The following is a 245,653-nucleotide window of genomic DNA, read 5'->3' on the forward strand; positions in this document are numbered from 1 at the left end:
ATCTTTAAAAAAATCATGTAGTTGTTTGAACACCAAGTCTAAATGAATTTTATATGATTTTTTTTTTTTATTTTGTTTGTTAACTATATGGACAAATAAGGTGCATGGAAGTGATATAGTATATGTACATGCATACATGTGGAAAATATAATTGTAGGGTTTTTTTTTTTTTTTTGTAGTTGCAATAATTAACTTGTATATTAGACATTAACTTTTTGAAAAATAAAAATATAGTACAATGCCTTTCTCTTGTGAAAAGAGGAACTAGTGGTGATATTTAATTTGCTTGATTGGTGCATCTTCCTGCCCAATTAATCTTTTATATTCAGAGAGAGAGAGAGAGAAAGCAAAATCACTTTCCCACTTTTATTAACCCAAAAAAGAGTGTAGAAAAGGGAGAGAGGAAGGAAAAGAAGGGCATGAAAGTCTACTTGCTTTGAGTGCAAGAAGCTACCAAAAACTTTTCACAAAGTGATTCTCTCTCTCTCTCTCTCTCTCTCTCTCTCTCTCTCTCTATCTTTTCCCATCTATATTAGTATGTGTTTGCTTTAAGTTTGACCTTGATGACATGATTATATACACACACACACATATATATATATACATACATAGTTACATATACATATGTGTGTGTAAAATGTGTGAGTGAAAAGCTAAATGGGGTTTGGCTTGCACTAGTGAAAAGAAATATGGGCCCTTTTGTCTCATGATTTACCATCAATTAGCCTTTGGATGAGGGGAACTTGTTTTTAATTTAATTTTAATTTTAAGTTCAATAAACCATCTTAATATTGCTAAAAAATCACTCACTAATAATTCTTTAATTTTCTAAAATATTAATTTTTAACATAATATATGTTAATTTTAAATCTAAAAAGGGTCAAAATTTAAATATTAATCATAAATTAAATATAAGATAATTGTTGTGACATAATCTATTGATTTAAAATTTAAAAATTTAGGTTTAAACTATTGATAGAATATGTTTTAAATTTTTATATGAAGTTTAAAAATTAATTTTTTTTTATGTTGAATTATAATATGATATAGATATAATTGTATATATATATATATATAGACACGTATATGTAATTGATGATAGATTGAAAATTTGAACAAATTGTGTGAAAAGGAGGCCTTTTTAGAGGTTCTACTCTAACAAGTCAAATAAAATTATATGCTTTTTTTAAAAAAAAAAAAACTTTATGAGGGAAGCATTTTGGGCAATCACACCCTTTTTACAACTAGCAATCAATTAATCTTATAATTACTTTTTAACTATTTTTTTTTTAATATATTCTTTTAATGATCAAAAAAAAGAAGAAGGAGAAGAAGATGGTCTTCCATTGAATCATGGTTCCTCTATTATTGGTGGGACGGGAAGAAATTAAAAAAAGACATGCATATATCTACATATACATATACATATATATATATATATAAATGTATGTATAATTCTCTCTCTCTCTCTCTCTATATGTATATGTATATATATATATATATGTATGCATATATAAAAATCATGTAGTGGGGAAGACTTTTTTCCCCTATCAAGGAACCATCTACAAAGCAACATCTTTTTGATAATGATTCTAACATAAAAATAAAAAAATCTTTGAGATAAAGATATCTCCAACTCAATCTAATTATCATCCAAATGGAGCTTCTAATCAAGTTCTAAATGTGGTTATAAAAGTTTCTTTTTTAAAAGGGTTGATGAGATCACCTAATTAATAAGTCTATTTTCTTTAGAAAATCATGAGCTCACCTCGCTAATTAACAAAACTTTTTAAACAAGGAATTATTATGGTATCATACTTAACATTATATATATGTATATATATTGTAGGTATATGTATATATACATAGATACATAAACACATTAGACTAGAGACAAGCAATAGCATCTTCTCTTCAACATCACACTTTCCATTTTTCATTTTGAGAGAATAATTTATAAAAATTTTGTTTAATACCCACATCTTCTTCTTTGCAAACATGCTAATATTTGAGCATTAATTGAAGATTTCAATGGTTCGAGTCTGTGTGTGTATGTATATATATATATATATATATATATATATACATATATATAACCTTCATTATTATTTTTTATTTTGATGAGGTCCCTCCATAAAATATACATTATTTTCTTCTATTTGTACTTACACAGAGTTTTCAAACCTAAACTGATTACAATAAACATTATTGATATGACCATGCCCAACATGCTTACAAAAACAAATCAAATAATGTTCACCCTTTTTACATCAACAATTAATTATTCTAACTATACTGATTTTGCTTCGAAATTGCATGTAATTGGTAGTTACTAATTTATCCAAATATTATTAGTGTCTCTTTTTCTGACATACAAAACTATAATTATATAATTATGAAATTAAATATATATATATATAAGCAAAATACACGATTATTTTGATGGTTAAATTTTAATTTTTATAATGCGAATTTGAATTAAATATAATATAAAAAAAATATTTGTCTTTTTTGCTTTTGTAATCGGTAACATTATCTTGTACTCAAGAAGATTAATATTAAGAGATTTGAATCTTCCAATACCTAAGGAGGAAAAAGTTTTGGGGCAAAATATTCTTGGTAAAACTCTTGAATTTGAAATTAGATTTTAATTCAGAAGTATAAGCTTCCAATTAGTAATTATATGCAAAAGTAGCTGCAATGCCAAAGCAAAACAGAGCTAATGATAAGTTTGGAAAACTGTAGGTCAAATTGGAAAGTTTCAATATATAAATATAAATATATATATGTATATCAAATTGCAATTCCAGTAAATCAAAGACCCAAAAAACTTGGTCAAAATTCCCATGATGGGTTTTGGAAATTTTACAAAGGTGGGTCAAATCTAACTCGCATATGCCATGGTTGATGAGATCGGTATTTTCATTACATGTAATCTTTCTCTCGGCAATTCATATAAATAGCTGCTCATTGTGTCTGATCAGCCAGCAGAAGATGAAAATTAGAGAGAAAAAAAAAAAGGTGAGTGCTGAGGTCTTCGATTCTGTACAGTGAGAATAAAAAAGAAAAGTCAGTAATTTTGACCTTTGAACATTTGAGTAGCGAAGCAGAATAAGTCGCGGCTGCAATCATCCCCCCACTGCAACACCTTCTAAGCCATCAATTAGTAGTCTCTGGGCAGATACCTAAATTTGTTCATACTTTATTTTTTGTTAGTAATCCATTTTACTTTATTGAAATATTTTTAAGTCAATTTTTTTTTTTTTTTGTTGGGTAATTAAAGTAAGTATTATCCTAAACTCAAAACATTAGTATATTATTAAACCGTTACTTCTTCGAGACTAAAAAATACAAATATCTCACATTTATAATTACAATAATAATTAGCTTGCTTTATTGGTTCATGCTCGCTTCATAAGAACAACTACGAAACCGGATAAGATGAAATTTATTTTTACTGATGTTCTGATTAAAAGTCATAAAAATTATTACGCTAAAATGCAAGAATTTTTTAATACAAAAAAAAACTATTAAGTTATTTATTTTATTATTTTTTATCAACATTTTAATTATCTTTTTTAAAAAATATTAAGAAGAAATTATATATATATATATTAAAAAAAAAAAAGTGATCAATTATGCTACTTACCCTCGTTAAAAGAAAAACCATCATTTGCTAAAAAAAGATTCAGATGAGCTAATTGTATTTCAACTTTTTCTTATAATTATTGGTTTTTATCCATGTATATATATATATATAATAATAATAATAATATTTTCAAAATAAATTAATGAGATCTTTTATTTTACTTATTTTCTTATTAAAATTAGTTTTATAACTTGGTTGATTCAAAAATTAACCAAAATAGTCTTTTTTATTTGTACTTATTTACTTTATAAGGTAATAATTATAAGTCACGATAAAAATAATTAAATATTTTATTCCTCATGTCTTAAGTAGTAAAATCTAGTTTGTCTTTTCTATATGTTTTACTCAAATATTTTAATTAGGAATTATGAAATTACTTTTCAATTACCACTTTATTATTATTTCAACTCATACGTAATATTTTACCAAATACTCATTATTAATAACTTACAAATCAAGTAAATATACATATAATAAAATGCATTTTAACTCACCTTTCAATAATTTATAATTTTGTAAACCTTATTTACATATAATTTAAAATATATTGATAATATTAAAATTCGTGTTAAAATAAAATTTATTTATTTATCGTACTAATAGGGTTAAAAACGAATTAATCACAAAGTCATAAATTAAAATTATTTATTGATTTAAATCCATCAAAATATGATTTTTTTTGTTTTTGTTTATTTTATAAATTTATAAATATTAAATTCGTATAAATATAAATCTAATTATGCGAATCATTATTAAATATTGTAAGAGTAAAAAAAAAAAATTAGTGCATTCATAAAAGTGATTAGTTTATTTCCGAATTATTATAAAAGTAAAATTTAAAATATATCAATCATGAAATCTTCAAATCCTCTTATATTTAAAATGTATTAGTTAAAATATTAATTGAATCTTTGTTAATATCATTAGTAGAATATTAGCATGTTTATTATATTTTTTAAAAAAGGAAATTACGTGATAATTAAATTATGTTAAGAGTAATCATAATTAATTAAAAATTTGATGAAGGTAAAAAAGTAAATTTGGGGGGGGGGGGGGGGCAGGCGACCTTTAGAAGCATTGGGGAAAAGTTAAAAGAAGTTTAAAAAGGGAAAGGTGGGGTCAGGTGCGAAAGCGACGTCGTTTTCCTCGATGGCAATATTGAAAATTCAAGTAGCGACCAGGGACCAAACAATCATTTTATCAAGACAAGAATATAGTTTTCCTCTGAACATACGTGAAGGGTAATAAATGCAGAAAGCTGAATCTCCTCTCTCGCTATTTTAAAACTTTTAACTTTTTTCTCGGGGGGCGGAAAAGGAGAGAAGGAAGTAAGTAAACACGCGTCAGCTTTTCTCCCAAAACGACAAGTTCAAGTTCAATTTATCGTCAATAATTCATGGCGCGTGGGGGAGGAGCGTTGACTGATGGCGAGTGAGAGTAGAGTATGGGGGAAAAAAGGTGAGTGTAGAAAGGGGGGAGTAGCTGTAGTAGTTAAGAAAAAAAGAAAAGAGAACTCGAAAGACGCGTAAAAGGGAAGGGAGGGCGTGCGTTACCAAAAGGGAATATGATGATGGTTTTTGTTCCCTTACTCCAACATTTATATATATATATATATATATTTTTTTTTTTTGTTTTTGTTTTTTCAGATGGACTTGTTCTATAAAGCTAGCTAAGGAATCCCAAAAAGCTCTCCTACATATATACATACACATTGTGTGTGTGTGTGTATATATATATATATGTCGAGAGTAAAAAGTAAGACATCCATCCATCGTCATATCATGTTTAGAATCAGATAGTTGTGTCTTAATTTTAGCCATTGCTTCTTTACTTTAATTAATTGCAAACATCATGGGTTTGGATTTTTTTTGGAGTAATTATTAACTCTACTATTTACATTTACATATACATATACGTATACATGTTACATCTGTTGATTTATATGTACTTTTATTTATTTTTTATTTTAGTATAATGACAATGATCTTAGTATTGATTACCATGTATTTATTTTTTAAGGTTTTTTTTTTAATTTTTTTTCTTCTGAAGAATGCGTGAATGATTTGGTTTTCCATTACTAATACATTTGCATTTTCACTTCACCCATCATTTTCATTTAAGTGGGTTAATGAATTTTATATTTTATTTAAAAATAAAATAATAATAATAATAATAATTACAGAATTCATATACTAATCAATATAATACCCAATTCAAATTTATTATTATTTTTTAAAAAAAATAAAAATAAAATAATAATAATATGTACTAGGTGGAATTTATATTTTTGTTAATTTATTTGGGATTTATGTCACATGTTTCAAAAGGGGAGGGGAGCAGCTTTTCATTTTAACCCAGGAGTCATTTATGAGAAATTAAAAATCAAAAGATGAGGACTGATAAAATGTATCCGCCTCCCCGCACCATCTCCCACTTCGGTTTAAGTTTTGTAACAAAAATTAAATGCTTTAATCGGGCGGTGCAACATGTGATGGTGTTTACCACTTTGTAACGTTTCAGATTTTTTTTTTCTCTCGCATTTAATGTCTGCCCATATAATCCAAATTATTGAATTGTTAATTTTTTTTTTGTTTGAAAAATAAAATAAAAAGTACCGAGTGTGTGATTAGTAACTAATAAGAATAAGATTTTGTAACTTAATTTTGACTTTTTTTAAAATTTATTTAGTAATATTTTATCATATCTAACGTGGGTTACATTAAGTTAGGCCAATCCAATTTTGATAACTAGTTAATACGTCTAATTATATTAATTAGGTGTTGACTAATTAATACATTTGAAAATTTTAGAAATATATAACCTTATTTATGTTCAATGATTTCAATTTTGAGATAGAGAAAATGGCAAAAGGGTGTTTTATTATTATTATTTTTTTACACTCAGGTAACGTGGATGGGACACGTGGACAATGAAAGAAAGTAATTAATGTTGTGTAAAAAGCAATCGCATGCTTATACATAGATGATTAATTAAATTGATGATAATTAGTGGGTTAGCTTATGGTATAATCATTGCCATTTCAAAAAGTAAATTAAAACACAGTAATCATAAAGAATCAAAAACACGTTTTCATTGGGGAAAATTATGGCAGCCCAAGTTCTTTGAATTTGTGGCTTAAAGTACACGAATATTGAAAACCCTTTTGGTATTTACCATCATTTCAGACTTCTAACGAAGCAATTATTTCTCTCTCTCTCTGTATGTATGTATGTATATATATATTTTTTTTTTGTTGGTTAGAAAATAATTTTAAAATTACGTACGATTTATTAATAATTCGAATATTTATGGAAATTAATTTTTGGAAAAAAAAAAAGTAAGAGAGAGTAAGTATGAAAAGGTAAAAAGTCGTGCGATGCCTTTGCAGCGATTGCGTGTGAAAAGCAGAAAATTGGTTGAAAGGCAAATCCTTCTCTTCTTATATTCTTCTTCTCCGCAAATGCCACGTAACAGGAACGCGCGTGAGGGACAACCTCTCGGGATTCAACTGGGGATAGAAGTCCACGCGAGGAAGTGGTGCGTGTCGGAGGTTAAGATTTTACGAGTCTTAGGAAAAGCAGAACTTCAAAAAACAAAAACAAAAGAGAGAGTGAAAGATTAAAAAAAAAAAAAAAAAGAAAGCCAGTCAATTGACAGTCTAGAGAGAGAGAGAGAGAGAGAGAGAGAGAGGGAGAAGGTGTGTGAGATCTTACTGCAAGTTTTCTCTCTCTAAAAAAGGTGTTTCTCTCACTCCATTATCTCTAATATAAAGAGACAAAGAGATGTTCGTATATAAAATGAATAAATTAATATTATTTGTAAAGAAATATTAAAAAAGAGGCAAACGGGAGGGGGAGGACACACAAAAAGGAGAGCAGATTGCCCTGTCCAGAGAGTATTTTCCAGAAATCCTTGCAAACCTCTAGTACTTGCAACTCTCTATTTTCCATAAATTCTCTCTTTCTTTTCTCTTCACTTCGTTCCCCGATAAAAAAAAACAAAACAAACGAACAAACATTTTCATTTGCCACCACTCCACTGCATACTTGTAACTAATTTTACTTCAACTCTGTTTTTCATATTCTTTATTCCTCTCTCTTTCTTCATCTGGGTCGGAGATGAGTCGAGCCAAGTTTTGCTCTTTTTAATCAATTACTAATGGGTTTCCTCTTGTTGGTCGGTTTGAGTTTGATTGTGGATATTTCTGTTAGTGAGGGAGACAGATAGGGATAGAGAGAGGGAGAGAGGAGGTGGGTGGGGAGGGAAGTAAAAAGGAGGAGGAAGAGAAATGAGGAGGTTCTTGTGAAGGAGGCGTTCTGATCTTTCCTTTTCGCTTTGAATTCTCTTATTACCTTTTAGCGTCACTCAAAGTTGAGAGGTTAGAGAAAGAAACCAAGAAAGTAAAAGCAAAGAGAAGAGAAGAGAGAGATCCCACAAGGAAGCTAGTTTGTTGATTTTTTGTTTGTGTCTGTAAAGGAACCTTTTTTTTATTTTTTTTATTTTAACTCTTCTTTTCTTCACCCTTGAAAATGTGACTTTGTCCATTTTGAAACCCTTCACACACCCCCAACTTCTCCCATTTCCTTTCGCTTTCTTTCCTCCTCATTCGTTTTTCCCAGATAAAACACAACACGCAATTCCACAAAACTCAACAAAACAATTCATTTCAAGGGACAACCTAGATTTACTATCAACTCCGGAACCGTAATCGTTGTTTCGTGGCGTGGGAGATGAGAGCAGGTTTGAGTACGATCCAGCAGACCCTTACGCCCGAGGCCGCCAGCGTCCTTAATCATTCTATAGCCGAAGCAGGGCGCCGCAACCATGGCCAGACCACGCCCTTGCACGTGGCCGCCACCCTCCTCGCTTCTCCCACCGGTTTTCTTCGTCAGGCATGCATCAAATCGCACCCCAATTCATCACATCCCTTGCAGTGCAGAGCTCTCGAGCTCTGCTTCAGCGTCGCCCTTGAGCGCCTCCCCACCGCACAGAACACCAGCCCTGGCCTCGACCCCCCTATCTCCAACGCCCTGATGGCTGCCCTCAAGCGCGCTCAGGCTCACCAGCGTCGCGGCTGTCCAGAACAGCAGCAGCAGCCCCTCTTGGCCGTCAAGGTTGAGCTCGAACAGCTTATTATATCCATACTCGATGACCCAAGTGTCAGTCGGGTCATGCGCGAGGCCAGCTTCTCAAGCCCCGCGGTTAAGGCCACCATTGAACAGTCCTTGAGCACTTCCAATGCTGCATCCGCCAACTCCTCTCCAATTGGATTAGGATTTCGCTCAGTTCCCCCGCCTGCGAATCGGAATTTGTATATCAATCCCCGGTTGCAGCAAGGTGGCGCTGCACAAATTGGACAGCAGAGGAGCGAAGAAGTCAAGCGAGTAATCGATATCCTACAAAGGACGAAAAAGAGGAATCCTGTTCTGGTGGGTGATTCAGAGCCAGAGCTTGTGATGAAGGAGATATTAAGGAAAATTGAGAGCAAGGAATTAGGAGATGTGCCGTTAAAGAATGTGCAGGTAATCCACTTGGAGAAGGAGCTTTCCCCAGATAAGACGCAAATGATGGCGAAGATTAAGGAATTGGAGAGTTCGTTAGAGAGCCGGATAGGGAAATCGGACTGTGGAGGGGCGATTCTTTATTTGGGCGATTTGAAGTGGCTTGTTGAACAGCAGGTGAGCTTTGGAGTAGCGGGTTGTGGTGGTTTGCAGCAAAACCACCAACAGGTCTTATCTGATACAGGGCGGGCGGCCGTGACGGAAATGGGGAAGCTGCTAGTAAGGTTTGGAGATGGTGGTGGTGGTGGTGGTGGGAGGCTTTGGTTGATCGGAACTGCTACTTGTGAGACTTATCTGAGATGTCAAGTTTATCATCCATCAATGGAAAACGATTGGGATCTTCAGGCAGTTCCAATTGCGCCCAGAGCGCCTCAGCCGGGAATGTTTCCTAGGTGTGTTTATTGCTATCCGTTGATCGTACCAAAGCTATAATTTCTTAAATATCGTAGTAAATTTTCTTCCGGGTTTTCTTGAATTCATTTTACTGGTGTAATGTGACTTTTTAGCAGAAGAATAAGGTGGTTTGGATAGAGTGCACCTTTTGTTGATACTAGTATAAAGAATGGCTCTTTATGGATTCTTTGACATCCAGTCTTTGAAATTTTATGCCTGGAAAAGGTCGTTCCTTTTATGAGGCTTGTGATATAATGCTCCAATTGAGAATGGATGATTAATGGAAATAGAATCTTACACCTTTCCCCCCATTCACTATGACCCAGAGATGGTGTTTATAGGTTTGATGAGACTTTTTAGTAATAAGAAGCTCGCTTCTAGTAAGTTAAACAATTAAGCAAGATGGAAAACGGTTAACGAAGATTGTAACGTATTGTTATTATGATATAATCCGTTCATTGAGTTGCTTTTTGTTTATCAGAATTGGAAGTGGGATACTAAGCAGCTCAGTCGAGTCACTGTCACCATTGAAAAACTTTCCAAGTGTAGCAACTGCTCCATCTAGACGTGTCTCTGAGAACGTGGATCCATCTCGACGAATGAGTTGTTGCTCACAGTGCATGCAAAATTACGAACAAGAACTGGCTAAATTTGCATCAAAGGAATTTGAGAGATCTTCTTCGGAAGCCAAATCAGATGCAGGTCGGTCACAGCTGCCTCAGTGGTTGCAAAGTGCCAAAGCCAACAACGGGGATGTCAAGACAGTTGATCAGACACCGGTAAGTGCTGGCTAATTCTGCTTTTATGGCGCTTATTCCACCTAATTGCACTTAACTGATGAATGCTTTTGTTGTGAATTTAATCATAAGGATCAAGAACTGATGTGGAAGCAGAAGACCCAAGAATTACAGAAGAAATGGAACGAGACGTGCCTGCATCTTCATCCTAGTCATCATCAACCAAGTCTTGCCTCTAATAGAGCTTCTCCTACGGTTCTGTCAATGACAAACTCGTATAACCCAAATCTGGTTCCACGCCAACCTTTCCAACCAAAATCCCAGCTGAATAAAAACCTTGGTGCCACGCTACAATTAAACTCGAACCTGTTAACCTGCCAACCAACAGAAAAGGTCAGTACCCCACCAGGAAGCCCTGTGAGAACAGACTTGGTTCTAGGGCGACCAAAGGTCGTTGAATCCACCCCTGAGAAAATCCATAAAGAGCGGGTTAAGGACTTCTTAGGCTGCATCCCTTCTGAAACACAAAATAAATTTGATGTTTTACCAAGTGAGAAAGCTGCATGCTTATTAGATGCTGACTCCTATAAGAGGCTACTCAAAGGTCTGTCTGAGAAGGTCTCATGGCAGCAGGATGCAGCATCTGCAGTGGCTGCTATGGTGACTCAATGCAGATTGGGGAATGGAAAAAGGCGGGGTGCTGCATCCAAGGGTGATATTTGGATATTGTTTATGGGTCCCGACAGGGTTGGCAAGAAGAAGATGGCATCCGCTTTATCAGAGCTGGTATGTGGGGCAAATCCAACAATTATCAGTCTTGGCTTGAAGCGAGACGACGAGGAATCTGATTTGGGTTTTCGTGGTAAAACAGCATTGGATAGAATCGCAGAGGCTGTTAGGAGAAACCCCTTTTCTGTAATCATGCTTGAGGACATTGACGAAGCAAACATGCTACTTCGTGGGAACATAAAACGAGCAATGGAGAGAGGTCGACTCACTGATTCCCATGGCCGTGAGATCAGTCTTGGGAATGTTATATTCATTTTGACAGCAGACTGGATGCCAGATGATATGAAATTACAATCTAATGGCATTCCACTTGATGAGAAGAAACTTGGCAGTGTAGTGAGTGGAGGTTGGCAATTGAGACTATCCCTTCGGGAGAAAACTGCAAAACGTCGTGCCAATTGGCTACACGATGAAGACAGAGCAAACAAGCCTAGGAAGGAGAATGGATTGGGGTTATCATTCGATCTCAATGAAGCTGCTGATACAGAGTATGATAAAGCAGACGGATCACGAAACTCAAGCGATCTCACAATTGAGCACGAAGAGGAACATGGGCTCAATAACAGGTTATTATCCCATGCAAGTTCGTCTGTATCCCGCGAGTTCCTAGGTTCTGTCGATGATGCTATCGCATTCAAGCCAGTGGATTTTGGTCCCATTAAACAAAACGTAGCAAACACCATAACAAAAAGATTCACCATCATCATAGGTGACCGGCCATCAATGGAAATAGATGATGATGCTCTTGAGAAAATTGCAGGCGGCGTGTGGGTAGGGAGAACAAGCTTAGAGGAGTGGATGGAGAAAGTAGTGGGTCCAAGCTTTCACCAGCTTAAATTATCGATACCCGCAAGAATCCCAGATGAGTGTATAATTGCTCGGCTTGAACCCGACAATGATTCTGAAAATAGGAACTCTGGAGATTTGCTGCCCGGTAGTATCAAAGTGGTGGTTGGTCTGTAGGGTGGAATAGCAGTAGCTAGCTCCAAGGTGAGGAAGAGAAAGAGGGGATGCAATTGGGATATTACTCAGTTGTGTTGGATAGAGATGTAAATATGGTCTCGAATGCTTTTTGGCGGGGAGTGAAAACTACCATTAAAGAAAGGTAAAAGGTAAAGAGTAAAAGTATTAAAAAAAAAAAAAAAAGAAAGAAGACAGTTGGAAGTAAGAGAGACGTTGATAGATTTAACGGTAACTTTTATGGCCTGCCTGAATCGACAATTTATCAACTCTCTCTACTCCTTCCTCCCCACCCTTTTTTTTCTTACTTTTAATTTTTGGGTCAAATTATTTAATTTCTTTTTTGCTAAAAGAGTCTATAGTATTATATTCTACCATAGATATTTTATTAATTACATGGGAAGGTGATTAATAAAATTGAGGCATTCCTCTTCTTACCTCCCCCCCCTCCTCCATTTCTTCTTTGAATTTTAATTTCACCCCATTTTATAAGAAAAATTAATTTATATATATATATATATATATTAAATAATTAAGATGGGAAAAAAAAAAAAAAAAATTTGTCTTGAGGACATATATAATTATATGTATGTGGGGTTCGGTAGTATAAGTTTTAGAGGGTCCAAAAAAATGAAATTTTTGTTGTAAAGGAAAAGCTTAAAATATAAGATAATAAGAATAAAGGAAGAGGGTTGCATCACGTGCGACGCGTCTGGACCCCGATGACCTTTAATTAAATGAGAGAATTTAACTAAATTGAAAGTAATTAAATGTAATTACGTGGTAATTAGAAAATTTAAAAAATAAAAATAAAAAAGTAAATAAATTGAAAGTATGAATGTAATTAATCATATATATATATTTTTTGTTTGGGTAAAGCACAAATGAGACAATTTAACTCTCTAATCAATGTTTTTATGTATTAAGAATAATTGAGTTTGGACCACAAGAGGAGAGCAGTTGCTATCTAGGGTTTATGAGTAATTAGAAATGGAAATCTGCTAATTAATGTAATTTTTTAATAATTTATTTTAAAATAAACCCAGAAAATAAATTTAATCTCAATTCATAAAAACTGATATTATTAACCTTGGCTAAAATCCAAAATCTTAACCCCACATAAAACAAAATTAAATGTAACACATTCTCTCTTTATGATGCAGACGAAGACATATTGCATTCAAATAATTCATTACTACTTGTCATTATTTACTCCCTCCCAACCTTCCATGTGTTCTTTTCTTTTCTTTTTTTTTTAAAAAAATAAAATAAAATTATTATATTACTCTTTTCACTCTTCTCCCATTTAATAATTTTCTATTTATTATTATTATGTGAACAAAATATTTTTTTTTATGGGTACATACAGAATTATATAATGACATGATGTTGCATTAAATAAATTGCTCCTAGTAAATGAAGGCTCCGGCCATGCATGTGGTTTCATTTATAATTTGAATTTCCCTAATTAGGAATATATCCTTTTATTCCAACCCAATACGCAACCTTCTTCCATTTTACATTCAATTATATGTATAGTTATATATATATATATATATACATACACACACACACACACAATATATGCAATAATTGGTTGAGTGTATTGGTTTTGGGTTTAATGGTTTAATCCACGGTCACACAGTTAAATATGGATAGACATGGAGTTTTTATCATGTACGTGGACGCGAAAGGGATAAGTAGTCTCGTGTTGGGTGATAAAGATATATATATATATATATATGTATAGTTATATATATATTTCTTATTTAATAATGAAGAATTTTGATATATATATATACATACATATTTCCGTCTACATGCATACTGTTATTATAGATAAGAATCTTTTTTTTTTTTTTTTTTAAAGATTATAGATAAGAATCTATAGTAGCTAGAGATGGCTTCACGGATATATAACAAGGGACACGAGTCGTTGTTATCATTTTTTCTTCATGTGTGTATGGAAAATTAGTACTGTGTCTGTACGTGTGTGTGTGTGTGTATATATATATGTATATATGGGTAAGCATAAGAGAAGGTTAATTATATGTAGGTGCTTGCAAACTTTATCACCATATCCGACTTATTTAACAAGAGACTGATTAATTCCTTAAATAAACAAAAATAATAATATATATTGATAATATTAGTTAGTTTAAGAATTATAAATATTATTGTTATATTTCATATTTTACTTTTATAAATTTATAATAAAAATTAATTAAATTTATAAAATCTATCATTTTTTAAAATATATAATTATACCCATTAAACACACATTGTTTGTTAAATGATCATTTAGGTGATAAATTATATTTAATGATCTACGTTGTGTGTATATATATATGTATGTATTTGACAACCTAACCGGAACTCAATGTGCTAATTTAGAGCAACTAAATGATTTTGGTAGGCATGTAAAACCCAATATTGATGTGTGGTGTATATATTACTTGTATATATAATTAATAATATATTAACATATATCTTTTTGGCCAAACTCGTGAAGTTTTTCCTTATTGTGTGTTTTGAATTTTAATTAGTTTAAAATTAATTAAACTATCCCGGTAAGATTAGGTATATATCCAATTAATTAATAATTAAAAAATCCAATTTAATCCAAATTAAACGAAATTAGAAAGACAACACGGTTTTTTTTTTTTTAATCAAAAAACAGTTTATTTAATTAGACACTGTTTTTTTTATTTTTTAAATTTTGTTATTCTAATTATTATACTTTCGCATAACATAAATTTATTATCTATATAAAAGTAAAACAAGAAACATTCTACGTGTAATATTATATAATATTATAATTTTGATATAAATTTTAAACATAAAAAATAAAATTAATATAATAATTACTTATTAATTTTGTCCTGATCTGAAGAAGAAAAAAGAAATATTAAAATTAAAATAATTAATTTCTGCAAGCACCTTTACACCTTTATGCCTTTGTCGCGTACTGCTTATATCACTTGTCTGCCTTTTTAGAATGAAAACAAAAACTCAACCACTCCTCCTCCCTTTTCTTTTGGGTTCTCCCGGTGTATATCTATATATATATATTATATGGGTCTCTGTGTGCGTACGTATTACATACATACATTATACGTATGTATATATATATATATATATTATATCATACTTAATGGTACTCCATAAGATTTTTATAAAAGTAATTAATTAAAAATTTATTCCAAGCTAATAAAACAAAACCATCCATGTGGTCCATTACATCACATAATGCTTACCGTATCCTTTAGGAAATTGTTTCTATGCATGCTAAAAAGTTACGCCCATTATCACCATCTTCTTCTTCAAATAATAATATAATATAATATAATGTTTTTATAATCAAATCTGTACTGCAAACATCATATAAAATAATTTTTTTTTTGGGTGAACTTATCTCCTTGTAGTGAGAGGAGGAACAATTCCAATAATTTATAGCTAAAAACTTTTTTATTATAAATATAAAAATGTTAATTATGTTATTATAATCAATATATATGGTGTTGAATTTGAACTTTTGTAGCTGCCCAAATGTTAGGAACATAAAAAAAAGTGCTCCAAGGCTAATGATATTTATATATATATATATGTGTGTGTGTGTGTGGGTATATGTGGATGCTTCAAAGTTACGCTTTCACGAACATATGTTGCTAGTTTAAGTTTTGCCACACACATATATATATATATACACACACACACACAAGTATATATATATATATATAATGTTTGTTTTTATTTTAATATAAAAGCATTAAATAAAGAAAGTGGTGTAGTAAATAAAAGATGCGTCGGCGGCTAGATGTGAGAAGACGGGTCAACTACTTTTGTGAAATTTGGATGGCTTAAAACGGTGCGGTGCGGTTAGGCCGGTGCTCAAATTTGCTACCATGCTTTTTCAAACCCAACCTAATTTTTTTTTTTTTTTTGGGTAGTTTAGATCTGGATTTGATTAAACAAAATTTAATTTAATTTTTATATTTTAATTATTTAATATAGTTACATTCACTATATATATATATATATGCACATATACTAGTAATTAATTAAAAAATATATTAATCGAAAGATTCCAAAATGATATATATTTGTCATCACAACCTGCTAAATTGTCCTTTTCATTATTTGATTATAATCATCTGTGTATATATTCTCTGCGATTACTGATCTCATGATGATATTATGGAATGGTGGGTTCTTGAATTTGATATCATAACAACTCAAAAAAGGATCTTTGATTTCTTAATTAAAAAGTATCTACTAGTTATTATATGAATTGAAAGGAATTGGGATTCCCCAGTTGTTTCTTTCTGAAGCTTCCATATAATAATTAATATATATATATATATATGTGTGTGTGTGTGTGTGTATTGATTGAAGAAGTTAAAACCCAAATATTTAGAGATTTCGTGTATTTTTTTTTTTAATTTTTATTAATGATAAATAATTAGAATGTTGAATTCTTAGAAATTATAATTAAATGGGATGTGTATTTGATTATAAATGAAATGAAATGATTTGGGTACACCTACATAATTATCCATAAAAAAAAAAAAAAAAAATGTTGTCTTGGAAAAGATTGATTACTCAAGGCATCAACTTTTCTTACCACCTAACACCACAAAAAGCAGAGGCTGACATCAAACTTTAATTAAAATTAATTTTTCAAATTAGCATAAAGTATTATTATGATTAAGAAGTAGAAAAAAATGAAATTAATTAAAAGGGGAGTTAGTAAATGAGCACAAGACATGCAGGCTTTTTGATCACCATGCTCGCCTGTTCCCTCTCATCTCGCTTGAAAATTATTGAGATTGCTCCGTTTCAGCTTTTCATAAAAAAAAAAAACTTTAGTGTTGGGTGGGGGGGAGGGGGGAGGGGCACATCTATCATCACAGTCTTCCTGATTAGGTGCACATGCTGCACCATACGTACTTGACCTATCAAAAATTAATTAAATTAAATCCACACACCCAATCTCCAACTTTTAGGAATTATTATATACTAATGTTGCAATTTGAAAATAATGAACCAACATGATCCGTCATCCCCTGGTATTACTCCCGCTTTACTCTTAAAGACTTGTTAAAATTAAAAAAAAATAAAATAAAAGGATAGTGGGTGCTCTTACATATTTATATATTATGATCTTGAAAAGGTGTGAGAATAATGCATCTCTTATTATATTATACGTACACATAAATCATAAAAGTGGGATGGTCTCAACAAAACCTTCTTTTTTTAAGGTTTTCCAAAGAGGGTATGATAATCAATTGGTGATTAGATATAGAGCTTTTGGGAATTAGGACAAAATGCATGACTAGAAACATAAAAAAAAGCATATTTTATATTCTTTAGCTTAGAAATCAGAAATGCAATGAGGGAATTCTAATGATGTCCCCCCAACAAACACAGGTAAGAGTCGAAACTCAAAACGAACCCATTTTTTTTTTTTTTTTTACTGGGCTTAACTCGGCATTATTATATTACCTACTCATTTTGTGCTTTTGGACCGAATTATGCTCGGCCCATTATTCGGATATGGGCCGAGATCCTGCTGGGCTACGAAAAGAAAAGGATTAGAATGCGAGTCCATCCAAGTAAGTCAGATGAAAGAAAAGAAGAGTTGATGATCTAAAGAGAGCAACGACCGACCAAAAGTGGGAGAGCGATAATGTTGATAACGGTCGCTGAAGCTTTTTCTTCTTCACCTCTTTCCTTCGCCCGCTCTCACTCTAATCCAAAACCCTCTTCTGGACTCGTAAACTCACTCTGCAGAGCCAGCTTTGCTGTCCAGAAAACATCTAGAAGCACCAACGCCGGCGCCAAATCATGGAACCTCCGCCTTCTTTCTACTTCTACCAGGTTTTTTTTTTTTTTTTTTTTTTTTTTTTGTTGTCTCACATACACTTTTTGCCGTTCTCTCCGTTCTCTTTCTGCTACCTCTCAAATTCCCATTTTTCCTCTCATCTTGAAGTTTCTCATACGGAATCTGTTTTATGAATGTGGGTTGTGTTCTCCCTCACCGGCATATTTCCTCTCGTCTTGCTTAGCTAGCATTTGCATTACTTTAAACTGATTGACTTGTCTCCGAATTATGACCTACATTCTTAATAACTAAGCCATAACTTTGTATTACTTTAAAGTGATTGTCTTGTCTCCAATTTATGACCTACATTCTTAATCACTAAGCCAGAGCTGGATACTGACTGAGAAGGAATTAGGAAATAGGGGATGATTTGAAGAAGAGTTGAAAATTTGCTGGGAAATTTGCGGAGAAATTAGATTTAATTCATTTTTCTTGGATGATCTCACAATTACAACCTACTGCCCGTTTATAGATTACCCGTCCCGCTAACATATGCTAAAATACAGGAATACTAACAAATTGAAAATTCTGTAATTTGTAGCTCCTGACGTTGCTCTCCTCTAGAAAACTATCCGTGTTCTCAAGGATAAAATGAAGTGATTTTATATATTATCCAAGTCTTTAATGCTAACATAACCAATGCTCTTACTTAAACAAGCATGGCTCGCAGAGAGGAGCAACACAATTAGTTGCATATTCTCGTCCCAAACATCAGCTGCCGTGAAGAAACTTGTTTTATATTTGTCTTCTGTGACAAAGTCTTCAACAATTGTAGCTAGACTAGTTCCTGATATTTGATAGGGGTTAAATATGGTACTCGCCCAAATATATGATCTTGTTGGTATTCCCATTGAAGTGAGCTGAATCGATGATTACTTGCCTCTGGTGAAATGTTCTTTTGAGTCAATTGAAAATGAGTATACAAAAGATGACGATAAAGAATCTCGATTCAGGGATCCTACCATTTCCATTATCCTGCTAGATTTTCCAGTCAACTTGTAATTGGGTTGTCAACTGGATGTGAATTCTCTTCTCAACCTAAGATATGTTCTATTGTGTTTTCAAGCTGTCTCCGACTTGAATAGTTTTCTCATAAAGTCTGAGATGGTTTGGTTGGGTGATGGAAATGACACTAGTCGGTTAGCAAAAATTTTTAGGTTGTCAGGTGGTGAAGTTACTGATTAAGTACTTGAGCATGCCTCTGGATACTATGTATAAAGATGTGAAGACGTGAGATCAATTACAAAATCTGAGAAGAGGCTATAAGGGTGGAAGAGTAGTTTGCTATCTGAGGGAGGACGATTTATTCTCATTAGAAGCAGTTTATCAAATCTTCCTGCTTACTACATGTCACTTGTAATAATGTCAGCAAGCATTGTCAAGAAACTAGAAGCCATTAAGTACAAGTTCCTTTGGGGTGACTCAGAGGAGAAGAATAGATACCACTTGGTGGCATGGGATGTGATAAGGAGATAAATAAATGAGGAGGTTTGGGTTTCAAATCTACGCTGGAGATGAACAAGGCACTTTAAGGGAAGTGGGTGTGGCGATCCATGAAGGAGAGAGATGTGCTTTGGAGGAGAGTCCTGGGGATGAAGTATGGCACGATGGATCGAGGATTGTATTCCAGAGTGTTGGTGAGATTGCATGGTAGAGGGATGTGGAAAAGATTGCATATGGCAAAAGGCAAATTTTAGGAGTTGGTTTCTGGTCAGATTGTTGGCTAGAAGGTGGAGTGTTAAGAGTCAGGTTCCCACAAATTTGTGCTATTGCTTGATATAAAGACGTATCTGTTAAAGAGGATTTTGGTGATGGTGAAGGAAGCAGGGAACGTGGAATTCTGTTGAGTATGCTGGAGTCGGTTTCATTGAATGAGGATTATGACCAATTGGTTTGGACACTCAACACTTCTGGGCAATTCACTGTCAGGTCTTTCTACAGGTACTTGGCTAAGAAGGAGTCCATGGAGGGCAGTTTCCCTTACAAACAGATCCGGAAGATGAAAACCCCCCCATGGTAGCTTTCTTTGCATGGGAAGCAGGTCGGAAGTGCATTTTGACTATTGATAAGCTAAAAAGGAGGGGAAAGATTATGGAGAACTGGTGCTGTCTATGCAAGAGGGCGGAGGAGACCTGCAACCATTTGCTACTTTGTGGTCAATTACATATGGATTGCTTGGTGTTAATTGGGTTGTTGCTGGAAGGATGAATTATGAGCTTGTAAGGGATTGGTTGAGTGGAAAATACAGTTGGGGCTTATTCCACTGCCAACATTTGGGTTGTGTGGAAGAAAGAAACAAAAGAATTTTTGAAGGGGTAGAAGAGGGTATTGACAGAATTTGAAAGAGAGAGTTTTGGATCCTTGGTTTTTGGTTATGGGTCAACTTTTATATTGCATGAAAGATTTAGAAAAATTTATTGATATCCTTATTGACTTGTAAATAATTCTGTAGATGGGTTTGCATCCCCTTGGTGCATATACTTAATGATACTTGTTATTTCAAAAAAGAAAAAAAATCTCATTAAGGACTCTTAGATTTTGCATCATCGTGGTGTAAATTTGCAATTTCTCATCTAAACGCACAAATTGCTTCCGGTATTTGGAGGATTTGACAGTTGGCTATGTTGTTTGGTTGAATAGAAAAAGATATTTCAATAAGGGGAGGAGTTGACGTTAGAGAAAATAGAATTGAATAAAAGAAGGGAGAGAAGAGAGCTTTCAATCCGACAGGAGAGCAAATACAAAGGAAGAGAAGAAAAGCTCTCACTCTAGTGCCAGTTATCGGAACTCTAGGTCCTGATTGAGGAGAAATAAGAAAACAAGGGAATATTTGAAGAAGAGTGGCAGAAATTGCAGAGGAATTTGCTGAGAAATTATTTTAGATTTCATTCATTTTTCTTATATGATCTCACAATTACAACCTATTGCTCTTTATAGATACTCATCCCACAAATATAGACTGAAATATAGGAATTCTAAGAAATTGAAACTAATTGGCAATTAACAAGTTGTTATTCTCTAGCTCCTAAGTTCCTAGTGATTTTGTGGGTTTTTATCACTGGGGATAATGGAATCTTCTGAAATTCAATGTTGTTATATTGTAGTTTATTACGTTAATTCTTTCTGTGGAACTTCCTGGCAGATATGAGGAGCTCTCAGTCTTTGATCCCTTGGGTATCAATCCAGAGGTATCTTCTACTCTAGCTGGTGCTTGGGAAACCTTGTTAAGCTTGTTATCACCGGCATTTGGGAGTGCCTCGAGTGCCAAAGACAAGTCTTCTTCTGCTAGAGGGGTGGCAGGTTTATTTCTTGGCTTTTTGAATATGATCCTTACAATATTAAGTAGGAGTAGATTAACACAGCTCCTGATGAATATGCTTTTCCTTTGACAGCTGCTATTGAGGACAGTTCCATCGACTTTGGTGACTTCTTCAAAGGCCCGCTACCCGGGAAATTTCTGAAGCTTCTGGGATATTTAGCCCTGTCACGACTTGGGATCTATGTACCTCTTGGTGGTGTTAATCGAGAAGCTTTTGTTGGCAATTTGGATCAGAACAGCTTATTGAGTACTTTGGATTCCTTTTCTGGGGGAGGTATTGGTAGACTTGGAATATGTTCCCTTGGAATTGTTCCTTTCATCAATGCACAGATTGTGTTTCAGCTTCTTACTCAGGTTTATCCCAAGTTGCAAGAGCTTCAGAAAAGAGAAGGTGAAGCAGGAAGGAAAAAAGTTCTTGAGTATACTAGATATGCTTCGGTTGGGTTCGCAGTAGTGCAGGTTAACAGACTCTCTATTCGTCTCTGCTGGTTAAATACCTTGTTAAGATGCTTTGAACAATTTATTTTTTGTATCTTATTTGTGTTTGTTTGGGATTAATATTGATGTAGGACAAATTAGGGTTAATTTGGCTACTAAGAAATTAAGGAAAAAATTTAGATTTATACATAGGATTCTTAGTCATCATACCTAAGGTATGACTGAATCCGCAATCAATTATGAGAAATTCTCAAAAAATTATTATTTAATACTTGAATGGATTAATAAGTGAAATAACAATGCTATTTATAATAATCTCGAAATAATTTTTTCTAATTAGAACTAAACTAGTCAATAGTAATTTAATAGAATTAAGAATACTAATTCTAATACAAATAGAAAATAATACTAATAAAAATAAGTACTAACTCTAATAAGACTCTTAAATAATAAACTAAAAGTACTCTTAACAATAAATAAAATTCTATCATGGTTATGCGCTATCAATTCTCCCTGGGGTGGGGGGAACTCGGCCCTTTCGAGTTGAAATCAGAAAATGTGGCCTGCATGACAAGATTTAGCTTCTTGAGGTCAGAATAAAGGACAAACCCTTCTTGTATAGATAATAACGCCAGTAGCAAAGTACTTGGATGATTGCTTAAAATCCTTTATGGTATGTGGTACAACTGAGTTTTGCATCATTAAGTTTCTCACTAAAACAGACTATTGGATGTCCTTCATGACTAAGTACGCCACTCATACTTACTTGAGACGCATTACATGCCATTTCAAATACCTGCAGAAATCTAGAAGACGTAAAAGTGGTCTTATGTCAACTTCTTCTTGATGATCTCAAAAGCTCTAGACACTGTTCTGGTCCAAAACAATTTCCCAATTCTTCATGCAGTTTGTAATTGGCGGGATTATAGTTTTAAAACCTTCAAAAGATTTTCTGTGAAAAGATGTCAACCCATGGAAGTTTAGCACTTCATGTAAGGTCTTAGGAGCTGGCCATTCTTGGAGAGCTTTAACCTTTTGTTGATTAATTTTTACTCTATTGGAGGAGATGATAAATCCCAGGTGCACAACACTGGTTGTCATGAATGCACACTTTTTCATGTTACTATAGAAGTTTTTCTTTGTGGAGTGCTCTCATAAAATTGTTGTAAGTGAAAGATGTGTTCCTTCTTAGACTTACTGAAGATAAAAATATGACCAAAGTAGACAACAAGAAATCTCCTATTAAAAGCTTGAAAAACTTGATTCATGAAATGCATGAAGGTTTATTTCAAAAAAAAAAAAAAAGAAATGCATGAAGGTACTTGAGGCATTAGACAGTCCGAATGGCATGGCTAACCACTCATGCTAGCCATCTTTTGTTTAATTTTGTTGCTTGCTGTTTTCCTATCATGTCCTAGCCTTGTGTGGATTTGGTGATTTTGTTGATTATGTGACTATCAACACATATCCTCCAGGTCCCATCTTTCTCATATATACCTTTAGACAGTAATTCATCAACTTGTCGCTTAAGCTTAGCATGTTCACTTGAGCTTATATTGTGTGCTAGTAAGTTAGGCAATTGAGATCATGGACTAAGTCAATTGCAAGTTGAATGTTACAAAGTGGAGGAAGTTCAATTGGCAAGTACAGTGGAGTAATATCAAAAAAATCAGACAGTAGCCTAGTCACTTATGAGGATGTTGTTTTTGTTGAACAAGCTACTGGTTCTCTTACCTCCCGACTTATTATGGCATAAATAACTTTTGATTCTTTACTTTCTGCTTCAAACGGCTTTCTTGACAAAAAATGGAGTTGTTTCTTTTAATCAGGTCTGGCAATTTTTGTAGTCTTCTTTTCTTTGAAATTTTTGATATCCTTTGTGCTCACAGGTTTTAAGAGAATGTTTTTTTTTCCTATGGAAAAGGAATATGTATTTTACCTTCTATTGTGGTGTACCTTGCAATCATATAATCAATTGTGACTAAGGAGAGTCTGAGTTACTTGCATGGGAACAACCTCACATAAGATGACATCTTTGTACTTACTACATCTGAAAGTGGGAAGACATTGTTGAGTTATTGGAATTGTTGTGTCATCAATCCATGTCACCTTGTAAGGTTGTGGATGTAGTTTTGTATGAAGTCTGAGATGCTTTATAGTTGAAGTCGATACTACATTCATGCAACTCCTCTCGTCCATGACAAGCTTTTTGGCTTTTGATCCACAATTGACAAGGGTTTGGAATATAGTAATATGACGTCAATCTTCTTCCTCAACTTTAGATATTGCAAGGATACGCCTGACTACAGACACAAGGGAAGCGTCCACTTTGATACTCGTCGTTGTCAAGGGAAACATCATCATCCCTATCTGTTGTATTATCTTATTCTTTTTCTTCCTCCATTCCAATGTACAAATTATTTTTGTGAGGGCATTGATAACCAATATGGTCTGGCCTCCTACACCTGAAGCAAACTATTTTTTACCTCTTATATCAAGAACTGGTTTTTTCTGAGCTAGAGTTCTTTGTGCAGAACCTGCTCATACATCATAATTTGTTCCAAAGTTCTTCCTTTGGGGACTAGGGGGAGGGTTTCAAGTTTCTTGAAGTTAGATATTTCATGTAATCTTCTATACTTAAGGCAGCTTGATAAGTTTATACTATAGTTATAGGAAGTTGTTGAATTGATTCTCATTTACTATCAACTCTTAGTCTTGCCTTGAATCAAGATGTTGCTTGACTATTATCTTCGATTAATCGACTACGAATTTTTTATTTCTTCAAACTCTAGTATATACTGAGTTACCAATATTGTTGCCCTATACTAAAGTGTAAGTTTGGTCACGAAGTTTGTCAAAGTAGTTGGGAGGTAGATGCTTTTGATGAAGAATAGTTTTAATCTCATCCCGTGTTTCAATTGTTGGTTGCCTCTTTTTCATTATATTTTCATCAATAGTGTACCACCATATTTTTGCAAGTCCAACCAGTTCCATCTTAGCAAATCGAACTCTTCATGCATCTGACATGTCATACCAGTTGAACTATTCTCCGATTGAATTAAGCTTATCAAGAAAAAATCAGGATTCTTTCTTCTGTCAAAATCAGAGGCGTCGGCCTTCACCTTCTTTGTAATGTCTCCAGCGTTTCTTCAACATGTCTTTGAGCAGGATGGCTGCTTGAGCCAAATAAAGATTTTGAATTGGAAGACCTACTTGAGCTGTGCACAACTTTCTTAGTGCTTCTTGGATTACTTCGAGAGAGTTCTTCATTGCTTCCAATATGGTATTAGTGTTTGCCTAAATATATTAGCTTTAGTATTTAATTCAGTGTTAGTCATCATTACTGAAACTGAATGTCTCTTAACAAAAAATTTGGTTGAGGTAGGAAGGACGGAGAAGCCAAAGCAACGACGCAGAAGCCAACACAGAATAGAATGCACAAGGCTTACTCATGGCTGGGCTGATGTGGGCTTCATGAGTTGCCTTTTGGTTACCAAACAACAGCAGGCATCTGGCAAGCAGCTCAATTACAGGTGCTGAACTCAGATTTGAGGTCGGTGTAGAAGTGAGGATTTGCGAGAGGCAACGGATGTGGGAGCTTCGGCCGGTGAGTGTGGCAGTTTCCGATGGAATTTTGCAGGGCTCTATGGGTTGGTTGATTGAGTCTTTTTGGAGTTGGTGGTGGTGATGATGCCGACCACCTCTAGCAAGTGATTGGGGAATGGTGCTGGCGGTTGGTTTGGGGTTTTTGATTTTTTTTTTCCAAATGGGTTTTGGACTGTTTGGATGTAGGGTTTTAAGAATCTTGGTATGGGATACTTTTAGCTTTGGTACTAACTTGATGGAGGACAAATTAGAGTTAATTTGCCTATTAAGAAATTGGGAGAAAAATTTAGATATTAGACATAGGATTCTTAGGCATCACATCTAAGGGTTGATTGAATCATACAATCAATTATGAGACATTCTAAAAAATTATTATTAAATTTTGGATAATTAATATGTGAAAATACAAAGTTATTTATAATAGTCTCTGAGTAATTTTTTCTAACTAAAATTAAATTAGCAAATAGTAATATAATAAAATTAAGAATGTTAAATCCTAATACAAATTGAAAATAATAATACAAAAATAAACTCTTAATTTTAATAAGGCTCTTAAATAATAAACTAAAAATACTTAAAACAATAAATAAAATTCTATCATGGCTATGCGCCAAGTATACAAGATTTTTGGTTTGTAGCATGGATTGTTAGAATAAAAGAACTTATGGTACACGTCTTGTACTAATTTTAAATCCTTGGCAGAAGCTAATTGAAACTCAAATGATTAAGTGGGTTTTCTCACAATATTACTTTTCTTCCACTGCAAAAGCAACACATCAACATGCTTACGGTTGTTAGTAGACTTGTAAGTATAGTTGTCTAACACCAAAGTTACTTCTCTTAGTCCACAAGAGCACTGTAGTTTGTATATAAGAGGAAATTTTTGTTAGATGTTTTGAGATATTATGTTGAATAGTGGCTATTTCAGATATTTTTCACGTATGTTGCAAGAGTGATATAGTTTTCTCTATGACAAGAAAAATTTTAGCTAACTGTAGGTGTTCACGGTTATTAGATATCATCTTAGTTAGCACATAGTACAGTTTGATACTCTGTGGTTTGGAAGAAATGGGTGGTTTTTGAACCCGTTATATAACTGAAATTTTTTGCTATTTCGAATTTTCAAATTCAACATATGTGGTTTATTTTTATCTATTTCAGTACTTCTAGTTTGGTTGTTTGCCAGATAACATAATATTGTTAGTTTGAATACATGCGCGATCTAAATTTTAAAAAAATTTGACAAGTGGAGAAATCATATTAGACTTTCTAAAACTAAAAACAAAAGTTCGAAAGTTGTTATACACATAAACTTCCTCAAAACTTACTAAAGTTTAAATTTTTTCTAAGAATTTTTTGAATTTAAGTTCATAATTTAGTTTTAATTTTTTAAATTATTTTAAAATTTTAATGTCTAGTTGTACGAAGTCTAACTTAAGCCATTTATGTGTCAAAAGTTTTAAGCAGACAGAGTGTTTAAATTAACAGTGTTATAATATTGTGCGGCTAATGGTCAAATCGTGAGTGTTGAAACTGTTAAATATAAATGACATGTTTCAAATCTGGAAACCTCAAACTACGGGATGTTAAACAGTAATTTGCCCTTTTAGTTATGTTTCACATGGATTACAAGAGTGTTATAGTTTTCTATGAGAAAAAGATCATTTCCTAAGTTGTTTTACGTGATTGCATGTGTAAATATGATAGGTAGAAAGCATTGTGCTGAGAAAAATCCTTGAATCTATATCAATGTTCCTCTCAGAATTCTGTCCTTCTACATGTTAAGGTTTGCTAAACAATTTTGTTTCTCTTGGCAGGCTATTGGCCAAGTTTTTTACCTACGTCCATATGCTAATGACTTCAGTACACAATGGGTTCTCTCCTCTATTATTTTATTGACCCTTGGCTCAGTTCTGACAACATACATCGGGGAAAGGATATCTGATCTCAAACTTGGAAACGGCACATCTTTACTGATATTTACCAACATCCTCTCCTACTTGCCAGCATCTTTTGGCCGGACAGCTACACAAGCTTTCCAGGATGGTAACTACCTTGGGCTTATCACCATCATTGTTTCATTCTTTCTCTTAGTCCTCGGAATTGTATATGTTCAGGTAAAGGCTGCTTACTTCGTCTAATTAAATTTGTATTAGTAGAAGCAAAGAAATGGCAACAATTATCTTAACAAAGGGTTTCAGGAAGCCGAGAGGAAAATTCCCCTCAACTATGCCTCTAGATATACAAGCAGAAGTGGAGGGCTTCAAAGATCTGCTTACTTGCCTTTTAAGGTTTGTGTTTCTTATTTCTGATACTTCTGATGCATACTTAGATATAAAAATGACTTCTTGTCAAATATATTCAATATTTCCAGTGGTTATTACTGTTGAAAGGGCGAAATTTGTTTCTGCATTTCGGATAGCTGAAGATGACCAATATATACGTACTTTAAATTTACTTTTTTTAGAGGAAGATTTGACAATTAATTTACAATGAATAAGAGATTAAAAATAAAATATGATAATGTCAAATCCAACTATTAATAACAAAAGGTACAGCTAATAATAGGTGGATTTTTTACCAAATTAAGATTAAAAGCTGAAGATATTTCTAGAGAAAATTAAATGCTGAGAATATTTCCAGATTAATGTTGAGAATATTTTCACACTTTCCCTCAAGCTGGATTGAAAATGTTTTTCATCCTAAGCTTGGAACTTAGGTCTTTGAAATTTTTTTAAGGCAAGGACTTGGTCAGGATGTTTGCAGCCTATGACCTTGGTGTTTGGAGCAGTTGGATAACAATGCCTTCTACTTTTTTTGTGATGAAATGACAATCAATCTCAACATATTTGGTTGTCATGATGAATTGGATTCTTGGCAATACTTAGAGCAGAACTGATTATCACAAAAAAGCTTCATAGGATCTTCTAGGTTAATTCCTAGTTACTTGAGTAACCTTCTGATCCAAATACCTGTACAGATTGCACGGGCGATAGCGCGAATTTAGCTTTTGCACTACCTGTAAGAACCACAGGCTGTTTCTTGCTTTTTCAAGTGGCCAAATTTCCCCATACGTAGGAACAATAACCAGGTGTTAATCTCTGGTCTTTGACATATCCCACCCAATCTGCATCACTGTAAATTTCTATTTTTCATTAAGGAGCCTTAGTAAAGAATAAACCCTGTCCATGTGTAATTTCAAGTATCTCAGAATCCTATAAACAGCTTCAGTATGTTCTTCTTGCAGATCATTCATCAATTGACATACAACGTTAACAGAGAATCCAATATCTGGACATGTGTGACAGGTATATGGGTTTACCTACCAATCTTTGGTACTGACCTTTATGAACTGGAGTACCTTTTCTAGACATTCACAACTTGTGGGTGGTTTACGTAGGGGTCTCAGCTGGTTTACATCCCAACATCCACACTCAATAAGCAAATCTATGATATATTTTCTCTGAGACACATAGATGTCTTCTTTTGATCTTGCCACCTCCATTCTTAGGAAGTACCTAAGATTTCCTATGTCTTTAATCTTGAATTCCTTAGCTAGAGTTTTCTTCAAATTAATCAATTCTTTAGTAAAAACTCCGGTTACAATTGTATCATCAATATATACTATTAGAATAGATAACTTACCGTGGTTTGATTTCTTACAACTAGTGTATGGTTGGCTTGACATTAGGAATATCTTTGTTGTATTACTCTTGTGAATCTCTCGAACCAAGCTCCTAGGAATTGCTTAAGACTATAAAACAACTTTTTTAACTTGCAAACTTAATGTCTCATATATAGAATTACAAATCCATGAGGGATCTCCATATATACTTTTTAAGCTAAGTCTTCATTTAAAAATAGATTCTTTGCGTCTAGCTGGAATAGATGTCTATCCAAATTTGCAGATAATGGCAGGAGAATATGGGCAATGTTTAGCTTGCCACCGGAGCCAATGTCTCTTTGTGGTCCGATACCATAGCTCCCTTCTAGAAGCATATTTGGATGCAGATTATGCAATGTCAATGGTAGATAAAAGATTCACCACAAGTTACTATACTTTTATTAAGGGTAACCTAGTTACCTAGAGTAAGAAGCAAAAATATAGTTACCAGATCAAGTGCAATCAGAATTTCGAGTAATGACCCAAGAGATATGTGTTTTATTATAGATAAGAAGAATTTCAGAAAATTTAATAATCAAGTGGGAGACCACTATACGCTTATAATATGATAACAAATCAGTCATAAGTATTGCGCACAATTCAATACAACATGAAGGAATAAGGTGTATCGAGATCGACAAACATTTTATCAATAAGAAATTTGATAGTGACCTAATATATACTTCATGCATATCTACTAGTTTACAACTGACAGGTGTGTTGACTAAAAGCTTGAGATGTCTGACATTTTAGAGTATCATTGGCAAGTTGGGGATGAACAATATATATTCCCTGCTTGAGGGGGAAGATTGAAGAGGGTTTATCTTATGTAAATTAGGTCAAAGGATAATATATCGTATATAAATAGTTATCTATTTTTTCTTCTATTCCACAAAACTTATATATAGGTTGTAATATTTAATGAAATACACATTCGACCATTTTTTACTACTGTTGATTGTACTATCTGAATTCATATCCCGAAATTCACACAAATTTTTAAAAAATTTAGTGCTATAATTATGACTTTGAGTCAATTTGCTGATAGATAACAAGTTACAATCCAGTTTTGGAACACAAAACACAGAGTGAAGTGCCAAGTCTTTACTTAACTCCACCGTTCCAATTCTAGTGACTTATGATTGTGTTCCATTAATAATCCACACATAACTGTGAATCTCTGAGTCATATTATTAGAGGCATCTGAGTAAACAATATAGACAACAGATTTTTCCTTTGCAACATTAAGGACATGCATGATGTTACTTTTGTGAGCCACAGATCCTGAGGCTATAGAAGTGGCAGGTGGATTGTTTTGCTGCAAAAATAATTGTTGGAGCAATTCCAATTGTTCTTTGTTAAGAGAGATGTCCCAGTACTTTCATGCTTCTCACTTGAGATGGGTGAATTACTTGTGCTCTCCCTCTTGGTATTAAATTTTCAACTTCTGGTCTGCCATGCAAATCACAGCATTTATCTTTTAGTATGACCAAGTTTATGACAATGATCAAAATTTGGTATTTCCCTCCTTTGTTTTCTGGAGTTGAGTGGTAGTTTGTCCTCCTTTAATTATAAATGCAATTGCTTTGACATTGTTGAATGAATTATGAGTTCCTATTATGACTTTCCTGTGGCTTTATTCACGCCCAACTTTAGCAAACACTTAATAAATGTTAGAAATTGGTTTGGAAAGATCCTTCCATGCACATCATCCAAGTTCTCAGTTAGTCTTACTAGGAATTTATATAATTTCTTTTGTTCCACAAGTTTCTTGTGATAAAAACATCATCTGAATATTTCCACTTTCCTGTGGCTTTCTATGCACAAAAGGTACGGTTAATAATAGCTGTATTTTGGACCAAATCAAGAATTAAAGACTGAAAATATTTCTATGGTAATGAATTAAATGCTGAGAATATTTCAGTGTTGATACTGAAGATATCTTCACATTAATACTGAGAATATTTTCACGCTCTTCCTTTATGAGAAACAAGGATCAAAATTTTAGTGAGAAACAAGTCACATGATTTCTTACCACGGGAACCCACCTCACCCCCAAACGAAAAAAAGAAAAGAAAATGCACAATGATTCAATTGTATCTGGTGTTGAAGTGATATCAAGTTCTGAAGAGTGGGAGGAAGAAAATTAATTGAACCGGTGTCTTTTTAGAGAGAGAGAAAAACAAAGAGGGTTCAACTGATTATGTTTTCTTTCTGTTAAAGAGTAGAAATCATGTAATGACTTGTTCCTTCATTGTGATTATACCGCTTGCTTCTGTATACTCATTGAAATAACAGTAGTCCTAAGTTATCATTTGTGCTTAGCTTTTATTATGGGATAGACTCTTCCTCTCTACCTCCTGTCCCCCCCCTCTTTTCTCACTCTCTGATACATTATACATGGATGTACAGGTAGTTTTGCTTTTGCCTTGGTTGGAACCAGTAGTTTTATTATCTTTTAATTTATTTCCATTATTTTTTCCTTCGTAGGTAAATAGTTCCGGAGTGATGCCAATCATATTTTCTACCTCATCATTGGCCCTTCCTGGTACTCTAGCCCGATTCACTGGTATCACTGCATTAAAGAAGGCAGCAGTGACTTTGAGCCCAGGGGGTAAGATTTGAAATTTTACTGATAGGAGTTGTGGAAAAACTTGAGATTTCAGCTTATTGGGTTTCATCTGCAAAACCTCATCACTTTAAAAATCTTATCTGAGTTCTACCAGTATACTCTGGCAGAATGCCATTAAAAAAATTGATTGGCTTAAAACTCACTTCTTCTCTAAAAGCTTTGGAGGGAAGCATAAATCTTTAGGTCTTTGTTAGTTGTTATGCTTCTCTGGAGGACTTTGGAGATGCATTAATCTGTAGATGTACTTCTTATGGGGACTTTGGAGGGATGATCCATAAATCATTAGGTTTCTTTTTACTGCTAATTTAGCATTCATGGTAAGGAACGCCCTTGCTTCTGACATTGGTAATGGTGATAATGGTTTCCTCTTTAGAGGCACTGAAAGGTGTAACAGGAAATGGCTTGAGGGCTCCTTAAACCAGTTTATTCTATTTGTCAGGACATCGTGAATCTTGCAAGCATGTAAATACATACCCAAAAAAATTAGAGTAAATTATGAACTTGACAAGCAATTCATTGGTAATTTGTGAATGATGAAAGCCTAACTTGATACAAATATATACAGGTTCTCTTTACCTTCCTACCAACATTCTTCTAATTGCCTTCTTCAATTACTATTACACTTTCTTACAACTGGACCCAGATGATGTGAGTGAACAACTGAAGCGTCAAGGTGCATCAGTTCCACTGGTCAGACCTGGTAAAAGTACAGCTGCATTTCTTAAAACGGTAATCTTCTTTCTCTATTATGAGATACATTTGTTCTCTGGTTTTATAGCATCTTGTTAGGTAAAGAATGCATGTTTTAATTGAGTACCATTGCAGTAATGCAATCTGATATATGGTTTTGCATGACTGATTTTTACTTGGTGACAATTGAACTGTTGACACATTCATATTTTGTGAACGAATCTTCATGCTGTTCACACTGCTCATATTAGTACCATTGCAGTAATGCATGTTTTAATTGAGTACCATTGCAGTAATGCAATCTGATATATGGTTTTGCATGACTGATATTTACTTGGTGACAATTGAACTGTTGACACATTCATATTTTGTGATCGAATCTTCATGCTGTTCACACTGCTCATATTAGGGACTCCAAGTGATCCTAAGTCATGGGAGATGGAGATTCATGTTCCCATGCTTCATAAAATTTTACTCAGTTGTCATTTGTGTAGGTTCTCAGCCGAATATCAGTTTTGGGTTCAGCATTTCTGGCAATCCTGGCTGCGGGTCCTGCTGTAGTAGAACAAGTCACGCACTTGACTGCATTCCGGGGATTTGCAGGCACTTCTGTTCTCATTCTTGTTGGGTGTGCAACGGATACTGCAAGAAAAGTTCAAGCAGAGATAATATCTCAGAAATACAAGAATATAGAGTTCTATGATTTTGATAGGTACGGCCCATAACTGGATCGAAGAACGACGCAACAGATTTGACTTTCTGTACGATAATTTCTCAAGGTAGCTGATGGGCTGCTACCTAACATTTTGCAGTATAAGTGTTTAGGCTGTAACCTGTAACCTGTAACCTGTATATAAAAGCTTCCTCTCATCCACAATTTTTAGGTCCAGTAAACCACAACTTGATCCAAATCCTATTGAACCTTAAAAAAGTATATTTTTTAATTTAATTTTTATTGTGTTTGGTTTAAATTTATTTTATTTTATATTTCAAATTCTTTGATAAAAATAGAAGTTAATGACATTTTATACATGGTCAAATTTTATTCATATTTTTAACCTTATAATAATGATTTTTTTTTTATTTCTGCTTGCTAATAAAGAAATTACAAGAAATAATTAATTTAAACTCAATGTGAAATTTACTTAAAATCAGATATTATTATCAATTAAATTTTTAGTTTATTTGTACTATTTTCTAAATCTTCTTCAAGAATTTGGAATTTAAACTAAATTTAATACTAAAAACTAATCAGAGCAAATTTAGAATCAATAACTTTAATAAAAAGATGTTGAATTCATCAACAAAGTACGAAATTGTAAATGAACTGACCACTTTTCTTTTTCTCTTTTTTGGGTTGAAATACATTTCTTCCCAGGGGAACATGCCTCTTAAAATAATCCACATAATTCCCAAAGCTCATTCTTCATACTGTTGATTTAATCAGCTGACCCCTGAAGGCCAGCACATTGAATGTAATATTACAAATAGATATGGTAATATACAAAGTAGTAACAGAGCAACACAACACAATCATTTCCCCTCTGCTCCAAAAATATCTAGACTTTTTGTCAAACATTCAAGTGGAATTCAGTCACCCTTGAGCAGAGAGAAGTTAGTTATGCTACTCTTACCTAATGTAAATAACTAGTCTTCTGCCTCGGCAGAAAAATCAGGCTCTTCTGGTTTCCGCAATCTTGATAGCTCAACATCTTTGATCTTCTGTGCTCCTCTTCTTGTGTTTGCAGCAAACCTTGAAGCCAGTATTGTGACTCCAAGATTCAGCTTTGCCTGAGAATGATTTGAGGCAGCAGATGAATGTTCCTGCTCTTGATCAGTCTCATTCGCCTGTTTCTCATCCATATTAAAACATTCAACTGAGGCAAGATTATTTTCCGTCATTCTCCTCTTGTATCGACGCCAAGCAACCTGTATGAAGCAAGCAGCCCATGTCCTCCAATGGTGCGAGTAAAAGCGAAAAGTGTGTTGGAGCTTCTTGCTGTGCAGGCGCCTAAATTGGTTGGCTACAAATTTGAGATCTTCTGCTCTGAGTGCAAAAGCTTCAACTTCAACCAATGCTTTCACTGTTCTAGTTGAAGAAGGCAAGTTCATGGTGGATTTCGGAAGCAAAGCCCAGGCAAGTAGCTCCTCGCCACAAAAATCTCCAGGTCGCAATGTGATCGAATTGAAGAAACCAGTACGACCTCCATTAGTTGTAGAGCTCTCCAATCTACCTCTGATAATAAAGAGCATCTCTGTCACAGGGTCCCCCTCACGAACAAGATAGGTGCCTTCAGTAGATAAGGAAGAAACTAGACGCTCACATATAGCATCAAGCAGTTGATCATCCATCTGAGAGAAGAATGGAACCTGCAAATAACAAGGGAATTATGGCCATATTTCAAGAAATTTCATCAAACAGAAGTTAGATAAAGCTAATGTATGTCTTTCAAAACCATGATATATCTGTACAACATTTGAAGCATTTGATCCAGATACCCTTTAGAACAGATGGACACAGGACGTGGAAAAAAAGAGGAGAGAATTTTTTCTTTTTGAAAAGAACAGTAAAATTGCGTGTGATATTCTCAAGATATTCCACTTCATCCAGTCCAATATGATCAAAGTTCTCTGTAAATGATCGTCAGCCTCCTTATTTAGGACCAAAATGTAAACCCAGCGCATTCTTTTAATCTCTATAAGACAAAAAAGTTCTCGGAAGGAACATACACGCCGAACAAGGTCCAAGCACAGGTGGCATTGAATATCACGACGGAGATCAACAGGTAAACCACACAGGATTGCTTCTTCATCAACTCCTCTAGTTGCTAGCCACTTATATTGAACAAAACGCCGAATCCGGTGTTTCAGATCTTCTGGGAGTTGACGGTGCTTCATCCACTCTTCAGTATCCCTTCGCTTAAGTCTCCATTCCTCAAGCCTTACAGTGATAGATTGCAGGTACGTCTACGTCATGAAGAAAACCATAAACCAGAAGATCATGCAGGAAGATGAAAGTACAGGCACAAATTTTGTCCTTTCAAATTTTAATTCAAATAGAAGTCGGCAGAAACAAGAGAAATAACTTAACCTCTTAGTGCTAAAAGGTGATTACAGACGGGCAGACAACTGAACAAGATACTGCTGAAATTTTTAACTTCATCACTTCCTCAGTAAGAAAGTAAAATTGCAGAAAATATAAGACAGAAGCTTCTAATAGCTTAGGTGTTATTTTGAAGGAAAGAAATGGATACAGATATATTTTGAATTTCTAGAGAAAACTTACAGCCAAAAGTTTCTAACAATCCCATCCTCTCACATTCAGATAAAAGAAGATAGATAATGTATGCAAGAAAAAAAAGATTAACTGCTGATTAACTAGAATAATTTCAATAATTTGAAGAGAAGTGAATAATATAGCAGTTTATAATACCTGCATATTCCCAATCAAATGAGCAAATAGAACAAGACCCAATATGGCAATAAGCACAGCAAATGAGGTTTCTCCAATGAATGTGCTTGTTGACAAATTCTGCCCATATGAACTGAGACAACAAGAAAGCAAAAGCAAGTATCAACATTTGTATATAACTCACATATCAATGCCCATTTCTTTCATGTGCAATATTAAGAAAATGGGAGAATGGGGGGACTCTCGACAAATAACAAACAGATATATTTTATGGACAACAATTTTTGCAGTCGGCCTCTTCCTCCCTTTCTCCCCTCTCTCTTGATCTTTTGTTTGAAGATAAACTGTGATGACTTATCTGTAATAATTTGTTCTCTAATTGCTCAAGCCAAACCCCCCATGAAATGGTCCTGTGCTGCAAGGTTTTTAAAAATTTCTACTTCTTGCAGACCACCTGTCTGTGAGGAAGTTATATCTTGCAGGGTTTCCTTTCTAACATGTTGGCAATAGCTAGCCAAATAGTTTGCTCGTTAATGAGATTGCTCTTTGAGCTTATGGAACTCAATTGACAAAAGTAGTGCCAAGCAAACTTCATACCATAACCAATGACCATTTCATTTAAAAATAACAACGATTTGTTTTTGAAAGAAAAACGGATAAAGCAATGATTTTGTAACTTTGGCATATTTGTTATGATTATTTCTATGCTTAGATTTTGAAGTTTGTAGTCAATGTAGGTTATCATGTTACAAGCTTGGCCCATAAACTAGTACTTGCAGAATAAATGGGTTACTTGCACTGCAAGTGCAACAGATAGCTGCCTAAGTATTAGTTTGATAAATTTAACAAGCAACTAGGTTCTCTCCCGAGGAAAAACAAATAACTAATGAATAATTAATTGCAGCAATCAACAATATTAACATGCAAGAAATGGACATTGAAATTGAAATAAATAGTTGAACATGTAGAAATGATGAAATCATACCTAAGCTGTTGCAATCCCCACCATAAACAATAGAAATACTTCTCGAAGAAGTTCGAGGAAACAACATGTTTGGTCACTGCATTTCCAAAGATGCCATAATTGAAATCATTTTTTGGATCACATTTGGTGAACACATTTGTACTATTTACCCATGTCTTGCGGAGATCAAGGTTCACAGAATCACAGTCTAAGTAATTAAGTAAGCATTTGATAGGGCCTTTTTCCTTTTTGCAATTCGACTTCCAGCATGACATATACCTGTCAACTGATAACAAATACCATGCTGCACCTAGAACCTGCATGAGTGAAGTCATTAAGTTGACACCCATTTGTAAGACTCAGAGAGAGGAAATTCACTACGTGCTTGAAGAACAGAACAGAACAGGCTTAAATGAAAAAGAATAAGATTACATACATGGCTAGCCAGCATGTACAACATAAGATTATATGCAGCCCCAGCCCATGCCGTCTTTGTGACAACTCCAGTTGCTTTAATTATTTCAGAACTTAAAGGAAAGATTAAATATAATCTTGGAATATATTGAAAAAGAACAATTAATGCAAGAGCATTGTTCTTATGATCAGTCCGAGGGGTTCTTGTTGCTGGTATAATAAACCAGATAACCATCTGTAGAAAAGTTAAATTAGACAAGCTCTACCTTTCTCATCTCATTTAATTCTAAAACCAAGACAAGTGAACACAAAAAGGATTGACAAGAACAATATCATTATTGAGAGTAGCAGTTCATAGAAAATATGTAAAATTACAAGAAAGTACCTGAGGGAGAGGCAATGTTGCAATGAAATCAATGAAGAAGTCAGATCTAAGATATCTTCGTGCAATCAACTTTGGATCCATCACAATTTCACCCCTCCCAAAAACCCGAGTGGTTGAACTTGGAGCAACATAGCCTGTTCTAAATTTTATAACCATGTGTAGCAGATAAAAAAGATCTGCAATAGTCCGAAAGCAGGTTACAACAATTCGTAAGTTCAAGTCAGTCTTCACACATGAAGAGTTGGAATCTACCGCAACAGAAGGCAAGAGAAAATACAGCGGGTCAATGAAAAGTGCAACGAGGCAAGAGATGATGAAAACCCAGTTCCACTGCAACACAATCTCACTCCCTGGGTCAAGAATTCTCTTGTACCACGGCACTTTGTCCCCTGGAAACCCCTTGGACCTCCCAATTTTGCTTGCTTCATTGAATCTACTTCTACCACCCATCATCCCATTTTCTGCTTTCAGCATCGAAGGAAATGAAACCTTGTATGTAGAAGAGGACCTCTCAAGGTGTGTTGGCTCATTTTTAAGCCATAAAGTCCCTTTACTTCGTTTTCCATCAGAGTAAAACCTATAAAGTTTTTCAGAAAATTGTTATTGTTTAATTAAAAAATGTTAATGGCCATATTGATAAGAAACATATCTCTGCCAATCATATTCAAGTTCTTCCAAGTTCTCTTGTGAACTAAATGCAAATTTACGAGGGCCCTTAGCTCCTTTTTGGTTTCTGAGATCATACTGAAGAAAAAGGAGATTGGGAATTAACCTCAGATAATATATTGGATTGAGTAACAAAAAAGATGCACCTAAATTCTCTGTACATATTAGTTTCTAGCACTTCCTCTGCAACAAGCAAAATCAACAATTGAAGAAATCCAAAAATAATCTTTTGGATTATCTGTTTCTTATTCTCATTTTCACAATCAAGAATCCAAGGATTTATTTACTCTTCCAGTTTGTTCCAGATTTCTGGTCCCCCAGATATCCATGAAAAATCTAAAATTCTCAAACACTTCCTCAACAAAATTAATCAGGTAATTTAGGTAACTATCGTCAAAACATAACCGAAAACTAGTGAAAACTAGTTAGATTTTTCTTAATCGTAGTATCAAGAAGAAAAGAATTCGTTCAGGCTCCCACCTTGCCCAGAACGCCCAGATATCAACTCATCAAGAATTTAAATTGTCCATGTTCTTCAGCGAATTTAAGTGGTTAGTTTGGATAGTTAATAAGCTGAAGAAACCCATAAAGCTAACAAGCTGTTTCTGTCGGAAAGTAATTAAAAAAGGAACAAAATTAAAGCTTGAGCTTCAGTGAGAAGACTCCCCCTCATCGTCTCAGCAACTAAGAGATGGGGAAGAAGAAAAGACCCGGGCAAGTTTCCCACGGAAACAAACAAAAGAAAAGACAAAAGTCAACACAAAATGGAAAAATAAACATGTACCGGTACCAACTCACCTAACCAGGCGTTCCTTCTTCAACTCCATTAGCCAAGAGAAAGGAGAAGCTCAAAAATCCTGATCTCCTAAAACCAGAACATTTAGGAATATTTCGCGATCATCAATTATTCCTGTAAACTCGAGCTGCTATCGTGCTCTCTTTTGGGAATGAGTGAGGGAAGTTGCCGAGTCAAGAAGTCGGGAGCGGGGGTTTTGTCTTGTTTACGTCGGCGGATCTTTGTTGAGCTTTAAAGCCAAACGTGACACGGGAAAGTCAGCGCATGTTGACTGGAGACCCGAGAGACAAGAAACAGTAAATGGGTAAACCCGACCCGCGGTTAGAAGCTTATGAGCTTGATCCAGAGAGTAATTTGAGTTTCTGTCTCACTGTCGTTTTAAATATATATATTTTTATATATTTAGTTTTTAAGATATTTATTTGTTTATCTAATTAATTTATTTAGTTATTCCTCGTATTTATTTTTTTAATAAGTAAGATATTTATTTTATATTTAATCAATTTACTTAGTTAATTTCTCAATATTTTTAAATAAAATATTCAAAATAAATATTATGTTTTTATTAATTTTTTAGTATAAAATTTACTTTTTATAGTTCAATCATACTTTTTAATAATTTTAAACATCTTAGTAATATTTTTCACTACATTATAATTGTCTCCTTTGTTTGACTATAATCAAATAATGCAATGTCTACTTTGCGTGATAAAATTTTGTTGCAAGTTTAATATTATTTTCGTAATTCAATATTATATATATAATAAGTTGTTGCATTACTATAACTTTTATTTGATTTTTGCATAAATAGTTACAAAAATAAATTTTTGATAAGAATAAAATAACATCAACATAAGTTTTGATCAATTAAGACCAAATAAAATCACAATTGTTTTAGTAGAAACGGTAAGAGAATTTCTCTAAAGGTCAATCCATATTAAAAGTGTATAGGGGATAAATGTGAATCTATTGAATTATATATTTGTACAAAATTTTTATTCTCGATGTATATAGGATTATTTAGATCTTTAATTCTTATTAAGGAAATATAAAGTTGTGTCCCTGTGAATGAGATTAAAGAAGTCCTCCTTGATAGATGATAAATAAGAGTATTCAAATAAATAGGGTCTGACCTCCATAATCAATTACATATTGCTTGTCTCTCATGCTAGATTTAATCATTTTAAGACATAATGAGGTTAAGTTATCGTAGAGTAATTAAAACTTGATATAAATTTTATGACATAACTACTTATACTATCTCTAATAAATTTATTAATTGTAACTTGTTCAGTGTCTCTGACTAATATATCCGTATTTAGTTTGAACTAATTTGTTGGAGGAATTTTTCATCCAACTCAATATACATGTATCAACTCATTCATCATAGAAATCTAATCTTATGTAAAACTTATGAAATTATAGAGTAATCTTTATAGTCACTCAACATGGAGGAATCTCAACATTTCCATGCGTTTCATAAAGAATGGCGTTCTTTTTTATATATAGACTCTCAACAAATTTTGTATTGTTAGTAAACAAGAGTCCTTTTGACATTGCATTAAAAAATATTAGAAGTAAAATGAGATATTTGCTAAATTACAAAATAATTTATATTTATTTTTTATAACATAATAGTAAGTAGAGTATAAAATTTCAATCTTAATTAGAAAACGAGACTATACCTAAGAGCTCGTACCGAATGGGATTAAATTAGTTTTTATCCGGTCTTCGATCTAAGGATGTAAAGATGACTAAAAGAATATACCCAAACCAACTCAATCTTTATTTGGACTGAGATAAAAATCCTAAAATTCAAAAAAAATTGTCGCTATCCTCTCGCCTATTATCTCACACATAAGTTGTACATCACTCTCCAGTCTTTTCTCACTCTCTTACTCTCTCACTCTCTTATTTTCTCACAATCACAACTATCTCAATCTTCTCTCTCGAATCTCACTAGTTGCCTTCTCCTCGCTAGTGTTGCCACGACTCTCCTCAACCATCACTAGTTGTTGTTTCTCTTTATGTCTTTTCTCACTCTCTTCAGTCCTCATGCAACTAGGCTAGCACACAGCCTCACATAACCACGCTCATGGCAGCTTTCTCACTCTGACACTCATGGCCTCATGCTCTTCGTAGCTCTCCTCATTCCTATTCTCTTGCTCTCTTTAGTCTTCACGCAACACTCTCATTCTCACACTCATAGCTTCATGCAACATGCACATGTAATCACACTCACAGGTCCTCCTCTCAGCTATTTGTTTCTCCCTTGTATTGTCTTCAATTAATTAATATTTAGTTTCAAATTTTTAATCGAATCTATTAAAATTGAATAACATAAAGCGTATAACATAGGACAATAACGCTTAAAAAATTTTATTTAGATTTTGCTTTTCTTTTGTTCCCTTCGCTGAATATCGATTCATGATTTATGTATTCATAAATTCTAATTGGTACTTCAATAAATATATTTACTTTATTAATTCATATACAAATTATTTATAATTTAAATTAATTTTCATTTTAAAAAAATAAATGGTTCAATCTACCCGGTCCAAACCGAACTTAAAAAAAAAAAATTGATCCAACCGAACCAAATAAACCCAAGAGTCGTAAAGTTTCCGGTCTTGCTCCAATTCTAATCTAGCCTGGTCTAATTTTGAACAGATGCACACATCAAGTAGTCAGTAGGGTTAATGCATCGGATATGACCATGAGCATCGTTTTGAGTATACATCACAAGGAGAAGGAAGAAATGGCTAAATTTTCTATATATTCAATTTCTGAGGTCCTGTAAAAGCAGACTATATTCTGTACAAGGCTGCCCTGTAACATTTGTCCTAAACCAATAACCTGCTCCTCCTAAACATCAATGATCATATAAATGAACCAGCCTCATTTTAACAAACATTTCTTTTCTTTTTTTGTTTTTTTTTTTTATGATCAGCAGATACACATACTATGGGCTCTTCGTTTGTCCAGATGAACCAGCAAGGCTTTCAAGCAACTTGATGACTTCTCCTGTATCGTCCAGGTAGTATTTTGCCATGCTCGGTTTCTGGCCAACTGTGCAAGCAAAAACTTCTCCTATGGCAGGCAATGATGGGTTCATAACCGAGCTTGCAATACTCTCGAACATGTCCTCATCCGAACGATCATCTCCAATACACAGCAAAAAGTCTGGTGACTTCTCCCTATATCTCATGGTTGAGATAAGATCCTCCAGTACAGTGCCTTTGCTTACTCCCTGCCATCCACCACAAAAACAAAACCAATAAATTATGTTTACTTACCTATTAGTAAGGAATAGAATTCCCCCTTGGTCAACAACAAAGGAACATAAGAAACTCATTATAATCCCCTTTTCTCTCCACCAACACAATTCACATTTAATACTGCAATCATCCTGTAGGTTATCCACAATCAACAAAACTGCATACAATTAATTACCTGTGGTTTCACCTCAACTATGTGCTGTCCCCTCTTGACAACCACAGGCTCATTTGCAAGGACACTCTCTAAGTGATCAAGAAGTTCTTTAGCCTGGCATGAACCAAAATGAGGGTCAGCTTCTTGGTGATGCCACACCAGCGCAGTTTCTTTCTGTTCTATGTAAGAACCATCAGTCGTCTCTGTATAAAGCTTCATCACAGGCTCTGCAACCTTCTTCCAATCAAAATTAGTAGTCAATGTGCAAGTTTCCCATGGAGAATCCCTACTCCACCTACATAACAACAAAGACAAGGAAATTATCAAAACAAATCAATCACAAAAACCGGAAACAAAAAAAAAAAGACCAGAAAATTTGAAAGAAAGTTGCAGTAGCATTACTGAGTAAAATAACCATGCTCCGCCGAAATGCCCAATTTCTCACATGGAGAGAACCAATCAGCTAAGGGATCCTTGCCTCTACCACTCACAACAAAAACAATGTTTTTCGGATCACTGCATAAACAATTCAAAACCGAAATAACATTGCTACTTGGCCTTTGGTCCATTGAACCCTGTGGCATCATGGTGCCATCATAGTCCAGCAGGATTAACCGGCTACTTGTCATCTTATACGCAGAGACAATAGGATCCAACATTAGTTTCCTAAAGGTAGGTCCCAAAGCAACAATTCTGAATCCCAAACCAAGCCCCACTGGCCAATACCTCTTGTTGTAATGATCATGACAAGCTCTCTCAAGGTCTTGTTCGAAGCTCCTTGCCCAATAAGCAACATCATGTGAGCTAATGTACTTGTAATGTTTCTCATGACGCAATTGTTTCTCTGCCTCCAACATTTGGATTGCTGTACTCATGGCATCCGCCACAGCATCAACATTCCAGGGATTAACCCGAATTGCCCCACTTAGAGACGGAGAACAACCAATGAATTCAGATACAATAATAACGCTATGCCTTGAAGCACTCTTATCTTCACCGATGCCCAACACTTTGTCAAGAAGAGGGCTGCCCTGTCTGCTCACAGTATACTTGTAAGGCACCAAATTCATGCCGTCCCTAATAGCATTCACCACACAACATTCAGCAATAGCATAGTAAGCAACCTTCTCCTGTGTGGTTATAGCTCGATTGATAAAAATAATCGGGTCGTACCCAGGTTTCCCATACTTCTCGCTGATCTGTTTCAATATTAGATTCACCTCGTCTTGAACCTCTTGCACATCCTTCCCTGAACTTCTTGCAGGGTTAGTAAGCTGTACTAGGACAACTTTCCCAATCAGTTCCGGGTTCTGTTCCAAAAGCTGCCTCATTGCCAAAAACTTTAAACTGATCCCCTTAAACAAATCCATATCATCCACACCAAGCATCAAAATCTTTCCATCAAATTTTTCTTTCAACTCCATAACCTTCTCCCCCGTGCTCTCAAGAGACATAAGAGTTTCAAGCTGCCCCATGTGAATCCCCACAGGCAGAATCTTGATGCTCACGGTCCTACCAAAGTAATCTAGCCCAATGTAACCTCTCTTAGACTCATAATCAAGACCCAGAATCCTACTACAGCATGACAAGAAATGTCTGGCGTAATCAAAAGTATGGAACCCAATCAAGTCACAATTCAACAGGGCCTTGAGGATTTCTTCCCTGACGGGCAACGTCCTGTATATCTCCGACGAGGGAAATGGACTGTGGAGGAAGAAGCCGAGTTTAATCCTGTGGAGTCGCTTCCTCAAGAAAGTGGGCAGCGCCATGAGATGATAATCATGCACCCAGACCTGATCGTAATCTTCGTTAATTACCTCCATGACTTTATCTGCAAAAATCTTATTAACAGAGACGTAGTCCTGCCAATGAGAGCGATCAAAACGCTCACAGTGGCTCGGCGTCATAGGCAACATATAGTGAAACAAAGGCCACAAATAGTGCTTGCAAAAACCATGGTAAAAATTGTTGTACATATCAGGAGGTAAGAACGTTGGCACACACCGAAACTTGTCCAGCAAAAACTGAGAGATCTCCTCTTGATCGGCTTTATCAATGTCGGCCTTTAAAGTACCGACATAGAACACTTCTACGTCGGGGGAGAAGCCGTCTTTCAGCTGCAAAAAGAGGCTGTCATTGTCGTAATCAAAACGCCATTTCTTGGTGTCCGCGTCACGGGTTGCCCGTATCGGCAGCTGGTTGGCCACGATGATTCTCCGCTCTTTAGACACGGATTCCCCTGATTCCGACTCGGCAGGGTTCGTCTGATCGTCGTCTTCGTAATCGGATATGACACCCGGCACCGTCATGACTCGGGGGATCCGATTCATAGTCCGAAAATCGTCCATGGAAACCAAATTCAACAGGTCTAAACAAGATCTTGACAACATACCTTGGTTCCCAAACGAAACAGCCAACTGAGTATCCGAGAATTCAAGAAAAAAAAACCAACGTGGGTTTTCAAGAATTCAAGAAGGTTTGTTTTTCTGGTGTTTTTGGTTTTGTTGGTTGTTTCCAGTTTAATGAAAAAGAGAAAAAGTAATTCTAGGGTTTATATGAGTGCATTAAGAGGGTTTATAAGAGGGTGTTGCAGAGAAAAATGAATCTGGCAGTAATGGAAATCAAAGATCTTGATACACTTAACATTTTAGAGAGAGAGCGCGGCCTATAAGGAAAAACAGTGAGGATAAGAACGAAAGAGAGACCAAACTGGGCAAGTGTTTATATGAGTACGTGGAGGGACGGATTGGACGGTCCTGATTTCACCAGTCTCGTGATCGTCTACATCAAAATGGATTATGCACAGAACAGAACTGTAACCGACCTTTCCATGCTTTTTTTTTTTTTTCTTTTTAAACGTTTTAATAACCTTTCTTACCGGCTATAGCCTGTAAACTTGTTACCTTTTATTGCCATGAAACAGGGCTTTAAATTTACCTCAAAAAGTTACCAAAACGGGTAAAAATGAGGATAAATAAAATATCCTTGTTAATGTAAAATTTATCAATTTCAGTTTTATCTTATTTTACTCCAAAAATAAATCTATTCATAAGTTTATTTTACCAAAATAGTTTATAAACTTAAATAATGATTTTAATTTTATAAAATTAAAATTAAAATCATTATTAATAAATATTCATTGATAAAATTTTTTTCTCTCAATATATTGCTAATTAAAAACTAAATTATTAATGCCGATATTTGTTTCGGCTACTTTTATTTGTTTTTAAATCGTAGAAAAATGATAATATTAAGATCTTTTTAAATATAATTATATTTATATTAAGTATTTTTGTCAGTAGCAATAAATAAAAAGAAAGAAGGTTAAAATAGACAATGATAAATTATTAAGTAAATTTATATAGTAAATAGTAAATTTTGTCACGGTTATCTTGAAGGTCGAGATTTTTTGAATTAATGGCTTATGTAGTGACACGTCAAACGAAACCGAAACTAAATCTCTACCTAATCCTATATACAACTGGAAAAGTAAAAAAGTGGGTAATGAAACAGCTTGCTAGCCCGAAGTTTCTCGAAACCCTCATTACTGGAGTTGCCCACAGTATTTTTTATCAAGAAAAAATGACAAACTCAGTTGGGACCATTTTTCAGTAGAAACGTTACACTTTTTTTATCTACGTAATTCATACGTGGAAAGATATATTACTTTCATCCACGTAATTCATACGTGGAAAGATATATCACTGAACTAAACGCTATTGATTCTAGAAAACGTTACTGTCTCAATATTTCAAAAAATTATTTAATATTTTATTATTAAATTTTATAAATAGCGTAGTATACTTTCTCACAATGTATCAAAAAATATATAAGAAAATATTATAATTTATCTATGGAAGAATATATTTACAAATGAAAAAATACATTTAAATCTCAGTTGAAGCTCAAGAGTAGGGAAAAATATTTTTTATTTGATTTGATTCTCAAAAAAAATTATTCTAAAATATGTTAGAATGAAATTTCTTTGTGATATGTTCTTATAGATCACGTTGTTTATAGATTAATCTTAAAAAAATAGTCAATTTTAAAACACTATAATTTTTTTAAAATAATATGATTTTTTTAATAGTATAGTATTTTTTATTGAAATTCTATTTTTTTTTTGTAATTTTTAATATTTAAAAATATATCTTAACTTAAAAATCTTTATTATTTACATCGAGACATAAAATAAATATAACTAATTACACATAACATTAAAATATCATTTCTATTTGTTTTGATAAGTGTTTTATTGAATCATTTATTTTCTTACACCAGTCACTTAAAGTAATATTATGTAAGTACATAAAAATGATTATTCGAAACATATTTATTGATCATACAACAATTTATTTTTATAAATAATTTTTTCGTTTTAGAAATTTATTCTATAAATAATCTCATTTTTTTAAAATAATTTAAAATTTATTTACATATAACTATTTCTTTAATAAATGATCAAAAAATATATTTTCACGACAATAAATTTTTAAAGAGATTAAAAAATCTTATTGAGAATTCAACAATAAATTTCCTAATTATATAGAACACGAACAAATATAAAAATAAATTTATTATTTGTATTCAATTTGTTTATTTTCTTGTTCATGCACCTGTGATTTTTTACAATTTATTATATTTTCTTAAATCATGCCCTTCGTACTAAATAAAACCAAAATAACATTATTAATATAAAAATAAATTTATATCATCAATCAAAATTAGTTAGTTCAATAACCATTTTAACTTGTGCATTGGTTGATAGTAGACTAAGAATCATAATGTCTTATGTATCTAAATTTGTTTGTATTTTATACTTTTTTACATAAAAAGTTTTTATTTAATAAATATACAAACATAATATTCTAAATAAATTTATAGATAATATAAATTTTATTAGAATCAATAATAAATACTAAAAGTTTATCAAAATTTAAATAATGTGGTATATAATATGATTTTAATATATTCACATGATATGTTACATCATATTAAATTTTATCGTTAAGTTAATATTTAGTAAATATATTTAATTAAATAAAATTATAACTACTAAAAATTTAATTAAAAATAATAAAAACAAAATTATTTAAAAAAAAAGCATAGATATTTGGTTTTTAAAAAAATACATAAATTTGGGAGGATTTAGGTATTTAAGGAGTTGATTAAGCGGGATTAATAATTGAATTTCAAATATATTCCTAATATAATAAGATTATCCAATTTGAAAAATAAAGAATAGCCGAAATTAGAAAAATAAAAATGTTGAGATTAACTTTACAGCTGTAACAGGATGACCCGGTCACGAAGCAGGGGATCATTTCCAACATGCTTTTTACACGGTTGGCACGTGTAAGGATATCTACTATCGGCTCCAGCGCTCATCCACCAGACTTTTCTTAATGAGTTTTTTAATGCGTTTTAATTATTTGCCGATATTTTTCTAAAAATGAAATTTCAAGTACCTTTTTGTTGATAGCTATGTGCGTGTGTATAGATATACATACATACATACATATATATATATATATTTATATTTATATATATATATGTATGATATATCCACGAGGAAGCACTCTTTTCCTTTTATCTATTTTCTTGGAAGTCAAAAATGGGGACAGGGTGGTTCTAGAATTTGCCACGTGGAACATCCAAAATTCACGGACGAGCCAAATCACGGGCGTGTGGTTCTCATTTGCTGAGTTGGCAGATTACCGCCATTCAACGGCTGTGATTGCGCCCTCTCATTTACGGACACGTCATCCTGCATGCTTAATCAATTTTTGAATGGGTTCCCTCAAAATTGCTGCCACGTCCCACACCAACCCTCACAGATTTTTTCTTTTCCCTAAAATACAAAATTATTAATCATTTCAACTCTCTAATTTTTTTTTTTTTATAATTTATGCTCTCATTTATTTCTAATTAATATTTAATATTATTATATTACACGTGGATTTTCAATCTTTTCTGTTTTAATTGCTAACGTTAATTACAGAAAATTAAGCGCTAACACATATATTATTTATTTAAATCCTCCAAAAGAATTTGAAAAGAACGCGGGGCAGGTGTGACGTCATGCGTATTATGAATAAAATTCCCATGCAGCCGATTGCACGCACAAAATACATAGAAATATTTGTAATAGATTTATTTAATTTATATATATATATATATGTATATATTATAAAGTAGAAAAATTAAATATATGGATAAACTCAAGCTTATTCAAATCGAAATTTTGGGAGGACCCACAGTAAATCAGCTACGTGTTGGAAAAATAGTGGAACCCATTTTATCACAGCGTTGACAATTAAGATTTCTTGTGTTTATTTTTCTCCTTTGTGAGGAGGTGGATTAATACCAAATTAAACAAATATATAATAGTAAAAATAAATATTAAATATTAATTACCGATATGTTATTATATATAAAATCTTATTATAATAATTAAACAAAATTCTGTGCTTAATATTTTTTTTAATAACTAATAACCTAAATAGTAAATATTAAATAAACACACAGTTTTTTTTTTTTTAATCCTTTTATCCACCTCGGATTTCTGCGCAAGATTTATTGTTCGGCCATTAATAGTTGCCGTTAAATCTGCATGTTTTAATAGATATTTATGTTACAAATTAAATTAATTAATTAGTAGTTGGAGAAGTTTTAGTATTAATTAAAAGTAGTAGAATATAATAAGCCAACCAATAATGCATGAGTCAGTTTCCAAAACCCAATTGGTAAAGTTTAGTGGATATGATAAACAAATGAATTAAGAAAGCAATAAATTGTTGGGTTGGATAATCCGACTTCCTTTTAATAATCTTGATTAGTGCAATATTATCTCTCAAATGGTTTCGTCCCTAAGAATATTATTCAATTTTTGTCTTTTGAGTTACAAATCTACCAAATTAACTTTTCGCTTGTTCTTGACAATGACTCGGTTAGATTTTTTTATGTTTGTATTATATCACAATTTGATATATATAAATTTCTTTAAACGGGTAATAATTGAAATAGAAATCGAGTTCGATTAAATCAGAATATATATTGTATTAAAATTTAAACAGTATATAATTATTCTAAAGTTTTGCTTTTAAAGTATCTTATCCTTAGAAATCTGTGTTTATCACACCTAACCAAACAATATGACTTGTGTGAAAAGATGATGGTTTCTCGTGTATATATATATATATATATATATATATATATATTCATACGTGTGTATAAAATAATATAACATAATATCAGATGGGTCAATGTTCTTCGGTATGTTTTCCTATAAGGCTGCGGATGAGAGGAATCGATTCTCTAATGCACTTTTATATATATATTTGATAGAGGAGGCAATTGAACTTAGCCAGATTTGTGTATAATAATTAATGATAAGAATATTAAAATAGTTTTATTATATTTTAATCCAAATCTTGGAACGAATTGAAGCACAAAACAAGGACATACGTGTGTGTTTGTATATGTACATATACATATATGTATATATTGGATAGAGTATATACTTTCTTTTCATACTACATATATATATATATATATATATATATATGGTTTAATTAATAATGTCTAATCTCGATGGAACAAGTTGAGGTTAAGAGAAAGTGCATATATAATATAGGTCGAAAATGATCGTATATAATATTATATTAATGATTCTGAATTTAAATACGTATTCTTTCGCATAAATAAATAATAACAATAATTTAGAGTAGAATATCTTTTTCTAATTTTATATTTATTTTGAAATTATGTTTTATAATTATTTAAAAATTAAAACATACAATAGAAAGACAATTAATATAAAAATTGTAAGTAAAAATTTTATATTTATATATTAAAAATTAAAATAGATGATTATATATATATATAGATAAGAAGAAGACGCAAAGGCTAAAGAAAAGAAAATAAGAAAGGTATGAAAACATATAATTAAATTCCCATAGAGCCCTTCACGTATCAACTACTACTTTATTATCAAAGTAATTAAATTGATTTTTGTTGGTCAATTTTAATTGCTTGTCAAACCCTCGTATCATTATTATTCTACAATCAAAAACTCATTTTAAGGATATATATATACACCACTATCGGACGGACATGTAAATTACCCACGTTTACACCAACTTTATACTTAAAAACTATATTTATTATCATTTCTCATTATTATTTTCATTTCTGGTTGGCTTAAATCCCACGATTCTTTCTCTTTTTCTAAACAAAAAATCTTGGGGGGGTGGGGTTGAAAATTCAGCAAGAAAATGAAAAGACAATAAGTTTACCAGAGAATTATAAAAAGACCAGTTTATCTTCCAACCGTAATTGTCCTGTCAGATTCTGGATTTGGGTCAGACCATCATCAACTGCTCGTTCATGGACATAAAGACGGGAATGTATGACAATCGACGGTGTCTAAGTTTCCTATTTTCAGCATACGGATAAACGTTGACAACTACTTTCCAATTTCTGAAACCAACCCCTTCTGTTTTTAAATAAAGAAAACGACTACGATGAAATCGCAACATGTTTACAATCTTCTATTTGTAAGGAACATGACAAATACAGTAATGGGTCTGTGGATGGTGGCTGTGATGATTATGGAGATGGTTTTTTTCTGCCCGCTAAAATGTTGTGCGCTGTAATATAAACAGGGAAGTAAGCAAGCATGCAAATAGCTAGAGAAAATACAAACTTACATGATTGCGGGTCAAAAAGAATATTTACATGATTGATCAATTCAACTCGGTTTCCAATCAAGATTTCGAAGATGATTTCTTGTAAGTGAGAGAGTAAACCTACTTGCCATATAAACAACACCAATAACCTTAGTTTAAAGAGAGTAATATGCAGAACTGCAAATAAGTAAGAAAGAGCACAACAAAGCAAGTAGATAATTTGGATCTCATCCTGGTTATTTTCTTTACTACCTTTCAACCAAACAAAAAGCATCAATGACTTTTTACTTGCCAGATAAAGTTCTCCTAATCAAAAAGGAAGTTGGGGTAAACCCAGAAATTATTGGCACTTCCATTAGTGCTCTGTGCATTGTCATTCTTGCACATTGTCTTCATTCTAGAGATGGGAATTTCATTGAGCTTTTATGATATGTGTAAGATTTTTGATGATTGCAGGCAACAAACAAAGATCTACAAAGATATTTTAAGACGAAGAGTTTGCTTTGTTTATTATATATTTTGTCAAAAAACATTAGTCAACCGAAACCAATGTAGTCTAGTCTCACGCCACTTCTCGCACAATACAAGTGACGGAGGAGCTAACAAACAAATGGGAGAAACATTACAAGGGCAAATACCAAAATAAGCATCTTGAAATTGAACTTCCTTATTTCGAGGAAGATGACAAAGAAAGCAGAAATTGAACATAGGACAGTCACACAGGTTGTCCATGGGGAAGAAAAAGCCAAAAAAAAGAAGATTAACATGAGAGCTGATAAATGAAATATACACACTATTTAATTATCTTACAGGTTGAATTTCAAAAGAATAGTTCAAGAATGAATCTGCAATTTCTCATACTTCCACCAAGCAGAGAGAATCTATCGCACAAAAAGACTGACAATTGTGGACCAATAGCCAGCCAGCTGCGAATAGAAAAGGAACATTGCTTATTGATCAGTATGAGTCAACTGAAAGGGAAAATACCGTGCAGCAGACTATCACGGCGAGTAAAAGCAGAAAAAAGAAAATAGTCTTACCTGGGCCAGAATACCTTTGCCAGTCTGACCTTCAACAAGCAAACCTGCTGTGATACCAATCATTGCCCAGGCTCCATTAATTGCTTCAATTTGCCGCCTTCTCTAAATAGCAACTCAAGTTCAATAAGATGATCAGCATGGAAACTATATCAAGACAGAAAAATATTTATGCAGTACTCCCACAACATTCAACTACAACTAACAAGAAAATTGTACAATACATGAGGAAAAAAAATCAAAAACAAAATGTGTCACAACATTTAGATCAAGCATAGTTTTGCAAGGCTTGTTGACAGAACCGCCCTTGGAGGGAGACAATTTGCACTGAGTTCATAATTATATATGAATCCCTTACCTTGAATTTCTCTTTTGCTCGAATTTTCTGCAGTTGCTTGGCAGCTAATCGTTTGGCCTCCAAAGGATCAACCATAATCACTTCATTAGGTGGACCTCCTTTCCCTGGAGACACCTACATGATAAAAAAATTGCATACTTCCATGATAAATATCTCCACAGAAATAAAATCTGATTTCTGTATAGACTGCTTTTGGATTTATGATAACAGGGAGAACCAAGAAAAAAGTATTCCTTTTACCTAATTCCAAGTTAATTAGAAACTGTTAGTCTAATGCTAATTCAGTAAATCAAGTTGCCATGGAGTTTCCAGTCATAAAATGAATTTCAAAGAAAACAAAATGCCAATTTGAATCAGTTAAAAACTATCCATTTAAAAAAGTAGATTTTTTAACTATATATCTTAAATCAGTTAGTTGTCAACTTTTGAATAAGTATTATTACCTCAAGTTACCCAAGATTGTCTTACAGATAACTCAGTTGAAATTTCCGGGTTTTGCATTTCAACCAAGTACTTACAATGAACCTTGAGAACTTGACTACAGTTAAGTGCTCACCTACCTCTGAATGACATCCCATCACAAGGTAATTACAGTGTATTCCTGAGACAACGTACTACAAACATATTCTTTGCTGCTCAAAGGAGCGTCAGACAAGCCACCATGGATCTAGCATGGCACTAAATGCCTCTAGTTTCCACTTTCTTATTCTGAACCTGAACCAATATTTGAAATTTTGTTGACACACTGAAGAATAGACTATCCATGCGATGCCACTATTGTAACTTCCTTACTGAAGTCCAGTAAATAGCAGTGAAGAAGAATCTAATGCGCCAAAAGTTAGAACTGTTAGATAGAAATACTTTATGAACTCAAGTTAGCTACATAAATAGAACAATGCAAGCCTGCTCCTTAGCACTCTTGCCAGTTCCCTTGGTCAGAATTAAAAGGAAAATGCTTTCATTTACTCGCATTCATTCACTTCCATGATCGGATACGTTTTCAAACAAATAAAAAAGAAGTTATATGCTCAAGTTTTTGCCTCAAAATTTTTCGAACAGGAGGAAAGATGCAAGTTATAGCCTCGTTCATAATTCAGTTATGGACATCCCAAAATTTATAGCCTCGTTCATAATTCAGTTATGGACTTCCATGATCTGATACGTTTTGAAACAAATAAAAAACAAGTTATATGCTCAAGTTTTTGCCTCAAAATTTTTCTAAGAGGAGTAAAGATGCAAGTTATAGCTTCGTTCATAATTCAGTTATGGACATCCCACACCCAAAAGTTAAAAAGCCATAGGATTTGTTGAATTGCCAAGTATTTCTCAAATTATGCAACTTCCAACAAAATCTCTACCCTAAAAAAACTCATTTTCTCTTTCCTTAACAGTTATTAGTGAATAGACATGAACTAATATTTACTGGGTGCATTCTCTGATCAATGGTACTTCCTTCAAATGCTAAATTTAATAAACACATCTCAGAAACTGTTACTAATGATTTTTTTTTTTCTTCTTTCAGAGAGAAAAATTATGACTTCAGCAGAGATTCCATCAAATTACTCGCCTTTAGAGATCTGCATGATAAATAGAAACTTTAGATTTTCCCTATAACACCAAGATGCCAAAGATTTTGATTTCAAATTTATGGGGTATTAAACCATAAAGTCAAATTTTCCCTATAACACTAAGACGCCAAAGATTTGATTTCAAATTTACAGGGTATTGAAAATAAAGTCATGTTCGTATCAATTGACACATATCTATACCCCATAACTTTAATTTCTATGAGGCGCTCGTCTACCAAAACCGTTGAGCACATACCTACAAACCTTTGATCATACTCAAACCAAATCTATTGGCATTAGACATGAAGAAGCCTTGAGTTGATGCATACATTAGGATTGGCCAGAAGGCGAAATGCTTGGCCCTTGGTTCTGCTGCTCACCAAGCCCACATCTCGGTCTTTCGTCAACCCCCATCTGCAGGGGAAAAGAAAAAACTTTCAACCATATAGAAGCCTCATGCCGGAAAATTGCGAGAATCCAATAGATAATGATCATACCATTAGCTTAAGTTGTATTAAACATCCTGAATTACATAACAATTCATACTAAACGAATATCAGGAACACATTACGTTCAACAGTGACAAGCACTCATCAGCCATCACAACGAATGGATAAGGAAGCCAATTTTTCCTCTGTTCTCTTTATCCCCCCAGACTTTCTATCACTATAAATTATTATCAGTCACGAAAACTTGCCTTAAATTCTCAAGTTGGACGAAACACAGATGAGAAAAGATGACAAGAATTTAGTGGATGAGAAAAGAGGCAAGCTTTATTCAGTGCACGTTCAGTTTTCCTTATGGTGAAATTTAGGTTATTTAGTAGGGAAACATTTTGAGTGTGGGTAATTTCTAAGCAACCAAACAATTCAGGAAAATAGTCACCAGAAGAAAACGATTTCGAAAATGAAGGAGAAGTGTGCAAGTAGTTAAGAAAGAAGTGAACGTGAAGTTACCGGAGGAAAGTGGCAGAACGATGGTGAGGAAGACGGTGCGACAGCATAGCTCGATGTCCACGGATGATGAGGTGGGACGACCTTACGGATACCACCATGAATGACATCCCCAGAACTTCTTTACGTGTCCGGAGTGACGGTGTCTCTCTCTCCCTTCCCTTTCCTCTGGTGTTTTCCTGCCCCACTTTCTGTATTCCTATTTTATCTTCTAATCGAAAAGTCTTTTCTTTTTTTAATATTTAAAAATCAACAACCAGAAAAAATATTAATTTGTTAGATGGAGAAGTTAAATTGTTACGCTCTTTTCTTTCTCGATTCTCCTAGCCATTAAATCATGACAGAGACTGGATCATCTAACGAGGAGAATTCTTTTTGCCCTGCGTTGAGACCCCCAAACAAAATCTCTACTTCGGGGCGTGTACAGTCCGGTCCAAACCGAACCGAAACAGGTTGTTCGGTCTGAATAAATCATGGATCCCAGCATGTTGGGACCGAAGTTTGAATATTACTATGGTTATACCATAATAGCCAAACTCCACCCAGAAAACCTTCAACCTTTGAGCGGATGAAGGTCTCTAGAGGCCCAAAGAAATTAACTTCTTCAGCTTCTGATCAGCAACCTCGAAGCTCTAAGATGACAAAAGTATCCAGTTCTTGATTATGAATTATTTCTTCAGTATCAATTCTAGAGTTTCAACTAGTTGTTGTCCCATAACGTCGAAGAGATAATTTGTATATTCATCGTAAGCATTAAAAATAATAAAAGTGTCAAAATTAGCATGCAAAATCATGACGGGCATATACTTAGATATCACCTGGAATATCATCCAAATTACACTTTCTAAACTGGGCCGCAAAATCTCCAGCACAGTGACTTATGGTCTCGTTTTCTTTGAACTGCTCATCAGATTGATCGGCCTTTAGGAGGTTACCCACATCGTGGATTAGGGACTAATGTACAGTGCTTTTGTTGGGTCCATTTTTCATTTCTATGGACTGGACTTTGAGCCCACTTTCCTAAAATTAATGTTGGGTCCAGCATGGTTCTTCTTTTCAGTAATTTATAATATGAACGTTTTTATAGATTATATGTGAAAATTATTTATATTTTTTCATTTATTTTACTATAAGATGATAAAATTTTTTTATCAGAAATTATAAAAGTTTAGTTTATATAGAATTTCATGTTGAATTGAAGTTATATACTTCCAAATTTGATCAATTTTCATGAAATTTGAAAAATCAACATGAGATTTCTAATTTCCTAGTTGTAGTAAATTAAATCAATCGGACAAAGTCAGTCAACAAAATACAGTACCAAAATTATATTAATAAATATCATTGGTTATTGCTAATGAATGCAAATCATGTAATTGGTCCGCTAAAAAATTATTATTAATAAATATATTAAAGGCTCTTTCAAAGCTGAAGGCCAAGAAATTTTCCAATCAAAGATTATATATGTATATATATATATATGACACCGTCAAACAATGTTAATTAATAAACACTTCACATCAAATGATATTCATCTTCCTCAACAAGAATATATTTAATCTATCATTTTGTATGTTATTATTATGAATATTATTAATATATATTACCATTAATAAATAAAATATATGAAGCTATGTGACTTAGTAATTATTAATTAAAACAAACTAACATATAATTTTTTATTTGGGTCAATAATGCCACCTCCTATATATTATCTATTCCACGTGGGTGTCTTTATATGTATATATATTTATATATGTTATATAACGAGGTGTTTGGTTTGACATTGTTGGCTTATAACTCTAGAAAAGAAATTATCAATTTTTTAATTAAGAAATTAATCATGTTTAAAAAACTAAATTATCTATTATTTTGATTGAAACATTTATTATAAGTTATTAGATTATTATTGGTGTGTTTTTCTTAGTTATTTTTATTAAAATTTTGAGGTATTTTTATTTACTCATTATTTATAAGCTAAATAAAAATATAATAGTTAAATACATTTTTTACTTATTTAGTAACCCTAAATAAGCAAGTACTTATTTACATCAAACTATATATTGTTATTGTATTTTGAATTCACATATATATACACACAATCGTGTGTGTATATATATATATATATATTCCTGTAAAAATTTACAATATTGTTTCCAGAGAGAACTGCTTATAAAATTAACCTCCATAATTTCTTAATAGATCAGCCTGGACATTCATAACAGAAGAAACCAATTTATAGCTTGAGAATTGAAGAGAAAAACTTCATTATTTGAACTCAAATGCACTTGATTATACAAATTATACATAAAGAATTAAATCACACCCAGAAGTTATTTAAATATATAAATATATATGTTTTATGTGATCATGGGATATTATGAGCAATAAGAGGAACTGAAGTATAAACCAAGATTTGTTCATCACCCAACGATTCAATTTCTTCCCCTAGGGCTTCCTTGCGTCGGCAATACAAGACTGTATACGCCATGATCAGAAACAGCTTAAGCAAACCAATAAAATTTGTCATAACCAACCCAATAAACACTTGCAATAGCGTCGAGTGCGCGACGCCCATCAGCCTCAACATCTGGAACAGACCACCAGAAAGGACTCCACATATAATATTCAGAAGGAAGCATTGTAGGACCATGCCCTTAACAATGGCTGCAGCCCTTCCCAATGCCTCGATTCCACCTTTGTCTTCTAGAACCGAGACAACAGTAGATAGATTCCAGACGACAGCTAAATATAAGTTAACGCCCACGAACAGAATTTCTAAGAGGATGGCTAAGACAGCTCGTAAGGCAGGTAGGGATTGAGTGACGAGTTGAAGAGACAACAGAGGGAGGTAGAGAAGGAAGGTTACTAAACCAAGATTGAAGATAAAAATAAAAAAGTAAGTTACGAATGGATTCTTCCATGATTTCAGTGTCTTCAACAACAAATTCTTGATGGATATGTCTCTTGAAGAGCTGGCTATGGCGGAAGCGAGGATAGTGACAATTGAAAAGAAGAGAGAGGCGAGGTAGATGAGGATGAAGAAGACCCACTCTAGTCCAACAAAGAGTTTGAGATCTGTTAATAAGGCGGATAGAAGAGAGTAAAATTCAGGGGTGGAGGGGCTTGTGGAGGCAATGGAGATGAGCTTTGAGTAACAGTCGACGATGAGAGGTTTGAAGGAGAAGAGAGCTGATAAGAAGATGGCGGAGTAAAAGAAGAGAGTGAAGAAGACGATGAAGAAGATGAGCTTCTTGTTTTTGGAACAAAGTAGGCGGGTTTCATTTAGAATTCCCACTAAATCAACAAGTATCTGCCACGCCATTTTAGCCAAAATAGATCTGCTTTCTTCAACTTATCAATCATAACACATATATACACACACACACACACACACATACATATAAAATAGTTATATTTATGTCTTCTTTGAATAGGTCTTTATCTTTTGAGTCATCTGGGCATTTTGACAAGTAGGCTACAAGAAAATGCAACACGCTGGACATACATGAAAACATGAATTCAAGAATTGCTATGAGGTAGAAGTATGTACATTTGGTTAAAAATTTCATCTTTTTTTTTTTATATTTATAGATTTTCTACTAATGGAGATACAAAATTTTTAAATCATGCTTTTGAATAGTTTAAGCTATATGAATAAAATTTATATTGTAATTTTTTTTTTCTGTATGTATGAGACTCAATTTATCCAATCCATAGGTTTAATTTGATTCATTCAATAATTTATTTTATTATTATATTTATTTATGATACATTTACATAGTTACCAAAAATTAAGTTTTTAGTGTAACACCCAGAAAATATGAAAAAAAAGAAAATTGATTATTTTATTTTAAATATTTTAATTAGGTTAAAAAAAAAACGCCACGTTAGCAGCCACGTCAGCAGACCCAGTCAGCAGTCCTGGCCAACCAGGACCTGCCATGTGACAAAACCACGTCGACCGGGAACGGACCACGTTGGCGATCCGCGTATGCACGATCGGACGACCTAGATTAAATTAAAATGGACGGCTGAGATCAAAAGGCAAAAGGGTATAAATAGAACCCCCACACCTGACCACAAAACCCTAGCCGCCTGCCCTCGCCGGAGAAGACGAACCAGACGCTGGAGACGCCGGCCGCCGCCACCCGCCGCCGCACCGGGGAGATTTCCGACCGCCGATCGAGGTAAATTTCATACCTCCAACTCGTTTTTCCACGCTGATTTCCCCTGTGGCCAAATCGGAGCCAAAATCCGGGCCAAACGGCCGAAACCCAGCGGCACCGCCGCGCCCCTCTTCGGTTTTTGCCTCCGATGAGGCCCTTCCCGGCCTCCGTTTGATGCAATTTTTATATCATCGTGATCACCATTCTTTTCTCTACAGGTTGATCGGAGCCGAATCATCAAAACACGAACCTCACCGGAGAGCCGCTGCACCCGAGAGCACCGCCGCCGGTAAGCTTCGGTTTTTCGTAATTTTTTGGCCCCCCGAGGGCTCTAGGGTTGTTTTATCGCAATGATCGATGCAAGTGTGGCCGAATTTGGCCGAAAACGGCCAAACCGAGGCGAATCGCCGCCGCAAGTGGCAGCACCGTCGCCGGAGCACGGCGGAGCCGCCGTGCCAGAATTGCGATATTGGCCAAAAAGGGGCCCTGGGCCTAATTTGAGATTTTTTGGAACACGTGCAGGTACCAGTAGTGCGTTTCAGTTCCCCGGAAAAAATTCAGAGAAAATTAGGGACAGCCTGTAGGCGCACTGTGAAGCCGTGTTCGGACCCCGAAACGAGTAAGGACCCCTCACCCTATTTCCTATCACGGTATTAAAGTTCAATAATGATAAAACGGTATTTCTTGAATCAACGAATGTGTGAAATTACTTAAGGTCGCTAATGGAGCCCGAGTCTAGTGTGTTTGTCGGTTAACTGTTATTTGGCCTATTTTACAGTTTCAAATGTAGTATGAGGTTTGATGTTTTCATTTTATAGTTTCGTGTGCATATTTTACTGTTTTATTGATTATGGATTGAATGACTGAGATACTGATGCTGTATGTTGCCTGTTTGGCATAAATTACTGTTTTGCTTGTTTGAATGTGAATTGATGATGCTGACTGAGGAAAAAGGGGAACGAAAGATTATGTAAATTGGTAATTGTATAATGTGGTCAGCCTGACTAGATATCCTGGGAGATGGTGGACGGACCGGGTCCGTAGGGAACCCTACCGGGATTGTGGTCTCTCATACCGAACGGGGTATGAAGACCTTATGTGTTTTGGTGCCCATACCGGACGGGGTATGGGGACGGCCCGTTTCATCCTCATACCGGACGGGGTAATGGGGTTTATAGTTTTGGCGCCCATACCGGACGGGGTATGGGGACGACTCTGGAATCTGATTTCAAGTGTTAAGGGTTAACGGGTAGCGGGACCCCTATGGATCCCCATGGATACTAGTGGGCTGGTAAATGAGGAAAATATGTTGTGTAATGATTGAATTACAAAAGACGTTATAAGTATTATGTTATACAGTTTATATATGATTTCGTGATGATGATAATGTTATTGCTTTCGTATACTGTTTTATGAATTTTACCGAGGTAAGTGGATGGTGAAGGATTTATTATTGATAAAAGAATTTGTTGTAAATTATGCTCTATTGGTCTTTTTGTATTTTCTACCCACCTTTACCTCCGTGACGGTGAGATATCGTGATGTCCTTACTGGGCTAGTGTAGCTCATTCCTTATTTAATTATTTCAAATCAGGAAGACATTGTTTCCGAGCCTGTTCCGCAGGAGGACGACGAAGGGGACGCCTAAAGACTCCATAGTCATATTCGTAGCTTTTACTTTCGAGTTTCTCCTTTAGGTAGTTTGATCTTTTATATTTTGTGAGCACGTTTTTGGTTTTAGTGTAAGGGATGTTAATCGAATTTTTGACTTCGTTTCCGCATTTGATATTTTTTAATACATATTTCATTTTAAATTTCCGGGGCCGTTACATTTAGTAATTACTTAATAAAAAATTCAAGTTAAGATTTCCAGTAAAATTAAAATTATGTAATTAATTAACAACTTTAATAAAATTATTATCCTTATGTAGTACAAGAAAATTATTTAAACAATAAATGCTAAATTTAATTAACTCTTGGATTGGTGATGATCATTTTAATTATAATCAATTAAGTTGAATAATTGCATCAAACAAAATAAGAATTACCAATTTATCATACATGGAATAAATTTAAGATTAATGCGAACTTCCTTTATAAATGTATACATAATTTAATTAAACAATAGTTAAAAATAAAGAAATTTTGAATTTCTTGAAACATAATTTTGATATTTAATGTAGTTCAAATTTTTAGTTCATAAAATATGAAAGCGATTATAATATAAATATAATGAAAAGTAAATGAAAATAGTATATTAATTTCAAGTCCAATTTAAATTAGGTGGTGTCGTGATTCATTATTGACAAGTAGGAATAAGATAATCCATAATTACAGAACCAAATATAGAAACTAAATTGATTCAATTGCCCATAGTTATGTTAAAGAATTGGAAATGGACAGAATTTGAAGAGATATATATATATATATATATTTATATATTATAACGTCTTGAAACTTAAAAAAAAAAATTATAAATTGAATATGGAAGCAAAATAATAAAATTAAGATTTATATTCCTTACACAATAATTTAGAATACACAATAGGGATATAAGAATGATACTTTTAAAAAAACAAACGAAAAATTAAAGAAATTAATGGAAAGTAAACAATTAGGCATCCTATTCGCAACTCTCTTGTGGATCGGGATCTGAATATTGATCATCTTGATCTAAAATGATTAATGAAAGAGTGAGATACACTAACTGTAACGACCCCGAAAATTCAAAAGGAAATACATGATAATTAAAGTACAAAAACGAAATAAATTGTTAAGGTTTAAATTCCTTACACAATAACTTGAGTACTAAATAGTGTTACGAGAATTACTCTTTTGGAGGAAATATAAAGAAATAAGAAAATGAATGGAAAATAAATAAGACTAGTATCCTACTCGCAATACTCCTATGGATCGGACTCTGGATCCTGATCCTTTTGATTTCAAATGGTTAAATAAGAAATGAGCTACACTAGACCAGAAAGAATATCACGCCAACTCACCGACACAGAAAAGAATGTTGGTAGAAAATCAAAATAACTAATTGAACACTTAATTAAGCAAATTCATTTATCAGTAATAAAATCGTTCACCGTCCACTTACCGTAATAAGATTTATAAAAATAACCTATAGAAACAGAAACAGTAATATCATACATATCACAATTTCATATATTATCGGCCACATAACACCTATTATACTTTCATATTTAAATAACCAAAAAAACAATTGCTCATTTTTATCAGTCTGCTAGTATTCATGAGGGTTCATAGGAATATCCCCACTACGCATGAACCCTTTCCTTTTACATTCTCAATTACAGGCTATCCCCATACCCCGTTCGGTATGAGTATCAAATTACTAAACCTCAATATTTCGTCCGGTATGAGGGTGAAGTAGGTTGTCTCTATACCCCGTCCGGTATGAGTACCAAATTACCAAGTCTCGATACCTCGTCTGGTATGAGACAACATTCACGGTAGGGTTCCTTATGTACTCGGTCCGTCCACCATCTCACAAGATATCCAGTAAGGCTGTCGTTTCATCCATTCATTTAATTACACAAATTTTTCATTTACCTTTAACCTCCATTTTTCCAATTCAACTGTAAACACATAAAACAATAACACATGCATTCAAAGCGATAAAATCAATCAATAAGGCACTATCATGCATTTAAACTGTAAAAATAATCAACAGAATAATAGTAGATAATTTTCTGTTCTGGGTCCATTAGAAACCCGTAATTAATTATGAACATTTTTTAAATTATACAAAATACTATATTTATTGTTAATTAGACTTCAGTTCTATAACAGTGAATAGAATGAGAGATTCTTACTCAATTTGATGTGCGAAAGGCTAAGATGTTGACTGCGCCTATTGGGGGTCCATGGGTTCCCTGAATTTTCCTTTCAAAAACATCTACGGAACCCAAATTTTCACCCATTTTTTCCAAAATTATTTTTAATTTCATCCCCACAAAATTTACTTCATTTTTACATTAAATTAAAATAAAAAAATAAAAAAATAATATTTATAAATTACTTTAAATTACACAAAATTAATTTGGGTGTTATAACTCTCCCCCCTAAAAGAAATTTGGTCTTTCAAATTTATCTCTCTCACTCTCAATCAAATAGTTAGGGATATTGGGCTCTGAAGTCTAATTTTAGCTCCCATGTTGCCTTTCTCGGTGTATGATTCTGTCATAGTACCTTAATAAAGGGAATCTCCTTATTGCAGAGTAATATGCTCTTTCAGTCTATAATACCGACCAGTACTTCCTCGTAGGACAGATCCTCCTGAAGTAGAAGAGGTTCATGGGCCAAGACGTGAGAGGGGTCCGGGTTGTACTTGCATAACATGGACACATAAAACACATTATGGACTCTGAAAAGTTCTGGAGGCAGTGTTAGTCTGTAGACAGCGGTACCAATTCTGTCTAGGATTTCAAATAGCTCAATAAACCGGGGATTTAGTTTTTCTCTCTTGCCAAATCTACTGATTCCCTTGAAAAGAGTGACCTTAAGGAACACCCGATCGCCGTTCTCAAATTCCAAATCCCTCCTCCGGGTGTCCGCATAACTGTTCTGCTTGCTTTAAGCCGTCTGAATGTTCTTCCTGATCTTATCTATTTTGGCTGTAGTTTCCTTTACGAGATATGGGCTGAACAATTTTTTATCACCCACTTCTTCCCAACATATCGGCGATCTGCATGAGCGGCCATACAACGCCTTATACGGAGCCATGTCAATACTTACTTGGTAGCTGTTGTTGTAGGCGAACTCTATCAGGGGTAGATGGTCATCCCAATGGCCTTCCGAAGTCAAGAACACAAGCTCGGAGCATATCTTCAAGTGTGCGGATCATTCTTTCTGACTGTTCATCGATTTGAGGATGGAATGCAGTACTAAGAGACAGTTTCATTCGCATGGCTTGTTGAAGGCTAGACCAAAATCGAGAAGTGAACCTGGAGTCCCTGTCGGACACTACTGTCACTGATACTTCATGTAATTTGATTATTTTTCGGATGTACATTCTTACCAACTTGTCTAAGGGATCGGCCATCCTGATGGCTAAGAAGTTGAAAGACTTGGTAAGCTGGTCAACTATTACCTAGACGACGTCATGTCCTCAACGTGCCTTAGGCAATCCTGTCACAAAATCCATGGTGATATGTTCCCACTTCCACTCCGGAATTGGTAATGGCTGAAGTAGCTCACCTAGGCATTGTGCTCTTCATTGAACTGCTGACATACCAAACACTTAAAAATAAAGTTAGTTATATCTTTTTTCATCTCATTCCACTAAAATCGAGGTCGAATACCTTGGTACATCTTAGTATTTCCGGGATGCATGACAAACTTTGAGCTATGAGCCTCTGTCATAATGTCTCTTTTTAACTCACTGTTACCTGAAACACACACTCTGTCCTGGAATTTGAGCAACTCATCGGCACAGGCTCGAAATCCTGAGTTAACTCCCAGTTCTACATCTTTCTTGAGGGCTACTAAGGTGGAATCGGCAGACTAAGCTTCTTTTATTCTCTGTATTAACTCAGGCTGAACAGTCAAGTGGCATAAACATGTGACTCTCTTCAGGTCCTAAAGTCGTACCTGTTGTGCGGCCCATATTTGCATGCATTTTAAAACCATCAAATGGGATAATGTACATGCACTTTTCCTGCTGAGTACGTCGGCTACCATGTTGCCTTTACCTCAGTGATACAAGATGTCGTAATCATAGTCCTTAAGAAGTTCTATCCACATTCTCTAACGTACGTTGAGATCCTTTTGAGTGAATATATATTTTAAACTCTTGTGATCGGTATAGATCTGAAAGATCTCCCTACACAAATAATGGCGCCAAGTCTTCAAGGCGTGGATGATTGCGGCAAGCTCCAAGTCATAGGTGAGATAGTTTTTCTCATGACTCCTCAACTGTCTGGATCCATAGGCTATGATTTTCCTATGCTGTATCAAAACACAACCCAAACTTAAGTAGGAGGCATCACTATAAACTATATATCCACTCGATCCGCTTGGAAAGACCAACATAGGTGCAGTAGTCAGCCACTTCTTAGTTCTGAAAAACTTCCTTCATAGTTCTCGTTCCACTCAAACTTGACATTCTTCTTCGTGAACCGAGTCAGAGGAGCAACTAGACTAGAAAACCCTTTTACAAATCTGCGATAATAACCTGCCATCCCTAGGAAGCTACGGATCTCCTTAACCGATGTTTTTTTTTCCAGTTGAGCACTGCTTCAACTTTTTCAGGGTTCACTAACACTCCATCCTTTGATATGATGTTTCACAGGAAGGTAGTATGCTCTAGCGAGAACCCACACTTACTCAACTTTACATACGACTTCTTCTCTCTGAGAACCTCCAAAACCTGAGTTAGATGGCGAACGTGTTCCACTATACTTTTTGAATAAACTAAGATGTCATCGATGAACACAATGACAAACTGATCCAAAAATTATCTGAAGACCCTGTTCATCAAGTCCATGAAGATGGTTGGAGCGTTGATTAATCCAAATGGTATGACCAGGAACTCATAGTGTCCGTACCTGATTCGAAAGGCTGTTTTGGGGATGTCTTCGGCTCTGATTTTTACCTAATGGTAACCTGAACGCAAGTCTATTTTGGAGAAGATCTGGGCACCTTGCAACTGATCAAAAAGGTCATCAATCATGGGGAGGGGGATACTTGTTCTTGATCGTGACCTTGTTCAGACCTTTGTAATTAATACATAACCTCAACGTTCCATCTCCCTTTCATGTAAATGTGACTCCGGCACCCCAGGGGGACACATTATGTCGGATGAATCCAGTGTCCAGCAATTCAGTGATCTGTTTCCTCAGTTCCTCCATCTCAACACAACTCATGCGGTAAGAAGCAACCAAAATAGGCTGGGTGCCTAACTGAAGGTCTATGATGAATTCGACTTCTTAGTCCACTGACAGTCTAGGTAGTTCATCGAAAAATACATCTGGAAAGTCTCAGACTACCAGAATCTCTTTAATAAAATTTCTTTCTTGAGTTTGCCTAGTTAGAGAAAACAGTTGGGTTAAAGTACTTGATAATAAGAAAATTTGCCATGAGGGAACAAATATTAAAAGATTTTATTAATTTTTAAATGACTCCTCATTAGGAGGGTTGAATACAACCTTCTTGCTAAAATCATCTACAGTGGCGTGATACGCCGCTAGCCAATTCATTCCTAAGATTACATCAAAGTCTCCTGTGTCAATTTTTATTAGGTTCACACTCAATTTTCTATCTACTATATCTATGACACAGGCTCTGTATACAACCTCCCCCAGTAGTGTCATACTCCCAAGAGTAGACACAAACAACACAGAATCAAGTTTTTTAGGCAGTACATTTAATTTTGATACAAAAATATGGGAAACAAATAAATGCGATGTATCAGTTTCAATCAAAATATGAGCAAGATGGTTACAGATAATGTACATACCCTGTACTACGTCCGGGTTAGCTTCTGCATCCTGCTGTGTGAGATTGTAAGCTTTGCCATAAACATAAGGTTTGACCTGGTTCTGGTTCCTTGGGCACTCCCTCGCATAATGTTGGGCACTACCACATATGCGGTAGGTGTTGTTGAGGCGATAGCAGGGTCGGTCCCAATGATCCCTGCCACAATGCTGACAGATCTTACAGCGTCCTGCTACTGGAACTTAAGGGAGAGCCTGAGTCATTGGCCTGGGTCTTTTGTTCTGTTGAATAGGTGCAGTAAGTGCTAGTCTGTGGGGTGGAGCTGAGGGCCTGAGGTTCCCTGCTGCTGGAGAAAAAGTGCGGAGACTCCTCTCCACTAATTGTGCCTTGGCTTGAATAGCTGAATAAGTACTGAGCTTAAGCACAAACAACTACTGTCTGATTTCTAGACGGAGACCCCATTCGAACTTTTAGCCTTCTTGCCTTCATCCAACATGCTCTTAGGGGAATATCGGCCCAACTTTAGGAACTTGCGAGCATATTCTGATACAGTCATGTTTCCCTGGACCAAGTGTGCAAACTCCATCTCCTCATATGTTAGAGATGCTCTGGGAGGTACTCTGTATGAAAGGCCGTCAGGAACTGTTCCCAAGTGACTGGGAAAGGTAAGGTGGTCTGCTTGAGTTGCCACCAGTAGTCTGCTTCTCCCACTAGCATGTAGGTAGCAAGGATGACTTTCTGTTTGGGAATCATCCCAAAGGTCTTGAAGGCCTTCTCTGTCTCAGCTAACCAGAACTCGGCCTCTTTAAAGGAGGATCCCCCTACAAAAGTAGATGGATTTAGTCTTTTATACATTTCTATGTAGCTTGGGTCCATCATGGGAGGAGCTGAGACCCATGGAAAAGGGATTAGACTGTGCTGAGGATGGATTGAATGGTCCTGCGGTGATACTTGATGATACGGTGGGGGCACATGATTGTACTATTTTGGTACCGGGTGGTGTTGTGGCTAGGGCACCAGATCATACTGTGGTGGTGTCGGGCAGTACTGTGGAGGAGCAGGGTCATATTGGGGTGGCTCAGAATCCTCCCACTACAGGGGTGGCTCAACCTATGGCAGCGGAGGAGAGTTAGGTAGCTCCCTCCTTTCTTCCCGGACCTGCTGGGCAACAATGAGTCTCTCTACCATCTCAAATAACCAGTCAACATCCTCTCTAAGCGAACCCTCCCGGGCTACTTGGTGTAGTGGGATTCTTCCTTTCCTCATCTACTTGTACCTGCATTTCACAAGGAATGGTTGAGTGATAATTTATTTATTTTTTTTTATGTTTCCTAAGGGCTTTGTGTAAGGAATGGGTCCAAGGAACTTAGCTCTGATACCAACTATAACGACTTTGAAAATTCAATAGAAAATAAATGATAATTAAAGTGCAAAAGCGAAATAAATTGTTAAGATTTACATTCCTTATACAATAACTTGAGTATCAAATAGTGCTACGAGAATTACCCTTTTAGAGGAAATATAAAGAAATAAAGAAATGAACGGAAAATAAATAAGACTAGTATCCTACTCGCAACTCTCATGTGGATTGAGCTCTGGATCCTGGTCTTTTTGATCTGAAATGGTTAAATAAAGAATAAGCTACACTAGCCCAGTAAGAATATCACGCCAACTCACTGACACAAAAAAGAAGGTTGGTAAAAAATCAAAACAACTAATGGATCACTCAATTAAGCAAATTTATTTATCAGTAATAAAACTATTCACCGTCCACTTATCATAGTGAGATTTATAAAAACAACCTATAGAAACAGTAACATCATACATATCACGATTTCATATATAATCAGCCACATAACATCCATTATACTTTCATATTCAAATAACCAAAACAACAATTGTCCATTTTTATCAGCCTGCTGGTATCCATGAGGGTTCATAGGCATGTCCCCGCTACGTGTGAACCCTTTCCTTTTACATTCTCAATTACAGACCGTCCCCATACCATGTTCGGTATGAGCGCCAAATTACTAAACCTCAATACCCCGTCCAGTATGAGGGTGAAGCGGACCGTCCCCATACCCTATTCGGTATGAGTGCCAAATTATCAAGTCTCGATACCATGTCCGGTATGAGACAACGTTCCCAGTAGGTTCCTTATGTACTCGGTCCGTCCACCATCACCTAGGATATCCAGTAAGGCTGTTGTTTCATCCATTCACTTAATCACACAAATTTTTCGTTTACCTTTAACCTCAATTTTTCCAATTAACACATAAAACAACAACACATGCATTCAAAGTGATAAAATCAATCAATAATGCACTATTATGCATTTAAACTGTAAAAATAATCAACAGAACAACAGTAGATAATTTTCGGTTCTGGGTCTATTAGAAACTCGTAATTAATTATGAACAATTTCTAAATTGTACAAAATATTGTATTTATTGTTAATTAGACTTCAATTCTATAACAGAGAATAGGATGAGTGATTCTTACTCAATTTGATGCCCGAAAGGCTAAGCTGTTGACTGTGCCTACTGGGGGGTCCCCGGTTTCCTGAATTTTCCTTTCAAAAATACCCCCAGAACCCAAATTTTCACCAATTTTCCCCAAAATCATTTTCAATTTCATCTCCCACCAAATTTACTTCATTTTTATATTAAATTGAAATTTTAAAAAAATAACAAAAAATATATTTATAAATTACTTTAATGCACAAAATTAATTTGGATATTACACTAACCCAGTAAGAATGTCACACTACTCACTGATACAGAAATGAATGTTGGTAAAAATCATAAAAATAACTAATGGAGTTCTTAATTTAAGTAAATTCATTTATCATAAATAAAATAATTTATTATATACTTATCGTAGCGAGATTTTTAAAGTCAACCTATAGAGACAATAACATAAACAAAATTATAATCTCATATTCAAGTAAGTAAAAATAACAACTTTTTTTTTTTCATTTGCCTACTAGTATCTATAGGGGTCCATAAGGATGTCCCCACTATGCGTGAACCCTTATTCAACATTGTTAACTAACTGGCCGTCCCATACCAAGTCCAGTATGAGCGTAAAAAATACTATCTCTCAATACTCCATCTGGTATGAGGGTGAAATGGGCCGTCTTCATACCCTATTCGGAATGAAGTAACATTCACGGTAGGGTTCCCTATGTACTTGGTCCGTCCATCATCTCCCAAGATATTCAGTAAGACTACCATTCATTCTTTCACTTAATCAAGCAATTTTTCACTTACATTTAATTTCTAGTTTCATAATTTAACTGTAAATCACGCAAGACAAGAAATACATACATCAAGAAAAAAAAACTGAATCATTTTACCAACTTCAGTGTATTATTATGCATTTAAAACAGTAAATCAATCAATCAGTTAAAATAAGACAAACAATAATAAATAACCAGTTCTGGCTCTATTTGTAACCTGTAATTAATTATTAAAGTTTTTTAAATTACGTAAAATATCGTATTATTTATAATTAAACTTCAATTCCATAACAAAAAATAAAGTGAGGGATTCTTACACCAATCGGTTCCAAAACACTAAACTTTTAACTACGTCTACTGGCGGTTCCCCAGCTCATTGAATTTTTCTTCGAAGATTAAAACACGTTTCAAGTACCTAGAAATACCCCCAAAAATCCAAAATCGGTGTTAAAAACCTTTTTTGACCAATTTTAAAATTCCGACACGGCAGCACTGCTGTGCTCCGGCGATGGCACCGCCGCTCGTGGTGGTGGTTTGCTTAGGACTGGCCGTTTTTGGCCAATTTTGACTGATTTTTCCCGGTTTTTTATTCATCTCTATGAGAAAATACGTTAAAGGGTCTCAGTTGGTCGAAAACAGTAAAAAAATAAAAACTCACAAGCAATGAAATTTTTCGATACGGCGGCTCTGCCAGCTCACCTTCGTGGTTGGGTGTTTTTCTTCTGTAAACTTATAAAAAATAGAATGGTGAATACAATAGTGAAAAAATCGCATGAAACGAAAATCGAGAATGGGCTCATCGGAGGTGGTTTTTGGTTTTTTCCTGCAGTGACACCGTTGGGTTTTATCTGCGATTTTCGGCTCATCCACCAGTTCTTTTGCTCTGATTTGATCATAAGGGTTTTCAAAATAAAATTCCGAGCGAACAGAATTTTTTTTACCTTTTTTAGCGGTTGGATGTGGCTCCGGCACAACGGCGGGTAGCTCCCTTCTCCGGCGACTGGTTCTTCTTCTCCGGTGGAGCGCTGGCGGCTAGGGTTATGATTTGGTGTAAAGTGAGATATTTATACTCGTCTCCCTTTAATCTACATTGTTCGTCGCATTTGATCTCGAACATCTGATCGTGTTTAAAGATGAAATGAATCTGTACTATTCATCGCGATTTGATTTGGACCATACGATCGTGTTTAATGAAGGAACGAATCTAAACCGTTCATCACGTTTAATCGCGATCGTCTGATTGTACCTGAGGAAGGAACGGATCCGGACCGTCCACGCGCGCGGGAACAAATCCAAACCATCTAATCGCGGGCATGCAGATTGCCAGCGTGGCCTCCCGCATGGCACCAAGTCAACGTGCCTTGCCATGCGGCAAGCTCTAGTTCATTGGAGCTGCTGACTGCGCTATCCTACATAGTACATTTTTTTTAAATTACATTTTGATCCCCAATTTCTAATTTTTCTTTCAAAAATACCCCCCGAACTAAAATGTTCACCCTTTTTTTCCACAATTATTTTTAATTTCATCATCCACCTATTTTTTCCTAATTTTTACATTAAATAAAAATTTATAAATTCAAAAAATATATTTACATATTTTTATTTTTTTTTTAAATTAATCTTGTGCCAAATTTTGGACCCGGTTATTACAATTCTCTCCCCCTTAAAAGAAATTTGGTCTCTTAAATTTGTCTCTCTGTCACTCAGCCAAATAGTTAGGATATTGGGTTCTGAAATCTGATTCTAGTTCCCATGTGGCCTCTCTCTGTGTGTAATTCTGTCATAGGATTTTAACAAAAGAAATTTTTTTGTTGCGGAGTACTCTACTCTTTCAGTCTAAAATACCCACCGGTACCTCCTCGTAGGACAGATACTCCTGAAGTGAAAGGAGCTCGTGGGCTAAGACGTGAGAGGGGTCCAGGTTGTACTTGCATAGCATGAACACATGAAACACATTGTGGACCCTGTATAGTTTTGGAGGCAGTACCAGTCTGTAGGCGGCGGTGCCAATTTTGTCTAAAATTTCAAATGGCTTAATAAACTGGGATTTAGTTTTCTCCTCTTGCCAAACCTACTGATTCTCTTGAAAAGAGTGACCTTAAGGAACACTCGATTACTTTTCTTGAATTTCAAATCCCTCCTCTGGGTATCCGCATAACTCTTTTGCCTGCTCTGAGCCGTTTGGATGTTCTTCATGATCTTAACTATTTTGGTTGTAATCTTCTCGACAAGATCTGGACCGAATAATTTTCTACCCACCTATTCCTAACAGATCGACAATCTGCATGGGCAGCCATATAACGTCTCGTACGAAGTCATACTAATACTTGTTTGGTAGCTGTTATTGTAGGCGAACTCTATTATAGTAAATGATCATCCCAATGGCTTCCGAAGTCAAGAACACAAGCTCGGAGCATATCCTCAAGTGTGTGGATCGTTCTTTCTAATTGTCCGTGGTTTGCTTAGACCAGAACCGAGAAGTGAACCTAGGATCCCTGTCGGAATCTACTGTCACTAGCACTCCATGTAACCTGACTATCTCTTGGATATACATTCTTGCTAGCTTGTCCAAAGAGTCGGTCATCTTGATGGCCAATAAGTGGAAAGACTTGGTGAGCCGGTTAACAATTATCGAAATGGCATCATGTCTCGAGCGTGCCCTGGACAATCCTGTCATGAAATCCATTGCGATATGTTTCCACTTCCACTCCAGAATTGGTAATGCCTGAAGTAGCTTGCTTCGGAATTGATGCTATACCTTGAATTGCTGACATACCAAACACTTGGAAACAAAGTCGGCCACATCTTTTTTCCATCCCGTCCCACCAAAATTGGGGTCCCATACTTTGATATATCTCAGTGCTTTCGAGATGCATGAAAAACTCTAAGCTATGATCCTCGGTCATGATGTCCATTTTCAACTCATTGTCATGTAGAACACACATCCTATCCTGAAATCTAAGCAACCCATCGGCAAAGACTCGAAATTCTAAATTTACTCCATGTTCTACATTTTTCTTAAGGGCTGCTAGGGTAGAATCGACGGATTAAGCTTCCTTTATTCTCTGGATCAACTCAGGTTGAACAGTCAGGTGGGCTAAGTATGTAACTCTCTTCAGGTCCAGAAGTCGTACCTATTGTGCGGCCCCTATTATCCTGCATTCTGAAATAATTAGGTGAGCTAATATACTTGCACTTTTTCTGCTAAGTGCGTCGGCTACCATGTTGGTCTTATTCGGGTGATACAAAATGTTGCAATCGTAGTCATTGAGTAGTTCTATCCATATTCTCTGACACATGTTGAAATTGTTTTGAGTGAATATGTATTTCTCGCTATAGTGGTTTTCTTTGGATCGGCTATTTTCGGTCGGTTTTGTATTAATCACTGCGAGAAAACACGTTAAGAGGTCTCTATTGGCCGAAAAAGTCAAAAAACTGAAACTTACTGATGGAGGAGAGCTCCGGTGCGGCGGCTCTGCCGACTCACCTTCGCAATTGGGTATTTAACTTCGGTCAACCTGTAGAGAAGGAAATAGTGATTATAATGGTGGAAGAATTATGCATAACGGGAATGGGAAAGGTCTCATCAGAGGCATTTTTTATATTTTTCTACGGCAGCGCTAACAGGTCTTACCAGCGGTTTCTGATAAATTCGCCGATCTTTTTGCTCCAATTTGATCATGGGGGTGCTTAAAATTGAATTTCGAGTAAAGAAATTTTTTTTACCTCTTTTGGCGGTTGGAAGTGACTACGGGTGCAGCGGCGGGCGACGGGGGGCTTCCTTCCCGGCGACTAGCTCTTTTTCTCCAGTGGGGGTGTCTAGCGACTAGGGTTAGGGTTTGGTGTGAAGAGAGTTATTTATATCCGTTATCTAGACCGTTCATCGCATTTGATCTAGATCGTCCGATCGCGATTAAATAGGGAGTGAATTTTGATCGTCTATCATGATTTTATCTGGGCTGTCCGATCGTGTTTAATAAGAAGTAAATCTGGGTTGTTCATCGCGTTTAATCGTGGCCGTCCGATCACGTTTGAGGAGGAAATGGATCCTGACCGTCTGTGCGCGCGGGAATGAATCTGGACCACACAATTGCGGGCATGCGGATCACCAGCATGGCCTCCCGCGTGGCACCGCATCAGCGTCCCTTGCCACACAGTGCGCTTCGGTTTGTCGGGGCTAATTTCTGACTGGCTGTACTATGTGGTACATTTTTTTTAAATTGTATTTTGATCCCTAATTTTTGATTTTTATTTCAAAAATACACCCGGAATCCAAAATTATTTTCAATTTCATCCTCCATTTAATTTCCTTCATTTTCACATAAAATAAGAATTAAAAATTAAAAAAATTATATTTATTCATTAATTTTAATTACAATTAAAATTAATTAGGGCATTACATCTTCAACTTCCTGGACCCATAGGCTATGACCTTCCCATACTGCATCAGAACACAACCCAACCCAAGGTAGGAGACATCACTATAAACTGTATATCTTCCCTGTCCTATTCTGCAAGACCAACAAAGGTGTAGTAGTTAATCGCTTTCTTAGTTTTAAAAACCTCCTTTCACAGTCCTCGTTCCACTCAAACTTGATGTTCTTCTTTGTAAGCCGAGTCAAAGGAGCAACTAGGCTAGAAAATCCTTCCACGAACCTGCGGTAATAATCTGTCATCCCCAGAAAGTTACGAATCTCTTTGACCGAGGTTAATTTTTCCTAACCGAGCACTGCCTCAACTTTTTTGGGATTCACTAACACTCCATCCCTCAATATGATGTGTCTTATGAAGGTAGTCTGCTCGAGTCAGAATCCACACTTACTCAACTTTACATACAACTTCTTTTCTTTGAGAACTTACAAAATCTAAGTCATATTGTGAGCATGTTCCTATATACTTTTTGGATAGACTAGAATATCATTGATAAATATAATGACGAACTGATCCAGGAATTATTTGAAAACCTTGTTCATCAAATTCATGAAGATGGTTGGTGTGTTGGTTAGTATAAGTGGCATGACTAAGAACTCATAGTGTCCGTACCTAGTTCGAAAAGCTGTTTTGGGAAGGTCTTCTGCCTTGATTAGCTGATGATAACCTGAATGCAAGTCTATTTTGGAGAAGACCTGGATACTCTGCAACTGATCAAAAAGGTCATCGATCTTAAGGAGGGGCTACTTGTTCTTGATCGTGACCCTATTCAGTCCTCTGTAGTCAATATATAACCTTAATGTCCCATCCCCATTCCTTGCAAATGTGACTCTTGCACCTCAATGGGACACACTATGTCTGATGTATCCATTATCCTGCAATTTATTGATTTATTTTCTCAACTCCTCCATCTCAACACGACTCATGCAATAAGCAGCAACCGAAATAGGTTGGGTGTCTGACTGAAGATCTATGGTGAATTCAACTTCTTTGTTCACTAGTAGTCAGGGTAGTTCATCTGAAAACATATCTGGAAAGTCTCAAACTACTGGAATCTCTCGAATACAAATTTTTTTTTAGGTTTGCCTAATTAGAGAAAATAGTCGAGTTAAAGCACTTAATAATAGGAAAAATTACCATGAGAGAATAATGTTTAAATAATATTATTAATTTGTAAATGACTCTTCATTAGGAAGGTTGAATATAAGTTTCATATGAAAACAATCTACAGTGAAAACATCAAAGTCCTCCGTGTCAATCTCTATTAGGTCCACACTCAATTTTCTATCTGCTATATCTATGATACAAACTCTGTATATAACATTCTCCAGTAGTATCATACTCCCAGGAGTATACATAAATAACATAAAATCAATTCTTTTAGGTAATACATTCAAGTTTGGTGTAAAATCATGTAAAATAAATAAATGTGAGGCACCAGTATCAATCAAAATATGTACAAGATGATTACAGATATTGTACGTACTTTGTTTCACATATGGGTTGGCTTCTGCATCTTGCAAAGTGAGGTTGTAAGCCCTGCCCTGCATAGGAGGTCTGGCCTGATTCTAATTTCTTAGGAACTCTCTCGCGTAATGCTGGGCACTCAGACATATACGAAAAGTATTGTTGAGGCGATAGTAAGGTCGGTCCCTATGATCCTTGCCACAATGTTGGCAAGTCCTACCGCGTCCTGTTATTGGAATATAAAGAGGAGCTTGAGTCATTGGCCTAGGTCTCTTTTTCTGCTGAACAGGCATAATATGTGTTGGTCTACGGTGTAAAACCAAGGGCCTGAGGTTCTCTACTGCTTGAGGAAAAATGTGAAAGTTCCTCACCACTAACTGTGCCTTGGTCAAAACGGCCAAGTAAGTACTGAGCTCGAACACATATATCTGTTGTCTAATATTATAACAGAGACCCCATTCGAACTTTTTTGACTTTTTACCTTCATTCATCATGCTATCAGGGGAATACCGGTCTAACTCTAGGAACTTTCGAACATATTCTAATACAGTCATATTACCCTGGACTAGGTGTGCAAACTCTATTTTCTTCGGATATCGGAGATGCTCTGGGAGATACTCTACATTGAACGCCATCAAGAATTATTTCCAAGTGACTGGAACAAGTAGGGTGGCCTGCTTGAGTTGCCACCAGCAGCCTGCCTCTTCCATCAGCATATAGGTGGCAAGTATGACTCTCTGTTCGAGAATCACCCCAAGAGTCGTGAAGGCCTTCTCTATCTCAGCTAATTAGTACTTGACCTCTTCAAAAGATGATGCCCTTATAAAAGTAGATGAGTTTAGTCTTTTATACCTCTCAATGTAGCTTGGGTCCATCATGGGAGGAACTGGGTCCCGTGAAAGAGGGACTGGATTGTGTTGGGGATGGACTAGATGGCTCTGTAGTGGTACTGGATAATATGGTGGAGACATCGGATAATACTATGGTAGCGTTGTGTGATGTGGTTAGGGCATCGGGCTATATTGTGGTGGTGTCGGATGATGCAATTGGGGCACCAGACCATACTGTGGTGGTGCCGGATGGTATTGTGAAGGAGCAGGATTGTACCGAGGTGGCTCAGGATCCTCCTACTGCAAGGGTGGCTCAACTTGTGGCAGCGGGGATGGTCAGGTAGCTCCTTCCTTTCCTCCCAAGTCACCTGGGCAGCGATGAGTCTCTCCAGCATTTCAAATAGTCGGTCAATATCCTCTCGAAGCGAACCCTCCCAAGCTGCTCGGTTTAATAGGGGTCTTCATCTCCTCATTTATCTGTACTTGCATTTTACAAGGAATGGTTGAGTGATGATTCATTTTTTTGTGTTTCTTAAGGTTTTTATATAAGGAATGGTTCCGAGGAACCTAGCTCTGATACTAATTATAACGACCCAGAACTTAAAAGAAAATAAATTATAAATTGAATGCGTAAGTGAAATAATAAAGTTAGGATTTACATTACTTACATAATAATTTAGAATACCCAATAGGGCTACAGAAATGACCCTTCTAAAAGAACAAATGAAAATCAAAGAAATAAATGGAAAGTAAACAACTAAACATCCTATTCGTAACCCTCTTGTGGATCGAGATCTGGATCTTGATCCTCTTAATCTGAAATGGTTAATGAAAGAGTGAGCTATACTAACCCAGAAAGAATGCCACACTACTTACCGATACAAAAATGAAGGTTTGTAAAAATCATAAAAATAACTAATGGAGCTCTTAATTTAAGTACATTCATTTATCATAAATAAAATCATTTATTACATACTTATCGTAGCGAGATTTTCAAAACCGACCTATAGAGACAATAATATAACAACATCATAATCTCATATTTAAGTAAGTAAGAATAATAACTTTTTCTTTTTATCTGCCTACTGGTATCCATGGGGGTCCATAGGGATATCTTCACCACGCGTGAACCCTTATTTAACATTGTCAACTAACTGACTGTCCCCATACCTCGTCCAGTATGAGCGCAAAAAATACCATCCCTTAATATTTTGTCCAATATGAGAGTGAAACGGGTCGTCCCCATACCCCGTCATGTATGCGCGCAAAAATACCAATCCTCGATACCCCGTCCGGTATGAAGCAACGTTCACAGTAGGGTTCCTCATATACCCGGTCCATCCATTATCTCCCAAGATATTCAATAAAGTTACCATTCATTTATTCACTTAATCAAGTAATTTTTCGCTTACATTTAATTTTCAGTTTCATAATTTAACTGTAAATCACGAAAGACAAGCAATACATGCATCAAGAAAACATAACTGAATCATCTTACCAACTTCAGTTTATTATTATGCATTTAAAACTGTAAAATCAATCAATCAGTTAAAACATGACAAACAGTAATAAATAATCGGTTCCACCTTCATTAGTAACATGTAATTAATTATCGAAACTTTCTAAATTACACAAAATACCGTATTATTTATAATTAAACTTCAATTCCATAACAGGGAATAAGGTGAGGGATTCTTACCTGAATCGGTGTCCAAAATACTAAACTTTCAGCTGCGCCTATTGGCGATCCCCAGGTTCACTGAATTTTTCTTCGGAGATTAAAACATGCTTCCAGTACCTAGAAATACCCCAAAAAATCAAAAATCAGTGTTAAAAATCTTTTTCGGCCAATTTCAGAATTCTGACACAGTGGCACCACCGTGCTGGCGCCTAATGTTAGGATTCAGTGTGAAGTGCGATATTTATACGCGTTTTCCTTTAATCTGGGTCGTTCATTATGTTTGATCTCGACCGTCCGATTGTGTTTAAAGAAAAAATAAATATGGACCGTTCATCGCAATTTGATCTGGACTGTACCATTGAATTTAAAGAGAAAACGAATTTGAACCATTCATCACGTTTAATCATGATCGTTCAATCGCGCCTGAAGAGGGAACAGTTCCAGATCGTTCGATCGCGGGCACGCGGATTGTCAGTGTGGCCTCCCGTATGGCATCAAGTCATACCACGCGACGCGTTCTGGTTCGTCGGGATTGCTGACTGAGTGGTCCTACATTATATATTTTTTCTAAATTACGTTTTGACCTCTAGTTTTCGATTTTTTTTTTTCAAAAATATCATCCGAATCCAAATTTTCATCCATTTTTTTCAAAATTATTTTCAATTTTATCTTTCACCTATTTTTGCCTAATTTTTACATTAAATAAAATTTGTAAATTTAAAAATTAGATTTATATATATATTTCTTTTTATTTTTTAAAAAATTAATCCCGAACCAAATTTCGACCCCGAGTGTTACATATATACAGATAAATTATTGCCATCTCACATAGACAATTGGGTTATGGTCTAAGACTCGATGCATCCATATGAATCAATTTGGAATAGTTTTTTAGTTTCTTAACATATTCTTAAGTGAAAATTTGGCACTAAGCAAGCTTATTTGAATATACTAAAATGGAGAATATACTCTTGAATCCAAACATTGTGGAGCATTGACATAAAAAAGTGCAATGAATCAATAAAATCCTCCTCACAACTGATAAAAGTTTTAAACAACACCTGTTCCATTAGAGTTAATCGCGAATGTCTGAATAAAAAAGATTTTATTATTTATACGTGAAATTGGAAGTGATTTGTCTAAATGTGTGTCATAAAGGTTTTGAAATCGGGATGAGGTTAAGAGACATTGGTAGACGATAAACTAATTTTTATAGGAGGGTAGTCACCGAACAGCACCTTGCGAGGTTTCTAACTTCCCCACGTTGGAAAAGAAAAAAAAAAAACAGATTAGACAAATTAGAAAAACTACTCTAATGTATCAAGTGGATGGCCATTTTTTTCATTTCCATGGACTGGACTTCGGGCCTTATTTTTATTGTTCTAAGAAAGATAACTATACTTGGTTTCTTGCTAATGAATGCAAATTTATGTTCCAGTCAAAGATTATATATATATATATATATGACTCCATCAAACAATATTAATTAATTAACACTTTGCATCAAATAATATTCATCTTCCTCAACAAGAATAAAAGTATACATTAATCATGTTTGAAAAACTAACTTTTTATTATTTTGATTATAAGTTATTACATTATGATTTTGTGTGTGTGTTTTAAATTTATAAGTTAAATAAAAGTATAATAAACCAAACACATTTTACTTATATTTGGTAACTCTGAATTATTTAAATCATACTACGTATTCTTATTATAGTATTTTGAATTCACACAGACACACAAAACCATATATATGTTCGGGTCAAAATTCAAAATATTCTTTCCAAAGAGAACTGCTTATAAAATTAACCTCCATAATTTCTTGATAGATCAAGCTCGATGTTCATACTAGAAGAAGCCAATTAAAAGCTTGAGAATTGAAGGGAAAAAACTTCATTTTCTTAACTCAAATGCACTTGATTACACAATATTATATAAAAAGAATTAAATCACATCCATAACTTATTTAAATAAATATATATATATATATGTTTTATGTGATCATGGGATATTATGAGCAATAAGAGGAACTGGGGTATAGCCCCAGATTTTTTCATCACCCAACAATTCAATTTCTTCTCCGAGAGTCTCCTTGCGTCGGCAGTAAAAGACTGTATACGCCATGATCAGAAACAGTTTAAGCAAAGCAACTAAATTTACCATAACCAACCCAATAAACACTTGCAACAGCGTCGAGTGCGCGACGCCCATCGGCCTCACCATCTGGAACAGACCCACAGAAAGGACTCCACATATAATATTCAGAAGGAAGCATTGTAGGACGATGCCCTTAACCATGGCTGCAGCCTTCCCGAGTGCCTCGATTCCACCTTTGTCTTCTAGAACCGAGACAACAGTAGATAGATTCCAGACGACAGCTAGATATAAGTTAACGCCCACGAACAGAATTTCTAAGAGGATGGCTAAGACAGCTCGTAAGGCAGGTAGGGTTTGAGTAAAGAGTGCAAGAGACAACAGAGGAAGATAGAGAAGGAAGATTACTAAACCAAGATTGAAGATAAAAATAAAAAAGTAAGTTACGAATGGGTTCTTCCATGATTTCAGTGTCTTCAACAACAAATTCTTGATGGATATGTTTCTTGAAGAGCTGGCAATGGCGGAAGCGAGGATGGTGACGATTGAAAAGAAGAGAGAGGCGAGGTAGATGAGGATGAAGGAGACCCACTCTAGGCCAACTAAGAGTTTGAGATCTGTTAATAAGGCGGATAGAAGAGAGTAAAATGCAGGGGTGGAGGGGCTTGTGGCGGCAATGGAGATGAGCTTTGAGTAACAGTCAACGATGAGGGGTTTGAAGGAGAAGAGAGCTGATAAGAAGATGGCGGAGTAAAGGAAGAGGGTGAAGAAGACGATGAAGAAGATGAGCTTCTTGTTTTTGAAACACAGTAGGCGGGTTTCATTTAGAATTTCCACTAAATCAACAAGCATCTGCCACGCCATTATAGCCCACATGAGATCTGCTTTCTTCAACTTATGAATCACAACACTTATATATACAGGCATATATGTGTATATAAAATAGCTAGTTCCATGTCTTCTTTGAATAGGTCTTCACCTTTTTATTCAAGTGGGCGTGTTGACTAGTAGGCTACAAAGATTCAACACGCCGGACTGAGAAGTTTCCACCTGTTTTAAATGGATATTATTTATATAAAGTAAAACCAGAAACATAATAATTTTTAAATAAAATAAAATAAAATTAATTTGATAATATTATATAATAATTTTTAAAATTTTTTTTGAATAAAGACAAAATTCTATTTTTACTTAACTACAAATGCACCAAATCATAATTTCTATTTACCTATTTAAATATTACATTAAATAAATTTTAATAATAATCATTATCTATTAAATATTTATAAAATTAAAAAAAAAATAGAATTTAATTTTTAGTTGACAACAAATGCACTAAATCACAATTTTCATAAATTGTTTAAAACTTTTTTATTTCTATTATTTATTCATTTTTTTTTATCTTAATCTAATCAATATTCAATTTGAGTGTGATAATATATTTAGTTTATTTTTTTTCCTTTTTTCATTTCAATTATACAGATATTCTTGAAATTATGAGACAGATTATGAGTTCAAAAATTGTTATGAGGTAGATGCATATATATTTGGTTAAAATTTTTTATCTTTTATTATATTTTTGTTATATTTCATAATTTTACTACTTATGGAGATATGATAATTTTAGAGCATGCTTTTTAATAGCTTAAGCAATATAGATAAAAAATTTATTGTAATTTTTTCTGTGTGCATGAGGCTCAATTTATTCAATTAATAGATTTACTTTGAATCATACAATAATTTAATTTTTATTACATTTATTTACGATACACTTATATAGTTACCAAATATTAAAATTAATTAAATTTTTATTAATTATTTTATAAAAATTTCCAAATTAAGTTTCTATTAGAATTAAAATTATATTGTTAATTAAAAATTTAACAAAATTACAATATGTACATAATCTGATTTGGTCTAATAGGGTAACAACAAAATTATTTCCACAACAAGCTTTTATCTTTATACTAAATTTAATTAACTCTTGTGTGGAGGACATAAAGTTGGGGATAATGGTGGAGGAGAGGGTTCGAATTAGTTTAGTGTTCTCTAGCTGCCGACGCTGAGCCACTGATAATGGAGTTTGTGGTGGTGGATTTGATATAAGATTTAAGTAATATTCATATTAGTAAAAGATGTCACGTGTTAATTATTATTTTAACTTAAACACATATATATATATATATGATACTATACTATTGAATTTAACTAATAACCTGATCCATCGAAAATGAAGTTGACTTGTTATCTTGACTTTAGGTTTGAGGTTTTTTTTTTTTTTTTGAAAATAACCAACTATCATTCACTAAAGTAGCAAACATGCAATCTCTGGGGGATAAGCTTTCCTAGATATGGAAACAAGAAATATGTTGTGCCACTCTAACAAACTTATAAGCTACTTGATTATATTGTCTTTTAACCCATCTAATTGACACATTATGCATCAGATTAAGTATTTTCTTATAGTCCTGAATGATAAAACCAAATTCAGAGTAATCTTACTCACCGGATAGCAGAGCTATATGAACTAGTTAGACATCAATCTCCATTATACCAGATCTCAGTACATGATCCCTAAAATATAGTAACGTACAATGACACCCCAAAACTTCCACCAGGTAAGGGGAGTTACATCCTTGAAATCGGCCTAAGAAAGCTGCCAACATGCAATTGAGTTTAATTATAATACCCGAGTCCGAAATTTGGTATAAGATCAATTTTTGTGTTTATAAAAATAATTAAAAATATTATTTTTATTTTATTTTATCAAATTATTTGAGAAAAAATGTTAGAGACGTAATTGAAAGCAATTTTGGGGAAGAGAGATGAAAATTTGAGTTTGGAGAGTATTTTTGAAAGAAAAATTGAAAATAATGGGTCAAATGAAAAAAAATAATTCAGCAACGTGGAACGACCCAGTCAGCAGTAGCGACAAAGCAGAGCACGCCATATGACAAAACACACTGGCATTGACGCCACGCCGGAGGCCACGCAGCAATCTACGTGCCCAGCTATCCGACGGCCCAGATTCAATCCCGTGTGCATGAACGACTCAGATGTGTTCCCTCTTTAGGTGCGATCGGATGGATGAGATCAATCGTGATGAACAGTCCAGATTTGCCCATGCAATCAGCCTAAACAGGCAACAATTGGACGATGCTCCTCGCTCCACGTCGACGCGAATAGACAACCTAGATCAATACGAGATAAATATAAAAACATCATGTTGCAAGGGAACCCTAACCTTAGCTGCACTTGCCATTGCTATAGAAGAAGGACCAGTCGTTGGAGAATGAGACCGACCCCCGTCCGCTGCCACACCGGAGCCACTGCCGAACGTAAAAAAAATGTAAAATTCTACCTATCCGCTCGAAATTCAATTCCAAGTCTCTCCGTGGCCATATCAAAGCAAAAGGGATGGTGGGTAAACCGAAAACCACGAGCAAAGTCCGACAGAGCTACCGCAGCCAAAACCTTAAAACCCCTCTGATGAGCCCCTTCCTGTTTCCCGTTTCACCCAATTTTTTGACCATTGTGTTCAATGTCCTTTTCTGTGCATGTTAGCCAAATAAGAAACCCCTGCCGTGAAGGAGAACCAGCGGAGCCACTGAACTTGAAGAGCCCCTACCGGAAGGTTCAGTTTTTTGTGATTTTTTGACTAACTAAGGTCCCATAACGTATTTTTTCGCAATGATACCTGTAAAATCGATCAAAATCGGACAGACCGAGGTGAACCGCTGCCGTGTGAGGCAAAGCTGAAGCCGGTGCACGGCGGCAACGCAGTGCTAGAACCTTAAAATTGGCCATAAAGAATTTTCGACACCGATTTGAGGTTTTTAGAGTATCTTTAGTTGCGTGACGAGTATTTTAGTTTTCACATCAAAATTAAGAAAATCTGGGATTCGTTAGGAGGCGTAATAGATAGTGCAACATCTCGAAATACCAATTCGGGTAAGAATCTCTCACTTTATTCTCTGTTACGGTAAATGGAGGCTTAATAAATCAGTAATCTTGTGTTTTGTAAAAATTAATAAAATCCTAACAATAATTACAAGTCACTAGTGGAGCAGGAAAACAGGTCAGTGTACGATTGCTCTAAGCTCTTCTATGTGACTATTTATTTTTCTATACTGCCTAAATTGCTTATTATTCTGCCGTATGATTTAAATTATTATATTTAATTGCTTTCTCATTATTAATTGTCTGATTGTGATTCTTATCTGATTGATTGATTTGAAATGAAGACCTTAATTACGTTTCTTAATTGTTAAGGTATAAAAATATACTATTTGTTTAAATGTCGTTTGATTAATTTGTGAATATAAAATGATATGTTAGTAGGTGATTGGTGGTTACTTATTGATGGGGATCTATATATGAAATACTTACTAGGTACCTTGAAAAATGATGGAAGGACCCGGTACATAGGGAGAATCTTACCGTGGACAATACCTCAACTGGACGGGGCTGAGGGAACCTATACTGGAAGGGTTTGAAGATATAGTTCACCCTCATACCGGACGAGATATTGAGACGATGGTGTGTTTGGCACCCATTATCGGATGGGGTATAGAGATGACCGAGTAAATTAACAAATCTAAATATTGGATTCAAAAGGTAGGAGATATCCTTATGAACCCCCTAGGAATCCCAGTAAGCAGGTAAAAAAGGAAAATGACCGACTTTACTCATTTGTACATTAAATTATAAATGTTGTATGGGTGTTTGTGTTATAGGTTGGTTTTGAAAAACTCATAACGGTAAATGTGATAATAACATTTTAACATTAAATAAATTTATTTATATTAAGGGTTTCATTAGCTGTTTTGTTATTTTTACCAACTTTTATTTTTCATATCAGATATTAGCGTGATATTCTTATTAGGTTAGTGTAACTCACCATTTTATTAACTATTTCAGATCAAGAGAACCAGAATGAAGATCTCAATTAGTAAGAAGGTTGTAAGTAATTTACCTCATGGACCCATTCAAGAACTAGTTGATATTAACTCCTATGATATTTATCTATTTATTTTAAATCATTTATTTTTTTTCTTTTTACGAGCCACTGTAATATGTACATTTTTGTATTCCTATTGAGTATTTTAATTTACTGTGTAAGGAATGTAAATTCTAATATTATTTTTTACTTCTGCATTTAAAAATACTTCATTTCCTTTAAATTACGGGTCTTTACACTAATATTATTGCACGAAAGCCCACTCCATCGCCTGAACCAAAAACAACCTTGTCCACATTGCATTTCTAGAATCCTGATTCCAGTCATTGCCATGCTTGTGGGGCGACTTGGGGCGAATGTTGCTCGTTCTCTCGGTTTCGGATATCTTTTGTTTGCTTCATTCACTTATAAATTTTCATAAATTTTTGTTCACTTACAAATTTCCAAACGAAGTAAATGGAAGTTTGAGGTTTTAAATGTTTAAAAATTGAGTTAAAATTTAAAATTTTTAAAAACTCACAAAACACCGGTTGTCATCCGTACTCCAAATTTGGTGGGCTCTCTTGTTCGAACATGATTGTATTTATTTTCACCATCTTACAATAATCATACTTTTAATTCTCAAAAGAACCCCAAAAAGATCCTATTACGGAGATCCCGTTTTTTAAGAAAACACACGACTTTGAATTTTTGTACTTAAACACTCACTAGACTGAGTATTTTATTTTTATTTGCAGGCCTAAAAATCTTGCATAATCTGAAAATTGATAATAAAAATAAAAACAGAAACCTCGATGGGTTGCAACATTAGACAAAAACTTGGACATACAAACTAATCCACCTAAAAATGTAATAAAAAAAATATACAGAAATGTCAAAACTAAAGTTTAAAAAAAAACAAAACAAAACAAAATACAAAGACAGGGAAAGAAATTACAGAGTATGAGGTAAAAAAAAATTAAACAGTAACAAAGCTCGCGTCTTCACCCTTGATTACTTGCCGTTTCTTGCACCCGCAGTAAAAAACTGTAGTAACTACGTAGCACCACAACACTTCTATTCCGTACAAAAGAACCAGTGCCACTGCATCCCACCTTTCAATCACCACCGTCCACCACGACAACGTGGATAAATCCAGATCCTCCATCAATTCCTCCAGCTTGTAATCGACGAAACCCGACACCGCGATGAACGACGCTGACAAAGCCCATCCGGCAACCCTTCTTCCCTCCATCACCTCCGATCCGGCCCGGATCGCTTCCCACCCGAACCTCTCCTCCACGACGGACACCACAAGCGCCAGACCCATCACCCCCATCAGGTAAATTTCGAAAACCGACGCGGCAACCAGAACCGCCAGCTTCAACCTGGGTTCGGAGCTGAAAGGAGCTGCAATAAAGATCGGAACCGGGGCGTAGAGGAGTAGGAGACCGTAGACGAAGATGGCGGTGACGGAGACCCTTTTCCATGCGGTCTTCGCAGCGGAAAATGAGGATATGAGAGAGGGTCGGCGGCGGTTATAGGAGAGAGATGTGGAGGTGACGGCGGCGAGGCAGGAGAGGAGGGAGAGGAGAAAGGAAGGGAGAAAGAAAAGGGACTTGAGGCGAAGAAGGGAGAGAGCCTCGGCTCGTGATTCTTGCCAGACATGGCGGGCCTCGAAGCGCGTGCGGGTGAGTGCGGCGATGGCCTCTAGGTGGTAGATCTGAGCTTTGAGGGGGCGAGAGGAGAAGGAGAGGGAGAAGAGGAGGAGGGAGAGAGGGAGGGTGAGGAAGAAGAAGATAAAGAGGAAGATGCGTTTGTTTCTGAAGAAAATCTTGATTGAATCAAGGATCGTGGAGGTGAGCTTTGTGTTGGATATAGGCGGCGAGTGTTTCTCATCAGAGAAAGAGTCATCTCCTTCAGACATGGTGTTTTTCTACCAAGTGTGTTTATGCTATAGATAAATAGTAATCACAAACTGGGTTAATTAATTACTGTTAAGAAAATTTAATTAATTTTTTTTATAACTAACAAACAGGATATTTAGATCTGGGTCTAGATTCTTTACTTTCTATTCAATTATGTATTAACAATTGAGATTTTATATATTTTTTAAAAAATTAAAATAAATAGATTAAAAAAATTTATAAAATCTGTGAACTTATTTAACTCCCAAGCACCTAATGATTACTCTCCTCCTCTTCAACGCTTAGACCCATATAATAATCAGTTGTAGTTATCGCCATGATCAAAAGAAAACAAAAATGGGAAGAGAAGCTATTTGGTCGGGATTTTTAGAAATAAAATCACCAAGAAATAAGTTTCTGAAGTCTGAAAAACAAGTTTTGGTGTCACCCATTTAGATTTGTAGGAAAAAACCAAACAGGAGATCCAAGATTTGCGCGCTGCGTCTTTCATAAGCATTCACCAAATTGTTGAATGTTATTTACAGAGAAACTCATCATCTGGTGAAACCTTACAGGATTGTTACTCAGGCACGACTGTTCTTCAGGCTGAGTTTTCTAACCAGATTAATTTATACAATTTACCCTGATGACATGAAATGGTCAATTCTAAAATAATAAGATTGCTCGGCCAACCACAACACTGTCAACTGCTGATAAGAATCCTGGCCTCTTAACAAACATTCATCCTTTCATACAACATTAATCCTCTACTACTCCAATACCCATTCCATCATTTCCTCAATGCGATACTCCCATTCGTGCAATTTCCAAGCCCTTCTTTCGTTGGACCATTGAAACTTGCTGTGCCTTCTGACATCCTGAGCTTTGTTTTCCACAAGTATGGGTGCGTTGTCTATAGATTTTTCATTTTTATGAGGCTCATTCTTCTTTGATACTTCACCGAGGATCATGGTGGAGGCACAAGCCATATTGACTCACATAGCAGAGTACAAAACAATTTTTCCTCCATAATTACAACCGGACTTACCACAGAACTTGAGAATTTTGAGAGAAGATAGTCCACGAAATTCCTAGCAGACTGGTGAAATGAGGTTGGAAGCTGCTTGTTGGATTCTTAAAAGTCATTGTGGTTGGACAGCTTGTCTACAACTTCCCATGAATATAAGGTAAGTGACTGCTACGAGTTCAATATGTGGGGCATGTTATGCCACCAGCAGAGCAACAAAGGAGGCTGCGAATAAAGGAGGCTCTTCATAGAGGTCCATGACTGAACAGATAGAAACACCGGGAGCCCAACAACCAAGTCAAATGCTAGATATTATATTTCTTGTCTTAAATTCCAAGGAAAGTACCCAATGCAATGCTTCTGTGTCTATTTCTATTATACTAAATCATTAAGAAGAATTTACCAGAAAAAGGACAAACAAACAGCTAGTAATTATACATGTTTGTGAGATATTGAGATCATCCTCAAGTTATTTCACCTCAGTGGAGGAAGCCAGATTTTTGAAGATCCTACTGATGCTGGATGGCGATGGATGATTTAAACAGAACACAGAAGACACCAAGAAAGTATTATCTTATTATGTATGATAGAAAACAACAATGTATCACCCAACAGCCTATGATTTAAGACTATAGACTGCATACAAAAGTATCTTTCTCAACCTAAGAAATTGTGTCAACCATGAGAGGTTAATAGAAAGAAAAGAAATCTTTCCGAGCCTTCCAGAAAATATTAAACATATAGAGGAAAACAGTTCAAGATCTTCCAATTGAGGATTTAACAGAGAAACAGAAGAACAGGCAACAATACTAAACTTGATTCAGTGTCATCTTTCCCGGTCTGTGTGTATATTAAGAAGTGATTAATGCAGCAAAACATGGCATACCATTCAGAAGAACACAACAATACATACACACTTTCCCAAATTTCCTACTTGGAGCACATAAGACACAAGATAAAAGCCACAGCTTAAACAGAATCTCGAAGCCCTTGGAAAGGGGTAAAAGTAAATAGGGAATGAATAGTTAAAATTGATCACAACTATTAATTGTAAAATTTTCGGGGTAAGCCTTTGCTGCTTTTCCCGAAAACTGATAATGTAAGTTACTTCAGTGAAAAATATTGATGCAGTAAATAGCTCGTTCAGAAAATAGCTTCTAGATGGGGCACCCCCCACATCTACATTTTCAAAATCGAATATAATATCAAGACCAAAAAGATTTTATGTCCGGGTATTGAAGCTAAAAGTTATTCCTTCGTTATAATGTTAGGTTTAGTTTCTGGAGATAAAGAAATACAATATGAATCCCCATAAGAAGAACCTATGCAGACAAGGGGAAAAGGCAGTTTAAATCCCAATGATTATCAAGCTTCACAGCCTTTTTCCTTCATCCTTGTCGAGGCCAAGATCCTCTCTTCAAAATGTCAAAGTCATCTTCTGAAATAAGTGACATCAATACCATGCCAATACATTTAACAAGATCTTATGAAGCACAAAATTGGAAATAACCAATCATCAGCAACATTTGTCAAATGATAACAATTTAATAAGTCTAGTAATAAGTAACTTATTTCAAATAGACTAAGCAGGTCAATGAACAATCCGATCCAATAACCTTTGGCAAAACAGAGATCCAATCCAATTACTATCTGCAGAATAATTTCTTTTCTTCACAAAAATAGAAATAGTTTCCGGGTTTTAATTTTGCACCTTTCCTCTTTGCAATGGCCCAAATTCATGAAATACTTCAGAAGAAAGAAGGGATAAAACAACTAAGAGGAGAATCACTGAAATCACACTAATGAAAACAGTAAACTCCATGAAATGGAAAAGGAAAACAAAGTGTCCCCAAACCAACTTTGAGGGAAACTAGTTTAATTAAGAGATTTTGTGATCAATCCACCATAATCTATCTTCAACATTGTCACGTTTCGGTGCCTAAATCAAATCTCACCCAAAAAAAAAAAATCCATGCAGTATTACTTCTGTAATTTACCTCTGTCTTCTGGAAATTTCAAGCAATCTGCTTCCCCAGTTCTTTTTTTCTTTAAGAGAGAGAGAGAGAGAGAGAGAGAGAACTTTGCTTTTCCTCACCATATCTCATGGAAATCACGGGTGGATTTACCTTATGCGCAAACAAGTAGGTAATATTGAATTGAGTGAGGATTCACAACATTTAATAAATGGACATAAAATTAATCCCTGCTGACATCCGTGTATGGAATGCCAAAAGCATTGGACTTCATAAATGCTAAGCTTTATCCCAAATGGTTAGGCCTTTCCAAAGCCATATTTCGTCTCCCTAACATCAAGATCCATGAGTACCATTTGCCTTTTTTCCTGTCAAACCCAGTTTCTTCCAAGGAAAGGGGAAAGAGACATAAAAGCTACACGACCTAGGTTTCAATTGCATGCATCATTAAAAAGATTGGCTTTTCTTCCTAATGAAATCCATGTATATCAATTCAATAACCAAAAATATAAAAAACACCCGACTTCAATTTAGCTGCAATAAACATAAATGGAAATGGGGGCTGCAGGTCAATCATCATTTTTTTCTCAGGGATAAAACGATGATGATTTTTATATAAAATTGAGACTGTACACAATCATCATTACAAATCTCTTTAACAGAAACATAGATGCTACAAAAATCTCAAACTCCTTGAAAGAAAAAAAAAATTAAAAAAAAAAAAAAAAAAAACTTACATATCTAACATAGCCTGAAGCCATGATTTCTCCTTCTCCGACCAAAAGTAGTCCAAAACTCCTCTTTATCATCCTCCAATTGCACCGTCGATCGGCAAATGGGACAAGCCGGCACTTTGATCAACCAGGTATCCACACACTTCCTGTGGAAGACGTGACCGCACCCAACGAGTTTCCTGCACCATTGGCCTTGTTTGAAGCCATCAAGACAAACGACGCAGTCGTTCTCCATCTTTTTGGAGAGCTTGAATTGGGGGAGCTTCTTCAACCGCTTCGAACAGAAGCCCTCCGACGACGGGTGATTGCGATGGTGGCGATGGATCGAAGCGAGAAGGAGGGGGAGGAGGAGGAGAGAGGCGAGACCCATGAGGAGGAAAAAGAGAGAGGTTATAAATACCATAATAATCGATTTGAGAATGAGAGAGAGGATTTTGGTGTTGGGCTTTGGCGGTGGATGTGATGGTGGAGGCGGTGAGGGATCACCATGGGGTTGGTAAACGGGAGGCAGCGGCATGGAGGTGGGCTAGTTTTGGGGTGAACGGTGGAGGTTGAGGAAGTTAAGTAGGGGGAAAGGATGGGTTAATTACAGATGGGATAGAGATTTTTGGAGAGGAGATCTCATCGAAGTTACTGGTTCATAACTTCATAGGATATGGTTAAGGTTCCTGTTTCAGAATCGAAGCTGTGGGTAAGTTGACCTTAGGTCAAGTGAGCCCAAAATTCTCTTTATAAAAAAATAATAATATGAACTTGGGAGGCTTAAGTTTAAATTTAAATTTCATAGAAGGATGAATTTATTAATTACTTTTAAAAATTGTAATTGTACATAAATATATTTCTAATTCTTATAAATTTATAAAAATGACCCATCATTTATACTTTTCATTTAATGTCTATTTGGTTTTATTTTTTAAAATAAAATTCTAAATCAAATACTAACACAAATATTTTTAAGATAAAATCAAATTTTTGATAAACATAAAATTCAAAGTTAAAAATAGATATATATAAAGGCCTCGTATCAAAGCATATAATAGTGTTGGAATTAAAGGAGAGAGTAAAAACAAAAATTATATTAACGTATATTTTTTTATTTAAATTTTTAATTAATAGGCTAAATTTTAAATAAGTAAAATTATAATAAATAAATTATATTTAATACTTATCGTTATTTTACATGATATGAATAATTTTTATAGATGATATTCAATCACTTATTATTTTTTTAGATAATTTAAATTAATTAATAATTTTAATAAAAGATAAATTTTAACAATTTAAAATATTCTAAACTTTTAATTATTAATCAAAATCAACAGGACTAATTATTAATCAAATCAGTTGCTTTGTAATTTAGGAGATAATGTTTAGAGGGTTCTTGAGCTATGGAAAAGAGAATGAAAAAGACGAGAAGTAAAAGCTAGACAATTTGATGGTAACTTAAAAAACATTATATATATGTATATGTATTAAAAACACACACACACATATATATATACATACGTATATTATATTACGTGGTCATATCAGCAATCATATCTTAACAAATTTATAAGTATTGTAAAGAATTGTTCAATAAGGACTCGTTTAATAAAAATTTAAATTATACAGCGTAGTTAAACATAAGAAAAAATAATAATAAATGAGTTTACTCTTTTTAAAAAAAAAGAAAATTAATAAAGTTATTCATCTCTCCTAACCCATTTTAATTTTTAAAATTAAAAATTTATTTTATATATATATATATATATATATTTTTTAGTTCATCTTGTCAAAATTTTAATTAAAAATTTAATATATATGCTCATAAAATTAATGATACGACTGCTAATTATACATGCAACGGCTTAGTGTAATTTCTCTTTTCTTAAAAGATAATCTGCATTAATAATGGATACTTGTATTAACATCTAATTTGACCTTAATTTTGTAATAACTGACTAGGTACAACGTTAATTTACAAAACATAATTACTGATATTTATAATAAAATATCTATATAAATAGTAAGAATTAAAAACCTAAATACATTAATTTGGTGCCTTCTGCTCCAAACACTCACCTATAAATTAAACAGGAGCCCAGAGATTTAAACTCACACCCCATTTGTTTCTTGGCAAATCAAAAGCTATAACCTAACCTAATTGCATCTTCTGCTTTGTTTGGTTACCAAGAAAATAAAAATTTTACATCCATTTCGTTTTATTCAGTACTAACTGAAAAAATAAAATAAAAAAGATGGGTATTGAAAAGAGCCATTTGGTCATTACGGGCACTGCCATTGTAATGGCATATCTCATGTCTGTAGCTTTTGCCACCCCCGGCATTGCCACTTTTTACACTAATTATGTCCGTAAGTACTATAGTTTATTCTTAATTCCATATCTAATTCAGGACTACTATGTCTAGTTTATTCTTAGTCTCGTACTCGGTTCGAGATTATCGTGTTGTTATAAATTGATGATTTTAATTTTTGACATTGTTGCAGCATCGGCGTGTTTCGGGAACCAAAACAATGGAGTGATGGTAGCGGCAGCAGGGGATGCATTATGGAATAATGGTAAGGTATGTGGAAAAATGTTCAGTGTGAGATGTACAGGTCCAAGAAATCCAGTGCCACATCCATGCACGAACAAAACTGTAACGGTGAAGATGGTAGATCATTGTCCTGGATGCCCTTCTACTATTGATCTATCTAAAGAAGCTTTCACCGCTATTGCTAATCCTGTCGCTGGCATTATCAACATTGATTATACTCAGTAATTATCTATTAACCCTACACAGTTTTTCTTTAATCATCTTTTTACTTAGTCTTAATTTGGTATCATTAGTCTACTAATCCCAACTTGACTTCGTTTTTACAGGTTATAATTGTGGAAAATAGACATTCATATATCTGGTGGCAAGATTAGAAGATACATATCAATTTTCTACAGAATAATATTTTTTTCATAAAATAAATCTTGTTCAACGCTGATATAATAATAATAATAATAATAATAATAATACAAATATTGGAATTATTCTACATTACTATTGTTGCAAATTACTCCATAAACATAAAGCATATCAATTTACAAATAATCACTTCATAAACTTATGATATTACTAATTTTAAAAAAAGATTGTTGAATATATTTATCACATATGTGCACCAATTAACGGCAAGCTAAGACATAAAATGAAATATATATATATATATATATAGTACGTAAATTAAGACATATAACTAAGAATCTAGTTTTTTAATTCTCCCAAAATAAAAATAAGCATTTAAAATGGAATTTCAAAATAAATAATTTGAAATTATATAAAGTAAAATGTGAATTTGGTTGTGGTCTAATCCTATTAATTTGGGCCAATTTTCTACGACCTCGTCAACGGGTGGAGCCACCAGTCAAACCATCAAAAAGGATTTTGCAAGATCTCCGATATTATTAATATTTTGAACATATAATATATATATATATTCATATTACAAGAACATATCATTCTAATTTTTCAAATCCGACATTTTTCGTAATATAATTTTAATATGATATTTTATAAAAAAAAAATTAATAAAATTATTACCACATTGTTAATACTATCAATAGTTATGGAATTAAAAGTGAATAAATTTTATTATCAAGAAGTTTATGTTTGTGTTACACAAGAAAACTTTTATTAAGATAATATTTTATTAAATAACATTAAGACAGTATCGTAGAAATTTTAAATTTTATACTAAATATGTACAATATTGTGGTCATTAAATAAAAAATAATAATAATAAAAATTTGAAATTAATAAATTAAGTTTATGAAATATTTAAGTAAAACTTACAATTCATGAGAAATTGAGTTCTTTTATTTACGTATGCACTGAGGATTGATGATGACCACAATTTTGACGTAATTTTCTTAATTAACATAATTACAATTAATTAAAATTGTTATTAAATAAAATCTCTAATATGTGATCAAAGTCAAAATTCATAATAATTACTTGGTACCATAGTTTCTTCCTTATTTGTCTTTCTTTGAATCTTCCTGGTAATGAAGTGGGGAAAGAAATATGCAATGATGGAAGCATATTATATACTTTTATGATAAAAAAAAAAAAAAAAAAAAAAGTAATGATATATTTTTGTAGATTTAAGTCTATCATATATAATTATCGACTATATGGTAATTTAATAGTAAAATTTTTATATTTTATTTAAATATTAAATGCTCAAATTTCATCAAAGATACCATACATAAAATTTTTTATTTTATAAGTTAAATACAACTTATTTTTTAATTAAGATAGTTATAATAAGTTAAAGTTTGGATTATATTTTTTGTTTTAAAAAAAAAAAAATCTTCAATAGAGTCAACGTCAAAGTCAAAATTAGTAGTAATTACTTCCCACAAAAATTTCTTCCTTATTTCTCTTTCTTTGCACCTTCCTAGTGGTTGAGTGGGAAAAGAAGTATTCAATTATGAGAAGCATTATATACTTTTACGATAAAAATTAATTATTAATTGCAAATTTATGAATATGATTGATTTATCTTAAATATTTATAAAGAAATTCTAAAAATAAATTTAAAAATATTAATTACATTGATATGTCAAATTTGCTAACTATTTCATATTTCTTAAAATTTTAATTTTTGTGAAAAATTACTTTAAAAAGTGTATTTAATGCAGTCACACATTCTACTGTAAATTATAAAAATAATATTAAAATGGATTTTAAATAAAATTATTTTTAATAAAAAATTATTAAATTTTTAGTAAAAAAAAAAATATTGTTATTTTAAAAAATGAATGGTGGGTATTTAGTTAAAGTAAACATATCCTTACCCATACAAGAAAAGCAAATATAAATGAATTAGATTTTACAAATATAAATGAAGAAGACAACTCTGGCGTGTTGTTTAATCAAAGAAAATTGTCAGGAGTGGACCAACGATAGTGGAGGACATGACATGGAAACCAGAGTGAGAGAAGGGTAAAAAGAAAAAAAAATGGCTATAAAAAGCGGAGAAGAGAATTTGATTTCAGTTAGAAGAAGCATAAGAGAAGTAACAAATTACATATTAAAAACAAAATGAAGATGGCGATCGGAACTGTTTTACTGATGGTGGCCATAGTTTCATGCTTATCCTCATTTGCAAACGCCGCCCAGGGACTCGCCGTTTACTACCCGCCCCGCAACAACAACTACCTCCGTAAGCACATATTCTATATCCCATCTGTATATATATTTACATGAATACGTATGTTTATGAAGTATTTGATTTTCAACTATTTACAGCATCCAAGTGCTATGGGTATCAAGATAATGGGTGGATGGTGGCGGGAGTGAGTGATGCGCTTTGGAACAATGGCGCAGCCTGTGGGAGGAGGTACAGAGTGCGATGCATCGGAGGAGCCAACGCCGCTCCACATCCTTGCAAAGCCGGTAGCGTGGTTGTTAAAGTCGTAGATTACTGTAGATCAGTTTGTTATGGAGATATCAATCTTTCCCAATATGCTTTCTCCCAGATTGCTGATGTTAATGCTGGAAAAGTCAGAATTGAATATTATCAGTACGTGTCTGAATCTTTCCCCTACACTGTTCTTATTTCCTTAACCATCATTGTCTAATACGTTATTTTTTTTGGCAGGGTTTGAAGTTTGAAGCTTTTCTATTTGGAGAGGAGAAGATGTTTATTAAGCATTAAGCAAAAGAAGTGTTCTCTAAATAGTTATGAATAAATCAAGTACCTAACTTGTCTTTTGCACTTAATTTGATGTATTCACTCTTCCGGGCTGCATTTTGTTATTGAGAATAATAAAATATTAATGGGTATTCGGGAATGTATGTGAAAGAAAAAGACTTTGAAAGATTGGTTAATTCCCACTAATCTCCGTGATAAATATAATTGTAGACAGAGAAAAGGTAAGTCAAATTGTTAAATAACTATTATAACCTATTATTATCCATTCACTTGTACGAAATTCAACACTTTCTAAAATTAGAATTCAAACAATCTGGTATCTTGCTGACTGAAACATGGTAACAGCTCCGTTATTCCAAGAAAAAAAACAAACTGCCAAATTTTGCCAATGCTTTTTATCCTCAACAACTATTTGGCGTTGGCCCCATGGTTCAAACCTAAAACAAGTATATAAATGAAGGTTCGTCAATGGTGGCTAGTTTTGATCCCATAAACCACCGGAAAAATGGCATATATTACTTCTAATGCCTTGCCTGCAGATGCAGGAGAGAGTTTTCAGACATTGAATGGTTCAAACGTACTGAAGGTATGCATAAAGTTGCCGCCAAATATTCACTCAGACGGCATATGGGATTACATAGACCACGGTGTTCATAACCCGCTAGAGGCTACGTTGCCGCGGCTGGAGCTGCAACTTCTTGGAGTTCTCTTCCTTACCCAGCTTCTCCATTATGCTTTTAAAAGATCCGGAGTCCCAATGTTTGTTTCACAGTGTCTTGTAAGTGTGTCTCTTTCAAGATTCAGTTCCTTAATTTTGTGCATGTTTGGATCCTCCTGAATTCTTATCGTTTGTGGAATATTTATATAGGCCGGCCTCATTTTAGGTCGCACGGTACTGGGGCAGAATGAAAGTTATAGTCGAATCATGCTTTCATATCACAGCCAAGAAATTATTGACACAATGGCAGGATTCAGCTTCGGACTATCTCTATTTCTACTGGGCATTAGAATGGATGTCAGCTTGATATTTAGAACAGGAAAGAGGACATTCTACACTGGTGCAACATCTTTCTTGATACCTTTAGTCCTTGGCTTGCTAGCAGTGGAACAAGCTTGCAGATTATGGGGTCTAAACTCAGACGAGGAAATGAAACTCATCGCGGTTACCATCGTACATTCCGCTTCTGTGTCTTCTGTTCTTGCTAACCTGCTCCTTGATCTTCAGATCATCAACTCAGAGATTGGACGGTTAGGGTTATCCACAGCCATGGTTTCTGATATGTTAAGCGTATTCGTCACTGGTGTGATCATCTTATTGAAGGCAATTCAAACACAGACGGTGGTATCTCTGGCAGAGATAGCATCAGTTCTGGTGTATATCATTTTAGTCGTGCTCATTTTTAGGCCTGCAATGAGTTGGGTTGTCAGGAAAACGCCAGAAGGCAGGCCTGTTAAGAATTTATACACTCATGCAGTTATTCTTGGAGCTCTGGCATCTAGTATTCTCTCTATTTGGTTCAGCACATTCATCTTCGTTGGTCCTCTAGTTTTTGGGTTAGCTGTACCAGATGGACCGCCATTAGGATCTGCAGTGCTTGCTAAGCTTGATGATCTCGTCAATGGCGTGGTTTTTCCTCTTTTTATAACCACTTGCACCATGAAAGCTGATCTCTTCGACCTTGCATTTGATGCCCATTTGATGAAGGGCACTATAATGGTGGTAGCTGTCATAACCATAGCAAAATTTATTGCCTCTATGGTTCCTTCTTATTTCTGCAAGATGCCTATAAAGGACACTGCAGCATTTGGGATCATGATGTGCTGCAAAGGGATAGTGGAGATGGGCACCTATGTCTTCTGCGCAGACAATGGGGTAATTCTCTTTGAAGCTCCATTCATGTCATTTATTCTTTCTTTCTTTCTTGTACATGCCGGTTTTCAATTTTTTCTTACTGTTTCTCTGTAGATCATAACCAGACATATGTTTGATCTGTTAATTGTTATAATTCTGGTCACGAGAACCACCGTCACCATCGCAGTTAAATGGCTATATGATCCTTCAAGGATATATGCAGGCTACCAAAAAAGAAATATAATGCATTCCAAACCCAATTCAGAGCTTCATATACTCGCCTGTATTTACAAGCCCAGCAACATTCCAAAAATCATCAATTTTCTTGCAGCCCTGGGTCCAACCACACACAGACCTCTTGCCCTTTATGTCCTTCATCTAATTGAGCTATGCGGAACAAGCGTCCCTCTCTTCATCTCCCATCGGTTGCAGACGAAAACTGTCTTGAGAAGCCCCTACTCTGAAAATGTTATTCTATCTTTCAAATGCTTTCAAGAAGAAAATGAAGGCATAACTCAATTGAACACGTTCACTGCTATCTCCCCACCCAAGTTCATGCACGAGGATATATGTTTGCTTGCTCTCAACAATCTCACCTCCCTTATACTACTCCCTTTCCATGGGAAATGGTCAGTTGGTGGGTTTTTAGAATCACAAGACACCAACACAAGGGCCTTGAATTGTAGTGTCCTTGAAAGAGCACCTTGTTCTGTGGGAATCCTTATTGATCGAGTTTTTTCAGGACAATTAACTTTGAGGGGAAATTCGAAACCCTCGTCTCTCTCCATTGCCATGATCTTCTTTGGAGGTAGTGATGATCGTGAGGCATTGACCCTAGCAAAACGCATGAGCCAGAATACAAGAAATATGCTAACTGTGCTCCGGTTCATTGACAAGAACGATAAGGGTGGAACAGATTGGGAGAAAATGCTCGACTCAGAGGTGTTGAGAGAGATAAAACCTAAAGAAATCACAAATCCAAGAGTTAAATACAAGGAATTAGTGGCAGATGGACGACAAGCAGCATCTGTAATTCAAAGTACAGCACATAAATTCGACCTTATTATTGTTGGGAGACGACACAACCTGGAAACTTCACAAACCTCAGATCTCAGCAGGTGGAACAAGTTCCCGGAGCTAGGCGTTATAGGAAACTTTCTTGTCTCAGCAAACCTCCCTTGCAGAAATTCAATTTTGGTTGTACAACAACAGCAAACTGTATAATACTGTGATTCAACACATCAATTAATTTTGTAGCTTTGCTTTTAGGAAATATCGGTATTTTCTTTATTTGGAGGCATGGCTTTTATACTTAAACACTTTCATTCTCCTTCCTTAAGTCCGACGAATGAAATTGAAGCCAACCTTCTTGTAAATAATACAAATAAGTATACAGTTGTTTTTTTATATAGATGAATAAAACATACACCCTATGCACATTGAACGAACAACATCCAATTACAAGGATGCTTTGAAATTCACAATATTCAGACCTTCAAAAGCAAACTAATGCAGGTCACAAGTCATAGGAACTAGGGAGACCAAGCCATAATAGATGCCTCCGAGGTCGGTCCAAAAACCTGGCTTGCCATGCAGGTTCATCGCTTTCATAGATGAAACCACTTTTTGTGTACAATTTCTTTGCTGCTTCATTGTCAACGGCAACATGAACATACAGATCCGTTATGCCTGAAAATACAGCAGACTTAGGCTAGGATGAGGCCAGGCCAAGTAAGTGCAGTGTGGGTGCAGTTAAATCAAAGATATCAACAACCAAAATAAATGCGCGCAACAAATTGCAAAAACACTCATTTCCAATTGAAAGATCCTATAAAGCACTAAAGCGATCAGAGGTAAAAATATTAAATTTACGAGTACAACTTTCTTGGTAAAGATGCATGATAATAGATAAGTTTCAAAGAAGTTGTTACCCCATTCTTTAGCAACTACTTTTGACTTTGCAATAAGTTTGTAACCCAGCCCATTCCTGTGCAGTTCTTTGGCAACGCATACATTGCTCAGATATGCTCTCGCAAAATCAGCACCAATCCCCTGTTAGGGTAAACTCTTACAAGATCTCAACTCTATAATAATGTAATTCTTTCAAATAAAAAAAAACTGCATCAGATCTATAAGTAAGGCCGGTTAGACAAAATGCAGTAAAGCTAATACAAAAATACTTCTGAAACTATATATCTCAGTCAAGCCCGCCCCCTTCCCCACCAAAAGAAGTAATTTCATAATAATTAGGACCTAGTTTCAAATAGGCCAACAATATGAACTGTCATAACAAAATGATTTGGAGAAGCTCAAGAGAATATCTCTCACAAGGATACTTGAAGAGAACAAATGAAAGGGTCAATGGCAAAGAGTTAAAAAAGGGAGTTTGTGACTCTGTGGAGAGATTAGACAACAAAAATTAAAAAGTCAATAACCCAGACATATCCCTTCGTCCTTTCTTTGAAGTGCATACACGCACTAGATATCATGAATTCCTTGAACCTAGCTGTTAAAACCTTCACTGGCGATCATAGTCCATTACTATAAACTTCTATAAACAGACTATAAGCATAATACAAGAACAGTCAAGTCATATTTAACAAAATACCTCTGGTTTCATTCCTGTTATCTCCTCCGGGAGTCTCATACATTGGTTAAGATCAAGGGTCCCAACTACGACTCGATCTTCACCATTGTCAGAATACTATGAAATACAAGGAAAAAAATTGTCAGTTAGCAAGAAATTAAATACATGCAAACACACATTGAAACAGCTACTAGGGATTAAGTCCAAGGTTAGCCAAATGAAAAGGAAGAAATGTAAATTCTCAAGGAGAGAGAAAAAAAATAAAACCTATGCAGCAAGAGGAAGACCTACAAGGACGTTTCGTATGGAATTAAGAGAAGCAAAAGGGGAATTTAGTGTCCATGAAATAGCAAGAATGCTGGATGAAATCTAAGGTTGTGCATAACCTTAAGTAAAGCTTTTCTTCTCCAGATCATACCAAGCTTTATAAGACTGGACAAGAATGTCAGGCTCCCCCCTGCCCCCTCTTTCAAAAAGGCACACATGAAAACCAAACCTTTCCAGGAATCAGCTGGGTTGAAGTCAGCTTTCTATAAACCAATTAGGACATAACTCATTGCTTGATATTCAATCAAATTTTAGTATAATCATAAAGTTTTTAACCAGCAAAAGCCACAGCTAGTCTAGATCTCCTATCCAAAGTGCAGAATATTCAAGATCTGACATTCAGATATGTGCAGTTATTCCTTCCAGCATATTTTTCATCAAATGTTGATTCCTGTTGACATTGACATGAACAATTTGATCAGATTTCTTAACATCCATATACTGAATGTGCAAAGTTTTTTAACTTTGTTGCACAGAGTAAAAGTCACAGAATATGACTAAATTAATGAAGTCTAGACGAACGGTGCAACTCTGAAGTTTTACTTAGTATAAGAGAGTAGAGCTTCCACCCAGTAAAGCACAAGATAATTTCACCCCTTTTTTCATCGACACAACCTTTTCACTAGTGAGGAAATTGAAATGATCTCAATTCTAAAACCTTACACAAATTAAATCAGGAAAGAAACAAACAAACCTTACATGCATCACACAGATCATCCGACAAGCTTGACACTTGTGATAATGGAAGAGTAGCATTTATGCAAGAAACCCTCCTAAAGCCCTCCCTCTTCCCTGTAATCCGGTCCGTTATCGCTTCGAATTCACGCTCCGCCAAATACTTTTGATGATCCTAATAAAACTTGACAATGATAAAATAACATCAATATTATATCCAAAACACAAGAAGATCACTCGAGAAATATCTTGTTACTTAGTTGTTTGAACGACCCTCTGATTTTTAATAGACAAGAAGAAACAAAGATTTGCTTCCGACATGCCACAAAGCTTGGAGCTCAGGCCACGTGAAAATTGCAGCAACCACGACCAGGCATCACTATTCAAATTGGACAAAAAAATGAATCAATTTTTCTCTCGAATAAGTTCTATCTTCCATTAATCTTTTCCTTTGTTCACCGTAAGTAACGCATCTAAAAGATCAGTTGTAAATGGATGTTTCCACGACACACCATGCCAAGACATCCTTCCCGTATGAAATTCACATTTTACACTGATATTCGCTCTAACGGATGATAAAATAAAATTAAATTAAAAAAAAAATTAGAAGATCACTGTTCTAGACATGAATGATTCTTCTACGTCAATCTATGGTTTGACAAGACCAACCGACAAGTTAGAAAGAGTAAAACAATTTTTAAAAAAATGAAGAGCGAGACTGCTACTATTTCATCCAGAAGGAGTTATCTTGCTAGAATTGACTAGTTAACTTGCTAGAATTGACTATTTAAACTGTTCTCACAACAGAAAAGACACTGAGCACTTCGATTTCCTCCAAGTTTCTCACAGTCCAAGCAAAGAATCGGAACTTGAAATTACTAAAAAGAAAAAGAAAAAGCGACTGACTTGGATGGCGTAAGCGGAAGGATCGAACTCGTAGAAGGACCGAACACGGAGGCATGCGGCAGCCCAGAGTTGGTGCTCCGACGCCGTTTCAGCGAAAACCAGCAACGACTTGTCAATAGTAGGCGCGCAGATGTGTGAGGCAAAGAGAGGACGGAGGCGCTTGCGACGGGTGAAAGCGAAAGCGGAGGATCGGGGAGCGATACTAGAAGAATTAGGGCAACACATGAGGCTTTGAGAATCGATGGAGTTGGCAATGGCAGAAGAGATCGGAGAAGGAAGAGATGAGAGCATCGCCATTTGATTTTTTTTTTTTTAAATTCTATTTTTCTCCCCTCCCTTTAGTTGCTTCGTTTATCTTTTATTTCTGGATACAGTTGTATGTTGTTAAATAAAATTTAAAAATATATTTATTTTATTCGGATAGTAATTAATTTTTTTTAAAAAAAAAAGACAAGAAAGATTATCCGTTTAAGTAAAATATAATATATTTTTAAATTTTATCTAACGTATCTTTTATATAATTATTTATAGAAGTATAGTTAATTTATAAAATGATAAAAATCAATAAAATAATTTATTAAAAGATGCAAAAATTTTATTTCAAACTTTTTTTAGTTTTATTATCATTTTCACTTTTTTCATTATTAACTTGTTTATATTTTTGCAAATACAAAATATAAATTTAGAAAAATAAAAATAATAAAACATTTCCACATATAAAAGGAAGTATCCAACTTTATTTAATATAAATTAGTTCATATGTAATATCCGGGCCGGAACTTGGTTGGGAATTTATTTTAAAATTTTAAAAATGTATAAAAAATTAAATTTTAAAATTAATAAAATTTATTTAATGTGAAATTATATAAAAAAATAAATTGAAGACGAAATTGAAAAAGTGCAGTTATGTTAACTCAGCTAATGGTTTCAGAATGTAGGATAATAGGGGCCACACAACAGATATGACTTCAGGATCTGAAGAGAGTTACATATTTGGCCCACCTGACTGTTCAACCTGAGTTGATCCAGAGAATAAAAGAAGTCTAATCCGCCGATTTCACCCTATTAGCTCTCAGGAATGATGCAGAATAAGGAATAAATTCAGAATTTCGAGTCTCTTCCGATGGGTTGCTCAGATTTCAGGACAATGTGTGTATTTCATATGATAGTGAACTGAAAAGAGACATCATGACAGAGACTCATATCTCAAAGTTTGTCATACATCCCGAAAAAATTAAAATATATCAAAGTATGTGACCCCATATTTGGCGGAATGGGATGAAAAGAGAGATGATCGACTTTGTTTCCAAGTGTCTAGTGTATTAGTAGGTTAATGCAGTGCATTAACGTTCAAGCAGGCTACTTCAGCCATTATCAATTCCGGAATAGAAATGGAAACACATCACAATAGATTTCGTGACAGGATTGTCTAGGGTACGCTTGGGATATAATGTCATTTGGGTAATTGTTGACTGGCTCACAAAGTTTTCTCATTTCTTGGCCATTAAGATGACCGACCCCTCGGGCAAGCTAGCAAAGATGTATATTCAGGAGATAATCAGATTACATGGAGTGCTAGTGACAGTAGTATCTGACAATGACTCCAAGTTTACTTTTCGGTTATGATATAGTTTTCAGCAAGTCATGAGACCGAAACTATCTCTTAGTACCGCATTCCACCCTCAAATCGATGGACAATCAGAAACGACGATCCGCACACTAGAGGATATGCTCCGAATTTATTTTTTAACTTCGAGGGCCATTGGAATGATCATTTACTATTGATAGAGTTCGCATACAATAACAGTTATCAAGCAAATATCGGTATGGCTCCGTACGAGACGTTATATAGCCGCCAATGCAGATCGTCGATCTGTTGAGAAGATGTAAGTGATAGGAAATTGTTCAACCTAGATATTATGGAGGAGACTACAGCCAAAATAATTAAGATCAAGAATAATATCCAGACGGCTAAGAGTAGACAGAAGAGTTATGCGGACACCCAGATGAGGGATTTGGAATTTGAGAAATGTGATCGAGTGTTCTTTAAGGTCGCCAATTTCAAGAGAATCAGTAGGTTTGGCAATAATAGAAAACCTTATACAGAATTGGTATCGCCACCTACAGACTGACACTACCTCCAGAATTATCCAGAGTCCATAATGTATTTCATGTGTCTATGTTACGCAAATACAACTCGGACCCCTCTCACATCTTGGCTCACGAGCCCCTTTTACTTTATGAAGATCTGTCATATGAGGAGGTGCCGGTGGACATTATAAATTGAAAGAGCAGAGTACTCTGTAATTGAAAAATTCTCTTTATTAAGATCCTATGACAGAATCATACATAGAGAGAGGTCACATAGGAACTAAAAATAGACTTCAGAACCCAACATTCCTAACTGTTTGATTGAGCGAGAAAGAGACAAATTTAAAGGGCCAAATTTCCTTTTAAGGAGGAGAGAGTTGTAATATCTGGACTCGATATTTGGCCCATGATTAATTTTAAATTTTAAAAAATATATAAAAATTTAATTTTAAAATTAATAAAATTTAATTTAATGTGAACTTATGGAAAAAAAATAGGTTGAGGACGAAGTTGAAAATAATTTTGGAAAAAAGTGGTGAAAATTTGGGTTCGGATGGTGTTTTTGAAAGAAAAATTAGAAATTGATGGTCAGAATATAATTAAAAAAATGGCACCACGTAGGACTGCCCAGTCAGTAATCTCGACGAATTGGAGTACACCGCGTGGTAAGGCACGCTGACTCGGTGCCACGCAGGAGGCAACACTGGCGATATGTGTGCCCCGCGTTGGACAGTTGAGATCAAACGCGATGAATGAACCAGATTTACACGAGACAAAATATTTTGCATCACACCGAACCCAAACCCTAGTCGCCAGCCTCCCGTTGGAGAAAAAGAACCAATCGCAAGAGAAAGGAGCCGACCGCCGCCTGTTGCTGCGCCGGAGCCACCTCCAACTGCCAAAAATGGTTGATCAAAGAAAAACACCCAGCCGCGAAGTTGAGCCGGCAGAGTTGCCGCACTGAAAAATTCCACCGCTGATAGGTTTTTATTTTTTGACTTTTTTCGACCAATTGAGGCCCCCTAATGTGTTTTCTCGCAGGGATGAGTATAAAACTGACCAAAACTGGCCAAACCGAGGCAAACCGCCACGGTGGGTGGTGGTGTTATCACTGGAGCACAGCAGTGTCGCCGTGCTGGAATTTCAAAATTGGGCGAAAAAAATTTTTAACACCGATTTTGAATTTTTTAAGATATTTTTAAGTACGTAAAACGTATTTTAATATCTGCAGGAAAATTCAAGAAATCCAGGGACTGCTAGTAAACGCAGTAGAAAGTTCAGTGATTCGGACATCGATTCGGGTAAGAATTTCTCACCTTATTCTCTATTATGGAATTGAAGTTTAATAATCGATAATATAGTTTTTTGTGTAATTTATAAAATTTTGAGAATAATTATAAGTTACTAATTGAGTTGGAACCGGTTTGTTATTTATTTGTTTTGTTTAACTGATTGTTGAATTTACAGTTTTAAAAATATGATGATATACTGGAATGGTTAAAAGATTTAGTTATGATTCCTTGATATATATATTATTTGTCTTGTGTGATTTACGGTTAATTTGTGAAATTAAAAATTAATATACAAACAGAAAATTGTTCTTGCTCACTTGAATATGAGATTGGAATGTTATTTGAGTTATTGTCTCTATAGGTCGATTTTGAAAATCTTGCAATGATAAATATATGCAATAAATGATTATTCTTATGATAAATAAATTTACTTAAATCAATAATTTCATTGGTTGTTTTTATTATTTTTACCAACCTTCAATTTTTGTATCGGTGAGTAGTGTGATATTCTTACTGGGTTAGTGTAACTCACCATTTCATTAACTATTTCAGATCAATATGACTAAGACCCAGATCCCGATCAACAACAGGGTTGTGAATAGTTCACTACTCGAACTTCCTTCAAAAGCTAGTGAATGTCGTCCTATAATGCTCAATATATTATATTTTGTTTAATTTTTTAATTTTTGTTTGCTCTTTTAGAAAGAACATTCTCGTATCTCTATTAGTCATTTTAAATTATTGTGTAAGGAATGTAAATCTTAAACTTTATTATTTCGTTTCCGCATTTAATCCATGATTTTATTATCTTTTAAGTTTCGGATCATTGCATCATAAAATTTAATATTTGTTATAATTTGATCATTTATTTTTTTTTACAATTTGATTTTTGATATTTTATAGTTGTTTTAAATATATAATTTCTTTCAATTTTAATAGAAGAGTTAAAATAAGTATGTTACATTCAAATGCTTTAAAAAATAACTTTAAGAACAATAAAATAAATTGAATAATTTAATTAATTTACAAATATATAAATGTGTTCTTTTTTTTTGCATGGACCCGATCAATAATACTATTAAAGTGAAACATGAAATCTAAAAAAGAGTACAAATTAAATTATATTAATAATAAATAAACTCTTTATATATAAAAATCTCAATATACTTTAAAAATTAAAGTGAATCATAAGATTCAAAACCACGCAGAAAATACAATTAAAGTGATTAATGATTAATTTTATAAGTTAGTTTGGTAATTTTTTTGAAATTAAACAAAAAATAAATTTTGAAAAATAAAAAATCTAGTTATAGCAATACGTTAAGTAAGAGATACCAGACGCAATAAATACAAACAATTAATCACTTCCTCCGCCCACTGGGAAGAAAACAATCAAGTGGGATTGCAGAAGGCAGATACCATGTCCAGAGTTAAAAGAGTTAACCGTGAACCGCAGAGGTGCAAATGTTATAATATTTTTGGAGTGCTGACTGTAGGACAGACAGAGTGGCGTGCAGAGAGCACATGTCAAGAGTGTTATACATATATATATATACGGGCATAAGTATCTTTCTCTTACGTAGCCTAATTTGTATATATAACCAGAACCTACTTACACACACATGCTTCACACTGTATTGTCACCTCAACAAAAGCTTGTGTTATGATTATCAAAATTAATGCCCCTGCCACAACATGCATCATCCTTTTTCCCACTCCCCCAACTTTCCCCCTGCATTAACTTTAGTCAAAATTTTCACTTAATTTAACATCACCCACATAAACATATATATGTATATATATATATATAGTCTTCTCTTTTGCAAATCTCTGGTTGAGGTCAGCTTTTCCATTGCAAAGCTGTTTTATGTTTTTTCTCACCAAATAAGTATCAAAAGATCTCCTTTGCCAGTCTATCCAACATTGGGTTTTGTGTATCTCAAGTCATTCTTAGAGTCTAGTTTCAAAACCTTCCGACCCTTGGAGCAATTTCTTTGTTTTGTATGGTATTATATTAGAAACTTACAAGATAGATTGGTAATAAGTCAAAAGGAAGTGGGAGAAAAAGAAACAGCATTTTACTTGCTGATTCTGCTTCTTCAAACGCATGGATTGCCTAGTGTTAAATCTGAACTTGAAAATCCGAGTTCCCATGCTCTTATTCTTCCAAATTTTCGTAACTGAGAAGGTAAAAGATGTGACAGAGCGATGAAAGAGATGGGTCAGTCATTACTTACACTGCTATTCCTGTACTTCCCTCACTGTCATTTCTCAAATCAGTCACCATTTTACCCGTTGATAATCCAAGACTTCTCAATATAAATGAGGTTGAGAGAGAGAAATAGAAGAGAGTTTTTATTTATTTATTTTAAACTTTTTGTACTGCAAAACAAAAACACATTTTTGGAATGTCAGTCTTCTCTCTTCCTCATTTATTTCCCTCCCTCTTTTCACTATATGAACTCCATCCATCTCTTCAACCAGCATCTCCTCTTGCCTATTTATATCACATCTCACCTTATCCTAACGGCTATCATAAATTTCTTTGTACTCCGTTTTCTTTTTTTTTTTCTCCTTCATGCCCTCTGTCTTTTCTTCTTTTAAATGGAACATAACGTCTGTTCATGGTATCTCCATACCAGTAGGAGATACCGCAAGCCATTCAGCCGCTTCACTTCCCCAGCGTTTGGAGCATGAAGCAGATTTACAACTCTAACTGGTGCTATCCTAGCTGAGCTTCTCTCTCTCTCTCTCTCTCTTTCTTTTTTTAAATATTTTTCTTGACCTTGCAAGACTTTTTAGGTTTTGTAAGATCACTCTCACGTCTCTTTTTTCTCTTGTTACGTTTACACTCTCGTTTCGACTTTGTCAACTCTCCCATATTTTCTTTTCTTATCTATTCCTCCTGAGCTTTATCACGCAAATCCTTATGTAGGTTTGCTTCGTTGACTGTTATGTATCTTTAATTGTAATTGGATGAAATTGAAAGTTTAAATCTATTCTCTTGTCGTATGCGGATCGTCTTCAGTGTCCGAATTTTTGCCTTTTGTTTAATGTTGTCATCAAGAGAAGATTACAAAAGTAAGTATTGGCAGGTTACAGAAGCTTCAGTATAATTTCGCATGACCAAAAATGTAGTGTATGTATATACACATGAATAACGGGTATGACTGGCCACCCCATAACATAATTTCTCCTTTTTAGTAAATGTTAAAAACTTCCAGTCTCATCCAGTTATAGGAGTTTCATGCATACAAACGTTCATATACAGTTGCACCCGCCTCCTAATATCAGTATGATTCACAGTATTAGGTTCAACAATACATTATTTTAAGTGCAAAGTAGTGCTATAATTCTGGTCAGCATATATATATATATATAAATATATATATCACCTGCTACGTGAAGACGAAGCTAGTGTTAAATGTATTGTTTCCCAGGATGTAGAAACTAGGGTGGCCCACAATTCAAGTTGAAGCTAAATGAGCTCATGAAGTTTAACAATATATACGAAGAAACACTGCATTTACGATATTATATATGAATTCTTAATGAAAAGGAAGAAAGAAACATATATATACACATTATGTATGGGAAGAAAACAAACACATCTATGTCTCAAAGTTTCAGTTTCTGGTTATGTAATTACTGTCAAAAGATCCAAGTTCCTCAAATTTGTCCTTTCACTGAGTCTGAAATTAAAAGTGTCCGAACGAGGAATAATGGGAAAAGCTATGAGTCACATTGATGCATTCTATACCTGGGTAGCAGATGATTTTTTCATCTATATTTACAACAGATTCCGGTCAAACTTATCCGCATGTGATCCTTATAAGCATCCAGTTGATTTCTGGGACAAAAAGTAAGCACAGAGATATGCATCGTATAGATGAAAGAGAGAAAAGAATCAGCACCCACTGCCTGTAGTTACATATTGATTAAGTGCAAAGAACCATGACCTCCGGCCCTCTGTATGAGAAACTGACCGTCGGTAACTGGATCTTGCGCACCTAGCTAGCTGGTTACGTAAGTTGCATGGGACTAAAGAAGGACTAGTATCTGGAGCTCCCATGCAAAGGCTTGAATTGATTTTCATTGATGGAAACCTCTGGCAGCTTAGAGAACGAAGGGGAGATCCCAGTGGAGAAATCCTGGTGCAATGGATATTGGGATTGCAAAATGGGGTTGTTAAAGAAGCCATTTCCGGTCCATCATCACCTGAACATGTACAAAATGAAAGGGATAAACTTGTTCTTGCAATTGTCTTGACTATTTTTGGCCTTGTTTCTGGGAGTTTAACAAATGAAACTATGCCCTGTCGGCAGAGAGGACAGGCAATGGAGCCTGGGGGATCTTGAGCTACACTTGTGCTATTAGTAGAACAGAGGTACAAGGCACACCTTGTGCAGAACTCATGCTCACAACCTGCACCAATGCCACATTCTCATATATATAATCTTGTGAAGTATCTTTAAATTCTCTAATTGAACTAATTGTACGTTTGAAAAATGAGTTACTATAAGATTCTGGATTTGTTCCACGTATAGAATTCAAACTTCAGATAAAATGCATTTCCCATATCATCTATGAACATTGACGACAATACTTTTAACAAGCAGAAAAAGAAAGATGACAAAGGTCAATTACCTTCTGCCGCTACTGTGCACTTTCTTTCTAAGCATACTACACATGGATCTTGACACGGTAGACAATCATTGCTCCTCCATCCACATTCTCTGCACATAAGACAAGCATAAACAAATATTTCAAAATGGTCATTGGCAACTTTCCAAAGAAACAAGGGTTCTTCAATAACTGAGTTCTTAGTTAATGATGAGTTCTTGGGATGTTATCTCTGCCTTCAATTTCAAGGAACATGGTCATATCATGATCAACACTCTGATATCTCCCTAATATAAACCAGGAAACAAGAGGTATTCTCTTGGTACAGAAAATACTTTTAAACTAATATCATAAATATTGTCCAGATTTGAACTACTTCACAATCCGTATTCTATCTTCTCTTTTTTTTTTGTAAGTCATTTCGTTCATTCGAAAAAAAAAATTATGATGAATCTAGACAGATATTTATTATGTTAAGTAACCCAGAGCATGCCATTTTGAAGCGGTTCAGTAATTAAACTTTCATGAATCCTTTATTATTTGTTCAAAGTAAGAAAAGTAGAAATATAATTAGGATAACCCACTTGACCTAGTGGCCAAGCTCATCATCCCATGAGATGTAGAGCATAGGGTACAGTCTGCACCCCCCTCCGCAGGTTTAAATTCTGGTGTGACTTGTATCTAACAAAAAAATATTTGCCAAATCTTAACACTGCACAAGCGAATCGGTTGATTCACGATGACCATGACAATAGTTTCAATCCTATAAGGTTTTTAGTTGTAAAAATGTACATGGTCAAGGCTACATAAGATATCCATGATACTACTCGTTGAGAACGTAAACAAAATTGTAATAAAATCCTTGATAAAGGATCTATCTCTAGTAATTTGATCATCACCCAAATATGAGAATTGACATTCCATATAGGCCGAGGCATGAGTCAGTGCAAAGCCAAACGAATTGCATGGGCTTTCTCACCTAGCAATTTTGACGATGCTCATCAGGGGAAGAGACAGATAAGGTGAAGGAAGAATTTGAGGTTGGCCTTCTGATTGAATGCTAAGAATTTCCTCAAGCCAATTTCTATGCCATGAACGAGCAACCATCAAGGGAGTCCATCTAATAAATATACACAAACAGAAATATGCAATCAATTAGTCAAAATACAAAGAGAAAGAGTTCCCAGAACCGGAAAAGAAGCAGAGAGGGGTATCTTTTTGTGGAGTTTCCACAGAGCAGAAAGATGTTCTGATTTTAGTGCAAACAAACAAATACCAAAGGGCTTTGTTTCACTCAAAATGACAAACGAATAAGCTCATAGGAAAAAGAAGACATACATTCTAACAACTACAAATATGAACAGCCTAGATGCATACCCATTAGTATTTTCAGCAGTCAGGCTGGCGCACCGGGCAATCAAAAGCTGAAGAATCATGCAGACGACAATGAGAACAGTTTTGATAAACGCAGAAAGATAACCAAATTAGATTTATTTTTTTTTCTCTCCAACTTAATATTACACCTGACAACATTGGGCATTTCCACCACATGCAGCGTAATGCAGAGCTGTGCTCCCAGCACCTGCATTATTGAAGATATGATTAGGCAAAGAGAAAGAGAAATAAAAAGAATGAGCTATTAGAACCAACAAAGTCACTGCATAAGGATTAGAGATGGATGCAACTAACATTTTCTGCTTCAATAACATGAGGTATCACCCTTTTTCTTATAGAATAGAACTCCACAAACTTAATCATGTTACTGCTTCTAATTCAATAAAAGATGGCAGGAATATAGCAAGCCAGTATTAGTATAATCAAGTTGAACCCCAGTGCATAGTATTTATGTAAATGAAAATATATTCCATCCAAGAATTTTACCACTTTTAAATCCCTCATACATACGAATCCTGAACAAAATTGTCAACCAAAACTTTTATCAAGTTTGATTAAAAATATTGTGAAATTTTTTCTGGTTAATATAATGATCTTAGTAGGAAAGAATTACGATTCAAAGATGAATTGTAAAATCACTTCTTTTCTCTTTTCAGTACTTCCTTTGCATTCTTTTTGTATGTATAATTGCAGCCGTATATAGATAGGTGGTACCTATAAGATCAATTGTGGTTCCATCTTCAACTGTGATCTCAGTGATAGAAGCTCCCAAGTCCAAGAGTAACTGAACACTTTCAACATGCCCATTCAGTGCAGCCATATGCAGAGCAGTGACACCTCCATCAGCTGCTCTATTAATTACCTCACAAAAACCACTGCTAAAAATAAAGGAACGAGAAGACAAATCAAGACAGCAGACTTGATGCAGATCATACATTTGCAAGATAACTCTCAATATGAGCTTACCCTTCATCAAAATCAGAGGTTGAGTGTCTGCTGTCAGATGTCTTTGCTAATGAGTTCCAAATATCAGCGATGCTAGGTATGTAGTCTGCAAGGAGGAGGCGTATGCAACGGAAATGACCATTCAAAGCAGCCAGGTGGAGTGCAGTACCTCCATTGAGATAATCTGCTCTGTGAATCTAAACCCAATTCGCCAATATGTTTGTCAAACCTTGAATTTTGTAATTACAATGTCTTTAGAAAGCTGAAAAAATCAAAGTAAATGCCTTACATTAGCCTTAAAAAGAACTAGAATCTGAACAACCTCCCAGTGACCATGTTGACAAGCTTGCATCAGAGCAGTCTGTTCACGAAAGTGGCCAAGATAATGTTTTATGGTGACTAGCAAAATCCACAGCAGAAGAATTTACTCTAATTTACACAAGTCCTTTCACTGATTGATTAATAAAAAGAACCAAAAGTTCCGTTAGGCATATATAATGCCATTACCTGACCACGATAATTCCTGAGATTAATATCAACACCAGACTCAACCAAGAGAGAGACAATCTAAAGACAAGAAAGATATAATCATCAAAACAAGAAGGATACTAGTCTGTAATATGTAAACAATTGATATATACCAAGAGACCTTATTCAAACTCAAACATTAAGCTACAATGGTACCTCATGGTGGCCTTGAGCTGCAGAATAATGGAGAGGTGAATTGCGGACTCCAAAAGTTGAGTACCTCACGAGCCTAGGATTATATTCTAGTAAAGCCTTGGCTTCTTGAAGATCTCCATCCCTGGCTGCAGAAACTAAGCGCTCCCCAGATGCCGAACAACCAAAAGAATTCCCCACAAGGCTGAAAAACCTCATGATCCTTATGAAAAGCTAGAATCTCCCCAAATTTCACAAATGAACTGTACTAAAGGACTTGTGATCAAACACTTGGAGAAGATGTTTAAAATGCAGAGAATATGATCTGCGAACAGGACTTGACCAAAGCAATCAATGAAACAAGTCTGTAACATACACAAAAAAGAATTGGGTACAACGGCCAAACTCTCACAAACTTTAGATGATTCCTATGATGAATTGACAAACCAAAAGACTCTTGTCAACCTTAATTCTTGGAAAAGAATGAAAAAGAAAAAAAAAAAAAAAAAACCCCTTCGCAACTACCCATTTAAAAAATTTGGGATGCTGTAGGGATTAGTTGAGGATCTTCGTGAACTTCGAAGGACCCTGTACACTCAACAAACAACTCCAAAATTTTCTTCAATCATTTCACCATTATATGCCAGAACTTCCCTCAAATAATCAATCATGAAATAATAAAATCCATTGTAAGAGGACTGAAAATCACCAATGCCCTCCTCAATACAATCCTTGGAGAATCAAATCTTGAATACCCAGTTACAATTTCGCCGGATAATCAAAATCTTCAATACCCAGATCAGTTACGTGCTTATTATCGGAGGAAAAGAAAAAAGAAAAAGAATCAACAAACCGAAAAATGAACTGAAACAACTTGACAGAGGGAGGACATGTTATCCAACAACGGACTCTGAAATGGCAATGGACTGTGTCATCAAATTGAAATTTACCAAAAATAAGGATCAAAGGATAAAAAGGAGATTACAGAGTGGGAAAATAGAAATATATATAAATATATATATATATATATGTGCGTATATGAAAAGGTGGGGGACGTTTTTTTACTGAAGAGACAACGACCCTTTACTGCAACTTGACAAATTCAACCAACAATTGCCTCTCTGTAAAGGCGTCCTCGTCATAACTCATTGTTACCCAAAGAGCCATTTTAACTCCACAGTTGGATCTCTGTTCCTCCTCCTCCTCCTCTTCATCTTCTTCTTCTCAGCTTAATCGCTATGTTCATTTGGCGCAATAATTTCCCCGAGTAAAAATTTCCAGTTTCTTTTATACGGCGTAGGTCCATGAATTTTTCACTAAGAGCATGCCGCAGTGTACGGGATGATAAATAAATCAATCCCAGTGGTTATTTTGCTTCTACAACTGCCGATCATGTGTTTGTACCTCCCAACTCCTTCCAACCAGGCTAGAAAATTAGAAGATAACATCCTATATAATAAAAAAATATTAATTAAAGAGAAAAATGATGGTATTTCTTAATTTTCCGTATACTTTTCTATTGGAGAAATGTGATCAAAACAAGTATTTTATAATTTTAAATAAATAAAACTACTTGAAAGGTATATTAATTGTTAAAAAATCGATTTGGTTTGAGTGAATCAAAAAATTATTATTCTACTAAGCGAGTTCGTTTGACAAAATAATTAATGATTAATTAAAACAAATAATAATTTATTAATTAAAACAATTGACTTTGGTGTTTAAGGTATATAGTAAATAATATATACGATGAATATTTGTTATTACTGGTATATTAAAAGAATAACTAAAAAAAAAAGTGAAAGAAAAAAAATTACTATTGTTTTAACTTTTATTAATTATTATACCGAAATATTTATTATATTAGTTGATTTTTTTCTCTAAGTTCTTTTATTATTATTTTTATATATATTTTAATTTTATATTTTTTAATTTTTATCTCATAAGTTATCATTTTAATTAATACAGGTTGTTTAATTTTGAATATATGGTTGATAATATATTAAATTTAGGATCCATAAACGATAACGTGACACATGACGTGATAGTCACTTGAAATTATAAAACTTAAAATTTTATTTGAGTCCCTCATTCTTGTCATCTTTTTCTTCTAAATTATAATATTAATTAATTAAGTATCGTCACAATAACTGACCAAATTGAGACTTATAACATATAAGAGGTGCAAATAATGATTCATCATCATTGTTTATGGGTGCAAGAGCAGTGGACTCCGTGGTTGCAAAGGAAAATGTAGGGTGGATCCAATGCATCTGATCTTCTCCTCCAGTCCATATAGATACGATTTTTTCTTCTTTCAATACTGCAGTGGAGTAAGATTGTATCATCTACTTCGAAGTTTTTCTCATTTACAAAATGACTCTAGTATTTTTTATAACATCGCTTTTGGTTATTATTCCAATAAAAATATATGAATTTTCATAATTTTTCGTTCAAGTTCTCAAAATTTAAGAGCGAACCCTTCTTGTTCAAAAATGAATCTAGTAAAAAAATACTATTGCAAATGTTGCTTCAGAAAATACCAAACAGTTTAATTTACCCACACCACTTGGGTCACCACTTCGCTAACATGTGCTCCTTAATAAGAAGTACGATGTTGGTAGTTGTGCCACTTGTCCAGTTTAGCTCTAAAACTGATAAGGTTGAATTTAAATCAGTTGATAGAGTTTTATTTTATTTAGTTGTCAGTGAAGCATTGATAAAATCAAGTTTCTTTGTAACTCTATCTTGTCGCATGATTTATAGTTATTTTTTAATATAGATCATATAAATTGCTTATCTATGAATATATTTGGTGGATATGCAAATTTCGATAAAAAGAGTCAGAATTTTAGAGCTTGAAATGGGACAAAGATGAGGAATGTGAAGTGAATGAAGAGTAATTAGGAAAAGAATAAAAAGAATTGGGACTCATACGTAAATTTGAATGTTTCTAATTTAATGTGACTATCAGGTCATGTACTATATTGTTATTGATATATCATATATTTATCACGTGTTTGACATTAAATAATTTATAAATGACAATTAAAGTTGATAATTAATAGGGTAAACATTCAAAATTATAACTATTTTTGTATATATAAAAGAATCAATTAATATAGAGACTAATAGAATATGTATATATGATTAATATTATTCTCAATTGGTAACTATTTTTGTCATCAAATTATTTTTTATATTAAATTTTAAATTAAAAATTACAACAAATTGATCCACTTAATGTTTTCTAATAACGAAAAGCACGAATTGAACCGTCATTTCATTAGCTTGTTGATTTAATTTTTTTTTTTTAAATCCTATTGGATTGCGGACAATAAGCAAAATTATAAAAAGAAAACAAATAAATAATCAGAAAAATCTAAATTAAATCATAACCCAACATGTTAATTCAGGCTGGTAAGCTGCAATATGTGTTGTATAAGCCTGTAAACAGTGGGGCCACTCGGAATATATATATATATATATATATATATATTTTAATAATGTATATTTATATTAGAGAATGTGCTAAGCACTAATCACACAAATATGTGTTAGTATACTATAACCCAACATGTTATCATTTATCGTGCATATATTTTTTGTAGGTCATTACATTACATTACATTTTTATGAGTATTAAACTATATTTAATTTTGTAATGTATGTGTGACCTTATGTAACATGACAGATGATCATTATTAAATAAAAAATTAAAAAAAAAATTATTGCAACTTTCTTCTTTCTTATTTTATGTTTTTAATATTTAATCTTTAGTTGTTTTAAAAATTCAAACTCCAATGAGAAGAAATTATGAGGAAAAGATAAAAAAAATTTAACATTTTGTACAACAAATTTATGAATTAAGATAAATTTTTTCAATTTGAAAATTAAATTCTAAAGAAGAAAATTAAATCTGATTATAAAAGTATGCCGGAGAATGGTTGACTAAAACGGTGAGTTCAGGAATAAAGAGAAGACTTAAAAACTGGCAAACCATGTTTTGAAAGCTCATGAAAAGTCAACCAAAATACCCTCTGTTGATGAAAAAGTCAAACTCCATGGAAGTAGAACCCAACAAATCAAAACTCAAAAGAAGTAAGAAGTTAACTTCTCGCTACTGTTGGCTGTTGAGCAGAAGCTCACCTCTCTCTTTTTCTCCATCTACTTCTTATTCTTCTCGTTCTCTCTCTCTCTCTATCTACTCTGTGGAAATTGAAACAAGAAACAAAATGAGAGAAGAGAATGGGTCTGGAATCCATTTCTGTTCTTCTTCGTTCTCCCTATCTCTCTCTAGAAACTGAAAGAAGAAGACCCATTTCTGTTCTTCTTTTCTTATCTGTGATCTTTCCTCTTCTGCCTTTCTTTCTGGCTTGTTCTCTCTACAGAACTGGCGGGCGGCGGAAAAAAGGAGTGGTGGTGGAGAAGGGTTTCGAGGGCGCTCATGTACGAGCCCAACTAAAACCACTTGGGCCAGAGTAGTCATTGTAGATCAATATGCATTGGGCCCGAATCCGAATCCGAATCCGAATCCGAATCCGAATCGTACCATCAATAAACAGGAACATCATGGGGCTTGAAATTCACGTGGAGTTTCATTTGTGCATTAATTTAGTCATTTATATTGGTCTTTTAATTTCTAATTCAAACCCATTGACATTTTATTTTCCATAATTTGGTAACATTAATAACTAACCCCCTTTGACATTTGAAGTAAATGGGACAAAAGTAGTAGTTAATTGCCTCTCTGTGTGTGTACATGTATATATATATATATATATAGAGTTTTGAACTTATAAAAAAAAATTATGCAATCTAAATTGAATATTAGTTATAATTTAATACAAAAAATTGTACACATCAATTGTAATAAGCGTCTAAAATGGCATGATTAAATATTTTAATTTGATGTTTGATGAAGACAATTTAGGGTTGGACCATAGACGGCATTTGATGATTATGAGAAATTTGTTTTTATTGGAGTTGGGATCTGTGTTTTAATAAATGTTCACACATGGGAATCCCCCATAAACCGCCACATCTTCTCCATGCATGACAAACAAAATCTTAATCTTTCGTTTGCAAGGAGTTAATGATTGTTATAGTTTATAATTATACTTAAACTCGAATTATTGGTTAATTAAATAATTAATCTCATCTTAATTACATGCTAATAAATAAGATTAGTATTATTAGTAATAGGGTAGGGTAGGGTAGGGTAGGGTGGATGTGCGCCTTAAAAAGGGAAACTTCTATTCACTTTTGACTGTCGGAATTCAGATAATTTTTTTTTTTTTGGGTTAAATACACAAAGATAATTAATTCATAAATCTTTTGAATGAAGTATCTCGAGAAGAAATAGCTTAATTATACACATTATAAATATTTGATTATATAATAATTTGATATGATGTGCATATATATATATATATATATATTGGATGTATATTCCATCCACAAAAATCATATCATATGTAATTTAACCTACCATTAATTAAATAATTTCTTTAATTTAGAGAAAAGAGGTTTGGAATTACGAGTTTGAACTCATAATAATTTACTACAAATATAAATACTTAACCCGAAAAATAAAATCTTATGCCATAACTAAATAACGTTTTATGAAGACTAATAGCTCTTCTTTTTTTTTTTTTATAAATTTAATAATTAAATTAATCATCGTAACATGTCATGTTATATATATATATATATAATAAAGACACAAGCATGCATGTTTATTTAGTATACTTGTTGGGTCAAACTGTTATTTTATATATTTAATTAAATTTCAAAATTAGGACGGCTCTAAGTATGAACACTTGACCAATTTTACTTAATTAAAAAGAATAATAATTATTATCACATAAAAAATATATATATATATGATATTATGTTGATTAATTTCATATGAATTTAATTAATGTTATAGCTTGGCGGATTGTGTTAATGCTTCTTGATCTCTGATTCCTTAATCATCACCACAAACACATATCCTTAAGCATCACTATATCACTTCAATAATTAATTAATTAATTATTATTTTAACTATTAATCATAATCAATTTTTAGCTTAACCACCCTTATAGACGACGGGTAGAGTTAAAATCGAATTATATGTTTTCGTGTATATTTTTAATAAATTCTTGATTTTAAAAAATAAAAATAAAATAAGGGTTTGGAAAAACATAAATAAATGGATAAATTTCGTAATTATTATTGATTTTTTTATAATTTTTTTTTTTAAAAAATAAAATTTGATGGGTGGAACAAGAAACATAACATTCTTCAATGTGGGTGTTGGGTTGGGGCGTGCAAAAGCCATGTCTTTTGATGAGCAAAACAAAGTTAAAAAAGCAAACTTTAGGAAAGTTCGTATTTGTCACTCCCAAAATTATGGGGTCGGGTCACAAACACATTGTTTACTTTCCTGTTTTAGCGCTAAAACGCACCGTATCCTATGCTGCTTCTGCTGCGCTTTCCATTTTATTCTCCCTCCATTGACTTCCAAATTTTCACTTTTCATTTTTTTTTTTTAATTTTTTATTTTAAAGAAAGACTGATGATTTCATCTGCTACCACACGGTATCATGATCAGATAACAACTGGAATAGAAGAAGAAGAAGAAGAAAGAAGAAGATAAGCCTGTAAAAGAATTTAATCAGTGGCAGAAATAAACTTAAATTAAGACAAAACAATAAGATACGCACGTTTCCATTTCAATAAAATAACCTTTGCTTTCTTCAGAAACGACTGAAAGCTTCCATCTTTTTTTTTTTTTTGGGTTTGGTTTGGTGTGGGAAGAAGAGCCAAAAAGTTCTCTTCTTTGAATTTATTGAGCATTGGGGTTGCTGCAGTTTCTCTCCGAAGTCAACCTAGTTTGGCTTTGTATTTTTATGAAATCTTCATAAATTTTTTTTGAATTACTGATTTTTTTTTTTTTACTATGCATGAGGTTCTGATTGACTGTGAAATCTTTTGGCAATAGATTCAATCTCATTTATTTTTCTGCAATTTGGTAGATATATTGCCTTTCTTCAGAATTTCCCTTCTCTCCCCATTAATATCTAGCCTTCAAAATTTCTCATTCAATTCTAACTCTCTCTCTCTCCTTCGCAAATTGGAGTTGGGATTTTTCCTATTCGAGCAGAAGGAAATAAAGACCACCATTAATTGGTTCTACATCGGAAAGAGCTTTTGAATCCCAGCTAAATGAGTTTTAGCTTACGGAAAGAGCTTTTGGGTCGCATACTTGAAGCCTAAAGCCGCAATCTTGGTAAGTTGTTGATAGACAAAATTATGGGGTGGGTTCTTTTTGAAATTAAGCTTTCTCCTCCACAGCAACCCTACTTTCTCTCTCAGCCACCTCCTGCTCCAGAAAATCTTCAGGCAGATACTTTTGATTTGAACAGCAAGGTCAGTCCAAGCATACTGCTTATCATTATAATTCTAGCTATAATTTTCTTCATTTCTGGGTTGCTTCACCTTCTAGTAAGGTTTTTACTGAGACCCCCGAGCAGCGAGCCGGAGGATTCAGATAACGTGACTGCTCTACAAGGGCAGTTGCAGCAATTATTCCATCTCCATGATGCTGGTGTTGACCAATCCTTTATAGACACCCTCCCGGTCTTTCACTATAAAGCTATTATAGGATCCAAGAACCCATTTGATTGTGCTGTTTGCTTGTGTGAATTTGAACCAGAGGATAAGCTCAGATTGTTGCCTAAATGTAGCCATGCTTTTCATATGGAGTGTATAGATACATGGCTCTTGTCTCACTCCACTTGCCCCTTGTGTAGAGCTAGTTTGCTCCCAGATTTCTCTCCCAACAATAGTTGTTCCCCCATTGTTTTTGTTCTTGAATCTGGAAGTGAGAGCTCCAGAGAGATTTTGGGTGATAGAGATAGCGGTCTTGCCAGAACCAGTTCAGTGATTAGGAATAATTCCATTCTGTGTTTTCGTGGGGATAATGAATTGGGATCGTCCCACATCGATTTCACACAAAAATCATGTGAAATTATTGCAAAAGAAGATGTTACTACTACTCCACCTACTCTGATGGTTGATTCAGAGGAAAAGGTTGTTCCTGTAAAGTTAGGGAAATTCAGGAATGTTGATGGTGGTGACGGCAGCAGTAGCAGCAATGTTGATACAAGAAGGTGTTTTTCCATGGGGTCTTTTGAGTATGTAATGGATGAGAATTCTTTCTTGCAAGTTCCCATAAGAACTCCAATGAAGAAAAAACAGACTACCAAGAAGCCTCATTTGCCATTGACACCTGGCCACAAGCTTGCTATGTCCGAGTGTGATTGTGAATCAAGAAGAGAATTTAGTGGATTTGAAGCAATGACAAGCGTCGGGGTAATAAAGGGGAATGCTAGTATTGAGAGGAGCAAAAGAGAAAGTTTTTCAATATCGAAAATTTGGCTACAGGGAAAGAAAGAAAAGCAGAACTCAGCTGAGGACACAGCGAGGAGGGCCTTCTCTTTTCGATTCCCAATTCAGCGGAGTGTTGTCCCTGCAGATGAAGATATGAAGGTGAAGAGTGGAAAGAATAATTCTGAGATAGGAAGTGGTAGGTGGGTAAATGAAGGCAACAGTGAAATCGGTTTTGATGAGGAAAACCAGAGCTGCAACAGCTTGGATTCCCAGGCAAAAACACCTTCTTTTGCAAGGAAGACTTTGCTTTGGCTTGTTGGAAGACAAAACAAGGTTGTTCATTCTTCCTTTTCTCCCCATGTCTAGTCCCTTTGATTCTTTTGTTAGCTAGGGAAGTTAACATTTTATTCTCAAAGGAAAATTTGGTTGTAAGAAATGAAAGAAGAGAAAGGGAATCAATACTAAAATCCCTGCATTTTGCAGTTCAACATTCTTCTTTTCCCTGGCCTTTTTTGTTTTAGAAATTGATTTATTCTCTCATGATTTTCTCTCCTCTTTCACATTTCTTGATTCCACAATCTTCAGATAGTGAACTTGAGTAATTCTTTCAGAAAAAAAGGAGAAATTTCAGTAGTATTGGTTGAATTTCTCAGTCGATATTTTCATAGTTAGGAGCAGCATTGAATAAGGGTTAGAAGTTGGTGTGTGAAGATAGTTTTCAGTCATGAATTATGTTGGCAAATCTGAAATCTTCGATGGGTCATGGACACAATTTTGTTGTAATCTTGACTGAGGAATTGATTAATGAAAAGGTTCCAAGAGGTTACCCATTTGAATGGGTTTAAAGAAAATCAAAAATCAAAATTGAGCATTCAATTTTTGTTGTAGCAGGTGAAGAGTAAGTAATAGGAGGTGTTGGGGACTAAAAACATTAAAGACTTGTGGTGTTAATGCAGTTTCAGGAACAGTTGGTCTCATTACTCATGTCCCCACTCTCTAATTGTCCATTCAATTCTCATCTTAACCTACTAACGAAAACGCATAACCTGACTTCAACCAAGAAAATAATTGGTACACCATTTAACCCTTTACACACAATTCTTCTCCTTTTTCTCTATTAACTTCCAAGATCCAATTTACTCTATATACACATAACTTTTCTCTCACAACAGAAATTGATCTAATACTTGATGAGTTTTAGGTTACTTGCAGGCTAGGACTTGGTGAAAATATAGTTATACATTTAAAAGTTTTTCTATACTGAATTCGATGTTAGTTTCGCTTGCAAAAGTAGTTGTTATGATTTAATCGCGTAAGTTCTAAAATTTTTATTTTTATTTATCTTTTCTGTATCCTAACTATTGGATAAATTTACTTAATCTCACAATTCTATGTCCTAACTGTTGGATAAATTAACTTAATCTCACAATAACTGTTGGATAAATTTACTTGACCTCACAATATATTTATGGGAGAGGTCTAGACTACTAGTCTGTTCTTCTAGTTGGGTCTGGCCTCCTAGTACACTTGTTAGCTTATTTTTAGGGTTTTATTAAATCCTCCACCAGAACCTGCATGGCCCATAATTGAAAAAGCCCATTTTCACTTTTCATTTTTAGTGCTTATATTAACTTCTATATATGATAGGGAGAAGAGGGGCTGCAGTGAATCTGACATGAAAAGGTGGAGTGAGTAGTGGGATTGCAAGTTGGCCTACTTGACCCATTAGCCACACTGTGACATCCATTTCAGTTTCCTCTCTTGCCCATAAATATAAAACATGATTCCCGTATAGCTTTTTATCTCTGCAAACTCCTTGACTCCCCTTTCAGGAAATCAAATTCAATGTGTTGGTGGGTTAGACAAGGAAGTCCCACTAGGCTTTGCTGCCTAAAAGGACCACTTTTTTTTTTTGACATAAACCCATTTGTATCTGCATTTCAAAACATCCCAACTTTACACTCATGGCTCTCTCTACCCAAATCAAAACAAAACTTGATGGGTTGATATATGGGTTCAATATATTCATCACATTTAACATTCAGTTGATAAGAGCTTCTTGATCAAGGAATTTAGCTGTGTAATATTTACAACTGTCTGTCTCGCCTAAATGCTTTTCTTTCTTTACCATAATAATTGCCTTTCTCTTTTTCCTTACTTGATGACACAATCCGTTTGTCCCTTGAGAAAAACTCCCATGTTGTCAAACATATAATTATATATAAAATAACAAACTGACATAGATACCCACAAACAAAAAGAAGGAAAAAGACCAACTTTCCTTGTTTTATAAACTTGTCCCAACAATAACCCCCTTCATCACTTCATACACCATGAGGTTGTGGGCCAAAACAAGAAACCAAAAGAAGAAAATAAGTCGCGTAATTAAAAAGAGGAAGAAGATGAAGGTTTCGGTTGAGAGAAATCTCACTATTCTTCGAAGAATTCTTCCCGGTTGTCAAGAAGTTGATGATCTCCAAACCTTATTTATGAAATCCATGGAGCATATTATGATTCTTCAAGCACAAGTCTGTTTTCTTACACTCATCACAAAATTATATGGAGTTTAATCTTTTAGGTGTCTCAAAACTTGTATCAACGATAACTGTAAGTCTTTCAATTTAGTTTTCATTGAAATAAAAAACAAAGTAGTTTAATTCCATAAATATCTAACCCCAACAACTATGTTCACATATCTATATATATAATTACACAAAATATGTTAAAAAAAAAGTAGTACGCGAAAGTGGAAAGAGTAGTAACATGTTTAGTTTTTATAGAATTGAGGTTGATATTTTGTAAAACAAGTAGAGATCATGAGCATATGATTAATGGTACTGGCCCATGTCTTGTAACACAGATAATCATCTGCCATATCCAACTTAATGCTTCCCAGATTTCTCCTCAATACAAGAAGATAACAAGTATCAGCTTCTTCTTCATCGCTTTTCGATTCTCTGTACAGTTCTGCATGCACGTCTAATACAACACCTAAATCCAATTCAAGATTTTTTCAGCATCCTATAGTTGATACTTTGAACAACACTAAGTTTACTTCATGCTACTTGTGCTTTCAGTTCAATTAATTTATACCCAATTAATTAGATTTACAAATTTACTATATAATATTCTTGTGTTGTAAATATTATGATTCTATCCAATGAAGGAATTATATAAGGTAATGTTAAATCACTGAAATTTTTTTAAGGTAAAAGATGAGATATTTCTATAAAAGATAAAAGTAAAAATTTATATATGAGTTAAAAAAATATTGACTAAAATTACAAAGTGAGTTTGTTTACGTTGATTATATGTTATGAATATGATAATTAATACGTGTCTTTTGAATTTTTTTAGATGGTTTATATATTAAACTTAATTATGATTCACGAATTACATTTCATTATGTTTTATGTTTGAAACTTAAAAAATTATGTTAGTATCTATATATACTTGTATACTTAAAAGATATATACCTAATAGAAATTAAAAAAATTGAGTCTTTTTATTAGTTTTTCTTTTTTCTTCTTTTCATTTTCAATAAATGTTATATAAAGACAACTCTCTTAAAATTTTTCCAAACTGATTAATAAAATTATTTGATTGTAATTCTCCAAGCTCTCTTTCTAATTTTAGTTTTTGAATTTCTTTTCTTTTTGAGACTTTGTGTATTTTTTTTTAGTATATACTCTTGAAAAAAAGAATTATTTATATTTTGGCAATAATTTTAATAATTCATTAGGTTGAGTTATGATATTAATTTAAAAACTCAGGATCTCTACTCTGAACTATTTCTTTAACAACTAGAAACTTGATGTTTATATGCTTTGACTTTGTTGAGCTCCTGTTATTATTGAAATACAAAACTGCAGACTTATCGTCACAAAATCTTGAGTGATCTTTCTATGTCATCCACAATGCATAGCCCAGTGAAAAAATTTTGTAGCCATATTTTATGATTGGATGTCTCATAACACACTATAAGTGTCTATTTAGTACTTTTCCAGTAATAGTTGCTTCAGTAAACAGGTAGACATAACCTGATGTAGATCTTCTACTGTTTTGGCATCTAGTGAACTCAGAATCAAAATAACCAATGATCTCCAACTGATCTGATTTTCAAAAAGTGAGTATGTAACTTTTTGTCCTATATAAATATCACATGACTCATTTGATTGCTTTTCAGTGATCCATTCTTAGATTACTTAAATATCTCCCTAGCATTCCAACAATGTGCATAATACCCTGACGCGTACAAACCTGAGCATATATAAGACTTCCTACAGTTGAAGCATAAAGAATCTTTTACATCTCTTTAAGTTCGAAGTCATTATTGGGACATTGACTTAAACTGAACTTATCTCCCTTAAACATAAGGGTGTCACCTGGTTTATAATTCTGAGAGCCAAATTTTTTAAGAATTTTTTCGATATACCTCTTTTGTGATAATCCAAAAATTCTCCAAGAGCGATCCCAATATATTTAAATTCCTAAAATAAAAAAGTCATCCCAAGATCTTTCATTTCAAATTTCTTTTTTAGAAATCTTTTGATTTTGTATAATAAACCTATATAATTACTGACAAAAATTATATTATTGATATATAAAACTAGAAAAATGTACTTACTTCCATTGAACTTATGGTATACACAATTATCCACTACATTCATCTCAAAACTGAACAAGATGATAACTTGATGGAACTTATGATACTATTGATGAGAAACCTGCTTGAACCTATAGATGAATTTTTTTTTTTAATTTGTAAACCATTTGCTTTGCATCGCTTGATACAAATTTTTCTGGTTGCACCATAAAAATCGTCTTGTCAATGTCACCGTTGAGAAATGTGGTCTTAACATCTATTTAATGCATTTCAAGATCAAAATGCACCAGTAAAGTCATTATAGTCCTGAAAGAATTTTTTAATAAAATCGAAGAAAAAGTCTCTTTATAATCGACACATTCTTTTTATATGAAGCATTTAGCAAGAAGACATGCCTTATACCTCTCCTCAATTCTCTATGGATTCGACCCTGTTCATTATTACTACAAATTTAAGTTATTGACAGAATAGAAATTTATTTTTTCTAGATTCGACACCCATCATCCAATCAAAACCAAACTTGATGGGTTGATATATGGGTTTATTATGTTCAACACATTTAACATTCAATTGATAAGAGCTTCTTGATCAATGAATTTAGTTGTGTAATTTTACAACTGTCTTCTCTCCTAAATGTTTTTCTTTATTTACCATAATAATTACCTTTCTCTTTTTTCTTACTTCATGACAAAAACTCCTAAATTGTCAAACATATAATTATATATAAAATAACAAATTGACATAAATACCCACAAACAAGAAGAAGAGAAAACACGAACTTTCCTTGCTTTATAAACTTGTCCCAACCATAACCCTCTTCATCATTTCATACACCATGATGTTATGGGCTAAAACAAGAAACCAAAAGAAGAAGATAAGTCGCGTAATTAAAAAGAGGAAGAAAATGAAGGTTTCACTAGAGAGAAATATAACGATATGTTTTCTCTATTGAGAAATGAGCATTATTCCACGCATATAATCTATTAAATTTACGCAACAATATGCTGAAATTCAAAAATCAACTATACATCCCTTATTTGGAGCTGTAATCTATAAAACTCACAAAATCCCTAAATTACATTATTATAATATATTTAAGTCTACCTTATAAAATAAAATCCCAAAAATCATAGAAGATTCTTCAGAGTCTACCTTTGGTCTTCAACATACTCTTGATCTAAACTAATATGCATTTAAGACGTATTAATGGAGGTGAGCTTCACGGGTTCGATGAGAAAAAAAGACAGTACCCATAACAAAGACATGCACACACTCAATCATACAATATTTATAAAATAGATGCATATTTTCTTTAAAACCGATTCCCCGTGTAATACAATACTGTAATTTCACATATCTCAATAATTCTCTTATTCACATATGATTTCATGGACATAACATATATTCTGACATCATATTTACATAAATAAGTAATACTGTTCATTAGTTTCATAACTCTTGCACTTACACTTTCTAACAATCATTTGCACTTGTCATTGAATTACTTATCATTGCATATGTCAGTAGCACTTTTACTTTACATTGTTCACTTACCACTTCTCAATTGCACTTTTATTCTCAATTACATTTTTATTAAAGTTTATAATTTTTCGTCTTTTAAGAGTTTTATTTTGCGATGCTATTTTTGCCGACATCAACGAGGGCACTAAGGATTCCCTCTACCATGCAGATACATCACTTATCACTTATCATTTATCACTTCTCTAATGCTACCGAACACGAAATGGTTATATATTAGGTATCACTTATTACTTTTCACATATATCCGAACACAAAACGATTATGTATTGGACTTTTTAACCACATTTGACTGAGGTCGTATCTACAGGTAGAGTGAACTCTACCTAATCACTCGTCCTTCGTTGATACCAGTTACATATATTTTTTCATCTTTTAAATATTCTTATATTATTCTTTTACAAATCAATTTCATCATTAGATGACCTATCCATGCATGCACTTACATGTACATCATATATGTTATATATAAACATGCCTACACAATAAGTACAATATATACATCTTATATGCACGGTCATCGACTTAAATAAATATATATATAGACACGTAACACATACGACATATGTATACTTGCATATTTACACAAGGCATATATGTATTCCACAACACGTACGTACAAGTTGTTCACTCACATAAACTAACAATATACATATATACGTCATACAATATACAATTAAATATATATATATATATCTGCATCATGCACACATACGACTCAGAATTAGATTGCACAAAATCTGCATATACGCACTAGTAGCAATCTGCATACATAAACATAAATCATACCCACCATTATGATCTCCAATCATATGTAATTGTACCCACACACTTGATGAGTCTGCGAAAATCATGTCAAAAACTTAAATAATTTGTAAGGTCTGTAAACAATTCATTTCAACAGAAAACTAAATTTTATAAAAATATGGGAGTCTTTAGATGAGAGTAACCCAATTCCTTATCTACAGTCTGATAGAAAAAGATGTTAATATCTTCACTGGTTCGAGTTTCCAATCATCTCTACGTCTTGGTTATTATTCAAATGTCTCCCTTATTTACAAATAAAAAATTATGTGCGTTAAATGATAGACACTTCTTAAAGATAATAATAATACAAAGGTGGGTAGATTCTTATCTTTGACGCGTGATTCAGGTCATCGCATGCCACAACGCGCCCAACACGTACCTCCACACATCGCTACGCACTTAGACACGTGCCACCTACCAGACCACCATGCACCACTGTTAGAAGACCACGCCTCCATATGTGCTGCAGCCAGACTGCCACGTGTCATCGCTGGACCGTCGTATGCCACCGCGACCTGATCGATAACCACCACAGAATCGACGCACGTGGTCGGATCTACTTTGTTCTCCTTTCATGCCCAGACCCTTGTAACTAGGTCGTTGCAACCCAAGTCCAAACTCCTTCTGTTGGTCATGCACGGGTTTGGGTCGAATTGTGTCTCCTCCTCTTCTCGGATGGATCCGATCGGATGGCTCTCTCCTCTCGCATGCCGGAGCGATTCCAATAGAGATTCAGTCGTGAAACGGGTCTTAGAGGTTGCCTTTGCTCACAGATCCGTTTTCCCTCTCTTTCTTTCTTTTTCTCTCTCTCTTCCTCTCTCTCTTCTTTTTGTTGCTCGGAATCTCTCCCTCTCCATAGCTCTCTCTTTATTTTTATAGTCGGAGAGAGGAGAGCCCGATATGACCCTTCCTTCTTCTTCTTTGGTGGAGGGAAAAGGCATACATGCCTTTTCTTTCTCTTCTTCCCAGATTAAAGGCGGACACGTCTCTGGTCAATTTTTTTTTCTTCCCAAAACGACATCATTTTAGGAAACCTCCAAAACGACGTCATTTTCTCTCCTCCCTCCCTTTTTTTTCTCTCTTTTTGTTATTATTATTTTTGACACCTAGCCCTTCTTAGGCTAGGGTGTTACAAGAAATCTCACTATTCTTTGAAGAATTCTTCATGGTTGTCAAGATGTCAATGGTCTCCAAACCTTGTTTATGAAATCTATAGAGCATATTATGATTCTCCAAGCACAAGTCTATTTTCTTATATTCATCACAAAACTATGTGGAGTTTAACTTTTTAGGTGTCTCAAGATTTGTATCAACTATAACTGTAAGTCTCTTAATTAAGTTTCCAGTGAAATAAAAAACAAAGCAGTTTAATTCCATAAATGTCAAACTCCAACAACTATGTTCACATATCTATATATATAATTACACAAAATATGTTTAAAAAAAAAAAAAAAAAACAATCATACATGAAAGTGGAGATAGTAGTAATGGGTTCAGTTTTTGTAGAACTGAAGTTGATACTTTGTAAAACAAGTAGAGATCATGAGCATATGATTAATGGTACTGGCCCATGTCTTGTAGCGCTGATAATCATCTGTCATGTCCAGCTTAATGCTTCCCAAATTTGTCCTCAATACAAGAAGATAACAAGTATTAACTTCTTCCTCATCGCATTCTGATTCTCTGTATAGTTCTGTATGCACGTCTAATACAACACCTAAAACCAATTCAAAATTTTCTCAGCAACCTATAGCTGATAATTTGAACAACACTAAGTTTACTTCATGCTACTTGTGTTTTCAGTTTAATTAATTTATACCTAGTTTATTAGATTTACAAATTTACTATATAATAATCTTCAGTTATAAATATTATAGCTCTGTCCAATGAAAGAATTGCACAAAGTATGTTAAACAATAATTGAATTTTTTTTTTTTGAAGTAAAAAATAAAATATTTCTGTAAGAGATAAAAGTAAAAATTTCTATTAGAGTTAAAAAAATATTGACTAAAACTAAAAAAAGAGTTTGTTTACATCGACTACATATTATGAATATAATAAGTAATACATGTTTTTTGAATTGTTTTAGGTGGTTCATGTATTTAAACTCAATTATGATTCATGAATTACACTTCCTTATGGTTTATATATTTGGAACTTAAAAAAATTATGTTAGTGTCTATATATACTGATATACTTACAAGGTATATATAAACTAATACAAATTAAAAAAGTTGGGTCATTCTATTAGTTTTATTTTTATTTTTTATTTTCAACAAATATTATATAAAGATAATCTATCTCTTAAAATTTTTTCAAACCCAACAATTAGAACATTCAATTGTAATTCCCCAAGTTCTCTCTCCAATTTTATTTTTTTAATTTCTTTTCTTTTTAGATTTTGTGTCTTTTCTTTTAGTATGTACTCTTGAGCAAAAAAAAAAAATATTTATATTTTGATAATAATTTTAATACTTCATTGGGTTGAGTTGTGATATTAATTTAAAAATTCAGGGTGTCAATTGTAATTTTCTTTGAAAAATTATGGATCTAGATATAATTAAGCCCAAAAGTCAGACTAGCTTGTAATTTATCCTTCAAGTCATCATTAAATGAAAAAGGAAGATGAAGAAGCTAAAGAACTTACTCTCTTTCTTGCTTTTCAACAGATTCAGCTTCCTCACTTTAAGAATAACCTGTAAAAGAAGCTTGAAAAAAATAAGAACAATGCAAGATTAAGAAATTCCTCATAAACAGAGTTGTTGTTTTGATCAGAGATGAACCTGGGCTTCATTGTTCAAGACGACTGACACTGATCTAACCTTATACTTTGCTGTTTACAATTAAAAGCGGACAGTCGGTAACTTTTTTAATAAGAGATTGTGGATTTAAGTCTGATCATTCGAATATGTATTTAACACAGAGATTGTACCATACCATCTGGGGTTTCAACACCAAGCTCAGCTCCTTTGGCTAAAAGCAATCTGCTCTTCTCAAATTCCATTGGCAAATCACTGGCATCTTCAATTGGCAGCACTGGGGCCGTCCCATTTAATCTGTTCTTGCATCCTGATCTTGCTTTCAGAGTAGCAGCTCCTTTTAATGCTACCATAAAAATAGCATAAACCCTCGTTAAAGCTATCCAAAAAAAAAAAGAAAACAGAGCAAGAAAAACAGAGCAGCAGACGAAAGACATTATTTACATGTTGTTGCAGCAGCTGTAAGTGTTAAAATATCACTTGCGCTTGTACCGCTCGTGGCTGAGCTCATGATGCTGCTAATTTGCTCTTTCTTTGCCCCCATTGCTTCTGCTACTTGCGCACACTGTGCCGCAACCAAGGCGGCAGCTGAAGCCACCGCGGCTTCCTTCGTTGCATCATCCGACTTGGGCTTATTCTTTTTCAGGCTCTCAGCTGCAATTGCAGCCAGTGCAGCTGCTACTCCCGCCACGGACACCGCCGCGTGAACCTCAGCTCTTTGTAATCTCACTTCTTCCTTTCTCTTCGACTTTATCTCTTTCAACCATTTTTTTAGCGACACACCCTTGAATGGCACCATGTTCTTCCATGGCACCTGCTTCATTTCCCACATGAATGAAATACTAAAATGCAAAAAGAAGAAGTTGGTAATTCGTAATTTAGCAGGAGATATATACCCATTTCTTCCTGAAGCAGCTGGTGTAGTTTAGCTCTGGATGCATGGCTTGCTGCATCCATATCCATGACTGAAACATAAATTTCACAAATCATCAACTAACTGAGTATATAAAAAATCTAGTAAAAAATTAATTTTTATACCTTCACATCATTGGATTTCCATGGCGGTATTGACTTGAACTCTGCATCATCCATCTTTACACTCTTCTCCATCTTCTGCAATATTTCAATTATAAAAAAAAAAAAAAAAAAAAAAAAAAAAAATCTCATTTACGTAAATATTTGCAGTAAACATCAATGGGAATGGCAGTTTTAGGGACTTCTCTCACCGTAAAAGGCACTGTTCCTGTTTCCTTCTCGAGATTCTTGATTGTATTATCAAGAAGAACGATTGATCGATCGTGTAATTCAGGTGGTTGAAGAGCTTGAAGTGCAAAGTTACACCATTCACGAGAAAGAAAATCCATCGTTTCAGAGTGTGCCTCTGAAGGTGCTGCCTTCGGATAATTAGGTTCCATGAATTATGACCCAAATATCTTCTTGGTCAGAGATTATTGATTCACTTAACAGAACTAAGAAAGCTTAGTGCATATATATAGATCTGTCTTAATTATATAGCAAGATTTTTTTAGTTATTAAAAGTAGAAATTTTTTCTAGATAATCATTATATTTGATTGATTTACATCGCAGATCACTTATGAGTTTCGTTTTCATTGGTAAAGTTCGGTTATAAGAATGATGAAATTTTGGTTTCTAGCGAGATTAGTGATTTACAAAATAAAAATCATTATAATATTTTTCAATATAACACATTTTTGTTCAACTTTTTAAAAGGAATAATACTTGTATATTTTAGAATCAAAATTTTCTTCTAAAAAATTATTAGCCTTTGAACTCTCAAATCCCAAATTATATTTTTTGAGAAAACTGTGTGATTCATAATTGCTCAGACTAATGACTTCCTCGCGTTCTGTCATTTACTATTGTTTTTTTCTTTTTGGATATATCATTTCTTTCGTAAATTAATAATTTATTGCGTCATCCCATTTAAGAATAAAATTCTTAAGATCAAATAATTCTTGAGTTTTCAAACTTGGTACCTTATTAATTACTGCTTAATTGATTCGTTGGTGCGTTTAACTTTTATAAAAGGTTATATGTTTTCTATACGTATACTGGTATAAAAATTATTTTTTATTACATAATAATTAGTGCATTTAAATCTACTTTTTTTTTTTAAAAAAAATAGCATTTGAATATGTTATTAATTTTTCTCGTAAAAGCGAGGAGACCCAAAAAGGGTTTTTAATTTTTTGTAAAAAAAGAAATCTGGGAGGGACAGATGGGATGTTTAATAGTTGGAAAGATTGGAGTTTCAAAAAGGGAGCTGCTTGGGGCCTGTTTGGTGTCATAGAAATTGTGTTTGGCGAACAGAGATTTTCGCCATACATTACAACACATGCTAACCACTAGACTTGTATCAAAATTATCAAATTGGCCCCCCACACCCTTTTGTATCTTTAAATGAAAACCATAAGTTGAAGCTAAGTATCAAAATTAAACAAGTTATATATTAGTTGCCAAAGGCTGTCTAGACCCCACCATATATTAATCCTCCTATATATCTATATATAATGCATACACATGTATATATTTTAAAGCAAAAACGAAAAGAAGAAGAAGAAGAAGAAGGAAAAAAAAAAAGAGAGAACTATTGGGCATTATCATGATAACCGAGCATGTTTTTGACAAAAGCAAGTAGACATGTATAATGGGTGTTAACTGCTCTCATTGGTACATAAAAGCTAGCTAGCTAGTAGACATGTATGTATATATACATAATTGAAGCTCAAAACTTTCTTTGGTTATTAGAAAATGAAAGGGTGCGTTTGGTTAACAGCTTTTTTCAATCATCTTGGTAAACATTAACTTTTTGTATTAAATTGGGTAGCCAATGGTAATTGCCAAGCTTTTCTAATATATTAGTTGGGGTTTGTATTCATAATCAAGTTTAAGACTTTTGGAGATTTGATTAAAAGCTGTGATTATCATCATAACTCGTGTGACAGCCAGGATGATTACTGCGACTAATTAATTTCTTAATCAAGTGGTTCCCATCAACTCGGTACTTGTCATGGGACAATGCACCAAAATTAACTAAGATTACGAGCACAAGAAAAAGCAAACTAAATGAGAAATTAATTCTACAACATACATAATTAATCAATTGATCAACTAGTTTTTATTAGTTTAAATATGAATATCTTGCATTAAAATTTTACAACCAATCATGTTTAATTAAGTGATAATTAATATTATTGTTTAATTAAATAATTTTTATGTCTGTTTTTTTATAAAAAATTATAAATTCATATTTTTATATATATATTTTAAATTTATTTTGTTATATTATATTAATATATCTATATCGCTTTATTAATACATATATAAGTTTTAAAATTTAATCAAGTCCCTCAATTTAAATTTTTACATCATTCACTTATTATTCAAATATGTATAAGAGGAAATGTCATATATATTAACATACATGGCAAATTACTATTTTAGTTTTAGTGGAGGAACTATTATGTTACGTTATAATTGATTTTAAAATTTTTATTATAATTTTGTTTTGAAATTTAATTAATTATTTATTTCATAACTTTTTATACATAGAAAAAAAATAAAATTTATTATTATTATTTTTTTAAATCACTACAATAAAAAAATGAGATTTTACGCTGTTTTTGGCAGCATGCTAAGGAAGTCGTTACCGAAGAAAACTCGTTACGAGACAGCCAAAGAATAACATGCTAGGAAAAGTTTATGCGCGAGAAAGGTCGTGCCACGTGGCACCCACAAACCTCAGTTGGATCGCCGCAACATGTATTACTATTTGCCTATTTGCCAGTGTTTGTATCCAATCTATCAGTAGTTTCATAACCACTGAAAGACACTGCAAACCTCTATAAATTGCAACAATCTTTCCAATGCGCCACAATATCTCTATAAATTGCAACAACCTTTCCGATTGTTTGAATCGCCACAAAATATACGAACAGAGTTTCAAATGTATTTCTATTCTTCACTCTTAATATAAATCCACAAAATATACAACAGATTTTTTTTTTCAAATAAACTATTTTAAATTAAATTAAATTAAATTAAAAGTATATTGGAGAAATTATTGTAAAATCACAGATGATTTTAGAAAATTACAAATAAATTTCTTGACAAAAATTTCAAGTGATTTAATGGTAGACAAGGGAATGAAAAAAGAAAATGGTGGATTCTCCTGTCTTCTCCGATACTCCGGTAAACATCGACATAAAGCATTAAATCATAATCTTATTGATTTCTTGGTGCTCTTGTGTTGTGCAAGGAATGTTCTAAGTTTTTTCTTTTCAGCCAAACAATGCTTAATGACATGAAGCAGGAAGCCATTAAATAGAAATGATCAAAATAAAATTCAAGTAGATGAACAAATGTTTTTGAATAATTGCTATATAGAATATGTATAAATATAATAGCCAAAGCAAGTCAACTACATTACCCACCTATAAATTTCCTTGTTTCCCAGCTCAAGAATATATTAGGCTTTACACTTTGTGCTTAATATAAGAAAATCGAACAAGAATGTGTTCAATCGCAAGGGGGATTAGCTCAAAATCAAACACAAGAATATTGACAAAGAACTCGGATATATAAAAATTATTTTTTTTTCTCATCGATAAATTTAAAAGGAGAATGTATACATAAAAGTTTAATTTTTTATTTATTATATTATCTTCAAACTATAAAAATATATATATAAGAAAGAAGATACATGCATATGGAAAATCATACATAAATATATTTATATATACTTTAAAATTCATGTACCTACGTGCACTTCAAAATTCATGTACTTATTTAAGGATACATGAACCTTAACATAAATGTGTAATAAGAATATTTATGAATGGATTAATAGATGGAGGAAGAGAGCACCTGGCAACTGGAGAAAGTAGCTGCAAGCAATAGCCACTGAAAATCATCCTTCACAGCTCGCCCGCAGTTGGAAGACAAAAATTTGCAGAAAATAAAACCAAAATTTGTATTGGACTGTAATCAGGGTAGCTATTTTAACTAATTATCATAATAGGGACTACATTAGAACTAAATTTGAGCAATATTATACATGTAATTAAATGAATATATATATATATATATATATATAGGGATGATATATCGTTTGGCCTGCATGGTTGTTCTTATTAATATTAGTTGATGAGCAAGTTGCAGGTCCTGAAGCTCTTCTAATTTTCTTGCAATCAGATCAATTATGGAAGAGCTAGTAGGACACAAAAGTTACCTATAGAAACAGAGCCAGTAGGACCTAAAAGTCCAACCGACCGGCAAGAGCCCACTAGCAGCAAGAACGACTGCACCCCAAAACACATAAGCAAAGCCAGAACAACACAGAAAACCAAGAGAAGAACAAAACAAGGAACAAAATGAGACACAGAGAAAACTATCTTGACCTCTTTAAGCTTTTCCAGACCATTTCAACTTATTGTTATCATTATTACTTGCAAGATAAGTTAGAGAAAAGAAAGAGGAGACATAAACCAGACCCCCCACAAGCAGAAACAGTGGCCAGAAAGAAACAAAAGACAACAACACATAAACCCAGAAAAAAACCCAGACGGGCAAAAGCACATAGAGCCTATCAGACCATGTTGAAAAATTATAGTTTATAAATTTCAATATGTCTACACTCTTTACATTATTAAAAAATTAAATTATAAATATAATAATTAATATTTCTTTTAAATTTTTCAAAATAATTCATATATTATAATTAATTATGATTCATATATTTAGAATTTTAAAAATTGTATTAGTATGTATATATTCATGTATTTGAAGATTTATTTGAACAACTACAAATTTAAAAATTAAGGCTTTTTATTAGTATCTCATTTTTCTTCTTATTTTCGATAAAGTATTAACTAGAGATAACTCTTAAAATTTTTTCAAACAAATCCGTAAGAAGCTCAAAATCAGCAGTGAACATCAATCAAAATGCATATCCGCAGCAGTGAAACGACAACATAAAAATTCAAGAAACGCTACAAAGGATACGTACAATGCGAATCAGCATCACCAACACTAACATTTGTAATAACATCTGAAACACAAACCAGACATGCAAGCACCAGAGAAAACATTGCTATTTTGTCTGCTTTAAAATACCAAACATCCAAAAACTTCAAAAAAGAGAAAAAAACCCATTTGTTTTATCTGCTTCTTGCTCTCAAATTCCCAAAAAATCCACAAAAAATTTCTCTTAATTTTTACCCAATAAGACCCTAAGACGTGAAAGAAGAACCTATGCGCTTCAAAGCAAAAGAAGAGCTGTAACACCCCAAAATAAAATTGTAATGTAATTTAAAATTAATAAATATAATTTTGAATTTTTTTTATTTAATTTAGAGTAAAAATTGAAAACAATTTTAAAGAAAATAGGTGAAAATTTGGGTTCTACGAGTATTTTTGAAAAAAAATCAGAAACCAGAGATCAAACTGCAATTTATAAAAGTTCTGCAACGTCAGATGTCCGGTTAGCAGACCCGATGAATTAGGACGTGCCATGTGGTAGCGAACGTTGACGCAGTGCCACGTGGGAGGCCACGTAGGCGATCTGCGTGCCCGCGATCAAACGGCTCAAATCCCGCGCGTACGGACGACACAGACGCGTTCCCTCTCCAAACAAGATCAGACGGTTCAGATTATATCGCGATGGACAGTCCAGATTGGATCGCGATGAACGGTCTAAATTCACTTCTTATTTAATCACGATCAGACGACCCAGATCAAACACGATGGACAGCCTATATAAAAAATGGACGGATATAAATAACTCTCATCCACACCAAACCCTAACCCTAGCTGCAAGACCCCCTCGTCGTAGAAGAAGACCTGGCCGCCAGAAAGGAGACCCTCGCCTCCTGCCACCGCACCGAAGCCCTTTTCGACAGCAAAAAAAAGGTAAAAAAAATTTCGTTTGCTCAGAATTCAATTCTAAACACACCCATGGCCAAATCAGAGCAAAACGAACCGTCAATTGGCCGAAAAACGCAAGCGAAGCCCGCGGCATCGCCGCGGGAAATTTCCCAAAACGCCTCTGATGAGGCCATTCCTGATTCCCGTTTTGTATAACTTTTCCACCGTTGTGATCATCGTGTCCTTCTCTACAGGTTGACTGGAGTAAAACACCTATGCGCAGCGTGAGCCGAAGGAGCCACCGCACCGGAGCGCCCCGCTGCCGATAAATTTTGATTTTTTGGGTTTTTTCGGCCAACCAAGGCCCCTTAACATATTTTCTCACAGGGATTGATGCAAAATCGGCCGAAAACAGCCGACCCGAGGCGGACTGCCGCCGCGGGTGGCAGTGCCGTTGCTGGAGCAGGGTGGAGCCGCCATGCCGGAATTTTTGAAATTGGCCAAGTGGACCCTAAGACTGATTTTGGGTTTGTTTGGAACATTTGTAGATACTATTAGCGCATTTTAATTCTCGAAGAAAAATTCAGGGAACCCAAAATCGCCCGTAGGTGCAGTCGAATAGCTTAGCTTTTCAAGTATCAAATTGAGTAAGGATCCCTCACCTTATTCCCTATCATATAATTGAAGTCTAAATAATTAATAATACGATATTTTATGTGAATTTAGAAAATGTGCATAATTAATTATGAATTGCTAATGGAGTCAGAAATGAAAATTATCTACTGTTGTTGTTGATTGTTTTTACATTTTATATGCATGATGGTATGTTATTAATTTATTTTATGGCTTTGAATGTATGTATAGTTTATTCTATGTGTTTACGGCTAAATTGAGAAAAAAGAAAGTTTAACGGTAAAAAATTGTGTGATTAAGTGAATGGATGAAACGAAAGCCTTACTAGAAATCCTGGGAGATGGTGGACGGACCGGGTACATAGAAAACCCTACCGTGAACGTTGTCTCATGCCAAACGGGGTATCGAGACTTGGTAATTTGGCGCTCATACCGGACAGGGTATGGGGACGACCCGCTTCACCCTCATACCAGACGGGATGTTGAAATTTTGTAATTTGGTGTTCATATCGGACGGGGTATGAGGATGATTCGTAATGGAGAATGTTAAAAAAAAGGGTTCACGTGTAGGGGGGACATCCCAGGAATCCCTATGGATACCAGCAGGTTGGTAAAAAGAGTGACGGTTATTGTCTGATTTATTGATAATGGATATAGAATTATAATATGTGCTATGTTGCTGATTATATATGAAATCATGATCTGTATAATATTATTATCCGTATAGGTTATTTTTATAAATTTTACTACAGTAAGTGGATGGTAAATGTTTTTATAAATGATAAATGAATTTGCTAAATTTAGTGCTCCATTAGTGGTTTTTGATTTTTTACCAACCTTTATTTCTGTGTCAGTGATATAGTGTGATGTCCTTACTGGGCTAGTGTAGCTCATTTCTTATTTAATCATTTCAAATCAAGATGACCAAATTCCAGAGTCCGAACCGCAAAAAGGATTGTGAGTAAATGCTAGTTTTCTTTATTTTCTGTTTATTTCCTTATTTCTTATTTTTTTTTAGATTGAATTCTGCAGTCCCGTTTGGTTCTTTAAGTTATTGTGTAGGGAATGTAAACCTTGAACATTTATTAAGCTTTCGCACTTAATTTATAATTTATTTCATTTGGATATTTACGGGGTCGTTACAGTTAGTATCAGAGCTGCGTTCCTCGGACCCATTCCTTACACAAAATCCCTAGGGAACACCCAAATAATGGATTATCACTCAACCGTTTCTTGTGAAATACAGGTACAGATAGATGAAGACAAGAAAATTCTCACTAACCCGAGCAGCCCGGGATGGTTCACTTAGAGAAAATGTTGACTGGATATTTGAGATGCTGGAGAGACTCATTGCTACCCAGAAGAGCCGAGAGGAAAGGAAGGAGTTACCTAACCCTCCTCCGCTGCCATAGGTGGAGCCACCCCTGCAACGAGAGGATCCCGAGTCACCCTGGTACGACCCTACTCATCCACAGTACCACCCGGCACCACCACAGTATGATTCGGTGCCCTAGCCACAGCACCACCCGACACCACCATAGTACAATCTGGTGCCCCCACCGTATCATTAAGTACCACCGCAGGGTCATCCAGTCCATCCTTACCATGGCCCAGTCCCTCTTCCACGGGACCCAACTCCACCCATAATGGACCCAGACTACATAGAGAGGTATAAAAGATTAGACTCATCTACTTTTGTAAGAGGATCCTCTTTTGAAGTGTCGAGTACTGGTTAGCAGAGACAGAGAAGGCCTTTAAGACCCTGAGAGTGATTTCTGAACAAAAGGTCACCCTTACTACCTACATGCTAGTGGGAGAAGCAGACTATTGGTGGGAACTCAAATAAACTACCTTGCCTATTCCAGTTACTTGGGAACAGTTCCTGACAGCCTTTCATGCAGAGTACTTTCTAGAGCATCTCCGACATCTGAAGGAGATGGAGTTTATACAATTGGTCCAAAAGAACATGACTATGTTAGAATATGCTCGCAAGTTTCTAGAGTTGGGCCGATATTCCCCTGAGACATGTTGGATGAAGGTAGGAAGGCTAAAAGGCTCGAGTGGGGTCTCCGTCCAGAGATCAGACATAAGTTATTTGTGTTGGAACTCAGTACTTATTCGGCTGTTCTGGCCAAGGTAAAGTTAGTGGAGAGGAGCTTCCGCACCTTATCTCAAGCAATAGGGAACCTTAAGCCCTCAGCTCCACCCCATAGACCAGCACTTACTGTACATGTTCAACAGAACAAGAGGCTCAATCCAGGCTCCCCTTTAGGCTCCAGTGGCAAGACACGGTAAGATCTATCAGTATTGTGACAGGGATCATGGGGACCGACCTTGCTATCGCCTCAACAACACCTATCGCATATGTGGTAGTGCCTAACATTATGCGAGGGAGTGCCCGAAGAACCAGAATCAGGCCAAACCTCATATCTAAGGCAGAGCTTACAATCTCACCCAGTAGGATGCAGAAGCCAACCCGAACGTGGTACATGATATGTACACTATCTGTAACCATCTTGCTCATGTTTTGATTGATACTAGTGCATCACATTCATTTGTTTCACCTATTTTTGTATCAAAATTTAATGTATTACCTGATAAACTTGATTCTATGTTGTTTGTGCCTACTGCTGATAGTATGACACTATTGGAAGAAGTTGTATATAGAACCTGTGTCATAGATATAGCATATAGGAAATTGAGTGTGGACCTAATAAAATTAGACACGGGAGACTTTGATGTAATTTTAGGAATGAACTGACTAGCGGTGTATTACGCCACCGTAGATTGTTTTAGCAAGAAAGTTGTATTCAATTCTCCTAATGAAGAGCCATTTACGAATTAATAAAATCGTTTAGCATTTATTCCCTCACGTCAAATTTTCTTATTATAAAGTACTTTATCCTGTTGTTTTCTCTAATTACGCAAACCCAAGAAAGAGATTTGTATCTAAGATATTCTGGTAGTCTGAGACTTTCCAGATGTGTTTTCATATGAACTACCCGGACAGACAGTGTACAGATAAGTTGAATTTACTATAGACCTTCAGCCAAGTACCCAGCCCATTTCGGTTGCTCTTTACCGCATGAGTCGTATTGAGATAGAGGAACTGAGGAAACATATCACTGAATTGCAGGACACTGAATTTATCCGACATAGTGTGTCCCCTTGGGGATCCGAAGTCACCTTGCTAGAAATGGAGATGGGACATTGAGGTTATGTATTAATTACAGAGGTTTGAACAGAGTCACAATCAAGAACAAGTATCTCCTCTCCAAGATTAATGACCTCTTTGATCAGTTGCAGGATGCCTAGGTCTTATCCAAAATAGACTTGTGTTCAGGTTACCATCAGGTAAAAATCACGGTAGAAGACATCCCTAAGACAGCCTTTCGAACCAGGTACAGACACTATGAGTTCCTGGTCATGCTATTTGGACTAACCAATACTCTAGGCATCTTTATGGACTTGATGAACAGAGTCTTCAGACAATTCCTAGATCAGTTTGTTATTGTATTCATCAATGATATTTTGGTTTATTCAAAAAGTAGAGAGGAACACGTCTACCATCTAACTTAAGTTTTATAGGTTCTTAGAGAAAAGAAGCTGTATGCAAAGTTGAGTAAGTGTGGGTTCTGACTTGAACAGACTACCTTCCTGAAACACATCATATTAAAGGATAGAGTGTCAGTGAACCCCGAAAAGGTTGAAGCAGTACTCAGTTAGAAAAAATTAACATCAGTTAAGGAGATCCGTAGTTTTCTAGGAATGACGAGTTATTACCATAGGTTTGTGGAAGGGTTTTTTAGTCTAACTGCTCCTCTAACTCGGTTCACAAAGAAGAATGTCAAGTTTGAGTGGAACGAGAACTATGAAAGAAGTTTTTTAGAACTAAAGAAGCGGCTGACTATTGCACCTGTATTGGCCTTACCGAGCAGATTGGGTGGATATATAATTTATAGTGATGCCTCCTACCTAGGTCAGGGTTGTCTTTTGATGCAGCATGGGAAGGTCATAACCTATGGGTCCATACAGTTAAAGAGTCATAAGAAAAACTATCCCACCGATGATTTAGAGCTTGTCGCACACCTTGAAGACTTGGCGCCATTATTTGTATAGGGAGACCTTTTAAATCTATACCGATCACAAGAGTTTAGAACACATATTCACTTAAAACGATCTCAACATGCGTTAGAGAATGTAGATAGAACTTCTCAAGAACTATGATTGCGACATCTTGTGTCACTCGGGTAAGGGCAACATGGTAGGCGACGCACTCAGCGAAAAAAGTGTAGGTACATTAGCCCATTTGATGGTTTTAGAATGTAGGCAGATAGAGGCCGCACAACAGGTATGACTTCAGGACCTGAAGAGAGTCACATTTTTGGGCCACCTGACCATTCAACCTAAGTTAATCCAAAGAATAAGGGAAGCTTAGTCTGCCGATTTTACTTTAGCAGCCTTCAAGAAAGATGCAGAATAAGGAGTTAACTCAGAATTTTGAGTCTCCGCCGATGGGTTGCTCAGATTCTAGGACATGGTGTGTATTTCAAGTGACAGTGAGTTAAAGAGGGATATTATGACAGAGGTCAATAGCTCAAAGTTCGCCATGCATCTCGGAAGCACAAAGATATACCAAAGCATGTAAAACAGGATAAAAAGATATATAGCTAACTTTGTTTCTAAGTGTTTGGTATGTCAGCAAGTCAATGCAGAGCATCAACGCCCAGATAGGCTACTTCAGCCTTTACCAATCCCAGAGTGGAAGTAGAAACATATCACTATGGACTCCGTGACAAGATTACCTAAGGTTCGCTCAGGACAGGATACCATCTAGGTAATTGTTGACCGGCACACTAAGTCTTCCCACTTCTTGGCCATCACATATCCCTTGGACAAATTAACAAGAATGTATATCCGGAACATAGTCAGATTACATGGAGTCCCAGTGATAGTAGTGTCCGACAGAGACCCTAGGTTCACTTCTTGGTTTTGGTGTAGCTTTCAGCAAGCCATGGGAACAAAGCAATCCCTTAGTACTGCATTTCACCCTTAGACCGATGGGCAGTCAGAAAGGACAATTCGCACACTTGAGGATATGATCCGAGCTTGTGTTCTTGAATTCGAAGGCCATTGGGATGACCATCTACCCCTGATAGAGTTCATCTACAATAACAGCTACCAAACAAGTATTGACATGGTTCTGTATGAGGCGTTATATGGGCACCCATTCAGATCGTCGATTTGTTAGGATGAAGTGGGTGATAAAAAACTATTCTGTCCAGATCTGGTAGAGGAGACTACATCTAAAATAGTTAAGATCATGAAGAACATTCAGACGACTCATAATAGGTAGAAGAGTTATGCAGATACCCGAAGGATTGATTTGGAATTTGAAAAAGGCGATCGGTGTTCCTAAGGTCGCTCATTTTAAAGAATCAGTAGGTTTTGCAAGAGGAAAAAACTGAATCCCCGATTTATTATATCATTCGAAATCTTAAACGGAATTGTTACCGCCGCCTACAGACTGACACTGCTTCCAGAACTTTTCAGTGTCCATAATGTGTCTCATGTGTCCATGCAAGTACAACCCGAACCCCTCTCACATCTAGGCCCATGAGCCTCTTCCACTCCAGGAGGATCTGTCCAACGAGGAAGTACCGATTGACATTGTGGATCGAAAAAACAGATTACTTCACAACAGAAAAATTCTCTTTATAAAGGTCATATGGCATAATTACACACCGAGGGAGGCTACATAGGAGCTAGAATCATACTTCAGAGTCCAATATTCCCAACTATTTGATTGAGAGTGAGAGACAAACTTGAGGGACTAAATTTCTTTTAAGGGGGGAGGAGTTGTAACACCCCAAAATAAAATTATAATGTAATTTAAAATTAATAAATATAATTTTTTATCTAATGGGCGTTATATGGGCGCCCATTCAGATCACCGATTTGTTGGGAGAAAGTGGGTGATAAAAAGCTATTCGGCTCATATATGGTAGATGAGACTACATCCAAAATAGTTAAGATCAGGAAGAATATTCAGACGGCTCAGAGCAGACAGAAGAGTTATGCTGACATCCGAATGAGAGATTTAAAATTTGAGAAATGCTATCGGGTGTTCCTAAGGTCACTTTTTTCGAGGGAATCAGTAGGTTTGGCAAGAGGAAAAAACTAAATTCTCGATTCATTGGACCATTCGAAATCTTAAACAGAATTGATACCGCCGCCTACAGACTGGCACCGCCTCCAAAACTTTTCAGGGTTCATAATCTGTCTCATGTGTCCATACTACGCAAGTACTACCGGGACCCCTCTCATGTCTTGGTCCACGAGCATCTTCCACTCCAGGAGGATCTGTCCAACGAGGAAATACCGGTCGACATTGTGGATCGAAAAAGCAGATTACTCCACAACCGAAAAATTCTCTTTGTAAAGATCATATGGCAGAATCACACATCGAGGGAGGCTACATGGAATGTAGAATAAGATTTCAGAGTCCAATATCCCCAGCTGTTTGATTGAGAGTGAGAGACAAATTTGATATACTAAATTTCTTTTAAGAGGGGAAGAGTTGTAACACCCAAAAATAAAATTGTAATGTAATTTAAAATTATTAAATATAATTTTTTAATTTTTTTTATCTAATTTAAAGTAAAAATAAAGTAAAAATTGAAGGATTATGAAATTGAAAATAATGTTGGGAAAAATTAGTGAAAATTTAGGTTCTAGGGGTATTTTTAGAAAGAAAAATCAGAAACCGGAAGTCAAACTACAATTTAGAAAAGTTCTGCCACGTCAAATACCCAGCAAGCAGGCCCGATGAATCAAGACACGCCACGTGGCAGTGAATGCTGATGCGGTGCCACGCGAGCGATCCACGTACCCGCGATCAAACGGTCCAGATCTGTTCCCGCGTGCATGGACGACCCAGATGTGTTCCCTCTCCAAACGCGATCAAACGGTGAGATTTGAACGCGATTGGATGGTCCAGCTTAGATCATGATGGACAGCTAAGTTGGATCACGATAAACGGTCTAGATTCACTCTCTATTTAATTACGATCGGACGGGTCAGATCAAATACAATGGACGACCCAAATCAAAAGCGGACGGATATAAATAAACCTTATCCACACCAAACCCTAACCCTAGCCGCAAGACCCCCTCGCCGGAGAAGAAGACTCAGCCGCCGGGAAGGAGACCGCTGCCACCCGCCACCGCACCAGAGCCCTTTCCGACCGTCAAAAAAGATAAAAGTTTTTTCATTTGCTCGAAATTCAATTCTAAACACACCCATGGCGTAATCGAAGCAAAAGGATCGACCAATTGGCTGAAAAACACAGGCGAAGCCCAGCGGCACTGCCACAGGGAATTTCACAAAATGTCTCCGATAAGGCCCTTCTCGATTCCCGTTCTGTATAAATTTTTTCAGTGTTGTGATCACCGTGTCCTTCTCTATAGGTTGACCAGAGCAAAACACCCAACTGCTGCGTGAGCCATAGGAGCCGCCGCACCGGAGCGCCCAGCCGCTAGTAAGTTTCAGTTTTTTTTTTATTTTTTCGGCCAACCGAGACCACTTAACTTGTTTTCTCACAGGAATTGATGCAAAGTCAGTTGAAAACGACTGAAAATGGCCGAAAACAGCCGACCCGAAGTGAACTGCCGCCGCCGGCGATGGCACCGTCGCTGAAGCACGGCAGAGCCACCGTGCCGAAATTTCTGAAATTGTCCAAGTGAGCCCTGGGACTAATTTTGGGTTGTTTGGGACATTTGTAGGTACTATTAGCGTGTTTAATTTTCGAAGAAAAATTCAAAGAATCCAAAAATCGCCTGTAGGCGAAGTCGAATAGCTTAGCTTTTTGGGTATCAAATCGAGTAAGGATCCCTCACCTTATTCCCTATCATAGAATTAAAGTCTAAATAAATAATAATATGATATTTTGTGTGAATTTAGAAATTGTGCATAATTAATTACAGATTGCCGATGGAGCTAGAACTGAAAATTAGCTACTGTTGTTGTTGATTGTTTTTACAATTTATATGCATGATAATATCTTATTAATTTATTTTATGATTTTGAATGCATGTATGGTTTATTCTATATGTTTACGGCTAAATTGGAAAAAAAAAAATTTAACGGTAAACAATTGTGTGATTAAGTGAATGGATGAAACGACAGGCTTACTGGATATCCTAGGAGATGGTGGATAGACCGGGTACATAGGGAACCCTACCGTGAACGTTGTCTCATGCCAGACAAGATATCGAGACTTGGTAATTTGGCGCTCATACTGGACGGGGTATGGGGACGGCCCGCTTCACCCTCATACCGAATAAGATATTGAGATTTTATAATTTGGTGCTTATACCGGACGGGGTATGGAGACGGGCCGTAATGGAGGATGTTAAAAGAAATGGTTCACGTGTAGCGAAGATATCTCTATGAACCCCCATAAATACCAGCAAACTGGTAAAAAGAGTGACGGTTATTGTTTGATTTATTGATGATGGATATAGAATTATAATATGTGCTATGTTGCTGATTATACATAAAATCATGATCTGTATAATATTATTGTCTGTATAGCTTGTTTTTATAAATTCCACTACGGTAAGTGAAAGGTGAATGATTTTATTATTGATAAATGAATTTGTTAAATTTAGTGCTTTATTAGTGATTTTTTATTTTCTACCAACCTTTATTTCTGTGTCATTGATATAGTGTAATGTTCTTATTAGGCTAGTATAGGTTATTCCTTATTTAATAATTTCATATCAAAATGATCAAGTTCCAGAGCCCGAACCGCAAGAAGATTGCGAGTATATGTTAGTTTTCTTTATTTTTCATTTATTTCCTTATTTCTTGTATTTTTTTTAGACTGAATTCCGCAGTTTCGTTTGATTCTTTAAGTTATTGCGTAGGAAATATAAACTTTGAACATTTTTTACGTTTTTGTACTTAATTTATAATTTATTTCCTTTAAATATTTTCGGGGTCGTTGCAAGAGCTCTGCTTCTTGATAACGTTGAAGAGCCAGAGCACCGAACCTGTGCCCGCGCAGCTAACAAGTTTGGAAAAATAATCTAAAATTTTTTTGACTAAGCATTGAATCACCCAAAGTTTTGGCGAAGGATAAATTGAAAAACAGTAATCTGAAATAAGTTTCGTCGTGAAAGTATATTTCGTCGTTAATTTTCCAGCAGTCTGAACAATAGCAAATAATCTGTCCAATTTTCAATTTTCTTGTAATGATCATTAAAATTAGATCCAATAACTTATAATATAGCAATAGTTTTTACTTTAGCCGCGACTCGTGGTAAAATTGAGATCTCATAATTTTACATCCCGAAAACCAAATTATTATTTTTTTATAAAAAAAAAAGGGAGCAGATTGCGTGGCGGCTCACACCAAGTAATTTGCTTGTGAGGTCTGTCCGGGTCAAGCAGATGATATTTTTAGGTGCGTGTCAACTTCAGAACTGCAAATCGGGCCAAAATGTGATGAACTGACAATGGTATGGGCCAATCTGAGCCCAAACAAAGGCGCAAAGCTGCTTCTGAATCCACATAGTGGGCCTAGAAGATGACACAAAAACGACAAGCTCTAAATTTTATGATTTTTGAAATTTCACCCAATACACACACACATATATATATATATATACTTTTCTACTTCCAGGCTCGGTTGGAAATTCGGAAAACATTAATTTTATGGTACACTCACTCTCCTTGTTCGACTTTACAATGTCTGTCTGAAAATGGAAATTTTTTGTCTACAAATTTAAATGTTGTGATATATAATTCTTATAAAGCATCTGTAGGCTACATTAATTTGAGATGTAGCTGTCTTCTTTCCCTTCCCCACTCCATTATTAATACCCATTTCAAATTATCATTTTTTTTTTTTATCAATCGGTCAATCATATTATTATTTAGTTGAATGATTATTAATTTCATTTTTCTATAAATGGTTATGAAGGTTTTTTTTTTTTTTTGTAATTAAAATATATATATCGTCTAATTATATAATATATGGATTTATTTAAGAAGAATCATATATTTTTTGATACACAAGTTAAGTAAAATAAAAATTTAACCCATATGATAACTTAAACGTAGATGTACTGAAATGAATTGGAGTACCCTTTTTTGAAAAGATGAAATTAATATATCTGTACGTATATATTAATATATATTAGAATATTACTGGGCATACGACTGCAAGAGAAACATTTTTATAAATATTCTTGTTTGAATTTCACCATTCAATTTGATCTAACAACAAAGTAATTTGAATCGCATGCTTGAATTGCAACATATCACTAACTTTAACCAGATTAGATAGTTGGATTCAAATTTCAAAAGTAATTTTAGTTTAACAAGAAATAAATCCAATTAAAATTTTAGATAGTATCCTTTTATTTACTTGTCTGTATGCAGTATATGTATAAAATAGTTAATGAAGCTGTACCAGAGCTTGACTATTGATTGCATCAGGAAAAGCTGCTACAATTCAATGTTCAAACCTCTGGCTTGACTAGTTGTTTGCTAATTAATTACCTCATAATTAATTCTCTTCTCATCATAACTTGGGAATTTGAATAAATGCAATCATTGATTTTACATTTTTAAACAAGCACACACACACACACACACATCTACATATAATATATACTTACCAATCATATTTTTGTAGTGGGTATTACTATACTTTTCTACCAGATCGTGAATTTGAATTTTGTATATTTTCATTAAAATCTTGGATTATGTATATTCTCTCAAAAGTTTTACAAAATTATTTGTTATAAATTACATAATGCATACCATATAATATAAATTGTATTATTATTAGGGTGCAAATATCTTTTAATTAACAAAATATAAGAATCTTTGACTATATATGTATATGTTGCCTTTATACTCTTCATTGTAAACTCTGGCTTAATTATTAAAGCAGAATGAGAAAAACTGGCATGCATGTGTTAATTATGTGTGTACTATAAACTCAGTTTACACAAAATTCATATGTTACATGTTAACATCAGCTTCTTTTTTTAGGCGATGTAGGGTAGAGATTCAACTCAATTATCAACTTTATAAATAAAATGCATTCAAAAGGAACTACATGCTTTTCATTATGCTCTTGATTATATATATATATATATATATATATATATATATATACACACACGCTTCGCTGCATATACGTACATATATATGTAATTGAGGGAAATACATATACAAATAGTTGCATGATCACATACTACAGTACGTACAAATTGGAAAAAAGTGGTTTAATAAAGATCCCAAGGTAAAGAGTCTGGTCCACATTCTCCTTCCAAGATTATGAATCATGATCAGTGTCGCATGGGTGTTTTCTTTATGTTGACCAGGTCATACGACTTCAAATTAAAGCCAATTTTAGTGGACTGATTGTCTTTCTTTGAATATCTTAAAGGATGAAATTTAATAAAATACATATATGTATGTTATATATCTACCCGTGTATGTATTTATATATGTATGTGTGTATACGGTAACTAAATTGCTGAAACAACAGAACCCAATATACGATAACATCTAGTATGTACGTACATGATCTATAAATATAGGTTTATAATTTAGCTCCTGTCTCCATCACATACACATATGTGCATGCTGCGCAAGGAAGAAGAGAGGCGAGCACGGGCGTGCACGAAACACATACAGAGCTTGGCCTTTCATTGTTACTTGTGTCAGTACCAGCTTTTCTCTCTTCTTATGTGTATATATATATAGGTATTACTTACAAACCGCTATAATACAAATCCATCCATCGGTTCTTAGCCAAATGAAAGAAAGATTACAATAACCCTATACCTCTTTAAGCAAGTCTTCCATGTGGGATGACTGTAAATTTATTGCGTTCAAAATCATGTGTGTGTGTGTATATATATGTATATGTATATATGTACTGCTTCTGCAATATTATTAATATTCCGCACCAATAGCCACAGGTACAAACTGTCAACTATTCCTCATCATTTATCTCTCTATCTTGCATTCAAATTAAAGATCAAAATGACATATGTATATGTATATAATGTCTGTGTATAATTAAGTAAGAATCTATATATCTATAGATATATCAAGACATTATCGTGCTTTTCATGATCTTAATTATTAATGCCGCTACAATTAAGCAAGCTACACTCGACTAACTTACAATGTTAACGAGAACTGGTAGAGAACATGAGAGCCTTGGATTAACTAATTGATATGATTCTTCTGTACATACGGCCTCAACTCTATATAATATATATATATATATATATATATTAATATTCTTTCTTCCTTCCTCCAATATCCTAATATTCTTGCAAAATATGAGTAAAAAGAAAAAAGGCGATATATAGAATATCCTAAATAAAAATTGATGGCATGCCCTTATTTCTGATTCGTCACTAATTCAGTAGCATTAGCAAGCTTGAGCATGACATCTACCTGAGCTCGAAGAGATAGGATATAGTCCAGGGTTTCTTCAATCAGAGAGGTTTCATCCATGAATTCTCCTCCAGGTACCAGACTCTTCAATACTTGACTTCTCTTTCTCACCAACCTTTTCGCAATACAACTACTTGATAGACTACTGTTACTTTTTCTTGCAGCTCTTCTCATAGGACCAGACCTCCTCTTCAATATATTCTTCTTGCTCCTGATAACCCTGATCTTTCTTGCCAACGCCATTGATGTTCCTACTGGCAATTGCTTGGTTAGCTTTCTAGACTCGTCGTCACCCAATACGTGCTCCACCACTAGTTTGTTAGCGTCTTGTTTTGAAGCATTGGCAATGAGAGCACGACTCCAACAGGTGCTACCATTTCTTGCAGAAGCCATGGCTATATCGGCTGATAACTTTATTGCCTTCTTCCTCTCCGACACGCTCATGTTCTTGTTCAAGGAACCGCATACCTGGAGACCGACTATCCATTTCTTTAGGAATTCTTTCTTGAATGAGCTGGGAACCTTCATCATCCTAATAAAGAAAAGAGCGAAAGAAAATGAAATTTAGTTGGGAATCACATATACATATATAGACACACTTAGGAACACCTACTAATAGCACATAATCCAAGGATTTATGAAACAACGTGTATTGCAGGGAGTTAGAAGCAGACGAGGTAGGGTTAAATGAATATACGTGTTACATCTGCGTGTGAATGAAGATGATGACATACACTGGGTAGAACCTTTTAATATCCATTAATACAGAAATAATGAAGAAAAAAATGAAACGAACTTACGTCTGTTGCGATTTAATGTTGGAGAAGATGAGTGAAAATCATGAGTATGAGAAACGACAAGTTAAAGAGTAGCAGAAAGAGCTGCAGTTCTACAAATCCAATAAGAATATTAATTGGGAGGTGAGATAGAGAGAGAGAGAGAGAGAGAGAGAGAGAGAGAGGAGAATGTGCAGGAAGGAACTCCGTTTATTTGCTCAATGGAGACGAGTGGTGGGCCTTTAAGAGAAAAGACACAGCACATGCACGCACATGGTGTCCATGCCCCACCTTGCAAACCCTACACAATTTTAATCAAGCAATCAAAATTTTAATTCAACATTTTTTTTTTTCAACACATTTTCTATAAATTCCGGTCCAATTCCACTTAATTTATCATATATTCAAGAACCCTTTTGTCAATAAGTCTAATCCCATAAAACCCAAAACTTTTTTTTTTTTTTAATCTTTGATATTGTTTTGCACATGGGTTTATAATATCAAAAAATTTTATTTTTGAAGTGGTAAAAATCAAAATCAAATAATTAAAATAAAGAATATGTTATATAGTAATTTCAAAGCATATCAGAGTAGCAAATAAAAGCCTAACTATTATATACACACACACATATAAAGAGTATATAGCTTTTTGGGTGACAAGGTTGCGATGAATACGGAGAAAATTAAAAGAAAACAGAGCGCGCCCATTATGGCTTTGGTATAAAAATAACATTCACAATATCAGACTGATTGCCCTTTTTAAGTCTTAAGCCTTTTTTTCGTTTCTGGGCGAGAAGAATAAAGTGTCCTTCTCCAGTTTTAATTACTCTTTTTATATATACATAATACTGAATATATAATTTAATATACATATACATAGACATATATATATATATCTGGACAAATTTCAAATTTACAACGTTTTGTTATTCTTTTTTAAACGAAAGAAGAAAAAAAAAAAAAAATTGAACAAGAATCTTTCTCATGGTACTGAGAGCTTGCTAGAATGAAGACAGCATAATTAATTTAAAAATAAAAAAAAAAGAAATTTTATATTATTAGATAAAATTGTTGTAAAAATTAAAAAGAGAATAGAATTGGCAGGATCCGGAAAACATGGTGATTCTGAGAGAGGGGGAAATGGGCCCCACAGGAAGGGCATGGGATTTTTCTCTACGGAAGGGGTACCCCCACATGCTCTCCACATGGGGCTTTTTAATGGTATGCCCTTTCTCTCCCAAACTACACTCCTTTATTATTTTTAATAGATACCTACGTACACATATAAATGCTTTTCAAATCAATTTACAAAAAAAATATATATATATATATATATAAATTGTAATTTTAAGCAATTATAAATACATTTGTTTTAAAAGAAAATATATTTTATTAACAGCTAGCTACTGTGTGTAGGTAAGTTTATAATATATTTATAAAGTTTTTTTAGAACTAAAGTAATTAGGAAATTAATCTTATATAAAAGTTAATTTTAGTACCCTCATAAAATGTTATAGGTGGACAAAATTCGTGCACGGAAAATGTTCAAAATCAAATTACCAGACTTTAATTTAATTTGTTTTATAAATCATAGTTTAATATGTATGCATGTGGTTGACTTTCTGGTGGGACCCACGCTGATTACGTCTCTTTGTACTTTTTTTGTTTCTTATTTAAATTAAACAAAAAAAAAAAAAAAAGAAAATACACGGATGTCAATTTAAAACAATTTTTATGTGCTCATGCGTATAAATAAATTGAGAAATTAAATAAATTTAATTTTTTTTTATTTTAATAATATATTTAAAATAAAACCAGCCATATGTATAGATCAAATAATTCATTTTTGTTATTAAAATACATAACAATTATTCATTGAGAAAAATTACACACAAAAAAAAATGAGAGTCCAATTAAAATCTGTACCCATCTTATTTGAAATTCTCGAAAAATATATTTATATTTAATTTATTAATTAAGTGATATATTTTTTAAAATTTTTGTACATTTTTAAATTTAATATCAGAGTAAAAAAATAATTAATTGAATTATTTTTTTTTTTATAAAAAAAATTGTGATAACCATTAAAATATAATATAATCAGCCCCCGTGATTTACGGGCATCCTATACATTCCACAATTTTCTTTTTCCTCAGGATTAAAATCTGCGGGGCCCACCGTTTAATGCACGCCAAAAATCTCTAAAATGTATTTTTTTTTTAATTTATAATAATCAACGTATTTTCCAATTAATTTATACTTGTTAATACTAAATTAATCTTAACACAATTTAATCTAATAATTAGTGAATGAAGTTGTTAATTACTGTTAATGGTAATTAGCGCCGAAATTATTAGGAGTTACGAACATTATTAATTAGAGCAAATCGTACATCAAGACTAAATCTTCATCACCTCCTTAAATGGTCCTCTATATCGTACTCACATGACACCCACCCTTTCTATATTTCAACAATTATTACAGCATCTGTACATATATATATATATACACACACACACACTAAATTTTAATTCACTATATTCGTTATATAACTCATAATTGCTGCGTTATAATTTTTAAAATTTTATTTATTTTCATATATTAATAAACACCCATTTTTGAGAAACCAATGTTTTCAATTAGTCATATATATATATATAAACTTTTTCATATATTAATATATAGTTAATTATTAAAAATGTTGCAGCATTTGTATTATTATTTTTTTTAAAAAAAAGGGTAAGAACAAGCAAGGCTCGGGATCCAAAACATGGAAGTCCGGAGGTGGAGATGACAAGCTTAAAGTGTTTTTTGGTGTCTTTGTATTCCAAGTCAAACACTATATACATGTATCTACATACATCTATATATATATATATATATATACACACACATCTATGGGTGTGTGTATATATATATATATATATATACCGCCGCTTCCTTTTAAATTAATGTATCCACTATTCCACATGTGCCATTCTATCTCCTCCAACTTCGAGTCATCTCCAACTACTACTGATGTGTCCTCGGCCTGGCCCCTTATTCTCAGAATTTCAATTATATCAGAAATAAAATTAATTAAATACTTTAAATGAGTAAGAGTCTTACAATTAAATTTTATTTTATAATTTTTAGTAAATATTCAAAATAAAATAATTATAATTTATAAAATATTTTGATTTAATTGTAGCCCTGAACTTTTTTTTTTTTTTTTTTTTTTTCTTATTGATAATTGCTCACTAAATGTCCAGTAAGAATTAATATCCATACCCTACTTTCTTAGGGTTATCCTACGTAAAATACCACATGATTACTCGTAGATGTACGCATACATGCAGGATATACGTACCTATAGCCTTATATTAATAGATCTACGTGTACCTTTAAAGTTAAAGTGTGTATGTGTATATGTATATAATATTAATAATTATTATTTTGTGGGTTATTAATTGTTAACAAGTTGATAATAAGAAAAATTGGGCTGGTTTCAAACGTGTATTGATAATTAGGGATGGAGTTATATCCTAATCACATTAATTAGATGGTTCAATTATTGTGGTAATCTAGCCACACCTACCACACAAACACATATATGATTTATATCAAGCTATGGCGTACACACCATGTGATTCCCATGACAAGCATATTCATATAGACACCTATATTATATGTAGATGTATAGATGTATGTAGTAGATGGATGATTGCTGTCACCTGCCCGATTGAGAAATTAATTAACTCAGAATTTTTCGAATTCTCAAGCACCTTTTAATTCGCCTCTATAATTGCATCTACGTATATATATATCATCATAACTTTTTACCTTAAACAAGTATTAGGAAATGATTTTTTTTTTTTTAAAGTAGAAATGTTTCAGCATATTTAAATGTTTCACCCTTTGATATATGTTACGAACATGATTAATAAATATTTCTGAGGAGACATGATCGGAAAATGTACGTATGAAAATTTTTGTGCTCATCGTTGTACTTATTAGACTTATACCAGAGTCCATGGGGCTCAATAAGCTCTTACAGTCTTTGAAGAATCCTAAGAAACTTCTCCATCTTCATCATTGTGACATTTTTTAAGCTCGTTTAATGGGATATAAGAATATATAATTATTAAGTGTGCTTTTGCTTTTACGTTCTCTTTTGTGAGGGGAAAAAAAAAAAAAGAAAAGCATAATTGATTAAACTTATATATACATCTCGAGTATATAATGCTTTCTTATTAAAGTCTTAAGTTATAAAAGTTTATATGCTTAATCAAAGTAATTAATACTACAACAAATCACTCTAACTCTATAATTATCACAAGAAGATTAACTACTATATGTACGTTTTTAATAAATAATTAAATATTTTTTTGAATAAAAAATATATACATTCATTAAATTAGGTAATATTCACTAATTATAATATAACATAAATAATCTTAAAATAAGTACATATGTAAATAAAAGTATAGTTTGATTCAAGTCTTAGATTTTTTATTAAAAAAAAAATGTATCAGCTATTAACTTAAGTAATAATTGATAATAAATTAATTGCTTGTGAGAAAGATAAAAGAAATTGTAATAATTCTCTCTCTCTCTCTCTCTCTCTATATATATATATATATATCTCTTTCTCTAGTTGTGCTCCATGCATATATGAATAACTTTTAAAAGTTATATTTAACTAAATTCAAGAGTCAGAGAATACACCATGTTTTTAGATCACAACAACAAGATAGCTATATATTAACGATGATTAAGTTTGAAATTAAACATGGTTCGGTTCTGCTAAGAAATAGCTTAAATAGAAGATTAAGAGAATTAATTAAACAAGTTTCTTAGTTCTTGAATTGAGGAGATGATAATTATATTATATATATATATATATATATAAGTTGTAGGTAAATTAGAGACCATAGAAGGAAGATAGAGTCCTTAGAAGACTGACTTTAGCTTGTAGTAGAAATATATAACGAGCAGTGTTTTGAAACAAAGCTTCCATATCCACCGCACGGCTGCCAGGAACCAGCCTCTGCAACTCCTTAACCTTCTTCTTCTCCATCTTTCTTCTCTTTACCCTTCGCATATTCACCCACCCATTTCTCCATTTGGGGCCATGCCTTGTTGACCGCATTTTTTTTCTCTTAATTCTTATACTAAATCAGATATATTTGTAAGGAGTAGAGACTGCCATGGAGTTCAATTAATATATATACACAACGTATATATCCACATCTCTCCCGTGCGGATATATAAACATTATTTGGCTGCACACGTGTGAGATATATATATATATATATATAATTTATCTAGTATGAATTATATATGTAGATTCCACATGGATGATTATAATCTATTCAAAATTTTTGTCGACATTATTTTCTCTCTCTCTCTCTCTCTCTTTTTTTTTTTATTTTTTATAATAATGTAGAAAAAATATATGGACGATGCTTTATTAATGATAGGGTGTGCAATATGTATGTATATATTCCTGGGACACTTTATCATGCGCCACTTATATTAACAAAATATAAATAAGTCGGCATACTTACAAATATGGCTAATTCACTTTAGGAGATTATGGAAATAAATTTAAGAAAATTCAAAAAATAATAAACATTAATTACGTAATAATGACAGAAATATTAATGAGTTTGACATATTTTTTAATTATAATTTATTTATTTTAATTTTTAACAAATTATTATCTAATAATATTTTGTACCAACTACATTTTGAGATTTCAGTAATTTGTTTGTACTTTTGGCATGTAGTCACTAAGCAAATGTCAAATTCTACTAGTTGCAATGTCTGAATCTCTATAATTTATGATTTATTATTCAACTAAAAATTATTATTATTATTATCATCATCATTGTTATTATTAAGTGGATAAATTATTCTTAATATATGACTCAAAGCATATGAAATTATAAATTTAAATATAATTCGTTGTTAAATCTTAATTTAATTACGTCAATTATTAAAATAATTTAATCTCTTTTTTTTCAGTAGATCTTGAAGTTGTAAAAAAAAAATTAATTAATTAATTTCAAATTTCTTATTAAGGAAAATACAATTTCAAATCGATTATAATTAACATATAATTATATATAAAAATCATAAGTCGATATCAAATCAAAAGTCTAACTAGCATGTAAAAGGTTGGGTTGGTTTTCCAAATTTTTGGTTGATTAAAATTAATTAGTTACAAATGAATGACTTTTAGTCCATGTATAAACAATTATAATATATATATATATATACGTATAAATTTTTATGAAAAACAAAAAAAAAACAAAATTCATGCATAAAATATTTTTATTTTCTCCCAAAACGAAAAATAACTCTCCAGAAATTTAATATACAGCAACTACGTTTAAAATTAGTTCTTTTAACTCTACTTTCCGACATGTCACGTATTATGTTGGACACCTCTGGATATATATATATATATATATATATATATAAATGTGTGTGTGTGTGTGTGTATTTGATCGGGTGAAGGTGTCCCCTCTACACGTAATATAATTAATTAATTAATTAATCATCAACAAATCATATCATTAACTCAACAAACTCATAATCTACAATATAATGAAATTATTTTTTGTTTTGATAAAATTCAAATCTAAATCAATCATATCACTAATTTTGTGAACTCATAAGTTTATAATGTTATATTTTTATATATAGTAGAGATAAAATTTGAATTTAAATAATTAATTCTATAATAAAACGATCATATTAGATGAGTTAGATGTTTTAATAATTAGTTATGAATTTATTTTTAAAAAATAATAATAATTACAAGCTTATCTTAATTAGAAATAACAGTTGATTAAATAAATATTTCTAGAATCTCACCCCCACCATTTGGATTTTTATGCCCATTTATTTATTTCACTAAAGTGACCCTAAAATATTTTGGTTGAGTAAAAATACAATAAATTTGTTAAAAAAAAATTAAAAACAATTTAATTACATTGTCCATCAAAGTAATTATGAAATATTTTAATTTATTAAAACTTAAATTCAACTTGATTACCATTATTTCACTGAAATAATCCTTAAATATTTTTCTTACTTAAAAAAATATAATTAATTTATTAAAATTAAACTTAATTTAATCACGGAATTCTTATTAATACACTAACGAACTAAATTATTCTTCATAAAATTCAAATTCGTGATTATTAAACGTAACACAAAAGTCTTAACTATTAAACCAACTTATTTGTTGGTGAATTTTTGTCCATAATCTCGAACTTATTATAATTGTAAATAAGATGCAGACCACAATCACAAGAAGAGAGTTATTGTCAAAAATTAATTAAATAAGATTTCTACAATTGACTTTAGGGCCCCTCCAATATTATATTCCCATTATCGTGTCTTTTTTATTTTTATTTTTTCACGATAACTAAATTTGGAGGGGAATTAAGATGACAGCGGACATATCAATAAATGAGTTGATAGACATAAATCATAGATTACCATAGAAAATTTTTAGATATGATCAGTTCATTTTTAAAAAATTAAAAAATATGCAAATTATGTGGGAACTTACTGAATCAATTATTTAGAGATTGTGCAGGCGGTCGTATGTATAAATAAATGTGTGTGTGTGTGTGTGTGTATATATATATAGTAGTTGACTTGTTGTAGCCCAGGTCAGCATCAAAATGACAAGTGGCGTGCGTGCATGCATGCATGCATATGTTTATAGACAATTGAGGTCATTTTCTAACGTGGGGTGGTTTATGATGGAAATGGCCAAATTAACCAGCCTAGCCCAGATTAAGATTGAAGTGATTGTATATACAACAACTATATCACCTTAGTAGGCCTCTCTTATTTATTGTCACGCACGTGCACGGCTTGATTGGTACATGGTTCCATTTTGGACTTCATAACCTACTTGCGACTTGTGAGGAAAATCCTCCTTCCATTTTAATTTACCCTTCAGCCCATTTTTACCAGTCTCCGTGGATTTTACTTTCAGCCCATTTTCCCAGGAAGATAAAGATTGATCAATGGGTTCCTGAGGTGACCACTGGGGAGGTCGAAGGTAATGGGTATCTGTTTAAACTGCTGTCTGATCAGGAATAGTCCAAGTGGAGTGGAGTGTAGTAATATATATATATATATATACAAAAAAAAAAAGCCAAGGGTAAAAGGAGCCTACTCCAGAGCTTAAAGCCTGAAGTGAACCCCATCCGCACTGGGGCTGATGAGATGATGATCTACCTACTCTACTCCTTTCACCCTTCACAACTTGGTGATTTTTATCCCTCAAGTGCCTCTAAAATGCTTACATGAACTCCTATCATTCATTGCCTTTTCAGCTGATTCAAAATGAATTATTGCCTTCCCAATCCAAAACAGTTTTACAACTAAGACTCCTACCCATTTCAAAATCAGACAAAAAATCCTGAACCTATCACCAACCATTTCATCTTTCTTCAAACTGGAGTTAAAAGTCAGATCTTGATTGACAATACCCACTGAAAGAAAACAAAAACAGGACTAGGGAGTGACATTTGGAAATATACCATCCTCGAATAAATTAAATGTACCTGCGTCCCAAATCTCACCAATAATGCGTTTAAGAATGATAATACATAGCAAGGCTAATCTCGTAAGCACATTCATTGGTCCCTCTCAATCTAGAACGGGACATAATCCAACCCACGGCACATGCCACCTTCCTCTTCAATCTCTAATCAATTGAAGCATCATTTGCTTGCCAAAAACTTCTCTTCCTTTTCCTCCACATCACCACATATAATCAACAGATACCAACAAACAATTCCAACCCAAAAAAGAAACAGCCAATTCTAATGATCCAATCAACCAAAGCTAGTGACTTGAATCTGAACATAGAAGTGAAAAGCATATACTTCTGGTGTATAACTCTCCATGCAATACAGAATATAAGAGAGGAAAAAAAATTCCCAGAACCAAAAACGACAACAAAGATTTAACTGACAGCATCATCGCCCAAAATTTCAAGATTTAATTGGTAGGCCACCATAAATTATAACCAAATGTACAATACATACATAGATCTGTGTAGAACTCCCATACTCACTTTAACTACATATACAGAGCAACCGTATCCGTCAATGGTTCAATCAACAATGAAGTTACACCTTACCATCCAGCACCCCTTCACCTGTACAAATGAAAGATGCTTTTTAGACCTCTAAACAACTTTTTGCAGAAAAAGAGACGCACCTTGAAAAAATACAATGTAACAAGATTCTTTTTCACTCGGGCAAAAGCCATGAACATGCAAATTTAACTGCAGATAAAGCAGAGTAATCTAAGCAAAAAGTCCCTTCAACTCTTGTATATTAGGACGCTGACACAATATAATTGAAACTTCCGTAGTGTTCTTTTCCCGCTAAAAGAGATACAAATACGTTAAGAGTTGTTCTTCATACATTTCACTACGCCACAGTATTTAGAGACCATTCAAACTACTGGTTATGTCTATGTTGCTCCTTTACTATTATATTCTGACCGATGACTTTGATCAAAGTGATTTGAGGAGATTATGTGTAAGTTGCCACTAACAGAACATCAATCAAAGTCAAACCAAAAGTTACTGACTAATTTTGTCCTCTTTTAAGAAATGCATGCTTCTACCAATAAGGTTGCCTTATACATCACCATCACTGCAGCTGGACCAGTATAATCATTTCTGGTAAATTATTTTATAAACTTACAAACCCAACTACGTCAAACAAGAAAAATAAGCTGAATAAGTTGCTTCATGTCACTGGATTGCCAGCAAAAACCCCCATATCAAGAGCAAAACAGGACAAAACACATAATGTTGTAATGATTATGACCTGATGCAGACGAGCGACAATTTTCATAGAACATTTGCTTCACCATTTCTTTTCGCCCTAAAGCTTGCTGATCAGAAGTGCCTGTTCCAGAAGGATTGCGCTTCCAAGACTGCTCTTTCACACTCATATTTTCTGACTCAAAAATTGGTTCATCGCCCTGGGTAACTGATGTTGTGGAGATATTGATGCTGACTCTCTCTATGTATTGGAATTGTCCTGAAACTTCAGGGAAAAAAAGATGATCTAATGGGAAAACATTATGAATATAACTTCTAGCTGTTAAAAAAATATGATAACAGTTATCATACTAAGTGGTCTAACACGTCAGAGGGAAACCGATGAAATAAGTGCAAGTTACTTTAATCTCATGGTAGTCTAGGTACTCTCAAATATGCTATCAGATTGGGTTTGAAACCCGGCCAGAGAAAACACTTTTTTCATTGATCTTTATTCTTTAGCACAGGATTTCAAATACAGTGCCAGATTTGACTCTCTGCTGGAATTTTGTCCAGGCTACAAGGTTAATAGGTCAAGTTGTTTCATATAAGTCCTAGGCTTTTGTTGATAGCAGTTGAATTACAAAATAAAAACAGACAATTACAAATACTTGCAGTTTGTTGAAGTTTACTGATTCAATGTCGACACAGAAATATGCCCATAACTCAAGCGTAGAAATTCGCCAAAAAACTAACAGACCGATGTTGGATATCAATCCAATCTCTCACATACCTGAATGAATAAAAAAGAGAATACAGGCTCGCAAAATTATGAAGCATCACACTCATTTACTTCCATTCAGTGCATAGATTGACTAAAAGCTGTTTGATAATCTGCATTTGGCTATACGTGTAACTTAATGATCCACTGCTACAGTCCAAACTAATATTTCTATGTTGGAGCGACTCTCCAGTAGCACCAAACAACATGAATAATTTGATTATCAACCCTGCTAATCTGACATGGAATGCCAACTTCTCTGTAGGAAAATGACTTTCTACAACCTTGATGGTTGAAAGACACAGGAAGTGCATCAAAATGAGCATTTTCTGTGTCATGAATGGTGGGAAAAACAAATGGCAGTTGGTCAAACTAGACTGAATATGGAAAGTTAGTTAACTAGGGTTTACATTGGTAGTTATCTGAGAAATTCTTCTTTCTGCAATTCCTTGTATTAGCAGACACTGTGCACGACTTGACAGAACCGTTGTGCACGGTCTGGCAATTGTACTAGCCAACTGGTGCTAATCCTATAAAATTTTGCACCCTGTACCAGAATTACTAATGAAAAATCTAGTATTTTCAGACTCCTTTTCCTCTCTAATTCTCCCCTTTCCCCCCTTCCTTATTCTCTCCCTCTCTTCCTCTCTTCTCCTATCTTCTCATTCCTCTCTTACTCAAACCCCATTCACAACCTTCATTCTTCTGAGCCTCCATAAGGGTCAGGTCCTGGAACTCATGAACCTGAACCCTGACATTCTGCTACTTCTATCTCTTCATATGCATGTGTTAAACGGGTATGAAAAACATTAAAGGTGATTTTATTCACCAAAAGTATGTGTTTTTATAATATTACAAAACATGAACATATAGAGTTCTAGCTAACAAAATGTGGGTTGTTTAACCTTAATGACAAAAAAAATATAATATTAGCAATACATATAAATTAAAATACAGATTGAATGTAAGAATATATTTATCCCTCTATGTTTATCACATCACTACCCCTAAGGAACCTCACTAACAAATCAATAGTTCCCCTCACAGTCCACCATGAGTAACATGCTGAGACAGGATATATCATACAGTATTTTAGATTGATGATCCCTTGAGATAGAGTTGTAAGTATGCCATAAAACAATATACAGTTCACGTATCACACCAAGAAGATACAAAAAAAATTTAGGACTTAATTTATGGATCACAGAGAAAAGCCGTATATACTTTTGGGGTTAGGTACAATCCGTCATCTGTATCAAAATACATATCAGAAAGTTCCCCAATAGTTTAGGTTGGAAAAGTGAGGCGATTGTGTATAACTTCTTGGTTTCATGAACAAAATGGTTTTGCTTGGATGCAAAGTCAGAGTAATGACAGCTCCGCAAGAAGAAACTATATAAATTCTGCATTATTCTTTAACATTCTAAGAGAATTGTACCTCCAAGAACCTCATTCGCCAATTCCAAGTCAAAACTAGAATCGAGAAGTCAATAGCGAAAGGAAACTCGCAACCTACAACACACTAATGCTGTATTGGTTTCAAGCTATACAATGCATTAGTCCTTATCATTTGATCTGCAAGATTTACTAACTATTTACATATTTGATATGCAAAGGAACCATCTTCACTTATATTTTCAATTCCATAATAATGGATTTGAATTCTCACTTGTCAAAATAAAAAATTATAAAAAACCAAACTTGTATTGCCTTGGGATTAATGCACTACTTTCATACCATTTCTGTTGAATTCTCATTCTCATTCCATATAATTAAACCTTTTAACCAACAGAGTCAATGCCCCTTGTTATGAGCAAAATATAATTCCCATTCACTTCCTTCGGCCATGAAACTCTGTAATGGTCAGTGCAGCTATACAATTTGCTTAAAGAAAAAAAAAAAGGAGATAGAGAAAAATAAGGAAACCACTACCACTTGAGCATTCTAGAAAATCTAAGAACGGCATGCCTTGTACTTGTTAAGTCTTATGAAACGACTACGTTTAAATTTTCTCGTCATCTTCCCAAGCAATTTCTAGTACTTTATTCTTTGTACATTTTACAACTAAATAAATCGCTATCCGTTTTCATTAAATAAATTCGAGAATGAGTTGTGAATAGTGATGAATAATTCTCATTTCTTAAACTAACATTCAGTACTTGCACGAGCCAAACACAATTTCACGAGTTATTATTCCAATGCATGAACAGCCAAGTGAATTGTACAAAATTGGAGTTGGAACCTAAACCAGTTAGTGGCAGCACAACTTTGTAGCAAAAAAAAAATGTAATAGGAAAAAATCAAAATCAATTATGCATCTCAAACTATCATATAAACTATCTATATAATTAAGATTTTTTTATACAATTATACTCCAATCCTTCGAAAACAAATAAAAGAAAATCGGAAGATAGGTACTAGAATACATACCAAGAGAAGGACTAGGTGGCGGAGAAACCATTGAAGAATACATGTAAGAATCAGATTTCATATAATCCTCAACCTTCTTTGAGAAACCATTCTCCCTTCCCTTACTGGATTCTGTTGATTTCGACCCCAAATTTACAAATAAAAATTTATTGAAAGAAATACGAAAAAAAAAAAAAAAAAACCTCGCGAAAAGATAAGACCCGTAAAAATTAGTTCAGAAAGAGACCGAAAGCTGCGAAGAAAAATTGGTAACAATCACCTGTAGCAGAGGAGAAGATAGGCATTGGCTCGGCAAAACCAGACGGCGGAAGAGAGAGGAGAGGTGCATACATATAGCAATCAGTTTTGAGGTAGGCTAAAACTTTGTCCAAGAGCAGCCCTTTCCGATTTCGATGAGCGGGTTTTTTACACGTTTGAACTCCTAAATACACCATTCTACCATTCTTCTTCTCCATGGTTTTAGTTTTGCAAGAATTTTGAAATCGGGAAAAGATTAAATAGTGCGAGAAACGGTTCGAATTCCATGGAGAGGGAGACACTTGGGTTTGCTATGTAACTCTGTTCTAGCGGTTGTGATAGTTACGAACAGGCGTCTCGTGGGAGAAGCATCCTTGTTGGCCTCAAGAGAAACTGCCACGTCTAACCATAAAGTTTTTATTTTTTTTTTAAAAAATATATTTTTAGTTTAATAAATAATTTTAGCTATTAAAAATTTAGAAAAATAGTAAAAAACACGACAATAAATTGGCAGAATAATTGAAGGCACTTGAATTTGTACTGATTGGCCAATAGATTACGTAAAAATTAAGCACAAAATAACATTTTACGAGATCCAATTCGTGGGATACATGCAGACAGTGAAATGTTCTTTAACATGGAAGAAATTAAGAAGAGAGCATTGGAGAAGAGAGTAAAGAATATGATGGGTAGTTTAATTTGAAGGTATCACATGAATTTAACAAGTAGATATGGTAAGAACAACATTTTCAGGTGAATTTTTAAGTTAATAAACCCTTTATTTAGGGTTAATCACCTGTATAATCAATGTTTTTCATTCTCTTTTTTTTTTTTTTTTTTTTTGGGGTTGGGGAATCACAATTTATCATGTGGATCTTATTACATAGATAGGCGGGCTAGTGATCAGAAACAGGCCTTAAACCATGCTTAAGTGCAGCTTCCCACACCAAATCAATCCTATCCACATCAATTGCTCCAACTTCATGGTGCTTCCATCCTTCCAATAGATGAACCACCCCCCCTGCATGACATGCATGAACCACGCCTCGATCCATCGTATACTGTTTTTTTAATTAAAAATAATTAATTAGTTAATAATCATTATATCATTCTTCAACGAAAATAAATATATAAAATAAATTTTACCTCACAACTTCCGAGTCCTTCAACATCTTCGGGTAATCTCATGGCGGCAAGGTCACCATAAGTGCAGTTCTTCCTAAATGCAAGTATGGGAGGAACCACAAATTGATGGAAATGTGTCCCTGCTGGAGCCCAGCTTTGTTCCCTTGGTGTTATCCACTTCCCAACTATCCATGTCTGCGTATTATACATATAAATATATATGCATATACCCATATAAATATAACAATAGTTTTAAGGAGTTATGTACACCCATTCATTTATATATATATGTGAACTTACTTTGCAGTTTTGGGCTGCCTGGTACTTGGTGACTTGAACAAGGTAGTTCTGGCAATCCACAGGGGCCTCTTTTTGAATCTTTTGAAATCTTTCTGATGATAATGTTAACATCTGCATGGTTAATCTCAGCCGTTAATTCATCATAAATTTTTTTTTTTTTTTTTTTTTTTTTTTTAGAAATACATAGTTGGTAATTGATTAAAGACTTACAAGAACTCGAATTCTCTTACGGCAAAGGTAGAGGGCAATTGCTCTTCCGAGCTTGGAAGTTGCTCCAGTCAAGAACACCTCTTTCACATCCTTTGGGATTTCATTCAGAATCACGGCTGCCGTTAATGTATTCCCATGAACAACTCTTACTTTAAGCTCTGGATGCTTATTCACAAACAGTGTTCCTCCCCCATTTAAACCTTCATTCTGTCAATTCATCAATTAGTCACTAATTACCCATTAATTATTGCTGTTAATCTAACACAAATACTTAACATCCGGCCTGAATGGCATTAAAGGTGGAAGCTTTCCTGTCCACTAATGTGCGGTTTACTTTTAAAATGTATTTATAACTCCAACCACCATCATCAGAAATCACCAGATAATATTTAAACAAAACAAAACATGTAATAAGTGTTGTAACTTATCTCTGTCTTTATTTCACTGTACGATGTAACTTACCTTGTTCAATGCAGCTAAACTAATGACCTTAACGCCAAGTCTGTCAGCCCTTAAGATAGCCTCCTCTATTTTATTGTTAATCCCTTCTGCAGCAAACGGCAAGAAATACTGCCAAACAGAGAAATATCTAGTTGTAATTATAGAGATAAACTGGGATTGTAGAGATAATTGGGATTTGTAAAGATACCTGGAAGCCAAATCTTGGTACAACCCAGGTCTGGTGTAAGCGGCCTCTGAGAATGTAGAAAGAGTGTAGAAAAGCCTTAGACCAAGCCCACATACAGAGCATGACCAGGAAAGTAGGAATCCACATCGGCAGCAAGAAAAGCCTTGGAGTGTAAGGTAAGGATGCGAATGACCTTAAAACAAATTGGGCATGCAACGACGACGTTACGTCCACAACATGTGCTAGGAACACAAAATCTGGCACTCTTCCATGTTTTCCTGCACCCATTATTTCTAATTAATTTTTCTTCATTCAAAAATAAATAAAAAAATATAACAATAATAATAATAATGATCGTAGTAAATTCTTGGAAGTTGAGTGGACCCACGAGAAATGTACTTGCAGGATTTCAACCATGGATTTTGTGTAATGGTCCCCATGAAATTGGTTTAGAGATATTCATGTATTAGTTTGAAGCAATGAATGCTTGTTTCTATATGGGTCATCAAAATACCTGAATGGGCGGTAAGTTGCCAGGATTTGTCATCGAGGGTTTTCCACATTGCGTCAAATATAGGCATAAATAGGCAGAAGTTGGTACCCATCTCGGCATGGTGAAGGCTGTGATATCTGTTCATCAACCAAAAATTCAATGAACTCCTTTATGTGAGATATATATCTTCATGATTGCGACACATCACACAACTAATTTCTTATAATAAAAAAAAAAAAAAATTACATGTTTCCACACATTAATTTCCCTTAACTACCACTCTCATCCACCTAACATGAATCATCTTCACTTAACTGATCTCATAAAATTACCCCTTCTTACTATACTTCTTTCACCCACCTATATGTATTATATATATATATGTGTATATATATTTATAACTTCATAAATTACACCAAGTAAAATCTGAGTACGGATCTACCCTTTCAAGATTAACACCAATTAGGAAAACAAAATAAAGATGACAGATGGATGATCACTAATTGTCATATTTATTGAGCATCTTCATCTATGACATTAATGACTACTTTACACAATACCCATTTTGGAAAATCATTTTCTTTCAATCATATGTGGGATATTAATGACTACTTTACACAAGTTGCACCCATCCTCCTTTAAGTTACCTCCTCAAAAGAAGGTAACTAAAAGAGATTTTATTTTAAAAAAAAATGGAAGGAGGAAAGTTAAACTTACAGAGGGGTGGCGAGAAGAAATCTAAGGAAAGGAAGAAAATGAAACAGGGTACGTGGAGCAAGATCAAGATTGGAATGAATCCAGCATCTTAGAAAATCAAAAACCAGAACATAGCCATAGATCAAGCTTATTGATCCAACTCCCATCAAAAACGAACCCAGTAATGGAATTCCAATAATTGCACTCAGAAGTAGTTGCTCCAAGAATGTTGCGTGTCCAGCTGCATCCCAACATTAAAAAAAAAAAAAAAAAAATCAGAACCAATTAATAGGAGAGATGGGTGGTTTAATTTATTTTCTCATTTTTAATTTTTTACCAGTTACGGGCTGAGGTACAGGGGACGAGTGGTGCAGTGAATGGTAATTGGTAAAAATGTAGTTTCCATGGAGACGTCTATGGATCCAGTAGTACAGAGGTTCTGAAATCGTCACATGGAGTAACATTAACGCAATTAACCCTTTTGTGTTGAATAGAGGAAGCTTGTCAAAGCATGGGAACATGTAGCAGACCGCGCTGGCAATCAGAGCCTGAAGAAGTATGAAATTATCCCTGTAAAAACAAAAAAAAAACATCAAAAGTTTAAAAAAAAAAAAAAAAAAAAAAAGAAGAAAGACTTGAGGCATATGAAATTACTGCAAGATAAGTTGAATCAATGAATCTTTTACCAGTGCCATTCGTTGTCTATCTGCTTGAAATCAACTCCCTGTTGGGTCAGCCGACGATCGCGAGTTAAAAAGAGCATGTTGCAGTAAGAGTTCCATAGGGTGTGGATTAACCCTCTAAGTGCACAGAGGATGAGAATATGAAGACACCAACTTGGCTTGTAACTTTCATAATTTTCACTGTTCATCCATGAATGCACCACTTCTGCGACTAAAGGTCCGTATAGCACATACTTCACCATGCAAAAAACAGAACACACAACATCAGAGTACTAAAATAAAATCCCAAAAAGAAAATGGAAGAAAAAATAAAATCAAAAAACCTCATTGGTTGTTATAATTAATTAATACCTTGAAATTACCCAAGTTTTCCCAAGGCCAAGATGACAAAAAAGCAGACATCTCAACTCCTTATCCTCTGTTTTATATATATATTCTCTCTCTCTCTCAGATATACATGCACTTCTCCTATAATTTCAAGCTACCCAGTTCAGAACAATACGAAAAGGAGGGGGAGGAGGAAATCCCGGGTGTAGAAATGATGTAATTAAGTTTCTAGTTCTGTAGGAAGCTCAACCAAAGCAAAGGGTTTTATAATTCTGTCACCTCCACAATTACTTCCAAGAAAGAAAAATAAAGAAAGGAAGAAGGAAAGAGAAGTGGTAGCAAGTAATTAGCTGCAGGAAGAAGAGGGTCTTTGTCAGGTAGGTTGTTTTTTTTCTTTGGTTGGTGTTTATGATATTCAGATTTTACATATAGAATGTAAGGGTTATATTGAAAGGCTAGGTGTTGGGTTTGAAATTGGCCTGCTCATCTTAGGCCTGGGGGTGGCACAGGGACAGCTGTGAAGTGATGGCGGAATTAATGGTACCTAATATGGTTGGGGAGCAAGAGAGAAGAGTTGATGGGTTTTCTCGAATGTCTGCAGCTTCTTTTGAGTTCGGAAAATGGTTTGTGAACAAACGCGTGTAAAACTAAAAATGTTTTTGGTCAAAATTAAAATTAAAATCTATATTTGATAGGTCTAAGTAGAGAAGCTCGAAATATTAACTTTTGAAAGATAACTTTCTATTTTTGTTCTAAAATTACTCTTTATTAACTAACAAAATTATATATATATGTATATTTTTTTATTTTATTTAATTACTGTTATTGTTATTGGCATATTAGCGTCAGCAGATCATTGATCATCCTCTATTACTAGTCGCACGTCATCCTTACTGACCAATTGACTATTTGTCACCACCCTCGATAGCCAATTGGGTATTGCTCGCTACCTTAAATTGTCAATTAGTTATTGGTCATTGCCTTCTATTACCAATTAGATATTCGTTGTTGCCCTTTATTATTGGTCGGCCACCATACTCTACTAATTGATTTATTTATTGCCAGTCGACTACATTTTACTGTTATTATTTTTAGTCAATTAACCGCTTCATATCTCTACTCACCTATTGTCCGCTCTCTATTACCTGGTCGATACCCGTTTTTTTGTTGCTAACTCCTTACCGACTGTTACCTATTGTCCATTACTCATCACTTATTAATTGTCGTTTTATTAGATGTTGCATTCTTACTGCACGCTGAACTAATATTTTCTCACGTCAGTAGCTTTTTACTGGTTGTCAGCTAGCTTCTGTCACCCGTCAGATCACATCCATCCCCAACTCATTTTTCACTGTACACTATTATTTCTATCTACTTTTCACTGTACACTATTATTTCTATCTACCTCTAGTTATTTTTTTTGTTATTTATAGTCTATCGTCAACCATTATTTTAACATTATTTTTAAATTTACATTAAAATGTTCTTAATTACTTAATGTTTTGTATATTCATATTTTTAATAAAAATATATATATTAATTAAATAATAAATGCACATTTATTATGATACAAGTTTTTAATAATAATACATAGAAATATACAATATTCAATCTTATATTTATCTCGAATATTTTTTTATATAAGATTTATAAAGTCTATTTTTATATAATTTTGAATATGCAATAAATCAACCGAATCATGATAGATTTCTTTTGTCCTTTCTCATTCACATGTATATCATTGTGATTTTTATATAAGAAACCATATATAGAGCTAATTAATTAACTTAACTATTTTGTGCTAAGCACGTGATAATCAAGGCAATTATCTTATAACCCATCATTAAAGCTAACAATTATAGAAACTCAAACTTAGAAGGTGATAATATTTTTTTGATAACATAAATAATACGTAAAGCATGGTTAACCACATTGTCATTTCGTGTATGCGTGTGAATTAGAGATAATTGAAATTATATATATATATATATATATATATATATAAGAAATGCTTGAATGGGAAATTATATGTGATGCATGACAGCATTAATTAGATATTTGGTATATAATATATATATATATATATACTATTTAATAAGTATGGGTCTCGAGACATGTGGCAAAGAGTGCTTGGTTTAATTTCCCAACTAAATACAAGATAGAAAGTCGATCATGTAAACTTTGCACCAACCTCAGGATTCTCCTAACCAAGTCCATTTAAGATGGGTGGGGGGTTGCAAAATCATGTCACGTCGGTCTAGTTATCGGTTGGGGAAATGTACATAATAAAATCATATTATATATATATATATATTTATATTAATTTAATTTGCTAAATATGATTATCTCTTTTTCTTTACTTTTAAAATTAATTATAAATGATAGCAAAACGAGAATAAAGAGGAGATCACACTCTCTCTCTCCATCTCTATTTATTCTATGTTTTTCTTTTTCGATTTTTCACAAAATTTTCCACCACCATATATATATTTCAATTTTTCATCTTATTTTTATATATTATAATTTAATTTCAAAAATTATGAATTTCTTCACGTGTACAAACTCCATCCATACTTTAATAAAAAAAAAAGTTAATTATGATATATAAGATTTATCATTATCATTATCATTATTATTATTAAAAAAATAATTGTGTGATAATTTTTCAAATTAGAAAATATTTTTAGTAAATATCAAATACGAAAGTCAATTTTTTTTAATAATAATTATATATTATGATATTTTGTATATTTATAATGAATATTAGTCATTTTCTTCATTATTAAAAAAAATAAAGTATGGAGAGATCATGGGATTCAAATAAAATTAAGTCACTTCATTGCTTAAATATGTGGGACATGATTATTTAAAATTATTCTTCATGTTAAATGTTTAGTTACATATTAAATACTTTTTTATTATTAATACATAGTAATCTAATAAATTGCAATTTGTATGCATTGCTTGAAAATTACACTTTAATCTTCATAAACATCAAAAACTATGTATATTATAAATTATCATATTAATTTATAATATTTTGTTTAATAAAATTAAAATTTTAATTCATAAATATATTAATAAGTTATATAACCAAAGTAAACTTAATCTCAACGAGAATATTGTATTTTTATGTGAAATAATTATGTTATAATAAATAAGTTTTATAGTTAAAATTCGAATTAATTTTTTCTAGTTCAAATGAATATATATATATATATATTTCTTTAGTTAGTTTATAAGATAAAATATATTTTTCTAAAAATTTTACGTTTATGAAAAATTTTAAATTGATATCATCATAATTTTTTTTATACTTATTTTTAATAATTTATAAATCCTATCTACTAGTATGTAACTAAATAATTTCCAAATTTTATTAAACTTAGTAAGTTAAAACAAATACATAACAATTTTAATCCGCATATTGTGTGGTTAAAACTTCCAACCGAAAAATAAAAACGAAGTTAGGTTTGCAATTAAATTGGTGGAAATTACACAAAAACCAAAATGGAGTCAACATTTTGGAGGTTGGGAACTGCCACCGATTTACGTGGTCGGTCCAGCTTGATGATGACATATACGTACACTGTGATCATAAATTATTTACAATAAATATATATATATATATGATTATTCAAAGATTCAATTTAATTTTTCATTAAAGTTTTTAGCTATAACAGTTAATTTAAATTCTTTTTGTTCTGAAATTCACTATTGAATGTTTAAATTAAAACAAATAATTCCTAAAAATTACAGATTACTCTAATTATGAGTCTAGTGTAGATTATAAGTAAGATGACAAACAATATAAAGCAAAAGCAGATCACCGGCAATGGAGGGGAATATAAAATTAAATCAAAATTAATATATAATAATTCATTATTATGACGGTAGAATATTTTTATTATTATTTTTATTAAAATAAATTTAAATTATAAACTCTCGTGCGTGTTTTCATTAAAATATTAAAAGTTTTGAAACAGATTAAGTATTCGGGACGACTCCAAATTCAATATGGTTACATAAAAACTTTTTGAAGGTTCGAAATTAATTGGCAAAATCACCTTAAAGATATTTTGTTTACGTGCATTTTTTTGTTTCTTTCTTCATTTAGTTATTTTGGGGTAAGCCAAAATATTGAATCTTCAACTTGTGTTGTCTTGAATTCACAATGAAATCCCGCGTGCTCACATGCTGCTACATTTAACCAATTTGTTCCAACAACTTTTTCCCATGCCCAAATTTTTCTTTCCCATACCATGTATTTATAGATATTAAAGATAACAATTTATGAAAAAATTTCTAGGGGTATATTGTAATAATTAAGATTTACGTATTTTATTTAAAAATTAAAAATTCGAAGTTCACTGAATATATATAACTCAGTATACTATGTATATATTATAAATTGACAGTGACTTATTTATAATATTTAAATCAATTAAAACACTTAAATGTTACTAAATCATAAGAAATACTACATTGATTAAAATTACTATAACGTTAATTATTCTATCTATACTTTTACTGTTATTATCTCTGTACACTATTAAACTATTATTAGACAAAGTTATCACAATAAATAAATTACAAGTTATTAGAGAGAGAAAAATGTGTTTATTTTTCATACTGATACTCTTTTATATTTGTAATTATTATTTTCTTATTATTATTTTTTCTAATATCAAAAAAGATTCTGAAGAGACAGAAAATACACAAGTACATGTTAAAAAAATTAAAAAAATAGAAATTAATAAAATAAGAAAATTAAACAGATTTTTTTTTTTAAAAAAAAAACTCATCGAAAAATTAAATCAAAAAGAAAAAGACGAAAAGAAAAAAAAAATTTGAAGTTTTCATCCAACTCTTATTAACCCTTCAAGCTCTGATGAGGCCCAAGATAAAATATCATACAGCAAACCCAGTTTAGCCCAACAAGCTTGGCCCAGAAAGGCAAGCCCATCCCATCATTTCTAGGGGTAGAAGCTTTTCGGGTTTGAACAGGGGACTCTACTTACGGCTAGTTTCGTTTGGGAAAGAAGAAAAATTCGGGAGAAAGTTGAAGGTTAAACGAAGAGAGGAGAGAAAGAGCAGAAATTTTCCGAGGAGACAGGGAAAGCCTTTATGTTTAAATTGCACAAACTCTAGGAGAACTTTGGGGATTTACAATCTGGGTCCCTTAGGTAAAATTCGTGATCTATCATCTTAATTGATTTCGTTGTCTCAATTTTGTAAGTATGGTGCTGCAATGAAAGTGATTTTAAGCCCTAGAATTATTCCCTGTTCATATTTTATTTATACTTAACAGTTAAGGACTTGACTTTATGTACATGAACATGTTTGAAATGAATTGAGGACTTTTAAGTGGTCTGTGGGAGGTTAGATTTATTTACTGGCAAACTGAATAAGATGTGTTTTTTTAATTGGATTCATAATCTGCCAAAGGGTTGTGTTTCAGTAATAAGCTGAATGGGAAGTATTTTTGCTCATATATATATATATATATCTATCTGTTTGGGGTTAACAGTTTGGCTAGGGTGGTCCTTTACCAGAAACCTAGCTCAGGGTCCCTCATCGTTGTTAGAAATTTCACAGAGGGACCAAGTATTATTTTCTGAAATGCGAAGAATGATTTTATTCTTATGATGCCCCTACTTATAAGCATATTGGCAAGTGAATTTACAAAAGTAAAAAATCAAAAGATAATAAATAAACAATAATTTAATAAATTTAAAATTAAAATATATACTTTATATATTTGACACCATCCTGCAAGCTGACGGTGGCTTAGAATAAAGTCACAGCTTGTCCTGAAATTTGATAAACAAAGGCTTTGGAAGAGGTTTTGTGGAAATATTTGCAATTTGATCTTTGGATGAGATAATACTAACTTGAAGTTGTTTTTACGCAACTTGTTCACGAACAAAGTGGTAATCAATGTTTTCTTCATGCATGGAAGACTGGATTACAAGTTAGATGTACAACACTAGCATTTTCACATCATATGACTGGGGAAGATGGTAAGGAAATCCCAAGTTCATGAAATTGGGATTTTAGCCAAATGAGCTCAGCAGTGGCATTGGCTGCAGCGTTGAACTCACTTTCAGTTGATGATTGAGCAATGGTAGATTGCTTCTTTACTTGTCAGGAAATCAGATTTGATCCTATATAGATGGTGAAACCATTTGTAGAGTGACAACCATTAGGATACCCACTCCAGTCTACATCTAAGAAGTATTGCAAAGAGAATGATAAGGGGACAAACTGAAGACCGTAGTCTAATGTTTGCTTGACATATTGAAGAAGTCTTTTCACAGCCATCTGATGCTTTATGATTAGATTGTGCATGGACTGACAGAGTTTGTTGACCGAAAAGGCAAGGTCAGGTCAAGTGAGAGTAGCATATTGCAAAGCCCCTACAAATTGTCGATATTGTTCTGGATTAGAGAATTCTTATCCACTCATTTTTTGTGAAAGGAGTTGTGGAGGCCATGGGAGTTGAATACCCTTTTGAGTATGTTATTTTTGTCTTTTTTTTAAGCAAATCATAGAGGTACTCACGCTGAGCAAGAATGAATGCATCTTTGTAATACTGGACCTCGATGCCAAGGAAGTAGTGTGGCTTTCTTAGATGCTTGACAGCGAACTCGATCTTTAGATTGTTGATTGTTGTACTGATTGCAGCAGGTCATTTTCCTATTACAAGAATATCAACAACATAAATCAAAGTAAAGAGAATGAGTGAGTCCCGTTTTAAGATAAAAAGTGAGCTGTCAATCTTGGAGTGAAATAAAGCCAATTTTCTTTAGAAACTGATTCAAATGAGTGAACCATGCCCTTGGGGCTTGCTTGCGACTGGTAAAGTGCTTTGTGAAGACGGCAGGCATGATTAGGGAACAAAATATTAAGAAATCCAGTAAGGGTCATGTACACTTCCTTTTCTATATAGCCATGTAAAAAGCATTTGAGACATCAAGTTGTTGAATGTCCCAATGAGAAGATACTGCAATTGATATGATTAACTGAATTGTGGTGTTTTGCGTTAAATGAAATCCAGATGATAGTATTAAATGCTACAAAGTAAGACCTGTAGCCAAAGGCTTTAGTCAACAAGAAGTGTCAATTACAGAGAGGCATGAGATGACTTAGCAGACTACTTCTGTAGTGAGTTCACAGAATAAGTGAGGTGAGCTTGAGGTTGCTGTTGTCTTTGAAGGTAACTTTGAGAGTGTTGATACCATTTTCAGGATTGATCTACAGTGTTTTGATATTGCATGTCTGACACGGTCCCTTTTTTCCTGTATTCGTTAGAGTGATATAGCGAAAATTATTTCATACAAGATGAGTGCATGTTGATTTGGTGGTTATTCATATCTTAAATGGATATGTGGCAACTCTTTTCAAAGCTTTAAAATACTCTTTTCTTTTTCAGTGCTTTCGTCTCACTTGAAGGTGACAGTTTCGTTTGATGCACGTTAACTACTATGTACTAGCTATTTTAAAAATGCTATGTTGTATGGGATACTTGATTTTGGTGATGAAGAGAAAATGACAGAATGAAGGAAAGAGAAAATCATTGTGCCATATTGGCTATGGGAAGTGTAGTCTACTTCTTTATTTATTTATCTTTGATAGAAAAGAAATATTATTAAGGACAAGAAAGTCTCAAACATATTATGGAAAATGATTTTTTTAAGTTCAACAGAAACAATAACAAATCTTTACAGTATGTATCTAAATTGACGTTTGAATAATAGAGCTGTGCAGACTGACATTTTCCAAAGCTAACTGTAGAGAGGTAGAATGTGTTGAATATCATCTAAATTCTTTACTTACTCGTGTGCCTTTTGGATGTATAGTTTGTGACGTGAATTCCTAGAAATTAGTCTGATTATCTGTTTATGAACCTGCTTATTGTTTTGATGCTGACAAGAGAAGGGTGTAATAACTTTGAAACCTGTGCTTCTTTCTTTCTTGAAGCCATGGTCATCATTTACCCTAGTGTTTGATTGGAATAACAATAACAATTAGACATTAGATTCATAAGCCAGGGGCATGAACTGAATTATTAAGAATCTTACTATGGCCTGGCCTGGTTATCCACTTTTCTGGTTGTATAAGAGGTTCATTTGAAATCTGGTTACAGGATTTTTCTTTTTGCCTTTTTCGTGTTGGTCTCTTTCTTGGTTGATTAATTTATCGTTGCTCTTATAAAATTTTTAAGAAATTATAATATTTTCTGGGGCTTCTCATAGAATTAAAGGATGAGATATTGTAGCTAAGCAGTCCTCCTGATTACAATTCGTAAACTTGAGACATGTTTATTAAATGGAATGATATGAGTTGAAGCTTTATTTATTAAATTAATTTTATGTAACCAAACTCTTTTTAAACCAACTTCAGTTCTATATTTGCATTTAGTTTTTTTTTTTGCTTTTTTTAATAAAAAAACTGTCTTTTAGTCTAATAAGTTACTTTTTTGCAGTAAATGGATAGATTTTGAGTGCCTAATGTATTTTAATATTAGGGCATGTTTACCTAAAAAAATATTTCAAAAATCTTTTAGCTTATACTATTGTCTTTTGAAGTTATGCTTGTTAGTTTAATTTACACTTTTTACAATTGTGTACTATTATTTACTATATAATATCTTTTAGAATAAGAATTACAATAAAAACTTACATATAATGAATATAAATGAATGCACATGTAGTTAATAAGTTTTTATTAGCATGGAATTGAAGAAGTTCATTTGTAAATATAAAATTAAACAATTTTTTCTATAGAATTATTTTTTGTAATTTTTTAGAGAACAAAGACATAGTCATTAAGTTGCTACCTGTAACAACTTAACTGTATATGTTCATCCAAAAATATTAGTGTTATGTCATTATCTTAAAAAAGTTATCTCATAATTATAGTGTTATGTCATTATCTTAAAAAGTTATCTCATAATTAATAGAATGTAAATGTTGAAATAAATTTCGTTAAGTAAAGATCATTTGATTGAGATATAATGTCTTAATACTAAATATTGCAGGGGCAAATTTTGCAGCAGAGAACTCTACAATCTTCAACAACTTCAAATAATAGACGGCATAAGGAGAACAAGAAGCAAAATGTTCAGGGAAAAAGAAGTCTTGTCTCCTTCACATACACGGTCAACTGCAAGCTCGTGAATCACAACATATCACTCTAGTCGTGGTTAGCTATTCGCAACAAAAGGAAGAAACTTAGAGAAAGAAGGCAAGAATGGGAAAAATCCCACCATCACTACGTTCTTTGATCTCTACTGCACTCATCAGAAAACCCCCTACTTCTCTCCCACCGACTGAATATCAATCTCCTTTTCCACCCCTGCCTCGGAAGCCTCATCACGTTCCTAAAAGACCTACCAAGAAGAAATTACCTGGAAAGTCTCAAGTCAGTGACACCCTTTTCAAGACCCCTGACCTTGGAGATGCCAAAAAGCTTTTCAACTTAATTGTCACAACAAGGGGCCCTACTGATGTTAAATTCCACAATTCTATCCTTCAATCCTATGCTGCAATCTCCACCATTGATGACTCTGTCTCTCTGCTCCGCCACATGGTCAGAACCAACCCTTCCTTCTCTCCTGATCGATCAACTTATCATATTCTGCTTTCTCAGTCCAGCAAAGAACCAAACTCCTCTCTGTCCTCTGTTCACCGAATTCTCAATCTCATGGTCAATGCCGGGTTGGGCCCTGATCAGGTTACCACTGACATTGCTGTCCGGTCGCTATGCGAAGTGGATCAAGTTGATGAAGCAGTTGATTTGATAAAGGAATTGTCAGTGAAGCATTCACGACCTGACACTTATACGTATAATTTTCTTGTTAAGAAACTGTGTAAGTGCAGAGCGTTGAGTACAGTCTATGGTTTTGTTGATGAAATGCGCAGTTCTTTTGATATAAAGCCAGATCTTGTTACTTACACAATCTTGATTGATAATGTCTGTAATACAAAGAATTTGCGCGAGGCAACAAGATTAGTCGGTATGCTTAGTGATTCAGGGATTAAGCCAGATTGTTTTATGTACAATACGATTATGAAGGGTTATTGTATGTTGAATAGAGGGAGTGAGGCGATTGGCGTTTATAAGAAAATGGAGGAGGAAGGAGTGAAGCCTGACCTTGTCACTTACAATACTTTGATTTTCGGGTTGTCAAAATCTGGGAGAGTAAAGGATGCTAGGAAGTATTTGAATATTATGGTGGAATCGGGTCACTTCCCAGATGTGGTTACTTACACATCATTGATGAATGGGATGTGCAGAGAAGGGGATGCATTTGGTGCATTGTCATTGTTGGAGGAAATGGAAGCAAAGGGTTGCAGTCCGAATTCATGCACTTACAATACTTTGCTCCAGGGTTTGTGCAAGTCAAGATTGCTGGAGAAAGGGGTTGAATTGTATGAATTAATGAAATCGGCTGATATGAAGCTGGATATGGCTTCTTATGCTACATTTGTGAGAGCTCTTTGTAGAGATGGCAGAGTTGCAGAGGCATATGAAGTTTTTGATTACGCGGCCCAGAGTAAGAGTTTAACAGATGTTGCCGCTTACTCAACATTGGAGACAACATTGAAATGGTTGAAGAAAGCGAGAGTGCAAGGTCTAGCAATGTGAAAACTAGTTAAATTTTTGTTTGAGTGCATCCATTTTGCTGCAAAATGATTAATTGTTGTTACTTGAATTTCTTGGGGAAAGAAGTTAATTATCAATTGAAATGCAATGATTCAGTTTACTATTTGGCTTGCTAGGTTTTGCCTGTTTCTAATTAATTTACAGAGTAATTGAAATGGTTCAAGTGGATGTGCGAGTAAAAATCTGTTTTGATGATGGTTCAATAATGATGATATGATTTTTTCACGATTTATTTATTTACATTTTCAAATATATAATATGATTTTTTACTGGTTGAATCATAATTCTCAAGAGTACGATTTTTTTTATTTTTTCAAATTACCGATTCGGTGGTTTTATGATGGTTCGATAATTTTTTTCTTTATACCCTTAATATTTTTTTTATTTACAAAATTACCCTTCATTTTATCCCGACACTACTCTTCTTCTTCTTCACTTCTTTAGGGTCTATTCTTCTTCTTCTGAACCCGACATTAATTCAAGAAGAGCCGCACACCTCGAGCTGCAAATAGTGGTCATCTCCGGCTTCTCTTATTCGACCGAGTAACCAGACATTGATTTCTCTCTTCATTTCTCTTTTCTTTTTTTTTGTTTCTAGTTTACTCTCTCTCTCGGTATGTATTTTTCATTTGTTTGTTTTTTTTTTCGTCACCGTTTGCATCTTGTTTGATTGGTATGAGTATGTTGTGCTCAGTTTTTTTTCTATTTATTTTTTTGTATGTTGCTAATTTGACGGAGCATATGGAAGAATTGGAGTCAAGGTTTTAGTTACTTACTTTCAGTTCCTTCGTGGTCGATTGAGCGGAGATTGTCATGGAGGTGCTGGTTCCATACAGAGTATTAGGTGTCGTTCTGTTTTAGGAAGCCTGAATAGGTGAATTACGTATGTGTGTGTGGCCATCTCTATTGTGGTGTGTGTGTGGCTTGTGTTGGCCGAGATGATGAATTGAACCAGCTGACTAATGGTCAGTTGGCAGAGAGGACTGAATAATAAATTGTCCGAAGGAGAGGAGAGATCCCAGATGTATGCTGTAATTGAGGTCAGAGACATGCTGTAATTGTGTGTAGTGGCTATTGCTTATTCTAGAAACCAAACTAGCAGTTCTGTATGTGTGTGGCCACGAGATGGTCAGTGTCTACAGGAGGCTGTTGTTTGGTGTTCTGGAAAGCCATTATGGACGTCTGTATGGGTGTGTGGCCAATGGATGGTCGGTTTGTGTGTGAGGACATGCTTTGAGTATTCTGTGGTTGTGGTAGGGTATGTTGGTGTGATTGTAGATCAAGTTCTGGCATGAGAAGTGTGTGTAATGAGTGTGTATTTATGTTTTCGGACTATGTTGGTGCTCTATGGGTCGGGTACGACGTTTGGGGATAGGAAGGGAACAATTGATTAGGATGTAAATTTTGTGAAATATATACACACACAACACCATGATATTAGCTCTAGGTTCTCTTTAGCTGTAAATAAATCGAAATTGTGTTATAGATAGCTTGTTGAGCATCCAGAGTTGTATGGATAAGAACTTACATTACACGAATACTTGTTGAGGTCGTGACAAAGATTTATTTACATACATTGAGTGATGTATAACTTCGTGGTTGAGTATCAGGAAGCGACAACACCCTTGAATAGATTCTTGAGGTGTTACAGCTTTGTTTGTTATCGTCATTTGTCTTCGATCGCTAGGTTCTTTTCGCTTTACTGTTTTTGATTCTTTAACTTTTTGTTGTTTTACGTTGAGAAATTTGAAGTTTTGGTTTTTGAAATTAAAATTCGGAGATGAGTCAGAAAGGTTTAATATACAGTTTTGTTGCAAAAGGAACGGTTGTTTTAGCAGAACACACATTATATTCAGGGAATTCTTGTGTATGTGAGAACTGTGGCTCCTGTTTTGCTTCTCTGCTTTGTTATAATTTAGCTCGATTATTTTTTGATTCATTGTTGTCAGAGTCCTTTTTCTGTCTTTATTTTTTTCCTTTATTTCTCATGCTAGTGTTGTTTGAATTTGAATGCTTTCCTCATATGTAAAAACCCTACCATATGGTTAATTACCTCGTCAGTAGATACTCATTTGATATTTCATACCCATTTTCATATGGATCATACGGAACATATAGCAATGTTAGCAGGGGTTTTAGTGATGCTTGTTAGAATTTATATTCATATAATTAGAAAACTTAGATATGTACATGAATTAAGGCTTGAAGGTGAGAAAGTTCGAGCTAAGTTTATGGAAAAATTGGTATCAAGTGAGTTCTATCAGTACATTATTAGGATGACAGCTTCGTCATTTACGAAGTTATGTCATCTGCTAGTTACAGAAGGTAGACTTAGACCTACCATTCGTGTAACTGTAGAGTATTAAGTACTTAAGACACTTTACTTATTAAGACATAATTAGAGAAATCGAATCATGTCTTGGCATTTTCGACAATCAGGAGAGACGATAAGTCGTTATTTTTACAATGTCATACAATTTATAGTAGAACTGACTAATAAATTCCTTAATAAGCCTGATGGATCGCGAGTGCCATTAGAAATAGTTAACAATCCTAGATTCTTTCTATTTTTTAAGGTAAATATGTTAAAATTGTTTGATTAAATTTTTGTAAATACGTATAATTTTATTTAATTAATGATCAATTAATTTTAGGATTGTGTTGGTGCGATCGACGGAACGCACGTACGTGTCAAAGTGTCAAAAGTTGATGCTCCAAGACTCCGTGGGAGAAAAGATTTCCCCACATAATTTTTTGGTGACTTGTACATTCAACTTGACTTTTACATACGTCCTTGTTGGGTGGGAAGGGACTGCATCAGATTCGAGAGTAATGAAACATGCATTAACGAGACTTGATAATTCTCTAATAATTCCAGAAGGTGATTAAAAAGTTTGAATTTCAAAATGTAGTGTATAGGTTTCAATTTTTTTTTTTATAATTTTACATAATGTTTTCAGGTAAGTTCTACCTAGTAGATGCTTGTTTTATGTTGCGAGGTGGATTAATTACTCCATATAAGGGAGAACGGTACCACTTGAGTGAATACTTCAGGAAGCCACCACTAAATGCTTGTGAGTTATTCAATCTTCATCATTCTTCTTTATGTAATGCGATTGAACATGCCATCAGAGTTCTCAAAAAACGTTTTCCAATTATTTCAAGCGCTAATGAATCGCACTATTGGCTGAAGAATGTCAATCGCATTATATTTGCATGTTGTATTTTGCACAACTTTTTGCAGAAAGAGGATCCAAACGAAGAATTTCTAAAAAAGGTTGATAAAGAACTTACAAATGCTTCTCATGAGGAATGTATTCTATTTAGTGTTAGGGATAGCCATGAGGAAACAAGAAGGGGAGAAGCTGTTAGGGATATGATAGCAGCTGATATGTGAGTTGTTTATAATGGTTGATTGCTTTATTATATTATTTATATTGCTTAAGAATTGTATTCTTCACAACCGTTGTATTTTGTACGACATTGGGGACAGCTTGTAGCCGCACTGTGAAGCCGTGTTCGGACCCCTAAACGAGTAATGACCCCCTCACCCTATTTCCTATCACGGTATTAAAGTTTAAAAATGATAAAACGGTATTTCTTGAATCATTGAATGTGTGAAATTGCTTAAGGTCGCTAATGGAGCCTGAGTCTAGTGTGTTTGTCGGTTAACTGTTATTTGGTATATTTTACAGTTTTAAATGCAATATGAGGATTGATGTTTTCATTTTATAGTTTCGTATGCATATTTTACTACTTTATTGATTATGGGTTGAATGACTGAGATACCGATGCTGTATGTTGTCTGTTTGGCATGAATTACTGTTTTGCTTATTTAAATACGAATTGATGAAGCTGATTGAGGAAAAAGGGGAATGGAAGGTGATGTAAATTGATAATTGTGTAATGTAGTCAGCCTGACTAGATATCCTGGGAGATGGTGGACGGACCGGGTCCGTAGGGAACCCTACCGGGATTGTGGTCTCTCATACCGGACGGGGTATGGAGATCGTATGTGTTTTGGCGCCCATACCGGACGGGGTATGGGGACGGCCCGTTTCACCCTCATACCGGACGGGGTATTGAGGTTTATAGTTTTGGCGCCCATACCGGACGGGGTATGGGGACGGCCCTGGAATCTGATTACAAGTATTAAGGGTAACGGGTAGCGGGACCCCTATGGATCCCCATGGATACTAGTAGGCTGGTGAATGAGGAAAAGTGATTGTGCAATGATTGAATTGCAAAGGCGTGATAAGTATTATGTTACACAGTTTATATGATTTCATGATGATGATAATGTTATTGCTTTCGTATATTGTTTTATGAATTTCACCGAGGTAAGTGAATGGTAAAAGGTTTTATTACTGATAAATGAGTTTATTGTAAATTATGCTCCATTGGTCTTTTTGTGTTTTCTACCCACCTTTACCTCCGTGACGGTGAGATATCGTGATGTCCTTACTGGGCTAGTGTAGCTCATTCCTTATTTAATCATTTCAGATCAGGAAGACATTGTTCCCGAGCCCGTTCCGCAAGAAGACGACGAAGGGGACGCCTAAAGACTCCAAAGTCATAATTATAGCTTTACTTTCGAATTTCTCTTTTAGTTAGTCTGATCTTTTATATTTTGAGCACGTTTTTTCTGGTTTTAGTGTAAGGGATGTTAATCGAATTTTGACTTCGCTTCCGCATTGACATTTTTAATACACATATTTCATTTTAAATTTTCGGGGCCGTTACAGTATCGACCAATATCGCAACTCCGGCACGGCAGCTCCGCCGTGCTCCGGCGACGGCGCCGCCGCTTGCGGCGGCGGTTTGCCTCAGGTTGGTCGTTTTCGGCCGTTTTCGACCGAATTCGGCCACACTCGCATTGGTTTCTGTGAATAAACAAACCCACGGCCCTCGGGGGGCCAAAAAATTACGGAAAACCGAAGCTTACCGGCGGCGGTGCTCTCGGGTGCGGCGGCTCTCCGGCGAGGTTCGTCTTTTGGTGATTCAGCTCCGGTCAACCTGTAGAGAAAAGAATGGTGATCACGGTGATATAAAAATTGCATCAAACGGAGGCCGGGAAGGGCCTCATCGGAGGCAAAAACCGAAGAGGGGCGCGGCGGCGCCGCTGGCTTTTGGCCTTATTTTCCGGCCGTTTGGCCAGGATTTTGGCTTCGATTTGGCCACAGGGGAAATCAGCGTGGAAAAACGAGTCGGGGTATAAAATTTACCTCGATCGGCGGTCGGAAATCTCCCTGGTGCGGTGGCGGGCGGCGGCGGCCGGCTTCTGGTTCGTCTTCTCCGGTGAGGGCAGGCGGCTAGGGTTTTGTGGTCTGGTGTGGAGGTTCTATTTATACCTTTTTGCGTTTTGATCTTAACCGTCCATTTTGATTTAATCTGGGCCGTCTGTTTTTGATTAAATCTGGGTCGTTCGTGCGATTAAATTTGGGCCATCTGTGCGCGCGATTGATATGGGCCGTCCGATCACGCGCACGCGGATCGCCAATGTGGCCCGTCCCCGGTCGACGTGGTTTTGCCACGTGGCAGGTCCTGGTTGGCCAGGACTACTGACTGGGTCTGCTGACGTGGCGCGCATTTTTTTGTTCCCCCCTCTTTCCGGGCATTACAACTCTCCCCCCCTTAAAGAAATTTGGTCTCCAAATTTGCCTCTTATTCTTGATCGAACAGATGGGGATATTGGGCCCTAAATTCTGATTCCAGTTCCCAAGTAGCCTCCCTGGGCGTGTGGTTCTGCCACACGACCTTTACAAATGAGATTTCCCGGTTGCGGAGTATTCTGCTCTCTCGGCCCGTGATACCGACCGGTACTTCTTCATAAGACAGGTCCTCTTGGAGTGGAAGCGGTTCATGAGCCAAGACATGAGAAGGGTCCGGGTTGTACTTACGTAGCATAGATACGTGGAACACGTTATGAACCCGGGAAAGCTCAGGTGGCAGTGCAAGTCTGTAGGCAGCGGTACCAATCTTGTCTAAGATTTCAAAGGGTCCAATATATCTGGGGTTTAATTTTCCTCTCCTGCAGAACCTACTAATCCCCTTGAAAGGAGTGACCTTAAGGAACACCCGGTCGCCTTTCTCAAAAGCTAGGTCTCTCCTCCGGGTATCTGCATAACTCTTCTGTCTACTCTGCGCTGTCTGAATGTTCTTCTTGATTTTAACTATCTTGGACGTGGTCTCCTCTACCAACTCCGGGCCGAACAATCTTCTATCGCCTACTTCCTCCCAACAAATCGGTGACCTGCACGGGCGCCCGTACAGCGCCTCATATGGGGCCATGCCGATGCTTGCTTGGTAGCTGTTGTTGTAGGCAAACTCTACCAGGGGTAGATGGTCGTCCCAGTGGCCCCCGGAGTCAAGGACACAAGCTCGGAGCATATCCTCAAGCGTACGAATTGTCCTCTCTGACTGTCCATCAGTTTGGGGGTGGAAGGCAGTGCTAAGAGACAGCTTTGTTCCCATAGCTTGCTGGAAACTATTCCAAAACCGAGAAGTAAATCTGGGGTCCCTGTCGGATACCACTGTCACTGGGACTCCATGCAGTCTGACTATCTCCCGGATATACATTCTTGCCAACTTGTCCAAGGAATCAAAATTCGATTAACATCCCTTACACTAAAACCAGAAAAAACGTGCTCAAAATATAAAAGATCAGACTAACTAAAAGAGAAATTCGAAAGTAAAGCTATAATTATGACTTTGGAGTCTTTAGGCGTCCCCTTCGTCGTCTTCTTGCGGAACGGGCTCGAGAACAATATCTTCCTGATCTGAAATGATTAAATAAGGAATGAGCTACACTAGCCCAGTAAGGACATCACGATATCTCACCGTCACGGAGATAAAGGTGGGTAGAAAACACAAAAAGACCAATGGAGCATAATTTACAATAAACTCATTTATCAGTAATAAAACCTTTTACCATTCACTTACCTCGGTGAATGGTATCAGAGCCCCGGAAATTTAAAATGAAATATGTGTATTAAAAATGTCAATGCGGAAGCGAAATCAAAATTCGATTAACATCCCTTACACTAAAACCAGAAAAAACGTGCTCAAAATATAAAAGATCAGACTAACTAAAAGAGAAATTCGAAAGTAAAGCTATAATTATGACTTTGGAGTCTTTAGGCGTCCCCTTCGTCGTCTTCTTGCGGAACGGGCTCGGGAACAATGTCTTCCTGATCTGAAATGATTAAATAAAGAATGAGCTACACTAGCCCAGTAAGGACATCACGATATCTCACCGTCACGGAGGTAAAGATGGGTAGAAAACACAAAAAGACCAATGGAGCATAATTTACAATAAACTCATTTATCAATAATAAAATCTTTTACCATTCACTTACCTCGGTGAAATTCATAAAACAATATACGAAAGCAATAACATTATCATCATCATGAAATCATATAAACTGTGTAACATAATACTTATCATACCTTTGCAATTCAATCATTGCACAATCACTTTTCCTCATTCACCAGCCTACTAGTATCCATGGGGATCCATAGGGGTCCCGCTACCCGTTACCCTTAATACTTGTAATCAGATTCCAGGGCCGTCCCCATACCCCGTCCGGTATGGGCGCCAAAACTGTAAACCTCAATACCCCGTCCGGTATGAGGGTGAAACGGGCCGTCCCCATACCCCGTCCGGTATGGGCGCCAAAACACATACGATCTCCATACCCCGTCCGGTATGAGAGACCACAATCCCGGTAGGGTCCCCTACAGACCTGGTCCGTCCACCATCTCTCAGGATATCTAGTCAGGCTGACTACATTACACAATTATCAATTTACATCACCTTCCATTCCCCTTTTCCTCAATCAGCATCATCAATTCGTATTTAAATAAGCAAAACAGTAATTCATGCCAAACAGACAACATACAGCATCGGTATCTCAGTCATCCAACCCATAATCAATAAAGTAGTAAAATATGCATACGAAACTATAAAATGAAAACATCAATCCTCATATTGCATTTAAAACTGTAAAATATACCAAATAACAGTTAACCGACAAACACACTAGGCTCGGGCTCCATTAGCGACCTTAAGCAATTTTACACATTCGATGATTCAAGAAATACCGTTTTATTATTTTTTAAACTTTAATACCGTGATAGGAAATAGGGTGAGGGGTCCTTACTCGTTTAGGGGTCCGAACACAGCTTCACAGTGCGCCTACAAGCTGTCCCCAATTTTTCCTGAATTTTTTCCGGGGAACTGAAACGCACTACTGGTACCTGCACGTGTTCCAAAAAATCCCAAATTAGGTCCAGGGCCCCTTTCGGCCAATATCACAACTCTGGCACGGCGGCTTCGCCGTGCTCCGGCGTCGGCGCCGCCGCTTGCGGCGGCGGTTCGCCTCGGGTTGGCCATTTTCAGCCGAATTCGGCCACACTCGCATTGGTTTCTGTGAATAAACAAACCCACGACCCTCGGGGGGCCAAAAAATTACGAAAAACCGAAGCTTACCGGTGGCGGTGCTCTCGGGTGCGGCGGCTCTCCGACGAGGTTCGTCTTTTGGTGATTTGGCTCCGGTCAACCTGTAGAGAAAAGAATGGTGATCACGGTGATATAAAAATTGCATCAAACGGAGGCCGGGAAGGGCCTCATCGGAGGCAAAAACCGAGGAGGGGCGCGGCGGTGCTGCTGGCTTTCGGCCGAGTTTTCCAACCGTTTGGCCGGGATTTTGGCTCTGATTTGTCCATTGGGAAAATCAGCGTGGAAAAACGAGTCGGGGGTATGAAATTTACCTTGATCGGCGGTCGGAAACCTCCCCGGTGCGGCGGCGGGTGGCGGCGGCCGGCTTCTGGTTCATCTTCTCCGGCGAGGGCAGGCGGCTAGGGTTTTGTGGTCTGGTGTGGGGGTTCTATTTATACCATTTTGCCTTTTGATCTTAACCGTCCATTTTGATTTAATCTGAGCCGTCCGTTTTTGATTAAATCTGGGCCGTCCGTGCGCGCGATTGATCTGGGCCGTCCGATCGCGCGCACGCGGATCGCCAACGTGGCCCGTCCCCGGTCGACGTAGTTTTGCCACGTGGCAGTCCTTGTTGGCCAGGATTGCTGACTGGGTCTGCTGACGTGGCTGCTGACGTGGCACGCTTCCCCCCCCCCCCCCCCCCCCTCTTTCCGGGCATTACACTTTATATTTTGATGAAGTTCTGCTTATTGACAATGATAACTTTGTCCACTAGACTGATGTTAACTTTGTTCTTAATGGTAACTTTATATTTCTTAGTTTTGTGTTGCAGTGTTGTATAAAATGGATAGTAGGAATAATTCTGTAGATTGAATGGGTAACATTGTCCACTGGACTGATGCGCTGGATGATGTATTAGTAGAAACATTTTACTCTCAACATTGCTTGGGCAGCAGATCAGGTGGAACATTCACCACTCAAGCTATTGTTGTATCGTTCCAGACTTGAAATAAGCTTACCCAAAGATGCCAATTGCAAAAAAGTGAGTCCACAATCACATTAAAAATTTAAAAAGGCAATTCTCAAAATGGTATAACGTATTCAAATATGGGCTGAGTGGTTTTGCATGGAATCCGTTAACTGAAAAATTTGAAGCTGAAAAGGAGGTCTGGTAACAACTAATAAAGGTAAATCAAAAAGTAAATTATATGTTATTTGTAATACTTTATATAGTTTAAATATTAACATCATATTTTATAGTGGGCTAATCTAGAAGCTAGTGGACTTAAGAAAAAACAGGTTCGAAATTACAACAAAGTGTTGGAAATGTTTGGAAGAGATAGAACTAATGGAGTTGGTTGCGACACAACACATACCTCTCAAAGACAAATGAATATGAATGTTAATACAAATGCAACGAGAGTTGAGGATGTGATGAGTATGGGTTCCGAAAATGTCGATGTTAATATCAACGTCAATAGTGAGGAATCTTTCCATGATCGTCCAATGCCTCAAACTCCTACTTCATAATCCGAAGGTGAAACTTCAAGTTGTTCAAGACCGAGCAAATCAAGACGTTTGGGTACTATCCCAAGAAATGATTATCCGTTTAAGAAAATTGAAATGATTGTTGATGCACTCAATACTATGGTAACAACAAAACTTGTTTCATCAACTCAGTTATACGAAGAAATTGGTCGTTTGAGTCTCACTGAAGATCAAAAAATCACAAATTTATATTTATCTTTTGAAAGAATCAAACATAGTGTCTATATAACGACTCCAAAATTTCAAAAGAAATAAATCATAAATTAAGTGCGGAAGCGAAATGATTAGTTCAGGTTTATATTTCTTGCACAATAATTTAAAGTACCAAATAGTGTTATGAGAATTATATTTTTGAAGGAAATACAAAAAATTAAGAAAATAAACAGAAAATAAATAAAATTGACATCCTACTCGCAACCCTCTTGTGGATTGGGCTCTGGATCCTGGTCCTCTTGATCTGAAATGATAACATAAGGAATGAGCTACACTAGTCCAGTAAGAATATCACGCTACTCACTGACAGAAAAATGAAGATTGGTAGAAAAATCAAAACAACTAATGGAGTTCTTAATTAAACAAATTTATTTATCATAAACAAAATCTTTTACCACCTACTTACCGTAGTGAGATTTACAAAATAACTTATAGAGACAATAACATGACATAGATCATTGTTTCATATGTAATCGATTTGAATAACAATTTTATCATTTATCAGCCTACTAGTATCCATGGGGGTTTATAGAGATGTCCCCACAACGCGTGAACCTTTTCCTTTAATATTTTCAATTAACGGGTCGTCCCCATATCTTGTCCGGTATGAGCACCAAATTACTAAACCTCCATACCCCGTCCGGTATGAGGGTGAAACGGGTCGTCCCCATACCTCGTCCGGTATAAGTGCCAAATTACCAAACCTCGATACTCAGTTTGGTATGAGGCAACGTTCACGGTAAGGTTCTCTATATACCTGGTCCGTCCACCATCTCTCAGGATATCCAGTAAGGCTGTCATTTCATCCACTCACTTAATCACACAATTTTTTGTTTTCCTTTAATCTCCATTTTTCTTCATTTCAACTGTAAACACATAAAACAAACAATACATGCATTCAAAGCTATAAAATCGATCAATCAGATACTATCATGCATTCAAACCGTAAAAACAATCAGCATAAAATATAGTAGATAATTTCTGCTTCTATCTCCATTAGTAACCCGTAATTAATTATGGATATTTTCTAAATTTTACAAAATACTGTATTATTGTTAATTTGACTTCAATTCTATAACAGAAAATAGGGTGAGAGATTCTTATTCAAATTGATGCCCGAAAAACTAAGCTTGTTGACTGCATTTACTTGCGGTCCCCAGGTTCCCTGAATTTTCATTCGGTGATTAAAACGCGCAATAATTACCTATAAATATCCCACAAAATCTAAAATCAGTCTCAGGACATCTTTTTGGCCAATTTTGAAATTCTGGCACGGCGGCTCCGCCATGCTTCGGCGGCGGCGGCGGCACCGCCCACCTCGGCGATCCACCTCGGGTTAACTATTTTTTGCCATTTTCAGCCGAATTTGGTCGGTTTTGTATCAATGCTTGTGAGAAAATACGTTAATGGGTCTCGGTTGGCCTAAAAAAATAAAAAATTAAAACTCACCAGCGGCGAGGCTCTCCGATGCGACAGCTCAGCCGACTCAATTTTACGGTTGAGTGTTTTACCTTGGTCAACCGATAGAGAAGGAAACGGTGATTACAATGGTGGAAAAATTTCGCAGAATGGGAATCGGGAAGGGCCTCATCGGATGCGATTTTTAAAATTTTTTGCGACGCCGCCGCCAAGCTTTGCCTACAGTTTTCGCCTAATTGGCCAATCCTTTTGCTCCGATTTGGCCATAAGGGTGTTTAAAATTGAATTATGAGTAAAGAGGAAATTTTTACCTCTTTTGGCGGTCGGAAGTGGCTCTGGCGTGGCGGTGGGTGGCGGTAGCTTCCTTCCCGATAGCTGGGTCTTCTTCTCCGGCAGGGGAAGGAGGGGTTTGGTGGCTAGGGCTAGGGTTTGGTGTGAAGAGAGTTATTTATATCCATCTCCATTTAATATGGACTATCCATGCGTTTGATCTGGACCGTTCGATCGTAATTAATAGGGAGTGAATATGGACCGTTCATCGCGATCTAATCTGAACTGTCCGATCGTGTTTAAATAAGAAGTGGATCTGAACCGTTTATCGTGTTTAAATATGACTGTTTGATCGCTTTTGGGGAGGGAATGCATTCGGGTCGTCCGTGCGCGCGTGAGCGAATTTGGGCCATTCGATCGCGGGCATGTGGATCACCTGCGTGGCATCGCGTCAGCATCCGTTGCCACACGGCACGTTCTGGTTCATCTGGATTGCTGGCGGGGCATCCTACGTGGCACAACTTCCTTAAATTGTATTTTGATCTCTAGTTTCTGATTTTTCTTTCAAAAATAACTTCAAAACCCAAAATTTTACCAATTTTTCCCAAAATTGTTTTCAATTTCATTCTCCATCAAATTTCTTTAATTTTTACAATAAATTAAAATTGAAAACATTAAAAAATTATTTTTATAAATTAATTTAAATTACATAAAAATTAATTTGGGTATTACAACTCTCTCGCTCTTAAAAGAAATTTGATCCCCCAAATTTCTTTCTCTCACTCTCAATCAAACAGTTGAGGATATTGGGTTTTGAAGTCTAATTCTAGCTCCCATGTGGCTTCTCTTGGTGTGTGATTCTGTCATAAGACCTTAACAAATGGAATTTTTCGGTTGTGGAGTAATCTGCTCTTTCGATCTACAATACCAACCAGTACTTCCTCGTAGGATAGATCCTCTTGGAGTGAAAGAGACTCGTGGGCCAAGACATGAAAGGGGTCCGAGTTGTCCTTGCGTAATATGGGCACATGAAACACATTATGGACCTTGAAAAGTTTTGGAGGCAGGGTCAGTCTGTAGGCGGCTGTACTAATTGTCTCAGATTTCAAATGGCCCAATAAACCGGAGATTTAATTTTCCCCTCTTGCCAAACCTACTGATTATCTTGAAAGGAGTGACCTTAAGAAACACTCGATCACCTTTTCTAAATTTCAAATCTCTCCTCCGGGTGTCCACATAACTCTTCTACCTGCTTTGAGCCATCTGAATGTTCTTCTTGATTTTAACTATTTTTGGTTGTAGTCTCCTCTATAAGGTCTGGGCCGAACAGTTTTCTATCACCCACTTCTTCCCAATAAATCAGCGATCTGTATGAGCGGCCATACAATGCCTCGTACGGAGCCATGCCAATACTTGTTTGGTAGCTGTTGTTGTAGGCAAACTTTATCAGGAGTAAATGGTCATCCCAATGGCCCCGGAAATCAAGAACACAAGCTCGGAGTATATCCTCAAGTGTGCGGATCGTTCTTTCTGACTGTCCATCGGTATGAGGGTAGAATTTCCCGGTTGCAGAGTAATATGCTCTTTCAGTCTACAATACCAATCGGTACTTTCTCGTAGGACAAATCCTCTTGGAGTGAAAGAGGCTCGTGGGCCAAGACGTGAGAGGGGTCCAAGTTGTACTTGTGTAGCATGGGCACATGAAACACATTATGGACCCTGAAAAATTTTGGAAGCAGGGCTAGTCTATAGGCGGCTCTACCAATTTTGTCTAAGATTTCAAATGGCCCAATAAACTAGGAATTTAGTTTCTCCCTCTTGCCAAACCTACTGATTCCCTTGAAAGGAGTGACCTTAAGAAACACCCGATCACCTTTTTCAAATTTCAAATGTTTCCTCCGGGTGTCCACATAACTCTTCTGCCTGCTCTGAGCTGTCTGAATATTCTTTCTGATCTTAAGTATTTTGGTTGTAGTCTCCTCTATAAAGTCTAGACCGAACAGTTTTCTATCACCGATTCTTCCCAATAGATCGGTGATCTGTATGGGCGGCCATATAATGCCTCGTACGGAGTCATGCCAATACTTTCTTGATATTTGTTGTTATAAACGAACTCTATCAGGGGTAGATGATCATCCCAATAGCCCTAGAAGTCAAGAACACAAGCTCGGAGCATATTCTCAAGTGTGCGGATTATTCTTTATGACTGTTCATCGGTCTGAGGGTGGAATGCAGTACTAAGGGACAATTTCGTTCCCATTGCTTGCTGAAAGCTAGAGCAGAATCGAGAAGTGAACGTGGGGTCCCTATCGGACACTACTGTTACTAGCACTCTATGTAATCTGACTATCTCTCAAATATACATTCTTGCCAACTTGTTCAAGGGATCGGTAATCCTGATGGCCAAGAAGTGAAAATACTTGGTAAGCTGGTCAACAATTACCTAGATGGCATCATGTTCTGAGTGTATATTAAGCAATCCTGTCACGAAATCTATGGTGATATGTTCCTACTACTCTGAAATTAGTAATGGCTGAAGTAGCCCACCTGGGCGTTGATGCTCTGTCTTGACTTGCTGACATACCAAATACTTAGAAATAAAGTCAATTACATCTCTTTTCATCTCGTTCTACTAAAATCGGGGTCGCATACTTTAACACATCTTAGTGCTTCTGGGATGCATGACAAATTTTGAGATATGGGCCTCTGTCATGATGTTCCTTTTCAACTCACTGTCACCTGGAATACACACCTTATCCTAGAATATGAGCAATCTATCAGCAAAGACTCAAAATTCTAAATTAACTCCCTGTTCTGTATCTTTCTTGAGGGCTGCTAGGGTGGAATCAGCGGACTGAACTTCATTTATTATCTAGATTAACTAAGGTTGAATAGTCAGGTGACCCAAACATGTAACTTTTTTAAGGTCCTGAAGCCGTATCTGTTGTGCGGCCCCTATCTACTTGCATTATGAAACCATTAAATGAGCTAATGTACCTCTACGTTTTCTGCTGAGTGTGTCGGCTACCACGTTTCCCTTACCCAAGTGATATAAGATGTCGCAATCATAGTCATTGAGGAATTCTATCCACATTCTCTGATGCATGTTAAGATCCTTTTGAGTGAATATGTATTTCAAGCTCTTATGATCAATATAAATCTGAAAGGTCTCTCCACATAAATAATGGTCTATGACGCATGTTGAGATCTATTTGAGTGAATATGTGTTTCAAGTTCTTATGATCGGTATAGATCTGAAAGGTCTCTCCATACAAATAATGACGTCAAGTCTTCAAGGCGTTGATAATTACGGCAAGTTCTAAGTCATGGGTTGAGTAGTTTTTCTCATGACTCTTCAACTGCTTGGACTCATAGGCTATGACCTTCCCATACTGCATCAAAACATAACCCAACCCTAGGTAGGATGCATCACTGTAAACTGTATATCCACCCGATGCGCTCAGCAAGGCCAACACAGGTGCGGTAGTCAATTATTTCTTTAGTTCTCACAGTTCTCGTTCCACTCAAACTTGACGTTCTTCTTTGTGAGCCAAGTCAGAGGAGCAGCTAGGCTTGAAAACCCTTCTACAAACCTGCCATCCCCAGAAAGCTACAGATCTCCTTAACCGATGTAAATTTTTTTCAGTCGAGCACTGCTTCAACTTTTTCGGGGTTCACTAATACTCCATTCCTTGATACGATGTGTCCTATGAAGGTAGTCTGCTCAAGGCAGAATCCACACTCACTCAAGTGTATTCCTCTCTACTTTTTGAATAAACCAAGATATCATCGATGAATATAATGACAAACTGATCTAGAAATTATCTGAAACTCCTGTTTATCAAGTCCATGAAGATGACTGGAGCGTTGGTTAGTTCAAATGGTATTACCAGAAACTCATAGTGTCTGTACCGAGTTCGAAAAGTTATTTTGGGAATGTTTTATGTCATGATCTTTATCTGATGGTAACCTGAACGCAGGTCTATCTTGGAGAAGACCTGGGCACCCTGCAACTGATCAAAAAGGTCATTGATCCTAGGGAGGGGGTACCTGTTCTTGATCGTGACCATGTTCAGACCTCTGTAGCCAATACATAACCTCAATATCTCATCTCTCTTTCTTGCAAATGTGACTCCGGCACTCCAAGGTGACACACTATGTCAGATGAATCTACTGTCCTGTAATTAAGTGATTTGTTTCCTCAGTTCCTCAATCTCAACACGACTTATACGGTAAGGAGCAACCGAAATAGACTAGGTGTCTGGCTGAAGATTTATGGTGAATTCGACTTTTCTATCTACTGACAGTCCAGGTAGTTCATCCAAAAATACATCTGAAAATTCTTGAACTATCGAAATCTCTTGAATACAAATTTCTTTCTTGGGTTTGCCTAGTTAGAGAAAACAGTTGGGTTAAAGTACTTGATAATAAGAAAATTTGCCATGAGGGAACAAATGTTAAAGAATTTTATTAATTTGTAAATGACTCTTCATTAGGAAGGTTGAATACAACCTTTTTACTAAAACAATCTACAGTGGCGTAATACGCCGCTAGCCAGTTCATTACTAAAATTACATCAAAGTCCCATGTATCAATTTCTATTATATCCACACTCAACTTCCTATCCGCTATATTTATGACACAGGCTCTGTATACAACCTTCTCCAGTAGTGTTCTACTCCCAAGAGTAGACACAAATAACACATAATCAAAATTTTCAGGTAATACATTTGATTTGATGCAAAAACATGTGAAATAAATGAATGTGATGCACCAGTATCAATCAAAACATGAGTAAGATGGTTACAGATAGTGTACATACCCTGTACCACGTCCAGATTGGCTTCTACATCCTGTTGAGTGAGATTGTAAGCCTTGCTCTGGATAGGAGGTCTGGTCTGGTTCTGGTTCCTCGGGCACTCCCTTGCATAATGTTGGGCGCTATCACATATGCGACAGGTGTTGTTGAGACGATAGCAGGGTCGGTCCCCATGATCCTTGCCACAGTGTTGACAGATCTTACCGCGTCCTGCTGCTGAAATCTGAGGGGGAGTCTGAGTCATCGACCTTGATATCTTATTCTATTGAATGCAGTAGGTGCTGGTTTGCGGTGTGGAGGCGAGGGCCTGGGGTTCCCTACTGCTGGAGGAAAAGTGCAAAGGTTCCTCTGTATTAACTGTGCCTTGGCCAGAACTGTCGAATAAGTACTAAGCTCGAGCACATACAACTGCTGTCTGATTTCAGGACGGAGACTCCACTCGAACCTTCTAGCCTTCCTGCCTTCATCCATTATATTCTCAGCGGAATACTGGCCCAACTCTAGGAACATGCGAGTATATTCTGATACAGTCATGTCTCCCTGGACGAAGTGTGCAAACTCCATCTCCTTCAAATAGCAGAGATGCTCTGGAAGGTACTCTGCATGGAAGGCCGTCAGAAACTGTTCCCAAGTTACTGGAACGGGCAAGGTGGCCTACTTGAGTTGCCACCAGCGGTCTACTTCTCCCACCAGCATATAGGTAGGAATGATGACTTTCTATTCGGAAATCACCCCAAGGGTCGTGAAGGCCTTCTCTGTCTCAGCTAACCAGTACTCGGCCTCTTTGAAGGAGGATCCCCCCAGCAAAAGTAGATGGATTTAGTATTTTATACCTTTCGATGTAGCCTGAGTCCATCATGGGAGGAGTTGGGTCCTGTGGAAGAGGGATTAGACTGTGCTAAGGATGGACTGGATGCCTTGTGGTGGTACTTGATGATATAGCGGAGGCACCGAATTGTACTATGGTAGTGCAGGGTAATGTGGTTGGGGCACCGGGCCATACTGTGATGGTGCCGGGTGGTACTGTGACTGGAGCATCGGATCATACTATGGTGGTACCGGGTGGTATTGTGGAGGACCAGGGTCATACCGGGGTGGCTCGGGATCCTCCACTGTAGGGGTGGCTCAACCTGTGGTAGCGAGGGAGGGTCAGGTAGTTCCCTCCTTTCCTCCTGGGCCTGCTGGACAGTAATGAGTCTCTCCAGCATCTCAAATAACCGGTCAATATCCTCTCTAAGCGAACCCTCCCGGGCTGCTCGGTTTAGTGGGGGTCTTCCTCTCCTCATCTATATGTACCTGTATTTTACAAAGAATGGTTGAGTGATAATTCATTGTTTTTGGTGTTTCATAAGGAATTTGTGTAAGGAATGGGTCCGAGGAACACAACTCTGATACCAACTATAACGACCCCAGAATTTCAAAAAAAATAAATCATAAATTAAGTGCGGAAGCGAAATGATTAGTTAGGGTTTACATTCCTTACACAATAATTTAAAGTATCAAATAGTGCTACGGGAATTACTCATTCAAAAAAAATACAAAAAATTAAGAAAATAAATGGAAAATAAATAAAATTGGCATCCTACTCGCAACCATTTTGTGGATCGGACTCTAGATTCTGGTCCTTTTTATCTGAAATAATTAAATAAACAATGAGGTACACTAGCCCAGTAAGAATATTACGCTACTCACCGACACAGAAATAAAGGTTGGTAGAAAAATCAAAACAACTAATGGAGCTTTTAATTAAACGAATTCATTTATCATAAACAAAATCTTTTATCACCTACTTACCGTAGTGAGATTTACAAAAAAACTTATAAAGACAATAACATAACACAGATCATGATTTTAATCGATTTGAACAATAATTTTATCCTTTATCAGCCTACTGGTATCCATTGGGGTTCATAAGGATGTCCCCACAACGTATGAACTCTTTCTTTTAACATTTTCAATTAACAGGTCGTCCCTATACCTCGTTCGGTATGAGCGCCAAACTACTAAATCTCAATATCTCATTCGGTATGAGGGTGAAACGGGCCGTTCCCATACCCCGTTCGATATGAGCACCAAATTACCAAATCTCGATACCCCATCCGCTATGAGGCAATGTTTATAGTAGGGTTCCCTATGTTCTTGGTCCGTCTACCATCTCCTAGGATATCCAGTAAGGCTGGCGTTTCATCTATTCACTTAATCACACAATTTTTTGTTTTCCTTTAATCTCCATTTTTTCCATTTCAACCATAAACACATAAAACAAATAATACATACATTCAAAGCTATAAAATCGATCAATCAGATACTATCATGCATTCAAACCGTAAAAATAATTAACAGAAAAAATAGTAGATAATTTTCGGTTATGCCTCCATTAGTAACCCGTAATTAATTATATATATTTTCTAGATTATACAAAATACCGTATTATTGTTAAATTGACTTTAATTCCATAACAGAGAATAGAGTGAGAGATTCTTACTCAAATTGATACCCAAAAAGCTAAACTTGTTGACTGGGCCTACTGGTGGTCTCGGGGTTCCCTGAATTTTTCATCGGGGATTAAAATGCACAACAATTACCTATAAATATCCCAAAAAATCTAAAATCAGTGTCAGAACCCCTTTTTGGCCAATTCCAGAATTTCGGCATAGCGGCTCCGTTGTGCTCTGGCGATGGTGTCGTCGACGGGGACGATCCGCCTCCTGTTGGCTATTTTTGGCCGGTTTTACATCAGTCCCTGCGAGAAAACACGTTAAGGGGTCTCGTTTGACCCAAAAAAATGAAAAATCGAAACTCACCAGCGACGGGGCTCTCCGGTGCGGCGGCTTCGCCGGCTCACTTTTGCGGTTGGGTGTTTTGCTTTAGTCAACATGTAGAGAAGGAAACAGTGATTACAATGGTGAAAAAATTTCGTAGAACGAGAATCGGGAAGGGCCTCATCGGAGGCAGTTTTTGAAATTTTTTGCGGCAGCACCGTTGAGCTTTGCTCGCAGTTTTCGACTAATCGGCCAGTCCTTTTGCTCCAATTTAGTCATTGGGGTGTTTAAAATTGAATTTCGAGCAAATGAGAAATTTTTACCTCTTTTGGCTGTCGAAAGTGGCTTCAGCGCAGCGGCAGGTGGCGACGGCTTCCTTCCCAGCGACTGGGTTTTCTTCTCTGACCGGGGGGGGGGGGGGGGCAGTGTTTGGCGGCTAGGGTTAGGGTTTGGTGTGAATAAAGTTATTTATATCCATCCCTATTTAATCTGGGCCGTCCATCGCGTTTAATCTGGACCGTCCGACCGCGATTAAATATGGAGTGAATCTATACCGTTCATCGCGATCTAACTTAGACCGTTCGATCGTATTTAAATAGGAAGTGGATCTGAACCATTGATCGCGTTTAAATTTAACCGTCCGATCGCGTTTGGGGAGGGAACGCATCGGGCTCGTCCGTGCGTGCAGGAGCGATTCTAGGCCGTTCAATCGCGGACACGCGGATCGCTCATGTGGCCTCCCGCATGGCACCGCGTCAGCGTCCGTTACCACTAGCGCATTCTAGTTCGTCAGGGCTGCTAACTGGGCATCTTACGTGACACAACTTCTCTAAATTGTATTTTGATCTCCAGTTTCTGTTTTTTTTTTTAAAAAATATTCTAGAACCCAAATTTTCACTCATTTTTTAAAAATTATTTTCAATTTCATCATCTATTAAATTTTCTTCATTTTTACACTAAATTAAAATTAAAAAAAATTAAAAAATTATATTTATAAATTAATTTAAATTACATAAAAATTAATTTGAGTATTACTCTAATTTCTTAAGTTGTTCTCCTAAAGGTTGCAAGAATCTCCTAAAAAATTTGCTTCTAGAACTAGATAATGATATATATTAAAACTTAAATTCGTTTATAAAAACTTGTTAATTTGTTATTTTTGTTTATTTTTATTTTTATTTTTGTAGGTATTTGAAAACAAAAGATGTTATAATCAACATACAAGACTTGAGTTTAGATATAAGAATATTGTAGAATTTATGTTGCATGATGTATCGTATTTCCTTTTATGGTTGGTCGGAATTTATGTAAATATTTATATTTATTTATTTTATTACAATAGTTTAATTTGTATTTTAATTTATGTTAGATTAATTTGTATTTAAAAATAAATAATAACGTTATTAAATGTTTGTATTTGGACTACTTGAACTAGTGTTATATTTTTAAAATTTTTATATTTATAAAACTATATTTTTTTTTATAATGGAATTTATTTATTTTATTGTATATATATATATAATTATAAATATATTTTTTATATATAAATATATATTAATATATATAATTAAATTTATGTATTTATATTTTTAATTATATATATGTATGTAATTTATTTAATTATATCAATTTTATTATATATATTTAATTTTATGTATATAAATTCATATATTTATATATGTATTTATATATTTAATTATATATAAATACATATTTATAATTAAATTATAAAACTATAAGATGGGCCAACTAGTCAATAATTGTGAAATAAAAGAAGAGTAACCAGAACGAATTGGAAAGGGGCGGAAAATTCCAGAGTCCTCTTCCTTGCGCAGCGGGTTTTGCTGACCACTGTATCCTTTCTTTTCCTTCTTCCTGTTTTGGGTTATTCCCGAGAAATTCTCAATTTTGAAGTCGGTGGACAATTCCAGAGTCCTCTTTCTTGCGCCCGCGGATTTTGTTGACCACTCATTCCTTTCTTTTCCGCCTCCTGTTTCGGGTTCTTTCTCGAGAAATCTCAATTTGGGATCCGGTTTTTCAATTTCGACGTCGGCTACCTCCTCCCTATAAAATCATCCTTCCTCTTCCTCAACAATTATCCTTTGATTCAACAATCAGAACTCTTACTTGCTTTCTTCATCAAATCAAATTTCTCTATATTCGCTAGAAAATATGCAGATCTTCGTGAAAACTCTCACTGGGAAGACCATCACCTTGGAGGTGGAGAGCTCCGATACCATCGACAACGTGAAAGCCAAGATCCAGGATAAGGAAGGCATCCCTCCGGACCAACAGCGTTTGATCTTCGCCGGGAAGCAGCTGGAGGATGGCCGCACTCTCGCTGACTACAACATTCAGAAGGAGTCTACTCTCCATCTCGTTCTTCGATTGAGAGGAGGCATGCAAATCTTCGTTAAAACCCTCACCGGCAAGACCATCACCTTGGAGGTGGAGAGCTCCGATACTATCGACAACCTGAAAGCCAAGATCCAGGATAAGGAAGGCATCCCTCCGGACCAACAACGTTTGATCTTCGCCGGGAAGCAGCTGGAGGATGGCCGCACTCTCGCTGACTACAACATTCAGAAGGAGTCTACTCTCCATCTCGTTCTTCGATTGAGAGGAGGCATGCAAATTTTCGTGAAAACCCTCACCGGCAAGACCATCACCTTGGAGGTGGAGAGCTCCGATACCATCGACAACGTGAAGGCCAAGATCCAGGATAAGGAAGGCATCCCTCCAGACCAACAACGCTTGATCTTCGCCGGGAAGCAGCTTGAGGATGGCAGAACCCTCGCGGATTACAACATACAGAAGGAGTCCACCCTTCACCTTGTGCTCCGTCTCCGTGGAGGAATGCAGATTTTTGTCAAGACCTTGACGGGCAAGACAATTACTTTGGAAGTCGAAAGTTCCGACACGATCGATAACGTGAAGGCCAAAATTCAGGACAAGGAAGGTATCCCACCAGACCAGCAACGATTGATCTTCGCCGGCAAGCAGCTAGAGGATGGCAGGACCCTCGCCGACTACAATATCCAAAAGGAATCTACCCTTCACCTTGTGCTCCGTCTCCGCGGGGGAATGCAGATTTTCGTCAAGACCCTGACGGGCAAGACCATAACTTTGGAGGTCGAGAGCTCCGACACCATTGATAATGTGAAGGCCAAAATTCAAGACAAAGAGGGCATTCCCCCAGACCAGCAGCGATTGATATTTGCAGGGAAGCAGTTGGAAGACGGACGCACCCTTGCTGATTACAACATTCAAAAGGAGTCTACTCTTCACCTTGTCCTGCGTCTCCGTGGGGGTTGCTTCTGATCAAGTTCTTCGGTATAGTGTGCTTTGAATCCTTTGGGGCTCTTTCTGAATGCTTTTAGTTCGAACAGTTAGTGGCAGTGCTGTTTAAGTCTGTTCGAAAACTCGTTTTCTTAGCTTCTAGTTTAATTTGAATGTTTGTATATATTTGCTTCTGGTTTTAATTGGAATAAAAGTCTGGTTTTCTGTTGCAAGCTTCTTCTCTAGTCTTTATAATGATAGTTTCACGTTAATATTTTTACAAGTCAAGTTTGGATGGAAAAATACACAAGAGATCTCATTCGCAGTCTTCTTTGTCTGTACACAAAATGATGGAGAAAGAAAGTAACAAGCTTAATGTGCAATAAATTTCAAATACCAATCATGTTAGTTAGCAATGCTGTTAAATTCTGCTTGAAAACTCATTTTCTTTGCGTCTGGTTTAATTTGAATAATAGTACTTTTTGAATTCTGTTTTTAATTGGAACAAGATCTGGTTCCTCTGTCCCAAGATTCTTCTCTGATCTTTACAACAGTAGTCCCATGTCAACATTTTACAATTTAAGTTTTGGTAGTCGTAAAATACAAGAGAATTTTCTTATTGGTACTGTTGAAGTAAAGTAATATATTTATAATGTGTAAAGGTACAGAGAACTTACATAGAAATAAAATTATAAATTAGATTTGAAAGCGAAATAATAAAATTAGGTTTACATTTTTTATACAATAAGTTAAAATGCCTAATAAAATTACAGTAATATCCTTTTTAAAAGAACAAACGAAAATAAAAAAATAAACGAAAGATAAATAATTAAGCAATTTTAGAATGATCTTCACTATCTCTTAAAGGGAGTCTAATTGACGAATTATTTACAATTTTTTTATTGATCGGGATCTGAATTTTGGTTCTTTTGATCTAAATTAGTTAATGAATGGGTAAATTACACTAACATAATAAAAATATCATACTAATCACAGATAAGGAAAAATCAGAAAAATAACTAATAAAACTCTTAATTTAATGTAAATTCATTTGCTATAAAGAAAGCTATTTATTCTACATTATGTAACAAGTCTTTCCAATAATAACTTATGAGAACTCATATTTATGTATTATTATTTATCACATACAGGATGACGAAAAATGATCATTTTACATTTTTACCCACTTACCAGTACCCTTAGGGGTCTATAGAGATGTCATCTTACTCGTGAACCCAATATCCAATCAAACAATTAACCGGTCGTCCTCATATCCCGTCCGGTAATGAGCGTCAAATATTCCACCACCTTGATATCCTGTCCGGTATGAAGGTGAATCATATCTCCCAAACTTTACTGGTAAGGGACTTTCTAGACCCGTCTAACTGAGGTAACATTCACAGTAGGGTTTCCTATGTATTGGGTGTGATGCAAAATATTTATACTCATATTACGTTAATCTGGACCGTTCATCGCATTTGATCTCGACCATTCGATCACGCTTAAGGAGGAAACGAATCTGGGCCGTTCGAGTTTGATCTTAACCGTCCGATCGCGTTGAAAGAAGAAATGAATCTGAATCATTCATTGCGATTTGATCTCGACCGTCTGATCGCATTTAAAGGGAGAAAAAATCCCGACCGTCCACGCGTGTGGGATCTAACCTGGGTCGTTCGATTGCGGGGCACGCGGATCGCCCGTGTGACATCTTGCATGGCACCAACGTCAGGGTGACTTGCCACGCAGCGTAATTCGGTTCATCAGGATTGCTAACTGGGCGGTCCTACGTGACAAAATTTTTTTTATTTGCATTTTGACCTTTAGTTTCTGATTTTTTAAAAAAAAAACCCTATAACCCAAATTTTCACCAATTTTTTTTAAAATTATTTTCAATTTCATTCCTAACTTATTTTTTTCTATAAATTCAACAAAAAATTAAAATAAATTAATTTAAAAATAAATTCTTATATATTTAAAATATTTAAATTAATTCCGCACCATATTTCAAGACCGAGTATTACAACTCTCTCCCCTTAAAAGAAATTTGGTCCCTCAAATTTGTCTCCCTCTCACTTAATGAAGTAGTTGGGGATACTAGACTCTGAAGTCTGATTCTAGCTCTCATGTGACCTCTCTCTATGTGTGATTATGTCATATAACCTTAACGAAGAAAATTTTTCGGTTGCAGAATACTCTACTCTTTTGGTCTACAATGCCTATTGGTACCTCCTCATAGGACAAATCCTCATGTAGTGAAAGGGGCTCATGGGCCAAGATGTGAGAGGGGTTCGAGTTGTACTTGAGTAGTATGAACACATGAAACACATTATGGACTCTAGATAGTTTTGGAGATAATGTCAGTCTGTAGGCGGCGGTACCAATTTTGTCTAAGATCTCAAATGGCCAAATAAACCAAAGATTTAGTTTTCTCCTCTTACCAAACCTACTGATTTTCTTGAAATATGTGCCCTTGAGGAACACTTGATCACCTTTATCAAATTCCAAATCTCTCATCTAGGTGTCCGCATAATTTTTCTGCCTACTTTGAACCGTCTAGATGTTCTTCCTATCACCCACCTATTCCCAACAGATCGGCAATCTGTATGGGCAGCTATATAACGCATCGTACGGAGCCATGCCGATACTTGTTTGGTAGCTGTTATTGTAGGCGAATTCTATTAAGGGTAAATGATCATCCTAATGGCCCCTAAGTCAAAAACATAATCTCAGAGCATATCCTCCAGTATGCAGATCGTCCTTTTTTATTATCCATCGGTCTGAGGGTGGAATGCGATACTAAGAGACATTTTCATTCTCATGGCTTGTTGAAAACTATACTGGAACCGAGAAGTGAACCTGGGGTCCTTGTTGAATACTACTGTCTTTGGCGCTCCATGTAACCTGACTATTTTTCGGATATATATTTTTGCTATTTTGTCCAAGAGGTTGGTCATCTTGATGGCCAAGAAGTAAGAAGATTTGGTGAGCTAGTCAATAATTACCCAAATAACATCATGTTCCAAACGTGCCATAGGTAATCCTGTCACGAAATCCATTATGATGTGTTCTCACTTCCACTCCGGAATCGATAATAGCTGAAGTAAATTGTATGGGCGCTGATACTCTGCCCTGACCTGCTGACACACTAGATACTTAGAAACAAAGTCGGTTACCTCTCTTTTCATCCCATTCCACCAAAACTAGATTCGCATACTTTGATACATTTTAGTGATTGCAAGATGCATGACAAACTTTGAGCTATGAGTCTCTGTAATGATGTCCATTTTCAGCTCATTGTCACATGAAACACATACCCTGTCCTGAAATCTGAGCAACCCATTGGTAGAGACTCGAAATTATCATTGTTCTGCATCTTTCTTGAGAGCTGCTATGGTGGAATCGTCAGATTAAGCTTCCTTTATTCTCTGGATCAACTCAGGTTGAACAGTTAGGTGGACCAAACATGTAACCCTTTTTAGGTCCTGAAGTCGTATATATTGTGTAGCCCCTATTACCCTGCATTCTGAAACTATTAGGTGAACTAACATACCTGTATTTTTTCTACTTAGTGCATTGGCTACCACATTGCCCTTGGCTAGGTGATAAAAAATGTTGCGATCATAGTTCTTAAGGAGTTCTATCCATCGTATCTGATGCATGTTGAGATCCTTTTGAATGAATATGTATTTCAAGATCTTATGGTCGGTATACATATGAAAGGTATCCCCATACAAGTAGTGATATCAAGTCTTCAAGGTGTAGATAATTGCAGCAAGTTCTAAGTCGTGAGTGGGATAGTTGTTCTCATGACTCTTCAACTACCTAAACCTAGAGGTGTTGACATTCCCCATGTTACATCAGAACACAACCCAACCCTAGGCAGGAGGCATCACTATAAACTGTATATCCACATGTCCCACTCGGCAAGGCCAACGCAGGTGCAGTAGTCAACTGCTTCTTTAGTTCTGAAAAGCTCATTTCACAATTCTTGTTCCACTCAAACTTGACGTTCTTCTTTGTGAGCCGGGTCAAATGAGTTGCTAGGTTAAAAAATCATTTTACGAACCTGTGGTAATAACCTGTCATTCCCAAAAAGCTACGAATCTCTTTGACCGAGGTCAAATTCTCCCAACCAAGCACTGCTTCAACTTTTTTGGGGTTCACTGACACTCTATCCCTTGATATGATGTACTTTAAGAAGGTAGTCTGCTCGAGTCAGAGTCCACACTTACTCAATTTGACATACTATTTCTTCTCCCTAAGAATTTGTAAAATCTGAGTCAGATGGTGAGCGTGTTCCTCTTACTTTTTGAATATATCAGGATATCATCGATAAATATAATAACAAACTGATCCAGGAATTGTCTAAAAACTCTGTTCATCAAGTCTGTAAAGATGGTTGGTGCATTGGTTAGTCCAAATGGCATGATCCAGAACTCATAGTGTCCATACCTGGTTTGGAAGGTTGTCTTCGGAATGTCCTATACCTGATCTTTACCTGATAGTAACCTAAACACAAGTCTATTTTGGAGAAGACCTGGGTACCCTGTAATTGGTCAGAAAGGTCATCAATCCTGGAAAATGGGTACTTATTCTAGATCGCAACCCTGTTAAATCCCTTGTAGGCAATATATAATCTTTATGTCTCATCCCATTTTCATGCAAATGTGACTCCAACACCTCAAGGAGAAACACTGTGTCGGATGAACCCACTGTTCTATAATTTTTTGATATATTTCTTCAACTCTTCCATATCTACATGACTCATGTAGTAAGAGAAAACTAAGATAGGCTGCGTGCTAGGCTGAATTTCTATGGTGAACTCAACTTCCCTGTCCACTGGTAGTCTAGGAAGTTCATCAAAAAAAATATTAGGGAATTCTTGGACTACTAGGATCTTTTGAATACAAATTTCTTTCTTAAGTTTGTCAAGTGTAGAGAAAACAACCGAGTTAAAACGCTATGTAATAAAGAAATTGCTATGAAGAAATAATATTCAAAACTTTTATTAGCTTGTAAATGACTCTTCGTTAGGAGGCTTAAATACAATTTTTCTCGTAGAAAAAATCCACGATGGCGTGATACGCTGCTAACCAGTGCATTCTTAGAAATACATCAAGATCTCCCATGTCAATCTCTATCAGGTTCGTAATGGGTGAAACCGAGTCTCATGGAAGAGGGCCCAGATGTTGCTGGGGAGGGACCGGGTGGCCTTGTAATGATGCCAGATGATATGGTGGGGGCTCCGAATTATATTGTGACGATTTCGGATGATATGACAGAGGAGTAGGGTTGCATCGAGGTGGTGTTAAATCCTCTCATTGTAGCGGTGGTTCATATTGTGAAAGTGGTGGAGTTTCCTCCTCTCTTCCCTGGTCTACTGGGCAAAGATGAGTCTCTCTAAAATCTCGAAGAGCCGATCGACATCCTCTCGAAGTGACCTGTCTCAGGTTGCCTTGTTCGGTAAGGGATCTCATCTTCTCGTGTCTTTATACTTATTTTTTCATAATGAAGGGTTGGGTGATAGTTCGTATTTGGTGTTTTTAAGTATTTGTGTAAGGAATGATTCCGAAGAACGCGGTTCTGATACCAACTGTAAAGACTCAGAACTTAAATAGAAATAAAGTCATAAATTAAATGCAGAAGCGAAATAATAGAGTTCGCGTTTACATTCCTTACACAATACATTAGAATGCTCAATAGGGCTACGAGAATGTCCCTTCTAAAAGAATAAACGAAAATCAAAGAAATAAACTAAAGGCAAATAGCTAAGCAATTCTAAGACGACCTTCACTAGCTGTTGAAGGGAGTCCGGGTGGTGAACTATTCATAACCCCCTTGTTGATCGAGATCTAGATCTTGGTCTTCTTGATCTGAAATAGTTAATGAATGAGTGAACTATACTAACCCAATAAGAATATCACACTAATCACAGATATGAAAAACTAAAAATTGGTAAAAATCAGAAAAACAATCAATGGACCCCTTAATTTAATGTAAATTCATTTACTATAAAAAAAAGTCATTTATTCTATATTGTGTAACAAGTCTTTCCCAACAATAACTTATGAGAACTCATATTCATTTACTATTATTTATCACGTATATGATGACAAGAAATGATCATTTTACATTTTTACCTACTTATCGGTACCCCTGGGGGTCCATAGGAATGTCTTCCTACTCGTGAACCTAATATCCAATTAAACAATTAACCAGTCATCCCCATACCCTGTCCGGTAATGGGCACCAAATATTCTACTACCTCGATACCCTGTCCGGTATGAAGGTGAATCACATCTCTCAAACCTTACTGGTAAGGGACTTCCTAGATCCGTCCAACTGAGGCAATGTTCACGGTAGGATTTTTTATGTATAAGACCCGTTCGCCCTTTCCCGAATATCTAGTGAAGTCTTTTTCGTACAGATTTTCATCAGTATAGCAATCAATTACGCAATAACCATATCTCATTTTATACTCACAGTTCACTTAGACAACGATATAGTTTAACATAACCAAATAACCAATGACCGAAATACCGACATATAATATAGGGGAAACAAATAATTAAATAACCAAAAAGACCCTAAAAACCATCAATTGAGTTACGCACAGTATAATAGTAAACAAATATATGTAATACAGGAAAATAAATAGGAAATAAAAACGAGTGTAAACTAACCGGTTTCGACTCCATTAATTACCTATAATTATTTTTAGAGTTATCTAATTTTTCATAAAAACACATAATTATTAATTATTAAGCTTCAATTTGTTATAATGGAGAAAAAGGTGAGGGATCCTTACCCGAATCGGTGTCCAAAATAATGAATTTTCTATTGCACGTACTGGTGGTCCCTGGGTTTCTTGAATTATCCTTGCAAAATTCAAAATATTTGTCACGTACCTAAACATACCCTAGGAATCCAAACCGATGTAAAAAATCTTTTCCAACCAATTTCGAGGTTCTGGCACAGCGTCACTACTGTGCTTCGGTGACGGTACCACAACCCGAGGCAGCAGTTTGCATATGTCTGGCCGTTTTTGACCGATTTTAGTTGATTTTGGCCGACTTTATACATATCCCTGCGAAAAAATACGTTAGTGAGCATCGATTAGCCAAAAAAATTAGAAAAAAACCTACCGGCGATGGAGTTTTTTGGGTGCGGCGGCTCCGCCGACTCACCTTCGCGGCTGGGAGTTTTTCTTCGGTCAACCTGTAGAAAACAGAATGGTGAATATAACGATGAAAAAATCATATGAAACGAAAAATAGGAAGGGGCTCATTGAAGGAGGTTGTGGGTTTTGCCTATAATTGCATTGACGGGCTTTGCCCGCGATTTTTGGCTCACCCGTCGTTCGTATTTCTCCGATATGGCTACAGGGGTTTTCGGTATCGAATTCCGAGTTGGTAGGAGAATTTTTAGCTTTTTTGGCAATCAAAGGTGACTGTGATGCAGCATCAGTTGGCGATCGGCTCCCTTCTTCGGTAATTGGTTATTCTTCTCCGACGGGAGATTGGCGGCTATGGTTTGAGTTCAGTATGATGCGAAATATTTATACCAATCTCTCGTTAATTTGGACCGTTTGTCGCGTTTGACCTCGATCATTCCATCGCACCTAAGGAGAAAATGAATCTGGACCGTTCATCACGTTTAATTTCGATCGTTCGATCGAGTTTAAGAAGAAAATGAATATGAACCGTTCATCACGATTTGATCTCGACCATCCGATTGCGTTTAAAGGGGGAACAAATCTGGGTCGTCCACGCGCGCATGATCGATCCTGGGCCGTTCGATCGTGGGGCACACAGATCACCCATGTGGCATCCCACGTGGCACCGACGTCAGCATGCCTTGCCACACGGCATACTTCGGTTCGTTGGAGTTGCTGACTAGGTGGTCCTACGTGATAAAATTTTCTTTATTTGCACTATGACATTTAGTTTTCAATTTTTCTTTCAAAAACACCATCCAACCCCAAATTTTCACATATTTTTTTCAAAATTATTTTTAATTTCATCTATAACCTATTTTTTTTTCCATAAATTCAACAAAAAATTAAAATAAATTAATTTAAAAATAAATTTTTTATATATTTAAAATATCAAAATTAATCCTATGCCAAATTCCGAACCCGAGTATTACATAATGTGTAAAAAATTTTAAGATACCCACTCCCCATTTATATTCATCATTAGAGGAGATTGCACTTTTGGGATTTCGGTCTAATGGTACATGCTGTGTTTGTTAGGAAGCCTCCGTTGAAACACTAAGATCCTATTTAGATAAATTTTAGTTATGAGTAATTAATGTATGAAAATGATAATGTAACGACCCCGAAAATATCCAAAAAAAATAAAAGATAATTAAAATACGGAAACGTAATAAATGTTCAGGGTTTACATTCCTTACACAAATAACTTAAAGTACCAAACAGTGTTACGAAATTCACCATTTTGAAAGAAATACAAGAAATAAGGAAATGAATGAAAAATAAAGAAATCTAGCATCTATTTGCAATTCTCTTGCGGATCAGGCTCTGGAACTTGGTTCTCTTGATCTGAAATGGTTAAATAAAGGATGCACTACACTAGCACAGTAAGAATATCATACTATATCACCGACACAGAAGTAAAGGTTGGTATAAAATCAAAACAACTAATGGAGCACTTAATTTAAGTAAAATTCATTTATCATAAATAAAATCTCGCATGCTTACCATAGCGGGATTCATAAAAATAATATATGCAGACAATAATATTATACAGATCATGATTACATGTATAATCAGCAATCATACCACACATTATAAATCTATGTCCATCATCAATAAATCCATAATAATTATCGCTCTTTTTACCAACCTGCTGGTATCTATGAGGGTTTATAGGGATGTCCTCGCTACACGTGAACTCTTTCATTTAACATTTTCAATTACGGGCCGTTCCCATACTTTGTCCGGTATGAGCGCCAATTTACTAAATCTAAATATCTCGTCCGGTATGAGGGTGAAGCAGGTCGTCCCCATACTCCGTTCAGTATGAGTGTCAAATTATCAAGTCTCCATACTCCGGCCGGTATGAGACAACGTTCACGGTGGGGTTTCCTATGTACCCGGTCCGTCCACCATCTCTCAGGATATCAAGTAAGGTTACCGTTTCATCTATTTATTTAATCACACAATTTTTACCGTTTAACCTTCATTTTTTCCGATTCAGCAGTAAAGACATAGAATAAACCATACATGCATTCAAGGCCATAAAATCAATTAATAAGATATCATCATGTATATAAACTGTAAAAACAATCAACAATCAACAGTGAATAATTTCTAGTTCCAGCTCCATTAGCAATCCGTAATTAATTATGCACATTTCTTAAATTCTCACAAAATATCTTATTATTATTTATTTAGACTTCAATTCTATGATAGGAAATAGGATGAAGGATCCTTACTCGATTTGATACCCAAAAAGCTAAGCTGTTTGACTATACCTACGAACAATTTTCGGGTTCCTTGAATTTTTTTTTGAGAATTAAAATGCACTAATAGTACCTACAAATGTCTCAAACAGACTCAAAATCAATCCCAATGCCCACTTGGCCAATTTCGGAATTCTGGTACGGCGGCGGCAGTCTACCTCGGGTCGGCTGTTTTCGGCCGAATTTGGCCGATTCCGCATCGATTCCTGCGAGAAAACACGTTAAAGGGCCTTGGTTGGCTGGAAAAATATAAAAAATCGAAATTCACCGGTGGTGGGGCTCTCCGGTGCAATAGCTCCTCAGGCTCACGTTGCGGTTGGGTAGTCAACCTGTAGAGAAGGACACGGTGATTACAACGGTGAAAAAATTATACAGAACGGGAATCGAAAAGGGCCTCATCGGAGGCGTTTTGTGAAATTCCCCACGGCAGCGCCGCCGGGCTTCACCGGCATTTTTCGGCTAATTGGCCGGTCTTTTTCCTCTAAATTATATTTTGACCCATCTTTTCCGATTTTTCTTTCAAAAGTACCACAAAACCCAAAATTTCACCTTTTTTTTCAAAATTATTTTCAATTTAATCTTCCATCAATTTTACTTTAATTTTACTCTAAATTAAAATTAAAAAATTGAAAAAATTAAGAATTTATATTTATAATTAAACCCTAAATTATAAAAAAAAATTAATTTAGGGTGTTATAGATAATGATTGGATGACAATGATATAGGATGAGAATGATAAAAAAAATTTTATATTTGGATAATTGTATATTAATATATGTTAATAACAGCTATTTTGTTTAAAAAATAGGATGATATGATTATATTTTCAATCAAATTACTAATTTATCCATATCTTATTATATGTAATAGTAAATGATATATAAGAAATATATAACGAAAAAATATATATATATAAATATAATTAAATTTTTATTTAAATAAATAATTATTACACATAATCAAATTAAATTTTTATATTCGATAAAATAAATAATTATTATTTATATTATCACATTAATTTAATTTTAATAAAAATAAAATTATTTATATATTAGAAATAAATTTTTGTAATTCTATATTGTTATATTAAATCTAAATTATTTTAAGAAATAAAAAATTAAAATGTATTTGAAATAATTATTTATCATGTGTTAATTTATTAAATATATTTTATGAAAATGTTTGTTTAGTAGGGTATAATGGAAATTAAGTATATTTTATAAGAATATAACGGGAAGAAAATTATATGTCCGTCATATACTACAAATTCGGTAGTTTTTAAAATTCATCTCAAATTTATCAATCGATTACCGTTTGCTACTATCTTATCAGATTAAAAATTTAAACAAATAAAATTTTATCACGTCCGTAAAATACCGTACATTAAATGATTATCACTTACCTCCAAACAAACATGGCCTAAAGAATGTTACTGGCTTGTTGACGTGGTGAGGTTTTCTAATTCTAACCTTTGAAAAATTTGCATGGTCTACCATAGTGATTTCTTTCATTTTCTACTTGTTACATCTACGATGTTGTTTACATTTCTTAGTTGGCAGGCGTGCATAGGTTTGGATGGTCTACGAGCTTCTCATGTCCGAGAGCTCCACGGAATGAACATCCACTCAGTAAAAGCAATGACAAGCTTGATATCTGCTACTGTTATAGAAGACAGTTCTACTTCAGTGACTTGGGCTGTATGCCTTGAAGACTCTAGTGTTCGAGAGATGCCATGTTCCCTCAGTATGTTCCTATTGCGTGATGTTATTTTACTTCTTCTGAAATTAATTCATGTTCTTATAATTTTTCAACTAAAATGGTGTTATGCTTTACATGGTGGTGACTGGTAACATGTTCGTCTTCCGTAGTATATTCTTGTTTGATGTCTAATCATTGTGTCATCTCTAGTAAATGACTTGTGTGTCTAATCACGGTGTCATCTCTAGTAAATGACTTGTGCATTGTGCAAACATAATTGTTATTAGGTGATTTTGTTTTGCAACATAAATCCTGTTAGTTTGGTTTATGGGTCCACATATTTGCACAGAGCAATCAATCTTATAGTTTCCACTATAGAGTAATATAGTTGTACTTAGGGAGAAAGCTTGTTCTTTACTATAGGAAAAGAAGAATTACAGAGATGGAAGATTAAGTACGTAGCCTACCTAAAATTAAAACAAAAGAGGAAAGAGAAAGACTAGCTAATCAGTGCAAAGAGTTTATCCTTTTAAACTGATAAAAGAACTATCTTTAGAGTTCCCTTTGGTGTTAGTACATACAGAAGCTAGAAAACAGATCTCTATGGTATTAGCAGGTGGCAAGTGATGATTCAAACACTCCTCAAGTAGCTCCTAGAAAAGTATAATGCTTCAAGTATAATTTTGAAGCTTATCTCAAAAAAAAAAAAAAAAAGTATAATTTTGAAGCATGTGCACTCAGTGGATATTATTTTGCATAAAGCCAGCAGTGTTGCAATTTGTTATTCTTTCTGTCACATAATAGTTCTTTTTTTCTCCTCTTTTTCCTGGGAACAGATTTTCCTATTCTTGTTGAATTGTTGAGAGAATTTGAAGAAAGGTTTGGTGGCACAATAACCATTCAATACCTTCGTTGGATTTTCAGTTTCGCGGCATTTTCCTGTCCTAGCCCCCAAAGAGAATCTTCTGTCTACAAGCCTTATCTTTGTTGGCTAAATGATAGTGGAGTTCTCTTCAAGAATCTTGTTCTTTGTTGCATAAAGGCAATCAGGAGGTGATAAAGAGTAAGTATAGGTTGCATAGAAATGGTTGGGATTCTGAAATTCAGATCATCATGGCTGATAAGATCTCTTCAAAAGCCATCTCTAAGTTCATATGACATATTACAGGGGACTAGCCATAGAAACCACATATGTAGTATTAATAGCGTGTCTATATAACCTAATAATCCTTGAGCTTTTGAATTTGAAAATAGTAAATAAAAATATTAGCTAGTAATAAGCCTACTTTAGTTCTTAAATAAGCTTAATAATCCTAATAATATACAAATAATATCCCAAAATATTAAAATCTATCAATTTTAAGGTGTGCTTGTTTTTCACCACTATAGCCTTTTTGTTCTTGATTTATTTAGATTCATGATCTTTCTCTTGGTAGCCTCTTCCCCTTCCTTTATAATATTTCTTGTGATATATGCGCTTGTCTATCATTTATTAATCAGCTCAGTAGAACCCTGGAAATTTGTTCTTCTTCAGGAATCTAAATGATTGAGGTCTAGTGATATCATTTCTTTGCTTTAATATTCAAGAGTCTTTGCTTAATAGATCCTGGATTTTTCAAGTTTTTATACCACCGACTCTTTACTCATCTTACTTATAGTTGTCACAATCAGACTTTTATTGATGCACTATGAAAGGCTAAAGTTCTCTGTAAAGTTAAGGTTTTGTCTAGATTTTTCTTCTGAATAGGCTCAAATGATGTGAGTTTGTAGACCCAAGCATGTTACTTTCTCTTATGTGTTTGTTATGTGCTACAAGGGAGCCGAGTCTCATCACTGTATCCCTTTTTGTCTTATACTCGAGTTTATTTATAACTGAGAGTTATCACAATAAGACTTTCACTAATATATTTTGGAAGGCCCAGTCTAATGAATGTGAAAGGTTTCTATCTAAACAAGTTCATAGACGTAAGCGTGCTCTTTTCCCAGATGCGTGCAATCTCTTCCAAGGAGCTCTTGAGGTTACTTAACTCATCACCTGCCACCTGCTAGTATAATATTGGTCCATTAACAGGCTTTCCTCCCCCAGTAGCTACTATGTTAGAGTATTAGTTTGTTGCTTCTCGATACAATAGATGTCAATATGCAAGTTTCACTTTTGACTTCATTTCTTTTTAGTTTTGTGCTATGATGATAAGCCATTGAGTAGAGTACTGTGCAACAAGGTGCATAAAATGCGAAAACCGTGACATTATTGGTTCACATATGCAAAACAGCATTCAGTTAGTGTATTAGCAGAGTGTGTGCACACATAATCCTAACTAACAGGACTGGTGCTGCAAGTCAAAGGTATGATTGTCTTACTAGAACGGTGCAAATATCAGGCTTGGACTTTCACTATTTCATTCTGTGGAATTCGTAAACATAATAAGCCGTCGGACATTTATATCTTATACAGAGCCTGTCAACAAAAAACAAGTAGCCAACACTATCGACATAGCAAATAGTGAAATAAAAGAAATCATCATGATGGACGCTGAGTTTTCAGAGGTTGCAATCAGTCACAATCCTGCATGAATCAGAACAGAACAGTTTTGGATGTATCACCCCGAGGCCTTCACAAATGAAGATATGTTTTCTGATACAAAAATTAGTATAGACAAAGCACTAAGAGGGTGTACCATCCACACATGGACAACTAGCAGAAAAAGATATACTTATGATTCAAGACATCCATAAGATGTAAACTATCCTTGTCTAGGGAGTTGCTGAATCTCATCAAAAGATTTTAAAAGATACATTCCCTGACTTTCGTGGCTCCATCAAAGTTAAGGTGTTTTGGCTTTTAAACTTTCAGAAAACATTAAACTTCTTTATCATATTTGGACTCTTGCATTGCTCCTTTGTCCTCTGCATAGAGTCTCAATGTGTGCTAATACTTTTTATTTCCAGATATCTCATTTCTGTGCTTCATAGGAATTTGGGGGCACCCAGTGAAGATATCTTTTGATTGTTTAGTCCATGCTGCTTCCTAGAACGTGATTATCTTGCTTTGATATTTTTTTCTATAGCTTTTTTATTAAGGATTCAGGAGGATATCTTGATTGTAACTCTTCTTTCTTCATCTGGTAAAAAGAAATGTGCCTCCTAAGTTGACAGAATATACAGAATACATTTGAGAAATTTTCGTGGAGCCTATATATATGCTGAACAATTACATTGTGAGAGGAACTTTTTTACTTAATTTTTTTTTTTCTGAAATTTAGATATTGATGAAGTTTCTCACAGTGGAAGTAGAATTCCAAGAAAGTAAAAAGACAGTGAAAAATATATTAAAACAAACAGTCAACATCCCTTGAGGCCAAAGAATGACACTGTGTTTTCCTATTCCAACTTGGAGATGAATTAGTCACTTGTTCCTTCTCCTTCTTAGATTAGATCCACAATCTCCTCTCAGGACCATTTTTTTTTACCTGATTAGCCATTGTCATCGCTAATTTTCTGCAAAACCCAGTTCTATAATTTTCATCACCTCGTAAGAGAAACAGTGTGGGCCTAATGGTATAGTAGTTTACATAGAGTTGAATGTTCACTATTACAGACCCAAAAATGAGAGAGAGTAATAAGAAAATGAATCTATATCTGTAATTAGATATTGATTTTGTAAATATGAATTATTACCTGAAGATATGTTAGCTTTACGTATAATATGGACATGTGCTGTTAATGTTTAGCCTACTGATATAATATATTATACACTATGAAAATATGGTTTTAGAGTATATATATATATATATGTGAAGACTTTATCAAAGAGGACCAGTGAGTATGATATGAATTATAACTTGATCCCTCCTAAATCATTCTTGCATTTACAAATTTATTTCAGCCAGAAAATTTAAAGTGGTGTTAAAAAAATTTCTCAAGTCCATTAAATGAGGCAATTGCTTATGGATAAGTAGACCGGGTTCAACTTTCTCCAAAATTTTGTAAAACGATGTTTGTGGCAGTCCTTCGACTCCCCCTTTTAAGGTTCATATATATATATATATACACACACACACACATATATTGTATATGTATTCTATCTTTACTTTCCTTTAAATATTTTCTCATTGCAAAAGAATTTAAGATTTTAGTACAATAAGTTTTTGTAGTTTATACATTCATTAGCATTTTTAAAAAAAAAAATGGTAAAAATTTAGAAGTAAAAACTTAGATTTTATATTTATTTTTTATATTTATAAATAAGTAATAGTGCAAGTTATATAATATATTATAAGAATGATGAATTATAGTTTTGTTGAATTTTAAATAGAATATTATTTTTTAAAAAATTTTATCTTTATAAAAATTATATGATTGAATAGATATTTTTATTTTTAAAAAATACTATTTATTTTTATAAAATAAAAAATACTCATTTTAAATTAACAGAAAATACTAACAAGTATCTAATAATAAAATTATAAAAATATATGATATGACAGTTTCTGACAAGTACAATGTATAACTGTAACTAACTTTTTTCAATACGTACAAAATTATAATATTATTCGAATAAATTTATTTATGTTTATAAGATTCTTATATGCCAATTTATTTCTGTTTATAAAATAACTATTAAAAATTTAAGTTGAACATTCAAAAAGCTAACAGGTATTTGTATATATTTTTATATTTAGAATAAAATTTATAACTAATTTTTTAATCTTTTTAATATTAAAAAAGTTAAAAAGTAAAACCTAATTACTGTTAATATGAATTTGAACGAGCATATATAAAAAATTTTAAAAATATAAAAGAAATTTAACCCAAAATAATAAACAAAAATAATGAATAATAGATAAAAATATAAAAAATATATATAATTTTAAATAAATTATTATTATTATTGTATCTTAAAATAGAATATGTATAAATAGGTATTCTTCATTAACATATTTGTAAAGAAGAGAAAAATTAAATTTTAAAAACAAACAAACGGGAAGCATCTTCTGATGTTTAAGAGGAAGATTCCAAATCTAAAGCACAGAATATCCCACTCCCAGATCCGGATCTCCTCATTAAACTAGTATGAATATTTTACGTACAGAGATTTTCTTGCATGGACAAGATCAACCGTACGATGACATAATATGATCTTAGATCAACGTAATCAACGGTCGTTAACTACGCCGATGTTGGTCATTGAATTACCAATATACCCCTCAAAAGTTGAAGGCGAAAGACTCGGTGGTGTTTGTTGAATTTCCAAATATACCCTTTCAATGACTTTATCTCCGCTTCTGTCTCGCTGTTACGTGGCACTGATTGGACCAACGCGTTTAAAATACTTTTTCATTTTTGGATAATTTTAATTCATATTATTTTGAGTTGAAAGATTTTGGATATTCCAAATGCTGTGGGATTATACCATGCGTCGTCATAAATGAGTAATGAATTGGAATTCATCGGCTTCAATAGCCGGCTGGTCAAGTCTCCCAGCCGACATTAAATTACAGAAACATAATTTGATTTTTAACATTTTTTCAAAAATGCTACTTCAAAGTATATAATATATATCCATATTATATATGTCATATGTAGTGGACCAACGAGGGTTATATGTATACACACACAGGCAGGGATTAAACAAGGATGGAAATATAATTTTGTTAGGTTTTAAATTTACTATAAAGATTTATATGTGTAAATTATTATACATGAAATATTATCAAATTAATTTGGTATGGTTAAACGTGATCTGATATGATTAATGTTATATTGAATCTTAACACATCAAATTAAAGTGTGAATTTTTTTTTATATACAGAGAGTAAATTTATAATTTATAATTTTATAATGAGTCAAATTATAAAAAAAAAATTGAAAAATATATTTGCCTACAAATAGACAGTTATGAGCTCTAAATTATATGTAAGATTTTTTATCTTGATATTTTATTATCAAAAATAGAGAGTAAGAGAATTCTAAATAACTACGTGCTAATTTAAAAGATTTACTGTCGGATGTGCAGTATTCTTCCGTTATGAATTCAAATACGCTTTCGTTTTATTTCTAAATCTCTTTAGTTTGATATGAGAATATTAGCTTTATTCATATTTATTTTAAATATGTTTTATTCCTTACATATTTCGCAAGCAAGATTTTTTAGTATTTTCTAGTTGATTAATTTAAGCCTTAAATATCTTACCTATCATATTAATTAATATTATTTTTCTATAGTTTATTTACATTTTGATTTTACATAATTTCTTTCATAATTATAAATCATGCCAAAAATAGTATCATTAAGTATACAAGTGAGTTATATGCTTTATTTTTCGTAATCAAAAAGTTAAAATGAATGATTAACTCATAGGCAATATTCATTTCGCCACTAGTAAAACTTTTTTTTAATTTTTAGTAAGAATTTATATGTTTATTAATTAAGTTATACGTAAATATTAAATATAATATAATAAAATTTCAACGAAAACATATATGAGAACAACACGAGTTTTTAATGTTAACTGTAAATGCCCGAAACTTAAAAGAAAATAAATTCATAAATTAAATGCGGAAGTGATTAATAGAGTTAGAGTTTACATTTTTTACACAATAATTTTGAATGTCCAATAGAATTATGAGAATGTTCCTTGTAAGAAATAAACGAAAATTAAATAAAAAAAAAAAATGAAAAGCGAATAACTAAACATCTTAGGAAAATCTTCACTAGCACTTGAAGGGAGTCTGGATATTGAACTACTCACAACCCTCTTGCTAATCGGGATCTGGATCTTAGTCCCCTTGATATAAAATAGTTAATAAAAAAGTGAGTTATACTAATTCAGTAAGAATATCATACTAATCACATGTACGAAAAACTAAATATTGGTAAAAAAATCAAGAAAATAACTAATAAAACTCTCATTTTATTTAAATACATTTAAAACTTAAAAACATTTGTTTAATACTTACCATAACAAGTTTTCAAAGATAACCTATGAAAACCCTATCTATATTACTTTTTATTTTCACGTATAAGAGAACGAGAAATAATAACTTTCATTTCTTACTTCCTTATTGGTACCTCTGGAGGTCCATATGGATGTCCCCCCTACTCGTGAACCTAATTTCTATTTTTATAATTGACCGGTCATCCCCATACCCCATCTGGTAATGAGTGCCAAAGATTCCATTGCTTTAATACTCCGTCCGATATGAGAGTGAACTATATTTTTCAAACCTTTCTGGTAAAGGACTTCTTAGCCCCATCCGACTGAGGTAACGTTTACGGTAGGCTTCCCTATGTATCGAGCCCATTTGTCTTTTTTCTAGGTAACCATCAAGTCTTTCACATATAGATTTTCATCAACAAACAACTAACAAACTCATACTAATATCTCATATCACATTCATAAATCAATTAAATCACATTCATGCTGACCGTATATAACAAAAATAACCAGATAAATTGATAAGACTGTTGAACTATAAATTAAGAACATGTAATATACGAAAATCAAGTAAGTAGGACAGTACAGAAAAATAAACAGAAAATCAAGACAATTGTGAACTAACCGGTTCTACATCTACTAGTAACCTGTAATTATATTTAGAATTTTTTATTTTTTTACAAAAATACAAAATTATACATTGTTAAGCCTTAATTTACCGTAACAAAGAATAGGGTGAGAGATTCTTACCCGAATCGGTATTTTGAGATATCAAGCAATCTACTACGCCTCCTAACGGGTGCCGGGTTCTTTGAATTTCTCTTGTAGAATTTAAAACACTCATCATATCCCTAAAAATACCAAAAAAAAATTTAAAATCAGTGTCCAAAACTCATTATGGCCAATTTTAGGGTTCTGGCACGACGTGGCCATCGTGCTCCGATGCCGACTTTGCTGCCTACAGCAGCGGTTCACCTTAGCCTGGCCAGTTTTGGTGAGTTTTGGCTGTAACCCTATAAAAAACACGTTAGGGGTTTCAGTTGGCCGAAAAATTACAAAAATAACTGAACCTACCGACGGGAGGGGACCTCCGAGTACGACAGCTCTGCTGGTCCTCCTTCATAGCTGAGATTCTTTCTTTAGCTACCCTGCACAGAAAAAGACGGTGAACACAATGATTAAAAAATTATGTAAAACAGGAATCGAGAAAGGACTCGTCGGAGGAATTTTGGGGTTTTAGCTGCCTCGATTCTATCGGGGTTTGTCCATAATTTCTGGTTCACTCATCGTCCCTCTTGCTTTGATTTGGCCATATGGGTACTCAGAATCGAATTTAGAGCGAGTATGGAGAATTTTTACCCTTTTTAGCAGTCGAAAATGGCTCCGGTGAGGCGGCAGTCGGCAGTCAACCTCCTTCTTCAGTGTCTGGTTCTTCTTTTATGGCAGGGACTGGCAGCTAGGGTTTAGGTTCCCGTGGGATGCGAAATATTTATAACCATTCAGCATTGATCTAGGCCGTCAATCGCGATCGATCTCGTCCGTCCGATCACGCATAAGGAGGAAACAAATCTGCACCATTCATCTCAATTGATCTCGACCATCCGATTGTGCCTAATAGATAAACGAATTCGGGCCGTCCACGCGCGCGGGATCGATCCTAAGCCGTCTGATTGCAAGGCACACAGATCGCCAACGTGGCCTCCCACGTGGCACCAACGTCAATGTGTCTTGCCATGCAGTGCGATTCGGTTCGTTGAGGCTACTGACTGGACGGCCATACGTGGCTGAACTTTCTTTATTTGTACTTTGACCCCCCCCGTTTCTAATTTTTTTAAAAAAAATATCATCATAACCCAAAATTTTACCTCTTTTTCCTAAAATTATTTTCAATCTCATCTCTAATTCATTTTTTCTCAAAATTTCACTAAAATAAAGATAAAATAAATTACTTAATTATTTTAAATTAATAATTAAAAAAATAAAAAATTTGTTTCGGGTCATTCTTCGGGCCTTATTGTTACAAATCTCTCCTTTTAAAAAAAATTAGTCTTTTAAATTGGCTACTCTCTTACTCAGTCGAACAACTAGGGTTACTGGGCCCTGAAACTTGATTCCAGTTCCGAAGTAGCCTCTTCCTGTATATGGTTCTACCATAGGACCTTGATGAATGAAATTTCTTAGTTGCGAAGTACTCTACTCTTCCGGTCTACAATGTTTACCGATACCTCCTCATAGAATAGATCCTCTTGGAGTAAAAAGGCTCGTAGGACAAGATGTGTGAGGAGTTTGGGTTATACTTGCGTAGCATAGATACGTGGAACACATTATGAACCTTGAATAGTTATAGAGGTAATGTCAGTCTGTAAACAGTCATACCAATCTGGTCTAAGATCTCAAATGATCCAATGAACCAGATATTTAATTTTCCCCTATTACCAAACCTACTGATCCATTTAAAAGGAGTGACCTTAAGAGATATTCGGTCACTTTTCTCAAATTCCAAATCTTTCCTCCCAGAGTCTGCATAACTTTTCTGTCTGCTCTGAGCTGTGTAGTTGTTCTTCCTGATCTTAACTATCTTGCATGTAGTCTCCTCCATAAAATCTGGGCTGAATAATTTTCTATCACCCACCTCTTCCCAACAGATCGACGATCTGCATTGGTGACCATACAATGTTTCATATGGAGCTATGCTGATACTTATCTAGTAGCTATTATTGTAAGCGAACTCTATTAGAGATAAATGATCATCCCAATAGCCCCCGAAGTCTAGAACACAAGCTCGGAGTATATCCTCTAGTGTGCGAATCGTCCTCTTTGATTGTCCGTCAGTTTGAGGGTGGAATACAGTGCTATGGAACGATTTCGTTCCCATAGCTTGCTGAAAACTAGATCAAAATTGAGAAGTGAACTTGAGGACTCTGTCGGATACCACTGACACTAGAACTCCATGTAATCTGACTATTACTCGGATATACATTCTTGCTAACTTGTCTAAATGGTTAGTCATCTTGATAGGCAAGAAGTGAGAAGACTTGATGAGCCGGTCGACAATTACCTAAATGACATTATGTCCTGAGCATGCCTTAGACAACCCTATTACAAAATCCATTGTAATATGTTCCCACTTCCACTCCAGAATCGGTAATGACTGAAATAACCTGCCCATGTGTTCATGCTCTGCCTTAACCTATTGGTATACTAGATACTTGGAAATAAAATCAGTTACCTCTCTTTTCATCTTACTCCACCAAAATCAAGGTCATATACTTTGATACATTTTAGTACTTTCGAAATGTATGACGAATTTGGAGCTGTGAGTCTCTATCATGATATCATTTTTTAGTTCACTGTCATATATAACACACACCTTGTCCTAAAGCCTGATCGATCCATCGGCAGAGACTCAAAATTCTAGATGTACTCCTTGTTCTGCATCTTTCTTAAGGGCGCCTATGGTAAAATTGGTTAATTGGACTTCTTTTATTCTCTGGATCAATTCGGGTTGGACAATCAGGTGGGTTAAGCATGCAACTTTCTTTAAGTCCTGAAATCGAATCTGTTGTGTGGCCCTTATTACCCTGCATTCAGAAACTATTATGTGAGCTAACATACCTGTACTTTTTCTGTCGAGCGCGTCAATTACTACATTACCCTTACCTGAGTGATACAAGATATTACAATTATAATTCATGAGCAGGTTTATCTAATGCCCTTTACGCATGTTCAGATCCTTCTGAGTGAATATGTGCTTCAAGCTCTTATAATCAGTAAAAATCTTAAAAGTCTCTCTATACAGTAGTAGCGTCAGGTCTTCAAGGCGTGGATAATAACAGTAAATTCTAAGTCGTGGGTGGGATAATTTTTCTCATGACTCTTCAACTGCTTGGACTCATATGCTATGACTTTGTCATGCTGCATCAGAACACAACTCAACCCCAGGTAGGGGACATCACTGTACATTGTATATCCACCTGCCGCACTCAGTAAGGCCTACATGGGTGCAGTAGTCAACCGCTTCTTGAGTTCTATAAAACTCCTTTTACAGTCCATATTTCATTCAAACTTAACATTTTTCTTTGTGAGTCAGGTCAAAAGAGTAGCTAGGTTGAAAAATCCTTTTACAAACCTGCGGTAATAATCTGTCATTCCTAGAAAGGTACGAATCTCCTTAATCAATGTCATTTTTTTCCATCCAAGTACTGCCTCAAGTTTTTTTGGGTTCACTGATGCTCTATCCATTGATATGTTGTGTCTTAGAAAGGTGGTCTGCTCGAGGTAATCCATACTTGCTCAATTTTGCATAAAGTTTTTTCTTTCTGAGAACCTGTAAAACCTAAATCAGGTGGTGAGCGTGTTCCTCTCTGCTCTTTGAATAGACTAAGATATCATCGAAAAACATAATAACGGATTAATATAAGAATTATCTGAAAATTCTATTTATCAAATCCATAAAAATAGTTTGTGCGTTGGTTAGTCCAAAAGACATGACTAGGAATTCATAATGTCCGTACCTGGTTCTGAAAGTTGTCTTGGGAATGTCCTTTATCCTAATCTTTACCTGGTGGTAACCTGAATGCAAATCTATTTTGGAGAAGACCTGGGTACCCTGCAACTAGCCAAAAAGGTCATCAATTCTGGGGGAGGGAGTACTTGTTCTTGATTATAACTCAGTTCAATCTCTTGTAGTCAATACACAATCATAATGTCTCATTCCCTGTCCTTGCAAATATGACTCCAGCACCCTAAAGAGATACGCTATATCAGATAAATCTACTATCTTGCAATTCATTGATATATTTCCTCAATTCTTCTATCTTAACACAACTCATGCGGTAAGGGACAACAGAGATAAGCTGAGTGTCAGCTGAAGATCTATGGTGAACTCGACTTTTCTATCTATTGATAGTTCGGGTAATTCATCAAGAAATATATCCGAGAAGTCTTGGACTATCCGGATCTCTTGAATGCAAACTTTTTTCTTAGGATTTCCTAATGTAGAGAAGACAACAGAGTTAAAATGCTATATAATTAGAAAATTACCATAGAGAAATAACATTTAAATTTTTCATTAACTTGTAAATGGCTTCGTTAGGAGGGTTGAATATAAGTTTCTTGTGAAAACAATCTACAATGGCATAGTACGCCACTAACCAGTTTATTTTCAAGATTATATCAAAGTTCCTCATGTCAATCTCTATCAGGTCCACACTCAATTTTTTACATGTTATGTCTACGATACAAGCTTTGTATATAACTTTTTCTAGTAGTGTCCTACTTTCAGGAGTAGATATAAATAATATAAAATCAAGTCTTTCCGGTGATACATTTAAGTTTTGTGTAAAAGTGTGTGAGACAAACGTATGCGACGCACTGGTATCAATTAAAACATGTGCAAGGTGATTATAGATAGTGTACGTACCCTATATCATGTCCAAGTTGGCTTTAGCATCCTGCTGAGTTAGGTTGTAAGTTCTGTCCTGGATAGGAGGTATGGCCTGGTTCTGATTCTGCGGGCACTCTTTTGCGTAATATTAGGTACTCCCATGTATGCGATAAATATTATTGAGACGATAGTAGCGTTGGTCCTCATGATTCTTGCCACAGTGCTGGCAAATCCTACCACATCCTGTTACTGAAGCTAGAGGAGAAGCCTGAGTCACTAGCCTAGGCCTCTTATTCTGCTGAATCAGTGTAGTGGGTGCTGGTCTGTGGTGTGAAACTAGGAGTCTGGGATTCCCCACTACTAGAGGAAAGATGCAAAGTTTTCTCTCCATTAGCTGTACCTTGACTAGAATGAATGAATAAGTACTAAGCTCAAATACGTACAGCTGCTGTCTGATCTTAGGGCGGAGGCCCCACTCAAACTTCTTTGTCTTCCTGCCCTCCTCCATCATGCTCTTAAGGGAATATTGCCCCAACTCTAGAAACCTTTGAACATACTCCAACATAGTCATTTCACCTTGGACTAAGTGTGCAAACTCCATCTCCTTCAAATGTCAGAGGTGCTATGAAAGGTACTCTATATTGAAGGCTATCAGGAACTGTTCCCAAATGACTGGACCGAGGAGGGTGGCCTTTTGAGGTACTACCAGCGGTCTGCCTCTCCCACAAGCATGTAGGTGGCAAATACAATCTTCTGTTCGGGAACCACCCTAAGAATCACGTAGGTCTTCTCTGCATCAGCTAAGCAATACTCAGCCTCTTCAAAAGATAATGCACCCGTAAAGGTAGATAGATTTAATCTTTTCTACATTTCAATGTAGTCTGAGTCCATCATGGGTGAAACTGGGTCCTGTAGAACAGGAATTGGATTATGCTGGAGAGGGACCAAGTGGCCTTATAGTGGTGTCGGATGATACGGTGGAGGCACCAGGTTGTACTATAACGGTACCGGATAATGCATTGAAGGCACTGGATTGTATTATGGTGGTGCAGGATGGTACGGTGGAGGTGTAGGGTTGTATTGGTGTGGCTCGGGATATTCCCGTTGCAAGGGTGACTTAAATTATGGCAGCGGGGCAAGGTCAGGTAACTCTCTCCTTTCTTCCTGGGCTTGCTGGGCAGAGATGAGTCTCTTCAGCATCTCAAAGAGTCAGTCAACATCTTATCAAAGTGAGCCATCCTGGGCCGCTCGATTTAGTAGGGGTCTTCCTCTCCTCATTTTCTTGTACCTGCATTTCATAAGAAAATGTTGAGTGATAGCTTGTATTTGGTGTTTTTAAGTTTTTGTACCAGGAATGGTTTCGAGAAATGCGACTCTAATACCAATTGTAAAGACCCGGAACTTAAAAAAAAATAAATTCATAAATTAAATGCGGAAGTGATTAATAGAATTAGAGTTTATATTCCTTACACAATAATTTTTAATTCCTAATAGGATTACGAGAATATCCCTTCTGAAAGACAAATAGAAATTAAAGAAATAAAACGCAAAGCGAATAACTAAGCATCCTAAGACAACTTTCACTAGCACTTGAAGGGAATTCGAATAGTGAACTACTCATAATTCTCTTGCTGATCGGGATATGGATCTTGGTCTTCTTAATCTGAAATAGTTAATGAAATAGTGAGCTACACTAATCCAGTAAGAATATCACATTAATCACATATATAGAAAATTGAAGATTGGTAAAAAAAATTAGAAAAACAGCTAATGGTGCCCTTATTTTATTTAAATACATTTAAAACTTAAAGACATTTGTTTAATACTTACCATGACGAGTTTTTCAAAGGTAACCTATGAAGACCTATATTCATATCACTTTTCACTTTAACACATAAGAGAATAAAAAATAATAGTTTTATTTTCTTACCTGCTTATTGGTACTTCTAGGGGTCCATAGAGGTGTCCTCCGTACTCATGAACTCAATATCCAATTTTACGATTGACCAGTCGTCCCCATATCTCGTCTGGTAATGAGTGCCAAACATTCCATCGCTTTGATACTCCGTCCAGTATGAGAGTGAATTATATCTCCCCAATCTTTCTAGTAAGGGGTTTCTCAATCCCGTCCGACCGAGATAACTTTTATGGTAGGGTTCCCTATGTACCGGGCCCATCCGCCATTTCTCTAGGTAACTAGCAAGTTTTTCACATATAGATTTTCATCAACAAACAACCAATAAACTCATACCAATATCTCATATCACATTCATAGATCAATTAAATCGCATTCATGCTGACCGTATATAACCAAAATAACCAGATAAGTTGATAAGACTATTGAATTATAAATTAAGAACATATACTATATGAAAATCAAACAGGTAGGACAGTACAAAAAAATAAACAGGAAATCAAGACAATTATGAACTAATCGGTTATACCTCTACTAGTATCTTATAATTATTTTAAAATTTTTCTAATTTTTTACAAAAATACAAAATTATACATCGTTAAGTTTCAATTTATTGTAACGGAAAATAAGGTGAGGAATCTTTACTCAGATCGGTGTTTCGAGATGTTAAGCTATCTACCACATTTTCTAACGGGTACCGGGTTCTCTGAATTTTTTTATGTAGAATTCAAAACACTCGTCACATACCTAAAAATACCCAAAAAAAAATATAAAATCGGTGTCTAGAACTCATTATGGCCAATTTTGGGGTTCCAGCACGGCGTCGACAGTTCGCCTCAGCTTGTCCGATTTTGAGCAGTTTTGGCTGTAACCTTATAGAAAAATACGTTAGAGGGCCTCAGTTGGCCCAAAAATCACAAAATAAAATTGAACCTATCGACAAGGGACCTCTGGGTGCGGCGGCTCCGTCGGTTTTCCTTCACAGCTGAGGTTTTTTCTTCTGCTACCCTGTACAAAAAAATACGGTGAACACAATGATCAATAAATCACATGAAACAGAAATCGAGAAGGAGCTCATCGGAGAGATTTTAGGATTTTAGTCGTGGTGGCTCCGCCGGGATTTGCCTGTAGTTTTCGACTCACTCGCCATCCCCTTGCTCCGATTTGACCATATGGGTACTCATAATCGAATTCTGAATGGGTAAGAGAAATTTTTACCTTTTTTGGTGGTCGGCGGTGGCTCCGATGCGGCGGCAGTCGGCGGTTGGCCTCCTTTTTCGGTGTTTGGTTCTTCTTCTTCGGCGGGGACTAGCGGCTAAGGTTCAGATTTCCATATGATGCGAAGTATTTATAACCATCTCGCGTTGATCTGGGCCGTCTATCGTAATCGATCTCGTCTGTTCGATCGTGCGTAAGGAGGAAATGAATCTGAGCTGTTCATCGCGATTGATCTCGACCGTCCGATTACACATAAAAGGAAAATGAATCTGGGCTATCCATGCGCACGGAATTGGCCCTAGGTTATCCAATCGCGGGGCACGTAAATCGCCAGCGTGGCCTCACGCGTGGCATTGACATCAGTGCGCCTTGCCACGCGGTGCGCTTCGATTCATTGAGACTGTTGACTAGGCAGTCTTATGTGGCCGAACTTTTTTTATATGCACTTTGACCATATGTTTCTAATTTTTCTTTCAAAAACCTCCACAAAACTCAAAACTTTACTCATTTTTTTCAAAATTATTTTCAATATCATCCCTAATTTATTTTTTCTCAAAATTTTTCTTAAACAAAAATAAAATAAATTCCTCAATTATTTTAAATTAATTATTAAAAAATAAAAACTTTAGAAATATTTTTAGTAGGCATATAATTGTAAGAGTTCTCACATATTGTAAGAATGTTAAGTTGAAATAATAGTTAATGTATATTTTAAACTATAATTTCTGTGTATCTAAGTTAAGAATATTAAATTTTAAGCCATAGCTAATTATTATTGATTCAAAATTTCACTTGGATCTAAATAAGATCTTATTTCCACAAAGCATAAGCTATTGTTGCGCATTAATTTGAATATATAATTTTTTGTATAAGAGATTAAACTCTTAAAAACTTAAATTATAACACCCATAAAATTTTAAATAGAAACCCTTGTACAATTAAAGATTTGTAAGCATATGCTGCAATGTTTTAATTATAAACAAATGATAATTATAATATTTAGGTCAAAACATGTGTTAATTAAAAATAATTATAATTTTTCATTAATAAAAAAGTTTGCGAATAGGATAATCTTTTTTTTTTTAAAAAAAATATTTTATAATATGTATATCTTGTATATAAACGTTATAAAATTATATTTTATAATACAGGCAAATCACTTGAATTTAATTTTAAAATAGTAAAAAAGGACGAGATTAATTTATAATATATGTTTAGACTATAATGAAATTTAATAATATGCGAATCTTATTGTGAAAAAAGGAAGGGAATATCTCAAAGGATAAACCCCATCGTTAGCACCAAATCAGCAATCCGGTCAACAACTTGTACCTTTTTAAAATATCTCCACATAAAGCCGGCTCACACAAGCCGCCGCCGGGACTTAAAAGCCGTCAGTCGAGCCGCGACCAGTAACAAAAGCGACACTTCTGCCACGTGTCGGTTAAAAGGCCCAATATTTAATTTTTAAAAAATAATGAGTAGTGTTTTTATAATTTTATTATTTATTTGTCAGAAATTGGCTGGTGTTAAAAGGGAATAAAACGGGAGATATACGGACGAAAAACGGATATTCCAGACGCGAACACTCGAATATTCGTGCTTTACCGTTATATCAACCCACCCACCACCTCTTTTCTTCCTCCTGCTCCGCTTTATCTTCAAAACACCTTAATCCCTTTTCCCTCATTTTCCCTCCGATTTTCTCTCTAACCAAACATGAAGTTTGGAAAGAGCCTCAGCAATCAGATCGATGAAACCTTGCCCGAATGGCGGGACAAGTTCCTTTCCTACAAGGACTTGAAGAAGAGGTTGAAGCTCATCGAACCCAAGCCCGCTGACCGCCCCAATAAACGTCCCAGATTCGACGCCGTTGCGGGAGATTTTAGCGAAGCCGGAGTAGTCGGCTCCGGGGAAAGCATGTCGAGGGAGGAGATTGATTTCATTCAATTGCTGGAAGACGAGCTTGAGAAATTCAACACTTTCTTTGTTGAGAAAGAGGAAGAGTACATCATAAGATTAAAGGTGCATAGACATATATTCTAATTTTTCCTTTTTCTTTGGTACGATTTATCCGGAATTTATCTCTGATATGTTTGGTTCAATGACGAAATTGTTAAAATAGTGTATGATTAGAAACCCCTATTTTTTTTGTTTCGTTCCTTGATCCTTCTTTTATTTTCCCGGTAAACAAACAACAAATTATTAACCCATCCAAACCCCTTTCTGCATTTTCATTTTTTTTCCCTGAAGTAAATACAGTACGCTGTTTCTTATAACTCACACCACATGCTCATCACGAGTTTAGGATAGTTGCTCACTCGATTTCTCGAAGCGGGTCATTTATTATTCCTCCCTTTCTCACTTAATTCTTGGAGGTGCAAATTACAATCCTCCTCGTAGCAACACCTTGACAGTCCGCTAAAACCCGTTGAGTTGTGGATTGGGCCAATGAAATGGCCCATATCACAATCCTCCACAGCTTCAAAGTTTATTTATTCTCGTAGACAACCACCAATCCTAAATCGTCAATTGCTACTTTAACAGTAACAGTGCTCGCAAATCGCAGGAACCCTTTGGTTAAACCATGAACGAAGCTGTGCTCTGGTGTATTCTGTTAAAAATATTAACAATGTGCTTCGTTTGCTCCTTTTCGCTCCGTAATCGAACTTTGAAGCTGAAATTGCGCCTTTTTTGGGTTATGTTGGTGCAGGAATTGCAAGATATGGTAGCGAAGGCAAAGGATTCAAGTGAAGAGATGACGAAGATAAGGAAAGAGATTGTGGATTTCCATGGAGAGATGGTTTTATTGGAGAATTACAGTGCTCTTAACTACACAGGTGCATTACAGCTCTTTCCTTTTACTTCTGTTGACATTGGTGTTTTCTTGGGATAGAAATAGAAATTGGTGTTGAAATTAGAGATTGGATTCCAATTTATGATTAGTTACTAAATTATGCAGGGTTGTAGAATGAACTCTATAGCTCTTTAGTCTTAGTTGTTTAGTCTTTATGGACCTAGGTTGGAGTTTAACGTATGTTTGGACCTAGGTCAGAGTCTAGATTTTTTAGTTGCTTACTACTGGCTCATAACAAACTGGTAATGGTCAAGAGAACGTTAGATTTTTTAGTTTATTACTGGTTCGTAAGAGGATGTTACTGCTCTCTCTGTAAGCGATTGTATTATCTCTTCACGGAACTGGGTTGGAGGTTACTGTATGTCTGCGTAGCAAAAGTTATAATCTATGAGATAAGACTTTTGGTTTTGTTAATATTCTTGACTGTTGAGACAGCTTGTCATCGCAATTATTAATTAGGCAAGATGGCAAATGGGTCAGACAAATCCAATTGGCCCCTATTAGAATGTCTTTGCTGTTCAGGATTAAACTATGCACCTATATAAATTAGGAAGGGATTACTTATTTAAATCCCTTAATACACAGCATAAAGTTTGATTATCCAAGAATTTCTTCTTCTGTTGTGAGTGGATGTGGGTTGTGGCCTTTGGGGTGAGTTAAGGGTCAAATATCATTTACATGTACTGTTACATGTATAGCTGAAAGTGGCTTACATAATGTAATATCAAATTATGTAGTTTGCATTTAGAATCTAGCTTGTGATTCCCTTGCTTGCTGCTATCTTCTAAGTCAAGCTACTTCGGGTTGTTGTCATAAGAAGCTTGTTCTATATTCATATAGGCACCAACTTATTGCTTTCTGTGGAATCAAATTGGGTTTTTTTGTCTCAAACTGATTAATTCACTGACGTAAACAGGATTGGTAAAGATACTCAAGAAGTATGACAAACGAACTGGTGCTCTGATTCGCTTGCCCTTCATCCAGAAAGTTCTGCAGCAACCTTTTTTCACCACAGACTTGCTCTACAAGCTCGTGAAGGAGTGCGAGGCAATGCTCGACCGCCTCTTTCCCTCAAATGACAAGTCAGCATGTACTGAGGCACTTAATGGGGACGAAGAGTGTGATCCTTCAACTTCTGAAACTACTAAGGACGAGAATCTGCTGAGAGTTCCTAAGGAGCTTGCAGAGATCGAGCACATGGAAAGCTTATACATGAAGAGCACTATATCGGCTCTACGAGTACTAAAGGACATTCGAAAAGGAAGCTCGACAGTAAGTGTGTTTTCCTTGCCGCCGCTGCAGATAAGTGGGTTGGAGGATGATGCTTGGAAGAAAATTCCTGTTCTGGAACAAGCGGCCAAATAGATGGATTTTTGTCAGAGGGAATTTCACTTGTGTTCCCCTCCTTTTTTTTTGTATCATCTTTTTTTTTTTTTTTCCCCCCACTTTAATCTTTTACTTTTTTAGTTCCATGCCTCTTATATGCATTGTCTTAGATACTAACACACTTGTAAAATGCTAAACTTAAACTTGGATGAATTAAAATATAAGTACAAGTTTCCCGTTTCCCAGAACTTTCTATTTCTCCATGTTACAGCTTTTATAAGGTTGAAAATGAACGTTTTCACTTTGCCTTTTGCTTAATTTGTTACAGCTTAAATTGAATATTTTAAAGTGAATGCAAGCAAAAATAATTATGCTTACTGAAGTTTTTTACTTGCCAAAACCAAAATTCCATCTCCAAGACTTGAACTATTTTTTTTTTTTTTTAAGAAAAAAAGGAAGAAAAACCAGAACGTACACTATATATATATATATATATGCATATCCTGTACCGGACGACAAACAGGCCGCGGCAAGAGTGAATGTCAAGAACCCTTCGGAAAAGACCTCTGGCCTCTATAAACCCAGAAAGTTCAAACTTCAAAAGCCTATATTTATATATGCATGTGGATAAGATTTGTGAAAGGAGTTAGTCGAAATGATACCATTTTATATTAAGCACTGTATTATGTTCCTTCTATTATGATATCAATATATGTTTAATGTGGGGATGATCCTGTATCATCGTCGTAAATGGTGATGACTTCTTTTCACACACCTCCCTGGAAAAATGAGGTAAAAAAAAAAGTTCTGCCCAAGAAATTTAGTGGACTTATTGTAAATTTCTTTAAGAAAGATGGTCTAGATTTTTCTCCATTTGGGTTTTATATATTATATGTAATCTCTTCATTCTATTGTATTTATAAAAAAGACCATATTATAAGCATTTACGTACAAAAGTTGCAATAATATCTATCAAATATAATTTTAGTTTCAAGGCACGTGCTACTTGCCAAACTCATAAATAATTTTTAGTGTATACATACATACATATATATATATATATATAGATTATACTTAAATCAGAAAATGGCTTCTGACTGTACTGAGCAAAACGATCATTAATATATATAGTTTGTGCAATTACAACTAATTGACATTATTTATCATACATGTATATATTTTACGCAATCACTAGCTGTGGGTATTTGACGATCCACTCGCTGTATTATATATTAAATTTAAAATTTAAAATTTTATTTTTATTAAATATATAATTTATACTTTTTTAAAGTTATAATATTTTTATAATTATTTTTATTAAATAATAAATAATTTTCTACTAAAAACATTTGTTCACGCGGATACCTTCCTTAATTGTCACTTTATGTGGGCAATTCTCCATTCTAATTTTAGGTCAATTCAATTGTAATACCTGATTTCGGAGAATTGGTCCGGGATAAATTTTGTTAATTTAGAGATATATAAAAAAATAAAATAAAATACATTTTATCAATTAATTTAATAAAATTTTTATTTTATTTGAAAAAAATAAATTAGGGATGAGATTGAAAACAATTTTGGTAAAAAAAAAATGAAAAATTAGGTTCGGATGGTGTTTTTGAAAGAAAAATCAAAAACTAGAGGTTAGAACGTAATTTTAAAAAATTGCACTACATAGGACCGTTCAATCAGCAGACTCGATGAACTGGAGCGTTGCGCGTGGCAAGACATGCTGACTCGGTGCCATGCTGGTGATCCGCGTGTCCCCGCGATTGGACGACCCATAAGCGTTCCCACGCGTGTGGACGGCTGGATTCGTTCCCTCATCAAGTACGATCGGACGGTCGCAATCAAATGCGATGAACGGTCCAGATTTTTTCCTACTTATGCGCAATCAGACGAAGGAGATTAAATGCGATGAATGGCCTAAATTAACGCGAGATGAGTATAAATATTTTGCATCACACAGGACCTGAATCTTATCCGCCAGCCCCCCGCCGAAAAAGAAGAACCAACCACCCGTCACCGCACCGGAGCCACTTCCGACCGCTAAGAAAAGTAAAAATTCTCTCACCTGCTCAGAATTTGATTCCGAGCACCCCTGTGGTCATATCGAAGCAAAACTACAGGTGAGCCGAAAATCGCGGGTAAAGCCCGGTAGAGCTGCCGCAGGCAAAACTCACAACTGCCTCCAATGAGCCCCTTCCCGATTTTCGTTTTATGCGATTTTTCTATTGTTCTGTTTTCTACAGGTTGATAAAAGAAAAACACCTAATTGGGAAGGTGAGCCAGTGGAGCCGTCGCACCGAAAAATTACACTACCAGTAAGTTTTCGTTTTTTTAATTTTTTTCGACCAATTGAGGTCCCCTGACGTGTTTTTTCGCAGGCATTGGTATAAAATTGGCCGAAACCGACTAAAAATAGCCAGACCGAGGCAAATCACTGCTGTGGGCGGCAGTGCCGCGGTGTCGGAATCTTGAAATTAGCCGAAAAGTGATTTTAACATCGATTTTAGATTTTTGGAGTATTTTTAGGTACGTGAAGCGTGTTTTAATATTCGCCGAAAAATTAAAAAAACTTGGGGACCGCCAATAGGTGTAATAGACAATTCAGTATTTCGAACACCGATTCGGGTAAGAATCATTCACCTTATTCTCTGTTATGGAATTAAAATTTAATTATCGATAATATGCTATTTTGTGTAATTTAAAATTTTTTGAGAATAATTACAGGTTACTAATGGAGCCGGAACCGATTAGTTATTTATTTGTTTGTCTTGTATAACTAATTATTTGTTTTTATAACTTTAAATACATGAGAATATATTGGAATAGTTGAATAATTCAGTTGTGCTTCCTTGATATATATATTGATTGTCTTATGTGATTTACGGTTGATTTGTGAAATTGAAAATTAATATGCAAACAGGAAATTGATTAGTCATGTGAATTAATAAATTGTAGCTTTACTGAACATCCTGAGAGATGGTGGACGGACCGAATACATAGGAAACTCCACTGTGAACGTTGCCTCATACCGGGCGGGGTATCGAGGAATGGTAATTTTGACGCTCATATTGAACGGGGTATGAGGACGGTCCGATTCACCCTTATACCGGACGGGGTATCGAGGGATGATATTTTTAGCGTTTATACCGGACGGGTTATGAGGACAATCGGTTAGTTGACAATGTAGAATATTGGTTCACGCGTAGTGGGCCATCTTTATGGACCATCGGGGATAATAGTAGGCAAATAAAAAAGGAAACTGGTTGTTATTGCTCACTTGAAAATGGAATTAGAATATTATTTAAGTTATTGTCTCTATAGGTTGATTATGAAAATCTTGCAACGGTATGATAAATGAATTTACTTAAATCAAGAGCTCAATTGGTTGTTTTTATAATTTTTACTAACAGTCAGTTTCTGTATCGGTGAGTAGTGTGATATTCTTACTGGGTTAGTGTAACTCACTTTTAACTATTTCATATCAAGAGAACTAAAACCCAGATCTTGATCAACAAGAGGGTTATGAATAGTTCACTATCCAAACTCCCTTCAAAAGCTAGTGAATGTCGTCCTAGAATGCTCAGTATATTGCCTTTGTTTATTTCTTTGATTTTCGATTGTTTTTTCAGAATGGACATTCTCGTATCCTTATTGGGATTCTAAATTATTGTGTAACGAATGTAACTCCTAAACTCTATTATTTCGCTTCCGCATTTAATTTATGATTTTATTTTCTTTTAAGTTCTAGATCACTACAGTTGGTATCAGAGTCGCATTCCTCGTAACCATTCCTTACACAAAAAACTTAAAGAAACACAAAAAAATGAATTATCGCTCAACAATTTCCTGTGAAGTGCAGGTACAGATAGATGAGTAGAAGAAGACCCCCACTAAACCGAGCAGTCCAGGAGTGTTCGCTTCGAGATAATGTTGACTGACTCTTTAAAATACTGGAGAGACTCATCACTGCCCAGCAGGCCTGGGAGGAAGGGAAGGAGCTACTAGACCCTCCCCTGATGCCACAACTTGAGCTACCCCTGCAGCGGAAGGATCTTGAGCCACCCTGGTACAACCCTACTCCTCCACAGTACCATTTGGCACTACCACAGTATGATTCGGTGCCTCGACCGTATCATCTAGTACCACCATAGGGCCATTCGGTCCCTTCTACAGATCAAGTTCCACTCATGATGGACTCAAGCTACATTGAGAGGTGCAAAAGACTAAACTCATCTACTTTTGCAGGAACATCTTCCTTTAAAGAAGCCAAGTACTAGTTAGCTAAGGTAAAGAAGGCTTTCATGACTCTTAAGGTGGTTCCCAAACAGAGAGTTATACTTGCTATCTACATGCTGGTGGAAGAGGCAGATCGCTGGCGGCAGCTCAAGCAGGCCACCCTGCTCGTTCCAGTTACTTGTAAACAGTTCTTGATGGCCTTCAATGTTGAGTACCTCTTAGAGCATCTCCGACATCTGAAGAAAATTGAGTTTACACACCTAGTATAGGGTGATATGAATGTGTCAGAATATGCCCGAAAGTTCTTAGAGTTATGCCAGTATTCCCCTAAAAACATGATGGATGAAGGCAGAAAGACAAGGAAGTTTGAGTGGGGCCTTCGTCCTGAGATTAGACAGCAACTGTATGTGTTTGAGCTCAGTACTTACTAATTTATTTTGGCTAAGGCACAGCTAGTGGAGAGGAACCTTCGCATTTTTCCTCCAGCAGTGAGGAACCTCAGGCCCCCAGTTTCACACCACAGACCAGCACCCATTGTACCTGTTCAGTAGAATAAGAGACCTAGGCCAGTGACTTAGACTCCTTCTCAGATTTTGGTAATAGGACGCAGTAGGACCTGCCAGTACTATGGCAAGGATCATGGGAACTGACCTTGCTATCATCTTAATAATACTTACCGTATATATGGGAGTGCCCAGCACTACGCGAAAGAGTGCCCGAGTAATCAGAACCAAGCCAGACTTCCTATCTAAGGTAGAACTTACAACCTTATTCAGCAAGATGCAGAAGCCAACTCATACTTGGTACATGGTACGTACATTATCTGTAATTATTTTACATATATTTTGATTGATACTAGTGCCTCACATTCATTTTTCTCATATGCTTTTGCACCAAACTTGAATGTATTACCCTAAGAATTTGATTTTATGTTATTTATATCTACTATTGGGAGTAAGACACTACTAGAAAATGTTATATACAGAGCTTATATCATAGATATAACAGATATAAAATTGAGTGTGGACCTAATAAAGATTGACACGGGAGACTTTAATATAATTCTAGGAATGAACTGGCTAGTAGTGTATCACGTTACTGTAGATTATTTTCACAAAAAACTTGTATTCAACCCTCCTAATGAAGAGTCATTTACAAATTAATAAAATTTTAAACATTATTCCCTCATGACAGTTTTTCAATTACAAAGTGTTTTAACTCGGTTGTTTTCTCTAACTAGGCAAACATAAGAAAAAAATTTGCATCCGAGATATTCCGGTAGTCAAAGATTTCCATATGTGTTTCCTGATTAACTACCCGGACTATCAGTAGACAAAGAAGTTGAATTCACCATAGATCTTCAGTCAGGCACCCAACCCATCTCAGTTGCCCCTTACCATGAGCCGTGTTGAGATGGAAGAGTTGAGAAAATATATCAATAAATTGCAGGATAGTGGGTTCATCCAATATAGTGTGTCCCCTTGGGGTATTGAAATCACATTTATAAGGAAGGAAGATGGCATGTTAATGTTTTGTATTGACTATAGGGAACTAAACAGGGTCACGATCAAGAACAAGTACCCCCTCCCAAGATCGATGACCTTTTTGATTAGTTTCAGAGTACCTAAGTCTTCTCCAAAATAAACATGCGTTCAGGTTACCATAAGGTAAATATTAGGGTAGAGGACATTTTCAAAACAATTTTTCGAACCAGGTGCAGACACTATGAGTTCTCGGTCATGCCATTTGGACTAACCAACACACTAGCCATCTTTATAGATTTAATGAACAGGGTTTTCATAAAATTTTTGGATCAGTTTGTCATTGTATTTATTGATAATAATTTGGTCTATTCAAAAAGTAGAAAAGAACACGTTCACCATCTGATCAGATTTTGCAGGTTCTTAGAGCAAAAAAATTGTATACAAAGTTAAGTAAGTGTGGGTTCTATCTCGAGCAGACTATATTCTTAGGGCACATCATATGAAAAGATGAAGTGTCAGTAAACTTTGAAAAAGTTAAGGCAGTGTTTGGTTGGGAGAAATTGATATCGGTAAAAAAGATTTGTAGTTTTCTATGAATGACGGGTTATTATTGCAGATTTGTAGAAGAATTTTCTAGCCTAACTGCTCCTTTGACCCTGCTCACAAAGAAGAATGTCAAGTTTGAGTGGAACGAGAACTGTGAAAAAAGCTTTTCAGAACTAAAGAAGCGGTTGACTACTGCACCTATATTGGTTTTTCCAAGTGGGACATGTGTATACATAGTTTATAGTAATGCCTCTTAACTGGGGGTAGGTTGTGTTCTGATATAGTATGAGAAGATCATAGCTTATGGGTTCAGGTAGTTGAAGAGTTATGAGAAAAACTACCCCACCCACGACTTAGAACTTGCCGCGATTATCCATGCTTTGAAGACCTGTTACTATTACTTGTATGGGGAGACTTTTCAGATCTATACCGACTATAAGAGCTTGAAACACATATTCACTCAAAAAGATCTCAACATTCGTCAAAGAAGATGGATAGAACTCCTTAAAGACTACGATTGCAATATTTTATATCACCCGAGTAAGGGCAATGTGGTAGCCGACGCACTCAGTAGAAAAAATATAAGTACGTTAGTTCACCTAATGGCTTTGGAATGCAGGGTAATAGGGGCAGCATAATAGGTTCGACTTCAGGACCTGAAGAGAGTTACATACTTGACCCACCTGACTGTTCAACCCAAGTTGATATAGAAAATAAAGGAAGCCCAATCCGCTGATTCCACTTTAGCAGCCTTTAGGAAAGATGCAAAACAGGGAGTAAATTCAGAATTTTGAGTATCTACTGATGGATTGCTCAGATTTGAAGATAGGATGTGTGTTTCATGTGACAGTAAGCTGAAAAGAGACATCATGACAAAGTCTCATAACTCAAAGTTTGTTATGCATCTTGGAAGCACTAAAATGTATCAAAGTATGTGACCTTAGTTTTGGTGGAATATGATGAAAAGAGAGGTAGCCGACTTTATTTTCAAGTGTCTAGTGTGTCAGTAGGTCAAGGCAGAATATCAGCATTGAGACGACCTGCTTCAGTCATTACTGATTCTGGAGTGGAAGTGGGAACACATCATAATAGATTTCGTGATAGGATTGCCTAGGGCACGCTCGGAACATGATGTCATTTAGGTAATTGTTGACCGACTCACCAAGTCTTATCACTTCTTAGCCATCAAGATGATCGACTCCTTAAACAAGCTATTAAGAATATATATACAGAAGATAGTCAGGTTACATGGAGTACCGATGACAATAGTATCCGACAGGGACCCCAGATTCATTTCTCAGTTCTAGTATAGTTTTCAGCAAGCCATGAGAACAAAACTGTTTCTTAGTACCGCATTCTACTCTCAGACCGATAGATACTTAGAAAGGACAATCCGCACACTGGAGGATATGCTCCGACATTGTGTTCTTGACTTCGGAGGCCATTGGAATGATCATTTACCCTTAATAGAGTTTGCTTACAATAACAGCTACCAACTAAGTATTGGCATGTCTCCGTACGAGACGTTATATGGTTATCCATGTAAATCGTCGATCTATTAGAAAGAGGTGGGTGATAGAAAATTGTTCGACCTAGATTTTGTGGATGAGATTACAACCAAAATAGTTAAGATCAGAAAGAACATCCAGATGACTCAGAACAAACAGAAGAGTTATGCGCACACCCCGATGAGAGATTTGGAATTTGAGAAAGGTGATCAAATGTTCCTCAAGGTCACCCATTTCAAGAGAATCAGTAGATTTGGCAAGAGAAGAAAACTAAATCCCCGATTTATTGAGTCATTTGAGATCTTAGACAGAATTGGTACCGCTGCCTATAGACTGACACTACCTCCAGAACTATTCAGAGTCCATAATGAGTTCCATGTGTCCATGCTATGCAAGTATAATTCGGACCTCTCTCACATCTTGGCCCACGAGCCCCTTTCACTGCAGGATGATTTGTCCTACGAAGAGGTACTAGTAGGCATTGTAGACCGAAAGAGTAGAGTACTTTGCAACCGAAATTTTTTTTTCGTTAAGATCTTATGGTAGAATCACACATAGAGTGACGCCACATGGGAGCTAGAATCAAACTTCATAGCTCATTATCCCCAACTGTTTGATTAAGTGAGAGTGACAAATTTGAAGGATCAAATTTCTTTTAAAGGGGGAGAGTTGTAATACCTGGGATCAGAGAATTAGTCCGGAATAAATTTTGTTAATTTAGAGATATATAAAAAAAATAAAATAAAATACATTTTATAGATTAATTTAATAAAAATTTTGTTTTATTTAGAAAAAATAAATCAGGAATGAGATTGAAAATAATTTTAATAAAAGATGTGAAAAATTGGGTTCGGTGGTATTTTTGAAAGAAAAATTAGAAACTGAGGGTTAGAATATAATTTTAAAAAATTACGCAACGTTGGACCATCCGATCAGCAGCATCGACGAATTGAAGTGCACCGTGTGGTAAGGCAAGCTGACTCGGTGCCACGCGGGAGGCCACACTGACAATCTGCATGCCCCCACGATCGGATGACCCAGAAGCATTCCCATACGCGTGGACGGCTCAGATCCTTTTCCTCCTCAAACGCGATCGAATGGTCGCGATCAAATGCGATGAATGGTCTAAATTGTTTCCTACTTAAACGCGACGGATGGTCGAGATTAAATGCAATAATTGCCTAGATTAATGCAAGATGGGTATAAATATTTTGCATCACACAGGACCTGAGCCCTAGCCACTAGCCTCTCGCTGGAGAAGAAGAATCAGCCATCGGAGAAGGGAGCCGACCGTCACCCGCCGCCGCACTGGAGCCACTTCCAACTGCTAAAAAAGGTAAAAATTCTCCAACCCACTCAGAATTCGATTCTGAGCACCCCTGTGGCCATATTGGAGCAAAATAAATGACGGGTAAGCTAGAAATTGTGGGTAAAGTCCGATAGAGCCGCCGCAGGCAAAACGTGCAACCGCCTCCGATGAGCCCCTTTCCGATTTCTGTTTCGTACGATTTTTCCTCCGTTATATTTTCTACATGTTGATTTTAGAAAAATACCCAACCATGAAGGTGAACCGGTGGAGCTGCCATACCGAAAAATCCAATCACCAGTAGGTTTCTAGTTTTTTGATTTTTTTCGGGCAATCGAGACCTCCTAACGTGTTTCTTCGCAGGGATGATATAAAGCCAACTGAAATTGGCTAAAATCAGCCGAAAACGGCTAGACTGAGGAAAACCACCGCTGCGGGCGGAGGTGACGTCACTGAAGCATAACGGTGCCACCGTTCCGAAACCCCAAGATTAGCCGAAAAATGATTTTAACACTGATTTTAGATTTTTGGGGTATTTTTAAATACGTGAAGTATGTTTTAATCTCCGTAGAAAAATTCAGGAAACCCGAGGACTGCCAGCAGGTGCAATAAAAAATTTAGTGTTTCATGCACCGATTCGGGTAAGAATCACTTACCTTATTCTCTGTTATGGAATTGACGCTTAATAATCGATAATATGATATTTTGTGTAATTTAGAAAACTTTGAGAATAATTACAGGTTACTAATGAAGCTGAAACCGGTTAGTCATTTATTTGTTTGTCCTGTGTAACTGATTGTTCACTTTTACAGTTTTAAATACATGAGAATATACTGGAATGGTTGAATGATTCACTTGTGTTTTCTTGATATATATATTTCTTATCTTGTGTGATTTACAGTTGATTTGTGAAATTACAAATTAATATGCAAACGAAAAATTGATTGGTTATGTGAATTAATGAATGATAGCCTTACTGGACATCATGGGAGATGGTGAACGGACCGGGTACATAGAGAATCCTACCGTGAACGTTGTCTCATACCGGACGGGGTATCGAAGAATGGTAGTTTTGGCGCTCATACCGGACGGGGTATGGGGACAGCTTAATTCACCATTATACCGGATGGAGTATGAAGAATGGTATTTTTGACGCTCATATCGGACATGGTATGGGACGATCGGTTAGTTGACAATGTAGAATATTAATTCACGCGTAGTGAGATATCCTTCTGGGTCCCTAGGGATACAAGTAGGCAAATAAAAAAGGAAAATGCTTGTTATTACTCACCTGAAAATGATATTAGAATATTATTTGAATTATTGTATCTATAGGTTGATTTTAAAAATCTTGCAACGGTAAATATATGCATAAAATAATTTTTCTTATGATAAATGAATTTACTTAAATTAAAAGCTTCATTGGTTGTGTTTATAATTTTTATTAACCTTCAATTTCTGTATTGGTGAGTAGTGTGATATTTTTACTAGAATAGTGTAGCTCACCCTTTCATTAACTATTTTAGATCAAGAGGACCAAAACTTATATTCTGAACAACAAGAGGGTTGTGAATAGTTTACCACCAAGACTCCCTTCAAAAGTTAGTGAAGGTCCTCCTAGAATGCTCAGTATATTACATTTGTTTATTTCTTTGATTTTTGTTTGTTCTTTTAGAATGGACATTCCCGTAGCCATATTGGGCATTTTAAATTATTGTGTAAGGAATATAAACGCT

At 35.0% G+C, this 245,653-nt stretch overlaps 21 protein-coding genes and 1 long non-coding RNA gene across 29 annotated transcripts; 9 read left to right on the top strand and 13 right to left on the bottom strand.

Annotated features, from left to right (window-relative positions):
• The first annotated feature begins 7,459 nt into the window (after nucleotides 1-7,459).
• Nucleotides 7,460-12,282, top strand: LOC110812629 (Double Clp-N motif-containing P-loop nucleoside triphosphate hydrolases superfamily protein). The gene is made up of 3 exons (XM_022039450.2): nucleotides 7,460-9,602; nucleotides 10,085-10,382; nucleotides 10,473-12,282. The coding sequence occupies exons 1-3, from the start codon at nucleotides 8,380-8,382 to the stop codon at nucleotides 12,090-12,092; spliced, it is 3,141 nt and encodes a 1,046-aa protein (XP_021895142.2). The 5' UTR covers nucleotides 7,460-8,379; the 3' UTR covers nucleotides 12,093-12,282.
• A 5,442-nt stretch (nucleotides 12,283-17,724) lies between these two features.
• Nucleotides 17,725-33,293, top strand: SCY1 (SECY homolog 1). The gene is made up of 8 exons (XM_022039446.2): nucleotides 17,725-17,969; nucleotides 21,116-21,273; nucleotides 21,366-21,751; nucleotides 27,154-27,453; nucleotides 27,538-27,627; nucleotides 31,491-31,614; nucleotides 32,198-32,361; nucleotides 32,817-33,293. Exons 1-8 carry the CDS (start codon nucleotides 17,779-17,781, stop codon nucleotides 33,045-33,047), a joined length of 1,644 nt encoding a protein of 547 aa, XP_021895138.2. The 5' UTR covers nucleotides 17,725-17,778; the 3' UTR covers nucleotides 33,048-33,293.
• Nucleotides 33,294-33,731: 438 nt separating this feature from the next.
• LOC110812676 (cyclic nucleotide-gated ion channel 17-like) lies at nucleotides 33,732-39,179 on the bottom strand. Of its 2 annotated transcripts, XM_088208604.1 has the most exons (7): nucleotides 38,962-39,178; nucleotides 37,498-38,074; nucleotides 37,135-37,347; nucleotides 36,720-37,015; nucleotides 35,756-35,867; nucleotides 35,053-35,289; nucleotides 33,732-34,692 (listed from the first exon to the last, which is right to left on the bottom strand). In XM_088208604.1, the coding sequence occupies exons 1-7, from the start codon at nucleotides 38,988-38,990 to the stop codon at nucleotides 33,970-33,972; spliced, it is 2,187 nt and encodes a 728-aa protein (XP_088064730.1). In that variant the 5' UTR covers nucleotides 38,991-39,178; the 3' UTR covers nucleotides 33,732-33,969. The 2 variants fall into 2 exon arrangements, with proteins under 2 accessions (XP_088064730.1, XP_088064731.1); XM_088208605.1 differs by lacking the exon at nucleotides 35,053-35,289 and having other exon boundaries at nucleotides 38,962-39,179.
• Nucleotides 39,180-41,718: 2,539 nt separating this feature from the next.
• On the bottom strand, nucleotides 41,719-45,135 carry TPS11 (trehalose phosphatase/synthase 11). Its single transcript, XM_088208603.1, has 3 exons — nucleotides 42,794-45,135; nucleotides 42,413-42,686; nucleotides 41,719-42,209 (listed from the first exon to the last, which is right to left on the bottom strand). Exons 1-3 carry the CDS (start codon nucleotides 44,779-44,781, stop codon nucleotides 41,922-41,924), a joined length of 2,550 nt encoding a protein of 849 aa, XP_088064729.1. The 5' UTR covers nucleotides 44,782-45,135; the 3' UTR covers nucleotides 41,719-41,921.
• A 6,581-nt stretch (nucleotides 45,136-51,716) lies between these two features.
• LOC110825583 (uncharacterized) lies at nucleotides 51,717-55,386 on the bottom strand. Its single transcript, XM_022056048.2, has 5 exons — nucleotides 55,001-55,386; nucleotides 54,374-54,458; nucleotides 52,477-52,590; nucleotides 52,122-52,223; nucleotides 51,717-52,007 (listed from the first exon to the last, which is right to left on the bottom strand). Exons 1-5 carry the CDS (start codon nucleotides 55,105-55,107, stop codon nucleotides 51,963-51,965), a joined length of 453 nt encoding a protein of 150 aa, XP_021911740.2. The 5' UTR covers nucleotides 55,108-55,386; the 3' UTR covers nucleotides 51,717-51,962.
• A 1,866-nt stretch (nucleotides 55,387-57,252) lies between these two features.
• Nucleotides 57,253-58,371, bottom strand: LOC110825582 (uncharacterized). The gene has a single exon (XM_022056047.2). It carries the CDS (start codon nucleotides 58,320-58,322, stop codon nucleotides 57,366-57,368), a length of 957 nt encoding a protein of 318 aa, XP_021911739.2. The 5' UTR covers nucleotides 58,323-58,371; the 3' UTR covers nucleotides 57,253-57,365.
• Nucleotides 58,372-80,160: 21,789 nt separating this feature from the next.
• On the bottom strand, nucleotides 80,161-81,285 carry LOC110812698 (uncharacterized). The gene has a single exon (XM_022039527.2). The coding sequence runs from the start codon at nucleotides 81,251-81,253 to the stop codon at nucleotides 80,285-80,287; it is 969 nt and encodes a 322-aa protein (XP_021895219.2). The 5' UTR covers nucleotides 81,254-81,285; the 3' UTR covers nucleotides 80,161-80,284.
• A 4,829-nt stretch (nucleotides 81,286-86,114) lies between these two features.
• Nucleotides 86,115-87,290, bottom strand: LOC110812724 (uncharacterized). The gene has a single exon (XM_022039561.2). The coding sequence runs from the start codon at nucleotides 87,241-87,243 to the stop codon at nucleotides 86,296-86,298; it is 948 nt and encodes a 315-aa protein (XP_021895253.1). The 5' UTR covers nucleotides 87,244-87,290; the 3' UTR covers nucleotides 86,115-86,295.
• A 2,008-nt stretch (nucleotides 87,291-89,298) lies between these two features.
• On the bottom strand, nucleotides 89,299-90,967 carry LOC148253110 (uncharacterized). Its single transcript, XR_015813416.1, has 2 exons — nucleotides 90,248-90,967; nucleotides 89,299-89,688 (listed from the first exon to the last, which is right to left on the bottom strand). It is a non-coding gene; the product is annotated as an uncharacterized LOC148253110 (long non-coding RNA).
• A 2,113-nt stretch (nucleotides 90,968-93,080) lies between these two features.
• On the top strand, nucleotides 93,081-93,722 carry LOC110812635 (putative EG45-like domain containing protein 1). The gene is made up of 2 exons (XM_022039456.2): nucleotides 93,081-93,312; nucleotides 93,448-93,722. Exons 1-2 carry the CDS (start codon nucleotides 93,198-93,200, stop codon nucleotides 93,720-93,722), a joined length of 390 nt encoding a protein of 129 aa, XP_021895148.1. The 5' UTR covers nucleotides 93,081-93,197.
• A 2,252-nt stretch (nucleotides 93,723-95,974) lies between these two features.
• On the top strand, nucleotides 95,975-96,790 carry PNP-A (plant natriuretic peptide A). The gene is made up of 3 exons (XM_088207110.1): nucleotides 95,975-96,159; nucleotides 96,246-96,519; nucleotides 96,598-96,790. Exons 1-3 carry the CDS (start codon nucleotides 96,039-96,041, stop codon nucleotides 96,602-96,604), a joined length of 402 nt encoding a protein of 133 aa, XP_088063236.1. The 5' UTR covers nucleotides 95,975-96,038; the 3' UTR covers nucleotides 96,605-96,790.
• A 143-nt stretch (nucleotides 96,791-96,933) lies between these two features.
• LOC110812732 (cation/H(+) antiporter 4-like) lies at nucleotides 96,934-99,954 on the top strand. 2 transcript variants are annotated; one of them, XM_088207109.1, is made up of 4 exons: nucleotides 96,934-97,111; nucleotides 97,191-97,429; nucleotides 97,520-98,524; nucleotides 98,618-99,954. In XM_088207109.1, exons 2-4 carry the CDS (start codon nucleotides 97,409-97,411, stop codon nucleotides 99,725-99,727), a joined length of 2,136 nt encoding a protein of 711 aa, XP_088063235.1. In that variant the 5' UTR covers nucleotides 96,934-97,111; nucleotides 97,191-97,408; the 3' UTR covers nucleotides 99,728-99,954. The 2 variants fall into 2 exon arrangements, with proteins under 2 accessions (XP_088063235.1, XP_021895260.2); XM_022039568.2 differs by having other exon boundaries at nucleotides 96,934-97,429.
• Nucleotides 99,853-103,359, bottom strand: LOC110812733 (Acyl-CoA N-acyltransferases (NAT) superfamily protein). The gene is made up of 5 exons (XM_022039569.2): nucleotides 102,999-103,359; nucleotides 102,112-102,267; nucleotides 101,112-101,207; nucleotides 100,435-100,555; nucleotides 99,853-100,192 (listed from the first exon to the last, which is right to left on the bottom strand). The coding sequence occupies exons 1-5, from the start codon at nucleotides 103,293-103,295 to the stop codon at nucleotides 100,020-100,022; spliced, it is 843 nt and encodes a 280-aa protein (XP_021895261.1). The 5' UTR covers nucleotides 103,296-103,359; the 3' UTR covers nucleotides 99,853-100,019.
• Nucleotides 103,360-109,993: 6,634 nt separating this feature from the next.
• Nucleotides 109,994-115,431, bottom strand: LOC110812719 (E3 ubiquitin-protein ligase XBAT32). Of its 3 annotated transcripts, none has more exons than XM_022039554.2 (10): nucleotides 114,029-115,430; nucleotides 113,852-113,911; nucleotides 113,634-113,705; nucleotides 113,366-113,541; nucleotides 113,114-113,274; nucleotides 112,528-112,586; nucleotides 112,382-112,428; nucleotides 111,984-112,124; nucleotides 111,029-111,117; nucleotides 109,994-110,806 (listed from the first exon to the last, which is right to left on the bottom strand). In XM_022039554.2, the coding sequence occupies exons 1-10, from the start codon at nucleotides 114,221-114,223 to the stop codon at nucleotides 110,289-110,291; spliced, it is 1,518 nt and encodes a 505-aa protein (XP_021895246.1). In that variant the 5' UTR covers nucleotides 114,224-115,430; the 3' UTR covers nucleotides 109,994-110,288. The 3 variants fall into 3 exon arrangements, with proteins under 3 accessions (XP_021895246.1, XP_021895245.1, XP_088063986.1); XM_022039553.2 differs by having other exon boundaries at nucleotides 113,114-113,277; XM_088207860.1 differs by lacking the exon at nucleotides 113,852-113,911 and having other exon boundaries at nucleotides 113,114-113,277; nucleotides 114,029-115,431.
• Nucleotides 115,432-120,603: 5,172 nt separating this feature from the next.
• LOC110812617 (RING/U-box superfamily protein) lies at nucleotides 120,604-122,873 on the top strand. The gene has a single exon (XM_022039437.2). It carries the CDS (start codon nucleotides 121,304-121,306, stop codon nucleotides 122,747-122,749), a length of 1,446 nt encoding a protein of 481 aa, XP_021895129.2. The 5' UTR covers nucleotides 120,604-121,303; the 3' UTR covers nucleotides 122,750-122,873.
• Nucleotides 122,874-130,681: 7,808 nt separating this feature from the next.
• LOC110812688 (auxin canalization protein (DUF828)) lies at nucleotides 130,682-133,581 on the bottom strand. Of its 2 annotated transcripts, none has more exons than XM_022039512.2 (8): nucleotides 133,321-133,581; nucleotides 133,133-133,207; nucleotides 132,991-133,059; nucleotides 132,539-132,908; nucleotides 132,273-132,440; nucleotides 132,119-132,168; nucleotides 131,983-132,031; nucleotides 130,682-131,052 (listed from the first exon to the last, which is right to left on the bottom strand). In XM_022039512.2, exons 1-8 carry the CDS (start codon nucleotides 133,507-133,509, stop codon nucleotides 130,829-130,831), a joined length of 1,194 nt encoding a protein of 397 aa, XP_021895204.1. In that variant the 5' UTR covers nucleotides 133,510-133,581; the 3' UTR covers nucleotides 130,682-130,828. The 2 variants fall into 2 exon arrangements, with proteins under 2 accessions (XP_021895204.1, XP_021895203.1); XM_022039511.2 differs by having other exon boundaries at nucleotides 132,539-132,911.
• An 18,181-nt stretch (nucleotides 133,582-151,762) lies between these two features.
• P1R1 (transcription factor) lies at nucleotides 151,763-153,076 on the bottom strand. 2 transcript variants are annotated; one of them, XM_022039515.2, is made up of 2 exons: nucleotides 152,905-153,076; nucleotides 151,763-152,636 (listed from the first exon to the last, which is right to left on the bottom strand). In XM_022039515.2, the coding sequence occupies exon 2, from the start codon at nucleotides 152,633-152,635 to the stop codon at nucleotides 152,048-152,050; it is 588 nt and encodes a 195-aa protein (XP_021895207.1). In that variant the 5' UTR covers nucleotide 152,636; nucleotides 152,905-153,076; the 3' UTR covers nucleotides 151,763-152,047. The 2 variants fall into 2 exon arrangements, with proteins under 2 accessions (XP_021895207.1, XP_021895205.1); XM_022039513.2 differs by having other exon boundaries at nucleotides 152,802-152,921.
• Nucleotides 153,077-161,760: 8,684 nt separating this feature from the next.
• LOC110812637 (uncharacterized) lies at nucleotides 161,761-166,519 on the bottom strand. 2 transcript variants are annotated; one of them, XM_088207364.1, is made up of 4 exons: nucleotides 166,144-166,519; nucleotides 165,885-165,995; nucleotides 162,738-162,953; nucleotides 161,761-162,055 (listed from the first exon to the last, which is right to left on the bottom strand). In XM_088207364.1, exons 1-4 carry the CDS (start codon nucleotides 166,337-166,339, stop codon nucleotides 162,027-162,029), a joined length of 552 nt encoding a protein of 183 aa, XP_088063490.1. In that variant the 5' UTR covers nucleotides 166,340-166,519; the 3' UTR covers nucleotides 161,761-162,026. The 2 variants fall into 2 exon arrangements, with proteins under 2 accessions (XP_088063490.1, XP_088063489.1); XM_088207363.1 differs by having other exon boundaries at nucleotides 162,738-162,959; nucleotides 166,144-166,509.
• A 276-nt stretch (nucleotides 166,520-166,795) lies between these two features.
• On the bottom strand, nucleotides 166,796-171,101 carry CER3 (Fatty acid hydroxylase superfamily). Its single transcript, XM_022039559.2, has 11 exons — nucleotides 170,608-171,101; nucleotides 170,260-170,489; nucleotides 169,911-170,143; nucleotides 169,595-169,814; nucleotides 168,899-169,014; nucleotides 168,406-168,662; nucleotides 168,219-168,326; nucleotides 167,757-167,963; nucleotides 167,547-167,657; nucleotides 167,268-167,441; nucleotides 166,796-167,182 (listed from the first exon to the last, which is right to left on the bottom strand). The coding sequence occupies exons 1-11, from the start codon at nucleotides 170,656-170,658 to the stop codon at nucleotides 167,018-167,020; spliced, it is 1,872 nt and encodes a 623-aa protein (XP_021895251.2). The 5' UTR covers nucleotides 170,659-171,101; the 3' UTR covers nucleotides 166,796-167,017.
• Nucleotides 171,102-175,583: 4,482 nt separating this feature from the next.
• LOC148253111 (Tetratricopeptide repeat (TPR)-like superfamily protein) lies at nucleotides 175,584-181,354 on the top strand. Its single transcript, XM_088208034.1, has 2 exons — nucleotides 175,584-175,769; nucleotides 179,627-181,354. Exon 2 carries the CDS (start codon nucleotides 179,839-179,841, stop codon nucleotides 181,234-181,236), a length of 1,398 nt encoding a protein of 465 aa, XP_088064160.1. The 5' UTR covers nucleotides 175,584-175,769; nucleotides 179,627-179,838; the 3' UTR covers nucleotides 181,237-181,354.
• A 21,158-nt stretch (nucleotides 181,355-202,512) lies between these two features.
• Nucleotides 202,513-204,237, top strand: LOC148253112 (polyubiquitin 4-like). Its single transcript, XM_088207039.1, has one exon. It carries the CDS (start codon nucleotides 202,898-202,900, stop codon nucleotides 204,044-204,046), a length of 1,149 nt encoding a protein of 382 aa, XP_088063165.1. The 5' UTR covers nucleotides 202,513-202,897; the 3' UTR covers nucleotides 204,047-204,237.
• Nucleotides 204,238-232,267: 28,030 nt separating this feature from the next.
• On the top strand, nucleotides 232,268-235,076 carry SPX2 (SPX domain-containing protein 2 (SPX2)). The gene is made up of 3 exons (XM_022039530.2): nucleotides 232,268-232,670; nucleotides 233,359-233,485; nucleotides 234,419-235,076. The coding sequence occupies exons 1-3, from the start codon at nucleotides 232,365-232,367 to the stop codon at nucleotides 234,865-234,867; spliced, it is 882 nt and encodes a 293-aa protein (XP_021895222.1). The 5' UTR covers nucleotides 232,268-232,364; the 3' UTR covers nucleotides 234,868-235,076.
• The last annotated feature ends 10,577 nt before the right edge of the window (nucleotides 235,077-245,653 follow it).

The sequence above is a fragment of the Carica papaya genome, chromosome 7, assembly GCF_054855325.1.
Source record: "Carica papaya isolate Zhongbai chromosome 7, ASM5485532v1, whole genome shotgun sequence".
NCBI lineage: Eukaryota > Viridiplantae > Streptophyta > Magnoliopsida > Brassicales > Caricaceae > Carica > Carica papaya.

Bases quoted from the DNA above. Each gene is read 5' to 3' on its own strand.
- LOC110812719 (XM_022039553.2), bottom strand. From the start codon at position 114,223: ATGAGGTTTTTCAGCCTTGTGGGGAATTCTTTTGGTTGTTCGGCATCT. The intron at 113,706-113,851 runs GTAATGGCATTA...TTTCGTGAACAG, and splicing joins TCAGGAATTATCGTGGTCAG to ACTGCTCTGATGCAAGCTTG. The intron at 112,125-112,381 runs GTATGCATCTAG...TATATTTATTAG, and splicing joins ACTGCTGAAAATACTAATGG to ATGGACTCCCTTGATGGTTG.
- LOC110812733 (XM_022039569.2), bottom strand. From the start codon at position 103,295: ATGGCGATGCTCTCATCTCTTCCTTCTCCGATCTCTTCTGCCATTGCC. The intron at 101,208-102,111 runs GTTTGTTTGTTT...TGTATTTCATAG, and splicing joins ATCTGTGTGATGCATGTAAG to TATTCTGACAATGGTGAAGA. The intron at 100,556-101,111 runs GTATTTTGTTAA...TTACCCTAACAG, and splicing joins TAACAGGAATGAAACCAGAG to GGGATTGGTGCTGATTTTGC.
- LOC110812698 (XM_022039527.2), bottom strand. From the start codon at position 81,253: ATGTGGGCTATAATGGCGTGGCAGATGCTTGTTGATTTAGTGGAAATT.
- PNP-A (XM_088207110.1), top strand. From the start codon at position 96,039: ATGAAGATGGCGATCGGAACTGTTTTACTGATGGTGGCCATAGTTTCA. The intron at 96,160-96,245 runs GTAAGCACATAT...AACTATTTACAG, and splicing joins CCGCAACAACAACTACCTCC to CATCCAAGTGCTATGGGTAT.
- P1R1 (XM_022039513.2), bottom strand. From the start codon at position 152,836: ATGTCATCATCTTCATTCACACGCAGATGTAACAC. The intron at 152,637-152,801 runs GTATATTCATTT...TTTCTTTATTAG, and splicing joins TTCACACGCAGATGTAACAC to GATGATGAAGGTTCCCAGCT.
- LOC110812629 (XM_022039450.2), top strand. From the start codon at position 8,380: ATGAGAGCAGGTTTGAGTACGATCCAGCAGACCCTTACGCCCGAGGCC. The intron at 9,603-10,084 runs GTGTGTTTATTG...TTTGTTTATCAG, and splicing joins CAGCCGGGAATGTTTCCTAG to AATTGGAAGTGGGATACTAA. The intron at 10,383-10,472 runs GTAAGTGCTGGC...TTTAATCATAAG, and splicing joins AGACAGTTGATCAGACACCG to GATCAAGAACTGATGTGGAA.
- LOC110825582 (XM_022056047.2), bottom strand. From the start codon at position 58,322: ATGGCGTGGCAGATACTTGTTGATTTAGTGGGAATTCTAAATGAAACC.
- CER3 (XM_022039559.2), bottom strand. From the start codon at position 170,658: ATGTCTGCTTTTTTGTCATCTTGGCCTTGGGAAAACTTGGGTAATTTC. The intron at 169,815-169,910 runs GTAAAAAATTAA...GTTGGGATGCAG, and splicing joins TGTACCTCAGCCCGTAACTG to CTGGACACGCAACATTCTTG. The intron at 167,183-167,267 runs GTAAAATTTATT...TTAAAAAAACAG, and splicing joins AAGGACTCGGAAGTTGTGAG to TATACGATGGATCGAGGCGT.
- LOC110812617 (XM_022039437.2), top strand. From the start codon at position 121,304: ATGGGGTGGGTTCTTTTTGAAATTAAGCTTTCTCCTCCACAGCAACCC.
- LOC110812724 (XM_022039561.2), bottom strand. From the start codon at position 87,243: ATGTCTGAAGGAGATGACTCTTTCTCTGATGAGAAACACTCGCCGCCT.
- LOC148253112 (XM_088207039.1), top strand. From the start codon at position 202,898: ATGCAGATCTTCGTGAAAACTCTCACTGGGAAGACCATCACCTTGGAG.
- LOC110812637 (XM_088207363.1), bottom strand. From the start codon at position 166,339: ATGGAGAAGAAGAATGGTAGAATGGTGTATTTAGGAGTTCAAACGTGT. The intron at 165,996-166,143 runs GTGATTGTTACC...CGAAATCAACAG, and splicing joins TATCTTCTCCTCTGCTACAG to AATCCAGTAAGGGAAGGGAG. The intron at 162,960-165,884 runs GTATGTATTCTA...TTTTCCCTGAAG, and splicing joins GCCACCTAGTCCTTCTCTTG to TTTCAGGACAATTCCAATAC.
- TPS11 (XM_088208603.1), bottom strand. From the start codon at position 44,781: ATGTTGTCAAGATCTTGTTTAGACCTGTTGAATTTGGTTTCCATGGAC. The intron at 42,687-42,793 runs GTAATGCTACTG...GTTGTTATGTAG, and splicing joins GAGCATGGTTATTTTACTCA to GTGGAGTAGGGATTCTCCAT. The intron at 42,210-42,412 runs GTAATTAATTGT...GGTGGATGGCAG, and splicing joins TAGTTGAGGTGAAACCACAG to GGAGTAAGCAAAGGCACTGT.
- LOC148253111 (XM_088208034.1), top strand. From the start codon at position 179,839: ATGGGAAAAATCCCACCATCACTACGTTCTTTGATCTCTACTGCACTC.
- LOC110812688 (XM_022039511.2), bottom strand. From the start codon at position 133,509: ATGGAACCTAATTATCCGAAGGCAGCACCTTCAGAGGCACACTCTGAA. The intron at 132,441-132,538 runs GTAAATAATGTC...TTTTTATGGTAG, and splicing joins TACAGCTGCTGCAACAACAT to CATTAAAAGGAGCTGCTACT. The intron at 131,053-131,982 runs GTAAGTTCTTTA...AATTGGTTTTAG, and splicing joins GTTGAAAAGCAAGAAAGAGA to GTGTTGTATTAGACGTGCAT.
- LOC110825583 (XM_022056048.2), bottom strand. From the start codon at position 55,107: ATGTCATTCATGGTGGTATCCGTAAGGTCGTCCCACCTCATCATCCGT. The intron at 52,591-54,373 runs GTATGCATCAAC...TTTATCATGTAG, and splicing joins GCCTTCTGGCCAATCCTAAT to GTGTCTCCAGGGAAAGGAGG. The intron at 52,008-52,121 runs GTAAGACTATTT...TTCTATTCGCAG, and splicing joins GCAAAGGTATTCTGGCCCAG to CTGGCTGGCTATTGGTCCAC.
- LOC110812635 (XM_022039456.2), top strand. From the start codon at position 93,198: ATGGGTATTGAAAAGAGCCATTTGGTCATTACGGGCACTGCCATTGTA. The intron at 93,313-93,447 runs GTAAGTACTATA...ACATTGTTGCAG, and splicing joins TTTTTACACTAATTATGTCC to CATCGGCGTGTTTCGGGAAC.
- SCY1 (XM_022039446.2), top strand. From the start codon at position 17,779: ATGTTGATAACGGTCGCTGAAGCTTTTTCTTCTTCACCTCTTTCCTTC. The intron at 17,970-21,115 runs GTTTTTTTTTTT...ACTTCCTGGCAG, and splicing joins CTTCTTTCTACTTCTACCAG to ATATGAGGAGCTCTCAGTCT. The intron at 21,274-21,365 runs GTTTATTTCTTG...TTCCTTTGACAG, and splicing joins TTCTGCTAGAGGGGTGGCAG to CTGCTATTGAGGACAGTTCC.
- SPX2 (XM_022039530.2), top strand. From the start codon at position 232,365: ATGAAGTTTGGAAAGAGCCTCAGCAATCAGATCGATGAAACCTTGCCC. The intron at 232,671-233,358 runs GTGCATAGACAT...ATGTTGGTGCAG, and splicing joins AGTACATCATAAGATTAAAG to GAATTGCAAGATATGGTAGC. The intron at 233,486-234,418 runs GTGCATTACAGC...TGACGTAAACAG, and splicing joins CAGTGCTCTTAACTACACAG to GATTGGTAAAGATACTCAAG.
- LOC110812676 (XM_088208604.1), bottom strand. From the start codon at position 38,990: ATGGAGTTGAAGAAGGAACGCCTGGTTAG. The intron at 37,348-37,497 runs GTACTTTCTTGT...ACTTTTCTACAG, and splicing joins CAACATTGCCTCTCCCTCAG to ATGGTTATCTGGTTTATTAT. The intron at 35,290-35,755 runs GTATTATAAACT...TTCATGACGTAG, and splicing joins ATTTGATTGGGAATATGCAG to ACGTACCTGCAATCTATCAC.
- LOC110812732 (XM_022039568.2), top strand. From the start codon at position 97,157: ATGGCATATATTACTTCTAATGCCTTGCCTGCAGATGCAGGAGAGAGT. The intron at 97,430-97,519 runs GTAAGTGTGTCT...ATATTTATATAG, and splicing joins TGTTTGTTTCACAGTGTCTT to GCCGGCCTCATTTTAGGTCG. The intron at 98,525-98,617 runs GTAATTCTCTTT...GTTTCTCTGTAG, and splicing joins TCTTCTGCGCAGACAATGGG to ATCATAACCAGACATATGTT.